This window comes from Rhinopithecus roxellana, chromosome 1 (genome assembly GCF_007565055.1).
Source record: "Rhinopithecus roxellana isolate Shanxi Qingling chromosome 1, ASM756505v1, whole genome shotgun sequence".
Taxonomy (NCBI): domain Eukaryota; kingdom Metazoa; phylum Chordata; class Mammalia; order Primates; family Cercopithecidae; genus Rhinopithecus; species Rhinopithecus roxellana.
The window spans coordinates 91,481,672-91,770,029 of NC_044549.1; the positions used below are offsets into that span (position 1 = coordinate 91,481,672).

Sequence of the window (288,358 nt, forward strand, 5' to 3'; positions counted from 1 at the left end):
CCAGAGTACATTTCTGTCCCCGCTTCAGTCTGGTGTCCTGGCAACCACCTCCAGGGTTCTACTCTCTGACAGGAAATGCAGTAGGGATGGAGGGTGGCAGAAATGTTTCTTAATCACTTCCTCCAATGTTGGGGAACTCAGTTTTCTGACTCATGCACTATTTTAACAGCTTCCAGGAAATCCTTAGCCTGAATATTTGGAGTGATTGCAGGAAGTGATTTCTAGAAACATCGGAGGAAACACTGAGGAAAGAAGAGTGGACATGAGGAAGGGGAACGTGGAAAGAATGGGGAGAAGGAGGAAAGGAGAGAGGAGGGGAGAGAAGGAAGGGATGATGGGGAGGGAAAGAAAACATGGAGAGAGAAAGGAAAACAAGGAGAAACCACAGCAGGGAAAGAGAGTATTGTGGCCAGAAGGTGAGAAGTCACCTATAGGCCCTAATACCTCAGTAGTGACCCAGGACCAATGAGTGGGTAAAATTACTACCCTGACATTTGCCCTGTTCCAGTCAAAGATGGCTCACTCAGTGACCCTGGGAACTTAGGATGGTCCCTGCTTCCTAAATGAGAGGATCGGGCAGGCTGCTGGGCAGAGTGCCCTCTGTCAGGAGGTGAGTTTAGCTGAGGGACTCATGGCTTGGCCTGCACTTGTTTCTGAACTGGACTTTGCTAGCATCACCCTCAGATCCTAGAGAATTATTTTCTGACTCATGCACTATTTTAACAGCATCCAGGAAATTCTTGGCTTGAGTATTTGGGGTGATTGGAGGAAGTGATTTCTAGATTGGTTCTTTACCGACCAAAAGAAGGTCAACTCTCCCGATACTCCTGATAGTGTAAACACATACAGCAGTTTTCCTTGGAAGTTGAGAGACTCCTGAGACTCCTAGCAACCTATATTTTCCATTCTATCTTAGCACAGAAGATAGGCTTAGCAAAAGAATGCCTCAGGTACTCTAAAATATACCCCCACCCTGCTGGCAACCAACAACAACCTTTAAGCATACACTTAACAAGTGAAATGTGGTCACACACTCCTATAATATTTTCCCCCAAAATGTTGAGATGACTTTTCTGGATTTACCCATTGGCCACATTCGTGTGTTGATAAGCTAGAGCAACCTCTCTGGTTCAGGAAACTTAATGGGGAGCTGACGTTCATGGTATCATGCTGAAAGGGGAATGTTATGCCATTACCCCTTGAAAAACATAACTTGCTGAAACAGAAACAGAAAAAAACAGTGAATCTGAGCAGTCCTATATTCCTTTTTAAAAAAAGACAAATAACTCTTCCAATACTTTAAAAAATGCCAATCTTACATTGTCTTTTCCAGAAAACAAAGAGGGAACATTTCCTGCCTTTTTATTTTGAGACAAGCATACACTTGATAACCAAAACTGACAAAGATATTACCAGCAAAGACTGTTATAGGACAATATTTATCTTGAATACAGATGCAAAATCAGAAACAAAATATTAGCAAATTTATATACAGTGATACATATAAAAGGATAACATAGCATAACTGAGTGAGGTTTAATTTAAAAATGCAAGAGCCATTTAACATTCAAATATCAATATATTTAACATATTAACAGAAAAAAACTCAAGAGATTTAGAAAAAAAGCCTTTGAGAAAATTAACACCTATTCATGATAAAAATCTCTCAGCATTAGGAATAGAAAGGAACTTCTTTAAACAGATAATGCATATGTACAAGATATCCACGCCTAGTATGATGAAATGTTGCATTTAATGATGAAATATTGCTCTCTTTCCCCTGTGGTTGGGAATAATGTAAGGATGTTCATAACCTTGCTCCCAACCTCAGGGCCAAAGCAAATAATTAGAATAAATACATGAAATTGTCAAGGTCACTAGATACAAAATCAATACAAAAAATTAATAAATGTAAAGTAATTTAAATCATGTAAATCAGATTCTTAAATCACAATGGAATTAAATTAGAAATCAATAGTGGAAAGAATATGGAAAATTCCAAAATACTAAATACTAAGCAACAAAGTTCTAATTAAGCTATGGGTCAAAGGAGAAATTACAAGGAAAATTAGAAAATATTTTGAATTGAATGAAAATAAAAACACAACATATGTGAGCTGCAGCTAAAACAGTGCTTAAGTAAATACTAACAAATTTATACTAATGTACTAATTTTATAATAAGTATAACATTAAAAAAGAAGACAGGTTCTATGACCTAGCTTCTTAATAATCTAGAATAAGAACATAAATATAAATAAAAAATAAACAGAAAAAAAGATGAAGCTAAAAAAAAATCAATGAAACAGAAAACAGAAAAATAATAAATAATAAAGGCAATCAAATCCCTTTTTAAGATCAACAAAAGTGATGAACCTCAAGCCAGATTAATCAAAAACATTAAAGAAATAAGAGGTAAGTTAATACAGAAATGAAAGAGGGGACATCACTATAGATCCTATTGAAGGTAAAGTTATTAGAGGAATATTATATACAATCATATACCAATAAATTCAACAACTTAGACGAAGTGGAAAATTTCTTGAAAGACACAAACTACCAAAGCTTACAGAAGAATAAATTTATATCCTAAATAGCCCTATGCCCATTAAATAACTTGAATTTGTAGTTAAAATCCTTCCCACAAAGAAAACTCCAGACCCAGATGGCTTTACTGGTATTTTCTATGAGGCATTTAAGAAAGATAATACCAGTTCTACACAAACTCTTCCAGAAAATTGAGTAGAAAGGATCACTTCCCAAAAAATTACATGAGCTCAGCATTAACTCAATAGCAAAACTGAAGACATTACAAGAAGGAAAAGAAGGAAGAGGAAGATGAGAAAAACTACAGATTAATGTATTCATAAACATCATTATAAAAGTATAAAATTTGAATAAATCATAACTATAATATACAAAGAGATTATGATAAAGTAAAGTTTATTCCAAGAATGTAAGGTTGGTTTTACAACTAAAAATAAATTAATTCACCATACTTAAAGACTAAAAGAGAACAAAAAAGAGTGCAAGCATATAATCATCTCAATAAATACAAAAAATAAGAAATAAAAAATTGACATAATTCAACAACCATTTATGGCAGAAACTATAAATTGAAACAAACTTCTTCAACTTGATAAAGATGTTCTATAAAAACCGAGCTAATATCATCATACTTAGTGGTGAAAGACTAATTTCCCCACTAAGATCAGAAGAGGGGCAAGGATGTGCAGTCCCTCTATCTCTATTCCACAATATCTGGAAGTTCTAGCCAGTACAAAAAGGCAATAAAAAGAAACATACAGTTTGAAAAGGAAGAAGTACAACTCTACTTATTTGCATGCCAACATTCTATCTTTGTAGAAAATCCTGAGGATTATACAAAAAAAGTACTGGAACTAACAAGTGAGTTTAAAAAGATTACAGGATACAAAGTTAACATACAAAATTAATTATACTTTTATATACCAGCAAGAAACAATTTGGAATTGAAAACTTTTTAAAAAACTTAATAATAACATCAAAAAATACGAAATACTTTGTGATAGATTTGAAAAAACTGATACACAAGTCTTGCACATCAAAAACTACAAAACACTGCTGAGACAAATTAAAGAACACCTAAGTAGATGGAGAAATACATGATATTCGTGAATTGGAAAACTAAATATTGCTAAGATGCTAATTCTTCCCAAATTGTTCTAAAGACATAATCAATCCCAGTCAAAATCCAATAAGTATTTTTGGAGAAATTTGACAAATTTATTATAAAAGTCATATGGAAATCAAAGGACCTAGAATACCCAAAGTAATTTTGAAAAAGAATAAAGTTGGATGACTTGGCCTATCTGATTTCAAGACTTATTATGACTCACACTGTAATCGAGGCAGTGTAGTATTGCCAAAAGGTACAACTTCAATGGAACAGAAGAAAAAAATCCAAATACAGACCCTCAGATATATGGTCAATTGATTTTCAATGAAGGTGCTAAGGAAATTCAGTGGGGGAAAGGATACCTTTTCAACACATGGTCCTTGAACAATTGAATATTCAAAAGTAAAAATTGAATCCAGGTTCTTACCATATCATTGTATGTACAGGCATTGACTGAAAATGGATAATAGACTTATATGTAAAGACTAAAACTATAAAACACTAGAAGAAACCATGAAAGAAAACCATAGTGACCTTGGATTTGGCAAAGATTTCTTTAAAAGGACATAAAAGGCACACAATATAAAAGGGAAAAAATAGGCTAATTGGACTCTTTCAAAATTTAAAACCATTGCTCCTCAATGGATACTGTTAGAAAAATGAAAAGGCATGCCACAGACTGAGAGAAAACATTTGCAAAATATACATCCAACAAAGGACTTGTATCTACAACCCAATTAGAGATGGCCAAGAGGTTTGAACTGACACTTCACCAAAGATATTCCGGTGGCAAATAAGTGTATGAAAAGGTGCTCGACATCATTAGTCATTGGAGAAATGCAATTTCACATCACCATGAGATAGATATCACTATGCAGCCAATAGAAGAACTAAAATTAAGACTGACCACTCCAAATGTTAGCAAGGATATGAGGCAACTGGAAATTTCACTCTGCTAGTGAGAGAGCAAAATAACATAGTCACTCTGGAAAACAGATTGCAGTTTCTCAAACTGTTAAACATACCTTTATGACCTAGTCATCTCATTCCTAGGTATCTTTCCCCAAGACAAGAGAAATAGAAGTAAATATCCACCGGAAGTCTTGTGCATGAATGTTCACAGCTGCTTTATTTTTAACAGCCCCAGTGTGGAAAGTGTTAAAATATTCATCAGCACATGAATGGATAAGTGAACTGTGTTGTATCTGAACACTCAGCAACAACTATTGATACATGAAGCAACATAAGGGATAGGAGTGTGGATAGCAAAGTGGCACAAGGAAACCTCTGGGGGTGACGCATGTCTGCATTATCTTGATTGTGCGATGTTTCACAGTGTGTATGTTCTTCGAAATTCCCTAGCTGTATACTTCAGTCATGTGCAGTTTTTTTGTACCTCAATTATACCTTAATCAAGCTGTAAAAATTAATTATATTCAACCATATTTTTATATATTAAGCAACAAGCACTGGGAAAATGAAATTTTAAAAATATCATTTATAAGGGCACCAAAAATGTCAAATACGTGAAAATAAATCTAATAAAAGATGTGCAATCCCTCTGCATTGAAAGTTAGATGACATGACTGAGAGAAATTACAGAGAACATACTAAATGGAAAGATATTCCATGTTAATGATAGGAAAACCCAACATTTTCAAGATGTCAATTATCCTCTGAGTGATCCATAGATTCAACACAACTGCAATCAAAACCCCCAATGGGTTGAAGGGGTGGAAATTGAGAAATTATTTTTAAAATGTATATGGAAATGCAAAAGATCTAGGATAGTTAGGATAACGTTAAAGAACAAGACAAAGTTTGGTGGACTTATGTCACTAGATTTCAAGACCTAGTAAAAAAACTACAGTAGTTAAGACAGTGTGGTACTGGCACAAGAATGAATAAATAGACTGATGGAACAGAAGGTCTTGAAGAGATCCACATGTATATGGTTACACAAGTTTCACTGCAATTAAGTCAAGAAAGGATGTTTTTTCAATAAAGGCTGCTAGAGTAATTAGATATCCACATAGAAAAAAAAAATAATCTTGCCTCCTAGCTCATAACATACACAAAAGTAACTTCCAGATGGTTCATAATCTAAATATAAAAGGCAAAACAATGTAACTTTTAGAGGAAAACATAAGAGAAAATATATACACCCCTGAGTATGCAAAGATTTCTTAAACTGAAAAAAAGCACAAAACTTGAAGAAAAAAATGATGAATTGCATTTCATTATAAGTAATTAAAATGTTGGAAAGGAAAGCCACATAGTGGGAGAAATATTTGTGTTACATATATCCAATAAGACTCATATTCACAATTTAATAAGAATTCCTACAGAAAGTAAATTTAAAAGGCAAACAGCCCAATGGAAAAATGGACAGACAACCTGAACAAGCATTGCACAAAGGGTAATATCTAAATGGTCAATAGACATATGAAATGTGCAAAGTGTCATTACCCTCAGATAAATATAAAAAGGTAAATTAAAAACCCAAAACAATACTGTTACACACCCAGGAGAATGGCTAAAATGGAAAAGGCAGACAATACCAAGTGTTGCCAAGAACAAGGAGCAAATGGAACTCTCCAACATTACTGTTAGGTGTTCACTATATAACCAGAGTGAAAACTCTAGCAGAATTGACTAAAACTGAGCACATATATACCCCATGATTTAACATTTCTACTTCTTGGGTATATACCCAACAGGAATGTGTACAAGTGTTCACTGAAAGACACATAGAAATATTCACAGTAGCACTTGCACTATCAGCCAAAACCAGAAACAATTCAAATGACCATCAAACTATAGAATAAATAAATGGCAGTATCTGCACATTGTAGAAACAAACAAAACCATAACTACGTGAAGAAAGCTCTACCATGTGGTTATAATGTTGAAAAAAAGAGCCAGATACCAAAGAGAACATATGGTAGAATTCCATTTACATAAAGCTCATACCCAGGGAAGAGTAATCTACAATGTTGAACTCAAGGTAGTAGCCACTCTCAGGAGCGGTAGTGACTGAGAGGGGATGTGAAGGGGGCTCCGTGTGCTGGCCCGGCTCCATGACTTAATCTGGGTTCTGGTTATGAAGGTGTGTTCACCCTGTGAAAATTCACCCAGCTGTACCATTGTGATCTCTATCCTTTTCTTATATATGTATTTCACTCTTAAAAAAAAAAAAAAAAAAGGGCCGGGCACGGTGGCTCAAGCCTGTAATCCCAGCACTTTGGGAGGCCGAGACGGGCGGATCACAAGGTCAGGAAATCAAGACCATCCTGGCTAACCCGGTGAAACCCCGTCTCTACTAAAAAAGACAAAAAACTAGCCGGGCGAGGTGGAGGGCGCCTGTAGTCCCAGCTACTCGGGAGGCTGAGGCAGGAGAATGGCGTAAAGCCGGGAGGCGGAGATTGCAGTGAGCTGAGATCCGGCCACTGTACTCCAGCCTGGGTGGCAGAGCAAGACTCCATCTCAAAAAAAAAAAAAAAAAAAGATTTGTTTGGCTTACTGTGGAAAGTGCTGTGATGGAAAGTAACAGGGTGCTGGAGAGAGAATCTGGCTGGGATGGTCAGTCAGGGAGGGCTCTTTGGAGGAAAGGATGTTTGGCTGAGAGCTGAAGGGTGAGGTGGAGCCGGCTATGAGAAAAGCAGCAGGGAAGAGCTTCCAAGGCAGGGGGAACTGATGGACAAAGGCAGGAAGATTGGGACATGAGTGAAGCTGTGATGTGCAGGAAGCTGGCTTGTGCCATCAATGAGAGCCAGTTCTGAGCATCTGGCCCCAACTCTGTGTTCAGTGAGGTCACCATGGTGGCTTGGAATATGCAAATGATGTGGGAAATCAGCAAATTGTATCAATCTGGATTTTTTTTTTCCTCAGAAAATCGCCAGCTGTACAGCAATGACCATAGCTTGGCAGACCTGTCGTGATTGGTCATTTAACTGTCTTTAAAATTCACTCTATTACATCCTTGGCTTTCTTCTGTATCCTGCTAGGAAAAAAAAAAGAGTTTCTTTGGATGCAACCAAAGAGAACCTCTGGCTTCAGCTTGTCTGTTACTTATTCTTAGCTGTTAATTATTTTGCTTTTGTGTAAAACAAGAGTCGGCAAACTGCAGCCCTTGTGTCAAATTTGATCCGCGGCCTTCTTTTGTAAAGAGTTTTATTTGTTTTTCATATTGTCTATGGTTGCTTTCACATTACAACAGCGGAGCTGAGTTGCTGCCACAGAAATCTTATGGATGGCAAAGCTTAAAATATTTGCTATTGGCCCTTTAAGGAAATCATTTGCCGACCCCTGTAGCTTGGCAATAGTCATCCAATCCCGTGCACCCTTGTGGCCAGTATTTTCTGCACCCACGTCAAATACCCAGTGCAGTTTGCTGCTAGTGCATTCCCTTCCACGGGTACACCCTACCAATCCCTGCTGGTTAAATGTTTAGCTTTTGGGCTATCTCTGCTCAACAGCCACCAGTGATGGGGACATTCCCCCCAGCCAGAGGTGAGGGATCTATTTCCCAGAGGCCATCTCCTCACTTGCTCTCTCAGACCAGTCCCAGTGCCAACTGTTGAAGGTTGGGTTCCCCAAAAGTAGAGGCTGAGAAAGAGTTTGAGTGCAAGATGCTTATTAGGGGGTCAATACCTGTGGAAGGAAGAGGGAAAAGTCTTGAGGTTGTGATTTTTTTGGGGGAAAGAGGAGCTCTGGTCCAGTCCTGACTACCAGGGTAGCCTGCACCAGCTGAAATGGCTGGAGATCTATATACCCAGCTGGGAAGGGCATGACCTCAGTGAGGGGTTCTCCACAGCTGAAGCTGACCCCGAAGGAGACAGTGCTAGAGGCTGCTTGCAGATAGCACTCTGCCATTGGCAGCAATGTGTCCCTAAAGGAGGGTCTGGGCAGCATGCACCAAGGTCTGCCATAATCCCCACCATGGCGTCCCTGATGTCCCCACTTTCTCCCCACTGTGGCACCCTTTTATCATTTCTACACACCTTCCAAAGCACTACATCTGAAAAACTAACCACACTGATGAAAAGGGAGAGAACTTCTGTCGGCAGGCTACTGTGTGCCAGCTGCCCTACAGAGGTGACCTCGTGAGGGAACCCCGTTGACGCTCCACTCTGCAGACAGGGAGACTGAGACTCCCTAAGGGGAACTGAACTGCCCAGGGTCACACAGCTGGGGAGTGCAGGGCTGGTATTCAGATATAGTTTGCCTGGCATTGTAATTAACCTGCTGGGTTTTTTTGTTTGTTTGTTTTGTTTTGTTTTGTTTTTCCGCTCTAGGTCACCACCTCTTATAAAGCAATTATTGTGTATCATAACACATTATCAATCAAAGACAAATAATAGGCCATCAGATCTTCTGGTCTGTGTGAGCTGGTCAGAGTCACTCTTGCACAGACATAGGGACTGGCTGAATTGCATGCTCACCAGGGGTCAGGTGCCTCACTGAGCAGTGTGGATAATCCCCACGGCAGCGCCTGAGGTAGGTGCTGCTATTATCTCATTTTACAGATGAGAAATTGAGGCTTAGGAGAGGTTGAGTAATCTGTTGAAAGCGAGACATAGGTCTGTTTAATGACTGGACACAACTTCCTTCTTTCCTGGGTGGAAGAAAGTCTACCTCCAACAAAAGCAATTACTGTGTTTTTTCCCTTGTGTCCTCCTAAAGTGGGGATCTGCATAATCTTAAACTCTTTGAAATATGTAAAGTAGCCCAAGCAGTCTCCATTGCCTTCACAGACCTGCAGGACCCTGGGCACACAGGATGAGATCTACTTGCCTATGGTAATGACAGGGCCTGGGAACAGAGTGCTGGAGCGGTGTCCAGGTATAAGGAGAGGTGTAGGGAAGAAAGCCAAGTGATCTTGGGATTCTTTTCTCTCCACTGTTTTTGTTGTTTCATTTCTCCCTTGAAGATCCAGAATTACTCAAGGAAGCATTTACTTACTGCATTTTGTTTTGTAACATGATGTTGTTAAACAGCATGGGCTCTGGAATCAGGCAGACCAGCATTCAAATCTGGATTCTGCTTCTTACTACCTGTGTGGCATCCACCAAATGGCTTCACCTCTCTGAGCCTCACTTTCCTCATCTGTCAGGTCTGACTTAGAACATCCCTATTTCCTGAGCTGTTGTGAGGGAATGTTGATATATCTAAACACATAGCACAGCCTGCAGAAACCTCAACAAATGGCAGTTGAGCTCTGGTCTCTATGGGACCCCAGCTCTTTGGCCACTCAGGTTGATGCCTCTTGTTTTCAGCCCAAGATCATCCTCTCAGCACAGAAGCATCAGTTTATATGTGGCATCTCTTCTTCCCTCTTCAATTGCCAGAGAGTACTATCTCCCTGACCAAGGATGGGTTCTTCCCATCACTTCTGAAGAACCACATAGTGAAGAAGTGAGGAGTTGGCCCTGGGAGCCAGGCTGGTTTGAGTTTCATTTGAGTCATTTCTTAGCTGGGTCGCCCTGGACAAGTTTCTTAACCTCTCTGAGCTTCCAATGTCTCATCTGCACAATAGGTACAATTGTACTCACAACATGGGATCATGGTGAGGGATCAATGGGCACGGCATGCAGAGGCTCCTTACATACTGACTAGTACACAGGAGGTGCTCAATAGATGCCTGTTCTCATCTCCTTCTGCTATTTTCATTTATTCTAAGCCAACACTTTCCCAAGAGACTCCTAAGAGGTTGTATCCTAGCCTAGGCCTTTCTACAATCTTGGTATAGCTATTTAAAGAGACAAAAATCAGTCATAACTTTGTTCTTAATAATGACCACAATAATAAAATGGCTACAATTTTGCATATAAAATCAGTCCTAGTTCATGCCCACATGATGCACGATGGGGAGAGTGGACATTCATCCACAACCACAATCTCTGGGAATGAGAGGTACATGTGACAGTGCACTTACTTCTCAGAAGGACCCTATAAGTTGGAGACTATTATTATACTCACATTTCAAATAAAGAAACTGAGACTTGGAGAAGTTATGCTTTTATTCTCTGGGCCACCCAATTGGTAAGAGGCAGAACTAGGATTTGAACCCATGTTCTTCTTCTCATATTCTAGCTGTGAAACAAATGTGGGAGCAATAGATAGACCTCTCTTGTTAGGCAGAGGCTAGCCATTCAAAATTTTCCAGCAGGAGTCAGCTTCGGCTATTAAAACTGTTATTTGACGTGTATCTGAGAAGGAGAGAGGGAGGACAGACCCCCAAAGAAGCCAGTGCTGTGATGTCTTGATTTATTCACAGTCACAGAGAAATCACTAGCAACAGATCACTCTTTGTGGCTATATAGCAAACCCAGAAGAGACTTTGATTGGTTCTTCTGGATCGCTTGTTCATTCTTGCACCAATCATTGTGGCCAGAGGGCAGCCATAGCAATGAAAAGGAGGGTGGAGAAGACACCCCGAGTGACAGTTCCATCAAAACCAACCATTCCTCCTTGAGATGCCACAGTACTGGATGCTGTTCAGGGCATGGGCATGAATGTTACCTCCTCAGGAGGCTGCCCCCAGCCACTTTACCAAAAGTAGACCCCACCCCTGACCCTGTTTGCCTGTTTAATGTTCTCGATAAAACTCACTGCTCTGCTATTATCTTCTTTATTTCTCTTTCCTTGTTAGGATATAAATTAACTCCTTGAAAAGAGGGGCTTTGTCTGATTTCTTGATTACTCTGTTCCTGGTGTCTAGAACATTTATAAAGTTGCTCAATAAATATTTTTGAATAAAGAAATGAGTAGGTGCCAAGAAGACACCACAGGGAAATGATAGTCTCTTCCACAAATGGTGCTGGGAAAATTGAACATCCACGTGCAGAAGAATGAAATTGGATTCTTACACCATACACAAAAGTTAAAATGAATTAACGACTTAAACATAAGACTTGAAACACTAAATTCTGAAAAGAGAACATAGAGAAAAACCATGTTGACATTGGACTTGGCAATGATTCTTGGATAGGCCACCAAAATCACAGAAAACAAAAGTAAAAATAACAAGTAGGACTACATCAAACTAAAAATCTTCTGCACAGAAAAGGAAACTATCAATAAATAAAAGGGCAGCTTATGGAATGGGAGAGAATATTTACAAGCCATATATCTGATACAGGATTACTATCCAAAATATATAGGGAACTACTATAATGTAACTGTAAAACGCTCTCTAATTTGATTTTACAATGGGCAATGGAACTGAATAGACATTTCTCAAGAGAAGACATACAAGTTGCCTGTATATATATATGAAAAGGTGCTCAATATCACTAATCATCAAGGAAATGCAAATCCAAATCATGAGATATCAACTCACATCTGTTAGGATGGCTATTATTTTAAAAATAGCAGAAGATAACAAGTGTTGTCAAAGATGTGGAGAAAAGAGAACCTTTGTACACTGTTGGTGAGAAAGTAAATTGGTGCGGCCTCTATGGAAAAGTGTGTGGGGGTTCCTCAAAAAATTAAAAATAGTACTACTGTATGATCCAGCAATCCCACTTTTGGGTATATACCCAAAGAAACTGAAATCAGGACCTAGAGAGCTATCTGGATTACATGTTGATTGCAGCATTATTCATGATAGCCAAGAAATGGAAGCAACCATTTTCATGATATTGATTCTTCCTATCCATGAGCATGGTATGTTCTTCCATTTGTTTGTGTCCTCTTTTATTTCACTGAGCAGTGGTTTGTAGTTCTCCTTGAAGAGGTCCTTCACATTCCTTGTAAGTTGGATTGCTAGGTATTTTATTCTCTTTGAAGCAATTGCGAATGGGAGTTCATTCATGATTTGGCTCTCTGTCTGTTATTGGTGTATAAGAATGCTTGTGATTTTTGCACATTGATTTTGTATCCTGAGACTTTGCTGAAGTTGCTTATCAGCTTAAGGAGATTTGGGGCTGAGATAATGGGGATATCATCTGCAAACAGGGACAATTTGACTTCTTCTTTTCCTAATCGAATACCCTTTCTTTCTTTCTCTTGCCGGATTGCCCTCGCCAGAATTTTCAACACTATGTTGAATAGGAGTGGTGAGAGAAGGCATCCCTGTCTTGTGCCAGTTTTCAAAGGGAATGCTTCCAGTTTTTGCCCATTCAGTATGATATTGGCTGTGGGTTTGTCATAAATAGCTCTTATTATTTTGAGATACGTTCCATCAATACCGAATTTATTGAGAGTTTTTAGCATGAAGGGCTGTTGAATTTTGTCAAAGGCCTTTTCTGCATCTATTGAGATAATCATGTGGTTTTTGTCTTTGATTCTGTTTATATGCTGGATTATGTTTATTGATTTGCTTATGTTGAACCAGCCTTGCATCCCAGGGATGAAGCCCACTTGATCATGGTGGATAAGCTTTTTGATGTGCTGCTGGATTGGGTTTGCCAGTATTTTATTGAGGATTTTTGCATCGATGTTCATCAGGGATATTGGTCTAAAAGTCTCTTTTTTTGTCATGTCTCTGCCAGGCTTTGGTATCAGGATGATGTTGGCCCCATAAAATGAGTCAGGGAGGATTCCCTCTTTTTCTATTGATTGGAATAGTTTCAGAAGGAATGGTATCAGCTCCTCCTTGTACCTCTGGTAGAATCTGGCTGTGAATCCGTCTGGTCCTGGACTTTTTTTGGTTGGTAGGCTATTAATTATTGCCTCAATTTCAGAGCCTGCTATTGGTCTATTCAGGGATTCAACTTCTTCCTGGTTTAGTTTTGGGAGGGTGTGTGTGTCCAGGAATTTATCCATTTCTTCTAGGTTTTCTAGTTTGTTTGCATAGAGGTGTTTATAGTATTCTCTGATGGTAGTTTGTATTTCTGTGGCGTCAGTGGTGATATCCCCTTTATCATTTTTTATTGCATCTATTTGATTCTTCTCTCTTTTCTTCTTTATTAGTCTTGCTAGCAGTCTATCAATTTTGTTGACCTTTTCAAAAAAACAGCTCCTGGATTCATTGATTTTTCGTAGGGTTTTTTGTGTCTCTATCTCCTTCAGTTCTGTTCTGAATCAATATCATGAAAATGGCCATACTGCCCAAGGTAATTTATAGATTCAATGCCATCCCCATTAAGCTGCCAATGACTTTCTTCACAGAATTGGAAAAAAACTGCTTTAAAGTTCATATGGAACCAAAAAAGAGCCTGCATTGCCAAGACAATCCTAAGCCAAAAGAACAAAACTGGAGGCATCACGCTACCTGACTTCAAACTATACTATAAGGCTACAGTAACCAAAACAGCATGGTACTGGTACCAAAACAGACATATGGACCAATGGAACAGAACAGAGCCCTCAGACATAATACCACATATCTACAGCCATCTGATCTTTCACAAACCTGACAAAAACAAGAAATGGGGAAAGGGATTCCCTATTTAATAAATGGTGCTGGGAAAATGGGCTAGCCATAAGTAGAAAGCTGAAACTGGATCCTTTCTTTACTCCTGATATGAAAATTAATTCAAGATGGATTAGAGACTTAAATACTAGACCTAAATCCATAAAAACCCTAGAAGAAAACCTAGGTAATACCATTCAGGACATAGGCATGGGCAAGGACTTCATGTCTAAAACACCAAAAGCAATGGCAACAAAAGCCAAAATTGACAAATGGGATCTAATTAAACTAAAGAGCTTCTGCATGGCAAAAGAAAATACCATCAGAGTGAACAGGCAACCTACAGAATGGGAGAAAAATTTTTGCAATCTACTCATCTGACAAAGGGCTAATATTCAGAACCTTCAAAGAACTCAAACAAATTCACAAGAAAAAAACAACCCCATCAAAAAGTGGGCAAAGGATATGAACAGATACTTCTCAAAAGAAAACATTTATACAGCCGACAGCCACATGAAAAAAATGCTCATCATCACTGGCCATCAGAGAAATGCAAATCAAAACCATAATGAGATACCATCTCACACCAGTTAGAATGGCAATCATTAAAAAGTCAAGAAACAACAGGTGCTGGAGAGGATGTAGAGAAATAGGAACACTTTTACACTGTTGGCGGGACTGTAAACTAGTTCAACCATTGTGGAAAACAGTGTGGTGATTCCCCAAGGATCTAGAACTAGAAATACCATTTGACCCAGCCATCCCATTACTGAGTATATACCCAAAGGATTATAAATCATGCTGCTATAAAGACACATGCACACGTATGTTTATTGTGGCACTATTCACAATAACAAAGACTTGGAATCAACCCAAATGTCCATCAGTGACAGACTGGATTAAGAAAATGTGGCACATATACAACACGGAATACTATGCAGCTATAAAAAAGGATGAGTTCGTGTCCTTTGTAGGGACATGGATGCAGCTGGAAACCATCATTCTCAGCCAACTATCACAAGAACAGAAAACCAAACACTGCATGTTCTCCCTCATAGGTGGGAATTGAACAATGAGATCACTTGGACAGAGGAAGGGGAACATCACACATTGGGGCCTATTGTGGGGACTGGGGAGGGGAGAGGGATAGCATTAGGAGATATACCTAATGTAAATGACGAGTTAATGGGTGCAGCACACCAACATGGCACATGTATACATATGTAACAAACCTGCACGTTGTGCTCATGTACCCTAGAACTTAAAGTATATATATAAAAAAAAGAAATGGAAGCAACCTCAAAGTCCATTGACAGATAAATGGATAAAGAAATGTGATATATACATACAACAGAATGTTTTTCAACTTTTATTAGAGAAGAAAAACTTGTCATTCAAGAAAACGGTGATGAACCTGGAGGACATTATGCTAAGTGGAATGAGCCAGACACTAAGCACAAATATTACACAATACCACGTATAGGAGGAATCTAAAATAGTCTCATAGAAACCCAGAGTAGAACGGTGGTTCCCTGAGGCTTGGGGGAAGGGGAAACAGGGAGATATCAGTCAAAGGGTACAATGTTTTGATTATACAATATGAATAAGTTCTAGAGATTTGTAGCGCATAGCACCTATAGTTAACAATACTGTAATCTATGCTTGGAATTTGCTAAAAGAGTAGATCTTATGCTAAGTGTTCTTATAATCATCATCACAATAACAACAACAATCATAAAGAGGGCCCCAGGTAGAAAAAAATCTAGGAAATACCATTTGGGACATAGGCCCTGGCAAAGATTTTGTGATGAAGACTCCAAAAGCAATTGTAACAAAAATAAATTGGCAAGTAGGACCTACTTAAAGAGCTTCTGCACAGTAAAAGAAACTATCAACATAGTGAACAACCTACAGAATGTAAGAAAACATTTGCAAATTATGTACCTGACAAAGGTCTAATCCATAATCTATAAGGAACTTAATTAAGCAAATTAACAAGCAAAAAACAAAGAACCCCCTTAAAAATAGGCAAAGGACATGAACAGACACTTCTCAAAAGAAGACATATACATGGCCAAAAAGCATATGAAAAAATGCTCAACATCACTAATCTTTAGAGAAATGCAAATAAAAACTAATATGAGATACCATCTCACACCAGTCAGAATGGCTGTTATTAAAAAGTCAAAAAACAACAGATGCTGGTGAGGTTGTGGAGAAAAGAGAACACTTATACACTGCAGAAGGGAATGTAAATTAGTTCAGCCCCCGTGGAAAGCAGTGTGAAGATTTTGCAGCTAACTTAAAGCCAAAGTACCATTCAACCCAGCTATCCCATTACTGGGTATACAGCTAAAGTAACATAAATTGTTCTATCAAAAAGATACATGCACTCATTTATCCACCATAGCACTATTCATACTAGCAAAGACATAGAATCAACCTAGATGCCCATTAACAGTGGACTGGATGAGGAAAATGCAGTACAAATATACCGTGGAATACTGCACAGCTATAGAAAAAGAACAAAATAATGTCCTTTGCAGCATGAAGGATGCAGCTAGAGGTCATTATCCTAAGTGAATTAATGCAGGAACAGAAAACCACAAACCACGTGTTCTCACTTATAGGGAGGAGCTAAACACTGAGCAAACATGGACACAAAGAAAGGAACAATAGACACTGCGGCCCACCTGAGGGTGGAGGGTGGGAGGAGGGACAGGATAAAAAAACTAACGAGTGCTATGCTCATTACCTGGGTGATTAAATTATTTGTACACCAAACCCCAGTGACATGCAATTTACCCATGTAACAAAACTGCACATGTACCCCCTGAACCTAAAATAAAAGTTGGAAGAAAAAGAAGGGCAGGAGGAAACTTTAGGAGGTGGTGGGTGGGCTTATGGCACAGATTGTGGTGATGGTTTCACAAGTATATACTTCTCTCCAAACTCATCGAGGTGTATACATTAAATTATGCACAGCTTTTTGTATGTCAGTCATACCTCAACAACATAGTTTAAAAAAAAGAGTGGGGCAAAATTTTCCAGAGGATCTGGAGGAAGAGAAAAGGGAAAAGAAACAAAGCTTCTGAGCGGACATATACCACTGCCCACCGCAGCTTGCTATGGAGTTCTTGGCAATCATTTTTTTAGAAAAAGTGATAAAACAATTATTTTTTTCAATCACAGAAAAAAGGATGTCGGTGGGAGGTCTGGGATCTTTGGCTTCTCACCTATCTCCTGGACTAGATAGGCACCTTCTTGATGGCAGAAACGGGGAACTTATTCTTCTCTGTATGCTTGGCACTTATCAGAGCCTGGCACATAGTAAGTGCTGAAATCAGGGTTATGGATGAATAAGCCCACCTGTAATTGCTTAGTCTGGGTTTCTGAAATGTTACTGTGTATTTGAATCACCTGAACATCTTGTTAAACTGCAGACTCTGACTCAGTAGGTCTGAAGGGAGACCAGAGATCCTGCATTTCTGACAAGCTCCCAGGTGATGCCAATGCTGCTGGTATGGACCACCCTTTGAGCAGCACATCTCAGTCTTCTGACAAGGAATCTGTGGGCATCTCATTATGCAAAGAGAGGGGGCTCTAGGAAAAAAAGTGATAGGAGGGTCAAGAGACCTGGATTCTAGCTCCAGATCTCCCGCCTAGGAGCCGGGGAACTTGGGCAAATTTCCACACTCCTCTGAACAACAATTCCAGCTGCCAGGTCAGATTCCCTGCCCTGCCCTGTCCTGCCCTGCCCTGCCCTGTCCTGCCCTGTCCTGCCCTGCCCTCTCAGTGTCTGAGCTGCTGCAGTGAAGGCTGGGACTGAAAGGGCGGCATTTAAGGCTGAACCAGACTCATCACCGCCCTGGATAAGCTTTGAGATTACATACATTAATATGCTTTGCAAGGATGTGAGGAAAAGTTAAGATCAACCAACATACCCTGCAGAAAAGAATGCCTGAACTCTCGCAGCTGCCACCCAGCATGCTGATCTCAGATTTTATATTTAGCCCTACTTCATAAATTCTCTGCCATCCATATTCTGGTAGTCGTCATTTTTTCTAAGCTGGCTCTTTCTAACCAGGTGGATCCCCTCTTTACTAAGGACCTTCTGATCTCTGACTCCCACCCCAACCTCTTCTTGAAGAAAACAAAATCAAAGCCCCTTTTATACTTTTGTCAATGCTGCACAAACAATAATAAAATAATAGCTCAACATTTATTAAGTACTAACTCTGTGCCAATTCTACTGATAAGATCCTTACCTAGACTGTATTAGGGTTTCTCAAATGGTAAACATTGATTATAGCATGTGATACAGACATGTGTTGTTTTGATCATTATGTTATTTATAAGTCACCTTGTATTTATGGTAACTAGTACTGTCTTTCCACTTAGGGTAGCACTGTAAAGTCTAGTTTAAAATAAATATAGATAAAATGAGTCAACAAAAGAGAAAAGCAAATCAAAACCATAATGAGATACCACTTCATGCCAACTAGAATGGCTGCAAGAAAACATACCAACAAACAAAGAAAAACCCAGATACTAACAAATGTTGGCAAGGATGTGGAGAGGTTGGATTTCTTATCCACAGCTGGTGGGAATATAAAATGGTTCAGCTACTTTGGAAAAGAGACTGACAGTTTCTCAAAAGGTTAAATAGAAAATTACTATGCAATCCAGCAATCCCACTTCTAACTATATACCCACAAAGAAAACGTATGCCCATGTCAACATTTATACAGGGATCTTCCTAGAAGTATTCATAATAGCCCCAAATGTCCATTAACTGATGAATGGATTAATAAAACACTATGGAACATTTTTCATCATTGAAAGGAATGCAGTACTCATGAATGCTGCAACATGAATGAATCTTGAAAATATTTTGCTAAGTAAAAGAAGCCAGCCACAAAAGGTCACATATTTTATAATTCTATTCATATGAAGTGTCCTGAATAGGCAAATCCATGGAGACAGAAAGTAGATTAGTGGTTGTCTATGGCTGACAGGAGGAGTTTTAGGTGGGGAGAATAAGGAGTGACTGCTAAAGGGTACAGGGTTTCTTTTGGGGGGGTTAAGAAAAATTGGGATGCTTGAAAATGTCCTGTGTTGATGGTTTGCACAACTCTGTGAATATACTAAGACCACTGAGTTGCATGCTTTCAGTGGGTAAATTGTATGACATGTGAAGTATGTATCAATAAAACCATTATAAAATATGTAAAGAACGTATTAGATAATACTATAGTTGGAAAGCTGATCACAATCTCAAAAGGCACAATCTCCAGTGCCATAATCCCAAATGTTGAAATCCAGAAAGATCACAACCCAAAAATATAATTCTGGAAAAATAATTTTACAAATTACTTTAAAGGTATTTATTTACATTTTTAAAAGGAGGTTTGGGGCTGGGCACGATGGCTCATGCCTGTAATCTCAGCACTTTGGGAGTCCGAGGCGGGCGGATCATGAGGTCAGGAGATTGAGACCATCCTGGCTAACACGGTAAAACCCCGTCTCTATTAAAAATACAAAAACATTAGCCGGGTGTGGTGGCGGGCACCTATAATCTCAGCTACTCGGGAGGCTAAGGCAGGAGAGTTGCTTGAACCCGGGAGGCGGAATTTGCAGTGAGCCAGGATCGCGCCACTGCACTCCAGCCTGGGAAACAGAGCGAGACTCCGTCCTAAAAAAAAAAAAAAAAAAAAAAAAAAAAAAGAGGAAGTTTATTAAAACACACACACACACACACACACACAAAACCACATAAATCCACAACAGAACTCCTCATAGGGCACTTTATATAATAACAGAGCCAATCATAGATATATATTTTTGAGAAAACAGGGGTATAACTGTTACGAACAGGTGACTCTTATTCATAAACGAATAGTATAAGTGAACATCACTATGGTTGGTAATTGCGTGCACCCAATTCTATAACTGCAGTCACCTGAAATACCATGATGGACAGCCTAAGCCTATTGGCAAGACTGGCCAAAAACATGGACGGGTCCGCATTGCTTTATCATAGCACCAACTGCCCAATAGTCAAGATCTTGACAAATTTTAACTTTCACAAATGTAGATGCACAAAAAGGATATCCTTTCACTTACTGAGGGAGTTTTAATGTTTTTATGGACGTGCACAATGCTTACACATGAAATCAATGTTGTGACAATGAACTTTCAAGGAGTCACATTTGCAAAAAAAATGCATACAGAGAATTACAACTCTCTAAAAGTCTACGTAATTTACACTTTCAGGATTGGAGATGATGTGAAGAAATACATAGCATAGTGATTGTAAAAAACAATGCTGACAATTTAAAACAGTAAAAAAAAAAAACTAAAGAAAAAACAAAAAAGAAAAAGAAAATTTGACACATGAAAATGTATATTACAGGGTTGGGTAGATTATGAGCAATTGTGCAGTTAGTCCATAAGAGCTGGCCAGCTTTCACGATCATTAACTCTATTTTGAAGTCATGTATCACAATGAATCGCTGCTTTTTTTTTCTTTTAGGACATCGCTTTCCTTGGAGAATATATTCATATTCAGTTTCTACCTGGCACTTCTCTTTTTAAAATTCTTCTATGATTCGATATACATGGACGTGAGCATTCCCTATTCATTTTTCCCCTCTTCTGTGCCATGATTCTAATCCTGTTTTGGGTACCCAGAAGTCCATTTCATGAGTACTTACACAGAACACAAATTTGGTGGAAAAAATATTGGTGATCAAACAGCAGCACCATTGCATAAGTGTCTTCTTATCCTACCATTAACATAATTATTTTTGAACCAGTCAGTAACTTCGCTTAGTTTCTTCAGACAAATGTAGCTCATTAAAAGCTCCTGGAATGTCATCAGCTGGAAAGGAATGCCAATGCAGGAAAATAACACATTTTTAACCCAAAGTTTCCCTTGTATGGCATGGTCAGCCAAGCTACTCATCTGAATTTTCTGCCAAATGCATTGGGCTGAATGGAGAAAACAAACTTTATTGGTAACACCTTGAAACTCACTTTTAGAAACCTTAATCACACCTAATTCCAAATCTGTTACTATGGTTTGGAGATTGAAATTGGTTTTCTTCTCCATAAAGGAAATATCAACGTAATAATTCTTCTTGACATAATGCAACTATTCTGTGATTGAGATTTTCAGAATTTTAGATGACAGGGATTTTAGACTTTAGGAAATTTGATATTTAGGGATTTCAACGTACGGGATTATAGCTTCTGAGACTGTGTTTTCAGGATTATGATCCAAATCCCTACAGATGGCACATGAATATTAAAAAAAATTGAAGAGGCTGGGCTCAGTGCTCACACCTGTAATCCCAGCACTTTGGGAGACTGAGGTGGGCGGATCACAAGGTCAGGAGATCGAGACCATCCTGGCTAACATGGTGAAACCACGTCTCTACTAAAAAAACAAACAAACAAACAAACAACAACAACAACAAAAAAACCATAGCTGGACTTGGTGATGAGCACCTATAGTCCCAGCAGTTTGGGAGGCTGAGCCAGGAGAATCGCTTGAACCCAGGAGGCAGAGGTTGCAGTGAGCTGAGATCATGCCACTGCACTCCAGCCTGGGCAAGAGAGTGAGACTCTATCTCAAAAAAAAAAAAAAAAAAAAAAAAATTGAAGAGATAGTTATGGTAAAGTTTAGGAAACACTAGATATAGATCAGTAGTCCTTCCAATAACCCTTTGAGAGAAATGCTACTTTCTTTTCCTGTTATATAGGAAACTGGCTCCCAAGAGTTAAATTACTCATCCAAGGATATAGACTTCAAGTGAATTTTGAACCCAGACAACTGACTCCAGAACCAGTGCTCCTACCTGACATGCTATACTGCTTCCAGGGTCCCTAACCCCCAAGTTCAGCCCTAGTCAAACTTTGTATAATGATGCCCCTTGCCAATCTCTCTGACTTGTATTTTACCTGTACCAGTGAGCATCACCTACTGCTTGACATAGGCTGTAAGATGACACAGAAAATACTAGTGATAATTCCAGGCAGTGGGAAAGAACAAACTCATTGTACAGAGGGGGAAACTGAGGATGAGGTCATATAGATAATCGGACACCACCAGGACTCCTTGGGATTGCTCTATGGCCAAGATGGCCAGTTATTCACCAAATATCACCCCTTCCAAAAGAAGGGCTATTGCTGGGAAATGCCTGCTCAGCCAGGGAGGTCATTTTCCAGATGCCCTTACAACTACATGTGACCTCGGTGGTAGCCAGTCTTCAAGATGGTCCTCAATGACCCCACCCCCTGTGTGGCCTCCTCCCACAGTGAATATGACTGGCCTGTGTAACTAATAGCTATTACTACAGAAATGATGGTGTATAATTTCCAAGGGTAGATCATAAAAGATATTGTAGCTTCTACCTTGCTCTCCTGGATCACTTGCTTTGGGGAAAACCAGCTGCCACGTTCTGAGGATACTCATGCAGCCCTATGGAGTAGTCTATATGACAAAGAATTGAGGCCTTTTGCCAACAGTCATGTGAGTGAACCATCTGGGAAGCAGGTCATCTGGCTCCAGTCAATCCTTCTGAGCACTGCAACCTCATGAGAAGCCTTGAGCCAAAACTACTCAGCTAAGCTTCTCCTTAACTCTTGACCCACAGAAACCATAAGGTAATAATACTTATGGCTTTAACCACTAAGTTTTGGGATAATTTTTCATGTTACAAGCCATAACTAGTATACCCTATGACTAATTCTTGTCAATGGAATGTGACCTGACAGGTTATGTGCCACTGCCAAGCACATATGGTTAAGATCCAGTTTCTTCCCCCTCCCACAGAGATTTTTTTTTGAACAGATATCTATATACTCAGGTCCATAGCAGCATTAGTCGTACTAGCCAAGAGGTGGAAGCAACCCAAGTGTCCATCAATGGATGAATGCAAAAACAAAGTGTGGTCTACACATACAACAGAATATTATTCAGCCTTAAGAAGGAGAGAAGTTCTGACACATGCTATGTACAGCATGGAAGAACATTGAAGACATTATGCCAAGTGAAATAACCCAGTTGCAAAAGGACAAATACTATATGATTTCACTTATGTGAAGTACTTAGAATAGCCAAATTCATAGACATAAAGTAGGATGGTGGTTTCCAGGGGCTCAGTGGGAGGGAATGCAGAGTTAGTGTTTGATTGCTATGAAGTTTCAGCTTGGGATGATGAAAACATTCTGATGATGAATGGTGGTGATGGTTGCATGACAATGTGAATGTACTTAATGCTACTGAACTGTACACTCGAACATAGTTAAAATGCCAAATTCTATGTTATGTATATTTTACCACAATAAAAAAGGCATTGTGTGCCGAAAAGGAGTTATTTCTTCTGCTGTCCCCTACACACTCAACTAAATTTCTGCAAGAGCTGGGGCTTGTGGTTGAGCAACATCTTTTTCTAGCCAGTATTTGCTGGGCAGTGTCCTGCTGTGAACAAAAAGGGCAGGATCCCTGTATTTAGGATCTAGGTTCAGCAGCATGTGACAGGTATCCAAAGCAATAGTGGCTTAAGCCAGACAGAAATTCATTTCTCCTGCATACAGTCTGGAGTGGCAGTGTCAGGCTGGCTGCTGACTCCGTTCCATGAGGTTATTCAGGGAACCAGGCTCCTCTCTTGTACTCTGCCATCCCTAGGATGTTTCTCTCACCTATGTGACTCAAGATAGTTTACTACCACATCCACTTTAAGCAGCAAAGAGAAGAAAGAAGGGAAGAAAAGGCATGTTTTCTGCCTTCAAGAAACAGTCATTTTGGTTCTCTGTACCAGAAGTAGAATGCAACTACCACTTGCCATACTGTCTGTCCCTCACATCCTCCAATGGGAAGCCCCCACAGAGATCTTGGGAGCCCTATGTTGACTATGATAGAGCCCCAGCATGGGTGGAATCTGGATCCCTTCATCACTTCATGGAAGGTTGTCTGCCAAACATCTGCATGGGACTTTGCATAAGTAAGAATAAACCTCAAAGGTGTTAAAGTACTGAGATTTCAGAGTTTATCTGGTATAGCCACCAGCATTATTTTAACTAACACAGTCTTATGATTGAAGCTTGCGAAGCTGGATGACGCTATAAGACTGAGGCCAGGTTGGGCAATGAGATGGTTCTAGAGTCGGGAGACCCACGTGCAAGTCCCTTTGACCCCACTTACAAACTATGTGGGCTATTCAAACTCTTCTGGTCTTGGTTTGCTCAAATGTAAATTGGAGATAATGAGAATACAAACCACACTATTTGTTGTGTGGACTGAATGAGGGAATCTGCAAAAGAGACAGCTGAGAAAGATCTGCTTGGGGCAGTGACAGACACCTGTACCCTTGCCATTCTCCAAAGAGGAGAACAGATGGGCAGTTAGACTTGGGCACAGCACATCATAACTCACAGCTTGATGTGAAGCAAATGGCCCGCTGGGGGTGCCTAATCTCTAAGTTACGGCTGAATACCCAGACTCAGGCAGGAAGCCATCTGACTTGGATTTGGCAGTATCTCCAATTTGAGACCTAAAATAGCCCAGCCAAGAACTTACTTGGTTGGCTTTTGGGTACTTACATTGGGTTTGCCACATGGGCCGATTTTTTTCCCCCAGGTAGCCCAGGAATGACAGTCAACTCCTCCTGTCTTTAAATCTCAACTGGACAGTGCTGGCTGAGAAAAGCAGGCATGCTCACTGCTCGGGCTGCCACTCCGGGGAGTATGACAACCACAGAGGTGTCAGGTTCAAAGCCACAGATACTTCAGAGGCTGCACAGAGAATGTAAGAGTGTGAAGATGCCGGTGCTCACACAGCAGCAGGTGGTGGGTATTGTGAATCTTATGGCACATCAGGCAGGTCCACAGTCTCATTTCATCCCATAGCTGAATGAAAGGCTCAAATCTGAGTTTATTGCCTTCTGGTGCCCCAGCTTTTCCAGATTAATCCCCATTAATTGAAATATAACATGAGTCACATAAGTAGTCTTCTTAGTTTGCTAGTGTTACTATAATGAAAATGCTACAGACTAGATGACTTAAACAACAGAAGTTTATTTTCCCACAGTTATGGAGGCTGGATGTCCAAGATCAAGGTGTCAGCAGGGTTGGCTTCTTCAGATGCCTCTCTCCTTGGCTTGTGGGTGGCCACCTTCCCCTGTGTCTCCATGTGGCCTTTTCCTTGGACACGCACATCACTGTCTCTTCCCCTTCTCACGAGGACACTAGTCCTATTGGATGGAGTCCTCCATGAACCTTAATCACCTCTTTAAAGGTCTTATCTCCAAACACAGTCGTACTCTCAGGTACTAGGAGTTAGGCCTTCAACATAGGAACTTTAGGGGAATGCAATTCAGTCCATAATAGTAATTTAAAGTATTCTAGGAGCCACACTTTTAAAAATATGAAGAAAACAATGAGATTAATTTACTTATTTAACCCAATATATCCAAAATATCATCATTTCAATATGTAATCATTAATAAATATTAATGAGACATTTTACATTCCTTTTAAAAATACTAAGTCTTCAAAATCTAGACTGTGTTTTATACAGCTCCATTAGGACCAGCCCTAATGACGCCCTCAAGCCCACCAGGCACTTTCCCATATCTGGGCCTTTGCCTACACTGTTCCCTCTGCCTGGAATAGCCTTCTCTCCTTTCCCCACTCATACTTCAAGGGCTTAGCATTACATGTTACCTTGTCCCCAAAGTCTTATGCAATCCCCCAGAAGGAGGGTTTCCCTTTTTCCCTGTGTCCTCACAGGACCCCATACCCATCTCTGTTTGAGTGCCTGCCATACCAGCTTATTATCTTTTCAATGTCACTGAAAGGCCAAAACCATTTCTGAGCCACCAGCACATAGCACATTGCTTGGCACATGGTAGACACGCAATAGTCATTGCTGATTTTAGGGGCAATCGGAGGCTTGCTCTGAGATGAAGGTATTAGATTACCAGGAAAATTTGTTTTAAAGTTTCCCCATTATTATGTGTGTGTGTGTGTGTGTGTGTGTGAGAGAGAGAGAGAGAGAGAGAGAGAGAGAGAGAGAGAGATGGGTCACAGTAAAAACTGTGGTAGAAAATATTGCTTAGGGTATTATTGTTTCCAGAGAGACTCTGAACCAAGGAGTTAGGATTTGAGGCTGTATGTAGCTTTAATAGTTGTTCTGTTCTTAGTTTATGATCCTCTCTAAGAAATGTTTGGGCCTTGGTATACAGCTACAAGGCACTGTACATCTGAAGCTGATGGGCTTATAATCATCAAGAAATACGTGATTAACTTCACAAGGGTGGCAGGGCAGTTTACCAGCTGAGTGACCTAAGGGCAGTTTTGACCTATAATATGGGTCTCAGGGTCCCCCTGTTGCACAACTCCAGGGCACCTATAATATGGGTCTCAGGGTCCCCCTGTTGCACAACTCCAGGGCAGAGTGACCATATGAATGGTGTCTCTGGAGCTGAGCATGCACAGCCTGTGTGGCTGGATGCAATCATCCTGAAAGTCTACCTGTAGGTGAACATCTACCACAGACCACTGACTTCAGACATCTGAGCCAGGATCTCAGGAGATTAAACACAGGGAAACTCAGAACATAAGAAACTGTGCGCATTCACACACACACGGATGCTGCCCACATCCAGAAGAACTGTAGCACAAAGGCCAAGTATAAACTCAGTGTTTTGGAAATTGGAAAGCATTCTCTCATAGAAACAGGGCCCACATAGGGGCTTTTCTCCCCAGGTTAGCATCCGGGACACAATGATTATCTTTAAAAACAAAATAAAAATGAGTCTCACAATATTGCCCAGGCTTGTCTCTAACTCCTGGGCTCAAGCAGTCCTCCCACCTTAGCCTCCCAAAGTGCTGGAATTACAGGCATGAGCCACCGCCGTGCCCAGCCCAATGATTAAGTTTTAAGCTAACATTCTTGGGCTTTTCCCTTCAGATGAAAAAAAGGACATGAACTTCCTCCTTTGTCCCATCTATTTTCTACTTAAATCAATTATAGAAGACAAACTTCATGTGGGTGAAACCTCTTCTGGCTAGAAGAGGTCTGAAGTGGGACCCACTAGGATGTAGAGTATAAGTCAGAGAACTGGGTTTGAATTCTGGCTCCACCGTGTGATTTTGGACAAGTTGCTCAATCTGACCTTCAGTTTCTTTATCTGTAAAGATATTCCCATCCCTATCCCATAATGCTGTGTAGCATAATAGAGACAGGGTACATGAGGGCCTAAGCACAGGCTGTGCGAAGTGTATCAGTCAGCTGTACTGTGTAACAATCTCGAAATTTCAGTGGCATATAACAATGAGCATTTATCTCTCATTCCTGTGATTCTAGGGTTGGCTGGGACAGCTCTGCTTCAGGCTATGGATCTGAAGTTTTGGCTAAGGTATCTCTGCTCCATTATCTCCTTTTGGGGCCCAGTCTGGAGAGGCAGCAGCTAAGTGAAGTGTGTTCTTTCCACAGTAATGTAGGCAGATGAGGGGGCAAGCCCAACTATGCAAGCACATTTCAAACCTCTGCTTGGCCAAAGTGAATCATATGGCTGAGCCCAAAGTCAAGGTCTGGAGAAGCAAAGTCTGTCGAGCATGGGCCACAGCAAGAGTGAGGATATAGCATATGATTATGAGGGAGTGAGAAGTTAGGACCAGTAATTCATTACTACAAATAGAAATAGTATACACATAGAACTATCATCTGTTCATATTCACTCATCCAAATATTTCAGTGGAACAAAATGGGTAGTTCTTATAGTATCTTCTTCTTTCAAAGAAATGTCTTAGGCATTGTGGCAGAAGATGAGTATATGGTACAAAAATGTAGGAGATTGCCGATGGGTAAGGGGAAGGACATGTTACCAGAAGAGGTCGCCCCATCCTTCCATCTTGATTCTGGCCCTAACGGTAAAAAGATCATGCCCCGAACCAGCACTGAGGGCATCAAAGGAAGAAATGTTTCTACAGTTACCTGGCCAGGGTAGCTCCTAAATCAGGTATGTAAAGGTTGCAAAATGATGTTTCATCTTGGGCATTAATGTCATCAAGGAGCCCTGAGAGTTGAGAGGGTAGAGAAATCATTTTAGAATTCACCCAGAAGGTAAGCATTAACCCGGGCTTAAGAGGATGGGTTATATCTGATAAGCAGAGGGGAGCTTTCAGAAAGGGGAAGGGCATGAGCAGAAGTCAATACTCGGTGGCTGAAAGCAGCTGACATTTATTATTGTAGCTTGTAAGTCATGAGGCTGAAGGTTGGCTGATGTGGGTTGGGTTTGCTCATACGTCTTTGAGTCTAGTGAGGCCTCTGCACTAGTCTGGGATTTCCTGGGGGCACCTCAGCTGGGGCCATTCTACTCTGTGTGTATCTAGTTTTCCTCTTGGACCCGCAGACTGACCGGGGGACATCCTTCTTGTTGTCATGGCAGAAGTTAAAGAAGGCAAGGTTTGGGATTGACACATATCAGTGTATCAATTCTGCCTCATTCTAGTGGCCAAAGCAAGTCGTATGGCTGAACTTGTGTACTGCAGAGGGTGCTACAAAGTTACATGGCAGATGGCATGCATACAGGGAAGGGTGAAGAATTGGGATCATACGTGCAAACCTACTAGAAAAAGTCTGGTGGTAGTAACGAGGTAAGGGTTTTACAGAACGTTGCAACTGAAGACTCTCATGATTCAGAAATCCCATGTCAGACCCCAGTGACTGGGAAGTCCCCTCATGGTATCCCTACCTTAGGCTATGACAGTCCAGCTTCTATGTCTACTTCTCCTGTGTGAGTTACCATGCCTGGGGCAGATTATTCTGTCACTGAATGACTTGTAGGAGGTTCTTCCTGGCATCTAACTCCTTCCTGCTTCCTCCCCAATTCTAGTTCGCCATGTAGGCTTTTGGCTTGGCAGCCATGCACGCATCTGAAGACAATCCACTGACCCAGTGGTTCTGGTTTATCACACCCTAAGTGAGACAACTGTGGGTGCATTGGCACAAAGTGGAGGGGGACTTTTACCCGCTCGATTGGCTGCTGTAGCTCTACTAACCCAGGAGATGTACTTGACATCTTCCCTTCCCTCACGCTCATATCCAGACCTAGTCAAGTCCTGTGAGTTTAGCCTTCAATGTCACTCTCCTCTCTCCAGTCTAAGCTGCCATCACCTCTTGCTTGGACCAGTGTGGTAGCTTCTTCACTGCCCCCACCACTACCCCACCCTATAATCTACTTTTCACGCTGTGTCAGAAGTCATCTTTTTACAATGTGAATGTGTTCTCATGGCACCCACTGCTAAAAATGCTTCACCTTAAAGCACATCTTGTTCCACACCATGCTCTCCAGCCTTGACCCTGGCGAGCATCCTCCGGAACCCCAGACCCTCCTTGTCCAGTTTGCTGTTTTTCTCCCTTCAGGCTCCCGCTCATCTGTCAACTTGCTCAGGGAGCTCTGCCTTACCTCCTTGCCAAGGCCAGATTGCTGGGTTACAAGCTCTCTAGCAACGCAGCCCTTTCCCTTGCACATCGCTCAGCACCTCTAACTTTCATTTCTGTGATGGCTTCGTTAATATCTGCCTCCGCCACCATCCTGTAATGGGGCATGCACACTGGCTGGTGAGGGTAGGGCTGATCTGTGGCACTTGCAAATTCCCACGGTGTAAATGCAACCACCTTGGAATATTTCAAGATACTAACAATGGTGCCTTGCAAAATCCCTGAAAATGCAATAAACGGCTGTCATGAGCTAGTGTGAGCCAGCTCTAGCATACCATTGAGGTGAGGTTTATATCTGGTGTTGCTCCCTAGTGACCGATATTGCATCCGGAAAATAATTCAAGAGTCAAAGCAAGGCCGGGCATGGTGGATTATGCCTGTAATTCTACCACTTTGGGAAGCTGAGGCGGGCAGATCACTTGAGGTCAGGAGTTTGAGACCAGCCTGGCCAACATGGTGAAATCCCATCTCTACTAAAAATACAAAAAAAAAAAAAAAAAAAAAAAAACCAAAGCATTTGGTGAATGAAGGAATGAATGAGCATTGGTGAAGTTTCAATGAGCCTCAGGACAACAACTGCTGTTTCCAGAAGATGGAAGACATTGAGTGCTTGCCCCAAGAAAGGAATAAAGGAGTCATGACATTTCTGTCCTCTGAAGACTGCTTATAACAAACATGCCTATCAGGTACAAATCCAAGTGCTTTACAAATACTAACCCACTCAATCCTCATGACAACTAAAAGGTAGATACTATTACTACCCTGGTTTTACAGATAAGGAAACGGAAACTCAGAGACATGAAGTCATTTTCCAAGGTCATTTGGAGTTGGCTTTGAAACCAGGCAGTGTCACTGCAGAACCAACATTCTTACCCACTGTGCTGTGTTGCATTAGGGCCAGCCCTGGGGATAAGATGTGTGTTCCATTTGTGTCCCAATCCCTGTATATCGACCCCACAATCAGTGTGTGCTCTTCAGCCCACTGTCCCTCAACAAAGAAATGAAGTGGCAAAGGTCTAGAGATGAGGTCCTGCAATGATGAAGCGGATGTGGACTCTTCTGGAGAAGGACAGAGTAAAAAGATCAAGGCTTTTCAAGGGCCATAAAATAACCAAGGAGATGGACTTTAAATATTTACTTACTAAATTCAAATAGGAAATTGACCTGGCTAACTTTTATAAAGGGAACCATTCAAACCTGAGAGGTGAGTTTGCAACATTAGTATTTGTACAATGGTCTTCCCTGCATGTGATCTCATTTTGCCTTGATGACCACCCTGGGACATGGGAATAATTGTGCTCATTTGAATAAAATGAGGACACCAGAGCTCAGAGAGATTGGGTGATGTACCCAACGCCACAAAACCATCCATCAGCAGAACTGGGCCTGGGTCCCAGACCAGATGATGGCCAGCCCCAGCCCTCTGTTGCTGGTTCAGTGTTACTTCCCAAGCAGGTCTGGTAGAATCACAGCTGCTCAGAGGAAGTCAATTCCTGGAGCTAATTATGCTGAGCGCCAGCACAAAGCGAAAATGTAATTAGTTTCAAAGGAGCTTTGTACAGATTCTGGAGTGACAGCCTAATATTGCAATAGTAAGATTCAGGAATATGTCTAACTTTTGATGTACTTGTTCATTTAATAAATTGGCTCCTAGCTACTATGTGCCTACTCTGCATAAGGATCATTGGGGTTGAAGGTAAATTCCTTCCTTTATTCTATATACAGCATTGAGGATCATCCAAAAGAAAACAAAAATAATGATGTCTTAGTGTGGGAGAAAAATGGTATTCAAAAATGGTAGAAGGAAAGGTTGGGACCGTTTGATTGAGAGGGAATTTTGAATATTGGGGCCAGGAATTTGGTTTTATTCTGTAGGAAAAGGAAGTCCAATGAAGGTTTTTTTGTTTGTTTTTGCAGTCAGGATCTTGTGCTGCACTCCAGATTGGAATGCAGTGACATGATCATGGGGGAGTTCAAGCTTATGCCATCCTCCTGCCTCAGCCTCCTGAGTAATTGGGACTATAGGTGTGCACTACCACATCTGGCTACATATTTTATTTTATTTTTATTTTAAAGATAGGGTCTTGCTACGTTGGCCCCCCCACTAGGGCTTTTAAGCAAGGGAATGAACTAACTATCCTCCCACTCCTCACAATACAAACAATAGCTACTGGTCAAGTGTGGTGGCTCACCCCTGTAATCCTAGCACTTTGGGAGGCTGAGGCGGGCAGATCACCTGAGGTCAGGAGTTCAAGACCAGCCTGGCCAACATGGTGAAATCCTGTCTCTACTAAAAATACAAAAATTAGCTGGGTGTGTTGGTGGACACCTGTAATCCCAGCTACTCAGGAGGCTGAGGCAGGAGAATTGCTTGAACCTGGGAGGTGGAGGTTGCAATGAGCCAAGATTGTGCTATTATACTCCAGCCTGGGTGACAGACTGAGACTCCATCTTTTAAAAAATAGAGATAATAAGTAACAGTAATAGCTACTGTTCACAGAGCTCCTGCTGAAGCTTTTAACCCTCACACCCACCCTATGAGGTCAGAACGCATGTGAAGCCCACTTAACAGGTGAGAAGCGTGAGGCAAAGAGGTAACAGAGCACCTAACGGGCAGAGCTTGGATGCGAAGCCACATCGATCTGAATTCAGTATACTCTCACCCTGAACACAGCAGCATCTTTGCTTTTAAACATAACCTGGGCAGCACATGGGGACAGAGGTTTGGGAGGCACCCACATTTAGTTCAGTGGTTCAAGATATGAGAAAGGCTGAATTTAAGGAGAGAGAAAGGAGAACCAGAGAAGCAGGGAGAGAAACAGTAGCTGTGTCAGGCAATGCCAAGAAAATCACACCAGTGGGAATTTTAAGAAGCAAAGGAGGGAGCAACAGTGCAGAAAGTTACCTAGAGGCCAGGCAGGATGGGGATGGAAAAGGAACCATAGAATTTGCCAAACTGAGAGGGTGTCCAGGACTTCACAACATTTTCAGAGGAGTGGTAGGGGTGGGTGCCAGATTGCCGTGGGTTGAGGAACGCGTGGGAGGTGAAGACAGGGCTGGCAGCCTGTCAACTTACTCTTTCAAGAAATATGATAGTGGGGGTGAGGGGAAAGGGGAAGATGGTGGAAGGAAAGGCTTTCTGGGGAGATGGAGGTTGGGAGAGACTTGAGCAGTTGTGAGCCAGAATGAAAGGAGAAGCTGAAGGCAAGAGTTTGAAGCCTACAAGGCAAGGAGCCTGTCCCTAAGAGAGCTCCAGAGGGAGCTCCAAGGAACAGATGGAGAGCAGAGCTGGTGGGGGCTCATGTGGCTGGACTTCTCCAGGCCTGTGCAATGGAAGAGGTGGAAGTATTCATCTCTGTGGCCCCCAGCAGCTTTAATAGTCTTTCCTTCTTCCCCTTTTCCTGTTCCTTCCTTCCTTCCTTCCTCTCTAGCCACAAATATTTATTGAGCACATACTATGCACCAAGTCTTGTGCTAGGTTCTGTGGCTATTATAATGAACACGACAGTGTATATCATCCTTACAACTAAGTGAGGAGACAAATATTATACAAGAAGATGGACAAATGTGTGTATGTCTACACATTGTATAATACTAACAATGGGCAATGTTCATTGGGCACTTCCAAGGTATCAAGACCTTTATAAGCATTTAATAACATTTTACCTAAAAATCCATCCCCTACATTAAAACCTACAAGACCCTACTGGTATTACCTTTTGCAGATCAGGAAACTGAGGCACAGAGGGATCAGATGACTGACCAAAATCACACAACTTAGATTTACCTGTTTCTACACACAAGCACTTAACTGCCACCCAGTCCTGACTATGTTGAGAGCTGCGGACACCAGTATGAACAAGACCTGCAGGGTGTCTAGGGCCGGGAAGAAGCCACGAGTTCATTTACACCCTTTTCCTCAAGGTGTGGTTCCTGGACCAGACATAACGACATCACTGGGGAGCTCGTCAGACATACAGGCTCTTCAGCCTACTGTGATCTACTGGACCGTGATGTGTAGTTTAAACATGACCCGCAGGTGTCTGGTGTGTAAGTTCAAGTTGGAGAAGTCTGGTCTAGAGCCCATTCCTCTTATTAGAGACGGGAAACTGAGGCCCAAGCATTTGAAGGTTATGGACGGTGGTAGAACTTTGGGGTTTGGTGAGTGGAGCCAGCCTAGGCCTAAATGGGTGCTTCCACTCTTGTCCTAGCAGGTCAGTGGGTAAGGCTGCGGGAAGGATGGGCGCTGCAAGGGTTCGGCGCGCGCAAGGTGCTCGCGGGCTCTCTGACCGGGCTGGGGTGGCGTGGGTGGCGTGGGCGCCCTGCGGGCCGGGCCTCCGCGCCGCGTCCCAGTCCCCATCTCCGCGCTGGCCTGGCCCGGTCCCTCAGCTCCACCCCCTGCCTCCCCCTCCCGCCTGCTCGCGCCTCCTGAAAAGCCAGCCCGCCCGGGGCGGCGGCGCAGAGCCGGGCCGGCGCACGAGGCAGCCAGCGCGGCCATGACGGCGGAGAAGGCGCTGCCCCTGGGCAATGGGAAGGCTGCAGAGGAGGCGCGGGAGTCCGAGGCGCCGGGTGGCAGCGGCAGCAGCGGGGGCGCGGCGCCCGCGCGCGACCCGCGCGACAAGCGCGACAAGGCGGTCCACGAGCGCGGCCACTGGAACAACAAGGTGGAGTTCGTGCTGAGCGTGGCCGGGGAGATCATTGGGCTGGGCAACGTGTGGCGCTTCCCCTACCTGTGCTACAAGAACGGAGGAGGTGAGGTGATAGGGAGGAGAAGGGGAGGTGGCTCCACCCGCCCGGTGGGGGCGGGGAACCAGGGGCGAGCGCGAGACCCCCCTCCCGCGCCTGCGTGGAGCGGAACCCGAGCGGAGAACCTCGACTCCAGGCACCTGGCGCGTGAGCTCGCCCTGGAGCGCGGCCCGCCTGTGCCAGTGCGCACGCGCACGTGCCAGTTCGCACCTGAGGGTTCCACCGGCCAGCGCGGGGACTTGCCCGCGTTCTGTCCCCAGCGTGAGATGCAGACCGAGGCCAGGGAGCCCTCGCTTTGGGTACGCGCACTGGTGTTTCAGGCACTTGGCCCCTTTGAGCCTCAGCTTTCTTAACTGGGAAAAAGGCCTGTGGAGAAGGGACTCCTGATGATCAAAGTGGTCTCAGTTTTTGCGCGCTTACTGAAGTGCGGAGCACCTTTGAACTATATCATCTCATCTCATCCTCTCGGTCACTTTCGTAGGCAGGGGTCTACCCATTTTGCAGATGAGGACACTGGGGTCAGAGAAGTCTCACTCGACCAAAAATAAAGATGGGATTCTGATGTCAAAGGCCTTGTTTTAAACTGGAACTGGACTCATCACAGGGAGAACTTTTAGGCGAGGCATTGCTCTATGGTTTCCTGCCTAGTCTTTCGTCTACTCTTAAGCCCATTTTTAGGGCCACTATTTGGGGCCCCTCTGGTGGAAGAATTGGCAACGAATAGTTTATTTTACGGGTCTGAGAGTCACCCACGACAAACAGCAACACTGGTTTAATGCTGATGCTCTGCCGTAGAGATGTAGAAGGGCAGAGGGAAAGGATGGTGATGAGAGAGTCCTTTCTAGTGACAGCCTCTCAAAGTCAGTTTGACAAAAGATGCAGCAGCGAATCCATAACTCTCCCAGCTCAGGGAAGGGGCTCCAGCCTTCAGGACCCCCTCCTGTCATATCAGCAGGACAGCTGGGTGGGTCCATGGCAAGGGATCTTATAAAACCTCCTTCGGTGGCACAGTTTCTCCAAGGAAGAGCCTGCATCTGTATGTTCCCTCTTCTCTTTCCTGTGCCCTTGCCCCTCCAGCAAATTCCCAAACCCCAGCGAAGGTGGCTCAGAAGTTGGCTGGCAGGGACCGCGTTGTCTGAGCAGAGCAGGACTTCCTGTGCGAGCAGCTGCCGGGAGAGCGAGAAGGGTACTGCTTGGCCCAGGCCCTTTCTTTGGGGACATTCATCCTGAAGGCACAGGCTGCTCCAAGCCTGCTCTGCACTGGTAATGAAGTGGCCGCCGGTGTTGATGGCTTGGCAAGGGAGAGAGAGGGAGTGGACTTGGAGACCCCCAACGTGCCCTGTGCTCTCGGCTGTGAATCCCGCCTCTGCAGATTCAGCGTTTGTAAACTGCGTCCACTTGGAAACCTGTGGAAATCTAGGGTAGTCCCCAGGCACAAATTGTTTTAACATCTTTTTTTCCATACAGGAAATGTTGTGCCCAAACAAAAAGCATCCCTAAAAGCAGAAAACAGGGTAAACTGGGTTAATTACAAATTCTGGCACAGATTTTTTTTTTTCTTAAAAAAAAAAAGGTTGTAGTGAGTAAAGTTTTTAAAATGAGTCATTGTTGTTTTGGTTTTTTTCTTTTTTTTCTTCTGACTTGCCAAGAGTTTCCATGAGATGCATAGATCTCCTGGTTTGATTGAGTTTATTATCCTAAGGATTAGTAGCTTTGTGAATGCACAGGTCAAAAGACTTTCCAAAAGTGTCATACATTATACGTTAGATTCTAGAGGTTTCACAGGTAAATAACAGCATGTTAGGGGACCTGCTGCAGCTGATTTTAATCACTTAGATTTAGATTCAGTAAACAGATCCTCCTATCTCCTTTTCCACACTTTTTGCTTTCTAATGTAGTTGGGATATCTGCTTCTCAACTGTTTACCTTTTAAAAAACATCCATTCTGCCCTCCTTATAGATCCCAACAATAGTTTGAAGTATTTATTTCCCAATATGAAACTTTAAATTAGCTGCTTGCCCAGAAAAGCTAAGACACTTTCAAACGCTGATAGATATGGTCCTGCTATCAGGATTGATCAAAATTGTTGCTATTAATCCTTGCAGTTAAGGAGACTTCATTTAGCAAAAAGCACTTTCAGTTAAAGCCTTCATTTGTGAGATCAGATGGTAGCAAATAGCATGTGTTTCCATGCTTTGTTATTAGACAGGAGGAACAGAATGAGGGATTTGGAAAAATCCCCATTCTGGGTGTAATAGTTCATGCTCACCTCAGTTATTTAATTTGTTTCACAGAAAGACCCAGGCAATGGGTATTGTGTTTCAAGATAGGAACCCTAATGCTTAGGGTGATCTCTTCCTGGACCAATTCAAAGCCAGCCTTTGCTAGATAGATTCTTTTTGCAAACTCCTTGCAAGTTGACACCACACCTGGGCCTCATGTGTAGGGGTACTTAATTCTTTGAGGCCTGATATTGTTCACTGTATAATTCCCTGAGAATGCTCTTTATGACAAAGATTGTTTGCAGGTCACTTCCAAAGTAAGAGGCAGGGGTGCCCCTCACCTGGTCTGTTGAGGTCACTTTAAAATGAAAAAGGGTGCAACATTCAGGGAAGGAATGAATTTGACCCATGCTGGAGGATGAAATGTAATTTTTTTTTTAATGAGCCAATGAAACAATTTCTTTTACATTATCATCTTAGCTACATTACAATTCTATGAGGGAAGCAGTGCAGATGTTAAAAACTGAAATTCCATTTTACAGATGGAGAAGTTGAGGCTTGGAGATGTGAGGTGGACTCACATAAACCTAGCCCTGTTTTCTGACTCTGGTCCTCATAATGGGAACTTGAACTCAAGTTCAAAGAACATCATGTCTGGCCTGTAGTAGGTGTTTATTAAAGAGTTCTTGCACCAAGTATGAAACGGTAGGGACAGTTTTCATCTCATTCCTTTGCATCCTTACAGGGGCATTCCTGATTCCCTACGTGGTGTTTTTTATTTGCTGTGGAATTCCTGTTTTTTTCCTGGAGACAGCTCTGGGGCAGTTCACAAGTGAAGGTGGCATTACGTGTTGGAGGAAAGTTTGCCCTTTATTTGAAGGTATGTGTTGAGTTAATGAGAAAATAAAATTTTGCACAGGGAATGTAAACTGCAAAGGCAGATTGTTTTGAAAAGATAGACTCAAGTTGCTTCCTTTCTTTTGTCCCTTCAGGCATTGGCTATGCAACGCAGGTGATTGAGGCCCATCTGAACGTGTACTACATCATTATCCTGGCATGGGCCATTTTTTACCTGAGCAACTGCTTCACTACTGAGCTACCCTGGGCTACCTGTGGGCATGAGTGGAACACAGGTATGGCCCCACGGAGGTCTCTCTGCTGGTCCTGCTGGGTGACCTGGGATTGGGGTTTGTTCGTGCCCTCCAGGCCAGTCCTGGTCCCTGCCTCTCATCAAGAGTCTAGTTTTCTAGGGTAGTCTTGCTGAAACAGAGGTCAGTTCTGCACCTGTTCTGGTACGTTCTGTGAATTGCAGCCCTAAAGGCTGAGCTGAGCATTGGCCCAGAGCCTGGCATGGTTAGGAGAATGGAGATGTTCTGTCTTCTGTCAAATGCAGAGACTGAACCCTTTGGAGGTAGCATGGGGGTGTGAGGAAGAGCACTAGATTTAGACTTAGGGGACTAGGGCTCCAATACCAGTCTTGCCTCTAGTGTCAAGTTTTCCCTTGTAAAACTGGGGTTAGACCAGATCAAGGGCTGCAGATAGAGGACCTACAGGCCAACCAGGCTTTAGATCAGTGAATGGCAAACTTAAAAAATGGATTTGGTTGCCAAAATTTAAAAAGTTGGAAGACTTCACCTGAAAAATTCAGGTTTCCAGCCTATCTTAAAAACTTAAACAATCTGGTGACACCAGACCCACTTTCCTGCTTGACAGCAGTGGCTGCAGCCAAAAGGTGGCTATTGCCTTCAATGACAAATCTGTCATTGAGTTACCACAAACCCCACCCAGCTCACTTTATTCATTTACTTTATCAATCCAACCCAGCTGACATTTGAATTTAACCCCCAACCCCACTCCTGCTGGAATGGATAATCTTTTAGACTATTTTTGATCCCGATATATTCTTTGTTTTTCCATATATCCTCCTATTAGCATTGAGTTTGATAGTCCAAGGAAGGCATATCCCTGCCCAATCCCTGTCTAAGCTGGCCATACTCACAGAAGACATCGCTAATCAATTGTAGCACTCTTTCCTTCTCAGTCTAGTCTTGGCCTTAGAACCCTTCTCCAGTAGTGCTGCAGACAGCTGCTGCCTTTTGACTGGAATTGGCACACACACTTTGGCCTATTCACCATCCATATAATAACCCGTGTTAGATTGTGTCTGGAAGTGGCCTGCCATCCTGAGGGCTGAGATCCAGTAAGATTGAGTAGGATGTTGGTGACCAGTAGAAGGAACCGCAGGTGGTAGACCTAGAGATGCTGCAGTGTGGCTTCTAGCCCTGTGCGATGCCTGACTCTACCCTACTCCCCCACTCCCCCAACCCCTGGCTATTGCATTTTGTGGAGCTTTTGCTGTTTCTCTCTTTAGGGCCCTAGTTTTTAACCTTCCTTTGGCCAGGGAACTCATAGAAATGTTTATCAAACTAAAATTCAAGGACATTTTCTTGGAGGCCTGTGAGTCCTCTAGGATAATTTAATTGTGTGTACTCATTTTGAGGATACTCTAAAAATATGCACATGTTCTGGATGGTCTGAGCAAACACCTTATAACTGAGGACAGTCAGGAGGTTCCAGTGGCTGACTTTATGCATGTTTATAATTTAAGATGCATTCGTGGCGAATAGAATGATAGTGGCCAAGGGAAAAAGACCAGAAAGATTTAATTCATAAACAGAGCATTATTACTAAGTGAAGTCCAGTTGAGAATGCAACACACCATAGGAATGAAGGTTTGGCAGAAGTGTAACCAGAGGAAAATGGTGTAATCAGATCTCAAATAGTGCACAGAGGAATAAACCACCTGAACTCAACAGATTCTGCTTCTTACGTATCAGTTTCATTTTTCTGTTGGGAAAGCAATATAATTTTACCAAATGGCATTATCCTATGCATCTATTTTCTGTTATCACTTTAAATTGTGTTGGTTCTGTAGTTTGGTTGGTATTTAATTTATACATTTAATTTGGCTTTTATAATTGAATGAATACTACAATCACAAAGACTTTATAACTCATTGTTTATTTGTATGTGGTTAAATATTTTAATAAAAATAACTGGTCAACTTGGGTGTCCAAGAAATTTTTTTTTAATCTAGGAAGAAAAAAAGAATTGAGAAATCCTATTTTAGGGAATCCGATAAAAGTCAAGGTCTCCTCTCTCCAGAAGAAGGCACAGGACACATTCAGAAATCTTGCTTATAATTTCAGGTTTCCAGGCTCCTCTCAAGCCTGACTGAGGACCCAGAGACCACCTCCTTTCAGAACATAGTTAGCGCTTGCCAAGAGGATCAACAAGCAGGCAGACAATCTGGATTTTCTCCAGTGGACTGCAAACCTCTTTCTTCAAATGGTTTGCAATCCCCTTTCTCTAAAGGTGTGTGAACACTTGCAATGTGTGAAACATCACATATAGGAGGTGATTCCTGCCTGCAGAGATTACAGATGTGATTTGGAGCATTCATACGTATGTGAGATGGAAGACATGCAAGAGTGAAGCCAACCGGGCACCTGCTCCGTGCTGGCCATGGTGCGGGGTGCAGGGGCCTCTGAGGTGAATGGATACAGGAGGCCTTGCCCTCGGGGAGCTCATGGTCTGGTGCCCCAGGTGTCTCTAAACAGAGGGACATGGGTCCCATGGTGGTCGACTTTTCTGGGCAATACCCATGGCAAAGTAGATGGAGCCCTGGCTGGAGTTTATTTCAGTTCTATCCACAACTGGTCAGTGACTTTATATAGGAGGAAAAGGGTATAGGCGGGGGTCCCTTGACTATTTCTGAACCTTAGATTCTTCTTCCTCAAAATAAAGGGAGTTGGAGCAGGTGATTCCTTGGAGGGCCTTTGAATTCTTGCTTTCTTAGATTTCGGAGGAGGGAGGTTGGGGAAGCCCTCCTGGAGGGAGGGGTTAAGGCCCAGGGGCACTGGGCCTTGAAGGATGAATACTAGGTTGCTTTTACTTGAGATTAAATCTCCCTGGGACATCAAATTTCATGAAATGAGAAGAGGCATTCAGTAAATCCTTTCTGATTGACTGGATCGAGTGAGAGAATGATGAAGAAACCAGGGATTCTTGACATATGTTGGCTCACACCATTTCCTCCAATCATCACATTTTGATGAGACAGCTGTGGCATTAGCCCCTTTTCACATAAAGTAAAACAGTCTCGGCTGCATTACTGCCCCAAGGTCACCATGGATGATCCATTCCTTTAGTCCTTCTATTCCACTACAGCCCTTCAGCCAGATAGCTAAATGCTACTGATGGGCCTCAGGCAGGGAAGTGGAAAAAAGAAAAGAAGGTTTGGGAACAAGGGTAGAGGAGACAGTTTGATAGGGAGTGTTGGTTGGGAATGGGAGAGAGAAGGTCCCCTTCCCCATAAACTTTTCCTCCTGTTCTAATCAGTCCAAACCTCTTAACTGTTTGTAAAATATTGATTTTCCCCAATGCCCTTTGACGCATGTTTGCTTGGAGCGGCTACATGAAAATGCCTAGTTGCACATCAGCTCTGAATGTTTTTCAGGATTCAGCTTTCATGGAGGTTAATTTTCTTCTATTTCTTGTCTGTTTCCACTGTAGAGAATTGTGTGGAGTTCCAGAAACTGAATGTGAGCAACTACAGCCATGTGTCTCTGCAGAATGCCACCTCCCCCGTCATGGAGTTTTGGGAGTAAGTGGAGAAGAACTTGTCACCCTTGGCGTGTGGGGGCTCTGTCCTGGTTCTACTCACTTGGTCTTGCCCATATTCCTGGAAAAAGCCTGATCCTTCTTCCAGCCTGGCACTTGCTGGCTTCTGTGAGCATTCGACGGCTTCGGCAGCAAGAGTGCACATCTTCAGAGGTTTCCCAAAGGGGCAGCTGAGAGAAATGTTTTCTTGTTCTTTGATAACATGTCAGCGTACATAGTTGCTTATTAGGTCAGGAATTGCTTAGTGAAAGGATAGACAGTTTAAAAATTCATTTTGCGCAAAAGAAGAGATGCAGCCTATTTGCAATAAGCTAAATCAAGAGTGTATTTAGCCTGGAAAGCATAAATCTCTAGGGGGGATGGGTTAGCTTTCTTTCAGTAGCTGAATTGTCATATGGAAAGGAAGGAGATCAACTTTAATGGATAGAGATTATAAAGAAGGAGGTTTTAAATGTGCATAGGGAAGAGCTTGGTCTCACAGCATCGCATTGTCTGGAAGTACTTCAGAAGGTTGTGAGCACCCGTCCCTGGAAGTTGACCAGTATAGGGTTGCCAATCATTGTTGGGGGTGTGTCTGAATCCACTGAAATTGTAAGTAGTACTTGTGTGGATGGGCATTTTCCCAGAAATTGTCCTAGTTTTATCAGAGTTCCAAAGGATCTGTGACCCTCACAGGTCTGCCGAGTGTGGTTGTGTACACTGCACACTGAACAACCCAAAGGGTCATAATTTACATTATGAAATATACATTCCAGAATTGTGTGGTGCCTGACCTATATAACCATACACAGTGGCCCTGACTTGCAAGTTTGTCATAAAGGTAGAAGGATCCCTTGCCCCAGGTATTGGAGAGAAGTTTCCTGTATGGGTCAAAGGCTGGACTAAATGCTTTCTGAAGCTTTGCAATCTAAAAAGGCCTGGCTTCATTGAAGAAGCCTCCATTACTCTGATGATGATTAATAGTAGTGTATGTGTGTGTGGTGGGGCAGTGATTTATGAGTGATTTTTATTCTTTTCCCAGATACCATTCATCTCCTGCCCTCTCTAGAGGTCATTATGCTGAATTTAGATTTACCTCTCTCATATAGATCTTTATACTGGTATATATATATCCCAAATAGCACCTAGGTCTTTCTTGCTTATTTTTCAAATTTTATGTTACTAGTATCCATTACTTACATTTTCTATAACAACTTTATTTCTTTTCTCAATATTGGTTCTTAGATGTATCCATATTGGCACATGTAGCCTTGGTTCTTTCATTTTTCTACCAGAGTATTTCATTGTATGAATGGCCTATATTGTATTTATCCAGGTCCTCTGATGGGCATTTAGACTATTGCCCATTTCTCACTATTATTAACAACTGAGTAAAAATGTCTAGTCTGTTCTTCCTTGAGTGGAATTGCTGGGTTGTGGCATACATGCATTGTCAGTTTTATCATATAATGTAAAATTGCTTTTGAAAGAAATTAATCTAGGCCAGGCATGGAGGCTCATACCTGTAATCCCAGCACTTTGGGAGGCCTAGGTGGGCGGATCACCTGAGGTCAGGAGTTTGAGGCCAGCCTGGCCAACATGGTGAAACCCTGTCTTTACTAAAAATACAAAAATTAGCTGGGTGTGGTGGTTCATGCGTGTAATCCCATCTACTCAGGAGGTTGAGGCAGGAGAATCGCTTGAACATGGAAGGCGAAGGCTGCAGTGAGCTGAGATCACGCCACTGCACTCTAGCCTGGGCGACAGAGTGAGACTCTGTCTCAAAAAAAAAAAAAAAAAAAAAAAAAAATTAATCTAATTTACACTCCAAACAAGAGTTGGTGAGAATTTCTATAGCTTCACATTTTGGACAGCACTTGGTCTGTTCAGTTTTTGTTTTGCCACTGTAATGGGCATTAAATGATATCTTAATTCACATTTCTGTGATTACTTGTGAGGTTAAGTACCCTTTCATGTTTTGTTTTGTTGTCTGTTTTTTGCTATTTGATTTCTGTACCTGTGAACTTCAGGTTTATATTATTTTCTATTTGGATTGTTTGTCTTTTCTTACAGATAGAAATTGTTGATACATTCTAGATATTATCTTTTCCCAGTGTGTGGCTTTTCTTTCTTATTTACGGTATACAGAAGTTTCCATTTTATTGAAGTCGAATTTGTCCATTTTTCTTCTGGGTTTGCACAGTTGGTGTCTTATTTAAGATATATTTCCCTACCCCAAAGTTGAAAAAGTTTTCCGTATTTTCTTCTAAGAGTTTTACAGTTTTTTGGTTTTTTTTTTTTTCCCCACATTTAGGAGTATAATCCATCTGGAATTTTATGTTTTTAATGTTGTTTTAGGTAGAAATCCAGGTTTTAATGTATAAATAACCTATTTTCCCAGCAGAAGTTACTGATCATTCATTCTTTTCTGATTTGTAGTGCCATCTTCTACACATAATTTCCTTTAAGCACAAGTCTGTGTTTGGGCTTTCTGTTCTGTTCCATTGGTCTCTTTGTCTCTGTGCCCATACCACACCTATAGTTTTTTTGTAAGCCTTGAGCCTGTAAGGCAAGTCTCTCACTTGTTCTTTTCCAAAATTGTTTTAGTCTTCTAAATGAATGTCAGAATCAGTTTGTTGAATTAAACAAGAACAGCAATTTAAAAAAATAACTCTGTGAGAGTTTTGATTAAAAGTCTATTGAACTCATGGGTTAATTTGAGAAAATTTGACATCTTTATGATCCAGCCTCTCTGTCTATGGACATGGTATAGCTAGTTCTCCATTTGTTTACATCTTTTAAAGTGCTTTATAGAGTAGTGCTACTTAAATGTGGTCTACAGAGTAGCAGTATTTTAATCACCTGGTTACGTACCCCAGGCCTACTGAATCATAGTCTCAAATCCACTAGATTTGTGCTTGAAGGGAGACTTCTGTGCTGGGTGGGCCTTTGTGGTCTTTCCCAATCTCATTGGGCTGAGGTTTCCTGGAAGAATGTCAGAGACTTGTATTGGACCTGCACATTTGGGGGTCTGCAGAACAGTTTTGTGCTCCTTTAGAGAATTCACCCTGAAACTCCAGACTGGACAAGGTCTCTGTGTTAGTTACTGTTGTTTTTGCACCATTCATTTCCTTTGTAACATAGATGGAAAACCTTAATTAAATCATCATTTGTATAATGTATTTGTTCATTGTCTGTATTCCCCAATAGGCAGTTATGAAGCGGCACCTTGTCTGGTTTTACTCATCATTGCCAGGCTATGGAAGGCCCTCTGTGAATATTTATAGACTAGATGGATGGATGAGGAAGGCAGACAGGCAGGCAATATGTCTTAGAAAATACTATATGAGAAGAGTCAAAGTGGGCTCTGGCAAGAACACATGCTGTCATTAAGCCTCTCACCCAACAGCACTGATTAATTCCAGGACCCCTTTGCAATATCCATATTATCCATTTATTTGGACACCAAGGGCAGGCAAGGGCAGTTTGTCCGCATCCTCATCAGTATGGACCATCCTGCCAGCTACTTGGTTACTCAAGATGAAAGTTCATGGGAAAATGAACCCATGGTTCTAGTTTCCTATTCAGATTGCGTCTCTGTCTGTATCATCCATGCAGTGTTGAATCCTGTATCCTGAAAGTACTCAAATACTAGTGGGACACACACCCCTTCATACAATTATGCTTTTGTCAGACACGTCTAATTCTTCTTTACCCCTGAGCTGAGATTGGAATATAGAGATTGTGTGAGATGTTCATATCATCCTATGAAAAGCTTTTGAGCCACCTAAGTTTGAGAAGGGGTGAAAGCTATGTCCTTCAGTGAGAATATCCATTTGCCTTTGCTGAACCCAAATTCCCAAACTTATTTTCCTATGGACTAAATTAGAATTCCTTCCCTCTCTCTGACCCTGCCCCAGTGTACTCCACCCCCTGAATGCTCGCATTCTGCTAAGTGCAGTCTGGGAAACATTTTGCTAGGAATAAGTTCTTCCTTAAATTCAGCCAAAAGTTGATGTGTGGGGCTTTGATATAGCATACCTAATTCATTTTCTGTGTGACAGCACTCTTCAAGTATTGGATCAAGCTTCCTCAAAAACATTTCTTCATCTCTCTTTGTTGTTTCCTTGTGTGTCTGGTTTCATGGGATCCTGTTGTCCTTTTCATACTGCCTCCAACTCCAGGGACTTCAGTGAGGGCCACGTTGCTCAAAGTAGACTGCCTAGGCTATCTGCTGTTATAGTTCATTCATCTGACAAACATCTGAGCTCCCGGTACACATAAGAAAGACACGGTGTCTTATTTAGGGGAAGCAAAGATGGAAGATGAGGTTCTAGTCTCTGGAAGCAGAGGTGAGACAAGCCCACAGATTACCTTAAAATCATTTACAGGGCACTACTTCTCTGCCTGCATCTGGCCATGGCTTTGCCTTGGCCATGGGCACCTGGCCTGCCCACCCCCCATCTTGAAGTGTCAATTCCCTTTTCAGGTGTAATTAAATTTGCTGGCTTAGTCCACGAGAGAAGCTCAGGCCCTAGATCAGTCCTGGATTCTGACTCTTATGGGGGGTCCTACAGGGCCAGGGCTGCTTGTCTTCCTAATGTCAGGCTTCAAAATTAGGCCACCCTCGTTTCCCTTAGTAACCCATTATGCATCTGGCATCCGTGCATTTATCTAAATGTGTCTGCAGTTCTAAATTTTGAGCCTGTACCCTCTGGTGGGATTGAATGCTATTTAGTGCATAACCAATATTGTGGCATCAGATGGACATTGATTCATCTTCGCTTCCCTTTCTCAAGCCTCCAAGTCCTGTTAGTCCAGGGTTTGGGGAGCAACTCCATTCTTGCTATGTATACAACCAAAATTGTTTTTGCGCGGCGTCCATTCAGCAAGCACATGTTGAGCACATATTGTATGCTGGGCCCAAATTAAGCTCTAAGGGTATTCAGTTCTATTTATTCAGAAGGATGAGGCCTTATTTTTCTGGTTTATCTTCACTGGAGGAGTTTTGTTTTTAGTGTTTATTTTTGAGTCACGTGGATGTTTTAAGTGATTTTCTTTGGACATGAGATTTGGGATCAGAGGAACTAGAGTGAAGGTTGGTTCTTTCTGTGGGACTGGGGTGACTCCCTGCCTCTTTCCCAGGCCTGTCTTCCCCTCTACACATTACTCTCCTCCACACTGGCCTTCTTTCTGTCCTTCTTTCTGTATATTCAGATATATGGGCCTTGTCCCAGGGTCAGTCTCTTGGCTTTTGCTTTTCCTTTTGCTAGAAGATTTCTCACCAGATCCTGTGTGTCTGGCTCCTTCTTACCATTGAGTCTTAATTCAAATGTCAATGTCATATGGGGAGCCCTCCTTGACCATGCCCATGGAATCTGCACCCCAGTCCCTCTCAACCCCGTCACTCTTTCTTAATGCCCTGTCACTCTTTCTTAATAGTTCTTATATTATCTGAAATCTTTGTATATTTATTTGATTATTCTGTCTTTCTCCATCAGAATTTAAGTTCCATGCTGGCAAGGACAATATCTGTTTTGTTCATGATTGTCTTGCCAGCACATTCTAGGTGCTCAATAAATATTTGTTGAAATGAATGAATGGAAGAGTGAATGAATGAATGTTTCTTACCCCCTTGGAGCTCAGTGTCCACATCTGTAAATCAGAAATGATGATAACACCTACCTGAACACCCACCTGCAAGGCTGAGATGAAGATTGAATGAATGAGTCTTCTCCTGTAGGAAGCCCAGCCCATCTTAAGCTCTTTGGAAAGGTTTTACTATGTAAGTAGATTTTTTGCAATTGGTTCTCCCATATGTGAAATGGGGTTAACTCTGTTCCTTGCCTTACCAACCTCTCCGGGCTGCTGTGAGGATTAAATGAGATAACACATTCTGAGAACTTTGATGGGTGGGGTGCCTGTGTTAGTTCTGGCTACTGGAGGCACAGGGTCCCTTCCAGCCCCATCTCTACAGGTACAGAGTCATAGTTGGGCCCAAGCTGCCAAGGCCTGTGCACAGTTGGGTCTGTTTGCCTACAGTAGCCTTCCTGCCTCCTGATTCAGCATCAGAAGTGCCCTTCGGACCCTTTCCTAGGTCAGCACTGCATGCTGTGTAGCAACATCCTGTTCTGCTAGTTTGAATTACCTGGCCCCACCATACTGCCAACACATCACCCCATAGCTAAAGTGTAGATTTTAGCGGCAAGTTCTAGAGCCCAGTTTAAGCAGCTGCCCCTTCCACCTGTCAAGTGTGTGACCCTGATTAACCTGTAGAGCCTCTGTCTGCTCCTCTGAAAACGGGATGACATATGGTAAATGTACCCACCCCGCTGTCAAGAGCATGGAATGAGATGATGCTTACAAAACTCCCAGCATGTGGTAAGTGCTAATAAATAGTAGCTGTTTTTACACAGGAGACTTTATCCAGATCTCTGCAAGTCTATGTGGATTCTTTTTAAGATTCTTTAGAGAAGGCTTATCAAGCAAGGCCTTGTTTTCCCCTCATAGTAGGCATGGTGAGCTTTCTTAGTGCATTTTTTCTTCACTTAATTGTTCTTTTGACATTTTTCTAAGTAAATACTGGGTGCTGGACATCTTATAAGTAGCCAGAAAGATGAGGAGGACACTGGCTCTCCCTGAAGAAGCACATAGCCCGGCAGGGGAAGCTGGGAACTAGGAAAAAAAAAAAAAGAGAGTTTTTGAATTACGAGGTAACAGATATATCTGTAGGAGGCTTGCAGTGCGAGACTGGGGAAACCTGGATACCTGGACTTTGGGGAAGGCTACGTGGAGTTGGTGATACTTTAGCTGGGTTTTGCAGGATGAATAGAAGTTCATGTGGTTGGCTATGGAGTGAGTAAGTGACATACCAGGTGGAGAGAATAAAAAAAGCAAGAGCACAGAGACCTGAAGTTGTGTGTTTCAGCTTATGGATTTTACCCACAATGCTACTGCATTTAGATCCTAGGGGCTAAGGGTAGACTTTACTGAAGAGCAGGCAGGGACCAGAGCATCTGTGCCCTTACAGGTCTTTATTGAGCACCTACTATATGTCAGGTCTCATTGCAGGTTCTGGAATGCAACATGAACAAAACAAAAACTCATCCTTATGGATCTGAGAGCACCAACAACCAAATAAGCAGAAAATATTGGATTAAGCTGAGATCAGTTTCCTGAAGAAAAAGTCAGCAGGGTTAGGGGACAGAAAGTGTCCGAGGGTCAGCGAGGGCTTCTCTGAGGAGGTGGCATGTCAGTCAGGGAACTGAGAGAAGTGAGGGAGCAAGCCGTGTGGAGGTCCCAGGAGCTACAGGACCGAGGGAGCAGCGGGGGTGGTGACCCCATAGTGGGAGACTGTTTGGGGAATGGCAAGACAGTCAAAGAGCCTGGAGAAGAGCATGAAGGGCCTCTGTACACTTCTAAAGGGTTTGCAGTGATTCTGTGGGATGCCTGTAAATGTTCTATTCCTAGAGTTGTGTAATCAGGCCTGAGGATAAGGCAGCCTCCCCAGGCTGCAGGTGGAGGCCATGGATGTGGTCCAGGTGCAGGAACCTAAGGCTCCTTCCTACGGAAGTGGAAGCTGGTTGGTGGTGCCCTGCACTGTTGGGAAAGACAGGGTAGAAGCAGTCTTGCCATGCTTGTCCATAGAATACACTGAAGGGAGTAAGAGAACGGTCTCTCTGATGTATTAATTCCTCCACAGCCTCCCACTTGCTGTGAGGTCTTCTAACCTCATGCGTCCTCAGTGAACTTGTTCTGATGCAGGCAGATGGGCAGCTCTTAATCTGCCTGAACTCTCAAGGCCCCCTTTTTTTTTTCTAAACAACAGCAACAGAAGCCAATTTAGCAATAACCTGCAGCACTGGGGCTGCACATAAGTTTTGTCCCCAAATCCTACTTCTTAAAGTTTATTCATGATATGACCTCACCAGTTACATAGAACCTGAGCATGTCCTCAGCAGCACTGCATATGATAGTTAAAAAGGACATGTAAAATGTTCTTAAATATGATACCAATTAGATAAATTATACAACTGCTAAAAAAGAATTACCCAGAAAATGTGTTGACACAGAGAAGCTAACAGTAAGTGAAAAAGGTGAGTTGTAAAATGTTGTATATGATATCGTATGTAATACATGTGTTGTATATGCCTTTATAACCATAAACCATGTCTGGAAGTATACATAAGAAACTATTAATAGATTACCCAGGAGTGGGACTCGGGGGCAGGTGAGGTTGTAGAGAGAGGCTTACTTTTTGCTTTGTACATTTTTGTATTATTTAAATTAGAAACAAAACTAGGAACATGATTTCATAATTTAAAAAATAGAAGCCACAGGGTTAGTGAATAAGCTGTTATTTATCATAGTGAACCCTCCTGTTTGTGTAACAAATCCCATTTACAGTAATTTGTAGGCAGACGTTGTGAAGAAACTAGTAGTTCGTTCTTTCTCCTATATGTGCCTATAGGACCACAGAGATATCTAGCCCTGGAAAGTAAAATGAAGCTTGCTTTCTGAATGCTTCGTCATTTACTGTTTCCTTCCAGTGAATGGAAGATTTTAACACAAAGGGGAGTTTGTAGGCAGACGTTGAGAAGAAGCTAGTAGAAGCTTCCACCTTGTTAATCTTTACGTATTTCTTTGTTTAGTTACCATTTGTCTTGATAGTAGTTCATTTAATTTTTTAAATGAACTAATGCCTGTAATGCAGGCAGAAGAAAAAAAATTTCAATTTTACCACTAACTAAACATAATTTTGGAAACGCTGAGGGATTTCCCAGAACCCAAAACTAGCTTCTTGGCTCCTAGTGACCCCAAGCAGCCCTGGTGCCCCAAACCTACCAACCAGCTGCCCCACAGAGGATCTCTTCTCTCAAGGAGAGGGCCGTTGTTACTCCTCCCCACCAGGGAGGCGCTAGGGATCCTTGGTTAGGGTTCGGGGGAACAGGAAGAGGTCCCACTGTGGACACATACCAGACTTGTGCTGAATGGGGGCTTGGGCCACATGCAGTACTCTCAGGAGATTCACCAGTTCACCAAAGCAAACCCAGATCAACACTTTGTTGCCCTAACAGGATGTTGTGACCTTCTTATTCTAATTGTTGAATATTTAACTGATGTTAAAAATGGTGATTATTGGCCGAGCGCAGTGGCTCACACCTGTAATCCCAGCACTTTGGGAGGCCGAGGCGGGCAGATCACGAGGTCAGGAGATCGAGACCATCCTGGCTAACATGGTGAAACCCCGTCTCTACTAAAAATACAAAATATTAGCCAGGCGTGGTGGTAGTGGGCGTCTGTAGTCCCAGCTACTCAGGAGGCTGAGGCAGGAGAATGGCATGAACCCGGGAGGCGGAGCTTGCAGTGGGCTGAGATCGCGCCACTGCACTCCAGCCTGGGCAACAGAGCAAGACTCCATCTCAAAAAAAAAAAAGGTGATTATTGTTGTAAGCAGTGAAAACACAATAGACATATAAATGGGATACGTTTGTATGTCAGATTAAATATAACCTATAAATATGTCTTCCCTAGCCCTTTTCCCTAAGAGAGAACTCTGTTCACAATTGAGTCTCCTCCTGCCTGTATTTCACTGTACTCTTGGTACCACTCCTCTTACTCTCCTTTTTGCCCTGTCTGTCGAAGCATACAAGTTCCCGGGTTCAGAAATTTAATTCTCCTCTTCTGTCTGTTCCCTTTCATAGAAGCAGGTTTTCCAGTGGGCACTTGATTTCTTTAGTGCAAAAGTGATCTGTGTCCTTTTTTGTAGAAAATGTAGGAAGTAGGTTTAAGTAAAAGAAGAAAATACAGCATACAACAGGATTTGGGTTTCCAAGCTGCTGAAGTAGGGAGGGGCATGCCAAAATCTGCAATTCCACTCCCTTGTCCCCAGCCAGACCCATCCTGGTGGCCATCCCTGAAGCAAGAGCCAGGACCCCTATCTGCCAGGCACCAAGAAGCACTTCTCCACTGCCAATTAAGTTTTTTTTTTTTGAGACAGAGTTTCGCTCTTGTCGCCCAGCCTGGAGTGCAATGGTGCGATCTCGGCTCACTGCAACCTCCGCCTGGGTTGAACCAATTCTCCCACCTCAACTTCCCGCGTAGCTGGGGTTATAGGCACTTGCCACCACACCTAGCTATGTTTGTATTTTTAGTAGAGATGGGGGTTTCACCATGTTGGCCAGGCTGGTCTCAAACTCCTGACCTCAGATAATCCACCCACCTTGGCCTCCCAAAGTGCTGGGATTACAGGCATGAGGCACCAAGCCTGGCCCACTGCCAATTAAGTGTAAGGGGTGGAGGCCTGAGGGAGAACCCAAGGTCTATTTGCCTTAAACCATCAATGCCAGGGATGGCCTCTTGCCCAGAACACCTCCCCAGAAGGACCAATTAATGCTTCTAGTGATGACACCATCCGAATACTATACTGAAAGCCCTTCAGTCGAGGATCCAGGTTCTGCTTGTATGCACGGTTGTTGAAACGCTATTTAAAAGTACCGTGCTGTGGTGTGGTGTGGGGACCTAGAGACCTGGGCTTTGGCACCAGAAAGCAAGAATTTGAATCCTGCTGCTTCCACTTGTTGCTTAAATCTCTCTGCAATTCACTGTCTTTGTCTGCAAAATGGGAACAATTGTTGTTATAGCACTACTAGTAGTAATCAGGCTTAATAAATACTGAATAGCTGTGGTCGCCTGTTATTATTAGTTCTTGATCATTACAGTAAACATATTTGTGTATAAAATTAGCCAGATGGGTATTTGTATTTTTCACACTAGATGTCTTACAGTATAGAACAGGAAGCAGCAACTTACTGAACTGCAAGAGTTTTGTATGAGGTTCTTTTTACATCCTGATGGGTGCAGTAGAGAAAAGGAAGTCACATTTGGTTACTAAGCACCTACTGTATACCCTGGCCCTGCACAGCGCCCTCTAAGCACATGACCTCATTTAACCCATCCACCCAGGTTATAAATGATGTGATATCAGTATCTGAGTTCTCATCTCACACGGGGGATTCTGAGGACGTGAGATACTAAGTGACCTGACCAAAATGCCTCTCATGGTGGGCCAGAGCCCGAGTTGGTCTAAAACCCAGCCACCTGCATCTCTCCACCATGCCAGGCTTCTTCCTGTGTGTGAAATATGGTCAGCTGCCTGCTTTATCCCAGGTGCAGAGTTGGACTGCTGTATGCCGCCTCTCTGCAGCCCCATGGACTCAGGCTCTGGAAAGAAGTGGTTTTTTTTTGTTTTTTTGTTTTTTGTTTTTCAGCAGATGGGGAATATATTTGATAGGAAAAGGAAGGAAGGGACGAAGGAAGAAACTCATGAGGAATGGCTTCACAGAAGCCTTCAGCATCCAGCAGCAACAATGTAAGCCCTGTGGGTTGGGTACTTCCTGGGTTTCAGAGGGTTTCTTTAGGAAGTGGCTTTAGAGTCAGGACCCGTCCTGACTCTAACCTGCTGTGGTGATGAGTTGTCAACTGATGCTGGCCTCTAGTGTGTGATACGTGGCCCTCCAGCCAGTGGCACAAGGCACTGATGAGTGAATGATTTAATTCAGGGTCAGGAGCAGAATAACTTGACTAGGTTGTTTTTAACAAAACAGGGAGGAAGTATATGAAACTCTCCAGGGTCACACATGCACACCCAAACACACACATCCCTTGCTTGTGCTGTGCACTCTTCTCACTAAGGGGCAGATGGAAGACATGTAGGATCGGGGAGAAGCACCAGAGCTGGGGCAGTGTGACCTTTTCATTTAGGAATTGGGACCCTGAGCAGGTAATGCCGAAGCTCAAGTTTCCTCCTCTGTAGAATGGGTGTAAATAGACAGCACTTAAAAGTGCAGTTGGCATGAAGTGAGCTGTGGACAGTATGACATTGCTGGTCAGCGGTAACTCCTCACAATCCAGTCCCCTTCCACAGACCTCCCATCCTCACTTTCATTTTACAGCTGAGGTGGATGAAGTGACATTCCAAAAACAGGTGACCACCTGTGGCCTCCCAGTGGAATGCACCCAGACTGGGACCAGACATCCACTCCCCGCTCTGACCTCCTTGTGCAGGGCTGCTCCTGATGCTCTCATGCCTATCCTGGCCACCACCCATCCAGGGCACACAGTGGCTTCTTGCAATCCTTAATGCAGACCACTTCGGAGGGGCCAGAGCACACGTGGGCCAGCTTTATCTGAGCTTCTGGCTGCTCCTGAATGCAGATTTGCTTCCCCTTGGGCATGTGTGGGGAACCTGGGGCAGCTGTGACCTCGGCGGCATTTTTGAGCTACTTGAGTCCTGGGAGGAGGAATAAGGGGCAGGAATCTGTGGACCCGGACCCCAGCCTTGGGGTGGGGGAGGCCCTTCCTGCCACGTGGGATCCACGTTCTGCAAGTGAGAATGGCTGCATTATAACCCGTGGTGGATTCCTCACAGCTGCAGCAGCTCCTCCGTCTCTCACCTTTCCCTTATGCACTCTGCCTCCTGACCTTCAGGACTTCTGTTCACTTCTCCCTGTGAGGCCTAAGTTTTGAGGCATTTCCCTGGGTTCCTGCTCCTCTGGAAAGTCCCCACTTCTAGATTCACTCTCTTCCCTGCATTCCCTCCTGCTGCCCTCAGTCTCACCCTCCAGCCACAGAGGGGCAGCACAGGCATTAAACTTGGGATCAAGGGACAGGTTCAAGACCAGGCTCTGCTACCTACCGGTTTTGTGATCTTGGACAAGGTAACTATTTCTGTGGAGCCTGAGTTTCCTCTGAACAATGGGTGTGCAAGATAACACACGAAAGCGCCTGACACGCCTTCCCAAGTGTGTGTTCTCCAGGATGTTAGGAAGTATTGCTTTGGAAAAGCAGAAACAGGGATGGGAGAGGGGAGCCCTTCTTAACGTTTTAGAAAATTTATTGTAGTTTACATGCCATAAAATGCACTCCTCTTAAGTGTACAGTTTTGAGTAAATTTACCAAGTGTGAAGCCCTCACCACAATACAAGTTTAGAATGTCTCTATCCCCCGAATAAGAGCTCTCTGCCTATTCACCATTAATCTCCATTTCCACTTCCAAGCAACCCTCAGCTATTTTTTTTTTTATCTCTGTGAATTTGCCTTCTTCAGACATTGCATATAAATGGAACCATACAACTTAAGGTCTTTCGTGACTGGTTTCTTTCATGTAGCATAACACTTTCAAGGTTTATCTATGTTGTAGCATGAATCAGTACTTCATTCCTTTTTGTAGCTATATAAAATACTGTTGCATGGATAGACCATATTTTGTGTATCCACTCATCAGTTGATGAACATTTGGGTTGTTTCTACCTTGGGCTATCATGAAAAATGCTGCCATGAACATTTGTGTACAAATTTTTGTTTGAACATATGTTTATTCTCTTGGGCTTATATCCAGGAGTGAAATTGCTGGGGTTTGTGTTTAACTTTTTAAGAAAGTGCCAAACTGCTTTCCAAAGTGGCTGAACTATTTTTCATTCCCACCAGTAATATATCAGGGTTCCATTTCTCCACATCTTCATCAACATTTGTTGTTGTCTGACTTTTTGATTATAGCTATCCTAGTAGGTGTGAAGTGGTATTTCTTGTGGTTTTAATTTCCATTTCAATGAGGAACACTTCTCAATAAATTTGAGAAACATTGAGTTAGATAAAGCTATACAAATGTTGTTTCAGGACTTCTCAGAACCTTTAATATTCTACTAAGCAATGAACATCTCTACGGAACTCTAGTGTGCAGTATTTTCTCAAATGAGAGCCCAGCGTGACCTGGGAACTCAGGACATTGGAGGATTAGTGTTCTTTGGGAAGCATTAGCCTAGGACAGGGGTCAGCAAACTACTGGCCAAATCCCAGCTGCTGCCTGTTTTTGTAAATAAAGTTTTATTGGAAGAAAGCCACACCCATTCATTTACAAATGACCTGTGGTTGCTTTCACCCTGCAGGGATAGAGAATAGTTGGGACAGAGACTGTGTGCCTTGCCCTTTACAGAAAAAGCTTGCTGAGCTCTGGCCTAGAAGTCCCTGGTACACAGTGAGGTACTCATTTGCTTAGCGTGAATGGCTGAAGGGGCTGGTCCTGGAGTTGGGGTGGGGACCAAGGAAGCGCTTGTGAGGCTTAGTGTTATTTGAGCTGGTGCTTGAAGGATGGTTAGAATATAGATAGCTGGGGAGAATTGGGAAGGATGTTCCCAGCTGAGGGAATCACGGGAGTGAATGCTGCAATGTGAGGAAGTGCAGGATGTTTGGGGACTGATGGAGTCTGGTGTGTGGACAAAGAGTAGGATTTTGCAGGGACAGAGGGAATTGGAGAGGTAGCTCCAGACCCCTTAGGCGTATGTCAGTCCCTGATTGCACTCCCTGGCTCCTGGCTCCACTGACACCCATAATCACAGAATTCCCCATCTTTCCCAAGACAGGGCAGTGATTCTGAGCTCTGCTTCTGACATTGAACCGATATGGCTTCAAGATCTGTCCCCACTTTCTGGGCATGTCACCTGCCTGAGCCACACTTTCCTTATCTGTAGAGTGGGAATAATAGCTGTCCTCACCTGAGAAGATGCAGAGAAGGTCAGATCAGATTTTACAAATGGCATGGTGAGCAGGTGCGAAATGCAAGCTGTAACTATCCTTGTTGATACCTTTATACCCCTAGACAGTAGGTTCCCTAAGGTGGAACAGCCTGCTTATTCATCACTGTAGTATGGACTGAATGAGTGTGTGATGCAGAGGCCTGAAATTCCTGCAGAGGAGGCATGGCTGAGTCCCTGGCTTGGTTTAGGGGCCCCTGCTGTGGACTCTGTCGGAGTCCCCCGTAAATGTGGAGAGTGCAGGGGACTGTACTTCTTTCTTCCTGGAGAAGTAAGAGCAGACTCCCCAAGGCAGCGGCCAGCTCCCTGGCGGGGGCCAGGAAAGCACATTTGTTTTGGTGATGGGCCTTTTTTGGTTTGTGTGTTTGTTGCTTTGGGAGACCAGCAGGGCTATTTATAGCTCAGCCCCTCAGCGCCAGCTTTTGGGGCGGTCTCCAGGGCCCTGGCAGCACTTTCCTCGGTGGCAGGTTAAAGAAAGGTGATCTGTTTGCCGGCTCCGTGTGCGACATGAAGATGAGGCCACCCCAGGTTGGGCTGGGAGCTGTTCCCACGTGGCCCTCCTGGGCGCCAGGCTGGAGGGAGTTCTGCTCCAGCTCTGCTCTCTGGGCAAACCAGCCCTTGTGCTGGGAGCCAGAAGCTTCAGGTGGGAGGCTGTTTCCTTCTCTCCAGCAGCTGTGTGTATGTGAGCTGCCCAGAGGGAACAGACATGGGATTCCAGCCACTGTCCTTTGACCATCAGGCACAGGAGAAGGCCTGAGTGAGAGACACCCTCTCAACCTTGGGCTCACTTTCTGGTGTAGCAGTGGGGAGTGTTGGCATCAGAAGAACTTGGTTTCAACTCTCAATCTGGGGCAGGGTGTGGTTGGCTCACACTTGTAATCCCAGTACTTTGGGAAGCCAGGATAGGAGGATCACTTGAGCTCAGGAGTTCAAGACAAGCCTGGCCAATATGGTGAAATCCTGTCTTTATTAAAAATACAAAAATTAGCCAGGCATGGTGGCAGGCACCTGTAGTCCTAGCTGTTCAGGAGGCTGAGGCAGGAGAATCACTTGAATCCGGGTGGTGGACGTTGCAGCAAGCCAAGATTGCACCACTGCACTCCAGCCTGGGCTATAGAGTGAGACTCTGTCTCAAAAAAAAAAAAAAAAAAAAAAAAAAAGTCTCAATTTGGGCAAGTTGCTTCACCTCCCTGAGCTTCCTCATCCGTGAAATGGATATAATCATGCCCCGGCAGTGGTGTTGCCCTGAGGACTGAATGAAGCGAGATGGGGGAGGGTGTCAGGTGGTGCTGAGCACAGTACTCACCACTGCCATCTCCTCCCAGTTCCGCTCCTTCCTCCAAGTCTCTTAATAAGGAAGGATGTAGTTTGCTTTTAAGCCACCCTCTTAGTTTCCCCCACTCCTTCCCTCTTGTTGAGTAGAAAGGACATCTCCATGCCTGGCTGGCCTAACACCTCCACCTATGGATTCTCTCCCTTCCACCATCGTAAGGGCCTTCACTTCTTCTCCTCCTCTCTTATCCCCTGTTCCCTCCTGTTTCTGAAATTTCTCCCTCCTTCCATATTTTCTGGTGAACTAGTCCAATTACACCAACCTGAAAGCAAAACAAATGTGGATCAAACAATGCTTGTACCCTGTGGCCCCTTTAGCTGCTGCCACCTCTCCCTAACTCATCGGAGCCAAACTTCCTGAAGCAGCCACATGGCTCAGGGTCTCACCTCTCATCTGCCCCCGACCCAGTCTACTCTAAGATCAAACAGTGGCTCTCCGGGCCTCCCCACTCCTGGTCCCAAGTCCCGCAGGCATTGCCCTCTCACCAGGCTGGCCTGCAGCATTTGCAGGTCGGCTACTTGCCTGCTGGAGATGCCCCTTCCTCTGCCTTGAGGATACCCCCTCCTTGGGTTGCTCCCCTGACTTTCTGCCCACTCCTTCCCTGCTTCTCCAAGGGCTACTCCCTTCCTTTTGCTGCCTTAAGATGTTGGGGTTCTAGGGACTTGGTTGTAGGCCCCATCTTCCCCCTTCTCCAGGTCTCCCGGGATACTCTGAAGGCTGAGGGCTCAGGTATGAATTCCCTGTCTGCATGTCATTTCTGGGTGGCATTCAGAGACCCAGTAGCCTCTGGGCATTGCAGCAACCTGAGTGTCTTGCCAACAGCTCCACATCATCTTATCTAAAAGAATGATTGGCCATCATCTCTTCCTCTGTTCCAAGCACCACTTCACTCCTGCTCAGCCTAAAGACCCACCCTACCCATCCAAGGAGCTGTGGCGTGAACCTGGTGTCAGCCTAGCCCTGGCTCTTTCCTGCCGCTGGCTGCCCCAGGCAGTCACCTTGTTCCTCTGCTGCTCTCCAGCCACCCATTCCTCTCTAGGACTATTCCCTTCCTTACTGCTTGCTCAAATGGAGACAAACTCCTCTGCCCCACCCTGACCGTTCATTCTTCCCATGGCAGCCACAGTGTTCTAAAAGCACATCTGATGGGGTCTCACCACTGTTGAACACTTCCCTAGGCTTCTGTCACCCACAGGAAGAAGCCCCGGCCCCTCAGCAAGGTTCACAGTCTAGCCCCTGCTCCCCATGTGGCCACCGCCTCACCCTACTTCTCACCCGACCCAAGCTGCGCTCACCTAGTCCACCGTGCCCTTCTTTGGCCTTGTGGTGTTCTTCCCAGCCTCCTGGCTTTTGCCCTTGGGGGCCTTTCTCCTGCATATGCCCCCTCTTCTTTGCTAACTTTCCTTTTACCCTTCAGGACCCCCAAACCCCCACTCTGATACTGATCCCCACAAGAGTCTCCTGCTGTGCCTGGGAGCTTCTCCTGCCTTTCTCTGTGCCCACCCTCTCCATGTGCTGCTGTTTCCTTATCTGCTTTCTCCACTAGACCACGGGCTCTTTAAAGACCCCCAGGCTTAGCTCCATGTCTGGCACACCGATGATGCTTTCGTAAGTATTGTTTAAATAATTACTGAATGTGTGAATGCCATGTTCCATACACTCCTCTCTCCTAGTACACAAAGACATATAAGACAGCTTTGGGGTGTGCATTTACTGTAGCTTTAATTTGTTAAGAAAGGAAAGTGGTGGGTGATGTTAGGGTTATGGAGGAATCAAGGCTGAAAGTGTGGGCTCTGGAGCCAGCGTCCTGGGGCTCAAATTCAAGCTCTGTTTCTTGCTGAGGATGTGAGTTTGGGCAAGTTACTTCGCCTCTCTACACCTCAGGTTCGCTGTCTTTGAAATGGTGATGATAATTGTGCTCATCTCAAGGACTGTGGGGAGGGTTAGATGCATTCTTGCTTGAAAAGCCATTGAAGGTAGGTATCATTATTCCCATTTTACAGATGAGGAAGCTGAGACTCAGAGAGGTGATGCCGCTTCCCCGAGGTGGAGCAGCTGGTAAGGAGCAGGGCTGGGATTTGAGCAGCTTCTGGGTGGAAAGCTCCAGATATACTACTCTACTATGGCCTGAAAAGGGTGCTTCGTGAAGAATCTGCTTTAGGGCCTGGCACATAGTAGGTACACACTAAATATTACTCATGTAAACGGATCCCTCTGCAGAGACCCATCTAGGCTTCAGCATTTCCCGCTCTCTTAACAGTGTCGGGGGAGGTCTGTCTCTGGGTCCTTTTTGGCCAGAGTGTTGGCAGCAAACTCTTCCTTATTCAGACCTTTCTTCTGTCCCAGCGTTTCATGGGGGAGGGTCATTAAGAAAGCTTTTTCCCAGGAAGAGCTGTGCCTTCTCCAAGTCTCCGGAGTTGAGTGCACCAGCCCCCATCCTCTCAAAGGCTGCCCTTGTGGGTTTCAAAACAACCCCACTGCCCTACAGGCTGAGAACCTGGCCCCTGAGACCCCTTTCCTTTAGAAACCAAAGGTCCATTCCTAAAACCTGAGGAAAATAGTTTGAGGATGTTTTCAAACAGTGTCTGGTAAAACAAAAGAGCAATTCATCCTCCGTAGCTTTTAGTAATCTGCTTCCCATTCTGGGAATTAGATTGTTCAATTAAGCGAGAGGGTGCTGGAGCAGGCTGCATGACTCAAAAGTTTGCAGCATCCACATTGTGGAAGAGAGGGGATCTGAGCCAGCTTGTGCCTGGCGGACCTGCCCCGCTTTCTCCCTCTGTCCCCACACGGGTTCCAGTTTTCAGGTCCCAGGTTCAGAAAACAACTACTTCAACAAGAAGGCACGTGTGTATGTGTGCGTGTGTGTGTATACGTGTGTGTGTACATGCATGTGTGCATGTGCATACGCATGCATACACCCCGGCTCAGTAGGGACCTCGTGTGTTCCTCCAGTGACAAGCTCAGCATCTGGAGTGGGCTGGTGCAGAGTACACCTGGGCTGTTTCTGTCCGCAGCAGCCCCGATTCCTTCCAGCTCTGGGTTGTCCCTTGTAGTTCACCAGATGATGGGCATTGGGGATGCTTTGGGTGGCCGTGTGTAAGGCAAGGTAAGCCCACACAGCTCTTAATCTGGGCAAAGGAGAGCCAGTAGGTACCCTGAAATTCCTGCAGCATTTTGGGAGCCAGTGTGTTTCTCTGGGGAGAAAGTCCATCCCTTTGGTAACTTCTCAAGGGATCCATGACTTCCTTCCTCAAACCCCTCTCCTCCTCCCTCCGAAAAAATTAAGTTTAAAAATGATTCGGGTGGCATTTGGAGATCACTCCTTCATTAGCAAGAAACTCTACTTCTGTGGTGCTCAAGCCTTACTGTGTATGAGAACTCATAGGGGAAATCACAAAGTGCAGCTCCCTGGGAGCCACTTTGCAAAGGTTGGGACCCAGTGGGTCTGGTGGGGGTGCAGAAAGGTTTGTATTTCTGGCAAACCTTTGGGATCGGGGATCATGCCCAGGGATCATGCTCGGGGACATGCTACTCTGTTATACTCATAGATTCTCTTAAAGGCCTCATTTAATAAGGCCTGTAGTTTTAAAATGAATTAAAGCCAGAGACTGCTAAGACATAAGAAGCAAATAAAATAACAATTGTTATTATAATTAAATGACTGCCTCCTTTCCTTCATAAATAACTGGGACCTTTTTTTGGTCCACCTTATTCTAGTAGAGGGCAAGGGCCGTATGATGCTTATCTTTTTTATCCTAGGGTTTGACATAGTGCGTGGCACCTAGTAGGTGCTCAGTAAATATGTATTGTATTTCAGTGGATGTTCCCACTTCTCCTGGCTAAGGGTATGAAAGCTGATTTCCTTTTGAGTAAATCTATGACTGCACACAGTCTGATTTTGTTTGGGGACCTGCCTGATTTCTCTGGCGGGGCTGGGGCTGGAGGGAGCCTGTAGACCAGTGCTAATTGGTGTCATTGAGTAATTAATGCAGAATCAGGCCCTGAGCGGATTCCCAGGGAGACAGACACTGAGGGTGGCTTTCATGCTTGGTGGGATGGGAGCTCCTTTCTCAAAGGACGTTCCCAGAGTGCCGAGGCGACTGGCATGGTCTGATGGGAGTTGGTTTGGCAGCCAGAATGGGATTCGTAGAGCAAGCTTGGAGAGGGGGTTTGTGTTGGTGCCATAGTTCTGCACAATATGGAGCGTGGCGAGTTTGACTTTAAAGGAACACAAACACCAGGCATGGGCTCTGAGAGCCAGGCCTGCGTCAACTCTGAAGAATTGATGGGTTCTGAGGGAAGTGAGCCTGGTGGCATTAGCTTAGCTCACCCAGAGTCCTCCCTGTCCTGTGGCCTGGGCCCTCTGGGAAGCCTTTACACTTTGGCATGATAGTCAAGGCTCCCCCTGGTACCACCTCTGCTTACCTTTCCTGCTGTTTCCTTCTGATCCCTGCACCCCAGCTTGCTGTTCCCAAAGCACACCATCCTCTACTTCTGGTCATGCCGTTCCTTCCACCTAAAACCATCTCCACTTCCTTCTTCTTCTGACCAAATTCCACTTACCTTTCACAATTTGGCTCACATATCCTTCTTTCAGGAAGCTCTCCCTGACCCGCTTTAGCAGTCAGGATATGTTGGGTTATGCTGCAGTAACAAATGTCCCCAAAGAGCTCAGCAGCTTCAAGCAACAAAGTTATATCCTGTTCAGACTATGTCTCTGACACAGTAGCAGGTGGTCACTCAGGAACTCAGGCTTTTCAAGGCTCTGTCTTGACACATACTTCTGTAATGACAGCAGAGTTAGGGAGAAGAGATGATGGAGAACCATACCCCCAGCCTCTGGAAGCTTCTATCTGAAATGGTACATGTTTTATTGTTGGTCAAACAATGGTCAAAGCAAGTCCTATGGCCCCCCTCAAGTTTGGCAGGGCAGGACGTAGGGGCTCCCTTCAGGGAGGAATATAGGATGTTTATGGCTGGTAATATGATCTCCTGGGAACCCCAAGGTAGGCTGGAAGCATCCTCCATCGGAGCCCTTTCCATGCTGTTCTTGTACTACATTTGCAGACTTGCCTGTCTTTTCTCCCAGAGAGTGAATCCATGATCCAAGGTCCAGAGGGCTGCGTCTTGTTCCTCTTGGAGGCCCCATGTCCTCCCCAGAGGAGGCATTTGGCCCATGGTGGACGTGGGTGAATGAGCACATGGGCCAATCCCTGCTCCTCTGCAGCACTAGCTTTGCTGAAGATGGGCCAGCCCCAGCCCCAGCCCCAGTGACTCTCCACCCTACCTTCTGCAGGCGCCGGGTCTTGGCCATCTCCGATGGGATCGAGCACATCGGGAACCTTCGCTGGGAGCTGGCCTTGTGTCTCCTGGCAGCCTGGACCATCTGTTACTTCTGTATCTGGAAGGGGACCAAGTCTACAGGAAAGGTAAGAGGTCGATCTTCAAGCAGCTAATCGTGGCAGGGGAAGGCATGAGCTCACAGATGACCCAGAGAATAATGGGGAGTTCATGTGGCAGAGGCCAGCACTTAAGTTGGGAGGCGGGAGGAACACTGGACCAGAGTGAGCTCTACCCACCCTCAGCACTTGTTGGCCGCCCACCTTAGGACAGTTCAATTTTACCTTTTGAGCCCCAGTTTGCACGTCTATGAAATAATAAAGCCTTGCCCTGTCTGTCTTATTGAGTTGAGAGTTATACAAGGTAAGGGGGTTAAAGTGCTTTGAAAATTGGGAAATGCTGAACTACTACAAGGATTCTTTGGTAATGAAGACAGGGGTTCTAGGTGTGCACGAGGGCAGGTGATGCTGGCTGCCTCCACTGACAGACCCCAAGATCTCAGGGGTGTATTTCTCCCTCACCTGGAGTATGGAGGAAAGAGCAACTGCTTCATCTTGCAGCCTTGCTGTGTCACCTGCACCATGCAGTCTCCTGGGTTGCTGCCTCACCAGGGAAGAGAAACTGGAGGAGGCTAGCTTTTAACTGCCATGGTCTGGGAGTTACACGTGGCTCTTCCACTCACAGGCTGTTGGCCAGAACCTGAGACACGGTGTCACCTACCTAAGACACGGTGTCACCTACTTCACAGGGGCTTGGAAACAGAGGGGACCATGGGGACATTTGGGGAGTGAGAATGCTGTGCACTGCAAGGATCAGTACAGAGGTTAGAAACTTGCAGCCGAGTCCAACTCACTTCTGTGTTTACTTTAAAAAGGTGGGGAGGGGAAGAATTCGTTGACAACATTTAAAAATCAGGATATTTCATGTGGAAAAAAGAAATCTGATTCTGGCATCCCTTGGAAAGTAAGATTTGGCAACCCTGGACTTGCCTGCCCACACAGCGGCATGTGTTTGAACTGAGCAGCTGCCACCTCCTTCCAGGGAGCTCTGGTTGGCCACAGTCCCCACCATTCCCTATCGCCCCCAATCCTATGGCTGAGTGTTAATGCCAATGGCTTCCTCATTTTGCTATTCATTTTTTTCTTACAAAAAAGGGGGAAATGAAACATCTCTTATGCCTGGGTTGCACTGACCACATCCCTCCTTGCCTGCCTCCTTCCCATAGGCGGTTACTCATAAACTCTAAGTTCTTGGCTGGGACTGCTGCTGGAGATAAAACCTCCAGGGAAACAGGAACTTAACAATTCTGGGCCCTTTTCCAAAAGATGTTCCCCTCAGCTCCCACAGTGGTGGGTAGGATGAAGAAGAAACTTCTAGAACGTTTGAGGTGGGCGGATCTGCAGGAAGGAAGCCAAGGTGCTCCGTGCTACGGGCTATCTGGAAGCTGAGGGTGCACTTAAAACAGTCACACAGATGCAGAGGGACCGCAGAAAGTAGAGCAGAGATTCTCATGTCCCTGTAGCCAAGGTGATTTTGCTTATATTTGCTTTTTGTAGTTTGTATCATGAAGAAAACAGGATTTTTCTTTTTCCAACTATAAAACTGTGTCATTATTGATCTACTTCTTCAGACTCCACACACAGTCTCCCATTGTCTTCCTTGCTGCCTCTTCCAGGAAAAAAAGCTTGGGGGTATAAGAGCAAGGATTCAAACCCCAGGTCTGTCACTCTCTAGTCATGACCTTGGGCATGTCGCTCAACTTCTCTGAGCCTCAGTTTCATCTTCTGTAAGATGTGATTGGTAAGTGAGCTTACCACCACATGGGGTGGTTGTGAGGACGAAATGCAAGGAGAGTTGAGTATGGCCCGTGCTCAACAGAGAGAGTAACTAATAGTGAATGCTGAGTAAGTGGCAATCTTTAAAAATCTCATTATAAAGATAATTCAAGTCGTTGTTTCTGAGTATTTACTATATACTTAGCATTATTCAGTGGGTTTCTAAAGATGAATAAAACACAACCTCTACCCTACCCAGACAATATATGAAAGTGATTCATGAACCGTGAAGAGAAGGGAGGAGGTATCATGGTTGGTATTATTACTAATTCTGCTATGGTTACCACCTCTTGGGAGTTGACACAGAGGCCTGTGGGGCTTGGCAGGGTGGCGGCTGTGCGTGGGTCCAGGAAAGGTTGCCTGCACGAGGCTTGTGTGTGGACATGGTTGGGCTGTTCCAGGACCTCATATGGCCTTGAGCTGCAGGCCCCAGACTGTGAGCTACAGCAGTGCCGTTTCGCTTAGCCAGCAGGAGAAGACTCAGTCCCGTAGTGGGGCCCTTCGCTGCTGACTGGGCAATTAAGTCTGAGCGCTGGAGAATTCTAATGCAAAGAACTGAGTTCGAGGAAGGGCCGACAGCTATGATCTCAGAGATTTCACAAGAGGCTTATGGGGAAGGCAAAGGAATGAACACTTATCCACTGCTTTCCACTCCCTGGCATCTTGCAAGAGCTACAGATCCTCACAGCCTGGCGAGCTGTGGCCTCTACCTTACCAGTGGAGAACCTGGGGCTAAGGGAGGGCAGGCAGCCTGGCCATCGTTGCATAGTGACCCTGCCTCAACACTGACCCCAGGCTACTCCCTCCTTGCCTCCCCCGGACTCTCAATTAAGATGTAGAACATTGTGTTGTTTTGAATGGTGTCTTTTCACACGTCTTCCCTGAACCTCCTTTTTCTCATCTCTGGTAGGAGTGGTAGTGATGGCAGTATGATAATTATCAGTAGTAATGGTTAATATTTATGAGTGCTTCCTTTGTGCTTCTCATGCCTGCTCCATTTAGGCTTTGAACAGCCCCATGAGATGGGGGCTGTCGTTATCCCCATTTTACAGATGAGGAAACTGAGGCATGGAGGGATCAATAATTTGCTCAAGGATCCTCTGGTAGGAAGCAGAAGACTGGGATTAACTTCCAGCATTGGGGATGGGGACCATGCAGTCCATGTCCTGGATGTACTATCATACCTGTCATCTGTGATGTGGGGACTATGGTGATTTTCTTATGGACTGGTTATGAAGAGGTATTTAATGAGATAGCACATAGTAGGTGCTCAATGATTATTGGCTGCAGCTCTTTCTAAATGGTGCTTTTAAGGGAAATGCTGGAACCAGATGAGCCAAGTAAGTATTTTCCTGAAGACTGGGTTTCTCCTCCAGGTGTCCTGTGCCCAAGGCCAGCATTAGTATCCTGGATGAGATGCAGTGTGCTGGAGCTGTAAGAATCCTTAGAAATGGTTTGGTTCACCTCTGCCCTTATTTTATGGATGAAGAAACTGAGTCTCAGAGAGTGGAAGGGCCTTGCCTGAGGTCACATAGTGAATAAGTGTCAGGCCAGGAGTGAGAGCCTGGTCCCCAGTTTCCCAGCTTGTTATGAATGATGAGGTTCTGTGGGGGCACATCTGGCAGTTTAGAGAAACGCCGAGTCCGTGAATTGATAGGTAGGCTTTTCAGGGGAGGATCTGGCACTTTTGTTCCTGTTTACGACTTACTTCACTTTGGAGACGAGCCCAGCACCCAAAGGTTTTTTTGTGTTCTGTACAAAAACAGCTAAAAATAAAACATGGGGTCAATTGAAACTTCCCAAGTGGGCAGAGGTCACCCCTGCCCCTGGCCTGTGGGACCCTAGCCAGATCCTTTTTCACAAGGCTGTTCGAATAGGAAGAAACCCATCTCCCAGCTATTGTCCAGCTACGACTAGCTTTGTGTTCCCTCTTCATCTCTTCCCTGAAGTTTCAGCTTGCTGCCCACACTCAAGCCTCAGCACAAATTTCCGTTTATAATAAATGCTCGTTAATTCAAGAAAAAGTCCCTAGACCCCTCCTATCTCCAAGGGATATTAAAACAATATCCCCAACTTTAAGTCAATTCAGTGAGCATTTCACCTGCTCAGGGAGGCAGACACTGTAGACCTGGCCTTTCAGCAGGTGGCTCTGTAAGTGAGGATTTGGGATCAGGTCATGAATAAGTTGATCCCGAATGGGGCTATAACAACACCAGAGGTGAAGTCCTAGAAGCACTGGTGTTAGCGTCTCCCTGCCGGGACAACATCCACACGTGTTCTTCTCCACGAACCCCCTTGGGCACCTCCCAGTATGCCTCACAATCTTTTGACGTTAGGCATGTGGGATTTCTCCCAACCTCGGGGTCCGATGAGCAATCTGTTCTCTCAGAAGCAGCTTTTTTAGTTCTTGCTCTAGACACTACTGGAAATTTCAGAAATCTCCTATTAAAAAAAAAGCCTTTCTCAATTGTGTATTAAGTCCTGTGAAAACATAGGATTCTAAAGTGCTTGCTTTCTTCAGGAGAAAACTTCCAGACTGTTTGTATCTTCTGGATGATGTAAAGTTTCACTTTGGATAATTGGAGTGGGGATAATTGAAATTAAGTGACCAGAAAGTGGAGACATCTTTGTGATTTTCCTATGTCTTTGTTTTATTCATCAACTGAATCCATCTTGCCCATCCCTGTCACCAGCTCCTTCTCCTGGTATCCTGGGTCTGAAAACACTCAGACATGTTGGATACCTCTCATCCAATTATTGACCAAGTCTATTTTTGTTTAAAAAGAAAAACACCAAAAACATCCTGTCCTCTCCATTTTTGTTTCCCACCCACACATTCAAGAAACATTGACCCTTCAGTAGTTCCCTAGCACCTCCAGAATAAAAATTGCCCTTAGAATTTCTCATTTGCGCAAACATTGCAGACATGCAGAATGATAACAACTGAAATGCTTTATATTCTATGAAACAACAATTTCACATAAATTCAGAATCATAAATTCTATCTTAGGCCAAAGCATGCACAGCAATATTAATGTTTTGTGATATTTTTCTAGCATCTCTGTGCATATTTGTTGAAGCCAAAAAAAAAAAAACCAAAAAAACAAAACAAAACCTTTTCATGACTGTGTGTCCTTCTCTTGTGGTTTTGGTAAGCTTTAATCTAATCCAGGGATTGGCCAACTGTGGTTTTAGGGCCAAATCCAGTCTGCTGCCTGCTTTTGTAAATAAAGTTTTAATGGAACACAGCCACATCCATTCACCCACATATTATCCCTGGATGTTTTTGTGTTTCTACGGAGGCAGCGTGGAGTAATTGCCGTAGTGTGGCCCATAAAACCTAATATATCCGTGACCCGGCCCTTTATGGAAAAAATTTATGGACTGATGGTCTAATTTATTAAAATAATTTATGCAAACAAATTCCCACTTAACAAGAAGCTAATATGTAAATTGCTATCACCCAAAGTGTGAGCTATTTCAAATATTAAAAAGCAACAGGATGGTTTTCAGTGGAGAACTTTTCTAAAGGATCCTTAAAAATTTCATTCCAGCCTTCCAGCCCCAAATGGGATATTTCACATGTCCACATGTTCACGTGCTAGAGAGGTTGCTCATTCACTCACTTATTCGTTCACTCACCCAGCAAGTGTTTACTGTGTACCTGCTACACCAGGCACCAGGCTGGGGATTCTTTTCAATAGCCAATGAACCAGACCATGGGGTTTACCATGGGGTAGAGAGATGGAAGATAAACCAGCAACATAAGTACAGTGAGAGGGAGCATGGGGCTGGGAGAGGGAAGGATGAGGGCAGGTGTCCTCCTCAGAGAGGTCAGGGATGGCCTCTGTCTGTGATGAGAAGGATGGGACGGGGCCAGTGAGTGGCACATGTGAAGTCTCAAGTGGGAAGGATCTGGTGAACTTGTGAGGCAAAGCAAAGTCAGTGATTGAGAAAGATGGTGGCATGAGATCAGAAGGGAAGCGGTGGGGGTCAGGCATTGTTGAATTTTTTCTAAGTGCATTGGAGAACCACTGCAGGTTTTCCAGCAGGGATAGCACAGTCTCTTTTCATCCCTGTAAGCTGGCTCTGGCTGCTTGTTGTGAATGGACTGAATGGGGAGTGGTGAGGCTGTGGCAGGGTGTGTGGCCCTGTTAGCATAGGACCAGGGAGGAGGTGGCAGGAGAATGGAGAGAGGTGGTCAGATCAGAGACACCTCTCGGGGTTTCATCCTTGTTCTTCAGGGCCTAGTTCCATATAAGATTTTGAGACCTTGCTGTCCTTTGCCTTTTGAATAGGCGGGGCTAACCCGACCTTTGGCCCAGACACTGCCCTCTGCAGACAGCCACCTCCACCTAGCAGACAGTCAGAGTGTCCCTCCACTCTGCCCCTACACCCTCCCCAGCTGGCTCCTGTTCCTTTTTCTCCCTACTGCCTGGTTCCTTCTTCTGTCCTCTTGGTGGATGATTTATGGATTTTTCCCCCTCATTTCCTGGTCTCCAAGAGCAGTGACTGGGAGGGGAGGGTGCTGCATAAACAATTCTGGTCCCTTCCCCGCCTCCTCCTATTGCCACTTTAAAGGAAGCTGCAGGATTAACTGGGATTTTAAGAAGAATCATGCCTTTTCACTGCTTTGGGGCTCTGTTTTTATTCTTTTCAAAGCTCTAGGACACCAAGGCAAGGAAAACACACACACACACACACACAGACAGACACACTCACACAGAAACAGCTGCAAAGAGCCTTGAATTGATTTTTTTCTTTCCCTTCCTTCATTCACCCACAAGTAGAGGAATTGGAGGTGGCACAGGACTCTTAAGCAGATCGTGTCGTCTGGAGGATGGTCACTGCAAGGCCAAGGCCTGAGTGGCGCCTTCTTCCCTCCAGGCCCTGCTCCAAAGCCTTAACTCATTCAGTGCTCACAACAACACTATGCAGAAGGTGTGAGGATCGTCCCCATTTCACAGATGAGAAAACAAAGGTGTATGGTGCGTAAGCCTTAAGATCACAATGGGGGGATGCTATCAGAGCCCATCATGGCTTACCATGGGGTAAGCCAGCAGGTCTTGGATCTGCAGATGGAGGCATTTCTCAGAGGGGCTGCAGGAGGCTCCTCCCCTCCCCCACTGCCACCAAGGTGGGCTGGAGCACCAGCGGGGAGAGCCATCAGGAGCCGCACACGGAAAATTTATTCTACAGGAGCACCCTTTTAAGTGTCTAATGGCTCAATGAGGCATAAAGCAGGAGTAGAGGGGGGCTGGGGAAATAAAAGGAAGGGATGTGTGAAAGAGCAGAGGACAGGCCCAGGAAAGGAACTGGGCAGCGCTGTCTCTGGGCCCTCAAGTGGCCTTTGTTGCAGTCTCAAGTGAGAGGAGAGCTGCCTTGGTGGCAGGACTCTCCCAGGGGCCGGGACTGATGTCTGCATTCAGAGAGGAAACTAGAGCGTTCATGAGATGCATGCAGAACGCCTGGGCGGCCAAACAGGAGAGCCCCTGCCCCAGGGCCCTGAACCCGAGGACACCGAAGGTGCCATACCGTTGGGAGCACTTCTCACACCACTGTGGTTTGGGGAGAGCCGTAGATTGTGACATTAAGTCAAAAGAGTTCAGCATCTTGATTCAGCCCTTTCTCTGGCCTTGAATGACAGGGCTTCACCTTTAGCAGGAACCCTGGCAGCAAGGAAGCTTGGAAAGGAGGGAAGTTTTGCGACTTGGTAATACCGTCTTTATTAAAGTACAAAGGCCCCCCAAAGTCCCAGTGATTGCTGGGTGGGAGGGGGTCCTGTGGCTGGCGGCCTGGAGAAGGCCAGGAGTCCCAGTGGCAGGGGCAGGCAGTGGTGCTGCAGTTAACCCTTACCGAGCCCCTCCTGGAACCTGGTGCCTGTGCAATGGTGTCCCTGTGCACATGGGTCTCCCTGGGAAACAGGAAGCCACCCTCCTGTTTGGCAGGCACCAAATATTCAAAGTGGCTTTGCTCTCAGTGCAGGGTGAGGCACAGTGCTTTGGAAAACTAAGCCAGAAACGAGTGGGGAATTTGTTTTGTATTTACTGAATATTAGCTCTGTGTTAGGTGCTATGGAGAATGGTAAAAGAATGATTAGCTCTCAAGAATTGGGAAAATAAGAGAAGATGAGGCACAGATGGTGGGGGGAGTGGAACGAGCAGGAGCTGGGAGTCAGGAACCCTGCCCCACCACTTGCCAACTGTGTGAGTTAGTGTGGGCCAACCAGGGCTGTTTCACCTCTCTAGGCCTCAGTTTCCCCTTCTGTCAGGGTTAAAGCATGACGTATGCAGTGACAGTAGAGTGTTGTTACTTGTGAAAGAATGAGCCCAGGCTGGGATGATTGAGTCAGGTGAGCCTGGCAGCCAGGGTGGGCTGCAGTGAAGAAAGATACCCTGGGGCCAGCATGTCTGGGCAGCTCCAGGCAGGGGGAACTGTGAGCCGCCTTGGACAGATGTGGCAGGAAGAGTGATGAGCTAAAGTTCAAAGGGGCATTTGAGGTAGCAGGGAGAGATAACACGAGCCTGAGACTGGATGGCTAAACCGCAGCTGGCATGTTGCAAGGGCACCCCCACTTGCTGTTGCCTGCGGGCAATGACCCACTCACCCCAGTGCAGTCGGGATCGATGTGGAGCTGGGTCCCCCTCCAGAGCACCTGCCAAGGCCACCCCTCCCCTCCATCCCTCTTGCCACCCATGTCAGTTGGCATCCAACCAGAGAACCAGAACCAGTAGGAGATACAGAGGAAGAGCTCGAGTGGAGGAATTGGTGACTGTGGAGGCAGGTCGTCGGGAGGGGTAGGCTGGGACTCTCCACGCAGCTGAAGCTGCTGTGCACAGGCAGAACTTCTCCCTCATTGGGGATGTCTCCGCTCTGCTCTGTAGGCCTTTCCTCTGAGTGACTGAGGCCCACCCCAGTTATCCCACATAATCTCCTGGATGTGAAGGCACCTGACCGTGGATGTGAGTCACATCTATGAAATACCTTCACGGCAACACCTTGATTCGTGTTGGATGGATGACTGGGAGCCACAGCCTTAGCCGCCTTGCACATGACAGAGCCAGCACAGCACCTTCATGCAGGCATGCCCTGCCTCACACCTGGATGGTAGCACCAGTGGGCCACCCTACTGTGCACCCTGCCGGGGCCCTGGCTTTCTTGTGTACCATGGCCAGACTCAGCTTCCTTCCGTATGGCTTTCATTGTGTAGCTCTCCCCTCAGAACCTGGCAGTAACTCCCCGTCACCTATGGCACTGACACTGATTTTCAAAAATTGTCCAAACAATACTTTTAACAAGCTATTTCTAAGCAAAATAATAGTCTCGCTCATGTCTCTAATCCCAACACTTTGGGAGGCTGAGGCAGGCAGATCACCTGAGGTTAGGAATTCAAGACTAGCCTGGCCAACATGGCAAAACCCCGTCTCTACTAAAAATACAAAAAATTAGCCAGGCGTGATGCTGCATGCCTGTAATCCCAGCTACTCGGGAGGCTGAGGCAGGAGAACCACTTGAACCTAGGAGGCGGAGGTTGTGGTGAGCCGAGATCGCGCCACAGCACTCCAGCCTAGACAACAAGAGCGAAACTCCATCTCAAAATAAAAAAAAAAAAAAAAAGAAGAAGAAGAAAAAAGAAAGAATAGTTCCCTCCAATCCCACCACTATACATTCTCTCGTTTTTCGTGTGTTGCCCTCTAATCCTTAGCATGTGTAATCAGAGCTAACACTGCGGGAGGCTTGGCCACAGGCAGGCATTGTGCTAAGCACCATGCAGCATCCTCTCTGTTAATTTTCCCAGCAGCCTGCCAGGGTCTCATGCCGTTATCCCCCTCCTGCCTTTTATAAGGCAGAGAGAGGCTGAGGAAGCCACTCAAGGTCTCAGAGACAGTAAGTAATAGAGCCAAGATGCGGATGCACATCTGTCTGATTCCAGAGTCCTTGCCTTAATATCATTCCTGAGCCCAGCATTCAAGGTCCTTCTCTGTTTCAGTCCAGTCTCCCTACCTCCTGTAGTGTAGACTTGGTATATTTATAACTTTTCTGTATGTTTATACACACGTTTGACCCATTATAAAATAAGCTCCCAAAGGACAGACTGCCTGGTGCTGAACCAGGTGCCTAAATAAAAAATGGTGAATAGGTGAGTAGATGGATGGGTGGGTGAGTAGATGGATGGGTGGATGGGTGGGTGAGTAGGCGGGTAGGTAGATACGTGGGGAATGGGGAGATGGGTAGGGGGTAGTGAATAGCTATGTGGATGGATAGACACAGGGCTAATCAGCAAATTCAGTCCTCTAACTTTACTAATGAGGCTGTGATATGCTTAAGAACACACAAGTGACAATTAGCTAAGTAAAATATCTCCCATTGATACAAGCATCCTGTGGAGTAGATACTAATCACCCCATTTTGCAGATGTGAAAAACTGAGGCTCTAAAGGTTTAAGTAATAGGCTGAAGTCAATTTTTAGTGGCAGAACTATGATAATGAATCCAGAGCAACTTTCTGCCTCTAGAATACTGCACAGACCTAGATTCTCCATCCCTTACTTCTTCATCCCTTTTGTTTCTGCCACACCCTGCTGTCTTCTGCTCCAGCAGGAAGCCTTCCCTGACTTCTCCCACCCTCATCCTTCTCGGCCGTCTCCTCACTCTTGCCATAGCTCTTAGCAGCAGCAGCATCCAGCTGAGCATCCCTAAGTTTGCCTCTTGTATCTCTGTCAAGCTTGTGGGTCCAGGGAGATTTCCTACTCCATGAAACAAATATTTACTAAGCCTGTCCTGTGTACCATGTCCTGTGCCAGGCACTGCAGATACCAATTCTAAACAAGATTACAGGCTGGAGTGCGAGTCAGACTAGTAAACAGACAGTTACAAAATCTCCCTGTGGTAAAGATAAACATGACCCTGGGGAGCCAGTGGTGTTAAGCTGAGGTGTGAAATGTGGATAGTTGTTAATTTCCCAGAAGCAGGAGAAGTAGGGGATTCTAGGGAAAAGAAACCATGTGTACAATGACCAGAAAGCTTACCTCCTTCCCTTTTCCCTCTTTCCTCTCTTCGGTTTTCCTTCCTCTTTGCCTATGTTGATTGGGAACCCATTGCATGCCAGGGACTCTAAGAGCATGTATTTTTTTATTCCTAGTGTGAGCCACATGGGATGTGCTATGAGTGGTCACTTGTTGATTGATTCCATCAGCCAGCAAGTCTGTGATGCCTGTCATGTGCTAGCACCCATTTGATTGATTGGGGTGAAAATGCTAGCATTTCCTGGCAGTCACTCAACCAATTGCTCTTCTCCCTCACCCCCAGTGGAGGCTAAGGGAAGAGCAGAGGGAAAACTTGTCTTGGGGAAGAGGAGTGACAATCAAGAAAGGATTGATAGAAATTGTGTGTGGTTCTGAGAGTGCAGCTGTAGGTGCGAGACCCTTGTCTGAAAACCAGGAGCAAATGGAGGGAGACTGCAGGTTGAGAAGGAAGCAGGGAAATGATGGGAAGAGAGAGTCCCGAAAGCAGTGGAGTCAGACAGACCCAGGTCCTTCCTGCTGAGCTGAGGCACATCGTTTGCAGAGCACTGCTGGACTTTGTCCTGGGCCCTCCACTTTCATGATTTAACTTAACCTTCACAACAGACTGTCAGGCGAGTGTTGACAAATCCACTTTACAAATGAAGATATTGAGGCCCAGAGAGGTAAGTGATGTGCACAGGGTCCCACAGCTGGTGGAGGAGTCAGGATTTAAACCCAGGTCTACCAAGGTGGACCCCAAAACCAGTGCTTTTCTCCCTGGTACCCACAGAGTCCTCAAAAAGCATTGGCCCTCCCTCCCACCCACCAGGACAAGCGCTTATGATGCGCCGGGTACCTGTGGTGGGCTGGGTAATTTGAAAATGAATGGGTGGAAGACAGCAGAGCCCATGGGCTCCACCACCTCTGGAACCAGGTAGGTCCCGGTCTGAATGGTTGCTCTGCCTCCCCGATGACCTTGGGCACAGGCCTTCTTTTCTTCTGAGCTGTTTTCTCAGCTTTACCAGGGGGCACTGAGAGCCCCCCACCTCACAGGTTGTTATAAGGCTCAAGTGAGGGGATGTGTGGAAATGCTCCCCCAATGCTGGTATGCAGGGAACACCCCAATGTAAGTCTCATCATTATTGCTTGTAGTTTTTACAAATCCATGCTCCAACATCAAACTGCTCTCGATTTAGTGGGGAAAGTAAGATTGGATTCACTCACCTGAAGATAATCAAATGATTCTGGAGTAAGTATTATCAAATCCTGGCACAGTCTGTGTTGGTACCGAGTTTGGATAAGGAGGTTATAGTGGCCCGGGGTGGAAAGACCTCCTGGAAGAGGTGTGATTTCAGCATCACTTTGAGCAAGGGGAGGGGCTAGAACTGGACCTCACATTGGAGGAGGGCTGTGGAAAGGTAGAGCCAAGGATGGCTATAGGGGCTGGGAAGCCATAGGCTGGGCCAGACTTCAGAGTAGAGGAAGCACAATTATCAGAGGAAGGTCCTATGGGCAGCGGGGAGCCATTGATGTTCCTGAGTAGGGGGTGTATTTTGGGAAAGTAGAGGTGGCACCAACAGGCTTCACATTGTGCTCTATGCTGGGTAGCAGCTGTCTTCCTTCCTGTTTGACAACCCCTGATGTGTAATGAACTAGAACCCCCAGTGAGAACGTTGGAGCAGACGATAATTCACTCGGCTGAAGCCAGACAAGAGCCTTATCCTGAATCACAATTAAGTTGTGTCATAATTGTGATCAGCTCAGTATATTGATAATAATAGTACCAACACCCAGGAAACAAATGCTTACTCTATGCCAGCCTTGGTGCCAGGGCTTTTACAAGTCACTCACAGACCCTGCACCCCTTGTTTATGACAAGAATTTTGTAACATGGCTTTTGTCACCCTGAAATGCAACTCATAAATAATCTGCACAGATACGTTCAAGAAAATTGATATGATGCCCTAGCTATATTATAAAGGAAAAGCAAAAAGAGGGCAAATTATAAATAAAACAGCATGTATTTCAATATGTAAATGCTCGAGCACACAAGAAAACATAATGAAGTAGTCAGGTGCTGGCACCAGCTTGTAAGAAATACATATGGATGTGAGACAAGAGAGCCGATGCACCACTGAATATTGTCCATACTTTTTCTCCGTGTTTTACCTCTTTAAATAAGAACTAGTCACATATGGTATTATAGAATCACCATGAATGCAATAGCTGAAATAGTAACTAATACAGTGGTGGTTGTGTCAATCACTCACATTCCATGGACAGTGCAGCCATTAGTGACATGATTTTCTGAAATGATGAACAATGCTTGGTAAAGTACTGAGTTAAAGAGACAGTCTTTCCTCAATTTACATGGTAATTGCATTTCTGGAAAATTCAGTCTATATTAAAATGAGGTTAAAAAAAAACTTCGAGGATATATGTAAAAGAGAGTTAGCTTCTCACTCGAATAATTATAAACAGCTCCTCCCCACCCCACAGGAAGTGGCACATGCGGAAATCTTGAGAAGCAGGAGAGATTTTTGCTGTGTGAGGATGGCCCCACACACTGTAGGATTCCCAGCATCTCTAGTTATTGGCCATCAAATGCATCACCTCCATCTTTATGATTACTCAAAATGCCTCTACATGTCTCCAGGTTGACCCTTAGAGGATGTACTGCTCTTGTTGTGACCACTAACTTACGTTATGTCATTTAATCTTCACAATAATTCTTTGAAGAAGTTATTTTTGTTTCCACTTTGTAGGTGGGCACACTGAGACTTAGCGAGGTACAGTAACCTGCTCAAGGTCACAGAGCTGGGACTGGAACCCACTCTGTTTCTCTGTCTCACTATGGCATTTAATACTGTGTTATTGTTTTACAGAGCTATGTGCCTTCAAATTAATTCAACATACACTTATTAAACACCTACTGGGTTTTAGGTATTCTGGTAAGTTAAGGAGACATAAAGGCAAATATCTAAGACTTGGTCCTGTGCAGCATGTGGGATTGTCCAGAGAGAGAGAGAGAGAACATGGCTCTGGAAAGGAATGGAACAAGTTCTTTATGCCCAGAATGGGCAGCCCTTGAGGGTGTATGAAGAGAAGCAGGCTGGATTGGTAGGTAGAGATCACCTTATGAAGGGCTTGTAGACAAGCCTGGTAAGAAATGGAGAGCAATACAGAGGCACCAGAAGGCTTAAAGCCAGGGGATGCTATGACCAAGCTTTATAAAAAGACTACCATAAAGTGTGGCATGTGGAATGAGTAGGAGGGGCTGAGACCAGAACACAACCAAGCTTTATAAAAAGGCCACCATAAAATGTGCCATGTGGAATGAATAGGAGGGGCTGAGACCAGAACACAACCAAGCTTTATAAAAAGGCCACCATAAAATGTAGCATGTGGAATGAATAGCAGGGGCTGAGACCAGAACACATGCCATTTAGTAGTTTGGGTAGGAGATAGTGACAACTTTGAGGTGGAGAGAAGAGGAAGGATTTGTGAAATATGCAAGAGTATGAGTCAGCCCTCTGTGACCCAGTGTAGAGGGTAAAGGAGACACAGCAGCCCCAGATGAAGCCTGGCTTTCTGGCTTGAGTGCCCAGTGCTCAGTGGTGCTGGTAGGTGAAATGGAGAAATATGGTAGCAGGTAGAGTTTTGGCTGGAGTTGAGGGAGACCATTCTTTGGGGACCCATTAAGTCTGCAATGTCTGTGACTCTGCAGGTAGAGATGTTTGGGTTGCAGACAGGTATGTCTGAGCTCAGGTGGAGTGGAATCGTTAGCATATATGTTAGGATTTCTTTACCTGGAGCCCGTGGATGTTTCAACGTGTCCATGAACCCCTTGGAATTGTATAAAAATTCTGAGATTCTGTGATATGTACATTTTTCTAGGGTGAGGGTCTGTAGATACCATCATATTTTTGAAGGGACCTATGTCTTCCCAAAATGAGAAACCTCTAATATGCCATATTTTGTCTAATCTAAGTTACATCATTATTTTATGTCCCAGAAGGTACATAATGCTTTCAATTAAGAACATTTACCAGAAGTAAAAACACTCCCAATTAATCTACTATCCATTGCTTTAACATTATTCCTGTGTGACACATGGAATAGTCATACCAGACTCTCTTGTTGCTTTGAAGTTTCTTCCAAAGGAATTGGCAGATTCTTCTTCTCAGGTGTGTTTTCTGGGGTATTTTTTGGCAATCAGTTTGTGGGTATTGTAGTAACAGAATGTAACATAGCTTCATTTACTTGGGGATATCTTCTTTTCTTGGATCCACAAAATAATTGGTTGTTTCTTTGCAAGAAAATATGGAAGTGTGATCATTTCACCAATGATTTCTATTTTCTTTACAGTATCAAAATTTATCCCTATTTCTGTGCCTTTCTGCAGAGACATAGTGTAATCTTTTTAAAAGACATTCTAAATCTCACACAGTAATTGACTAAATTAATTTAAAATATTTTATCCAACAAAGCCCTTAGCTCAGCTATAGTGATAACAATAGGAAGAGCTATGTCCTTGGTCCCTTCCATTCTGGCAGTGGAAACTACATTGCAGCTGCCACTTGGGAGCCATCCTGATTTCAGAGATAATAAGGTGAACCATTTTTAAAACATGTATCTTAGAATTGATGGAATTGAAGCTCTGGGAACAAGTGGGATAGCCAGGAAGAGAATGCAAGAGAGAAGAGCACAAGAGTGAAGATGGGACTTGGGGAGCACCAACATGTAAGGGGCTGAGAGGAAGAGGAAGTTGAAGGGTTCCCTGAGAAGAAGGGAAAATCCAGGCTAATGAGGCTTCAAAGCAGGAGAAGGAGGGCGAGGGTTGTAAGACGTGTGTTGGGCTGGGCACTTCCATTGGAACTGGCCATACTGGGTAAGAGCACCTTCCATGGAGTGCTGGAACTTCTGGGAAGTGGAGTCAGACTATGCATTCCTCCCTGTCAAAAGGTTTATCTTTGAAGAGTGGGAAGCAGGGAGGCTGAAATCAAAGAAGACACATGGAGGTTGTAGCTTGGATGACACCATTATCTAAAAGGGGCACACAGAAGGAAGAACAGATTTGGGGGAGACAGTGATAATTTTGGTGTTGAGTATCCACATACTCAACTTTGTAGGTCTTCATAGGAATTGTAGGTCTTCATAGGAAATCCAGGTAGACATATACATAAGAGAGTTGAAAATATGTGTCTTAAATTCAAGAGATACCACTGTATGAGGAGGATTAAAGAGCATCAGTACATTGGTGGCTCCTAAACCCATAGGAATAGGAAAGAAAACCCAGGAGAGTGGAGAATAGGATCTGGGTGAGGCCCCACTTCTGGGAAACAGTTTGGAAATCTGTAGAGAGCAGCTTCCTTTGAGAGCTACCTGTGAGGCAGGACTTGCTCCTGTGCCTAACACAGTAGCTGGCAGATAACAGATGCTAATTGAAGTTGATTGATTGATTGGTTAGTTGATTAATTGATTGAAAGAATGCACGAAGAGGCCGGGCACGGTGGCTTAAGCCTGTAATCTCAACATTTTGGGAGGCCAAGGTGGGAGGCTTGCTTGAGCCCAGGAGTTCAAGACCAGTCTGGGCAACATAGCGAGACCCCATGTCTACAAATAATTTAAAAAATTAGCTGGGCATGGTGGTGAACACCTATAGTCCTAGCTACTTTGGAGGCTGAGGTGGGAGGATCACTTGAGCCCAGGAAGTCAAGGCTGCAGCAAGCAATGACTGCACCACTGCACTCTAGCCTGGGCGATAAAGTGAGACTCTGTCTCAAAAACAAAAACAAAAAATAAAAAAAGCACGAAGTAATGAATCTGTGAAAGAGACTTAAGAAAATCATGGAGAAAGGAAGCAGAAAACTAGAAAAGTCCAATGAAGGAAAGTTTTAAAGCTGCAAAGATAGGAGACGAGCAAGTGAAGAAGTAATTAGGTTGGATGATTGTAATAGTCCCTGGTGTCCTGTGGGATGGCTGCCAAGAAGAGAAGTGAAAGAAAGAGGATAGACTGTCTTCAAGTGAGGTGAGAACAAGAGGTGAGCATTGATTCTTCTTCCAAGAAGTGAAGCAGTTTTGAAAGGAGCATGTTGCAACCAGCATGGATGAGCTGGGAGGGATCCATGTTGCTCAGGATCCCTGAGGAAGGACCCAGGAGAACCCAGAGTCCTTGGTCAATTGGATGGATGGGAGGAGAGTCTGCCTTTCAGAACAGGGGATGCTTGCAGGAACAAGGCAGCACCTTGCTCTTTCTGGCTCCAAATGCAGCCCCTGAATATCGGATCCCTCCTCTCTACAACTCCATCACAAGTGTTTTTAAGGGAGTGAGAGGACACAGGGTGGTGCTTGTCGTCTGGCAGTGTCCCACCACTGGTACATCCTTGCCTGGGGAACGTGTGCTTTAATGGTGACCTTGGTCGCCACGGTGACACCAGCCTTCTAGTCTAAGAGAGATGGACGGGATTTAAATCATTATTAGCCAAGGTTCCTCATATGTTTTCCAGGCAGTAAATAATAGCTCCTAATACCAGTGTCAGCTTGGCTGGGCACTGTGTGGAATGTTTATGTTTCATTTTGGGTTTGTTTTCTTTTCGTGGTCTTTATGGTAAAGCTACGTAAAAATCAATAGCACTGACTCCCTAGCTAACCTTAATTCACCATGAAATAGGCTTAAACACTAGACTGCCTCGTCCAGTGAATTTTAGATATCCTGTGGACAGGGATTTAAATTGGGCTCAGCCTTCTTAATGAGCATGGTTGCTTTTTAAGTATCTTGTCACCGTTGCATACAGGGCTTGTGTCTTTCCTTGGAGGTGATTTTTCCCAGCTTAAAGAACTCTGCCTGCTTTGTGTCCTGGGTTCTTCTTGCTTTAAGGACTTTCTTCATGTAGCACATTCCAGATCAGGACTCTGGAGCAATGGGAACATGCTGTTCCCCCTTCAGAGTTCAGCTCCAGGTGGAGCTCTCTGGCGCACCACTGCCACCTGAGCTGCTCACACCACTGTGCATGTGCCTGAGGCCCTCTGCTGTCATCCTGTGACCTGTCAGTCATATACATCTGTTCTAGGGTTAGCTCACACACCCTTGAGGGCAGGGACCCAGGTCATTCATCAGCATGCTCTCAGAATCCAGCATAGGGCCTGGCACACCGTGGGCTCAGTGGATGGATATGAATGGAATTCAACTGCGAGTGTTTTACTCTCAGATGGAGAGGCTGAAATGCGAACATGGACTGTTCACACCAGAGCTTATTGCAGACATATGGGGTTATGTCTTGTTATGTTCTGTTTGTTCTTACCATGTTATTGAGATCTGAATTTATTCATTCATCAACTATTTACAGTCTATGTAGGTCTTCTCAGGAAGTGTTTCAGAGCCTGTAGAGATGAAAAAAGCCCTTGCCTTTGAGTAGATACCAAGTAAAGAGAGAGCCAGATCTGTGAACAGCTGACTGTGTTACAAGGCAGAATGAAATAAGGGCTAAGTAGAAGGAGGAAGGGGAGCTACTGTCTCCTGAGGGCTGATGTGTCAGGTCACTGTACCTGGTGCTGTGTAGACATGGGCTCATTTAATCCTCACACCTACCAAGAGAGGTGGGAACTATGGTCTATGATTCACAGATTAAGAGCCTGAGGCTTAAAGGGATTGAATTCATCTGCAAGAACCTAATGACTTCTTCGTGCTATCCCCACTTTACAGAAGAGAATATCAAGACCTAGAAAGATAATAGCTTGCCAAAAGTCAGCCACATGCATACAGAGTGCCAGAGGCTGGATGTGAACTTTGATTTTCTGAAGCCAAGATGGCTCCCCATATCTGTATGCCACATTGCTCAGTGTGTTGTAGGCTGTGACAGGGGTGTTTTGTTCTGCCTGGATGGCCTCTTACTGAGTCCTGGAAGACATGGTCATTGAACTGGTCTTGAAGGTCAGCAAGATTTTCATAGGTAGAGAAGAGGAAAGGACCTTCCTTTGCTCACCTCCACTGTCCCACTCAGGTGAAGGGTGACACGAAAGCAAAGGTTTGCAGGCAGGGAAGTGCAGGGTTTGTTCAGGGGACACAGGAGGACATGGTGTGAGATGAACATAGTTGGCTCATAGGGGAACTTGAACTCCCGAGGGGTCCATTCAGGGCTTCGGAGCTGAGTGGCTCTGAGTTTGAATCTTGCCTTTATCTAGCTTTGCAACCACAGGTCAAATGCTCAACTTCTGGGTGCTTCAGTGTCCATCTCTGTGAAATGGGAATGATATTTTCTGTCTTCTAGAATTGGGTAATGTAAGAATAAGGCACATCAAGCAAATGATAAATGTCAGTCCTATTATTATTAGCTGTCTTCTGATCTTCCATTTTTCCCAAGTGAAGCATTTTTTCCTCTTGAGTCCTCTGTGTCCAACTAGGATGTCTCTCATTATCAAATAACAGAGTCTTGGACTCTCAGGGCTGGAATGAGCCATGGGTATAGGTGATCTTTATGTTCCCAACCATCAGTGAGAAGAAAGAGTGACACTATTCCCTAAGCTCCTAGCTGTTTGGTTTCTTACCCCAGCCCCGATGATGCCTGACAGGAAAACGCCCCTCCCTTGTGACCTCTCAGGGTTGGGAGGGGCGTTTTCCTGTCAGTATCTGAGAAGTCTCAGCCACTTTCCCCCCACAACTGTGCATGAGCCCCCAGCAACCATGTGCCCCTCAATGGAGAGCCCCCAAGCTCCTTCCTCACCAGGTTCCTGGTGCATCCGAAAGGTTGGAGATGTTCGTTGACCTTGGCTACTCCCGAAAGCCTGGCATCCCTCTTTACAGGGCAGGCTTCCTCCCTGTTGTGTGTATCTGTGATGGTGCAGTTGGGTCCCCTGCTTCCCTTCATCTCAGCTTTGAGTGCCTTCTATCATTTTAAATTGGAGTATGATCTTATTTGGTTTCATCCAGATATAATTTTTTCCCTTCCTTCTAGGCACTGTCTGCACCCTGGCCCATCAGCTGCCACAGTTAGGACTTCAGAGAGGATTCTCATCCATAGTGGCCACTCTGACTGATTCCCTCTGTCCTTCATTCGAGTCTGGCTGCTGCAGCTCCTCCAAACAGCTGTGTATGCTTCTCATCTGTCCTGAGGTCTTTCTTATCTCTGGGTTCTATTCACTCAGATTTTCCCAGCCAATGGATTATCACCTCTTAATACCAGCCTTCCACTACCACCCCTATCTATCAGGGAGAAGATCCATAAGGATTGTCAAGAGCCATTTCCCAGTGCCCTTCACAGCTGAGACAGAGCTGATCCCTGCCTCTTTGTCTGTAGTCTTGAGCCCCCAGATATGTTGTTCTCTGCCAGCCAAGGCCACTCGCTCACTGGGTTGGACAGACATTGCTTATTGCACAGTGATTGTGAGTGAAGGCAGCCACAAGCTTTCTAATTATTGAGCAGTCTTCATGTCAGATGCTTTGCAGAGTGATCTCTAACCAATCCTCACGACATCATTTGAAATAGGCATTATCCTCATTTCACACAGAAGGAAGAGGGAAGCTTAGGAAGGTCTCATGGACCGCCAAGCCCATGCTTGTGCTTGGTGATGGGGCCCATGCCAAATCTGGCCATCCAGTCAGGCCCGTTTTAAACTGTGGCAGAGAAAGCTAAAACTGTGGTGGCCGGGCACAGTGGCGCTCGCCTTTAATCCTGGCACTTTGGGAGGCTGAGGTGGAAAGATCACAAGGTCAGGAGATCGAGACCATCCTAGCTAACACGGTGAAACCCCGTCTCTACTAAAGCTACAAAAAATTAGCTGGGTGTGGTAGCAAGCACCTGTAGTCTCAGCTACTCGGGAGGCTGAGGCAGGAAATCGCTTGAACCCAGGAGGCGGAGGCTGCAGTGAGCCGAGATCGCACCATTGCTCTCCAGCCTGGTGACAGAGTGAGATTCTGTCTCAAAAACAAAAACAACAACAACAACAACAAAAACCTGTGGCTTCCCAAGACATGGTGATATCTTTGGCAAAGCTGTTCTAACTGCTCTTTACACAGACAAAACTTTCTGAAGACTTCCTGATTCCATTTGTTGCTGTTCCTGGTTGACTCCAGGTGTAGAAGGATAGTCACTCTTAAGGGTCCACCTTCAGCTCCTGGATTGTCCTCAGAATCTTCTCTTCATGTCTGAGTAGAAGGAAACAGTGTGGATCATTTGGGCTGGTGCCTCCATTTGGTGAAAAACAATAAACTCAGGGCAGAAACAGGACCCACCCAAGATCACAGAGGCAATTGGTGGTTAGATATTTAGCTTCCATCCTTATAATGGAGACCTCAGAGAACAGGAGCGTAAATAGGATAGTTTATTTCTCTCTCCCATAACAGCATGGGTGTGAGCTGCCTGGTTTCAGGGACCCAGATTCCTTCTGTTCTGTTGCTTTGCTTTCCTTAGGGTGTTGCCCTCATTTACATGGCTTAAGATGGCCCAAGACTTTGTTTTCATTTCAGCCCATGGGAAGGGCAAGACAGGAAGGATAGGATACAGCCCTTCCCTTTAGGGACATGACCTGGAAGCTGTACATGGCACCTTCATTTCTATCTTGTTGGCCAAAACATAGATGGCCATATCCATCTACAAAGGAAGCTGGGAGATGTCTTTATTCAGGGCAGCCATAGGTCCTTCCGAAAATGAGGGGTTTTGTTACTGCAGAATAGGGAGAATAGAGTCATGGTCTTTGTGCTATGGTGGGATGGGGACCACCTGCTGGGCTGTTCCCAGCTCCAGTCCTGCCCCTCAATACCTTTCTTCTCTTCCTCCTCAACCCAGCCCAGGGATAGTGCCCTGAAATGTGGATCCCACATGGGTCAGTGTTTAGTTAGATTATTTTAGGCCCCACACACAGGCTAATTTTCACAGCTAATGATACACCACTTACACTTGTACAAAAAATTATAACTTTAGCTCTTCATGGAAATACCACTGCATTGTTAAAGTACCGTTACCCCCTTGAAGAAATGCCACTGTTTTCTTGTGAAAACATGACTCTACCTATTTAGAATTTGGTTGCTTAAAACAGAAAGTTTTCCCCTACATTTACTATTTCTGTTAGAATGTTCTAGAACAACACCTCCAACAGTGGTAAAAATTGTGAGGAGGCCAGATGTGTCCAGGGTGGCCTTCCTTCTTTAGATATGCATTCTCTTAGCATTTTATTCTCAAAGATAAATAGTGTCTTTGTGGGAGTTATGCCAGACTGTTAGTTGACTGCTCTAGTGTTTTTTCCTGGGAATGCAGGTAGTGGTCTCTAAAAAACTGAAGGGGAGAAAAATCAGTTGATATTTAAAAGAGTGATTGCCTAGGGATTGGATGTTCAGTGCCATGCTTTCCAGCCATATGGGATGGGCAGATGCACCTGAGAGATAGAGGCGAGACTGACTGGAAGCAGACTTGGGGGAGGGGCGGAACTGCACAGTGTCCCCCTGGCTGGGAGAGTAGGCGATGGATTATGAGTTGCTGCCAAATGTCAGGCAAACTGAACACTTGAGGTTAAAGACAGCCAGAGGAGACAACAAGATGGCAGCACCTGGCCACATGTGTGGCAGAGTGCAGCATGTGTGCTGGAGAGAGCAGACTTCTGAATACTTCCAGCTCTGTGACCTAGAGCTCCCTAGGCTAGGAGAGATTTTTGTCTGCCTAGGCTCAGAGGAATTTTTGTCTGCAAAGTGGGGAAAGAACCTACTGAAGTTGTGTGAAAATTAGTTAGAGATACTGTATGAGATATTTCTGGCACCCAGTAGGTGTTCTGTTAATAGCAGCATTTTCCAAGGCTCTGGGTAGCAGGTTCACAGAAGGTTCAACCCAAATCCGTGTCAGGACCCTGGATAGCTCCAAGGAGTCCTGGCTGTGGACTCAAGTCATTTGTGGCTGACTGAGAGAGCAGGGAAGGACCTCAGAAAGCATCCATCTGGTCCTTTCCCGCAAATCCAGAAAGAGCTCTTTCCGCTGGTAGTTCACGGGATGATTTCAGTGATAATCCATGAACCCAGACTGCAGAGCATCCAATTACGAAGTGAGACAGCTCTTCCCTTTTCATGTCCCTTAAGGTGAAAGGTACGCTGAGGTGCTGGTTTATCTTTAGCACTTCTCTAGAACTTGCTTCTCCTGCTTTTGAACAAAGACAGAACACAGCTCAGACTCAGAGCCTTTGGCTAGAATTTAATCACATTTTATTTTCATCACATTTATTTTTGTAGTTACTTTCCATTTGCAGTAAGAGATCATAGTTTTCTGTTTATGGTGGTAATTCACAGTTTTCTCATTATGCATATTTGTTTAATATTAAAGAATGTACTAATTAATATTAGTACAATTAAAAAATATTAAATAAATAATACAAAGGTGATATGTGTATATGGCAAAAAAAAAAAAATACTGGGAAAATACTATGTCTGATTGAAGTTTGGATTAGTCTATCCTTGCCTCTTTGTAGATGGTAAATGCCAGCCCAGAGAGGGTATGGAACTGGCCCCAGCTGCCCAGAACATTGGATCTTCTGATTTTGTGGTCCTAGGTTCTTGCCCCACACTACTCTGCTTTTTTTGGATGCCTTTTGAACAAGACTTGGCTTTCCAATTGACTCCATTATCCTGGAAAACTTAGGGTGGGGTGGCCCTTCTACAATGTTTGTGACATTCCAAATGATCAGACAATCTCCTTGCTCTGAAATAAATGGCCGTGTCCTGGAAGTAGGGGGAAAACCACCCCACAATCCCAGTATTGGGATGTAAATGAGCAATTAGCATCAATTAAAACAGGATACAGTGTAATTACCACCAATCGTGCTAACCTTTATATTCAGAAAGCCTTGACCTGTGAAAAGGGAATTAAACAATAGTGAAAACTCTTTCTTAACCAAGGGGTGTGTTTTGGGCAGTGACGCCTCCTTTCATGGACTGAGGGTTCTGACAGATTAGACCCTCCCTTCTCCACACCCACCCTTCTGGGCCTGGGCCACTACTGGCAGTGGCCAGGAACAGTCAGGCTTGATGATACCTTGTCAGAGACCTTATTAGACCCATCACCAAATGCTGCATAATTCAACATAATGCCTGAACCCTGCTGTGGCCTCTTGCCTCTTCCAGACAAATTCTGGGGCCTCAGACATCTTGAAAGGGACACTTTGCCAGGAAGCACCTTGCATCTGAGCTGCCCTGCCCTCTGTATCTGACCTGGTCTGTCTTTTAAAGCCAAATCCTTTGTGATGTCCTTGTTTATAAACATGCCTCTGAAAATCCTATTCAATTTTCTGAATCCTGTTTTATGTGGACCCAGCATCACATATGGATGCAGCACAAAGCAGTGTTCCTAATGACCTGCATTGTAACCTCAGAGTTCCAGATCTCAGCCTGCTTCTTTGTTCCTCTGTCCAACAAATATGTATTGAGCACACCTTATGTGCTATACACTGTTCTGGGTGCTGTGGATACAGCAGGGAAAACAAAAGACCAAACCCTTATATTGTAGAAATCTTAAACTTACAAGGCAAGAAAAATGCTGATGGAGAGCAATTTTAGGTGCTGGGAGGATGCAGAATGACAAGGGTGATGAATGTGGGATGGGGCTCAGGGAGGACAGGATAATTCATCCTCTCAGCAACATCTGGGCAGACAGTATGGTTTATGAGGCTAAGAGGGTGGCTTCTATAGCCATTTTAAATGGACCACTCTGAGCCTTGGCTTCCAGACCTTTAAGATAGAGAGGACAATGAATTCTCAACTGGAGGGCAGGGCCCTGACTTGGAGGAATCCTCTGCCTGTGCTGACTCAGACACACACAGGACGAACGTCTTGGGTGGCCAAGGAGCTGGGGATGGGCTCTGTGGACAAAGAGAGACTGAGAAAATGCAAGGAGGCCTAAGAGGCCTGGCACGTTCCCCAACAGCAGGGAACCTGGTAGTCTGGGGAAGGGTGGAGACTGGCCAAGTCACACGGCAAGCCCAGGCAGAGCCAGGACTGAACCAGCATTTTCCGACTCTAAACCCAACCCTTTCATCATATCCCACAACCTTGAATGCGAGGCTGAGGAGGTTAGACTCAGGAACAGGGAAGAGACATACAGGATTATTATTTTTGTAACTGCAGCTGCAGTGTGGACAGTATGGGCTGTCAGTGACCAAGAAGAAAGGTGATGAATGGCACCAGCAGTGGGGGTGAAAAGGGGGTGTAACTTCAAAATATAGTTAGATATCTAGTTGGCAAGACTTGATCACTGATTGAATGTGGGGGAAGCTGAAAAGAGAGCTGAAGCTAACTTTGAGCACACCTGAGTGACAACCTGGAGGCTCCTGGATATAAGAGGGGGCAGACAATGCCTTCTGCCTATTTCTACATCCTTGGCTAGCTCCACATCTTCCCTGCCTGACCCAGCCTCTCCCATTCCTGCTTATCTTTGGAAACCCTGCTCCAGCCCATGTTCACAGACAGGAGAAGGCTGGATCCCTTCCCAGAGACACTGGAAGCACCTTCTCAACCTGTCTGCATAGCCTCCTTTTCTTGTATGACTCTCATTGTATGGTGTCATGATCCCAGGAGTTTCATTCCTAGATGCTCATGTGCATAAATTCCTTCCTCAAGGACAAGACCTGGGTCTTACCATTCTGTTGACCTGCAGGAGAGTCTGAGAAAGCATAAATGAAACATGGACTAGATCAAGGGTGGCAGATAGATGGGTTTCATTCCAGCTGATTACGGCGGGCTGCCTGGAGTGCTGTGTAGAGGGTTCTGAGGCTGCATCCAAGCTTAGCTGCAAAGAATGCTGGGATCTATTAGTGGTGTCTGGCAAGGCACAAGAGGAAAGAGTGGCAGTATGTGTGTCACTTATGCGCAGTCTCTGGATGACAAGAATCTGTGTGGTTTTGACAATACATAGTTGTTCTCAGTAAAAGTGAAAGATGATGTCCAAGTGCCTGGTGTGGCCAAGGGTAGAAACACATTAGAAGTAACTTTTAAAGAGCCACTTTTTAAAGTGGCTTTAAAAGAGCTATAGACACAGGCTATCCTCAGCATTGAATTTCAACCTTCATACCACTCTCCGCTTGTGTGCCTTACATAATGATGCCCCTAAACCACCTTTTGTACCCTGACTCGAGGTTCTCAAACCGCAGCTTACAAATGATTTTTTCTGGGCTAATGCCTGCCAGCCAGTGGTTTCATTTTGGCAGCCTAACTCTTTGTCTGCACTGTGATCTTTGGGCAATTGATTTGAATATTTTATTTCCCTTGGTTTGTGGTTTTATAAAAGAAGTGTAAAAATGAAGGTGTGGATACCAGTGGAGGGAATGTAGTTCTCCTGAATATAATGTAGAAGCAGAGCATTGATTCAGAACTCTAAACGATGGAATTGCTTCAAAATTGTCCTCAGCCACCTAATAAACCATGTCACTGTAGTAATTGAGGAGCAGTCTTCTGTACATGGTGCCTGGGCACAGTGAGGGTACATTTGGCCAGGTTATAAGTGACCCTCTTAATGACACCCCACTGGTTCGGTCCACCCAATATAGACTGGACATAGGATAGCCAGCAAGCGTAGTCACATCAAAGTTCTCCCACAGGTAAAGGACAAATTTTTATGATTTTTGAGTTGTTCTTATGTTTTACATGGTAATGTTGTTTTCCTTAAATTTTGTGAGCATTGGGAATTAAGATAGCTGAGTTCCAAATATTATGTATCTGGAACAGGTCAGCTCTTGGACATTCTGGATAATTAATCTTCTACCACACAATACAGACAAAAGTGGAAACTACTAAATGAAAGCAATGGGTTTTTAGCCTCAACCTGATGTTTTATAGACTTAAGCTGATTGGCTTCGGGAGGGGGTGGTAATTTTGAAGGAAATGAATCAAGAATGTATATGAAATGCCAAAGATCTATCATAGATGCTGCATACAAAGCTAAGTGAAACTGGAGATTTTATAGCACTTTTAGCTCTCTGCAGAAACTATCAAGCCTTATTGATTACTGGCCTCTTATTTTTATTAATATTAATATTGATTTCTGCTCTTTTATAATATATTTGACCTGCACCTTTTCTGGAGTACATTACATATGATAGCAAGAGATTGTGTTGATTATGTGACGTGTCAATTGAGCTGATGGTTGATTTGGAAACAGGGATGCAGAAATTGGTGGTGCAGGGGCCATGAGTGGGCTGGGGAGGTTGCCATCATTGCAGAATACAGACATTTTCTGAATAAAATAATCCAGCCTTTCACGGTGTGTCCACAGGACCCACTGTCACCAATCTTTGCTGGTTCTAATTTCCTATTTTTGAGGACTGTGTTTAAAATCTCTGCTTTGTCACTTACAAACTGAATGACTTGACTTTTCTGAGAGCATCGATTTAGAACTCTAAACAATGGAATTGCTTCAAAATTATCATCAGCCACCTAATAAACCATGTCACTATAGTAATTGAGGAGCAGTCTTCTGTACATGGTGCCTGGGCACAGTGAGGGTACATTTGGCCAGGTTATAAGTGACCCTCTTAATGACTCCCCACTGGTTTAGTCCACCCAATATAGACTGGACATAGCATAACCAGCAAGCGTAGTCACATGAAAATGTGAAAATAACACAGGGTTTGCATGGCTGTCATGAGTGTTGCAGGTTGTGTACATAGGTAGCCTGGTGGTTGAATGTGTGACCTTGGAGTCAGGCAGGACTTGCTGTGACCCCCATGTCTGGTTGCCGTTCATTCACTGGGCAATCCTGGGCAAGTTATGAGTAGCTTCTCTGACCTTTGTTATGTGTAAAAAGAAGATAATCATGCCTCCTCATTCTTGTTGAATGCTTCGTGTGTGGAAGTGCTAAGTCAATGCAGCCATTGTTATTACCATGTATAAAGGGCTGGGCATGGAGTGGGGGTGTCTTGTTCCCTTCTTCCTTCCATCCCCATTTTTCAAGTCCTGAATTCCTCATCATCCTTTATGGGCTGACACCTCCTTGGAGAAGCCCTTCTGGACTGCTATTGCAGTGAGGGACTCACTCTTTCTGTGCTCTTCCATTCTTTTTGCTCCCCTGATGACATAAGGCATGACCTCCTGTCTATAAGTCTTTCTTTCCCACCAACTGGAAGTTGCTTGAAGCAGAAACTTCCCTCCTGTGATTCAGTCTTATTTTTACCTTCCAGGACCTAGCTCAGTGCTTGGTGCATGAGAGTGTTTTGGTGAGCAAGTGAGTAGGTGGATGAGCTGAGTGAGTAAAGGAATATATGGATGAACAAATGGGTGGAGGACTGAAGCACTGGTCAAAGAAACCCTGGGTTGAACGGGAGTGAGAGGCTGCCTTGGAAAGCTGGAAGTCTCAGGGCATAGATTCTAATATCTGGGAAATAGGAGTCTCTGAACCAAACCTGCATGCATATCTGCATCTGAGCACATTTGGAGGGCAGGTCCTTAGATTCTCACAAGTGTCCCTGGACCTCAAATGTCAACAAGTTGCTGATCTGAACAGATGGAGAGGGCAGGCCCCACCGAGAGGACAGAACCAAGTGATTGGAGGAGTGAATGTGACAAAAGAGAGAAGTTAAAACTGGCAGGACACTGAGTCCTGCAGGGAACTCAATTAAGGGGTGTAGCCAGCGCCACAGGCAGCCCCTGGGACGGGAACTCCTACAGTCCCTGCGGGCCTTGATGCCTCCTTCTAGGCAGCTCTTGTGCGAGGAAGCTCAGAGGAGGTTTGTGTCTTTGACTGTCTTGATTCCTATCCAGAATCCACTAGCTAAAAGGGTCTCACAGGTTCATTGGGTTCAATTACCTGCCTCCAAATAGACCAAGCCCAAATGGTTCCAGGCAGGTCCTAGGTTTTTAATGCCCCCAAAGTCTTCTGCCCTTTTCTTCCTTTCCCTCCCTTCTTCTCACCTTCATTATATTATCCTGTCCTATCCTATCCTATCCTATCCTATCCTATCCTATCCTATCCTATCCTATCCTATCCTATCCTATGCCATGCTATGCTATGCCATGCTCTGCTATCCTATAATATGCTCTGCTCTGCTATGCTATGCTATGCTATCCTATCCTATGCTACTCTATGCTGTCCTATGCTATGCTATGCTACACTATCCTATGTTATGCTATGCTGTGCTATCCTATGCTATGCTATCCTATGTTATGCTATGCCATCCTGTGCTATGCTATGCTATGCTATGCTATACCATCCTATCCTATCGTATGTTAGTCTAGCCTATACTATCCTGTGCTATCCTATGCTACTCTATGCTGTCCTATGCTATGCTATGCTACACTATCCTATGTTATGCTATGCTGTGCTATCCTATGCTATGCTATCCTCTGTTATGCTATGCCATCCTATGCTATGCTATGCTACGCTACGCTATGCTATGTTATGCTATGCTATGCTATACCATCCTATCCTATCATACGTTAGTCTAGCCTATACCATCCTGTGCTATCCTAGTCTCTCTTTAGCTATGAATACTTAACTTTCAGTAAGAGCTGTGGCTTTTAAAATGTGGGTATTGACCCAATAGTGAATTCTGAAGTGGATTTAGAACATCATGACCAGCTTATTAAAAAAAGAATATGACACAAAATACTAGCATGTATCACACATGTGTTATTTTGTGAAACTTCCTTTTCAGCTCTGTGTGTGCTGGATTATGATATATATTTCTTTCTGTGTTGTGGTCAAAAAAATTCAACAAGCATCACTCTCAAATCAAACACATCACAGGCACTCAGTAGATAGCACCGAAAGACCTTGCCTTTGGTGAGGTATGAGGCAGGAGGACAGACCATGTTAGGGATTACTTCTTGTTGCTGCACCAGGAAGCCCTTCTTTCCTTTACCCCCTCTGTGGCCCACTCCTATCACCCCTGCTTCCTTTTCCTTTTTAATTTTATTTATTGTGGTAAGAACACTTAACATGAGATCTGCTGTCTTAACGTATTTGTAAGTATCCAATGCATTGTTGTTGACTGTAGGGGCAATGCTGCCCAGCAGGTCTCTAGAGCTGATGCATCTCACTACTGAAACTTTACACCTCTTCATTAGTGATGCCCCATTTCCCCCCTCCCAGTTCCCCACAACTGCCATCCCACTCTTTGTTCTATGAATTTGACTCTTAGGTACCGCACATGAGTGGAGTCATGCAGTATTTCTCCTTCTGTGACTGGCTTGTGCAGATGAATGGATCAAGCAAGTGTGGTCTATACACACGGGGGAATGCTAGTCAGCCTTGGGAGACAGGGTCCTGGTGCAACATGCAACAACACGGATGCACCCAGAGGACGTTGTGCTGAGTGAAGTAAGCCCATTGCTCTCACCCCCTTCTTGATTCTCTCCTCTCCTCTTGTGCCCAGGTTGTATACGTGACCGCGACATTCCCCTACATCATGCTGCTGATCCTCCTGATACGAGGGGTCACGTTGCCCGGGGCCTCAGAGGGCATCAAGTTCTACTTGTACCCTGACCTCTCCCGGCTCTCCGACCCACAGGTAAGAGTCGCTTGCTCAATGTGCAGCATCAACCACCACCACTGGGAAGCCTTCTGCAGAGCCCCTGCCACTGGCCACTGGGATTCAACGGCTGGTTGAACAGTGGAAAGTCTGTGACCTCTTTCCCAGAATAATTTTAAGTGCATAAATTTAATACGTAGGAAATCAAATATTTTAAAATACCGTTACCGAAACATTTTTAAAAGGCCAATTTGTGACATGGTGATAGATGTACATTTTAAAATGAGGACATTACATAGCCAGATCCAGCAGCAAGTCTGACGACTACTGTGATTTTAAAGCAGCAATGAGCATAAGTGACATTTCAAGATAGCTATACCATGATATGAAAATATCTGGAATTTCTATTGCTAACAGGACTGCAGTTTGTTGCCTGCATCTAAAATTGAAACAAATACTACATTTCAGTTAGAAGTTAACTAAAAATTAAAAAAAAAAAAAAACACATTTCTACCCCAAATCACAGATCTCTGCAGTAGTGCCTCTCGGTGAGAGAAACTGGGTCTTTGTTCGTGATTGATTTTCTTTGTGGGAGTAGCTCATAGTAAAAAAAAGAGTTGGAGAAGCTGGCTAAGCTATCAGTTGTCTTTGGTAAGGCATTTGTTGTTCTGAGTGGTGAGTAGTGATTGTGCCTAAGGTTCTCTAAGTGGGTATATGGTGGTGTGCCCTGGACTATATTAAACAGATAAAAACAGAACATCTCACAAGCCCAGTGGTTCTCAACCTCAACTACATGTCAGAAGCTCTTGGGGAGCTTTTGAAAACGCTAATTCCCAGAGCACAACCCAGACCAATTAAAATGAACTCTCTGGGTGTGGGTTGCAGGTGTCCGTATCTTTTAAAGGCCTCTAGGTCATTCTAGTGTGTGAAGTAACTTAATCAAAGACATTTGAGCGGGCGAGCAGGCACTAATTTTTCTATTAAAATACAGAACACATGGAATCAGTACAGTTTCCAAATAGGAAATGAGGCTTGCAGGAAATTTCAAGTCTGCGATCTGTGGCTTCCAGCCACCTCCTGTTAGGGGAGCTTGAGGGGGAAGTGTTTGTTGGGGGGATGGTTAGTGCAGCTCAGAAGCCCCTCATCACTGTGGGCAGAGTGGGAGGTGAGCTCATTTTTGTCTCAGTTTGCCATGCCTTGCAGGGCCTTGAGGCTGAGGATACCACTAGGCACCTGCATGGCATTCTGAATTGCAGGCAGAATCCCTGGGAAGAAGGAAATTAGCTTCAATGTTGGCTTTGCCAGTTCCTGGTCTCTGATGGCAAAGGCTCAGTTGAAGGAGCAGTTTTGGAGAACATATTCTACAAAGCACTGGTCGGTCTGTTTTTATGATGGCCATGCATTCTGCCTTGATCCAAGACAGATTTCCCCTTCTCTCCTCTGCTTATGGGCTTCTTTTTTCCTGGGAGTCATTCAAGAGCCACTGAGTGTCACCCAGAGTTTCCAAATCTGGCTGATCATCCGAATATCTCGGAACTGGTTAAAAATGCTGATTCCAGGCTCTACTCCTGGAGATCCAGTTGCAGTGGGTCTGTGATGGCACCTGGGCATCCATATTATTAAGAACCCTCAGAGGCGATTCTTATAATCAAAAAAGTTTGGGAAAATCCAGGTGGCACCTAAAACTTCAGAGCCCTGCACACACACATATACACACGCACACAGAGAGAGAGAGAGAGAGAGAGAGAGAGAGAACGAACACAGAAGTGAGTCAGGCCAGGCCATTTTCTACCATCTCCTTCCTTTTAGGCCCTGGCCACCAGCCAGTATTAAGTAGTGGAGAGCACATTGGTCTGAGAGTTGGGACTTGGGTTCTCCTGGTTCTGCCATGGATCCTGAGTCACCATGGACAAGTTCCTTCTCCCTTCCTTCTTTCTGGACCTCAGTTTCTCCACTGGTGACATGAAAGAGTTTTCAAAATGGATTTGGAGAGTCCCTGCTTTTCCATGAGCGTAGGCTGGCAAACTATGGCCTCCAGGCCACATCCAGCCCTCTGTCCATTTTTATAAATAATGTTTTATTGGAACACAGCCTGTTATTTGTTTACATATTATAGTCCATGGCTGTTCTAGCACTCAAAGGTAGAGTTGAGTAGTTAAGACAGAAACCCTGTGGACCTCTGTGTCAGGGGGTGGACCCAAGATTACCTACATATTTGGTAATTTAGAAGGATTCACAGGACACAGAAGCAGTTATACTCATGGATGTGGTTTGTTTCCATCATCAGCAAGACAAAGACAGTCACCAGGCAGAATGTGGAGGAATCCATACACAGGTTTCTCACTTCCCCTCCCTCCTGCCTGGAGCAGGTATGCAGACTGTGTTCCTTCCTCCAGCAAGGAAATGCGGCAGCATGCATGCAGGGTTTCTGCCCAGAGAAGCCTTCCTGCAATGCAGAGTCCAGGTTTTTAGTGAGGGTGTTTTATTGACTGCACAGGTACTCCCTGCCTCCATGATCAGCCACAACCCTCTGACTTCCAGACTGTCAGAGGAAACACAGGCATTTACCAGAAATCACATTGCTGTACAAACAGTCTAAGCAGGCAGACTTTATGGGATTCAGTGTTCCAGGCATACAAAACAACCATGTCACTTAGTACCACAGGGAGCATCCTAAAAGCCCAATTCGCAGACACCAGGCAAGAGCCAACACTACAAATGGGCCCAACTTTAGAGCGACATTGGGCCTGCTCTGTTGACTCTTTCCTACAGGCCTGCAAAATCTCAAGTGTTTACAGCTTGACTCTTTCTAGAAAAAGTTTGCTGACAGTGCACTGGAGTACCCTCAGGGACATGTGAGCAGGGGCTGATGGGCCCCACTCCACATGACCCCCGACTCCGTCCTTATTGCTCTCCACCCCTGCTGCCACCAGCCTAGTCCAGGCCACCACCATCTCCCACGTGAAAACTGTAGTAGCCCCCTAACTGGTCATCCAGAAACGGCTCCTTGACCATCTAGGCCACTCCCCACCCAGCAACAGAGGGATCTTTTTGAAATGTAAATCCGATGGGCACCTCTTTTGCTTAAATCCCTCCTGGGATTCCCTGTGGTCTTTGGAATAAGATCCAAATGGTGGGATCCCCACTGTCCTCTGTGAGATGCCTCCTGGCTGCATCCCCTACCACTCTCCCCCTCTTTCAGCTCATTCCAGATATTGGCCTCCTCTCTGGGCCTCCAATAGACATGGCCTTTCTAACTCAGGGCCTTCACACATGCTGTTTCTCCGCTGAAAACACTCGTTCTTTCTTCCCCAGAGCCGCCTTCCCCACCTTGGCTGACCAACAATCCACTCATCCTTTTTTTTTTTTTTTTTTTTTTGAGATGGGCTCTTGTTCTGTCATCCAGGCTAGAGTGCAGTGGTGCGATCTCAGCTCATTGCAACCTCCGTCTCCCAGATTCAAGCAATTCTCCTCCTCAGCCTCCCAAGTAGCTGGGATTACAGGTGTGCACCACCACACCTGGCTAATTTTTGTATTTTTTTTTTTTTTTTAAGTAGAGATGGGGTTTTGCCATGTTGGCCAGGCTGGTCTTGAACTCCTGAGCTCATGATCCACCCCCTCGGCCTTCCAAAGTGCTGGGATTACAGGTGTGATCCACCGTGCCTGGCCCACCCATCCTATAGGACTTAGTTTAAACATCACTTTCTCAGGCAAGTCTTTTCTGACTGCTCAACCATGCACCACCCCCCAGCACCCCATACTTATTTTCCAAAGCACCTACATATCCTATATATTTACAGTAAAATATTTGTGTGTATATATAATTGTGTGTGATCTTTATTTGTTCAATGTCCATTTATTGTTGAACAGATATTTTCTGAGTGCCTACTCTGTGTCAGAGATTATTGTAGGCATTGACAATTTTCCACAGGGTGGCCACTAGCTGAGAAGGCAGCTTGGGAGCAAGGTCTGTATCTGCCTTTCCTACCATTGTATCCTTAGTCCCTGATGAGCTCAATGCCTGGTACACAGTAGGTGTTCCTTAAATGTTTGTTGAATGATAGGGATAAGGGCTATTTTCATTTTTCACGAGAAGGTTCTCTTTGACAAAAAGTCTAATGACCTCCAGATTGCCAAATCCGTGAGCTGTAATGTTTTTTGATTCTCTATCAGTGATGGCTAGGAAGCGTGCATGTGTGTTTGTGTGTGTCCCAACAACAACTATGTCCCCAAAAAGCAACTGCTGATTTTCTGTGGCATAAATAAGGATAGCGACCCCAAAAGGGAAAGGAAAACAAAACCCCATGTATGTTGGTGATTTTTGGAAGCTGGGGTATGCTGCAGGAAGAAGCCCAATGTGGCCTGATTCCAACTGTCCCCATTTGTGAATACCCAGCCCATGAAGAAGCAGGAAGCACTGGTTTCCATTCCTGCTCTCCTGCAGTGGTGATATGACCTTAAGTAAGGCCCCTAGCCTCTAGGGGGCCTTGTCCCCTCCTCCCTCAGTCACAGGTTGCACTTGCCTGCCCCAGCAGATGGCCTTGAAGGTGGAGTCATTTGATGGCCCAGTCATGGAGAAATGTTTTTTCTTTTCAATTATGTATGTATGTTAATAGGCATTAGGAATAAAACTAGGACATAAACCATATCAAAACCATGGCTTTATTGCTATTATTGCTAGAATGAAACTATGTATATGATATGTATGATCTCATACACACACATATATACATACATACATATATATACAGGTTGAGTATCCCTAAACGCTCCAAAGTTTGAAACTTTCTGTGTGTTGACATGGCTCTCAAAGGAAATGCTTCAATGAGCACTGGAGCTCATTGGACATATATATGCCATATATACAATTAAAAGTGAGGCTAATTTAAAGGCAAATGTTAAAAAATTATTAAAATAAACATGGACATGACAAATGTAGTGCAGGTGGAAGGTGGCTGGCCAACATCTGAGGCACCGTGCTGTGGGGGTAGAGAAACATCCTAAGCTAGTCTTAGGACTTCCATAGCCACATGGTCACCCTACAGACAACTGAGGCACAGCTCCCAAATTTAGAGAGAGTAGATTAGTAAGAGGGGTTGACTGGAAGTATTTTATCATGAAGTCAGTGAAAGTTTCAATCTAGTATCTCTTTGTAATGTTGCCCTCTTAGTAAGTCCAGATTATTTGTTTGTTTTCTGAAAATGATCCTTAGTTTTCCTATACTTCTAGAAATGATCCTGCACTTCAAATTGCACCAAGAAGAAAAGTTCCCAGATAGTGGAAGAAAAGTTCCCAGCCATAGGCCTGGCTGTTGGGCTAGTCTGGGAGTATGGGCACCTTTGTCTCTTTGGGATAATCCAGCAGTTGTAGTATTCGGGCCTCTTGCAGCTATGAGAAATTAAAGGGGTGACTCTGTAGCCAGTAAAATCTCTCCTACAAGTGGAGAAATAGGAAATAGGAAGGAGAGATGATTAGGGGAGGAAGAGAAGCCTGCAGGAAGTCAGAGGGCTGGGCCTCAGGCTGAGCTCCAGGACACATTCAGGTCTCCAGCCTCTGAGCCCCATTGGTCCCCAGGGCTGCTCCATCTAGTCCCTTGGAGGATGAGGGTAAGCTCAGGTGGACTGAGGGCCGGGAGGGGGTGAAATGAGCACTTGGCGGGGAGTCCTTCCTAGTCTATGGACTCCAGGAGGGCAGAATTACAACAATCATGTGTCCCACTCATCTATCACCAGAGCCCAGCAACCCTTCCTTAATTTGTTCCATTGGTAGTTATTCCCCCCTGCCTGTGACAGGTACTCAGCATGTAGAATGAGTAAGAGCCTCCTTGTCCCCAGGGAGCACACAGTCTGATAGGAAAGGGTGGAGTCTCACCTCTTCTGGGGTTCCCTCCCTAGAGGAAGAGGGAAGTGGGGTTGGATGAGACCAGAAGTTCTCCTCCATTCTTACAGTTTGTTGAGAAGGAGTAGCAAATTTTTGTTGGTAATCATCTGAGTGCCAGAGCCTGTGAACGACTTATGCCTTTTATATGTTAGAGTGGGCTTAAAGTGACTGCATTTAGGCTGGACACAATGGCTCACCCCTGTAATCCCAGCACTTTGGGAGGCTTAGGCAGGCGGATCACTTGAAGTCAGGAGTTCCAGACCAGCCTGGCCAACATGGTGAAACCCCGTATCTACTAAAAATATAAAAATTAGCCAGGTGTTATGGCACACGCCTGTAATCCTAGATACCCTGGAGGCTGAGGCAGGAGGATTACTTGAACCTGGGAGGTGGAGATTGCAGGGAGCCAAGATAGTGCCACTACACTCCAGCCTGAGGGACAGAACGAGACTCCGTCTCAAAAATAAATAAATAAATAAGTAAATAAAATAGAGTGGCTGCATTTGTACCATCACTTTCCCTCTCTTGCCTTTCTAGGAAATTCCTGGGAAGGTCCACTGGGAAGTCAGGAGGGCTGTTAGCTGGTGCACCTTGCGTTAGAACCCCAAAATTGCCTTGTCTCTTGTGGCTCCATGAAGGGCCAGCCTGCCATCATGCTCCAGTAATAACCATGGGGATGGCATGTTATCAGCAGAGCTTACTTCTCTGCAAACGTGTGTGGGGTTCATGAAGACTGGGCCTGGGCCAGGACAGGCGGGCATGTGCACCCAGTTTGGCCCTGTGGCCCCTCCATGATCCAGGATCTCCATTAATTCCAGACTGACCCCCAGCTCCCTTTCCCTCAGGATTACAAGGGGCTCAGACATGCCTATTGCTATGTCATTTACATTTCTAAAGGGGACAAAGGGCATCCACTGGTGCAAAGCTCTGGACTCCAGCTTCCAGTCTTATACAAGGACGTTCCCTGGGAGGGTGTTCCTGCCTCTCCACATGTGGGCGGCAGGGATTCTGCATGAAGGCTGATGAAGTGTTGAGCTGGGTGGCTGTGGCTGCCTTCACGGTGGCCCCTTCATCCTCCCTCCTGGCCAGTAAAGCCAGAAAGGGTGAGAAGAGTTTAGCTGGGAAACCTGAGGGCTGAGACGGCACAGCAAGTCATTTCTACTCCTTCTTTGGAGACTTGGGAGCCATTTTACTTTCCTACTCTTTATGCAAAAGTGGGGAGAATACCTTCTCCACTGATCAAGAGAGAGAACTGTGAAAATTGTTTGAAAGTCTAACGGGTGTGCACCCAACCAGTGCAGTCACAATGAACGTCCCAACCACCTTATTTAAAATCGCACCACTACCCCCTGTGCTTCTGGCGCATCTCATCTGTCCTCCCAGCTTTTACTTATCACCATCGCAGACACCATTCATTTTGCATCACCGTTCTCCACCCACTAGGATGTACGCCCCATGTGGGTGGAGAATGTATCTGTTACCTGCCCTGTTCAATCTCCAGACCTGAAACAGTCCCCGCAACACAGGAAGTGCTCATTTTTTGAGTGAGTCGAAGGAAGGACCAAACAAACAAACAAAGGAAGGAAGGAAAGACAGAAGGAAGAACAATTTCTAGTACAGCCTGTGTTATTTTGTGTTATGGTTGCAGTTGTGGGTGTGCTCTTCAGAAAGAGGTATTCTTGGTGTAGTGGGATCTGGTGTGGAGGGGAGGAAATGGGAGTCACTCTGCTGCCACTGCGTGACCAACAGCCTGCCCCTTGACCTCTCTGGGCTCCAGGTTCTCACGTGTGCATTGTGGGTGAGAATATCGGCTGCACAGGGAGGAGGCAGTGGGGCAAGTGTGCACATGAGGCCCGGAGACCTCCACTTCTCCCTTCTGGCACCCAGCCCAGGGCCTGGGAGCCAGAAAGGCTCTGGAACACCGGCGGCAGTCCTCATTTTTGCCTCCACCTCACCAGCCCTGGGCAGAATGAGTCAGGGCCCCACAGCCCAGGTGGGGGTCTTTGAACTTGGAACCGAGGACCTTTATTGTGGATCCAGTAAATTAAGTTTCTCGTCAAGAACTTGAAGTGACACAGCAGCTTGCTCCTTTTGTCCCCCAGCAATTTGCATTCTGTGGTCTGTTATAACTTTCTAAACATTTGTTTGTCTTCACTGTCAGCCCCGTGTTCTCTCTGAAGTGTGAAGTACTTCCACTCCATTTTTCTCCCCTCAAATTTTTACTTTCTGTCTTTTCAGTTTTTGGGGAGCTAAGGGGATCTTGCAAGAAATCATATTGTTTCTGCCCCAGATTCCCGCTCCTCTCACTCTTCATTGTGTTTCAAGTGTGTGTTTTCAGTACAAGAACAGAAAGGCCTGTCACAGATCCAAATGGCGGGGTCTGCTTTCCCAGGGCACTGGTGCACCAGTTTCCCAGATCTACCTCCTCTGTGCAGGGAACTGGAGCCTGAGGCTACGGCGTCCAAACTCTGGGGCTGGGATCAAAGATGCTCACACTGTGAGAGTACCTCAGAACACCAAATATTCCCTGCCTCCCCACCCCACAAAAGGATGAATCAGGGAAAACAAGACCCCAGTTCAAGACCCTACCTGTTGAACCTCACAGATGTTACCATGGAATTGCTGCCACCTGGTGGCAGTGTACTCTGATTCTAAGCAAGGACCCAAAGAAAATTGGGCCTTCTGGCTGCTGGACTTTCAAACCAAAATGTCTGTATTGCCATCAACGTAGAGACATTATATACGGTTTTGAAAATATTGCAAGCCTCACTGAGGTGGGAGCCACTCCTTGAGACTGAAAGTCCCCCAAGGTTTCCTTTCAGTGTATTTGTTTCTGGGTTAGCTTCACTGTTCCTAATACCAAGCACTGGAATGTAAAATCAGATCATCACACATGGCTCTTATTTTCAAGGAAATGACAGTCTCTTGACACAGACACATGATTAAACCAGTGACAACAGTGGTGCAGGGCGGTGCTGGGGTTGGAACTGACCTGACAGGTGCACTCCTCCCAGTCAGAGGGTAAATTCCTCCATAATTAGAGTTGCATTACTGATCTAACATCGCACACATTTAGAGGTAGTGGATGTTTATTCTTTTCTTGTTTTATTCCTGGCTGTTTCAGCAGTGTCTTACGATCCACAGTCCTGGAGGTTGAAACACTGCTTGGGTACTCATAAAACTACTGATGCTAGTTATCATTGATTGATTGCTGACTCTATGCCAGGTGTTGTGCTTTAGAAACTGGTCTTTTAGTTTATCCAATCAGCAAATAGTTGAAAATTATTATATTTTAGACTTAGGAGCTAAATGCTATATATAAGTAAAATTCTCATGACCTATAAGATAGGACCTGAGGTCCTTATACGTCATCTTATAAGTCACGAGAATTTTAAAGCCTATGTCTTAAAGCTTTTACCAATGAGGGGACTGAGGCTCTGAGAGGCTGAAGCTTGCACAGCCAGCAGCTGAACCCAGGTGAGTCTGACTTGGCTGTGTAAGGGATGCAGTGCTGAAACTGTGTCGTGTCTGATTTTCCTGACCTCTCTCTGTCCCTGCCCAGTCGTGAGCTGGCAATCTGGCTCTGGAGTCTCTGAGCATCCCAAAGCTATGTGACAACTTTGCAAGAATCCTAGAATCTTAGCCTTGGGCAGCTTTAATCTCCCTTCAGCGCAGGAATCTTCTCTGTGGTAACCTGGTCAGCCTCCACTTAGCCCCTCATGTGAGAGGGAGGCCTGTGACCTCCACTTTGGGACAGGGTTTCATTCGCCTGGTTCCCAAGTTGAGACATTTGTTCATTCTATAATTTGATTATTCTTTCTTCACTTATCTGCTTTAGTTTGTCAGTCCCCCACTTTGGGAGTATCTACCAAGGTTCAGCATGCTAAGTTAAGTGCAGCCTGAACACCTGAGGCACAAGTAGGCCTCCTCCGGGTGAATAGAATAGAATCAAATCACCTCCAAGGTGGGTTCCTGCCTCCTCTTGCTCCCCGCTGCTCCCTTTCTCACATGGCAGACCAAGGGAGCTTTATAAAAGGGATCCTGGATCGTACAACCTTCTGGCATTGTTCTTTGAATGTATTTTCTTTTAATTATTTGAATGTATTTGTATTATATATTTATAGTAGCTACTTTAAAATCTTTTATACTACATAGTTTAATTCCGGGTGACAACCTTAACCTTGTGTAGGCTCAACTTTGTTTTCTTAGTGCAGGTCTGTAGAAATCTGGACTGTTCCCAAGCCCCTCTAACTCAATAGGACTTGATAGGATTCCAAGCTCTGTCTCCCCTGTAAATCACACCAGGCCTTGGCTTTAGACTTAATTAGGATGGGTGTAAAGTAGTTCTGACTCTACAGCATGGGTCTCAACTGAGGAAGCTTTACCTCCCAGGAGACATTTGGTAATGTCTAGAGACATTTTTTGATTGTTACAACTGGGGGATGTTGCCAGGCCCACCTCTACTAAAAATACAAAAATTAGCCGGCTGTGATGGCGTGTGCCTGTAGTCCTAGCTACTGGGGAGGCTGAGACTGGAGAATTGCTTGAACCAGGGAGGTGGAAGTTGCAGTGAGCCAAGATCGCGCCGCTGCACTCCAGCCTGGGCAACAAAAGCAGGACTCCATCTCAAATAAATAAATAAAGAAATCCCTCCCTAGACCCTATGACCTAACAAAGCCCTTGTTTTATTCACAGGGCTGATGGCTGTCTGAAGTAATCTCATGCTTATTTGTTGATGTGTTCATTGTTAGTATCCCCATTTAGAAAGTGACCTCCATGTGAGCAAAGAATTTGTTTGTCTTATCCATTGTGAACTTCTCAGCACCTGGCACAGAGCCTGGTGTATGAGAGGCTCCCAGTCAGCACTGGATGAATGTATGGATGGATGGACAGACGGACGGGTGGATGGATGATAGATGGATACATGAATGGGTAGATGGATGATAGATGGACAGATGGATAGATGAATGATAAATGGATAATGAATGGGCATATGGACAGATAGATGCATGGCTGGATGACGAATGGATGGATGGTTAATGAATGGATGATGGAAGATAGATGGATGTATGATGGAGGCTTGGATGGATGGATAGGTGGATGGATGGATGGTGGATGCCATATAGTGATTTAGATGAAGGAACATAGACAATCAGAGAAGAATAACATTATTTTCAGTCACATGTCCTGGAAAAGACTTTATGAAACAGTCTTTTTTTTTTTCTTTTTTGAGATGGAGTCTCACTCTGTTACCCAGGCTGGAGTACAGTGGCTTGATCTCAGCTCACTGCAACCTCTGTCTCTTATGTTCAAGTGATTCTCCTGCCTCAGCCTCCTGAGCAACTGGGATTACAGCTGTGTGCCACCACATCTGGCTAATTTTTGTATTTTTAGTAGAGACAAGGTTTCACCGTGTTGGCCAGGCTGGTCTCGAACTCCTGACCTCAAGTGATCTGCCCGTCACAGGCTCCCAAAGTGCTGGGATTACAGGTGTGAGCTACCATGCCCTGCTGAAACAGACAGTCTTTGATTTGATCTCTGCAGGATTAGGAAGAAAAGTCTTTTCAGAAATAAGCAAAGATCAGAGGTGGAAAGTCTGCGTATATGCAGGATATATATGGTCCATAGTTCAGTGTAGCTACAAGATAGATTTTATGATAGGGAATCATAAGAAATAAGATGAAGTCAGTAGGCTGAAGCCCCTTCGTTAAGAACCTTGACTGCCAAGCCAAAGAGTTCAGATTTCATTCATTGGTCTGGAGGGAGCTGTTGAATGTTTTTGAGCAAGAGATGATTGGCATGAAGAGAGCTGTAATTTCAGAAGATTACTCAGATAAGAGAGAGGCTCAGCAAAGCTCATCAACAAAGAGTATGCATTTTCAGAGCAGCATGTGAATGCCTGCTCTTCATTCTCCACTGTGTGACATTAGGCAGGAGGCTCACCCTCCCTGAGCCTCAGTTTCCTCTCTTGTAAGCTTGTAGAGGAGAGAGCCTTATCCTTTACTCATCTCCTTCCTCCATGCAGATTTGGTAAGGTTAGGTGAAAAAGCACATATTAGCTGTTTACAAAGGGCAAGCAAATAGAACAAATTTGGATAATACAAAGAGTTTGGAGGAAAAGGAGGCTGCCATCAAATTACCTTGAGTTTTGAGGAGTATGGCAAGGAAAGAATCTGACTGAGGCTAGAGAAGGCTTTGCAATGTCTTGGGGGTCTGAGAAGCAGCCTGGCAGCTGTGATGTTACAGCCTATGGGCAGTTGTGACTGGAGCTAGCGCCATCGTGTGAGTTTGTCTGTCTACCTCCAGATGTTCAAGAGGATTAACACAGGAAGGAGAAGTGGCGTCACTTCAAAGAGATGTTAGCAAACATTCAAGGTGCACCTACTGTATGCAAGGCCCAGCCAAGCAGTGAGAGTACGGGATGAAATGGTGGTGTTTTCACCCTTGATAATTTTGCTGTCTCATAGAGGAGAGATGTTGTCACGGTAGGGGCTGGTGAGAACCCTGGAAAGTCATGAGCTGAGCTGTGCCAGCACAAAAAAGGAATAACTGAGTGCAGGAGTAACCCTGTTTTCAGGTAGTCTCAGGCTGTTTTGTTAGAATTCTCACCTCATGTTTATTCATCCACCAAATATTTGTTGAGTACCTACTCTGTGCCAGGCATGATGCCAGGCTTTGCTTTTTAAATGAGTCGGGAGAAATTTACCAAGTATCCATTCTTGCTAGACATGTCCTGGGCACTGTGGGAGTGGGGTGGAGGTTGGGTGGGGAGGATGAATAAGGCACATTTCCTGTTTTCTCAGACAGGAGTTTTTAAATGGGGGAGGGTCTTTAACCCCCCCCCCCAAAATTGCACATTAAATTTTGCAGATTAAGTATAGTTTTTTTTAGGTCAATAGATTTTTATTAATTTTAGCTGTTTTAAGTTTACAGAAAAATGGAGCAGAAAGTACAGAAAGCTCCCATATACACCCCACACCTCCTCCCAATGCCCATTTCCCATATTAGGAACATCTTGCATTTGGGTGGTACATTTGCTACAATCAAGGGGCCAATAGGTTCTCTCTTGGTGTTGTACCTCCTATGGGTTTGGAGGTACCTCCAAATGTGCAATGTTGTACCTCCAGTGAATGTGTAATGGCATGCACCCACCATTGCAGTATCACACAGAGTAGTTTTCCTGCCCTAGAAATCCCCTGTGCTCTGCCTATTCAGCCCGCCTCCCCCAACTGAACTTTTCCCTACCTCCATAGTGTTGCCTTTGCCAGAATGTCATATAGTTGGAATCATACAGTATGTAGCCTTTTCAGAGGCTAAACTTATTACTACTCAAAGTGCCTCCAGGCCAGTAGCACCAGCCTTATTTGGGAGCTTGTCAGACATGCTGATTCTCTCAGGCCCCATCCCAAGTCTGCTCAGTCAGAACCTGCATTTTAGCAACACCCCTCGTGGTTTTTACACACATGAAAATTTGAGGAGCGCTGGTCTAAGAGAGTACTCAAGGCAGGCTGAGGCCTGTCAGACAAACCCGTGAGGGCTTGTGGTTAGAGGAAGCAGAAGTTCTGGGGCCAAGTAGTCCAGGCAAGAAGGAGTTCCTTCTTGGGGCCACCCACCTGCCCTCGCTCCCACTCCAAGGGAGAGAGAGAGAGAGAAACACCTCAGAGCTTCCCGAAAAGGGAATGGAATGGATCCCTTCAGCGATTTCCACTTTCTAGAACTACATTGTCCCATACAGTAGCCACAAGCCACATCTGTCTATTTAAATTGAAATTAAATAAAATTTACAGCCCAGTTTCTCTGTTTCATTAGTCAAATTTCCCATGCTCAATGCCCACCTGTGGCTAGTGGCCACCATATCAGACAGCACATATATAGAACGTGTCTATCATCATAGAACATTCTATTGGACAGCAGTGCTTTACAGGAAAAAAAGGCCCAAGAAGCAGGAGGGTATGTAGAAACTGGAGCTCCAATTGTGCCAGGTGTTGGAAATGGAGCAGTCACTCCTGGTGCCCTGAAGGCACGCTGACAGCCCTTGTGGGTTTCCTTCCTAAGAATAAAACAGTAGAGTTCTAAGAATGCCCACTGAAGAGTCAGGACGAGAACCATGGCCACAATTGTCTTTGGCAGAAAGGACTGCAATTAAAGTCCATCTGTGAAGTGCTGTGGGAGGCTGATAGCTGTACATGCAGCACCACTGGGCTGGGAGGAAAGGGTCTATCCTAAGTGCAGTGGAGAGATAGGAGGTGTGGTGCTGACTCAGTCAGTGTGGCTGTTAACTATCTTCGTCCTCTTTCTGAATAAGAAAAAATACTCTAGGACACAAATTCCACTCCAAATCCCACACTCTCATCATCCCTGTGATATCTACTTTTTGGTTCTGCCTTATTACTTCTTAAGAGTTGATACTTGTATTTCACAACATGCTTTACTGATTTCTTTGCTCCCCATTGTTTTCATTCCTTTCTACAGGATTACATTTTCTTCTTGTTGGAGTTAATCCTTTAGTAGTTCTTTGAGCAAGGACCTGGAGTAACTAAGCTCTCTTAGTCTGTGTATTTCTGGAAAGACATTTATTTCACTTGAGTGGTAGTTTAGCTGGGTATAGAATTGTAGGATGGTAATTTTTAAGTTATATTTTGATGCCCATATTGCAAGAGCAGTGTGTAATCATACCCACATCTGGCACTTTCATGGTGAGCTGAGGGGTAGAGTTTCTAACTTCTGGCTCACTATGGGACAATCCTTTCTAGCTCCCAGCTCTTTTCAGTAAGCCTAATTAGCTTTTGGTCATACCCACAGCATGCAATCTTAACTCTACCATTGGGAAGGAATGAAACCTCAGCCTCTTGGACTTCTGTTTGCTCAGATGTCCCTATGGGTTGCTAGATCTATTCCTCCTCCTCCTCAACTTTCAGTTTTGACTTCTCATTTCTAGCATCTGGGAGAATTTTCTATCTTCCTTAAAATGGATTTAAAATGTTACAGATTTAAAAGTCTGTGATTTAAAATATTTCATAATTATCTGTTTTCTGTAACTCTCATAAAAATATTAACCCTCAGCATTTACTTTTCTTTATCTGCTAGTCTTGAACACGATATATTGAATGTTCAAGTAGCCAATTAATATTAAGGGAGATACCCTTAGTTACTCATGCTTAATTCAGTAGCTCAATTTTATTCATAAAGTCATGTGTCAGTGGTGGTGATGGCATATTTCATAATTTCCATGGTTTTATATTCTGACACTAAATTTCTTTCTTACACATAGAGGAAAATTATACTCATGAAGGTATTTGGCAAAGAACTCCATGAAGCTCATTTATTTGCTACTTTAATAAGTTTGAGAGCCAGTGTATAGGTCCATCTTCTTCTTTTGTTGATGAATACCTGAGTGCCAGAGAGAGGATATGGCTCACCCAAGGCCACAGCTGGTGGAGAACTGGACCAGGACCGAGAACCTCCAGTTGAAACATTTGCCACTTTTCCACCCCTTTGAGTCTATTTGCTCATCTATGAAATGAAGAAGTTAGACCAGACATGGAATCAGGTCCTGCCTCACTAATTTTGTGTCCTTGGGCAGGTCACATAACCTCTCTGGGCTTCCATATTAATAAACCCTACTCTGTCCACCTCAAATGGCTGCGGAAAGCATCAAATAGGCAGATGTGTGTAAAAGAGCTCTGAGCCTCACGAGAGCTACAGAGAGGTGTATGCAGCTCTTGTTATTAAGTTGCTATGACTGGCTCTTGCAGCTCCTCCATAGTTGGGAAGAAGTGTGCTTTGCAGATGCAGTGTGTTCTGATGATTTCTGATCTAGCAGTGCTTTGTAAGAGAGCAGGAATTTCTTCTGTGAGCAGCAAGATGCTGGGTCTTTGATACCTCTTAGTTGGCTGGGATTGTGACACTTGATGTCCTTCTCTGAAAATTCATTGGTGTGTGAATCTCATGTTCCATTTCTCTCACTTCTCATATGCAAGCCAAGCGCTGGAAAGCCCTACAGGGCGAGTGCTGAGTCCTGCATAATATTCATACAGAGGCCAAACATAGCTCTGGCTCCTTGCTTAGGGTCTCAGTGACGTTCCAAACAGTAGAGGCCAGTGGGTGCTGCTCAGCCTCCTATGCTGTATCCATCTCAGTCCTTCACGGACTCATCCCAGGAGGCATTGTTGCATGGTAGGAAACTCCCAGGCTAAGAATCAGGAAACCTAGCTACACCACCGACCTTGAACTGTCACTGTACTTCCCTGTGCCAGAGTTCCATCAGCCGTAAAATGAGAGTATAGTAAAATCACTGTCTTCCACTTTTTTTTTTTTTTACTATCAATAATCCCTTTTATTTTCCCCCTTATGACCCACCAACACAGGCCATGTTGTGCTGACAGGAAGTTCCTAATAGCAGTTGTATGTGTCTGACTAATAAAAGCTGGCAAAGCCCAGGAATCATTCTTTAAAATGTACTTTGGGGGAGATAAAGCCCAGAGAGAAGGGATGATTTACCTGTGGTCATGAGAAGATTTTTATATCATAAATCACCTGGTAGGGGGAAACTGCACGTCTCCAAGGTTATAGATGATAGTGCATTAGGATTTCCCAAGGCTGTGGGAGTGCGTGGGGGAAACGGGTTGGGTGAATGTCATTCTAAGCAAGAGTATGATTAACTTTCCTAGGGGTTAATCCAAGCTACACTTGACCAACCTTTCCAGAACGTGAACATTTTGTTCAACTCTACCTCTCCTATGATGGTTTGCAAACTGCCTAGCACATAGTAGCTGCTCATTAAGTACATATTGTAGAATGTGTTTGTCATCTCAGAGTTAAGCTCCTGCCTGGGACAGTGGGTACCATGATAATTGTTCTTCTTCTCCAGTCCTGTCACCTGTTTGGAGCTTTAAAGAAAATATTCCCTAAGAAAGACAGATGAGGAAAATAAATAACAGATACAGACCTCTTTAGTGAATACCTCAGAGACAGAATATAAAATTAATCCACAGGTTTGTGCAAGGTGAGCTTGGAGGAATGCAAACTTCTATCTTCTTATACTTGCTCCCCTTTCTCTCTTGACTCGTGAAAGACTTATACCTTGCCCAGAAGGGGAACAGCTGAAAATGAGGTTTAACAACTGCTCAGATGAATCTGTGAATCATAGATGGATAATGTCAGGAGTTCAGAGGTGTTTTTAATCTTTGAGGGGATGTCAAGGAGGAGACAACTGATCCCAGAAAACTCAGTTTTTCTGATCTGAGACTGACGTTGGTTTTGGTTTCTGACATCACCTGGGCAGGGTAGGAATTTCCTCAGTTTCCCCTCACTGATGCAAGCATGAGTTACTGGGCACAAAGCATAGTCTTCTCACAAAAGGATTCCTGAGAAGTCGTGAATGCATCTCTTCCAGTGAGGCCACCAGTTCCCACTGTGGGATGAGAGTATTCCTTCTGCTGTCTTGTGGGTTGGTTCTGCCTGCACAGGGAACACCCACATGCCCACCCCCTGGACTCTACCATGGGTGTTTCACTATGTCAACTTCACCACAAACCTTTCTAGCCCCGTCCATGCATTCTGTTTTATTTTTTGATACACTTCAAAGTAAGTTGTAGACATCGGTACACTTCAGCCTTAAGCATGTTGGCATTGATGTCTGTAACTTACTTTATTTTTACCTAATCATTCTTGGCTTTGCGGCTCAACCCAAAGCCCTGAAAAATCGCTGAGGAAGCCTGAGGAATGAAGACAGCCCCTCCCTCACAGTGGCTTTGCCCCAAAGCCAAGGCCACTGTGTCCCACACATTATCCAGGAGGGCATGTTGTGGTGGCCTGCCATCTCCCGTTAGTCCACCGAGGTTAGCCGCCCCTCCTGGTTTCCTGCCTGACACAGCCCTGCATGTTTACCCATTCCCCTACGCCTCTGGGTCCTGCTGCTCCCACTGGCCTATGTGAACCAGGATGCTCCACTAGTCAGATTCCCAAGGAACTGGAGCCATTTAAAGCTGTCACCTCTTCCATTCAGATGAGCATAGGGGAGGCCATGTGAGCAGGTGGCAGTGTGACCCTGAGGGCTGGCAGGACCTGAGAGGTGGAAGGAGAATGGTATGTAAGCAGGGCAGGCAGGTCAGTGAGTGTCAAGCAGTGAAATTGGTTTGGACATTGGGCCTGCGGAGAGCAGAGAGACAGGATAAGAGCGTTTGCCTCCAGGCTCATTTACACCACCTCTCCTCTTGGTGAAGATGATGGCAGTCTACTGGGAAGACGAAAGTGAGCTGCAGCTGGACACTGCACAGAAAGACAAACACCACGTGATCTCACTTATTCTGTGTGTAGAATCTAGAAAAGTCAAACTCACAGAAGCGGAGAGTAGAATGGTGGTTCCCAGGGGCTGGGTGGGCAGGGTTGGAGAGATTGGGTCAAAGGATGTAAGACGTCAATGCCACAGGTGGAATGAGTTCAGGAGATCTATCGTACAGCGTGGGACACAGACAATAACATGTAATACAATCATGTGTACTTGAAAATCACCAAGGGAATAATATTAAGTGTTCTCGCCATACAGAAAGTAAGCAAGGCAATGCATATGTTATTGAGCCTGATTTAGCCATTCCCTAGTGTTTATGAATTTCAAAACATCATGTCTAAACCACAAATATATAGAATTTTTGTCAATTAAAAATTAAATAAAATAATTTGGAGCATATTTTTTTAAAAAGTGAGGGCTTTGGGATCAGACAGATCTGGGATTGAGTCTTCCAGGCATCGGCTGAGTGATCTCCCAGGGCCTCGTGTTCTTCCTCTGTGAAGTGGAGATGATAATAGTACCAGCCTATGGTGTTATTGTGAGAACTGAGGGAGAAAAACAGCCTGGAAGTGCCCAGTAAAGAGAGGGAGGCTGGTGAGGATTCCAAGGGCTGGTTTTCTGCTGCTGAGATAATGCAAGAGAATCCACTCACCTTTTCTAAAACTTAATTTTTTTAATTTGAGAGAGTGCATTTTATTGATTAAAAAAGAGAGTTGGTAATACTACTTTTTGTAGAAATATGAAGACAACATGAAGTTTGGACTAATGACTCTTGGGAACTTGGTACTTTTTTTTCCTAATTTTATTTTATTTAAGTTCCAGGATATATGTGCAGGACATATGCACCATGGAATATTATGCAGCCATAAAAAGGACTGAGATCATGTCCTTTGCAGGGACATGGATGGAGCTGGAAGCCATTATCCTCAGCAAACTAACACAGGGACAGGAAACCAAACACCGCATGTTCTTGCTTATAAGTGGGAGGTGAACAATGAGAACATACAGACACAGGGAGGGAAACAATACACACCAGGGCATGTTGGGGAATAGAGGGAGGGAGAGCATCAGGATAAATAGCTAATGCGTGTGGGGCTTACTACCTAGGTAATGGGTTGGTAGGTGCAGCAAACCACCATGGCACACATTTACCCATGTAAACTTTTTTAGGAGCAAAGGTCATCTTTGCATGTGCAGGTGATGCTCATATGGGCAGTTCGCGTGGCTTCTCAAAGGCCCATGATGAGAGGATGTCTCCTCCGTTCTCACTCCTAATGCTGCCCAAGGCGAATGCCTGCAGAGGGACTGAGAGGCCCCAAGGCCCGGTTCCTTGAGGTCTGTCCACTAGGCCTGGCAGAGGAGGCATTGACCCTGCAGTAAAGGCTGGGCAGGGCCAGCTGTTGTAGCATTTCTGGGACAGAACAGGTGGGCCTGGCCTCCTGCCCTTTGTAGAACATCCACACCAGGGTGGGGAGGAGACAGTCAGGGCCTCTGAGGCCAGCTCCTCTCAGGGCTAGAAAAGCTGGCTTTTCTTCTGTTACCCCAAGTGGGACCTACCTAGTCAGCCCCCGACACACCTTCAAAGATGCTTTTTCAGGCCCAAATGAATGACCCCTCTCTAGCCACTTAGCATTTAAGCATTTACTGTGAGCCAGGTACTCTGTGCACACTCTACAAACCTAGTCTCATTTTGTCTTCGGAACAACTCTGGCAGCTTGGAATGATGATTTTCCCCATTGTACCCACAAAGAAACTGAGGCTCAAAGAAGTAACCTCCTCCAGGTGGCCCAGCAGAGCTGGAACTCAACCAGATCTGTCTGATTTTATGAGATTTTATACCTGTTCTCCTTTCTCTCTTGACCCGTGGAAAACTTCTACCTCACCCAGAAGGGAAACAGCTAAAAATAAGATTTAAGAACTGCTCAGATGAATCTGTCAATCACAGATGGATGACATCAGGGGCTTGCTTGACTTTCTTTTTCCTCATATGCTTTCTAGATTGCAAGGCCCTGAGCACTGGATGGGGAGCTTCATTCTTTCTATAGTCTCCATGTGCTATACAGGGTGCTTAGAAAATGATGAGGGGCATAGACTCCCTAACATTAAGCTTCTTAGCAGCAGAAAGCCCCAAACACCTTTTGCCCTAACTTCCAATGCAATACATGTATTAGGCCATATTCACGTTGCTGATAAACACATACCTGAGACTGGACAATTTACAAAAGAAAGAGGTTTATTGGTCTTAACAGTTCCACATGGCTGGGGAAGCCTCACAGTCATGGCAGAAGAAGAAAGGCACATATCACGTGGTGGTGGCAAGACAGAGGTTGAGAGCCAAGTGAAAGGGGGTTCCCCTTATCAAACCATCAGATCTCGTGATACTTATTCACTACCATGAGAACAAGTATGGGGGAAACTGCCCCCATGATTCAATTATCTCCCACCAGGTCCCTCCTATAAAACGTAGGAATTGTGGGAATACAATTCGAGATGAGATTTGAGTGGGGACACAGAGCCAAACCATAACATTCTGCCCCTGGCTCCTCCCAGACCTCATGTCTTCACATTTCAAAATCAATCATGCCTTCCCAACAGTCCCCCAAAGTCTTAACTCATTTCAGCATCAACTAAAAAGTCCACAGTCCAAAGTCTCATCTGAAACAAGGCAAGTCCCTTCTGCCTATGAGTCTGTAAAATCAAAAGCAAGTTAGTTACTTCCTAGATACGATGGAGGTACAGGCATTAGGTAAATACAACTGTTCCAAGTGAAAGGAGTTGGCCAAAACAATGGGGCTACAGGGCCCATACAGGTCTGAAATCCAGCAGGGTGGTCAAATCTTAAAGCTCCAAAATGATCTCCTTTGAATCCATGTCTCATATCCAGGTCACGGTCACGCTGATCCAAGGGGTAAATTCCCATGGTCTTGGGCAGCTCCACCCCTGTGGTTTTGCAGGGTACAGCCTCCCTCCCAGCTGCTTTCACCGGCTGGTGTTGAGTGTCAGCGACTTTTCCAGGCACAGGGTGCAAACTGTCAGTGTATCTACCATTCTGGGGTCTGCAGGACAGTGGCCCTTTTCTCACAGCTCCACTAGGTGGTGTCCCAGTAGGGACTCTGTGTAGAGGTTCTGACCCCACATTTCCCTTCTGCACTGCCTTAGCAGAGGTTCTCCATGAGCACCCTGCCCCTGTAGCAAAACTTCTATCTGGACATGCAGGCGTTTCCATATATCTTCTGAAATCTAGGCAGAGATTCCCAAACCCCAATTCTTGACTTCTGTGCACTCCCAGGCTCAAAACCATGTGGAAGCTGCCAAGGCTTGGGGCTTGCACCCTCTGAAGCCATGACCGGAGCTCTACATTGGCCCCTTTCAGCCATGACTGGAGTGGCTGGGATGCAGGGCACCATGTCCCCAGGCTGCAGACAGCATGAGACAGGAACTCTGGGACCAGCCCAGGACACCATTTTCTCCTCGGCCTCTGGGCCTGTGATGGGAGGGGCTGCTGTGAAGACTTCTGACATGCCCTGGAGACATTTTCCCCATTGTCTTGGGGATTAACATTTGGCTCCTCATTACTTAGGCAAATTTCTGCAGTCTGCTTGAATTTCTCCTCAGAAAATGGGTTTTTCTTTCCTTTTTTTTTTTTTTATTATTATACTTTAAGTTCTAGGGTACATGTGCACAACGTGCAGGTTTGTTACATATGTATACTTGTGCCATGTTGGTGTGCTGCACCCATTAACTCGTCAGCACCCATCAACTCGTCATTTATATCAGGTATAACTCCCAGTGCAATCCCTCCCCTCTCCCCCTTCCCCATCATAGGCCCTGGTGTGTGATGTTCCCCTTCCCGAGTACAAGTGATCTCATTGTTCAGTTCCCACCTATGAGTGAGAACATGCGGTAGGTTTTTCTTTTCTATCACATTGCTACAAATTTTCCAAACTTTTATGCTCTGCTTCCCTTATAAAACTGAGTGCCTTCAACAGAACCCAAGTCACCTCTTAAATGCTTTGCTGCTTAGAAATTTCTTCCACCAGATACCCTAAATCATCTCTCTTAAGTTCAAAGTTCCGCAAATATCTAGGATAGTGGCAAAATGCTACCAGCCTCTTTGCTAAAACACAACAAGAGTCACGTTTGCTCCAGTTTCCAACAAGTTTCTCATCTCCATCTGAGACCACCTCAGCCTGGATTTCATTGTCCATGTCATTATCAGCATTTTTGTCAAAGCCATTCAACAAATCTCAAGGGAGTTCCACACTTTCCCACTTTTTTCTGAGCCCTCTAAATTGTTCCAGCCTTTGCCTGTTACCCATTTCCAAAGTCGCTTCCACATTTTTGGGTATCTTTTAAGCAGCAACCCACTCCCAATACCAATTTACTGTGTTAGTCTATTTTCACGTTGCTGATAAAGACATACCTGAGACTGGGCAATTTACAAAAGAAAGAGGTTTATTGGACTCACAGTTCCATGTAGCTGGGGAAGTCTCACAATCACGGCAGAAAATGAAAGGCACGTCTCACATGGTGGCAGCAAGAGAGAGAATGAGAGCCAAGCAAAACAGGTTTCCCCTTATCAAACCATCAGATCTCATGAGATGTATTCACTACCATGAGAACAGTATGGGGGAACCGCTCCCATGATTCAGTTATCTCCCACTGGGCCCTCCCACAACATGTGGAAATTATGCAAGTACAACTCAAGATGAGATTTGGATGGGGACACAGTGACAAACCATATCAATGCAGAAATTTCCTCTCTGCATCTCTGACTGTGCTTGGTTCCTTCTAGCCACAGGAGCTCATCCCAAGACTGGAGCTCTCAGCCAGGGAGGAGGCTCTTCCACTGTTGGCTGTGCCTGTTCCCACTCCTCAGCCACCACAGATATCCCCTGGGAGGCTCCTTGGGGCATAAATTTGAGTGTGTTCCCATTCACTGTCAGAATTCTGTTTCACACAGAATTGAGCAGTGTCTTTCTGCATCCTTGGTATGGCTGCCACAAGCATTTTCCTACTTGGGAACTTTGAGTGGCTTCTGCCCAAAGGTACAGAGATGAATGAAACACCAGCTCTGTGAATTCCATGAGGCTCTAGAAGGTCTATTCCATCTCCCCTCTCAGCCTCTTGCTTAGAAGCATTTCTGCTGGGCAGCTTCTGACAGATTTCTCCTTTCCTGCCCTCTAGGCCTTTGCTTGTAGCATTTGTTCCACTGAAATAGCCTGCCACTTTCTGCCAGCCTTCCAGGCCAGCGTAAGTGCCAGAAATCCACTAAAAACACATATCTCCACGAGTATGGTGTCATTTTCCTCCTTCCTTTCTGTGTCCCTTGTGTTTCATATGAAGTTTGTCCCTAGTATGGAGTAGGAGCTTAAACACAGGTGTTCCAGTGTCTTCCTGGGCTTTTAAAACTGCAAGTTTGAAACGCCCCATGGAAAATGGGCTCAGCTGACCCAAAACCATAACCCTGTTATAAAGCCTGGGATGGCTGGGCTGGACGATTCTGTCTTGCAGGTTTCTGCTCACTCACGATCTCTGACAGGTGGTGGATGTCTTTCCCCAGAGCTACACTGAAGGCAGAAGAGTGCTGTGATTGATCAGTAATGTCTCCCCTGGGCAGAAATGGGGGTTGGATGTGCATGTCACATATTTGCCATCTCCTTGGCAATGTAGTTCCCTTATTTTACAAGTTGGAAAACTGGGGCTAGGAGAAAGCAATGAACTTTAGGGAGAACACACAGGAACTTTAAGGGCAAGCTGCAATTGGAGCCAGGTGTCCTGTCCCCCTCAGTCCAGTATGTTCTCCACTTGTCCTGGTAGTTAGGACTTGGTGTGAGCTTTGAGCACTCCTTTCCTGTGTGCTGGAGACCCTAAGCAGCTGTGGGGACCCTACAGACATTTCTTGAGTGCTTATCATGTGCCAGCAATGCACCAAGGGGTGGGGATTCAGCAGTGAGAAAGCAGAGCACCCTGCTCTCGGGAAGCTTCCATTCTAGTTGGGGGAGACCGACAATAAACAATGAATGCCACAATATGATCTCAGATATTCATCTATCTGCAGCCAGACACAGAAGTGACTACCTTCACCATTGCAGCTGTTTTCTTTTCTGTTCTCCTCCCAAGGACATCTTTTCTATTGCTTGAAGTTTAGCTCCCATTCAGGTCCTCCAGGGCATGGAGCACCCTGGCTTGGCATTTCATTTCCTGGCTTTGAACAAGTTCCATGGTTATTAGCAAAGAAATGTGGTTCTAGGGGGAGATGATGAGGCTTCATCCTAACGGCTTGCTCGGCTGACACAAAAGAACCTGCCTGATCAGGCTGCCTGATTGGGAGCTGAAGTCTGGTTTGGGCTGGGAGACCCTGGCCCAGTGCTGCCCATGGGATGTGGGTTCTGCAGCCCCACAATCATTGCCCGCTCCGACTTCCCCTGCTTCAGTGGCTTCTAGCCAGGACTAGGTAGGACTGCTGGCCTGGGGTCATTTAGAAACAAGTGGGGGTGTAGTTTTGGCTGCTAGAATGACTGTGAGACTTCTAGCATTTAGAGAGTGGGGGCTGGTGGGTAGACATCCTACAGGGAGCAGGACAGTCCTGCCCAGTGAATTGTCTTGTCCAAGATGCCAAGAGCCTCCTCCTCAAGCAACACTCCTTGGGGAAGAGCTTGGCCTAAACTTTCTTTCCCTGAGTCTGTGTGGACATCCTGGGAAGAGCTTGGGGCTGGGAATTGCCGTCTTCAGGCCTTGCTCAGGCTTATCCTTCTCTGAGCCTCGCATTTAGCACTTTGATAAAATGGGGCTCAAGCAACTGATGTGATAGATTAAGGGGAGGCCAACTGCCCATCTGCATTCTCCATGCCTGGACATGGCTGTCCAGCCTCCCGGGCAAAAGCCCTGCCACAGTGACCCTTGTTCCCTGCTCCACACAAAGGGGCCACTGGGGTCAGCCTACACACCCAGACTCCCCCTGCACAGAACTGAACGGCTCCTCACCACCTGCAGCGCAACCCTTTAGCCCAGTGACACTTTACTGGCAGGGCCCTGGTTGGCCCCAGGGCCGGCTGCCCAGGGAAGGGCTTGGCATCAGAGCGAGAGGCTGCAGAACATATTTCCAGTTGGGTTTACAGGCCAAGAGCCTCAGTCCCTTCCCACCACTGTTCCCACTGGCCCTGCCCGCCTGCCCAGCACATTAGCATTTAAATATCTCCAAAGTCGTCTCCACCAAAGCCCTCTCCCCCCATGGAATCCACCAGGGAGGGAGCATTTGAATCCCTCTCCCAGACTCCCCTTTCCTCATAATGGCCATACTGTATTCATCAGCTTCTGTATGTGGCATTAGCCGAAAGAAGGAGCAAGGGCGCCTAGCAACCCAGAGGAGGCTGAGAAAGAGGTGGGAAGGAAGTGATTTTCATGTAATCATTCACTTCTACAAAAGCCGTTGTCAGGTACACACTGGAAACACAGCTGTTTTATTATTCTCCTAACCTACTTTTAATCTTTTGAGAATCCTTACCAATATAAAGGCAAAAAGAAAGAGCTTAATTCAGCCATTTTCTGCCGGGCCATATAAGTTATATTTTTGCCTCAAACTAAGGCTCTGCTTACAAAAGTTGTGTGTGCCTGTGTCTGTGTGTGTGGGGGTCTGTGGGTGTGTGTCTGTATGTGTGTGTGTATGTGTAGCTGTCTGTTTGAAGGAAAATGTCGAAGAAAGAAAAGGCTGTGGGTTGGAAGCCCCAGGAGGGCCACCAAGCTCTGTTCTGGCTTCTTGGATCCAAAAGCCCATACCCCATGTGCTGTTGGGTCTGGCGGTTTTCACGCATCTTCTTGGCCAGGCACTGGAAGAGCAAGGAGCCTAGGAGGGATGAAGTGTTGGTTCTCATCCATCCCTGTTGGACCCAAGCTAGTAGCCCTAAGAGGCATGTGTATCTGCTTTAGTGATGGGCTGTTCAGCATTTGCGCTTCTCAGAAATCTGATTAGTTCACCTGATGGGAACGGAAGCTGGGATGTTGGAAAGGACGTGGGAGCTTGTTTGCATAGTATAATTGAGTATCGTCAGCCACCAAAAGAAACCAGATTAAGGGGATGGTACCAGGTACTCCACTATACACTTTACATTCATTATGTCTTTCTTTCACAGGCAAGGAAGTTGAGGTTCAAAGAGGTGAAGTAATTTGCCCAGGGTTGCATAGCAGTAAGCAGAAGAGTAGAGCTCCAAGCTGGGTCTGCTGACCCCAAAGTTTTTGCCCTTTTCATTAAGCCCCTGCAAGGCTTAAGGCATGCAGCCTGGCTAGAGCTCTCTTGTTTAACTTAGGCCCCTTTGGCTTGGTTGTTTCAGTGCCTTCTCCCAACTTGGGCCAGGTTCCCGGGGCAATTAGAAAATTCGTTTTTTTGTAAGTCCAAAGTGACTCCTCACACTGGCCAGTGTGTACATTTCTCTAAAGTAAATGGACAAGTGACTTCCTCTCCCTGGGTGTTAGTTTTTTCATCTATAAAAGGGAGATAATAAATAACAATGGCACCCACCTTAACAGTGTAGATGAGGTGAGTTTAATACCTGTACAGCACTTTCCATCTGGTATGTCATAGGTGCTAAGAAAAGTTAATTGGTGTCATTGTGATCAACAGCATGACTATCATCATACACCCTCTTACTGGTGCTTTCGTGGCAGGATGGGTTAATGCTGCATTTGTCAAAGACCTAAGGTATTACCACAGCAAACACCAGCCAATTCCAGGACATAGAGATGGATTTAGTTGGTCAGCCTGCTGATGCTGGCTTTAGTGACAAGCAGAGGCATGCCCTTCTGCTCTGACCGGCGGCTCTCTTTGCATATTTGAAAGCACATTTCTAGGGTGGCTTTTTCTGAAAGCTGTGCTACCATAGATGCTGTAGAAAATCCCAGAGCAGCATTTCTACCTTCATGGGTAGGTAGGACCCTGGCACCTACTGCCACTGAACTCACTACTACACTGAACTCATCTCCCATACCCCTCCCCACAAGTTGCTCCTCTCTGCCAGATGTTGTTTGAGAGCTTATCTGCCTTTGCTTGCTCTCTGTCTCTCCTGCTAAAGTGTAAGCTCCTTAAGGGTAGGAGCTCTGTAACATTTAGTGACAGCTTCAGCCTCCGTTCCTAGGACCTGTGCCTGGCACATGGTAGACACTAAATGCATGCTTATAGTGGGGGGAAGAGGGAATTGGCTTTTTCATTTCCTCCAGGTTTTTGAGTACTGAAATATCCTGGGAGGGAATGAATGTTGACTAAGCACCTGCTGCTCATGAGGGCTCCTGGCTGGGTTTCTGAATATTCTCCAGAGTATTTCTCAATGCTCTCCAAGAACCAGGACAGTGCTGGAGGTTTGTTTCACAAATGTTATTTCATGTTCTGTGTGTGAGAGAGACATGCTTCCCACATATGCACGATGACCGTCTCCCCAGTCTCCCCAATTGGATAAGTCACTCGAAGAGGTAGGAAAAAGAAGTGAAGCTTTCTCCCCCAAACATCTAAGAAATTAGACATTCTACTTGCATGATCAAGGTAGGAATGTGGAGAAAAGGTGAGCATGTTTCCAGCAACTCACCTGTGTCTAACCTGGGGATGACAATGCTCACCTCAGGGCAGTGTGTGGGATACACAGGTCATAGGACATACAGTCTTGTAAACTGTAAAGTGCTGTCCATGTGGACTGGGACAGCATATGCTGAGTATCCGTCATGATGACTGTAGCTAAAGTGTGGGTGGGGAAAATTTGTCCTTGTCCATCCATCCTTTCTTGCTTCTCCCAGCAAATGTCATCAAGGAGCTACTCTGTGCAGCCCTGTGGCCCTAGCTGGGAAGGTGGGCTACACCCTTATTCATTGTTCTCTGTACCTACCATGCACCAGGGCTCATTGGAACCAGTTGCCTTGAAAGAGGTGAGGTTGCCCCAGAGCTGGAGGCGGGACCACCTCTCTTCTAAAGGGGCCCCACTCCCCTGTTCCCATGCAAATCTGTCCTCCAAACATCTGAATGTGGACCGCCCACAGCTGTGCTGCCAGAACGCCCCCCATTCATTGCTGCAGAACATGGGGAGTGATCCCTTTCTCAGCTACTGACCCAGCTTCCTTAGGGTTTGTTTTGTTGAGACTGTTTTCCCTTCAAATTGTGTTGAGAAATAGGAAGCCCTTTCTCCGCTGAGCTGCTCCCTTTGTAGCGTCCTGGGAGATGCTGGTCAGTAGGCTCAGTTGCCTGGTCTTCCTTTCATTGAGGTGGGGTTGCCTTTGTTCTGTTTGACTTGACAGCGGCAGAGCGTTTAAATCCCAGCTGAGACTCCAGGCCTACTCAGCAGACCAGGAGGTCCTAGTTTTTCTCTGTAAAGTGTAGAGCCAGAACGCACTGGGTTCAAACCCAACTCTCTCCCTTATAAGCTGTTTGACTTTGCAGGAGCCTATTTCCACTTCTGAAAAAAATGGAGACAATAATACTTACCTAGTAAGATCATTAGGCAGATTATGAGATTGTGTACATGAGAGTCTGTAGTATGCAGTAGGTTTCAACAAACATTAACTCAAGTTTTTCACTTCTTAAGGCATTACTAAAGCGATGGAAGGGCTGGTTCATGAATGTTCTGTTAGCTTATTTTACTAACTTTCTTTACCCCTTTTGCCAAGTCATTCTAATGGCCACTATGATTTTGTTTGTTTGTGCTTGTGGGATTTTTAGTTGAAGGAAGTAGCTGTAGGTGAAATAGACTTGAAATAATGCTTTGGCGGAGATAATGCTGTGTTCACCAGTCATTTGTTTTTCTCTTCCTGTGTAAACGGGAAGACTACATTCCCCAGACTTCCTTGTCTTTAGGTTGCAACCAAGTCACTTGGATGTGGCCAATAATGTGTATTTGGGAGGGACGGAAACCCTCAGGCCTAACCCTTAAAACTTTCCCAAGCAAACCTCCAGTTTCTCTGCCTCAGAGGCTGTGCTGGAAGCTTGTATTAAGAGATGGTGGTATCATAAAGGAAAAACACTTAATATCACAAATCACTGGCTGGAAGAGAGCCCCTTCACAGGGGTTGTGCTTTAATCTTTGTGTGGGTGAGAAATAAACTTTTATTGTGCTAAACTACTGAAATCTGGGGATTTATTGTTTAATACAGCATAACCTAGCAGTAATTATCTTAACAAATACACCACCTCACTGATGAGTTAATTAGTTCCTTTCTAGACTGAGAGGCAAGGATGACAATTTGAGCCATGTTGCATTTTCACAACCACAGGCATCTGTGTAAGAACACAAACATATATCAGTTATGCTTTCTGTAAAGGAGCCTAATGATGCAGACTCCATGTGAAGGCATCCCATGGTTCTTCATGGGATGTTTTCAAGAAATCCAATCCCATATATTCTCAGGCTCTGCTATGCCCAAATGATCATGTATCTCAGCAGAAAAGCTGATCTCAAAATTGGTTTTTCAAATGTGAAAAATAGAAGAGGCCAGGGAAGAAAATGTTAGATCTGGAGTCAGGGAGATGTTAAGTTGCTGCTAAAATCCTGATGATGTTCAAATCTATGTCTGTAGCCCAGACATCTATATGTAGCCCTAGACTTTCCATGTGTCTCTTGAACATCTCACTTGATGTCTCAAACTTCCCTTCTCCAAATTAATACCCATTTCCCCACTTTATACCTTCAACCACCCTTTAAAAAACCTAGATCACCCTCTAGTGTTGCACCCCCACCCATCATATTGCTCAGATCTGGGTATTCGTCCAGCCAAGATCAATCTTGTATAACCTGCCCTCTAAAGATTTCTTGAGAATCAAGAAGATAAGGTGGCAACAGAAAAAGAATTGTTTTAACTTCCTAGGATCTTCCCACCCAAACAGAGAAACAAGAGTAGTAAAACAAAAACCCTACAGACAGCACCTTCAGCACAACTAGGTGACTCCATGAACCACAAAATGTGAATAGATGGGGCCAGATGCCAACAGCAATGACATCTGCATAATATCAGTTCTGCAGGATAAGATGAAGATGAACATAAAGGTAAAGGGAATTCTGACGATCCAGCACCAGGAAACCCAGAAAGCTCTAACATGTACTGGGAGAGGACATGTTAGAGTCCTTTGGGGGTAGAAGCTTGGTGGACTTATCTGAGAACATCACCTCAAACGAGGAGGGGGCCTATGCAGTCTCTAAGCCCTAGGTAAGTGGGGGAGGACTGCAGCAAATTTGGGCAGAGGTCTGGGCCCTGTGAACACTACACACTAACCAGCTGAGGCCCCATTGTCATTAAGAAGAAATTACGGGAAGCAGAATCCAAATTGAGCAGGACAGAGACATTAGAGGAAGTGAAAGGAGAAATTTTGGATAGGAGTGGGAGAAAATAATAGAGAACAATAATTTCAGAAAGAACTATCTGTATGGCCATAGTTTTAAAGAGTTTTTGGCAATAAAAGAAGAAGGAAAGTTCAGACTGTGAGTCTGGAAAAATCTATCCTGGACCACTCTCATTCCTCTACACAAGAAAATCCTCTCCTAAGAGTACAGGAAAATCTATCTCACCTACACGTGAGCAACAGAAGAGCACTGTGATCAAAACTTATGCAAAGCTATGATAAAGAAAATAATTATGGGGAGGATATTGTCCCAGGGCATTGCACAAAGACAGACTTACAAAACAGCGGAACACTGAAACTTAATATTTCAAAACAAGCTAAAGGAAATTAATAAACCAATAGATATTATGAGGCAGATAGCATAAATGAAACTGTTAGACAAAAAGACTATTTAAAAAGAGAGCTGATGGGAAGGACAACTTATAAAAGAAAAACTTTCAAAAAAAAAAAACTAAAATGAAGGAATAATAGTGAATACAGACCATGGATAATTATGATAAAGTAAACAGAAGATGGAAAGGAGGAAAAATGTAAAAATAAAGTCAGAAATGAACAAAGACTTTTTAAAGAATGAAAGAAAAAGTGATAGGTATAGAAGGTGAGCAAAGAAGGTCCAACATACATACGAGTCCCCAAAGAAGAGACCCAAAGCAATGGAAGAGAATAAATACGACAATAATTTCGGGATCTTTTTTCTCCTGAAAGAGAAGACTTGAACTTGCATCTTGAAAAAATATATCATGAGCCTGAGAAAATCAACACAGATTAGTCACTGTTGGAGTTTATTAAATTATAGAACAAAACCTGTTGGACATCCAGACCAAAAGAATAAGTGCTTTATAAGGGGAAGCAAGTTATATTGGCACCAGACTTTTCTACAGCAGCACTTTGTGCCAGAAAACAACTAAGCAATATACTCCAGATACTCAGGAAAAGAAAAAGAGCCAAGGATTTTATATACAGCCAAATTGCCTTTCAAGTATGAAAGTAACAGATCAACTATTCTAAACATGCAAGAACTCAGCAAATATTATTTCCTATGAGCCTTTCCAGAGGAATTTGCTAGAGAACAAGCTACAGATAACAAAATTGACTGGAAAGGCATTAACATAAGGGCTGGGGGTGATCATTAAATTCATAGTTAACTATCAAATTCACATTAAATAATGACTATAAGGAGCCTGGCATGGTGGTGCATGCCTGTAGTCACAGCTACTCAGGAGGCTGAGGCAGAAGGATCATTTGAACCCAAGAGTTCAAGGCTGCCGTGAGCCATGATCACACCACTGCACTCCAGCCTTGGCAACATAGCAAGATCCCATCTCAATCAGTCAATCAATCATTCAATCAGTCAGTAAAGGCTATTATGTGATGGTTGTATGTTCTGATAATCTAGACAGTATATGCAAAATTTGAAGATAATAGCATATATATGAAAAGTAGGGCTGGGCGCGGTGGCTCAAGCCTGTAATCCCAGCACTTGGGGAGGCCGAGACGGGCGGATCACGAGGTCAGGAGATCGAGACCATCCTGACTAACATGGTGAAACCCCATCTCTACTAAAAAAATACAAAAAACTAGCCGGGTGAGGTGGCGGGTGCCTGTAGTCCCAGTTACTTGGGAGGCTGAGGCAGGAGAATGGCGTAAACCCGGGAGGCGGAGCTTGCAGTGAGCTGAGATCCGGCCACTGCACTCCAGCCTGGGCGACAGAGCGAGACTCTGTCTCAAAAAAAAAGAAAAGAAAAACAAAGAAAAGTAGAAAAAGTTTACAGATTGACTTTTAAGTATTAACTGGAAGCAAATGGATATTTCTTCAAATTGGATGCTAGCAGGTAGGGGGGGAAGACAATTGGAGGCTGTGGCTAATTTCAGTATTCCTCACAGCAGAAAACCAACAGACTGTGTCAAAAAAGGGGAGGACTAAGGGTATTGTGTAAAGGTGCTGGTTTAATGGTGAAAATCAGACTAAAAATGACAGACTTTTCCCCATAGAGGTAGGGGAGCAAGATGGAAAAATCATTTGAGAACATACCCACCTTTCACATGAAGCCCAACATGCCCTCTTTAAGCCCAACATGCCCTCTTTCATCTCTTCTCCAATCTTGAAAGGTGTGCCTCCTCCAGGCAGCCTTCTCTGATTGCCTTAGCACAAGTTTCTCTTTCCCCCCATCTGTCTTCTCCTAGCTACTGGGCACCTTGTTTTGTGAATGTTTTATCTCACCTGAGGACAGAGATGGAGTGCTATGTAAAACTGAGTGGTATATCTTTCAGAGTCTGACACAGGGCTCTGCACAGTATACAGGTGAATGAACTCAGTGAATGCTGGTCCATCAGTAATTCGGGTTTGATTAGAGGATTTGGGCTAATACCCTCTGGGTTTTTCTAAGAGCTAAATGTTGCTATTAGCTTCAGTTTGAAGTGAGAACAATTCAATTCAACCTGACTTAAATAAAAGAGGAATTTATAGGCCTCTGAAATGAAATGTTCTAGGATAGGTCTGATTTCAGGTCTGATCCAGGGACTCAAGTCATGTGCTAATATTGGTCTGCCTTTGCTCTAGATTCTACTTTCCTGTGTGTTGGCTTTAATTCTCAGGTAGACTCTTCCTTCACGGCCAGTGATGCCCCCAGCAGTTACAAGCTTAACATCCCCAGAAAAAAAAAAAAAAAAAAAGTGTCCCATTGACTTGCCTTGCATCATATGGTTGTCTATGAACCAGTCACTGTAGCCAAGAGAAATCCTTGGATTGGCCAAGCCTGGGTCATGTGGCCAGCCCTGAATCTACCTCTGAGTGGAGAAGATATAGCTTTCCAAAGTAAAATTGAGGTACTGTTACCCAAAAACGAAAGATGGATGCTAAGTAGGCAAAAACAGCAGATGTCCATTTCAGTGATGGGCCCAAAGAGCAAATTGAACAAACAAACAAACAAACAAAAAAACCTGCAAGTGAAAATCATTGGTTTGGGGGACATATCTTTGGGGCTTGTGGGTCAAAAGCTTTCTTTGGTGTTGCCTAACTCACAGAGCATTTATTTACCATGTTAGGCAGAGGGCCCACTCCAATGAGTGGTGGGATTCAGTCAGGATTGGGAAGCGGCTCTCCCACAAGTCTGAGGGCTTTGCTCACTCTGACCTGCACACTCTGACCCAGGACAGTGAAGAAAGGACACCCAGTTTGTGGCAGCATTAACAAGTGTGGTGGATTGAAGGCCCAGTGTCTGGTCAGGCACTGAGTAGCTCTGTGAGTTGCCACTGGGATTTGGCCTCCCATTTCATGGGTCAGCAGCTGCACTGCTTTTTGCTTCCCCATGTGGTTCACTGACCTTTCTAAGCAGAACAGGCAATCCACTGAGGTAGCAAATAGGGAAACTAAGACAAAGCAGGAGGAATTAAAAATACAACCATTTCTTCTCAAGTCTTTAACACTTTTTCTCCACTGGACCCTTCCTACCAACATTTAAGCATCCTTAGGCTTCTACCATTTCCAAAAACCTTCCCCAAATTGTATTTACCCTTTTACTACCAGCCTATCTCACACCCCCGCTCACAGCAAAATGTCTGGAGTTTGTTCTTGTATTTCCTCTTTCCAGTTTCTCCTACCCCATCTCGGCACACTCTGGTCTGCTGGCACTACCTGCCTCTCCCTGCCCTTGCACTTCATGAAAGAGCTCTCCCTCAGTTCCTCACAGAGCTCCAAGACCCTAAACCCAGTGAGCCTTTTGTTAGAGGAGAAAAAAATACACTTATTTCTCAGGTTCAGAGGCAGCATTATGATCTTCCATTTTAATAGGCAATTTGTTGAATGACTTAACACAGTTGAGCAGACCCACAATAGAATGACTTGTACCGTGTAATCCAGTTCTGAAGAGGGAGAAGATACCGATACTTTGCCTGGAAAGGAAAGAGTTCTGGGGTCCATTGGGGATGAGTATTTTCTTTGAATCTTTAAAGTGCTACCACATGGAGGAGAGGGATGTGGTCTGGGTGCCCCCAGAACGAGGAACACAGGAAGAGAGTTCATCTTATCTTAAAAAATGTTCTAGTAGTCAGAGGTCTCTGAAGAAGAAAGGGTCTGTGTCAGGAGATAGTGAGCTCCCTGTCACTGGTGGTAAGCAAGCAGAGACTATTCTGTCAGAAGCACTCAGAAGAGAGCTCTGTGTTGAATGAGAGGTTACACCAGAGGTCTTCTGAGGCTGATTCCATGTTGGAAATTCGGGGACTGAATGAGCATACATCTCTAGAGGCAGACCTTCATGGACTTGCACCTGCCATTTCCCAGCTGTGTGGTTTGGGCACCTTACTTAACCTCTCTGTTCCTCAGTCTCCTTAGCTTTAAAAGGGGACCAATAATAGCACCTACCACATGAGGTTGCTGTGATTTTTTTTTATTTTTTATTTTTTATTTTTTGAGACAGAGTCTTGCTCTGTCCCACAGGCTGGAGTGCAGTGGTGTGATCTAGGCTCACTGTAACCTTCGCCTCCCAGTTCAAGCAATTCTCATGCCTCAGCCTCCCATGTAGCTGGGATTATAGGTGCCTGTCACAATGCCCGGCTAATTTTTGTGTTTTTAGTAGAGACAGGGTTTCACCATGTTGGCCAGGCTGCTGTCAAACTCCTGACCCCAGGTGATCCACTCGCCTCAGCCTCCCTAAGAGCTGAGATTATAGACATGAGCCACCCACTGTGCCCTGCCGGGTTGCTGTGAATATTTAGTAACACATGAAGGGCAGTAATGCATGGTGCCTGTACATTGAGAGGTCAGTGTTTCTTGTTTTGTATTTTTAGTGCCAGCCCTGTTCTCTAGATGGCATTTGATACCTAAGCATGAGTCTCATCAGCTGCATTTGGATTTGAGCTCTGGATTTTCCTTGGCAACTTCTAGGGGCTGGGCTCAAAGAGAGCCTGGGGAACGTGTTTGAGAAGCCACTGTCATTTCCGTTGTGCATGTCATGCTGTCCACAGCAGTTTTTATCAAAAGGGAGCTTGGGGACTAAGAAAGTAGTTATCTTGTGTACCATGTAGGAAGCCGAGATGGGGGAATCTGTTCTGAAAGGGAGAAGGACATGGTGGGCCTCCTTCAGTCCTCCTCTCCCTGCCACCTTTTATGCTGAGGTCAGCTATGCAAATGTATCATCCTGGACAGAATCTAATGACACTTTTCTCATGGTGGCCTTAATCACAAGGAAAAGGAAGCATTCGTTTTACCTTAAACATGACTTACCTTGCAAGCAGGCACTAGATCCCAGGGGCTCGTGGTCCTTATTTCATGAAGCCTTGCAACAGTCCAGATAGGGAAGTTTCTTCCCTGCTTTGCTGATAAGGAAACTAAGCCTCAGAGAGGTTAAGTAACTTGTCCAGGGTCACACAGCTGAGGCTGGGGTCCTAAGCATTCAAGTTCTTGCTATTCACTGAGCTATTATTCATAATGTCTGGCAAATTCCCGAATTAACTGAGGACATTTACACTTGATCATGTGGTCCCCAAGAATAGAACTCTTTGAAAGGGGGTCCTGGGTAGGTTAGGAAGTTTAATTATCCATTGTGGAGTTTTTCTGAAGGGTAGAGTGTGGGTGGGGGATTTCAGAGACCAGGGCCACCCTCTCACCACACATCTGACTTCTGTTTATGCCATCATCTTTGTGCCTTCCTACAGGTCTGGGTAGATGCTGGAACGCAGATCTTTTTCTCCTATGCCATTTGCCTGGGCTGTCTGACCGCTCTGGGAAGTTATAACAATTATAACAACAACTGCTACAGGTGAGCATTTCCCTGGGCCCTGCCAGCTCTCCACCAAACCCTCAGAGCCCTCTAACCTGCCAGGCTAGTTTCTGTTTGTCTGCCCACCTTGCAGGGCCCCAGGAGGAGACAGATAGGCTGTTTGTTGACCTCCCGCTACCCGAGGGTCAAAGAGTGGGCCACCAAGGAGCTAGGAGAATAACAAATGTAACCAGAGTCTCTCTCAGGCTGCAAAACCAATCCCCCACCACCACCAGCATCTCACTCAGGTCTCAGTGCCACCTCGTATGGGTAAAGACATATCCCAGGGTGGATAAGTGACTTGCCTGAGTCACAGAGCTAGTACATACACCAAGGGCCTTGTTCTCCCACCTACTATTTAGAAACCTGCTTCCTGCCCCTTCATACTTGACTGTAGGGTCCTCTTCTGCCCCACCTGGGGCCAGTGCCCCACCTTGCCCCTCAGCCTAACACGTCTCTTTGGCCTCCTGTAGATGGCTGCACCAGGGCTGGGAGGGAGTTCAGGTGAGGAGGTGAGCCCCAGGTTGTCTGACCCTTGGCCGCCTGGCCTCTTATGCCTGCAGCTTGAGTTCTACAGCAAGGCTGACACCCGTGGAGGGCAGAAGACCCGCCCAAGGTCACCCAGCAGTGTGTGGTGGAAGTGCTGGTCTAGGATGATGGTCAGTCTGTTGACGTTTCAGTCTATTGGGGTCTCGGCACCCCTGAACTCAGTGCCTGGAACACAATAGGCTAATATTTCATGGTAGATGGACAGCACATCTCTTCCTTAGAGTCTAAGAGCTCCATAAGCAGGGATAAGACCATGGAATGACAGTGCAAAAATCCCTTATCACAGAGTAGTGGAGAAAGGAAGGAAGGTTTTTGTTGTTGTTGTTGTTGTTTTTTAACAAATGGTTCTGAGATAGGATAAGTATTTTGGGGAAGTCATCAAATTAGATTCTCATATATCATCTCATCTTTCCACCATAATAAATGTCAGATTGATTAAAGAGTTAAACATTTTTTGAAAGAAAACCATCCTGTAAGTAGGAATGAAATACTGATTTCAGAATGGGAAAAGATGTAGAAAACATCAAAAATAATTAAAGAAATCACAAAAGAACAAACTAAGTGATAGATTGGTCCACATAAATATGGAGAACTTCTAAATTTCTGGAAAGAAACACAGAAACTATTCAAAGTAGCCACCTCCATAATGTGAGACTGGGAAGTCAGAGGTGGGGAGGTAGGCTTTTCCCACTTCTACCTTCTATACAGCTTAAATGAGTTTGTTTTGTTTAGTTTCTTTTGTTTAACTCTGAGTACATATTGCTTTTATAATTGTTTTAAAAATTGTTAATACAAATATCATCTACGTTATTTTATTTCCAAATATGAGAATTTTCTGTAAGATTAACAAGCATTCCCACAATGTATGATACTCAAGGGGTTTATATCCACAACATATGAATAATACAAACAGATCTACAGGAAAAATACTAAAATACCAGTAGAAAAACAAGCAACACACTCTTTTTTTCTTTTGGAGATGGAGTCTCGCTCTGTCGCCGAGGCTGGACTGCAGTGGTGTGATTTCGGCTCACTGCAAGCTCCGCCTCCCAGGTTCATGCCATTCTCCTGCCTCAGCCTCCCCAAGCATCTGGGACTACAGGCGCCCGCCACCATGCCCAGCTAATTTTTTGTATTTTTCGTAGAGATGGGGTTTCACTGTGTTAGCCAGGATGGTCTCGACCTCCTGACCTCCTGATCCGCCCACCTTGGCCTCCCAAAATGCTGGGATTACAGGCATGAGCCATGGTACCCGGCCAACACACTCTTAAAATATTGAGAGTGTTTTTCCCAAGTCCTGTTCAGCATAGGTGAGGGTAGGTGAGCAGGTTGTGCCATACGCCTGCTGGTGGGACAGAAACTTGGAATTAACCACCACATCACTGGGTCATCGTGTGGCTCGAGTGGCACCATGCATTTGAAAGAACTTTTATCAGTAACAGTGTCCCTCCCACATTACCCCATCTTTGAGACAGGGAAAGTGAAGCTGGTGGAGGTGGTACCTTGCTAGACATGGCAGGGCCTGGACTCTGACTGGGGTCTCTCAGTGTCCATCTTGGCCTCCCCACTACATCCTTTCTGAGAGCTAGCTTAGCGGTCACATTATGAACTCACTTGTTAAATCGGCAGTGTTTGCTGTGTGTCTACTAAGTGCGAGGCCCTGGAGTCGGTGCCATGGGAGATGCAGACAGCAGTGGTGCAGCCTATAGAGTTTGTAATTTGGGGAAATCAAGACAATGGGGAAGTTAATATGGGCAGGTCCAACATGCTGAAAAGAGAAGCTATTGTAGAATCCAGTGTGCCATCAGGCCGCCGTGAGTTCTGCTTCTCGGGTTTTTTGGATGAGAGGTATTTGGGTGACCGGATGATGACGAGATGCTAGAGACAGTCAGAACAGGTTGTCCAGAAGAAGGCATCTACGTTTTGTGGAGGATGTGAGCATGGGGGATGAGAAGTGAAGCACTTTGTCAGCCATGATGAAAATGTTAATTATAGACAGGAAGAAAGAGGCACCCAGATAGGAAGAACAGCACATGCAGGCTTCCAGGCTGGGCCAAGTCTGATCCCCTTGGGATACCAGAGAGGGCTACTGTCTGGTATCCCTCCATGGGGATACAGTATCACCCCATCAGTAGCTTACGGTCAGCATGGGGACCTCTGTGCTGGGACCTTCAGAGATCACTTGGTCACTGTCCTCTCCAGCTAGGCCATCAGCACCATGAGGATGTGGGCTACATGTTCTTGTTCTCTGCTGCATCCCTTGTACTTAGTTTAGTGCTGGCTTCTATGCAGGGAAGTCAGAACAAAATCACCCCATTACACAAGCAAGGAGACAGCGGCCCATGGAGCTCAAGTCCCTTGCTCCTGTTTACATCGCCAGAGCTGGAGCGTGGCTTTTCACCTGAGTCTTCCTGGCTCCTGCACCCCCATTCCTCACTACCAGGGGTGGTCAGCTGTTTCCCAACTGCTGGAGTTGAAAAGGGTTTGGTCAAAAGTGCCTTGTCTCCAGCCTGTGTCTTGGGGCAGTGGCAGTTTCATTCCCCAAGGAGTGTGTGGATGATGTGTGCTGTCAGCTGTGAGTCCCTTCTACTTCCCCCTCCAGCAGGCAGGGTTTTATTCCATCTCTCCCATCAGCAGAAGAAAGCAAATCCCCTGGGTGGCAATGCAAAATCAGAAGGTTCATTTATTTCCTTTTCCAAATTGTTCTGCAAGTGGGTCTTCTCAACTCCGATGGAGTAAATTAGTACCCTTTCTCCTGACAGCACAATAGCTTCTGGAGGTCTTAAAAGCCCAGTTCAGCGCCTGCTGACTTCAAAGCACTGTTACATAAGCCTTTTACCTTGACATGGGAGCTGGGGAAGGAATTAGAGGGCTGGAAATGGAGCAAGCCAGGCAGGGAAAATCCTCACTTCCGAAGACACCACTAAGCTCTGTCTGCTTGAAGGGGTGGGTGTTCTAGGGACTCGAGGGGAGGAGGGACAGGTCATGCATGGGGCTGGAAGGGACCTCAGGTCCCTAAACAGCTTCTCTGTCTCTCCTTCTGTCTCTCCCTAATGTGAGAAAGTCACTCAACAGACCTGTGCAGGAAGATGGGAATTTTTTTAACAAGGGACATTTGTTTTTCAACACCTGTGTGGATGCCCAGAGACAATTTTTTAAAGTCAGGATTTGTTCGTCATAATTTTTAGGGTGCATCGTTTTTGTTTAGCTCCTAGCAAAAGCATGGGCTTTGATCTGTTTGACTCATCTCCCCCAGCCTCAGGATTCAGTGAAACGTAACCCAGGGCTGGCACACTGCAGGTCCTGAGAGCATCACGTGGGAGAATTTCAGAATGGAGAGACTGTAGGCAAAAGCTTTCCTCCCTGGTATCATCCAATGTCCACTGCTTGATAAGTCAGGGCCATTTTGCCTCAGACTTCAGGAAACAGGCACAAGGAGCAGATGTATCCCAACCTTAAGAATAACTCTGCCCTTACCTGGGCATAGCTGAATTTCTTTTTGAGCAGAGGTAAATCAGACTTGCAGATAAAGTCCCCAGTTATACCAGCCCAGCCAGCATTCACAGTGCCAGAAGAGTTATTTAAAGGGACATGTATCAGTCATCCATGGCCACAATACTGCTATGTAACAAACAACCCCAGCACACAAGGGCTGACCACAGCGAGTGCTTGCTTGTATTGCTCACAAGTCTGCTGGTCAGCTGGGGAGACTCTCTTGCAGGCTATGGATTGAAAGACCCTGGGTTTGGCTCCAAAGTCCAAGCCAGGCTCAAGTCAACTCCACGTGGGTACATTCTGGGGTCCAGGCTAAAGGGATAGCAGCTCCCCTGGGGAAGTTCTCATGGAAAATCACAGAAATGATATAGGACAAATCCAATCATGCAAGCACATCTCAAGCCTCTGTTTATGTCACATCTGCTAACATCCTGTTGTCCAAAGCAAGTCATGTGGCTAAGCCCAAAGTCAGTGAAGTCAGGGAAATATACTTCACTCCAAGGAAGAAGGTTGTGAGACTGAGTCCTTGCGGAAAAATGATTTGATCTAGTGCAAGGCCAAGAAATTCTGTTATCCAAGCACCTTGTATAGTCAGTGAGATCAGGTTCGAAGAAAAAATATTGCAGGTAGAATTGGAACCCAAGGCTCTTGACCACCAGTTCAATGCTCTCTCTACTCTGCCCTTGATTCCTCGGGTCATTGCAAGGCAACAGGGTGTTACAACCACCAACAATGTTAATGTAGGCTTTGGTTGCATTATAAAAAGTATGATGTCAGGAGAAGAGGAGGTGAGAGTCCTGCTGTGTTGTCGAGACTAGTTCTGGATGTGACAATTGAGGAGGGACTGGATAAGCTGGAGTGTATTACAGATTTCAAGCAAAATAAGGAATTGATAAGGGAACCAGAATGTTTAACGGAGAACAAAAAACTCAAGGGGCTATAGGGCCATTATCTTCAGATCTGCCAAGCCTGAAGGAACTCCAGAGTGTTTTGGAGGGTAAAGCTAACTTTATCAGAGATTTCAAGCATGGGTGAATACAATATGAGAAAGTTCTTAGCACTCTAAGCAGTAACAAGGAGAAAGTACCACTGGAAAAAATGGCCAGCTCCTCATTCCTGGGTGTGCAAGCAGAGGTCAGCCGGCCACCCGCAGGGATGCTATGGAGGCTAGTCATACCTCTGGCAGGAGGTTGAACAAGGTCACCTGGTAGCTCCTCCCCTATAAAATGGGGTATTAACATGGATTGTATACGTAAGTCTCAGTCCAGGCACTGCAGTGGTTGAGATTCTAAGGGCTAACTTCCTGACTTGGTAATTTTAGGATGCCAGGCCTGAGGCAGGACCAGCCGGGACTCAAGGGTACCGTCTTCATCTTGACAAAGTTCCATTGTTTCTAGTCTGATTTCTCCTGGGTCATGGCTTTATGCTGGTGCTTCTTAGCTGGTGAGTCCCCCCTCCCAAGAGCAGGGGACAGTCACTGCCCTGATAAACCTCTCCATGCAAGGGTTCAACCTGGAAGGGGCTGCTCCCTCGCAGCAGCAGAGCAGAGACAGACTGAGGTCTGGCAGATGCTGCTCCAGTGAACAGCTTGGCCAGGATGAATGTCACCATAAAGCCTCTGCCCCGGAGGCTGCCAGAGCTTCAGGTGCAAGGCCCATGGTTGCTCTCCTGGCTGAGAAGCCCCCATTTCTCCCATGGAGGCTTCTCCTGCCCTCTTTGCTTTGAGCTCCCAGGAATACTTTCCCAGGCTTTCTCTCCTACCAGGGACTTGGAGGAGTGTCGGTGTGTTTCAGAGTATTTTCTCATTAGTTCTGCATTTTCCCATGTGCCAGCCTCCCTTCCCACGCTGACTCCATATTTCTGATTCCTGACCTACCTTATCTTCTAGAAATTCAGGAGAAGCTGTGTGACCATGGGCCAGCCACCTAACCTCTCTGAACCATGAGTGCTCCATCAGAAAAATGGAGCTGCCTGTGCCCGCACTTCTCTGCCTGCCCCACAGGACAACCATGGTGCTCGGGTGGAGAATGTTCAAGCCGTGCACCGGTTCTGCCCACTCTGACCTTAGTGCCTCTCGCTGCTTCCCCACAGGGACTGCATCATGCTCTGTTGCCTGAACAGTGGCACCAGCTTTGTGGCTGGATTTGCCATCTTCTCAGTCCTGGGTTTTATGGCGTACGAGCAGGGGGTACCCATTGCTGAGGTGGCAGAGTCAGGTAAGTTCGCCAAAGGAGGGGATGGAAAAGGCGGCGAGGGAGGCCAGGAGTGATGGTCATCATGGAAATGCCATCTTCCTCTTTGGCTCACACATCTGGATTCAAGCCTCAGAAAGGGGCCCCACCATTCATCCACAATCCAGGATCCTGGGAATTACCGAGGAGGAAAGCCTCGACACCTCCTCCCTCCCAAATCCAAGGCATCCCCAAGTTTTGTAGATGCTGTCACCCACTTCATTCATTTCTCCCAAGCTCCACTGTCTCCCCACTAGCCCGGGCCACCATCACTGCTCACCTGGATGGCTCAGAAACCTTTCACTGGACTCTGCCTCTGCTATGGTCACTTCCACTTCATGCTCTATCCTGCAGGGGGATTTCTTTTTTTTTTCAAAATGCGAATCTGAACATGTCTTCTCTGATGAAAAGCCTTGCTTGGCTTCTCACAGTGCTGGACTCAGCATGGCCACAAGGCCCTGTGTTGCCTGGCCCCTGTGGCCTCACCAGCCTCACCACCCACCATTCTCCCATGCTCACTCTGCCCCACCACAGTGGTCTGCTTCACTTCTGCAAGTTAACTCTCTCCTCCTCCCTCAGGGCCTTTGCACATGCTTCCCCTTGCTTGGAGAGCACCTCTCCCTCCCTCTCTTTCCCTCTTCTAGACACAGAAGCACCATGAGTGTGACAGCCTTGAGTAGAGATTGACATGTGTGTGGAGCAAACCCACCACAAGCAGGGTTATCATTGTTTGGGTGATTGTGCAAAATGGTGAGAAACTGTTTCCTTGATTTACATGGTATTTGAATTTCCAGAGAATTAAGTGCATATGAAAAAGTACATAGTTTGTGTTTACATGACAAACGGAGTCTAACCTCAGATAAGTATGAATAGGTTTTTCACCTACAAGCATGTCCAGTGGGACATTTTTTTTAAGAGCAGCACAGGGCATCTGGCCTCCCTGGCCTCCATCTACTCAAGGCCAGTCCTGCCCCCACTCATTGTGACACCTGACCCACCTCCCTCTCGAGCCCCGGTCCAGGGTGTGGCTGTTTAGGTTTGGCCTGTGCAGTCAGGGAAGCACTCCTCTGACCCACCAAGACCGGCAGGCCACGGGGTGTGGATGTCAAAGGAGGCAGCTGATCAGCAAGCTCTGCTCCACGGCTGCTCAGAGTCCACCTTGCTCTTGGTCATGTTTATCAGAGATGCAGGGGCCCTGCTGAAATCAGGGGTACAAGCTAGACCACAGGATATGAGTACGATCAAAGCTCTCAATCACTGGGCACCTACTCATTGGACAGGAACTGTTCCACACATCATCTCATAGGATGCTCAGCTCAGCCCTCTGAAGTGGCATTTTTGCTGCCCCCATTTTACAGATGAGAAAACTGAGGCTCAGGGACGTGAGGCCACTTAACTAAGGGCACGCAGGCTGGAAGCAAGAGAGCTGGAACTTAATCCAGGCCATCTGGCTATCAAACTCATGTACTTCCCACTCCATCCCACTATGGCCGGGTTACCTAGCCCTTCACAAAACACCTCTGCCTCTTCCTCATGTTCAACCACAGGCAGCCCTGTGAGGAGGGATCATTGCCTTCTCAACAATAGCGTTGCTTACTGTGAGAATCCGTGTCCTCCTCTGAAACTCCCTTGTAGTGCTGCGTAAGACAGAGTAGCCACAGCACTGTTGTTGTTCATTTTATCATTGCTTCCATTTTGGAGGGGAGTCCAAGAGAGGAGTAATAAGAAGAAAAAAAGCCAACTAAAATTAAATTTTGGACTTCTTCTTATTCAAATTGAAAGAATACTCATTGTGGAAAAATAGAGAAACATTAACAGAAGAAAAAAATTCAAATCCAATGCAACACCTTGGGGTTATCCCGCTAGGATTTTTCATACATATCATACATATGTAGCTATAAGCGTGATGATCAAAACTGGATGATATTATCCTTGGCATTATGTAGGCTGAGTTCTTCCATTTATAATAAAGCATGAGGAGCTTGGCCCTCAGTAAAAACAGATTGTTATCATGAGTTGTGTGGTATTCCATTGAATTGATGCACTAGAATTGACTTTCTCTGTCCCACTTGTCAGGCTGTTGTTTTTCATATACTACCTCATGAAATGCTCCTGGCACCTCTGCAACATAGGTTTTACCAGAGCCTTCACTCGTGGCTGTGCAGACTATGCCCTGCACAACTCCATCAGGCACTATTCACACAGCAGTCCTAGCTTTTACAGTGCCTGTTACAGACGAGGACTTTGTAGCTCAGAAAGATAAAGTGGTTCATCCAAGAGCATACAGTCTATAAGCAGTGCAGCCTGGATCTGGTCTTTTCTGCCTCGCTTTCTTGTGTTGCTGTTGGCATCAAGCAGGAAAGCCTGCTCTGTGCCCCTGGTTGGGGGTGTGGATCACACCAAGACCCTCTTTAGGAGTCTGCCAATTGGAGCAAATGCAAGTTACAGCTGAATATGTAGTCACCTCACCTTTCTCAGAAGGACCTGGGCTCACTTTCTGAGGCATGATTTTTGGAAAATACTTAATTAGATGCCAGAACACTCAGTGGGATGTCCCAGAACACCTTGGAGACTGAGCCAGGGAGACAGAATGTACTTCTTGCAGGGCTCAGATTTTGTTCTGTTCTAAGCCTAGTGCCTGAGATTTGCTGACCTTCCCTGCATGTCCTGCAGTCTGTCTCTCTGATGCTGTTGCACTCAGGATGCTGTCTCCTAGGGGAGAGTTTTACACAGCTTACAGTTGGGTCTTGCTTCTTTATCTAGCCTAATAATCTCTTAACTGGAGTATGTGGTCCATTTGTATTTTGCAATGATTGATATGGTTAGATCCTGAGGTCTGTTTTAGGACAGAAAATGTCAGAATAATAATCAGAAGTGGAAAGTGTCACATGTGTGGTAGAAGTGCAAAGTGATATGTTATTAACTTGAATAAGTTATGATGTATAGTCTTGGTCCAATTGCTTAGAGAAAAATAATAAGAGGTAGAACTAAAAAGCTAATAGATGAAACAAAATTGAAAATTAAAAATATTTATTAACCCAAAAGAATGCAGGAAAGTGCCACATAGTAAAACTAAACAAAATAAGCAAACAAAAACAGAAAACCAAAAAGAAAACAAATACAAAATAGTAGACTTAAATCTAACCATATTAATACTTATATTAAATTTAAATGGACCAGATACACCAATTAAAAGGTAGAGATTATCAGACCAGATTTTTTTTAAAAGAAGACCCAACTATAAAATGTCTAAAAGAGACACACTTTAAAGACACAGATAAAGTATAAAAGAATGGGTAAAGATATACCATTCAAGCAATAAACATAAGAAAACTGGCTTGACTGTATTAGTGTTGGACAGAGTAAACTTCAAGTCAAAAAGTATTAGCAGAGATAAAGAAGAACACCTCATCTTGATAAAAGGGGCAATTCATTGAGAAGACATAGGAATCCTAGTGAGTTTGTACCTGAAAGCAGAGATTTGTTATATAGGGAGCTAAAACTGATAGAACTGGAGGGGAAAATAGACAAATCCACAAACATAGTTGGAGATTTTAACACCCCTTTCTAATGATAGAACAATTATATGAAATGTCAATAAAGACACGGAGATCTGAACAATACTATCAACCACAATGACTTCACTAATATTTATCAAACAGTGCACTCAGTACTTACAGAGCACAATTCTTTTCCAGTGGACATGGAACATTCACCAAGATAGACCATATACTATGCCACAAAACAAGCATCAGTGTATCTCAAGAAATTGAAATCTATGAATATAATGCACCATGTTAATAGATCTAACAAAAAAACATAAGATTAGCTTCATCAATGCATAAAAAACCTTTAACAAAATTTAACACCCATTTACAATATAAAATAATCAAGAAAATAGAAATTGAGGAGTACTTTTTGAAATGTGTGTGTGTAAAAGTTTTTAAAAAGCAGATATCTATAGTATCCTACCCATTACGTGAAAAAAGAAGGGGAGATGAGACAATATGTCTACTCATTTGGGCAAAAGAAATACAGAAAGGATTAACTAGAAACAAACAAGAATGGTTACCTTCAGGGATGGTCGGAAAAGGGGTGGAAAGAAGAGAGGAATGGGAATGAGGGAGGAAGAATGAGAAGGAAGCAGTGCTTCTTTGAATAGATCTTTTTTTTTTAATTAGCTCTGAGTCTTGGTAATGTTTCACATACCACTCAAAATAAACCATCATTTTTTTGTAGTGGAACCCCAAATTGAATACAAATAGTAACAAATGAACTTAACTATACTACAAATGAAAAATGTCACCATGCTGAAGGGAATGCGGAAGGAAAAACTAACCTATGTAACTTTGAGAAACAGCATCTTGACTGGATATTGTAAGGCTAAAGACAAAAATAACTGTATTGTGCTCCAATTAGTATAGGGGTAGCAATTCTGCAACTGTTATAAGTGTGTATATTAGGATTGAACAAATAGGTAAACATTTTATAGATAGATTTTTCACTGAGAAAGAAGTTATAAATAAGGAAAGGACAGATGCTAGAATGTCTTTTATTGGAATTGGAAGTATCAGTATATTAAAACTCATGGTTTTCATCTGTGTACAGATAGATATAGAAATATTCATGTGTATATGCATGGATAAATATACATATATTTCCTATCTTTGTGTGCTGAGAGAGCTTACAAGCAATAATACTCCATAGTTATGAGCACACCTGGGGCTCAGATCTTGGTTTCTAAACACTATTCTTCAATTTAAAACAAAAACAAAATCAAAAACAGGGCTCCTTGACAAAGCAGTTGATTTCAGGGCTAGGGCAAGACAAGGTGAAGCTAGAACATTTTTGTGATGCCAAAAAAAAAGGAAGTGCTCAGAAAAAAATGGATGGAGCCATGTCAAAAAGCCATGGAAATCAACCTGAAGGAACTCCCAATGGTCAAAACTGAAATAACTTGAAGAGTAAAATAAATAATGATAGTATTGGATTGTAACCCATAGAATAAACTACCCAGGAGTCCATACTGACATATATAAATAATTGAATAAATAAATGGTGTGAAAGGATACTATTCCTTGGAGAAGAATTATAATTAATAAATATAGAAGGAATAAGGGAAATACCAAATCACCATTAGGCAAACACCATTGTAATCATGGTTGCAGGCAAGACCCACCAATGGATGCTATAATCAGTAGGTAAAAGTTGGAGTAGAAACAGGATATTTTCATAATCTCAAAATATTTCCCTCCAAGAGAGTTAACAATTACAAAGAGAAAAAGAGTAACGTTACAGTGGAGAAACCTAGCAGACAACAGTTTAACCTTAACCTTAAGTGATCAAAGTAAACATCACCAGTAATAATATTGATTGACATGTACCCCCTGATATAATACACCAGAAAGGACATAACATCACTGCTGTGGTTTTCTAGCCAAAAGATGTACAACCTCAGCATAAGTCATGAGCAAATATCAGACCAACCCACATCAAGAGACATTCTGCAAAACAACAACCAGAACTCATCAAAAATGTTGAGTTTAGAAAAGACCAAAAAAAGACTAAGGGACTGCCAAAGACTGGAGAAGACTAAAGAGGTACAACCACTAAACGCAATCTGGAGTTCTGAATTAAATGTTGGAACAGAAAAAAGGGGGCAAAAGGAGGAAAACTGGCAGAATATGAATAAGATCTGTGGCTTAATGGTATTATACCAATATTAATTTACCAATTATTAAATATTGAATGCGTTCCCCTAAAATCAGAAACAAAGCAAGGATGTATGCTATCTCTGCCTCTATACCGTATAGCAATGAAGTTCCTAGAGAGTGCAATAAGGCAAGAACAATAAAAATAATTAAAGGGAAGAATAAAAATTTTCTTGATAAACATACTGACCCAGCCAAAAATCCTAAGGAACCTACTAAAAAAGTAATACGTGAACTCAGTGAGGTCAAAGGACAAAATATATAAAATCTATTGTACTTCTTTACATGCTAGCAGGAAACAACTGGACAGTTTTTACTTCTGCTCTTCACAAGACACCATTAAGAAAATGAAAAGGCAAGCCACAGACTGGGAGAAAATATTTGTAATAACTCCTCTGATCAAGGATTTACATCCTAAACATATAAAGAACTCTCACAATCAAATAAAAAGGAAACAACCTAATGAAAAAAAGTGGACAAAAAAATCAAGCCATCACTTCACAAAGGAAGACATATGAACAGACAATAAACGTGAAGATACTCAACGTCATTAGCTCGTCATTAGCTATCAGAGAAATGCAAATGAAAACTATGATATAACATCTCTCTCCCACTGTAATGACACATCTTAAAAGACTGACAATATCAAGTGTTGACAAGGATGTGGAGCCACTGGAAATTGAAAACATTGCTGGTAGTACTGTAAAATGGCACAGCTACTTTGAAAATCAGTTTGGAATTTCTTAGAACATTAAACACGTGATTGCCATATGACCCAGCAATTCCACTTCTAGGTAGAATAGGCAAAACTAATCTGAGGATGAAAAAAAAAAAATTGAATTGATGGTTGCCCAAAGTGAAGATGAGGAACGGAGGCAAAGAGACAGCAGAGGGGCCCAAGGGGCCAATGGCAGTGTTCTATAGCTTGATTGCCATGGCTTGATTGTCATGGTGGTTATCTGGGTATATACACTTTTTAAAACTATTAAACTAGTGTGTGTAAATTATACCTTAATGAAGCTTCTCTTTAAAGTAAAAAATCATCAGAGTTCATGTCTATTAAGCATTTACCTGCTTCAGTGCTTTCCATTTATTGTGTCATCTCACTGCATTAGCAAAACTAGGTAGGACTTTTTTATCCCCATTTTTCAACTAAGAAAACAGATTTGAGCCCAGGACACCCAGCTACAGAGCCTGTGCTCCTGACCACTGTGCCACAGGGCTCGACTCTCAGGTATCTGTCTGCTGACAGATACCTGGATGCCACCACCAGCTCTGCCCCACCACCACCTGCCTGCCTCTGTGCTTGGCCCTCCCTAGAGGCCCCTTGCTGACCTCCCTCTGCTTGGCAGCCTCCTTCCCTGGCGAAGGGGGTAGACCTGGAGCTAGTAACTCACCCATGCACTCGGTTTCCCTTTGTTGTTGATAAAGTTCATCCCGAGGACACATTAACCCAGCCCTCTTATGTGGAGCAACTAAAACAAGGGAGTGTGGACCTGGAAATGAGAGTGGAAGCCAAAGGAAGAGGCTACCAGGGTGGAAGAGCATTTCTCCAGCCTGGACCCGACCTACCACAACCACTGGGTGCCTGGTCCTTGCCTCCCCCTGGGCAGACGGAGTCAGAATCACTGGGTGGGCTTGAGAATCTGCATTTTAACAAGAAACTGCACCTTGCCCCTTGAGAACGGTAGAGACATGTCCAGAGGAAGATCCATGGATCAGCCCAACCTAGGCTTGAATCCTTACCCTTCCAAGGCCCTTGTTTACCTCTTTCTGCCTCAACTTGCTCATTTGCAAAACGGGCATCAGAATAGCACCAACCGCCTGGGGTGGCTGGGAAACAAGTGGTTTGAGTGAGAGGCAGGCACAGTGCCTGTCGCAGAGGAGGCTCTCAGTAAATGCTGGATTAAACTAGCAATGGTATGAGGGATGGGGCTCCACCCAGTGGCTTTTTCTCTCTCCCTCACTCCAGGCCCTGGCCTGGCCTTTATTGCATACCCCAAGGCGGTCACCATGATGCCTCTCTCCCCGCTGTGGGCCACCTTGTTCTTCATGATGCTCATCTTCCTAGGCCTGGACAGCCAGGTAAGGGGCCATGGGGAGGGGGAGCCCAGGAGGGAGGGGAACCTGGGCCAGGAGGCCAGACGCCACCCTTAAGAGTGACTCCCCAGGCCCAACCACTCCTACCTGGTCCTGGCATCAGGGCCCTGCCCACCGTCCCCCATTCCACCCTCCTCTTCCCTCCCAGCAACCCTTGCACCCCCCCCATCCACCAGGTGGGCTCCACACTTACCCACAAATGTCTGTTCCAGCCCCTCTAAGCCTTCCCAAATACTGTTTTCCTTACTGGAATTCCCAACTCTCAATTCATGTTTAGAAAAATTTGCTAAATACTTCCCTTTTGCTCAACCACTCCTGCCAACAGCACTGCCTGGCACAGCAGAAGAGAGTCTCAGAGAGTGAGTCCCACAGCATGCATGTCCCTGTCCCAACCCAGTCACTGAGGACACGGACACATACAAAAGCACCTCCTCTTCCTTCCTCCATCTCTGTCCTGGATGCCACCACCAGCTCTGCCCCGCCACCACCTGCCTGCCTCTGTGCTTGGCCCTCCCTAGAGGCCCCTTGCTGACCTCCCTCTGCTTGGCAGCCTCCTTCCCTGGTGAAGGGGGTGGACCTGGAGCTAGTAACTCACCCATGCACTCGGTTTCCCTTTGTTGTCACACAGCGGCAGGCGCTCGCTTCCCACACTGAGCACACTCCAGCCTCCCATCCCAGGTCCCCGGCCTCTTTCCCACACTATTCCCCCATCAGTCCCTGAAACCCACCCTTTGCCTGCTACTCCGCATAGCAGTTTTCCCTAGGAGCCCTGGAGAACTTCCCCCAGCCACAGCCTCCCTGCCTAGGAGACTGGGTCTTGGCCAGCCAGCGCTATGCTGTGCAGGAGGCTCTGCAGGCAAAGCAGTCAGACACCCTGGGCCCCCAGGTGAAGTGGGGAGACACACCCAGCCCAGCCTATGGGAGTGCTGCCCTCACACATGACCTTGTGCCAGTTGAGTCACTTGGCACCCAAACCCCACAGCCAGTGTGTCTGTCAAGCCAGTCGAGTCCAATTTCTTCCCCTGAACAGTTTCCCAGAAGCTGCTGAGCCAAATCACCAGGTGTTTCTGCTGATAATCTTCCCTTACTGTTGCTGTTGCAGGCAGAGGCCTTGGAGGGATTGACAGCTTATTCGTGACAGGCCAGGCCTGCCTAGCAGAGGGCGGGGGGTGGGGCTGGGGCCTCGGCTCGGGGAGTGCCTGGGCTGAGCTAAGCCAGCACTTGGGCCTGGGGGCCCGAGGTCTGGCACAAAAAGTGGTGGCCACTCTGCCTACCCCCATGCGTGCTGCCCTTGCTGTGTGCCTTGGATACATTCTCAGTTCATTGTCACCATAACCACACGGGCTGGGGGGGTCCTTTCGTTGCCTCCATTTTATAGAAGAAGAAACTGAGGTTCAGAGATACTGAGTGACTTGCTCAAACATGCACCCGGGCCTGTCTGCCTCTTGGCCTACACAGTGCAGGTGTCTCGTCAGTTTCAATCCTGGATAAACAACCTCCCTAGCATCCCATCCTCTTCCCTAGGACCTGGAGAAAGGATAGACAGAGCCAGCCCTTGCTGGTGAGGCGGAGCAGCTGCGAGGCCACAGCCTGGGCTTGAGTCCCAGCCCCATGACTTGCGAGCTGTGTGCCTTGGGCTAGTCACCTTGCCAGTCTGTGCCTCATTCCCTTTGTCTGCACAAGGAGTGTTGAAACACCTTTTCTGAGGAGGCAGAGGTAAATCAGAAAGGATTTGGAGCCAACAAATGGCTCCTTGGAAGGGGTGCTTCCCAACAAGGTGGCTGGCAAAAGAACCCTTGACTCCTCCTCCCTCCCTCCCTCAAGGCAAGGCAGTGGGGTGGGTAAAGCCCAGCTCTGGAGCAAGATCGCCTCGTTCGAATCCAGGCGTTGCCACTTACCGCCTGCGTGACCTTGGGTAAATTGCGTGCTCCCTCCTCTGTGCTTCTGTGTCTTCATTTACAAAAGGGGGATAATAATAGTACAGACCATGGAGAGACTACATAAATTAATGTGTGCTAACTGCCTAGAATAGAGCCTGGCACGTCGCAGGTATGATGTGTTTGCTATTATCATTACTGTTATTATTATTAATGTGGCAAACATTTCCTGAGCCTTTCCCTCCTCTGTGCCAGGGGCCCTGAGCTAGACACAGGAAATAGATAGATGACAATGATGGGGCCCCTGCCCTCCAGGATCCCACCTGCTTGTAAGGAGACAGATATAAGCAGGCAACGGCCCCCAGGGTGAGGGGTGTACTCAGGACACAGAGGAGAGGGTTGGGCTGTCCTGAGTGGGGGACAAGAGTGATCAGGAAAAGGTTCATGCAGATCTGCCCCCAGTGCCGTGAGAACCAGTTAAGGGGGCGGTTGGTATCTTTGGATATTCAGGCTGGCTGTTAATGGGGAGGTAGGAACTGGGCAGATACCGTGTACCTGGCCCTGTGCTCAGCACACAGGATACAGATGCTTAGTGGCTCAAACTCAGCCACTGATGCCTGCACCATTTGGCTAGGGCCCAAAGACACCCAGCAGAGACAAAGAGCTGGAAGCTGGCTCACCTCTGATTGCCCTCCACCCAACAGAAGGCCCTCATCTGCCAGAAACAAAGAGCAGGGAAGCATCCCAACCCCGGAGACCACAGAGACAGACCAGAGCCTGCCATCAGCAGAGCACGTAACTCCCACTACAGGCATAGAAACCCCAGCCTTGCCTCAAGGGCAGGGGCTGGTCTCATTTAAGTTGTCGACCCCAGCACAGAGCCCAGCACATAGGCATGTGACAGGCAGCATGCGGGAGAAGGAGGAGTACTAGATTTGGAGTCTGGAGACCCCAGCTCAAGTCCTGACTGCCACATCCTTGCTGAATAATCTTGGGCAGGTCACTCCCCACCTCTGAGCCTCAGCATCCTCATCTGTTAAATGGGCATGACTGGAGCCCCGCTAGTTCTGGGATTACTGTTATCCTCAGGCCCCTCATCTGCATCAGTGGGTGTGGGAATGAAGGAAGCCCAGGGTTCAGGCCTGCTGCGCTTGCTCAGACCCTGGGCCCCCAGGAGCGGCCTTTTCCTTGAGTTTCACACCATCATATCTCCCCGTCCAGTTTGTGTGTGTGGAAAGCCTGGTGACAGCCGTGGTGGACATGTACCCCAAGGTCTTCCGGAGGGGTTACCGGCGGGAGCTGCTCATCCTAGCCTTGTCTGTTATCTCCTATTTTCTGGGCCTCGTGATGTTAACGGAGGTGAGTGGCATGGTTTGTGCTGCACGGGGTGAAGTGGGTGTGTGACGTCAACTCCCAGCTCTGAAAGTGACTAGCTGTGTGACCCGGGTCAGGTCTAGTGCCCTCTGCCACTCGGTTTATGCTTCCTCCTAGCGGGTCATGGTGAGGATCTAATGGAAGTTCTCATCAAGCCCTCAGCACAGTGTCTTCATGTGCAAGTGCTCAGCTAAAGGCCGCTGCTGTTATTCACAGAGGGGAGTCACACTCACCAGGGGAACGCTGGGTTGATCTGTCATGGTGAGCACATGGACGCCTGGGCCATCCCTCAGAATAACTTCCGGGTGAAGCGACAGTGTCAGCTATTAGCCCTGTAACAGTTACCTATGAGTGGTCTCGCGTTCAAAGCAGGCTTTTCTGGGCATCTCTGATGATACTGGCACCTTTGAGCACCGTGTGCTCCAGCCTGGGACTTCTGTGTGTAGCCCTCTTCTCATTGTCCCTGCTGGGCCTGCAGGTTAGGAGAGGTTCTCCATGACCTTCAAATTAAGACCATCTGATAAAACTGTATTTCTCTCCCCCACCTCCCATAGCCATTCTGTCAAATAAATACCTTCTTATGTATCTTGGGAAGGTAACATTAGGTATTTTTCTCCCCATATGCACAAAATTAATTAATTTAAAAAGAAAGAAAAGAACTGTTGCCTAGAAACAAGAAGAGTCTTTGTAAGAAACATGGAAAGAAATGAGGGAACTCAGAATTAGTAAAAGCAGCTGATGTAATATTGAGGTCAGGCTAGAAAGCATTTGGGTTCATGCCACCTTGTTGCATCTACTCATCCCCCCCACTTCCAAACTCATATGCTGCCTCTTCCTGGAAGCCTCCTTAGCGTCCCTTCCTTCATTCATGCCCCCAGCCCCTAGCACTTTGTGTGCAGCTCAGTTCAGTCTCCTCCTCCCCATTACTGTGATCTGTGGTCCACCTGTTCACCTATCTCCCCCACCAGACCTCAGGGGCCGTGAGAACAGGAGCCAGCCCTCATTTGGCTTCATGCCCTCAGAGCCAATTCGGCGCCTGGCACGGGGTGGGTACTCAGTGCACAGTGGCTGGCATCATTACCTCGCCCAGTCATTGTCACATTAATGAGAGTGATAATCAGTGTTGGAGCAAATAAATGTATGGCGCTTCCCAGTTTCCACCTCACCTCTCCCCACTCAGAGAAACCGGGCAGTGCAGTAAGCAGGGCCTCATTAAGCACTGATTAATTAGAGTCTCTCGTCACAGTCTTGTCACATACAAATTGGGGGGTTAGCCTGATGCGTTAAAGAGGCTAACGGACAGAATTCCAAGAGGAGCAGATGTTGGCACAGGCATCAGCTGCTTGGAGAAGGCAGGTGGTAGAAGGTGCTTCTTGAACCGCCTGCCCCAGGTGGCCCCAGCTCACTGAGTCTCTGATACCCAACCTCTGACTGAGGCCTTGCATCTGCCCAAGGGGTACTTCAGGGCCCCTGGAGGCCATCAGGGAGCCAGCGCCGCGTCACCCAAGACTGTTAGTCAGCAGGCGCTTGGGCCTCCCATGCCAACCGTCCACCTCCTCAGGGGACTATTTGTGATCAATTGCACTGGAGAAGTTCAGTTGCCAAATAGGCCGTGCCGCCTTGGCCTTCATGGTAATTGCTGGAAGGAACTTTCCCTCACTTATACACATTTAAAGCTCAGCTCTAAGAAAAATAGGCCACAAAGGTCTTTTCTTCCACCAAGGCAGTGTGATGAGTAATTGAGAGTATGGGTTTTGCAGCCAGATGACCTGGGTTCAATCCTCAGCCCTTGACTAGCTGGCTGGATGACCTGCAGCAGGTGGTGTCGCTGCTCCGTGCCTCGGTTTCCCCATGTGAACAGTGGAGATAACACTAGTGCCTGATAACACTAGTGCCTGCCTTGTCATTGCACTGTGAAGGACCAACTGGATTAAGACAGAGGAAGTGGTTAAACACAGCCTGCTGCTTGCTGAGTGTTGCACTGAGGTTTCTTTGTTCCTTTGTAAAGTATGATGTTCATGCGAGGGGAGCAACTGGAGGTGGGGGCAGGTCTTAGGTATTAACTCAGAAAGCCAAGCCCCGCACTCCACAGAGAGGTGCCTCAGACCTGCTCCTGACCCCGCAGACCAAAATATTCACTGTAGTTGTCACAGATGGGAGAACCCAGGCCAGACATGGCCCACTCAGAGATCCATTTTGTTTCGCCCTCACTGTGTTTTTTAAAAACACGAAGTTGCCAACAATTATAACAGAAAAATTTCCCATAAAAATCTGTATTTCTGGTGTCTTCCAGAAAATCTGCAGATCTGGCCTCACAGCTGCATTCCCCAGCAACTGCCCTCCAGAGGTGTGTAGCTAGATGGGGCCCATACTCTCCAGTTAGCCACGGTCCCCACCACTCCCTGGTGCCACACCCAGCCCCCTTTTCTCAGTCGTATCATCTGTCTGGCCTTGTGGGCATTGAGATGTTTCTCCCTGTCTAGTTGAAGACATGAACGAGTCCCATGGTGTGTGGTCTGTGAGTGACAGGAGGAAGCAGGCCCAGGGCACCCTGGGAGCACAGAGGGGAAGCAGAACTCCAAGGAAGTCCCCATGGAAGACACACGGGAGGCTCTCCAGGTTTCATTCCAGCCCCCTAATGCACTGTCCTGGTATTCAGACTATCCCACCCCACCTGATCCTTCCTAGCTCTTTGACACTTTTATTTCCCCTGAGTTTGATTACATCCCCTATGGACCCTCGTTGTATTGTAAAGATTTTATTTAGAGACCCCCGCTCTCCCTACATCTACAGCTGGTGTCCTCTCCCCTCTCCTCCCTCCTAGGAAACCTTCCCAGATTACCTTGGTCAGCTGAGCTCACACATTCTAGGTCATCACTAAACTCAATCGTCACGGATTTGTATGCTACAGAGCTGGCCTGTGGTCATTTCTTCATCCCATGAAGATGGACCACATACCGCCTGTGTGCCAAGCCCTGGGCCAGAACCTGGGACCCAACCCTGGACAAAGCCAGCTGGACCCCCCACCCATGGAGATCACACTCCACAGGATTTAACTTACATGTATCACCCCCTACTGTGCACCAGCCCCGCTCCCCTCCTTTTTTAGTTGAGTCCACAAAACATGCTATGAAGGCCCAAAGAAAGAACGAGGCCATCAGGAAGGGCTTCCTGAAAGAGGTGGCATTTGATCTGAGCTTTGAAGGAACTTAGCAGGTGAAAGGGAATAGCATGTGTAGAGGCACGAAGGTGAGGCTGTCCCTTGGTCTGTCCAGGAGGGGCTGTGGGAAGGGAGATGAGGCCAATGAGGAGGGCAGCAGCCCTGACTGGCAGGCTGAAACGAGCCAAAGGGTCACTTTAAACTGCCACGTGTTTGGTTGGATTTGCACGTTTCAGAGAAAGGTTCCTCTGAAAGCTGGCATGCAGACGGATTGGAGAGGGTGAGGCCAGAGGCAGGGAGGCCAGTCAGGAGGCTGTTATAGCCATCCAGGTAGGGGTGCTGGGCCTCCCCCATCTCGATTTTCTATGTAGTCTCTGGCCCTTGGGGAGCTGGGAAGTGAGGGGCTGAGATAAGACAAACCATCTGCAGTCCCAGCAGCCCCCAAAGGACAGGAAATTAGGGGGCACCCAGATGGGAGGGTACAATTTTCAAACTGGAGAGACTAGGGAGAAACTGATTCCTGGCAGTAGTAGCCACAGAGCAGAGAGAGGGACCGACCTGAGGCCAGCTGGCTGACCCTGCTCTCCCATGTGTCCATTCACCTCCCATCCGTCTGTGTGTCTGTCCCCCGACCTACAGGGTGGCATGTACATCTTCCAGCTCTTTGACTCCTATGCTGCCAGTGGGATGTGCCTTCTCTTCGTGGCCATCTTTGAGTGCATCTGCATTGGCTGGGTGTATGGTGAGTAGCAGCCAAGCTCGTCCACACCTCAGCTGCCCACCGGGTGCCCAGGATCCTGGCATTTGGACTCTGGTGGCCTCTGGTTCTCTGTGGCTTATCTTGGTCTATACTGGCCTCTTCTTTCTCTTCAGGGATTCCTTGGCCTTTTCCCACTGTTGGGAGACCTCCTGCTTTCACACCCTGCAGCACAGGAAGGGGTTCAGGGCTCAGGCACTATGATCTTGGGCCAGTTCTTCTGCCCTTGAGACTCAGTTTTCCCCTTTGTAAAATACCAGTAGTCATTAACATGTCTCCAAGTAGGAGAAAGTGTAGTCGAGCAGCAGCCTGCATGGTGCCTGGCCTTCCACAGACAACCACCTCAGGTCCTCCTGCTCCCCAAGCCCAACAAGTGGGTGAGGGTTGCTGGGCTCAGTCATGGTCACTCCTGCCATGAGTGTGGCTTGGGAATGGATGCCTCTGCAGGTCCCTGCTCTGTAGCAGCCCTGCCAGGCCCCTGCCTTCGAAATCCTTATCCCCTTTTCAGGCTGCCTTGCAAAGCTGCACCCATGGGCACAGGCTCTGGGCTTGGCCAGGGAGCAGCCTCATTGCGATCCCAGTGCTGCTGTGTGACCAGGAGCACACCACTTCCCTTCTCACCCCATCCCCGGCCGGGCACGGTGGCTCACGCCTGTAGTCCCAGCACTTTGGGAGGCCGAGGTGGGGGGATCATGGGGTCAGGAGATCGAGACCATCCTGGCTAACACGATGAAACCCCGTCTCTACTAAAAATACAAAAAATTAGCTGGGCGTGGTGGCGGGCGCCTGTAGTCCCAGCTACTCGGGAGGCTGAGGCAGGAGAATGGCGGGAACCCAGGAGGTGGAGCTTGCAGTGGGCTGAGATCATTCCACTGCACTCCAGCCTGGGCAACAGAGCGAGACTCCATCTCAAAAAAAAAAAAAAGAAAGAAATCCTCATCCCCACCCCTGATTGCCTTGCCTCCAAAGGGATCACCTTCCACCTTTCTCCCAGAAACTCATCATTTCCTGGGCCTGAGGCCAGGAGAGCTGTCTCCAGTAGTGGGCCAGCATCCCTCCTGCTGCTTTTTATTCTGAAACCTCACACATGTAACATCCTGATCGTTATTTAAGCAATACAAAGGTTCCTGCAGCAGTTTTTCTGTCTCAGGCTGGAGAACACAAACACTCCTAGCCATTCCTCTGACTCATGTACAAAACTTCTCTGGGGTGGGTATGTGCCCATCTGATTTATTCCGGACAGGAAGCAACCGGTTCTATGATAACATTGAAGACATGATTGGCTACCGGCCACCGTCGCTCATTAAGTGGTGCTGGAAGATCGTGACCCCTGGGATCTGTGCGGTAAGGGCCCCGCCAGGAGCCACCTCCAGCCATCTACCCACCCACCTACCCCCCAACCCACGTTTCCACTCCGCAGCCCCCAGCCTGGCCGAAGCTGGACCTGAGGAGGTTGATGTCCCCTGGTTCAGGCTGCCTTGCAAAGCCGCACCCATGGGTACAGGCTCTGGGCTTGGCCAGGGAGCAGCCTCATTGGGATCCCAGTGCTGCCGTGTAACCAGGAGCACACCGCTTCCCTTCTCAGGACCTCAGCTTCTGCATAGGCAAATCAGGCACTGGATCCGCCTCGGAGGGCTGAGGACTGTGTGGGCAACAAAGACCTGTCCCCGTCTTGTTGTTAACCATGAAGGCAGCAGAGCTGAGGGTGACAGTGGGGCTCATGCTCTGCCCAAGACCGGACCACAGCAGGGCCTTTCTGAGCAGACATTTAATTAAAAAACACCCAATTACTCATCCATTTATTGGCACTGGAAGTAACTCAGCATCTTCACAGACCGTGGTAGTTCTGAGAAGCAACTTTGAAACCAGTCTCAAGGAGTAACTAGAAAAAATAAAAATTCCTAACTGGGCAGAGGCTGGGGAAGAGGCTCCTGGGGGTGGGGAGAGGTCCTCACAGCCCAGCAAGGTCCCAGAACCCAGGGCCGAGTTCCCTGAGCATCTGTTGCCTGTGGGATGGGGCTCCAGCCTGCTGTGCCTCAAGCTCACTGTGGTCCTGGCAGGGCCTCACCTTTCACGGCTGTGAAATGGGGCCAACCTCCTCCCCTGCCAGCCTCCTGCTGGTCTGCCTGGGCCCGAGACCCCTCATGGCCTAGCAGGGCTGAGGGTCCATCCCCCAGACACCTGCCCCCATCTCTCTGCAGGGAATCTTCATCTTCTTCTTGGTCAAGTACAAGCCACTCAAGTACAACAACGTCTATACCTACCCAGCCTGGGGCTATGGCATTGGCTGGCTCATGGCCCTGTCCTCCATGCTCTGCATCCCACTCTGGATCTGCATCAAGGTGTGGAAGACAGAGGGGACACTGCCCGAGGTGAGACTGCCCCAGGAGGGCTGGTGCATGTGGGCAGGTTCGCACCTTGGGTCCCAGTTTCCTCATCTGCACGGTGCGTGATGACAGCATGCGCCCATCTGCCTCAGGCGGCGCTGTGGCAAACTCCTCTCTGGCCAATGCTTATCAGCATGGTTGTGCCCAAGGTGTCTCTGTGAGGCCTTTTGGCTGAGCCCATTTCTAGGAGCCAAGCCTCTGTCTTCCTGTCTGTAAAATGGGATAACCGCAGTACCTAACTTATAGAGGCTGTGAGAACTCAGTGAGTTCATATAGGAAAAGCCCTGGGACCCGGACCTGGACCAGAGGGTAACAAGTGTTAGCACTGACTGTTCTGTGAATCCCAATCATTCTGACGTGTCACCCTGCCAGGCTGTCTACCTGCTGTATCTCCTGCCATCCTCAGAGCAAACTGGGGCGATAGGCATCATTTTCTGCAGTTAGCAGGTAGAGGAAACAGGTTCAGAGAAATCAGGTCACTTGCCTGAGGTCACACAGCCAACAGTTAGCAGATCACATTGTTAAAGACAATTTCATCAAAGTAGATTTTAGATATCCTAAAATTAACCCATTTCAGCTATACGATTAAACAATGTTTAGTAATGTTCCACAATGTGCAGTCATTGTCATGAATCCATTTTAGAATACTTTCATCATCCTAATAAGAGTCCTCATGCCCATTCACCGTTAACCCTTGTTCCACCCCCAGACAACCACAGATCGACTCTGTCTCTGTGGATTTGCCTACCCTGGATGTTTCCTGTCACTGGAGTCCTACAGTGTGTAGTCCTTTGTCAGCAACTGAATCGTTACCGAGCCCATCTTACTCCAGAACGGCACTCCCTATTCACTCTCCTTCCCTACCGCTGGCAGCGGTTTGACTGGGTTTCTGCTTATTTAGTAAACAGCACAGGGTGTTTGTTGTGTGCCAGACGCTGTTCTAAGCAGTTTACAAATACTAAGTCATTTAATCCGCATAGCAATCCTGGGGGGCGGAGATTCTTTTTGTCTCCATGGATGAGGAAACTGAAGTACTGAGAAGTGAAGCAACTTGCCCAAGGGCACACAGCTTCTGAAGGATATAGCAGAGACTCTGGCATGTGTGATCCTGTCCCCTGAGTTTTGCTGCCTCACCTTCTTCTGCTGGACCGGTTGCACTCTACTGTGCGGCCCTGTCTTTGCCCCAAGGCCACACCCCAGGGACTGCAGGAGTTGAACTTGGCCACCCGGGAGGCGATGGGGAGTGGGGGTATGCAGAGCCAGAATGCAAGCTCCAGCTCAGAGTCAGCTACACCCAGCCCACCTGCCTGCCCACCAAGGGGCCTGGGCTCCAGAAATAGCCATGCCTCCAGCCAGAAGAAGCCAGCCACTAAGGAAGGTCTCTTTCTCAAGCTTGCTCATGCCCCAGAGCAGGTCAGGCTCCTTGGTGCCTGTAGGTCAAGGGCAGTTGGTTAATTCTGATCTCAGGCCAAACATGTCCAGAGGGGAGCTGACCTGAGGCCTTAAAACCTTGACCACTGGAAGGCCCCTGCCCAAACTTCCAGGTGGTCTTTTGGTATTCAGAAATGCCTGGTGTTGCCTGCTAAATCCCCCAGAGATCATCTCAGGCCTGGTGTGCGGGGGAAAACAGGAGAGGGAGTATTCTTTCCTAAGCCCCCTCCATCTCCCTGAGCTCACACACCTGCCAACGTGGACAGCAGGGTTTATTAAAGGGAATTCTTTGGAGGTGTCAGACCCAGTTTCCAGGTCTTCCTCACCAAGAGTCCTTGTGCCAGGTAGTCCACCACCCTGAGCCTCAGTTCCTGCAAAGCTGCTGCTGGGGGACGGGAAGGATCTAGAGGGGAAAATGAGGATAGAGGTGCCTCAGAGACATGCTCTGAGGATGCATCCTACTGAATGGAAGGTAACATGGTGGCCACTCAACTAATCTGATCCTTATACTAACCCTGGAAGGCAGGTACCGTTATTATCCCCCTTTACAGATGGGGAAACTGAGGGACGGGGTTAAGCTTCTTGCCCTTGTTAAATGGTACAGCCAGGACATAAACCCAAGCGCCTGGCTTTGGAACCCATGCTGTAGCCCCAGATCCGTACCAGAGTCGGGGGCACAGTGTGCCCCAGCAGGCACAGCAGGATCTGAAAGAGAAGACAGAGCCTTGATCCTGAGAAACCAGCCACCCAAAAGGCTTTGCAGCCTTCCTTGGGAAAGGGTTTATGCCCAGAAAGCACCCCCCAAATCCTAGCCTGGAGTCTTCTCCCAGGAAACCTGGGGAGTGCAGATGAAGCTGAGGGATAGGGGCCTGAGGCAGGGCCACATCTGGTCTGAGGGGCAGGGCCGTGGGACAGGAGTCTGCATCCATCAGAGCTAGCCAGCTGGTGCCGGCTGCTTTGCAAGGTAGCCTGAGGCTGTGAGCCTTGGGCTTTGTGTTAATGCTTCTACCTTTGAGCACAGCTGGAGGAACACCCAACACACACTGCACCTTCCCCACATGATGGCACCCCTTCCATGGGAAACGCACACAGGTATCCAGCAATGGTCCTGTAAACAGTCCTGGAGATGCATTCCCACCCAGTGATTCACACCCCAGCTTCTCACTGTCCCCCAAGGGCAGGCATGAGGCAGGGACTCTGATGACAGCTCTGAGTCCCAGCCACCTTTCCTAGCCAGGTGTAAGGCTAAGTACTTTCCGTAGCCTCTCCTTACTCTTGACCTAATGCCGGGAGCAGGGACCTCTCCGGCCCCCATTCTCCAGAGGAGGAAAGTGAGACCCCGGGATGTTGTTCATCATCGAGGACAGAGCTGTAAGAGGCCAAGCTGGGGCCCAGACCTTGGGCTGAGAATTCTCCAGCACCCAGGTGTCCCCTGTGTACTTGGGAGAGGCCAAGGCAGACCCTGGACCCTGGCAGCTAATCACTCAGATCTTTCCCTCCTCTCCAACCATCCAGAAACTTCAGAAGTTAACGACCCCCAGCACAGATCTGAAAATGCGGGGCAAGCTTGGGGTGAGCCCACGGATGGTGACAGTTAATGACTGTGATGCCAAACTCAAGAGCGACGGGACCATCGTAGCCATCACAGAGAAGGAGACACACTTCTGAGCGGCCGCCAGCCACCTGGGGCTCTTCTTTCTTCCCCCCATGTGTGTAAATGAATTCCTGAACCCCATGCTTCACCTAATGGTAGGGGCTTGCTTGTTTTGCACAGGATTTATTAACAAGTTAATTTTAAGGTGGCCACTGTACACTGCTCTAAAGTCATATCCCCTCCCCACCCCCAGTCATCATGGAAGTAACCACTACAAAGAGATAACACTGTACAGTGACTGCCAGATCTTCTGTCCTAGGGCAGTTTTAATCAATGTTTTCTAGGGATTAGGAAGAAGTGTATAATATTGTAAAACTTTTTTTACTGGGGTTGTGGGCCAGGTGGGGTGGGGAGTGATGGCTGTCCTCCTCTGTCAGCCTTTTAATGACTGTTCTGTGTCCCATGTTTGTCTCTGACCATCCACAGCCGCCCTCCTCCATACCCCAGGGAGTAATTTTCCTTAAAAACTTTTCCTTTCCAAGGGACACTGGGTTTGCAGACAGCAAGGCTATGTGGCAGAGAAGAAAAGGTTCAGCAGACTCAGGACTCCTGGGCTGGAGACCCCCCTCTGCCCTGATCCCATGAAGTGACCTTGGGCACTCCCTTTCCCTTCCTGGGCCTCAGTTTCCCCATCTCCCAAATGGGAGGAGAAGCCGGATTGGGTTATCTCTTAGGGATTCTCTTTGTGTGCCTTGCTGGCTTGCAGACCTGCCATGGACCTTGGCTTCCTCTGAAGACTTGCAGGCAATAATCTCTGCCCTCCCAGTTGTACCTCCTCCCCACCTGCTTATTTAAAATCAAGTTTATCGTAGAAATGGTGTGGTGGTGATGTATGTTTTCCCTAAAACTCTAATTTCATCTCATCTGTGGGTAGCCCTGCTCTCTGGACATCAGTGGGTCTTCAGCCCCCAATGCGGGGGCTCCTCTGTCTGGCCTGCCATTTTTTCCTGGTCAGCTGCTCTTAGCCCCAGCTCTGCCTCTCCACCCTTGGCAGGGCTGGCTGGAGTTGCCTTGGGGACTGATTTTCTGGGTGGGGAAGCAGCCATCTATTCTTGCAGCCACCGCAGCCAGGATCTATGTCTTAGGACCTTCCATGAGAAGGAGCCACAGTGGGGCCTGGTTTGCTCCTAAGGCCCTTCTCTATCCCAGGCCACCTCTTCTCTCTCCTCTTGTCCCCTAACGTCTGCCTACCACCATTCTCCCTCTCAGTTCTCTCCCATCCTTGCCCCTGGTTCAGGAGCCATTCTACCTGCCTCTGTGGCCAGGTGCAAGGCTACAGGTGCAGTCACCTGTTTCCTGCCACCTTCCCTCCCTTCTTTGGCAGAGAGAAGTCTCAGCTTTCACTGGAGGGAAGACCTGGGCATCCTGCTGGCTCCTCCCTCCATGGGACCTGGAGTCTGGCACTGTTCCCTAGCCAGCCTGGCTGCAGAACTCTCTGGCTGATACCTCTCTTCTTTTTTAATTGGACTTCATATCAAGCCTCTGCCTTGGTTTGTGAGCTATATGAGGGTGGGGAAGGCACACTCTTTCTTTTTTCTGTAGGTTACCAATACTATTTGGTGGACATGTGGGCTTTCTCTAAACCAAGGCCTTAGTTTCTTGTAAGGGTCCTCTGTGTTTGATTCACCCAAAAGTCTGCAAACCCCCAGTGTCTCTGCTCTGGCCAGCCCCTATCTGAAGCCTGTGTCTGCTAGGAGAGATGCCCAGTGCCCCACTGGGCAGGACAGGAAGCCTAGCCTGGGCCCCCTCTGCACACAGCTCAGGCCTGCCCAACTTCTTATGGGCAAGCTACCATCCCACTCTCGTCTCCCTGAGCTGTCTGGTTCTGCAGACCCAGGAAGGGCCAGACTGGGGCTCTGCTTGTGTTTATCCTCAGCTGCTGTCTTCCCAGTAGGCCCCCAGGCAAGGAGGCTTCCCACTGCTGCTGCTACAGGTTCTCTACACCAACTCTCATGGATGCACAAATCCCTGTGGTCCGCCTTCGCCGACACACACACATCGTACATGTGGCTGTTAACACTTGACTCACTTAACACCACTCATGGGGCAGGGTGGAGAGTGGATTGTTGTTTTTTGTTTTTTGTAATTTCCTACTAGTATTTGGGTAACTTTGGGGGTGGGGAGAGCAATGTTGAGGCAGGGGAACATGTCATTGTGATGACTTTTTTGATATTCATTAGAAACAATACATCCTTTCTGAGATATTTACAATATTATTAAAAAATGAAAAAGGTTGTACTGTTTTGCATAATGAACATTTTTATTGGGCATTCAAAGGGTACAAGATTGTCTGCTTACTCATTTTTAAAATTAAAGAAATGAACAACCAATGTGGCTATTCCTAGCAAGGTGGTATTCGTTGGGTTTTTTTGTCCTGTTTTTATTCCCTCCATGATATGCCTGCAAAACTCTCCTGGATCCCTGTGTGGAAGTTGCAGTCTCCACTCAGCACTACAAATTAGAAACAAAAGCAGCGGTGTTTTAGGAGCCCAAACTTCTTTATGTTCATGTATTTACCATTTGCCAAGTATATGCTAGATGCTTTACAGAAGTTGTCTTTTTAATCCTTACAACAACTCTGTAAAATAGGTACTTCTCCACTTTATTTATGTCTTGCTTTATTTATTACTTCCCTTATTTTACAGATAGCCATCTATTCTTGTAGCCACCCCAGCCAGGATCTATGTTTTAAGACCTTCCTCCAGCCTCCCATGAGAAGGAGCCATAGTGGGGCCTGGTTTTCTCCTAAGGCCCTTCTCTCCCCAGCCACCTCTTCTCCCTCCTCCTTACAGATAAGGGATTTTGAGGCACGGAAAAGTCAAGCAGTTTGCTCGCAGTCACACAGCTAGTAAACATCAGGACCAGAAAGAGAACTCAGGTGCGTCTAACCCAAAAGCCCTTTCTCCTGATCACAATGCCTTACTGTTTCTCATGCTGTGAGGCCTGAAGAAAGCAACAGCCCCTCACAGTGGTGAAAATAGCTGCCACAAAACTTATGCTTGTGTCCTAGTAGGCAGAGACACTCATGTTTGAGGCATGCAAGGCAGAACACAGAGAGATGAGAATCTGGAGTATGCAGCCCTGGGTTAGGCTCCAGGATCTGCCCTTGCCAGCCTCAGTTTTCTCATCTCTAAAATGGGGATAATAGCTCCTGTTTCAGAATCAGGGTGATTATGAAGATCCCATGAGCTCTGTATGTGAATGATAAGGTTCTGAATTCACACTAGTTGTTATTCTGAATAAATAATGCCTAAGCTCAGAAAGTGTTTGTAGTATTGCCTAGAACTTAGACTAAAGTCTCTAAATTTGTGTCTGAGATTTCTAAATGGCCACTCGAGACCACAGGCTTGTTTTGTCCTGCCAGCTTATGACAGTAAGATCATCTTATGCAGTGTCTACTCATTCCTGTCTGGTCAACCTTTTTGCTTGAAATCCCTGATCTCAAGTCTACCTGACCCTGTCTTGGCCTTTCATCCTCCCTGAGGTGGTAATATCTGCTCATAGGAAAGCATCCCACAGAGTTCTGGAATTCAGAAAGTCTCTGTGATCCACAGCCGGGGTCCCTAAGTAATTCCTGCCCTCACAGAGCCACAGGGATTGCTGCAGTCACCTGTTCCCTGCCATCTTCCCTCCTCATGTCTGAAAGTGTCTTGCATTAAGCAGCTGTCATATGCAAGAGAAAGATGAGTCTCACTCATTCCCAGGAAACTTCATTTGCAGACTCTTGAGCCTATAGAATTAATAGCATGAAGAATTAATTGACGCACTAGACCCCTACAGGCTGCAGTGTGTGCTAGTGACCCCTGCTGGCCAAGTGGGACTCTGTAGGCTGGCTCTACTAGACACTGCAAATAACCAGAGAAGGGGAAGGGAGCTTTGGAAGTGAAGTCCAGGCTACCTCAGGCCTAACAGCATTTCCCATGGAGTGGGGGGCAGATCAGGCACCAAAGAGCAGACATATTCTGCTGAAAGTGGCCAACTTTGGAAAATTGAGTTCTTTCATGCATTCAGCAGCCCTTTACTGAGCAGCCACCATATTCTTTGTGTGGACCTAGGACTAGTGTTATTATGACAAGTGAAACAGCCCCTTCCCTTGAGTGTTCCTACTGTTAGGAGGAGAGGCGTCCATACCCTTCTGGATAGGGGTAAGTTCACAGGGAGATGCTGTTCTGATTCTGACCTCCTATTCCTAGCTGTCTTCCAGCCAGTTAAGAGTTCTTCAGTGTGGCACTGAGCAAGTCTGCCCACTCCTTGGACCTCAGTTAGCCACTGGTAGAATGGCAAAGAAATGAGACCCAGAGCGGGAATGTGATTTGCCCAAGATTCCCCTAGAACTCTGTATTCCCATCTCATAATCAGTCCCCTGCACCATCTCAAGCTGTTAAAAAGCAAATGAGGTTGGGGCCCTCATTACCCATTAGGGATAAAAGTCAGTCTTTGTTGCCAACTCTGGCCACTTCTCTCTCATTTTTAAATAATGCCCACTTTGTGAGGAATACTGGAAAGAGTAACACATGCAGCATTCTCTGAGCGTCCAGGGTGGCTCAAGTGTCAGAGCCACTTCACAGGAAACCACATGGCAGGATGTGCCATGGACCGAGTGCTGGAGGAGTACTGCAGGCAGGAATAAGAACTGTTTATGGAGCACCTGCTATGTTCCAGGGTCATGTCTGCGTTACCTCATCACAGCCTCACAACAAATCTAAGAATTAAGTGTCGTTAATCCCATTTTTCATATGAGGAAACTAGAGTTCAAAACTGTAAATAATTTGCCCTAAGAGATACAAATTATACCTCCTGGCAAGTGGAGGAGCTGGGCTTGGATCCAGGTTTGCTGGATCTAAATAAAGCCCATGTACCCAGCCACTTAACCAAGGATGTGGGACTTGAGTTGCACCTTGGGGGATGGTAAGATTTAGGCAGAGAAGGACATTTGAGATGAGGGAACATCCCAAGTGATGACAGAGGCTTTGGGAGAGCAGGGAACCAGTGTACTCCCCGTTCACTGCAGCCTCCACTTTCTGGGCTCAGGTAATACTCCCACTTCAGCCTCCTGAGTAGTTGGGACATGCCCAGTTAATTTTTTTTTTTTTTTTTTTTTTTTTTCGCAGAGACAGGGTTTCACCCCAGTCTACTTTCTATAACCCTTCATGTATCTTCATCAATCTCTCTGGCAGAGTAAGATCAGGTAACACCATGCTTATCATGGAATGGCACCTGATGCAGGTCCCTCCACAGGACAGAAGCTTGGATTAACAAGTGCCCAGCTTGCCCCAGAGTGGGGAGCCATAGGAAAAGGAATACATAGGCATTGAAGACCTACTCAGTGCTGGAGACCATACCAGACCCTTTCCTATGCATTACCTTGCCCTCAACCGCCTTGTAAGTTGGCATCATGTTCACATTCTACCAGGAATGAGGAAACAGGCTCAGAGAGGTAGATTCAGCTACCCAAGGTCACAGAAATGGAAAGTGGTAGAACTGGGGTAACAGCCCAGGTGTGTCTGGCGCCAAGGCCCGTGCACTTTCCACCGACCACCTGTAGTAGTCAGGCTTCTCTAGAGAAACTTCTCTAAAAATTAGATATAAATATATAGAAAGAGACTCATGATAAAGGATTGGCTCATGCGATTATGGAGGCTGAGAAGTCCCATGATCTGCCATCAGCAACATGGAGACGCAGGAAAGTCAACAGTGTAGTTCCAGTCCAAACCCAAAGGTTTGAGAGCCAAGAGCACTGACGTACAATGGCAGAAGAAGATGGATGTCCCAGTTCAAGCCGAGAAAAATTTTCCCTTCACCTTTTTGTTGTACTTGGGTCCTCACAGGATTGGATGATGACTGTCTGCCTTGGTGAGGGCAGGTCTTGTTTACTAGGTCTACTGATTCAACTGCTAATTTCTTCTGGAAACACCCTCACAGACATGCCAGGAACAATGTGTACCAGCTATCTGGACATTCCTTAACTCAGTCAAGGTGACACATGAAATTGACCATCACAGCACCATTGGGAACCACTAAGTGTCACTACAGTCATCAGCACTGAGAGGTTAATCAAGGCCATGGAGAGGCTACAGATGGTGGTGGAGGCCATGTGGGGAAGGTCTGAGGGTCTTCAGGGGCCTTGGAATGCCTTTGGTGACACTAGGGACCTCTGGAAACCTTCACAGATTCCCAGAAACGATAGAAGGCCATGGGAGTTCACTGATAAAGACAAGGGGATGTTAAAGCCAGTGAGAGGCATTGGAAGTGCCTGGGACCCCCTGGAGGCCTGAAAGAGATGTTGCAAGGGGAGGGGGCCTGGAGACCCTGTAGAATTATGTGAAGCCATTTGGGAGTTACGAGAGACTGAGAGTGACAGGAGTATATGGGAGTCGTAATGGCTACTGAAAAAAAAAAAAAAAAAAGAGGCTCACTGGGGAGCATGAAGAGGTGCTGAGAGCCATCAAGAGTTACAAAAAATAACACAGCCCTTGGTCATTACTGGGGGGTATTTCAGTCATCCAGAGTCCTAGGGAGTACTTGGGATCACCTTGGGGGGCCCTGCCTGGAGGAGCAATATGCAGGACGTAGCCTTGAGGAAAGGGGAGGAGGGTAGCTCGGAAATGCTCTTACAGGGGGACACAGAGACTGGGAGCTGGAGCCAACATGAATAAAGGGGTCAGATGCCTGACTGGCAGAGATGGAAAAGCCAGGCCAGAACTCTGCAGACCACGAGAGGCAGCCGGCGGGTACATGATGGGACAAGGATTATTTTACCTTGACCTTCCTAGGGTTGTACAGGTCTGAGTTTTCTGGAGATTCCCAATCTGGGTGTGTCAGATCCCCCATCTGGGTCTAGCCGACACTTGGCTTTTCTTATTCTCCTGGGAATTTTCTCTGCCTTTCTTTTCAAAGCCAACCATTCCTGGGGTGACAAGGCTCTTATAGCCCAAGCTGAGCAGGGGCTCAGCCCCCACCAGAGGTGAAGGATTTAGGGGAAACCTAACAGAGGAATCTGGGCCTGAGCTCTGGGAGCTCCTGGTCAGATGATGGAGAGAGGGGACAGAGAACAGTGTAGAGTGAAGGCAAGTGTCATTTATTGAGCACCTCCCATGCACCTAGGATGAGGTGGGTGTTTTCCATAATCCTCAAAACGACCACTGGAACTGTGATTTATTCTCATTTTACAGATGTGCACACAGGCTCGAGAGGTAAATGGAGGAACTTGCCCAACATCACACAGGCTGTGCCGGAATTCAAACCAGGTGGATCAAACCCAGAATTCTTGGCTTTTCTCCTCTATACCAGGCAACTATTGGCTTGGCCCAGGTCTCTAGCAGGGAAGAATGAGCCCTGAACCTTCCTGCCCTTACCCACTGTCCCCAACCCCTACCCCTCCATCTCAGTCCTGGGGCTCAGAGGGGCTGGTGGCTGGCAGATCCAGGTTCTGTTAGCAGCAAGTCAACCACCAGATGGCGCTGCTGCTAAACCCAAGCCCCCTCCCTGTGGTCCAGGCTCAGGCCAGTGAGGTCAGAACTGGAGCTGGGACCCCACAGTTGAGACTAGAGGGTCCAGAGGTCTCACTCTGGGTGCCCAGATGAGGGACAGAAAGGTTGCCCTTGTCAAACGCACACAATTCATCCCTCTCACCCTGCCCCATCCCTAGCTCATGTTTGCAGCACTACCCCAACAGCCAGAAGTGAGAGTTCTTAACTCTCTCACTCCTTTGCTGTGTGACCTTGGGCAAATGACTTTGCTTCTCTGACTTCAACGTCCTCTTCTGTCTAAGTGGACAGAATAAGCCACTCAGGGTTGCTGAGAGCATGAGATGAGATGATGGTATGTGCCAAGCGTCCGGCACACAGGGAGAACATGACTCTCCCAGTGAGCCTCCTTCCTCTGGGCCACAGTCAGAAGGGCCCCAGCCGGTGTCAGGAGACCTGCACCCTAGCTCTGAATTCGCTATGTGCCTTCACAAAGACACACTGCCTCTCCAAGTCTCGGTTTCCTCATCTGTAAAGTGGCACTAATCACAGGAACTTTCTCTTTGGTTATTCGGAGGATGAAATGAGAACACGGCTAGATGGCATTTCTTTTATAAAGCCTCACATGATCAGGAAAGGTGATTATTGAAAATATTTCTACAGCAGCTTTCAGGGTGTGGGGTTGGGTGAATGTGTAAATGGTGGTGAGGTGGGAGAGGTGACCGGGTACATGGGACAGGCTGCTGGTTTTGCTCTGTGTACCTAGCAATGACAGGCCCCTTGTACCACACCCTACTTGGTATCTTCCCGGCCATGCCGCAAGCCCCTATCTTGCGCCATCTATCCTGGAAGCTTGCCCCAACCCCAACCCATTTAAACACAAAAATGTATGAGTGCCTGCACGGAACAAAGATGAGAGGCAGAACACGGAAATGCCGATTGTGATGATCTCCGAATGATAAGGTTTGGGCTGATTTTTATTTTCTCCTTTTTCTTTTATTTTTTCTGTACCATCCAATTTTTTTTTAACGAAGAACATCTATTGCTTTTATATTCCAAAAACCAGAATCAATAAAGCTATTTTTAAAAATTCTTTCCTTGCCATCAAGAGGTTGGTTACAAATGAAGGTTCCAGAGAAAGAAACGATGATTCTCCTGTGGCTGGAAGACGTGGCCAGAGGGAGACGCGAGGGGAGAGGAGGTGTCACCATGTAAGCTGCCTTCAGTCCTGTCTCCAGCCTCCCCTGGGAAGCCAAGGAAGAGGCAGATGCAGCAGGACCCCTCCTCCGGGCCACAGAGCTCCCCGTAACATTTATGGGCCGGCATTCCAGGGGCCTTGATCTTGCCGCTTGTCTCTGGGAGCTCGTCATGGTTGTTGAAGGAGGAAGGGAGAAAACAAGCAGGGAAGCCATGCTTGGTTGAGGGCTGACTATGTTCTAAGTGCTGCCGCCTCTATTAACTCGTCAGACCTTCCTCCCCACACTCACCTGTTGAGGGAGCTGGGATTATCAGCCCAGTTTACAGATGAGAAAACTGAGATATGAACTTCCATATCTGACTGCCTTCTGGATCTCTCCTCTTGACCATCCATTCAGCATCTTAAACTCAGTTTTCCCAACTGAATTCACCTCCTCCAGCCTCTACCCCTGCCCAGCCTATTCCTTCCTATCTCAGTAAGTGACACCGCTGTCCAACCACTTCCTTTATTCAGCAAATACTGATGGAACACCCACTATGGCCCTGCCCTTGAGGAACTTGCACTCTCCCCAGAGGAGACAAGACCATGGACATTTTGGAAAGTAAAATTATGCAGTGTTGCAGAAGATAAATTATCTGGCTAAAAATAAAGCAGGGAAGAGGTATAGGAAGGGTCAGAGTAGGGAGATTGGAATTTTAAACAGGCTGGTCAGGGAAGGCCTCATGGGGAAGGTGAAGGAGGGAGGCAGTAGCTGTCCCAGAAGGAGCATTCAGGCAGAGGGAGCAGCGTGTGCAAAGGCCCTGGGGTGGGCGCTCATCTGCAGCTAAGAGGCCAGGGTTGCTGAGGCAAAGTGAGCAAAGGAGGACTGGTGGAAGGGGAGGCCAGAGAGGTGGTGGGCAGATCACGGAGGGCCCCAAGGCCAGTGCGGATGTGCGATGAGGAGGAGTGAGGGCTCTCAGCAGGAAAGGGACCTGTTTTAACAAGGCCCCTCGGGCTCCTGGCAGGGGCTTGGGTGGAAGCATGGAGACCAGAGAGGAGGCTGTTGTCCTCCAGGAAAGAGATGATGGTGGCTGTACCAGACAGAAGGGGAGACAGGATCTGGTTCTGGGTATATTTAGAAGGTAAACCAACAGGGTTTCCTGGTGGATTGAGAGAGAGAGGAGTTGAGGATGACTGAGGTTTGGGGCCAGCTTGTCAAGTGAGAAAATCTCCTCATTCCCCTCATTCAATCCACCTGTGAGTCTCATTGGCTCTTCCTCTTTAAACCTCTCAAGTCCACTCACTGCCTCCGCCCTAGCCACTGCTTTGACCTCCCACCATCCCCTGGGCTGCTGCTACCTCCTCCTGGCCCACTTGCCCTGCCTTCTCCTCCAAGGTGCCTTCCCCTCAACCCCTGTGATAGGGCAGTTCATGCCCATTAGCACTCATGGCAGACCTGAGCCAGAGCCTACCACTGTCAGGGAACTTCCCTTCTGCCTGAGAGTTACCACCCCAAAAGGAAATCTGGGCGGGGGGGAGGCAACAGATGGAGGATGGTGCTGGTTCACCAAAAACTCACCATGTCCACCCCAAGGGCCAGCTGCATGACAACCAGGCATCATTAGCAAGGAGAGGAAGGAGGCCCCAGGACTGGCAAAGATTGGGCCTTTGAAGAAGTTCATAGCTCAGCGTGGGCTCTGGCATCTCAAAGGTGTGGGTCTGAATCATGGCTCTATCTCTTACACCATCTGGGTGACCCTGAGCAAGTCTCTTCACCTCTCTGAGCCTGCCTTTGCTCATCTGCAAATTGGAACCAATAATCTCCAAGCCTCAAGATTCTTGCAAGACCTAGGAGTTCCATTAGGGTGTTGGCTTACGTTAACCTAAAACAATGCCTCCCAGGGCCTGATGGGCCCCCATGAAAGGAATGGACACAGCTTTGGAGCCAGACAGACTGGATTCCCATCCCAGGTCAGCTGAGTGACCTTGGGCAAACCTCTTCCTCTCTGAGCCTCCATCTCCTCCCCTGCAAAACAGAGACCCCCTCTCACCAAAGAAGCAGGTGTACATGCACCCAGCACACAGTAGGTACTCAGCCACTATGCTGGAGAGTTTGGACTTCACCCTGGAGGCAGCTGGACCCATTGCTCCCATGCCCCCCTTCCTGGGCCAGGGCAGCTGCAGGCCTGATGGGGTGTTTTTATCTCCAAGCCGCAGTGGGCTCCGCAGAGCTCGGCAGAGTCCCTGGGCGCATGGACAAAGAGCTGTTGTTCCCTCGGATCTAAAATTGCCTCCCTCTGATTGCCGCTATACAAACCCAGGCGGCTGCTCGCTTCCCCCATCCAGTTGGGTCTATTTCAAGAACACGCTGATTAGCGCTGATTGCGCCTTGATTGTGGCGGGTGCCTTGCCCAGCCCCCTCCCCATGTGCGGAATACATGCTCCTGCTCCCCCACCACGGCTCCTGCTGTCACCCAGGGGCCACCAGACCAGGAGACCAGGCAAGTGGTGCAACACACATGAGCTAGGGTCCTCATTCTTCCTTTGGGCAGATGACCTTCCCTCTCTCAGGTCTCTACTTCCTCCTCTGCAAAATCCTTCTGGGCTCAGAAGGGTATGGACTAAAATAGTACGTGGAGGAATGCAGCTTTCATGGTGGGCATTTAGACACTGTGACGGGTCCGTAGCCAGGGGAAGTGGCTCTTCAAAACACCCCATCACACACACATTTGGACACACATATGCACACACACAGACACACAGACACATACACAAACACAGACGCCATTCATGCCGCTAGCTGCCCTTGAGGCCGCCCTTGATGGGGCAGGATGGAGCTTTAGTAATTAGACTTCGCTGCACTGGGCATCTGACGCTTGCCTTGGGCACATCCTCCATGCAAACTCCACAATCATCTTTTCAGCACATATTTTGTGCCCATTTTGCAGATGAGGACCCTGAGGTTAATGGAGGTGATGTGACTTGCCTCGCATCTCGCAAGGAGGGAATGGTGGCGTCAGGACTTGATCCAAGCTCCTTGTGAGGCAGAAGCCAGTGTTCTCACCACCCCATAGCCCGCTCGGGGTTTGCGCCCGTTTGAATGGAAACTATGAGTGGGAACAGCTTATAAGACAATTTATGCTGGTTATTTTTACTGTATTCGTCCTGTGTGATCCTGGAAAAGTCTCTTCTCCTGATGGGGCCTGTTTCTTCCTCTGTAAAATAGGGTGCCCCTGGTCATGAACTGATCCTTGGACTTTCCTGGAAGCACATTTTAAAAATGCAGATTCTCAACTCTGTCCTTAGAGATCTGGAATCAGTCGGCCTGGTATGGGCCCAGGTAATCAGTATTTTAAGATACTCTCCAGGTAACAGCGGGCACCAGAGGAACAGTGGTTTGGGGATAGTCTACTCCCTGGCAAGTTAAGCCTCCTCCCTGGCAAGATAGCGAGTTAAGCCATCTTGTCGCCCAAGCCAGAAACTCAAACATCAATCAATCCTGTCCCAGACTCCCTCGCTCAACTGCAATCATTGCAAGATCTACCTGTTCACTCTCAAAGGGGCCTCTCTGTACCCCTGCTGTCCCCTCACCCACTCAGCCCAAGCCCCATCACCCCCACACCTAGACCATTTCAGGGGCCTCCTTCCAGGACTCCCTGTGGCCACAGTGCCCACCCCCACTCTCCACTTCAGTCCCTTTTCTACACAGCAGATAGAATGATCTTGAAATGCAAATCTGAACACCAGCCCTGACCGTTCCCAGCTTAAACCATCAGTGGCTCCCTATTGCTGCAAATATTAAGATTAAACCCTACATAGTGGCCTACAAGGCTCTGCAGAGACTGGCCCCTGTCCCTCTCCAGCCTCATTTTACACCACTAACTTCCTGGTCTTCTCTCAGACTTCAGATTTTAATCCTCTCTGCGCCTGTCCACCAGAGGGCCTCTAGCCTTGCCGTGTTTTCTTCCTGGATAGAGCATCTTGTCTCCCTTCTTCTAGTTAACTCTGGCCCATTCATTAGACTGAGCTCAGCCCTCACTTTCTGGAACTATCCTGAGAGGAACTGTGCTGTCCCAGGGGTACTGAGCTCCCCGCGTAGGGAAGAGCCTGTAGTTCTCTAGGACTAGGGAGCCTCGCCCTCCTGGGATAGGGGGAGCCAGGGGGCAGTGCAGACCTGGTCTGGGTACTTGGAATCCCAGGCAGCCTAAGCCAAGGCCTGTTGGCAAACAGTGGGAGCTCCAGAGCTCTGGCTCAGGGACTGGAATTCTCATTGGATTTTCCACTTAGCCCCCAGGTCCTGGGCAGTGCTAGGAAGTGGCATAATCTGAAGGCCTCTGACTCCCGGTTGGGAGGTCCTTGCAGCCTCAGGGGCTTCTGAGGGGCACGCATCACTTCCCTCCCCTCTGCCGTCTACTCCAGGGAGAGCCCTTCTCTCTCAGGCATCTCCCACCCCTTTCCCATTCTCTTCTTCTGTCTCACTGCCTCTTTTCCTCTTCAACACCTCTGCTCCTCTCTCACCTCTCCCTCTCCCCTCCTCTCCCTCCTCCCCATCCCTACTCCCCCAGGCTCCTTCCTTTTCTTTCCACACTCCTGCCACCTCAACTTCCTCCTCTCCCCTTTAGGCACCCCTCCCTGTCTGCTACTTCCATGCTGCTTATCTCCCCACCTCAAACTCTCTCTTTCTCTCTCACACCCCACTCTGTGCACCCTACTGAGGAGGCCTGCAAGTGCCCTGCAGCCCTTGGGGATGTGGCTCCAATGTTCCATCCTGAGGAAGAAGAAGAAGAGGGAGACATGGCTTTCAGAAGACCCTCCCTGCTGTCCTGCAGCAGAGCAGAGCACCTGGGGAGTGGGGAGGAGGCCTGGGCTGTGGTGAGAGGAGGCTCAGAACAAAACAGGGACCTAGGGGAGGCCTCATCAGGTGCAGGTTCAAGAGCACAGTCTCTGGAGTCACACAGGCCTGGGTTCAAATCCTGGCTCTGCCAATTCCTGGCTGTGTGACTCAGGGCAAGTCACTTGACCTCTCTGGGCCTCAATTTCCCCATCTGTAAAATGAGGATGAAGCTAGTTCCTGCCTCCTAGGGTTGTTATGAAAATCCAGGGAGCTCATGCAAAGTGCTTGACACCAGGCCGGACATACAGGGGGCAATCAGTATCTTGAAAAGGGAGTCAGGGACTGGCCTTGGCCCCACACTTCACATCTGGGGAATGGGCTGGGCATCTGAGCCATGCATTTTTAAGCGAACCCTTAGAGAAAGGAGGGGGCTCCAGGGTTAAGACTCCCAAGGCACCTCCACAGCTGCAATCCAAGTGAGGACTGGGATGACTTGCTGCCATATTCTTCCAATGCCCAGAAAGGTGAGGCCACAGGCCCCAAATCTCAAAGCATGCTCAGCAAGGTCAACACTTGAACTCAGTGGCATGGCTCCTCCAAACCTGTCTCCCTCCATCACCTGGAATTGGGTCCCAACTCTGGGGATCCTCCTGAGGTTGGCACAGATAGGCTCTTCAGGGCCCATGTGTGGGATGTGGGAGACAGGCAGGATGTTTGCCCAGACTCCGGGATTCTGCAGACCCCCGCCCCTACCCCCTGTTGCTAGGCAACAGCTGCTCATTGCTAAGGGTACCTGCAGAGGTGGAGCAGAGGGAGGTGGAAGCAGCTGGCTCTGTCCTTCACAGAGTCCTTCACAAAGAGTCCCAAGTCAGGCGCAGGGAGGATCAGAACCTCTAAGATGAGCAGGGACTTGCCCAAGGTCACTAGAGATGTGGGCTAACACATCCTACTGCCAAATGCCAGAGCTGGCAGGACCTGCAGAAAGCTGGATAACACGGGGCACATGTATTACCCTTGAGTCCTGAGCCCGGGACAGACGTCACTAAGCACCGACCATTCTCCTTCCCACCCAGCCCAGCCCTAGCCTCAGAATTCTCAGCACAGCAGTCAAGCAGCTGCTGCAGCAATGGATCAGTGCTGGCATGCAAGACAGACCTATTTATCATTTCTTATCTACCTCAACACTGTTATTTCACAGATGGATAAACTGAGGCCCAGAGATAAGATGCAGTAGAATGAAGTGCGTGTGGGGCCTGAGAGTCAGATGACCTCCAGGTCTTAGCTCTGTGCTGTCTTGCTGTGTGACTGCAGGCAAGCCCCTCTACCTCTCTGAACCTCAGACTACGTGTATAGCATGGGTCTGAGGAATGCAAGCCCTCCCTGTTAAAATCAAATGGGGGAGTGGGTGCAAGCACTCCCTGGGTGCCAGGCACAGAGTGGCACTCGGGCGTCTTTCCACCCTTCACTCCTTTCTTGTCTCTCATCCAGGGCCTGGCAGCAGGCAGGCTAACACGCAGGCCTTCTCCGCCCCCAACACACCTCCCTCAGTTCCAGCTTCTCCAGCTGCTCCATTTCTGGGCAGATGTTTGCCCTACAAATGGTTTTAACTGTGGGGGAGGTGAGGGAAGGGGTCAGATTTGGAGCTCACTGGCTCTGAGCTTAGTGGGAGGAGGATGGAAAAGGTGGTCACCCATGGGGCTGAGACAGGTATCTGCTGGAGGGGGGATGGTTGCCTGGAAACCACCACAGTGTGCACAAGTGTCTCGCTGGCTGTGGGGAGGTTTGGAGTCAGCAGTCTTCTCTCTCCCTCTCTTCTCTTTCTCTCCCATTCCCCTGGTTCAGCCCCCACAGCCAGCTCTGCTTCCATCATGGCTGCCAGGGGAGAACTCAGCAAGGCTCCCCCAACACACACTCTTAAGTGAGCTCAATCATCCCCACGACATGGGGAGAGTCACTGACCCTCAAGTCAGGCACTTACCATGGGATGTCACGGGATCTCCTGGTCTCGGCTTCTCTAATCCTGTGCAGGACACGCCAGGCGCTGGCCCATGATGAACCCCTCACCCCAGGCCCTGCGAGCTCCCCTTCCCTAGCTGCTCTCAGCACAGCATGGAAGGTCTGAATCCCTCCCTCAGGGCTCACCCAGTCTCCAAATCCAGACAGGGTCTCCGCTTAAGTGTCTCTGTTCACCCTGATACACAGTAGATGCTTTTAGCAAGTGTGTGTGGCTGGCAGTCAGGGAGCATTGCTGTGTGAATGCATCAGTGAATGAATGAAAATGAATGAATGAATGAACACTGCTCTGGGCCATGAATTGTAAACTGTGTTGTTCCCCTGCAGGGAAGTGTAGTAGCTCAAGCTTTAAATTGAGAGTCAGGAGACAGGATTCTGCCCCTAGGTCAGCCCCTAACTGACTGTCCAAGCTTGAGCCGTCCCTCCCCTCCCCAGCCTCGGTTTCCTCATCTGTCAAATAAGAAGGTTAGCATAAATGCTCAGGTTCTGCCATTAGGAGTGTCTATGGATTTGGTTTTTATTCTCCACGGTCTTCCCACCCCACCATGGATGCAGCTGGTTTAGGAGCAGCTTACGTGGGTGAGAGGAGAGAGGAAGTCTCCCCTCCCCAGTGAGTCTACACTTGGGACATCCTTTGCTAGAGACAGGCCCTCTGCCTGGATCAGGAAGGCCATTGTGGTGTTTACTATCCAATGGACTGGGAGGTGAGTGTTGAGGGGGCTGTGCAGAGAAAGGTGTTGGGGGAGCTTCCTGTAAAGATCCTCTAAACGAGGAGGTGAGATTTGAAATGAGAAGCTCCAGGGGAAATGTGCACACATGTGTTGACACACAATGCACACACTTCATGCATGCACACATGTAAACGTACATGCACACACCACACACAAACATGTGCATGCATACTCGGGCACATGCTACATATACGCACACATAAACACACATGCACACACTACACACATGCATTGTGTGCATACACACATGCTGCATGCATGCACACATATACACAGACCACACACATGCACACGTACATGCACATGCACCCACACACACGCACCACACTGTATACACACACACATGCTGATTTTCCCTGTAGAGCTATTCAGTTTTTTCTCCCCCGGAGATGTTTCCATTGTCTTCTTGATCTTTTCATCTCAAATATGATCATTCCAGACCCAGCCGAGGAGCACAGACAGTTTCAACGTTGAGCAGTAACCACCAGGGCTCCAGGAGGGACGGGTGACAGTGGAGGGGCCTTGGCAGCTGAGGGTAGGGGAGCAGGCACCAACTGCCCACCAGTGGGCAGCGCCACATGGCCCAGGTGTTGGCACGCTTATCCAAACTGCAAGGAGGGGCCAAAGGCCTTACTAAGAGAGCAAATGTCCCTTGACTCCAGGCCTTAGGCAGCCTTCTCTGCCCAGCCACTCTGGCTGCTCTGGTTTTCATTGTTCCTCTTTGGACGAAGGACTTCATCACAGCCTCTGTGTGTCTGTTTTGATGAGTTTGAGGACTCTCGCCAGAACCATTGTTTGCCAGATCTCTCTATATTTTGTCAAAGTCATCTTTTCACTCTGATGTGTCTGTTCCTTTTTCTCTTCCATTTTCAAAGGTTCCAGAAGCGGCAGTGGGCCAGGGGCAGGAGCAAAGATCCCTAATTAGCAGCACAGGTTTGAGATCATTCACTAATCATTCATTGATTCACTAAACAAAATCTTATTGAACAGTGTTCTGAGCCAGCCACTATACTGGACACTTGTTTCTTGCCTCATGGAGCAGCAGAGGAAATACACCCAACAGTAAATAAATGATGACAATGATGTGTGCTCAGAAGGGTCCCTGGGCCTGGGAAGCCTAAGGCTGGGCACAGCTGCTCCTGATGGGATGATGGGCAGAGGCCACCCTGAGAGAGATGCTGTGGGGAGAAGGAGCCAGCTGGGCGGCGTGCAGAGAGCAGCATTTGGGAGAGAGGAAACTGTGAGTGGAAATTCCTCGGCAGGACACAGCAACAGGGCTGAAGTGCAGAAAGGAGGCCAGGGTGACAGGAGGGTCTCGAGTCAGGGAGAGGCACGACAGAGCTCAGACAGTTGGGCAGGGCTAGTGATGGGTCAAGGCGCGGAGGCATGGAGGAGGACAGAACCACAGTTTCTGCCTTGGGCACTGCAGGCCATTCCTGCACTTTGCTGAGGGCCTACTACGTGCCAGAGCCAGACACTTGGCCATGCATCTCCTCTTCCCAGGGAGGCCATTCCAGGGAACCCATAACCATAGCCCAGCCCAGGACTGAGTGAGTCCTCTGGCCAGATGGGGCCTCAGCCATTGTTCAAAACAGCAGCTGCAAAAACATCTCCTTGCTGCCTTCGCCTGACCCACAGCCTCTCCCAGCAGAGAGCCCACGGCAGACTCTCAACGGAGGTTCAAACCTGCTGGGATTGACCATGGAGAGCGTAAATGAGGTCTGGCGCCCACAGAACAAATTCCCTCACGTTCCAGGCATTTCTGCCTTTGTGTTCCCTGATGCTGGGAATTTAACCCAGGCAAGGACAGAAGGACACCTGGTCCCAGTTACTAGGACTCCACAGCCTGAATTTACCTTCTACATTCACATTCGTTCCTCCTTAAAATGGGGCTGCTGCCAGGACTCCTGCCCAGGCCTGGCCACCCCCAAGCCTGGCTTTGTGGCCTGTGTTACACTAGAATAGGCATCACAGCTTATCCCACCAGAAACTTCCAAAAAATCCAGACTCCCACGCCCATCCCTTACTTGCCAGTTCCAAATCTCCCAGAGAGTTCTGTATTTTTAACAGGCTTCCTTGTGACCAGGAACCACAAGCAAGCCTCAGCAGAGAACAGAAGAAAAACCTGGGGCTCTGGAAGTAGAACGCCCCAGGCTTAAATCCTAGTAGACTCACTGTGTGATCCTAGGCAACTTGCTTAACCTCTCTGGGCCTCCCTCTCCTCATCTTTCAGGGGAGGGTGAATATAACACTGATCCCTTCATCCATTGCAAGGAATCTTTTTACAAGGTATGCCAAGTTCTCAGCACATAGTGAGTGCTTAATCAATGGCAGATCAATGGCAGGCATTTTCACAGTTGTCTTTGAGGCACACCCATCTTGTGGATGTGTAGACAGAAAACACGGGCTCATAATGGCTCCCCAGATAATTTCCAGGGCCAGAGAGCCGCTCCTTGTCCTTGCTCAGATGAGCAGGCTGGAATCTCTCAGGCAGGTCTCTCTGACCGCGACTGAGGGTGTCAGGCACATGCTCTGCCCAGCAGATGCAGAAGCAAGAGGGAAAGATCCTCCCAGCGTCCCTGGCTCCCGTGTGGGTGGGGGACAAGCTGACTCCCCAAGTCTGACAGGAAGGGGAGGAGGGACCTGAAAAAGGCTTACAGAGAGGAAACAAGCCCCAAAGTGGGTCAGCACTGCCCTGGACACTAACCCATTTCCAGTCCCTCCTGCCCACAGGCCCGCTGGCCATGGGACTGTCATCTTGCATTCTCTCTCATCCTGCTCCGGCCTTTGACCCTGTTTTCTACCTCCTGTCAGTCTAGGGAGGAGGCCTGAACACCCAAGTACAGACCATGGGGGCTACAGGGAGGGCCTTCTGGTTTGTGCTGGATGTTCTAGGAGAATTTCCCACCCACCATCCTGACTTTATTTGCAGTGGGGCTCATGTGGGGATGGGGGAGCAACGTGGTGTTCAAAACAGTACAGGCTTTAGGACTACCAGATGAGTTTCAAACCCAGCTTCCCCAGTTCCAGCCTTCACGGTCTTGTGCAATTGGCTCTGTTTCTTCCAAGCCTGTTTCCTGACCCATAAAAGGGTTCAATGAGATGGTGCCTACACAAATCCTAACTTGGGGCTTGAGGAGAGGAACACCCCGTAAACAGTAGCAACGATGCCTATTATTCTAGTGTAACAGAGGCCACAAGCTAGGCTTGGGACAGGGCCAGACCTGGGCAGGAATCCTGGCTCTGCCCTCCTGGCTGTGTGATTTGGGACAGGACTCTGCCTTATCTCCAGCACTTTCTTCATCTGTGAGATGGAGACGCTCACCTCCTAGGCTTATGTGAGGATACGTGCATTGATGTTTGAAACAGAGCCTCGGCAGAACAAGCTGTCACCAGTGCAAGCCGTTCACAGTGATAATCGGGAGCGATGTGTGAACTTACTCACCACATGTTTATTGAGCATCTCTCTACGTGTGTGGCCCTCAATCCAGCAGGGAGGCAGACGCATGAGCTCCAGACTCACCAACAAGGAGACTGACGATCCCAGCACAGGTTCTCACCCCACTCCATGATCCGGGACCATGTGTGGAGGACACCTGGCTTAGTCTAAGCTCTTTGCTCACCAGAGGGGTCTCCGGGAGGGTGCTGGACCCCAAGTCAACCAGCCGGGGAGGGAAGCCAGGGGACCCAGCACACCACGCAGCCTCACCCACAGCATCTACCCACTTGATAAGCCTTGGCCACTGCCCAAGTGGGCTGAGGGGAGCTGGCCTTGAGCTCTAGGGAGTGGGGCATTCAGAAGCAATCAGTGGCACTTGTGGCTTGGCGAGCTTCCCAGTTATTTGTGACCTAGCAGTTCTCCTTCCACAGCTGCTGGAAATTGAGCCATGGAGGCCACTTGATCGGGGCAGCTATTGCTCAAGAGTTCCTGTGCCCACATCTCCAGGACATGAGCACCTTTTCCCATCAGCCACGGATGGGTGGCCAGAAGCAGAGGGAGAGAGACAGGAGGGGCCTGCAGAGAGTGGCCCCAGGGCAGGCCTGAGGGGTTAGAAGGAACACCTACAGGTCCTGAGGGCCAGGGAGCCTATTCTCCCATAAGTGCCAGGGACATACTCTTCCCAATAACCCTCCCCAGGAAGTGACCTGAGCCAGCGGCTGGCCATGTGCTACTGAGGTAGAAATGTCCCAGGACTCCTCCTGGGGGTGGGCAACTTAGAATTTGGGATCTTGTAAGAGAGGAAGCAGAGCCTCGGGCTCTAGAGCCAGGTTTGTATCCAACCATTGCCACTTACTCGCTGGGTCTCAGTTTTCTCATCTGTAAAATTGAAACAATAATAAGAGTACGGACCTCACCGGGCTGTAGGAAGGTTTAAATGAGTTCATACAAATAAAGTGACTAGAGCAGGGCTTGGCACATACTGGGAACTTACTGAGTATTAGCTGCTATTGTAGTTCCCCCCTTATCTACACTTTCACGTTTTGCAGTTTCCATTACCTTCAGTCAACTGCAGCGTGAAAATATTATATACGATAAGACATTTTGAGAGAGAGAGAGAGACACTCTCATAACTCTGACTACAGCATATTGCTACAATTGTCCTATTTTATGGTTATTGTTGTTCATCTCTTACTGTACCTAACTGATAAATTAAGCTTCATCGTAGGTCTGTATGGATAGGAAAAATCGTAACATGTATAGAGTTTGGTACTATCCTTGGCTTCAGGCATCCACGGGGGATCTTGGAAAGTATCCCCCACAAATAAAGGGAGACTGCTGTTACTATTCAAAGTGAACAATCCTGCCAGGGGCAGGGAGCTCAGGTGAGCTGAATTATCAAGCAGTTACCTAACGAAAGCAGATGGAAATGCAGGTGTGTTTTGCTGCTGGAATGCACTTGACACCTCTGCTCCTGACCCCTCTGATCTCACCACAGCTGTCTGTGCAGGCTCTTCCTTTGCACTCACAGGTTATGCTCAAGGACATGGCAGAGTCTTTGCCTATATGTGGTTGGCGGGGGTGGGAGGCACCCACAGAGCTCACTGGGGCCCCATGCACGTGCAGCTCAGAAGTCCAGAGAAGTTAGCACCCAGTTCTTGCACCCCTTGACAAATGGAGAACAGGAGCTGATGGGCAATTGTGGGAGGCTTTCTGTATGCCCCTCAAACATCTTGGCAGATTCACATCCCTGTTGCCACCATGGCAGCCTGGACTGCATGGCCTTGTATTGGCTTCTCTCTCCCTGCCTCACTCTTCCGGCTCCCTCTCTCCTAATCTCGGGTGTCACCTCTCACACGAACTACCTCAAGCCAGTCCTTGCCTGAGATTCTGATGTCAGGGGAACCGGTGTCTTGTGTAGGAGCCTGGGTCCTAGTGCTGGCTCTGCCATGTACACACAGTGTGGCCCTGCACAGGCCAACGCCATCCTTTGGGTCTTGGTTCTTTTGTCGGTCCCATGAGTGGGTTGGATCTTTGTGACCATGACCTGTGGCATGGATGACACAGGTATTAGGGGACGTCTGGATGCTCCCTAGGTGGCCTCACCCTCCCTGCCAGCCTCAGGGCCTCTTCTTCCCCCAACTTCAGTCCAAATCCCTTCCTTATCCTCCAGGTTCCTCCCACCACTTGCCTTCTGTCTGCTCCAGAGCAGTGTGTGATGATGCAGGGGCCAGGGGCCAGGGTCTGTCCACACACAGTTTCACACATGCATGCTCATGCCCCATGCACACGCAAGAGCATGTGTCTGAATGTGTGGGCCCACGTGTACATGTGCATGAGTTTTGCTCAACCTCCAGACCATGGCCCAGCAAGGCTTATGGGTGCTCAGACAATCCAGCCACAACTACGATTAGGTAGGGGATCCAAGGTGCCCTCTGCCTGAGTGAGAGGCCTGTAGATCACCTTTCTGCACTGTAGGCCTGGCCAGTCAGTCCCAGGGAAAGCAGGTGGGGGCATGAGGAGACAGAGATGTTCTCAAGGGGATGGACTAAGTAGGAGAGAGGAAAGAAAGGACCTCAGTTACTGGTACCAAGTGCTCACAGATGTCATCTCCTCTTGTCCCCACAACCAAGAGGTAGGGATTAAGACCCCACTCTATAGATGGGATAGTGGAGTGTGGTAGGGGAGGGGGGTTTATGTAGACTCTGAAGTTCAAATCCTGGATCCATTACTCACAGGCTTTGGGAAGGGGCCTTGAGATCTCTAAGTTTCAGTATCCTAGTCTGTAAAACGGGCCAATGATTTCTCCTTCTCATGATTCTACTGGGTGTCAGGGGAAAAATAAGCACAAAACGCTTTTATAAAGCCTAGCATCTGGCACAGAGAAAGTCGCTCTAAAGGAGGACTATGATTATAGCTAAGATGACATGAAATGGGAGCCAGAGACTATGGACCCTGACTCCCACCTTCCCCTGTTACTGTCCCTTTGGTGGTGCTGGTCAGTTCCTTGTCCTTGATGCAAGGTGGAAGGTGAGTTCCTGCGGGCCTCCCCTTTGCTCTGCCACAGGTGCACCCACTGCTCATAAGCAGAACATTAGGGAAGGCAGCTCTGGGTGGGTGCCTGAGCCCCTCCCACCCTCAGAGACAAAAATAAAGTGTGTAACTGTCAGAAGCATTATGGAACTGTCAAAGGTAAATGAAGTCATTCCCGTGAATTATTAATAAGTCACGAGCCTACCTATTCAATGACAGTACAAAAAAGAAAAAACAATGTTTATCAAAAAATTTTTTAAAACTTAGGGTGGACAAAGTAGCTCATACCTATAATTCCAACACTTTGAGAGGCTGAGGTGGGAGAATTGCCTGGAACTTGAGACTAGCTGGGCAACATAATCAGGCCCTGTCTCTACAAAAAATAACTTTCAAAAAATGAGCCAGGCATGGTGGTGTGCACCTGTAGTCCCAGCTACTCAGGAGGCTGGGGTGGGAGGATCACTCGAGCCCAGGAATTTGAGGTTGCAGTGCAGTGGCTGTGATCACGCCACTACCCTCCAGCCTGGGTGACAGAGTAAGACCTTCTCTCTTAAATAAAAAAGAGAGATTTTAAAAATATTTTAAACCAAAAGGAAAAAAGACATGCTGCGGGCTGTGGGAATAGTTTGCCATGAGTTTGCAGAACCCAGGAGCCAAGAGTTAGGAGAAGCCATGGGCCCTGGGCACAGAATGTTTCAGAGCCGTGGAAAGCGATGCCCATGTGGGAAGAGGGGCCCATCAGCATCACCGAGGCACTTGGTCCACATGGCGCCCTAGATGAACAGGGAGAATTGCCCCTGACGTTGCTTCCTGTCCGCATGGCTCATTGACTCTCAGAGCAGCAGCCTCAGCTGTCTGGATCTTCACCCATCCTGCTCCAACCTAATTGCCTTTGCCTAGACCACAGTCAGAGCTGGTGACTTTGCCGGCTGTGGCCTCACCTCCCTAGACTCCAGCTCACTGTGGAAACTACAGAGCCCAGTGACCCATCACTTCCACTGCAAGAAAGGCTGGGGATGCAGTCTGACAATCATTGTCTTTCTCCGAGCAATGCAAGGTAACTAATCAGCACCATGATGCTGGCAGCTGTGACTGCTAATGGAGCGAGAAACTGTCAAACTGAAGGTAATAACTGTCTCCTTAAAAAAAAAAAAAAAGAAAAAAACTAGTTAATTAGCATAATCAGGGAATATATGGGCCAATATTCCTCACCTAATGTGGGAGATGAATATGAACTATGGGGCCTTCAGGGTTTCCAGTGGAGAGAGCAACTCCAGCCAGGAAGTTGGGGGCCACCAGCACAGAAGGAAGAGGAGAAGAGGGTAGGAAATGCCTGTGTATTTGGAGGTATTATTGTATGAGTTCTTCTGGAGACGTTATTTTATGTAAAATGCACGCCTGTCTTCAAGGCAGTGATGTTCATCTTGGCATTTCTCCAATCTATCCCTTTGATGTGTACTTACTGAGCACCTGCTGGGAAGGCAGCCAGGATTTGTTCTTGGCAAAAAAAAAAAAAAAAAAAAGTGAAGTTCACAAAGCATACTCCCATCTTCTAAGCTGCTTATCCACCTTCCCACCCCCAAAAGGGTCTGTTCTCTAGGTTGTCAAGGCAAGACAAGAGCTCATCCGAAGCCACACATGACTGGTAAGGATACCTAGTGGGCCCTGAGAATTGAAAAACAATCTCTCAAAGTCATCTCTCAAATCATGGCAGGCACTGACTGCCTAATATTTGTACCCTTCTGATGGGTGTGTTCAGAGAGACTGGGGAGAGGCATGAACTAATCAGAGTAAAGCAACCCTTCTCTAGACTCACTGTGTGCTGGGAGTTTACCACAACTATACAGACATTTGTTTAGTTCTCCTCATGAGACCGTTAGGTGGATACCATTATCCCCATTTTATAGAGGAAGAAACAGAGGCAGAAAAATGGTTAAATAACTTATTCAACATCAGCCTGATAGTGAGTCCCAGAGCCAGGATTTGAATGCAGGAAGCCTAAATCCACAGATCATGTTCTTAAGTCTCAGTCTAATACAGGAGAGTTAAGCTTGACAAAGCCAGGCCTCCATAAGAGAGGGCAGGAAGTAGAAGAGAAGCATCACGTACTGAGCACCTAGCACATGGAAGGCATTGAGCTGAGGATCCTCAAGAGCTAGTCCCTATCGCCAAGGCACTAGCAGCAGAAGCCAGGAGTGGCTGACACATCTACAGTGCAGGGCCCCTGGGCGGTCACCCCATGTGCTCTGGGTCTGAATTCTGGTTCTCCACTTACTAGGTAAGCGCCCCTAGGCAAGGGACTAAATTTGGGTTCCCCTGGAAGCTGCCCTTGAAACAAGGATTCAAGCCTAAAACGTTCATTTGGGAAGTAAACCCAGGACATATTGATAATGAAGCGAGAAAATTTATTAATATTATCTATTGTATAACAAATTATCCCCAAAATTTAGCAGCTTAAAACAACCAAGACTTATTACCTAATGGTTTCTGAGGGTCAGGAATCTGCGAGTGGCTTAGTTGGGTGGTTCTGACTCAGGGACCCTCACGGGGTTGCAGTCAAGGAGTCAGCCAGGGCTCCAGTCATCTGAAGGCTTAACCGAGGCTAGATGATCCACTGCCAAACTCTCTCAGGTCATTACTCAGGGCCGCAGGCTTCAGTTCCTCACTACATGGGCCTCTCCATCTGGCTTCCCATGACAGGAAAGTAGGATTTTCTCCAGAGTGAGTGATCTGAGAGATAGAGAAATCAGACAGAGACACAGAGAGAGAAATCAAGACTGAAGCTATAATGTCTTTTATAGCCTAATCTCAGAAGTGACATACCATCACTTTTGTCATATTCTACTGGCTACACAGACCAACACTAATACAGTGTGGGAGGGGCTGCAAGGATATGGATACCAGGTGGAGTTCACAGAAAGTAAGATGGGGGAAGCCATAGAGGTCAATAGTGGATGTGATATCAAGCCAGGTCCCACTGTAGGCACTGAGAGGCTAATCCCACAGGGGAATGCCGGGAGAAAGTGTAGAACATGTCTCAGAGTTATCTCTAACAAACAGGTGAGGATGCTGGGGGCATTTTCCCATCCAATCCTCATTCATCATTGGTTGAAGGTTGCCTCTATGGGCCCTAACACTAGCATCTTCAGCTGTGACTTCCTCTCTCTCAACCCAAGTTTCCTTGTCTGTAAGTGGGGATGGCATCAACAGTTTTATGATAGAGTAATTGTGCAGTGGTTATGCCTGGCACACAGTAAGTGTTCAATAAAGCTGCTGGTGGTGTGGTGATGTGGCTATGATGGTCATTCTGATGGCTGGTTGGGATGAAATGAGATGATGTCAACACCACTCTTGGTAAATCCCTACTTGCTGATTCTCATTCCTGTGTTCTTTCCAGCTCAGCACATCACTTCTCAAGCTCCAGATAGTAACACTGCAGGACTCATTGCTCTGATGTTCATATGAGCCCAGAAACAGACTGGGAATGGGAGCAGATTATGTCAAAAGTTCCCGCCAACTTCTGCATCCATGAGATGTGTAGGGCCCTGGGAGCAATGTGGTATCAGAACCTTGGACAGTTTCCAAAGGCATGGGCCTGGCCCTGGTTGCTCCCCTCCTTCTTAGCAAGGACTCCACAGTACTTCGATGTCTTGAGGCCCTCCTGCATATTAGTAAAGTGATTTGTCTGAGGCTCCACAGCTAGAAAGGGGCAGAACCAGGACTCATAACTGTCTTTGAGAAGTGCCTTACCTCTCTATTCCTCAGTTTCCTCATCTGTAACATGGAAACAAGGCAGGCTCCGTGAGTATGTGACTTAGTTTATGCACACTATGCTCTTCAATCGCAGTCTTGAAATTCTTAGCAATTTTTAAACGAGGGGGCCAGTATTTTCATTTCGCACTGAGTCCCTCAAATCACATAACCAGTCCCGCAAGAGAAGAAGAATACACCTCCGTCTCCCAAAGATGCTGTTTCTCCTTTTCGGCCTGCTCTCCACTCTTTTCCACCCACCGTATGGTGCATGAAGCAGGCTTATAAGGGCTACACCGACAGGCTCCTTTGTCTTCTGATGTGTATAGCTGGGTTCAGCTGATGGGAGGCCCTGGCAGGGGACAGGAGAGCAGGAGGAGTGGGTGCTTGGATCTGAAGGCATGCTGCTCACTCCCCAGGGGAATGTCTTCCCCCTGCTCCTTCCCTGCTGGGTCACAGAAACTGGGCTACATCTCTGCCCCTGCATGGAAGCAACAGCTCCATCCTTGCATGGAAACCTGTGTAGAAGCCACAGCTGTGTCAGACAGCCCTCTCCTAGAGCTATGACCACTCTTGCAATGCTCCAAACATCTCCTTCCCTTGGTCCATTTAAATCCATGGTTGCTGACCTCAGATACCTCATCATCCTCTAGTTAAATGCTTCTCAATTTCCCCCTGTGTGTGCATCTTCTATTTCCCACCAGGACCCTGCCTAATGCACTCTCTTGTGGAGTTGATGGGAAGATTAAATAAAATCCCACATGTAGCACACTCAGCACAGTCCCTGGTACATGGTCAGTACTGGGCAGAGGTTCACTGTTACTACTGGTTACCTAGCTCCAAAGGCCCAAAGTTCTGAACCATTATCCTACACTGCCACACCCCTCCCAACACACACATGGGCATGCACACATGCACACACATGCACCCCACTCTATGACAAACAGGTGGTTTGGTGGAGTGCAAACAACCAAAGACCTGTATCTAGGGAGTGAAGCTTGGAACCTAAATTGTCCCTAAAGACCTCTTGTTTCCATCCCATGGGCTCTGGGCCACTCTCTGACTTTCATTGGAAATTTCTCTCTCAGGCTTGGTTCTCTGCACCCTTGATTCTCTTCTGGAAACACAGGCTCTACATAACAAGACAGAAGCCAGGACTTGGTTTCTCTCCCTACTTGGATGAGCAAATGACATCACAGTTCTATTGCCCTTTCAAGTAGGTAATTACGGAACCTTGCAAGACCAGGAGGTATAAAAGGACCTCCATGATGTGGCCAAGATGGTACCAACACCACCAACCAGGGGTGCAAACAGTGATTGATGATGCCACGGCCCAGAGGAGTGCTAAGGACCCTAGGAGGATGGGCTCAGTTCCTTTCCCCGGGGCCCCAGTCCAATAGACTCCTAGACTCCTGAGGCCTGGAGCTACCACAGCCCTTGGGGTGGCCGTGTTGTCCTAGGGCCATGTCTGTCCTGCTCCCCGATGCAACCTTGGACCAGGCAGATGGGGTGGAGGCTCATAAAAGTATGATGAATAAATGAACAAATGAATACTTGAGTCCATAAGCCAGTTCAGGAGCCAGTGGAGCTCTTCCTGTATCTCAGGCCCAATGTATTTCAAAGTCCCTCCCCGCACAATATATGGCCTGAGGAATCTATAGAAGAATCCCCCTGCTATCCCCACACACAAGACACTTTCCTCTTAGTAGTCTTTTGATTCAGCCAAATAAACACTCGCCAGGCCTATGACAGTTCTAGTTGGAAGGAAGAAAATGCTCCATTATTCTCATTAATTCCTCCTCTCCCATGTGGTCCAGGTAGAATTTTGTAGGACAACCGCAAGGACATTTTTAAGAAAACCACAGAGAGAGCTGTTGACTGGAGAAGCTTGGCTGAGCTGGTGGGAAGGGATGGTGCGTGTTCCCCATGAAGTGCTCCCTCAAGAGTCCACCTGTCTTCGGGGTTGGATTCCCCCAGAAACAGACCTTGAGACAAGCGAGCAGTTAATTTAGGAGGAAGCACTAGTGGGGCAGGGAGGAGGAGAAGGAAAGGAAGTAAATAGTCTATTTCAGAACAGGTCACAACCAGCAGCAATGGGGTCTTAATCCCTCCTGCGCAGACCACACCTTGGGGCCATCCCACAGAAGGGCAGCAAGCCGGGTACTCATCCTCCCACTTCCGTACCTCTCCCTCACTGGTCAAGGGCTGCCACCAGGGCTGAGAAGCTCCTGCATGTCCAGCCTCCCCTGCACAGTCAAGAGAAACCCCTTGGGTGGAAGGGTGAAGGGCATTGCAGGAGGAGCTACCCACACCACCATCATCTGATACGCACCGTTAATCAATTAATCACCCATCAGCAGGTTGGAGCCTCCCATGATGCGTGTGTGCTTAGGCTGTGTCTGCGGGTCTGCCCTTCATAGCCCCGGCAACAGAGCTGTGAGATTGTGAGAACTGCTGCCTGCATTTTACAGATGAGGAAACGGAGGCATAGAGGTGACTTAACTTTCCCAAGGTCTCATCACTAACAGGCAAATAAAAGAAATAAAAATTCCTGCCCTAATATAGCTTAAATTCTAGGGGAAGAAGACAAACAATAAACAAAATTGATAAATAAAATGTGTGGGGTCTTAAAACGCAATAAATGCTGTGGAGAAGGGGCAGGGGACAGGGAATACTGGGGTGGGGAGAGATAGAGAATTCAATAGAATAGAGAATTCAAAAAAGGGTTCCCAGAGATGACAGTATTGAAGCCAAGACTCGAAGGAGGTGAGAGGAGAAGGGATCCATGTGGCTATCTGAGGTCACCGAGTCCCAGGTAGAGGGAACAGCAAGTACGAAATGCTGAAGCAAGAGTCTGCCCAGGGCTGGGCATGGTGGCCCACACCTGTAATCCTAGCACTTTGGGAGGCCAAGGCTGGCAGATGGCTTGAGACCAGCCTGCCCAACATGGTGAAATTGCATCTCTACTAAAAACAGCAAAATTAGCCGGGTGTGATAGTGCACACCTGTGATCCTAAGGAGCTACTCGGGAGGCTGAGACACAAGAATTGCTTGAACCCAAGAGATGGAGGTTGCAGTGAGCTGAGATCGCGCCACCGCACTCCACCCTGGGCAACAGAGCAAGAATCTGTCTCAAAAAAAAAAAAAAAAAAAAAAAAACAGAGTCTGCCCCCAGGGTGTCCAGAACAGGACCACTGTGTGGCTGAGACTAGGAGCTGGTCATCTCAGGGGATGGGAGCTGGGTCATACAGGTCACTGCAGGGACTCTGATTTCTACTCTGAGTGAGGTGGCTTCAGAGCAGAGGAGCAACGTGGTCTGACTTGCATTGAACTGAGTCACTCTGACTACCAAATTGAGAGGAAAATAAAGTAATATGTGAATGAATGAATGAGCGAGTGAATGAAAGAATCAATGAGTGTCCTTGTACCTTCTCACAGATGAGTCTGAGCCACTTACTTTAATAGGGAGACAAGGGGCAAGAGTTTAAAGGGAAGCTGGTGAAGCCCACACTGCAAAGGGTGGAATTCAAGCCCAGCAGACAGCAGCTGGGCCTGGCGGGAGATGCTGGTCTTGGCTGTGTCTGCAACTGCCCCTCCACCCCTGTGTTCCCGCCCTGCCAGCACAGCCCCAGGGAGCAGCTGTGATCACAGACATGAAAGCAAGCCCTGTGCAGAAGATGATCAGAAGCCTTGTGACAACAGTTGTCCCTCAGAGTGCTGCTTTCAAGAGACCTCAGGCCATCCCGGGGAGTCCTTCTCATCCTCCTCCAACCCCTGGGCTGCAGAGCCCAGGCCATGACACTCTTACTCAAAAACAGCACACAGTTTCTGAAACAATAACACAGAGATGAAGGCTCCCCTGCTCTGGAGTGGGGGAGACTCACAGCTGCCTATGAAGACACCTTAGGGGTACTGGTCAAAAATGTGGCTGACAGATGCTAAAACCTACCCCCCATCCGAGCATTTTGAATCAAGCATTTTTTTCTCTCTGCTCCTCCTCCTCCTCCTCCTCCTCCTCCTCCTCCTCCTCCTCCTCCTTCTTCTTCTTCTTCTTCTTCTCTCTCTCTCTCTCTCTCTCTCTCTCTCTCTCTCTCTCTCTCTCTCTCTCTCTGCCTTTGTGTTGTAAATTGGGAAGTTAGAGAGGAAGGAAGATAGGAGGTGAAGGGAGAGAAAAATGAGGGAAGGGAAGGGAAAAGAAGAAAAGAAATGGGAGGCCCTCATATGAACATCAACTGTGGGCAGGACACATTACTGAATACTTTCTATTCTATTCATTAGTTCATTTAATTCATACAACAGCCCTATGAAGTAATTCCTATCAATAGGCCTATTTTGCAGATGTGGAAAATGAGGCTCAAAAAGGTTAAGTCACCTGCCCAAAGACACAGAGTGGAGTGTGATGGAGCTGGGGCTGTGTGTTCTAATGCTGATTCCGCCTACATGCAACCGTCTGATGAGGGGCATGTTCTGTGCTCCATTTCTTGGCAGAGTCAAGACTGGACACCCTGAGATAGCTGCATCCCAGGCTCTGCGCCTGGGGGAGTGATGGAGCCTGGTGAGGGAAAGACACTAGGTGAAGGAGCCAGGGCTTTTCCTGTCTTTAGACCCCTGAGCTCCCCTCTGGTTCAGCCATCTGGCATCATACAGTTCCACGTGCCCTGGTTTCTGCATTCACCCACCACCCATGAGCTGCGCCATGCTATGGAACCCAAGAGGACTCAGACTTCAGCCCTGCCCACATGGGGCTTCTAGGCCAGGAGGCACACACAACTGAAATCCAGGGTGAAAGTTTTCAACTATTCCCAGAAGACATCCCTTCAATCTTCCACAGGGATTCGACTAATTCCATTTATTTTCCACCATTCCCTGCACACCCCTCCATGACATGCTATGTGCCTGACTCTGTAGCCACAGTGGTGCATAAGACAAGGTACCTGCCCTCAGGAGCTCTCAGCCAGGCTACCAGGGGAGGCAGATGTGTATACCAACAGATCCAGAACAAGATTATAAGTGCCTCAGAGGCAATCTTTTCAGAGCTGAGTGGAAACTCAGAAAGAGTTCACTGTAGAAGGTAGAGTTGACATTGGAGCTGGGTTTTTGAAGCATAATTAGGAGTTTTCTCAAACCAAGAAGACAGGCCTGGGCATTCCAGGTGGAGGGAAGAGCTTGGGCAAAGGCCCAGGGGTCTGAAAGGACATGGTGCATCCCTGGAACTTCCAGGAGGCCACGGCGGAAGGAGGCAGAGTGCCCACGTCTCTTCTTTTTTCTTCCTATGCAGTCTCTAAAAATCCCCTCTACTGCTGGAGCAATTCCACTCCACCCTCGATGTGCATCCCTCAAGTGGTAATTAGTCCAGCATTCCCACTAGAGATCTTACCCCTAGTCTCCACAAAAAAGTATGCAAGCATTCATCCAAATAAAACAGGTCTCTCCCTTGGGGGATATCTGCTGCTGATAGCATACGATTTTCCTCACATTGTTACTCAAAAGATCGGAGAGATTATTTCCTTCCATTGGAGGGCAGGAGTAAGGAGAGAGGCTGCCATTCCAGCGAGGAGGCCGAGTGACTTGACAGTGCTATGGGAGTGGATTGGGGAGCAAGGAAGAGTGATGGGTGGGATGGAGAGAGAGGCTGTTTCCAGACGGAGGAGGCCAAGGGATCAGGTTGGGCTGCTAGACATCCTGATGCAGCAGGGGGTGCCGTTGGCAGTTTGGCCAGCCTAGGCCCCGGATGGCACACCCAATGGCACCCCAGCCTGGCTTGGGGTGAGCACAGAGTTGGCGTTCGGAGCTGTCAGAAGTGATTAATTCATCAAAAACACAGCACACTGGAAAACTGGCTGTGACTCAATGGCTCATTAATACTCAGACTCTGATCAGCCCGCAGATGCTAATTAAAGCCACTCCGAATAAAGGGCGGCCTCCTGAGAGCTCCAGCATGAACCTTTCCCTCACTCCCCTTGGCAGGGCACCCTCAGAGCCTGGGGGAGGTGAGCATAGTGGGTGGGCTCTAGGCCTCCAGTGAGGACAGACTCATTCTTGGTAGCTCTTGAGTGACAGAGCCCAGCGGCATTTGGAGAGGATCTGTTCCAATCTCTGCCATTTTGCAGATGGAGAAACTGAGGCTCAGGGAGGAGCAGGGGCTTTCTCAAGGCCACTTAACAAGAATGTAACCAAGCCTGGGCTCAAATGAGGCCTGAGCCCTTCCTATTCTGTTCCTCTTGACACTGTGCAGGCTGAAGGAAGGACAGGAAGGTGAACACAGTGTAGCCACAGCCCTCAGGTTGATTACATGTCAACGGGAGGTCATTTCTGGGAGGGTTTCAATCTCACCTTGTTCAACTCCACACCCCAGCCCCCAGCCTAGAACCCAGTACAGAGAAGGTACTTAACAAAATGCTGAACAAATTTATGCATGAGTGGACTATAACTTATGCCAGAATGTGATAATCAGATACAAAGGTACTTTAATCAGATACAAAGTGCTCTGTGAGTTTGGAAAGAGAAGAAATCAACGAATGCTTCCTGGAAGAAGAAGCATCAAGTAAAGAGGCACAGACTGACCCTGCCTGAGCCTGCTCTGAGTATCTTCTCATTTCATCCTCTCAACAGCCCAACCATGATTATAGCAATGATTATATCCATTTTACAGATGAGGAAACTGAGGTCCAGTCAAGTGAAGTCCTTTCCCCCAAGGTCCCACAGCCAGAAAGTAAAGGAGTTGGGACTTGGATCCAGGTCTTCCTGGCATCAAAGCCCATCCCTCACCAGTGTTTGGAAGCTCAGCTATAGAAGCCCTGCCAGAGATGAGTCTTCCCAAACTCCCCCAGAATGTGGCGGGATGCCTACATCCCTCCATCCCAAGATCATGCCGGCCCGCTCCTGTCATAGGGTCTAGCCAGGTGTGTCTATGGAGGGGATCAGGATGGTATCACCACATCCACATCCAGCACGAGTTTTGCAGCCTGGGAGCCACCCACCAATATCTGTTGAGGGTACTTTAACCCAAACACCTTCGCAGAGGGCTGCTGGGGGATTCCATGAACCAGACTCACAAACTGAGCACTGGGCACGCAGTGAGTGCCCTCCAGGAGGAGCAAAGGTTGCATTTGGGCTGTTCATTGTTATTCGCATATTGACCAGCCTCCCTTCCTGGATTCAAAGTCATTCTTGTCTCCAGAGAGGGGCAGACCAAGGACAGTCACGGGTCACACAGCCACGGGAGGCGCAAAGCCAAGTTTTCCAACTCCTGACTCCCCAGGAAAGCCTCCTTGTTCTCAGAAAACTGCCCACTCAGCCAAGGTTGAGGTCTGCATCCTTTGACAACACAAAAGCCCCTTCTGATGAAATGATTCAACTGCATTTCCACCAGGGAGTCAACATCTGCTTCCCACCTCATGCTGTTCCCACCCCTCCCTGGTCCTGATCAGAGGTTGGAGGCACTGCACACGTCACACTCACCTGGAGTGTGCTAGGGAAAGTGTGTGAGCCCAGGGGAGTGTGTGTGTGTGCCCAGTGTGTGTGTGAGAGTGTGAGGGTGTGTGTGAGCCCAGGGGAATGTGGTTGTGTGTACTTAGTGTGAGCCTCTGTGAGTCCAGCAGGAGTGTGTGTGTGAGCCCAGGGGAAGCATGTGTGTGAGTGCACATGCCCAGTGTGAGTGTACATGAGTGTGTGGATGTGTGTAAAGGATGTGAGACCAATGTGAGTCTGTAGGTGGTGCGTGTGAACCCAGCAGGAGTTGGGGGGTGTTGTTTCAGTCGGCTACGACTGGTGATGTTGCAGTTACAAACGGCCCCCAGTCTCAACGGCTCACAGCGGCACAGATTTACTTCTCAGCATCTACCAGTTAATTTGCAGGTCACCTATGGCTCTGCTGTCTGTCAGCTGCATCCCAGGACCTTGAGTAAATGGGCAGCACCTAGCTGGAATATTGCGGGTCACTGTGGCAGAGGGAAAAGAGCATGAAGGAGCCATGAGCTGGTTTTCAAGGCTCCTGTCCAGAAGCGACACCTCGTTTTTCCACCCTATTCTATGGCCAGAGTGGACACACAGCCGAGCCAGACTACAACAGGATGGGAAGTGGAATCCTCTCTTGGGGAAGGCCAGGAAATACCTGTGAACAAGGACACAGCCTACACCCCTGTGATTCCATAAGGAAAAGCACATGGCTTCCTTGACTTCTCCCTTGCACATGGGTCTGAGTGAAAAAGAACCAGCATGCAAATCTGCCTTTTGGGGTGTCTTGCTTCTGGATGCGAACACATAGAGGCTTTGTGTTTCACACAAAAATGCGTGATCACTGTGTGCAAAAGCCTATGGACCAATGGGCAGGTGCCAGAGCACGTGTGATGGGAAGAATGTGGGAAGGGAGTGCATGTGTGTATCCTCACCCTCATCGCAGCACTGTCTGAACCCGTCTGTATACACACCGAACGCCCCCCACATTCACACCCGAGCATACGCTCCCTTCCACAGGGAAGAGGCTCTCGCAGATGGGAGGTGAGATGCTCAATTTCCCAGCTGATGATTTAGCAGGTTCATTCACCCCTCATTTGTGTCCATCTGTCACCTTCCACAAGGTGGCTGTCTCCACCTGGCCTGCACACTGTGGCTGCAAAGGAATGGTGGCAGGACAAAAATGCACAGCTTCTTTTCTTAGCTACCAACTCTGAAGATGGGGTCCCCCTCCCAGTTTCAGGACTGTCCTTCTAAGTGCTGCCCTGAGGGTTAAGAGCCCCATAGGAGACAGGTCAGCCCTAAGCCTCCCCAGAAGATATATCTCTTAATGCTTCAGAGTCCCCCGAATCTCCAGCAACTTTTCTCTCCTCCTAGTCTGTCCCCACCTTCCTTAAACGGGCCTCCAGTGGGAAAAAGTCAGCCCCTAATAATCACTGAGAGAATCGCCACTCCTTGGGTGCTGGTCCTTATGCCAGCACTTGACACGTCTCATTGACCTGTCAGGAAACCCAGCAGACAGGGACTTCTGTTGTTCCCATTTGACAGATGAAGAAACTGAGACTCAGAGAGGTGCCCAACCTCACACAGCCCACTTACGGCTTAACAGCGGCTTGTATCAAGGCCTCCCTGTTCAGCCCTTTTCAATGGGTCCAGGCTGCTCAGGTCACCTCCTCCAGGAAGCTAGCCAGACCAACGGCCTGGAGGGACTGTGGCAGGACAGGAGCCCTAGATGTGGATGCTGAGGGAGGGAGAGCAGGCAGTCCAGGTCATTGTGTCTTCTCTGGCAACACTCACCCTCACCCAGGGAGAGAGCCTCCCTCAGATAGACCTCCATTTGGCCCTGACTCCGCCCTCTAACACATCCTTGAAACCAGCCTTCTGAGCTGTGAGTGATTTTGTCAAGTCCCATCTCAACCACCGCCTACCCTGGTGCCCCATTCCCCTTGGGATGAGACTCAGCCTCACACATGCTCTATGAGGCCTGCACACCTCTCCAGCTCTGGCACCCCATGCTCCCTCCTCTCTTCCCTGCTCACACCTCACACCCGCTGCACTCCTTACTCCCTGGTAACCTACCAGGAGCCCTTTCCTTCTCCTTCCCGCTTTCCCTGTTGAACTCCTGACCAACTCAGCAAAGTCTTCCTACAACAGAGACCCCATAGTTCCCTACCCCACCCAGTGGTGGAATAGCACCCCTCACTCCATAAGGCAACTGTATCTCCACTGCTGAATTCCAAGTTCCCTGTTAACTACTGCATCCCCAGCTCATCACTTAACAAAGATCCTTGATCTCCCCAGGCCCAGACCAGGAACTTACTATTCTAGAGGCCAGCGATACAAGTAAACGAAAATGGAAGGCAGGATGGAGAGTGACTCAGGCTGGGCAGCAGCTGTCAGAAAGGTTGTCAGGGAAGGCTGGCAGTGACAAGCGTGCAGAGACCCGAACGATGAAGGGAGCCATCCCATCCGTGCAAAGCTCTGAGAGGAGGGCACGGCTGGCAGATGGAGGAATGGGCTTGGCATATTCAGGACACACTCATGTGGCTGGATTTTAGGCAGCTGGGGGAGGACAGGGTTTCAGCAAGGGAGCAAAGGGTTTCAAGAACGTTTTTATTCCATCTTTGAATACTCCAGGCTACCTCCTCCACGGAGCCTTCTCTGATTGCCCATCCTTCATGTCTCTGGCCTCTCCCAGCCCTGACCCCTAAGGTAGGTTCCCAAACACCTCTTGGCCCCCTTAAGATGAAGGGGTCTCAGAGGATGGAAAAAGCATTTTACAACAGGAGCCTGGTCCCAGGCTCCACGGCCAGGAGAGCATCTGTGGGGTTTGGATAGGGTCCCAAATGGGACAGTTGTCCTCTGTGTCAGCTCCACCTCCAGTTAGCAGGTCCCTCAGGGAGGCAGGCTGGACTGGCTGGAATGTGCGGCTTGGTTATTTATGGATTTTAATTTCCCCACTCCTGCATCTCCTGGGTGTATCACAGGGAGGCTGCAGAAAAGAATTCTGCCTCAGACTAGCAGAGGGATCCAATTGCCACGTGAATCAAACACCCCTCGGAGACCCATGGACATTTAGGGGTAGTGTCTGAGAGATAAAAAGAGACTGCACAAAGGGCTCTAGGCTGGGAGCCAGAAAACCAGGTTTCTAGTCCTGGCTCTGCCCCAACTTTAGGGAAACCTTTCTCTGGGCCCCAATTTTCACCTTAATAAAGAAAGACATTAATCTAGGTCACAGATCAATGAGTTTTTTCGGTAAGATGCCATACAGTAAATATTTAAGCTTTGGGGGCCTTATGGTCTCTGACACAACTACTTAATTCTGCTCTACAGCCGTAGACAGTATGTGAGCAAATGGGCATGGCCGTGTTCCAGTAAAACCTTACTACAAACAGGTGGTAGGCAGAATTTGGCCTATGGGCTATAGATTGGTTTCCTGTGAACTAGGTGACCCTTCTGACAGGTTGCAAGCAACAAAATCCCAATGCCAACTGCTGTAAGCTAAACATTACCTAGGTCAGAAGGACTTACCAGGTCACATAAAAGTCCCAGAGAGACATCAGGCATGGCTGGATCCAGGGACTCAAATGATATCATTAGGACTCATTAAACACTCTTTTACGGGGGAAACATGGCTGTCAGCATCAAGAGTTCCAGGATTAATTCTGACTGGACCAACTTGGGTCATGTGCTTCTCCCTGAACCAATCACTGTGGTGGAAGAGATGACGTGCTCCTGATTGGCCAGGCTTGGGTCATGTGCCCATCACTAGACCTGGAGGTGAGTCCAGCCCCACCTAAACTACATGACCTGGACTGGGTGAAGGTGTGGCACTCCTGAGGAAATTTGGGGTGCTGTTGCTGAAAGAAAGGGCAGTGTACAGGGCTGCACTTGCATATAGTGAACCTTCATGTAAATTAGAACAGCACCCCTCTGGGTGGACGTAGTCCCACACTTTGGCTTGGCCAGTGGAGCACAGACTGGATTTCAGCCCATATTCCCCCCACCCCGGGGTCAGACACCTGTGTGGGGAATGACATGTGCTCATGGTGTATGGAATGGCCCTGGAAGTAGATGCCACCAGATGTCCATGTGGCCCTTCCAGGTGGACAGTCAGGGATTCGTTGTATGGAGTTTGTCTTCAAAGTTTTTTATCACAATGTCATTGTTTCTCTCTGGATAATGGTAGCCACCTCCTGGATGCCTCTGAGTCCCCAGTCACTCTTCCCATCCAACCCACACCACACACCATCACCAGATTAATTTTCCCAAAGCTTCCAAGTCAATCCCCTGCTCAAAAAACCCACTTAGCTTCCCATTGGCACCAGAACAAAGTCCTCATACCTCAGTCTCATGCTCAAGGTATCCAGTGGTCCTTCCTTAGTTTCTTTTCTCAGGCTCATCTCTTCCACTTTTTTACGCTGGACTGAGTCCAAGACTTGAGTTGGCCCCATCATTCATTAACCATGTGACCTTGAACAAATCCCTGTCCCTCTGGAGGCCCTCAACCTCCTCATCTGTGAATTTGGGGATAACCACTGATGTATCTTGAGACACATGAGTCATTTTTACACTATAAAATATTATACAAACACCAAGTGTTACTATTATATCTCCTCCCCTTGTAACAGAAGCCCTCATAACAGTCATAATTCACATTTCACTAGAGTGTGGGCCCTAGATTGACCTGAAAATTTCACCCAAATATGTCTGGGAAGCCCCAAGAGACATCTCCTAGGTGCTCACCAACCAGCCTGGCGACACCAGTTTCCTGTGCAGCCACCACGCTCTCTCTCTCCAGCATCCACATTTGCAGTCCCTGCTCATGCCTGGGGTCAAGGTGTTGTCCCCAGCTGTCTCTCAAGATGTTGGATTGATGCTGTAGCCAAGCATACCTGGAGACAAGAAAAGGCTCCACTCTTTCACACCTGTGGGGCTGGGTAGAGTCCCCCGGGCCCAGAGCCTCATGCAGACCCCTGTGGAAGAGACCTCTTCAGCTTGCACCATAGTCCCTTCCTCTAACAGCCCAGCCCAGGAGTTCCTGGCCTGCCATGGTGCAAAGAGAACTCAGGAGGTCTGTGAACTTGCATGGGGAAAACATTACAGCTTTATTCTCATCCATTTCCTTACAGTAGGAATAAAGATAGCAAGCCACAATGGTGTTAGCCATACGTATGACTCTGCAGCCAGTAGCAATCACTTATGTTTTCCTATCACCTTGCAGTTGTTACAGCAATCTTTTCAATATTGTTTACATTCATCATGACTTTGAAATCACAGTAGTGACTAGATCCAATGTTAGATCTTGTTTAACGCATTGATGGAATCGTATATATTTGAATGTGTCACAATTTTGATTTTTAAAGTATTTTGATAACCATGTTCCTTTGTCATCCAGTATATTGTATTTTATGCATTTAAATGAATTATTTTCAGAAAGGGCTATATACCAGCATGCTAAAATGGCCCATGGCACAAAAAAAGGTCGTTAGATGTCAGGATTCTTACCATCCCAGGCTCTCCTTTGCCTTCTCCTCTTTTCTTCTTCTTCTTCCTCCTCTTCCAAATACATGCAAATAAGGGATGCACACTTCATCAGACAGCCCTAAACCTGTCAGCGCCGCAGCTGCAAGCAGAAGCCAAGTTCATGACTGGCTCTCTCCTGTCTCCTGTGCCAGCCCCCACCCCACGCCCTCCCGATCCTAGTGCTTTTGAAAGTGAAAAGCAGGTAGCTACTGTGCCAGTGATAAACAGCCCCTCCCCCACCTCCCCTCAGCCTGCGCCCTCTTCCTCTCTCTGCTCACCAGGGCTTTGGCATCACATTCCCATGTGCCTGGAGACAGAGTGTGGTTCTGTAAACAGGGCTGTGGGCTATACCACACTCCCTCCCTCAAAGCACTGACCTTCTCCCGACTGCTGAAGAAAAGGGACTTGTGCATGTGGCCCCCCCGGGGAACTGAGTCTGACCTAGAAATCATGATGACTGGCAGGCTCACCCCAAAAGAATGAGAGGCATTTATTTCTCTTCTGTTCTCTGAAGAGGAAGAGCTCAGTTATGTGTTCTGAAGATTGTGGGCTTCTCCATTGTGTCTGAGATGGGAGGAGTCTACCGCAAGGAAAGCAGACCCCAAACCTGCCAGAGAAATGGGGCAGCCGTGTCCAGGCAGACCTGGTTGCAAGCATGACTGCCTCTCTGTGGGACGCAGTATGCAATCTCATGGAGGGACGTCACCCATCTCAGTCCCCATTAGCAGCTGAGATTGTATTAAAAGAGGTGTATCGGCCAGGCACGGTGTCGCATGCCTATAATCCCAGCAGTCTGGGAGGCCGAGGTAGATGGATTACCTAAAGTCAGGAGTTCAAGACCAGCCTGGCCAACATGGTGAAACCCTGTCTCTACTAAAAAAAAAAATACAAAAGATTAGCTGGGCGTGGTGGTGCACGCCTTTAATCCCAGCTACTCGGGAGGCTGAGGCAGAAGTTGCAGTGAATCTGGGAGGCAGAATCTGGGAGATTCTTGAATCTGGGAGGCAGAGGTTGCAGTGAGCTGAGATCGCGCCATTGCACTCCAGCCTGGGCAACAAGAGCAAAACTCCATCTCAAAAAAAAAAAAAAAAAAAAAGTGTATCTCCAAGGGATCTTGTTTTGTAAAAAGAACACAGTGAAAACTGGTGGGGCCTGGGGAAGAAAGGATAAAGGGAAAGGGAAGGAGAGAAGTTCTGTAAACAAGAGTCCCCTGCAACCCAGTCTGCAATGGCAAAGAATTGAAAATGCCTGAATAACCATCAATGGGGAAGTGCATACAGCTCCTCTAGGCCGCACTTCGGAATACTCACAGCAGTTCAAAGAGAAAAAATGCAGATCTGTTTATTGTATGGCAAAGTGCAAAGATCACCGAAACTATTGAGTAAGAAAAACAAGTGGCCCAATGATAGCATAGTATAATGCCATTTTTATAATGTCAACACACAACACAAAAAAACCCACCAGCCTATGTTTTCTAGGTACATATAGATGAAATCGAATGGAATGAACCAAGCCTGGAAGGATGTGTTGTAAACAGTTCACGGTGGTTCTATCTGGGGAGGGAGGAGGAGTGAGTGATGATTACGTGTGATGATCAAAAAGAACTGTCTTAAATGTTGTAATAGTTTACAAGGAGTAAACTCCGGAAATGCTTGCATAATTTTTATTATTATTATTATTTTTTGGGACAGAGTCTCACTCTGTCGCCCAGGCTAGAGTGCAGTGGTGTGATCTCAGCTCACTGCAACTTCCACCTCCTGGGTTCAAGTGATTCTCATGCCTCAGCCACCTGAGTAGCTGAAATTACAGGCATGCACCACCACACCTGGCTAATTAGTAGAGACAGGGTTTTGCCATGTTGACCAGGCTGGTCTCAAATTCCTGGCCTCAAGCGGTCCACCTGCCTCAGTCTCCCAAAGTACAAGGATTACAGGTGTGAGCCACCACAACCAGTCTAACTTTTTCTTTCTTTTTCTTTTTCTTTTTTTTTTATTTATTTTTTATTTTTTATTTTATTTTTTTTTTTTGAGACGGAGTCTCGCTCTGTCACCCAGGCTGGAGCGCAGTGGCGCTATCTCAGCTCACTGCAAGCTCCGCCCCCCGGGTTTACGCCGTTCTCCTGCCTCAGCCTCCCGAGTAGCTGGGACCACAGGCACCCGCCACCTCGCCCCGCTAGTTTTTTGTATTTTCTAGTAGAGACGGGGTTTCACCGTGTTAGCCAGGATGGTCTCGATCTCCTGACCTCGTGATCCGCCCGTCTCAGCCTCCCAAAGTGCTGGGATTACAGGCTTGAGCCACCGCGCCCGGCCCTTTTTCTTTTTTTTTAAAGACAGGGCCTTGCTCTGTTGCCCAGGCTGGAGTGCAGTGGCATAATCCCAGCTCACCGCAGCCTCAAACTCCTGGACTCAAACAATCAAACGATCCTCTCCCCCCAGCCTCCTGAGTAGCTAGGACTACATGTGTGCGCCACGACACCCAGCTAATTCTTTTAAAACATTTTGTAGAGATGGGGTGGGGTCTTGCTACTTTGTCCAGGCTGGCCTCAAAGTCCTAAACTCAACCAATGCCCCCACCTTGCTTGGATTACAGGCATGAGCCACCATGTCTGGACTGTAATTAATATTTTTAAAGAGGGAAAATGAAAGAGAACAAAATAAGAAAAGAAAGGAGAGAGAGTGGGGGGAAGAGCGAATGAAAGTTAAAATTGGAAGTAGACAGAGGAGGGCAGGGGGAAGGGACAAAGGGGGTGGGAAGGAAACAGGTGCAGAAACACCTTGTGGTCCTCTCTTCTCCCGCCTGCCAATCTCTCCCCAGTTCCCATCAGCCTGGGGCAGATAAGCAGAAATCCAAGGGCTCTGCAGGTTTCTCTCCCGTTACGATTTCAATTCCTGTCCTTGTGTCCGCCTGCCCCCAGCCGTGGCCTCCTGTGGAGCGCTTCATTCCCCTTATCAGAGAGGACCAGAAAGGACCTCAGTGCTGGCCCTGTGCCTGGCCCACTGATTGCCATTTGTTTCTGAAGGAGCATTTGACGGTGGGCTTTCCCTCTCCCAGAACTATTCTAGAAATGTCAATAGCTTCCGTTTGGGATAAAAAAGCTGAATCCATTTTTTTCTCCTAAATAATGATATTGTGATTAGCTGCCATTCTCATGGCAAGTAATGAGAGCAGAGCGAGCATTTGCTGCTTCTGGATTTCCTAAGATAGAGATGTGTGGATGCCATGAGCCTTAATGGGACAGCCACTCCATGCTAGGTCTTGAGTGCACAAACTCCTTCCGCCTCTCAACGCCTCTCTTGAGTATTCACGGCTGTGCCCATGTAAGAAAGGAAGAGACTGAGGCCCGGCTAGGAAGTCCTACAGGAACTGGGGCCTTCTGACTCCAAGGCCAGGATTCTTACCTCTGGATTCCACTACCCACTACTCTTGGAAGGTGAAAATCCCAGAAAATGAATAAGGTCTCAGGGTAATGCTCACTGGCACAGCCCTTATGAGGCATAAGCTACCTTTGCAGTGCCCACCCCTTTCCCACTGAAGGAGATGCAGTGTGCCACTCTTATCTCTAGACTTTACCTTTCCCAGCTGGTCTGGCCGATCTCCCACCACCATTGCCTGCACCTCTGTGCCTGGGGGCTTTTGTACAACCCCAGAAGGCAGTTGTACCCAAGTGGTCGCTAGTCCAGAAGACTGGGAAACTAACACTCTGAGAAGCAGCCCTCAACTGACAGCTGGCAGGAGTTGGTGTACAAATACTCCAGCTCCCTCTCTCCTTGAGTAGGATAATTCTGAGGTGCACGTGCTACACTGTTTCCTAGGGTTTCTTCCAGGCAAAACTCCGGTTGCCCACCCTGGTAACTGGCTCAATCATGCACCCTGTATTGGCTGCCTTCCCTTCCCAATCTCACTTCCCTACCCAGGTTCCCCGCATCTCCCAAATAAACTGCCTGCACTCAAGTCCTCATCTCAGGGTATGCTTCTGGGAAAGACCAAACAATAACCTCCTTCAGAAGCTGAGATCCAGACACACTCTAACAGAAGCTTTGGTCACCAACAGTATGTCTTCTAGAAGGAACTTTCTAAGACTCAGATCCAATCACATCCTTCTTCAGGACTCCTACACTAAGTTCAAACTCTTTCAAGTGGTATTTGGACATATAGGTTTTGCCTGTTCAGCAACCATTTTCCCTGACCTAGCTACAACCCTCAACTTGGCATGGGGGTAGGAAATTACTTCTGCAAATTCAGTCCTAACAGGACACAGGATAGTATCATGGTCAAGACTATAGTTAAGAGTGTGTGGATCTGAATCCTGGCTGGGCGACCTAGGGTAAGTACTTCACTTCACTGAGCCTCTAGTCTTTATATGATGGGCAACAAGGATGGGACCTCCCACACGGGGTCTTGTGTGGATTAAATGAGTTCATACACACAAAAGGTTGAGTATAATAGCTGGCAGCACCTGGCATGTGATTCAGGTGGGTTAATTCCACCCCAGATTCCGTGGAAATGGGATGGATATGACTCAAGCTTAGCCAGAAAAACACAAATACCTCTGACCACAGCGACTGGCTCGGGAATGAGTCTGTGGGCCAAGTTAGCCCCATGAGAACCAGCCTTAGGAATTTGCCGGAAAGGCTGGGAATGAAAGAATCTTTCCTCTTGAAAGGATAAGGGTGTTTGTCTAGAACTGCTGACAGCCATGCTGTCAACACGTGGGGAGAATGAAGCCAACTCTCAGGGAAGCAGAGCTGAGAAATGGAGGCGGGGGGCGGGGATGGATCCAGCCATGCTGACAAGATATACTCCTGGCATTTTAGTTGTGCAAGTCGATAAATTTCATTTGGTGTTTCAGGTGGTTTGAGCTCAGATTCCATCTCCTGCAAGCAAAGGAATTTAGGATGGAGTCACGCTCTAGATCTGAACTGAATGAGTCAGATTGCCCTTTGACATCCTAAGGCCAATGACTTCTAGGTTTCATCTTTAGCCAAATAAACATTGTATCAAAATAATCAGTAGCCCTTTGACATCCTAAGGCCAGAGACCTCTAGGTTTTATCTTTAGCCACACAAAAATTGTATCAAAATAATCAGTAGAAGTCTAGCTTATAAAAGTGCAACTGTACTGGTTGAATTCAAGATAGAGACCCTTGAGCCTCTCAGATCATGCCCCTCAATGTAGGGTGCGTGGTTGAGCCAGCTACCAGGGTGAGCAATAGGAGTTTAATTGCATGGGGGAAACTCTATCCACACAACGAAATATCACTCACACGTAACTGCCTCCCAGAGACACCTCCACAGGAAGATCCAGGGATCACTGGGGTCCCAGGACTCGGACCATTGTCCTGTACCACGCCTGTAACAATCCAGCTGAACAAACAGAAAGTCCAAGAGGCAAAGTGACTTACCCCAAATCACATGCTAGAGTGACAGCTGGAATCCAGGTGAGCCCCTGACTCCACTCTCTGCACCTTCCCTGACCATATTTTTTAAGTTTCCATGACTCACATGCCATGTCAAAAAGGTTTTGTTTTTTTGAAACATTCATGCCACTCTTTAGGAATTTTGCCAGGACTGCACGTACTCAGATTGTCATTGATTTAATATCTTTCTTTAAATAAATCCCTACTTTTAAACTACAATAAACTTATTTAAAAGGAAACATTCCACCACTGCCACTACAAATAGAAAGCCAGTATTCCTTGCCAAAATAGGAACTGTTAAAATAAACACAACAAAAGTAACAAACAAAGAGCAATGTTATTAAATTCTAGCCAGACTCAGTTTCAGGAAGGAAGCTGAGGCCAGCTCTGTCTTTATTGAAAAAGGAGATTAGCAAGGATTGGAGAGGTGTTAAATTCATGGCAGCACCACAGTGAGACTTTCTTTTTCATGTGAACAGAAGGATTAGGTGTGAATTGAAGAGGAGGTCACTTTCCAGGATTGTGAGTCTGTGTCATCTAATGCCAAGTCCAGGTCTCACCCGGAATCCTCTCCTGGCCCTCTAGTGGTAGAATCTGACACTAGGGAAAATTCTGCCATAGGCTATGGCTTCTGCAACTTAAATGTGCAAGTGAGTTTCCTGGGGTTTTGTTAAATGCAGATTCTAATTAAACAGATTGGAGAGGAAGGGCTGAGGTTCTGCATAATAATAAGTTCCCAGGTGAGGCCAATGCAGCTGATGGTCCATGGATTACACTTTGAGGACAGCCTAGACCAGGGGTCAGCAAACTATGAATTATCAGCCAAGTCTGCAGTCCCACAACCTGTTTTTGTGACTAAAGTCTCTAAAGTCTTCTTAGAGCACTGCCATGCTCACTTGCTTATGTATTATCTTATGGACTACACAGCAGAGTTGAACAGTTGCAACAGAGACCTTATGGCCTGCAAACCCTAAAATATTTACTACCTGGTCTTCTTCCAAGGAAGTTTGCTGACCCCCTGGTCTAGACAGCAGACCCTGAGGCCTTTATAGGTCCCAGACTGCCAAAGCCATAGGGAAAGGGGCCTGGCGACATGTCCAATTGTCATCTTGGCCACCCACTCCTCAGCAAAGGCAGACACTAAAAACTCTTTTTTTTTTTTTTTTTTTTTTTTTAATGTAAGTAAAGGTGCCTGTACAGAATGCAGTATCAACAAGAGTAGGAATGGGTAAACATTTTAATGGGTTAAGGATCAGGGCTGTTAGATGAGGAATTAAATTGCCTTTGAACCCTCTGAGTCAAAGGATTGTAGGCCCTCCCTTAGCACCATGGACGTGGAGCCAGAGCCCTGCTCATGTCACCTTCAGCCTCAGAGCCCCTTCTTGTTGAAAGAGGCAGGTCTGGCTTCTTAGTAATGGAGACTCAGAGCTCTTAAATGGGCTGCTGGCATATCTACCAAAGTTCAACACACACCTCCCCAGGACCTGCAATCCCACTCCTAGGTATTAGAAAGACAATTCTGCAAGTGAGTCTTGGCCTAAAAATGCATGACTTTTTATCATGAAATCAGTAAGTGTGAAAGAAGAACCACTGAACAGAAGTGCATTCACATGTGCACCTGAGGGCATGCATAAAAATGTTCTCAGCAGCACTATTTAGAGTACCCTGGAGCAGGAAACAATCCAATGTCCATCAGCTGGAGAATGGATAAATACACTGCAGCATATCCATAGAAGGGAATACTATACAACCCTGAAAATAACAAACGATAGCTACATCCAATAGCATGGATGAATCTCACAGACATAATGCAGAATGAAAGAAGCCAGGCACATGAGAGTATGACTCTATTTGTGTGAAGTTCAAGAACAGGCAAAACTAACTTATGGTAATGGAAATCATAATAGTGGCTACCTCTTGGGGTGATACATTGACTGGGAATCTCTGGGAAGGTAAAAGTGTTCTACAGCTTGCTCCAGCAGTAGGTACATAGATGTGTGTACATGTAAAATGTCACTGAACTATACACTCAGAATTAGAGCTGTTTCTGCACTTTACTGTATGTTATACCCCAATTTGAAAAAAATTTTCACAGGCTGCTGGCCAGCCCAGAAGATAAGATGCGTTGGCTGCTGTGGGTCCCTCCAGCCCCATGGAGAGGCAAGAAGAAAGTTGATGAGATCCAGTGGCTTATGGCTTTTGTCACCACCAATTGTGGGCACAGTGGGGTCAGGGAGGTACCCAAGGGCCTGGCAGCAGGGAAGTTATTCTCCCACCTTCTTCTTAGAAGCACATTCCTCACAGCTTATCTCAAGAGCTGCTTCCAAGGTGATACCATTTTTAAAAGCCACCAAAAGCCCTCTCCTAGGACTGCCTTTGTATAAACTGCCACATTTGGCTGGGCACAGGGCACTTGGTATGCATCACTCTGTTGAACCGAGGCAACCAGCCCTAGAAGCAGAGACACAAGCAGGGATGTTGAGGAACTTGCCACAGGCCACACAGCTGTGAGGGCATGCTGTGATTTTTAACTGTTTCCCTCCCTCCCTCCCTGCCTTCCTTCTTCTTTTATCTTTTCTTTTCTTTCCTTTTCTTTTCTTTTCCTATTCTTTCTTTCTTCCTTTATCTTGGTAGATATGGGCCTTCACTATGTTGGCCAGGCTAGTCTTGAACTCCTTGCCTCAAGTGATCCTCCTACCTCAGCCTCCCGAAGTGGTGAGATTACAGGCGTGAACCACTGTGCCCAACTACCCTGTCTTAATTACTCTAACAGTCATACTTGCATCTGCACCACACGTCAGTGCTCTATAGATAAGACCAAGAAAAAATCCTTACAGAAGTGTGACACTTTATACATATGAAGGCACTTTCTACATAGTAAGAAAATGGTTAGAAGCCCAAGCTAAACTGCTTGGTTTCAAATCTCAGCTCTAGCACTTCCAGGTGCGCTTTTGGGCAAGTGATTTAACCTCTCTGTGCCTGTTTCCTCACTTGTAAAATGGGGCTCTTGATAGTACCTATCCCATAGGCTTGTCGGAGGATTGCTGTACAGCCACTTGAATATTCTCTGGCACAGTAGGCTCTCAGTAATGTTAGCTATTTGCATGTTAGTCAATACAAGCCAACATTTACTGAGCCCTCTCCACTACTGCAGCTGACCTCATTCAGATTTCAGGGCCGTGCTGGGAGTCTCCATCTCACTCCCATGTCACAGACTGTGTAAAAGCAGTTTGAAGAAATGAGTCCCTTTCCCAAACAGAGGCCCCAAGAGAGTAAGCAGCTCACCAGGGTTTAAACCGGGTCTACTGGCTGTGTGACCTTGGACAAGTGGTTTCACCCTCTGAGTCTTTTTTTTTTTTAAATATATTATATACTTTAAGTTCTAGGGTACATGTGCACAACATGCACATTTGTTACATATGTATACATGTGCTGTGTTGGTTTGCTGCACCCATTAGCCTGTCGTGGAGTCTTAAGCTGTAAAATGGGAATAACATCACCCATTTTATGGGGTCTTTTGGAGGAGGATTGCAATGGTTCATGTGAATGGCTCCAGCACTGAGAGAACCTCCATAAATACTTACATAGTTACTTGTTGTTTTAAAGACATGACTTGCCCATGGTCGCATACCTCCTGGATAACTCTCTGGGATGTGAATCCAGTCTTCCCTCCCCATGCCCACATTCTTTCCACAGCATGGACTGCCTCTTTGTGCCTTCCTTCCAGGCCTGTCTTTCCTCCAGCCCAACCACCTCGCTACCCTCCAGATAAGCCTTGGGTTTCCAGATAGACATGCATCAGCGTCCTCAGTGTGCAGCACACAAGATCCAGTCTGGGTTAGCTGTTGGACACCCACAGGTGACCGGTGACATTACAATCCTTGCCAACTGGGCAGGGTTCTTATTCCCAGGAGGCTGGCACTGCCCAGGGAAGAAAAAATAAGGGTTTTTGAACTCTGAGCCTTGCTTCTCACATCCTGTCCATTGAGAGGCAGACGCCCAGGCCCTCAAAAATTTATACTTGAGTGAAACACAAACGCATGGTTTTCCTTAGTGCCTTCATCTATTCAGTAGATATCTATTGCATGTTTCCAGCCGGGGGTGATGGCTCATGCCTGTAATCCTAGCACTTTGGGAGGCCGAGGCATCTCCTGAGGTCAGGAGTTCAAGACCAACCTGGCCAACATGGCAAAATCCCATCTCTACTAAAAATACAAAAATTAGCTGGGCATGGTGGTATGAGCCTGAAATCCCAGCTACTCAGGAGGCTGAGACAGGAGAATTCCTTGAACCCGGGAGGCGGAGGTTGCCATGAGCCGAGATCATGCCACTGCACTCCAGCCTCGGTGACAGATTGAGACTCTGTCTCAAAAAAGAAAAAAAAAAAGACATTTATTGCATGGGCCAGAGATGTCCCGGTGGCACCCAAGCTGAAACCCACAGAGTAAGAAAGAGTTTACCAGGAGAAGAGAGAGGATGAGGGAATAGCATATATGAAGGCCCAGAGGTGGAAGCCTTCTGAGGGGCACTGAAAGTAGCCTCATTTGGCTGGATACAGGCAATGAGCGTGGAAGGGAATTCAAGAGTCCCAGGGACTCTGCAAGAGGATGTAAGGGCCACAGTCAACAAGTATTGAGCCCTGTTGTGTGCAGCAGTCCAAGGGGCAACAGTCCCTGCCCCCACCAAAGGGAGAGTGGTAAGAAGCTGAAGGAAGGCAGTAGTAAGGTCTGTGTGGGAGTTTCAGTGGAGAAGAAATCATAGGTAGTTGGGAAAAAATCAGTCAAGATTCTTGGAGGTGGTAGCATTTGAGATTGACCTTGAACCTCAACTAGAATCTTGTCAACTGGGGAGATAGGGCATGGAGACTCCTTGCAATTCACAGCAGAATAATTAATATATGCTGAGCGTTTACCACATACCAGGGTGTTAGCTGGCTTTCTCCAAGCAACCTTCTGAGGTAGAGACTACTATCATTCGCACTTTACAGAGAGAAAACTGAGGCCCAGAAAGGGAAGGTCACATGTCCAAGGTCTGTCTAGCTCAAAGCCAGCATAATACCTGTAGTACAATGTGCTGTGCAGAAATGTTTATGAAGCCATCTCCTGGGGGGGAGGCTCATCTCCATGGCTGCTCCTGGCCTGTCTTTTCACAGGTTGCCCATTTGGAGGCATCGCCTGTTGAGTGTTTAAGTATTGATCTCAGCATGGTATGACAGGCACAAATATTTAGCAGTGAGGCCTCGCTGCCCAAGATCCGCCCCAGTGTGACTTGGGGACAGAATAACAAAATGAACCTACGTCCTACTATCTCCTGTGAGGCGTATTGTGGTTTCTCAAGTGATTACGCACATTAATGCAGGGACTCCTTTTGCTAATGGGGGAATTTCTGGCATGGAGAGGGGTGTGGTTAAGGTAATAACATTTCTTCTGAAAACAAAAAAAAAATGAAGGCCCGCTTCCCTATGGGGGGTATTTTCTTAGGTTGAAGAGGGGCTTCTCAGTGTTACTATAATTTTGGAAAGACTGGAAGATGGGATTCTTTGTTGTCATGGAGACAGAGTCTGCTATGAGCAGCGGATGGGGTCCTGGACAGCGGTCCTGGACAACGGGCAGGAGAGTAAAGCAGGTTGATGGCAAGTCTGGGGGTCCTGATCCCAGATTAGGTCTCTTCCCGGAGCATCATCTGTGACCTGATGAGAGGCTCTCTGGGGCGGCAGAAAAGGCCCCTGGCAGGATTCATAAGCTTACAGGCCCAGAGCCCTGGCTTTGGAGGAGGCCGGACCTGAACTTGGATCCAGCCTCTGCTCCTCTCCTACTGTGTGTCTCTGGGCCAGTGATTTGTCCTCTCTGCACCTCTTTCCCCATATGTCAATCATTACCATGCAGCGAGTGCTCAAAAATGTAGCTAGTAGGCATGGTTTACATGGCTTTGTCAGCAGATAGCCAAGTACCCTCAGGCAAGTCAGTGCCTCTCTCTGGGCCTCAGTTTACCTGCAAAAGCATTCAACTAGCTAATACCTAAGGACCATTTCTAGCCTAATGGCCTGTGAGTCTATGACTCAATGAACTCTCCCAAGTCAAGAAAGAGACAGGACTATGATAATGGCATTCACAGTCATCTTTCCACCATCTATTGGGTGCCTACTGTGCGCTGGGAACCCTGCTGGGCACCAGGTCCTCCTTGCCTCACACCTACAGTGCAGCCTCCTGACAATCTTCTCACTTCTGGTCTTCTCCCTTTTAATCCATCCTGCATACCTGGCCAGTTTCAGCTTTCTTAAACCCTGCCTGCTCCTTTGCTCCAGAACACTCAGTGGCTCCCCAGTGCCCTCAAGGTCAAGACCCAACTCCTTAATGTGGCAAGCGAGCCTTCCATGCTCAAGCCCTTCCCTTTCTCATGGACTCTCCGACAGACTGTGTTGTCTCCTTGTCTAGTCCTCCCCATTCCTCGTACTCAGTAGGTGCTCAATAAATATTTGTCAAGTGAATGAACACATGGATAAAATGTTTCTCTAAATTAGGCTACTCAAACTTGAGTCCTTTGCAAAGCAGCCACAAGAGTTTTGCAAAAATTGCATGCCATGTCTATTTTTATTTACTTAAATATTTTCCTTTTTTAGATTAAATAAATGTATCTCAAAAGGAAACTTTACATCATGCTATAACTAGAAGGCCAATATTACTTGCCAGAAATAGGTCTCCATTAAAATAAATACAAGGACAAATGAGCAAAGCATTCAATTCTAACTAGATACTGTTGTCTACCAAAGCTGGCGGCCTCTCAGTTAAAATGGGATTAGTCAGTGCTTTGGAGAGGTGTTAAAGACTAAACTAGCACCAACCTGAGACTTACCCATTGACAGAAATCACAAGGATGTAACAAGGGGATGAATAGGGAAGAGCAGTTTCACTCTAAGTTATTCCATTCCACTGAAAATTATCCCACCTACCAGCATGGTAGGATACCACCTAAGAAGGTAGGCTGAACTGGGATCCAGGCTCTGCTCCTCTCCTTCTGTGTGTCTCTGGGCCAGTGATTCGTCCTCTCTGCACCTGTTTCCCCATATGTCAATCATTACCATGCAGCAAGTGCTTAAAAATGTAGCTAGTAGGCATGGTTTTCGTGGCTTCGTCAGCAGATAGCCAAGTACCCTCAGGCAAGTCAGTGCCTCTCTCTGGGCCTCAGTTTACCTGCAAAAGCATTCAACTAGCTAATATCTAAGGACCATTTCTAGCCCAATGGCCTGTGAGTCTATGACTCAACGAACTCTCCCAAGTCCAGGCCCCCTGTCCCGGACCCCATCTGCTGCTCATAGCAGACTCTGTCTCCATGACAACAAAGAATCCCATCTTCCAGGTTTTCCAAAATTATAGTAACACTGAGAAGCCCCCCTTCAACCTAAGAAGGTAGTGGCAGCTTACACTTTGGAAACCCTGTTCTGCAGAGCCCACAGCTCCAGCTCAGGAGGTATGCATATGAGTTCTCTGAAAGACTTTAACTCAGGTTTTTTGAAAGAGCATTGGAGGTCCTGCATGTAACTACCTCGCCTTCACAATATAGTGTCCCTATCTGAAGCCTCACTGCACCAGAGACAGCTCTCAGAGCTCGACTGTGATAAGAGTTCGTTGGACACCATCTTCCTGGTGGAATAATGAGCTTCTCATCCCTGCAGAGATGCAGATATATGCTGGACAGTCATGGGTGTAGGGCAGGGGCAGAGAATGTCAGCGGGGGCAGGGAATGTCGTGGAGATAATTCAAGCGTCAAATGGTCAAACTATGAAATTGATCTGATAGCTAGAGTTTGCTTTCATAGGTAAGTAAAACAAATCTAGAGGGACAAAAAGAGAGGGGAATTCATTCTGGTCAGCAACGTAGAAAAAACAGAGAGACAATTGTAAATGGGGTTACCCAGAAAACATGAAGGACAAAAGGGAGATGGGAACGGCTATTATTATTCTTTTTTATAATGCTTCATAATTCTCAATCCAACACTGGATTCATGAAGGCTATTTTGGTTTTAAGCAACATAAACTGAATTCAAACTTGTGTAGTATAGGAAAAACGACTTAATGATATAAATAGCTGACGCTGCCTTCAGGTATGGCTGGATCCAGGGACTTGATATACATCAGGACTCACTCTACTCTCTGTCTGTCAGTTCTGCTTTCCTCTATGTTGGCTTCATTTTAGGTAGGGTCTGCTCACGTTCTACAAAGATGGCTGCCAACAGCTCTATGCTTAGGAGCTTTGGTGGAAATTGAGTTTCTGTTTGACAATAGTTTTAGCAAAGTCCCAGGCAGAGTTCTCATTGGCCCAGCATATGTCACAAGTCCCCTCATTGAGGTCAAAGTGATGTGCTCTGATTGTCTGTGCCCTGGGTCACATGTCTGTCTCCAGGAGGAGGGAACCCCACCCAACCATATGAATATGAGTGAAGGAGGGGAAGTTTCCCAAATGAAAATTGAGGTTCTGTCACCCAAAGAAGTTGAAATGAATGTCAGGCAAGCAAAAGTAGCCTTCATTTTTGCTACCCTTGTATCTCCACTCAAGGCTATGCTCCACATCTCCATCCAGACAGCTCCTATTCATCCTTCAGACCTCAGTTCAAATGGCACTTCCTTGAAGAAACTTTCCCAAACCATCCCACACTGGACTGGAATCCCCTGCATGTGTGCTCTTGGCAGAGCTTGTCATTCTGGGCTTGTGTGGTTATCTGATGAAAGCCTGTCTCCCATACTGGACTGGCATCACCTTGAAAGCTGTGGCCTGTCTTGCCCATCGCTCTGTCCCTGGAGCCTAGGACAGTGCCTGGCACACAGGAGGAGCTCAGTAAATATTTATTTGAAGTACCAATGGAGGTCCACAGCAAATATGACCTGGTGATCAGTGGTGGGAGGTGAATGGGTCAAGAAAGACATCAAGATTCCCTGCTCATGAGTGAGAGTGTGGGGAGACAGAAGTCAGGGTGACCTTGGTGAGCACTGCCTTGGGGGACTCAAGGATGGATGAAAGCGGGGAGGAGGCGAGGTTACGTGGGGTAGAGGACTGGAGGTCCATCAGCAAAAGTCATCCCTGGGGACACAGAGAGGAGGGGAAGAGTAGGTCAGGGCTGAAGAGAAGGAATCTTTTCTCTGAGTTCCTGGGGAGCCCAGAGGGAAGGGTTGATGTGGCCCCATTCCCAGAAGCCTTTATAAAAGAGAGTGGGGAGGTCAGGGCTTTGCAAGGACAAGGGAAGGAGTCCCTACGTGCTGGATTGGGATTGGTTGGAAAAGGGACTTCTCTGGGAGAATCCCTCAAACCTCAAGAACTGGGAGGAGAAGGGTGTCTGGGGCTTCTGCCACCATCCCTGTTTCCCTTTTGAGTAATCTGTTTCCGCATCTGTCCATCCACACACAGAGTCACTTATGTCTCCATGACCAACAGCTGGCAGTGGACAGGGTGTCCTTCCCACCCCCACTCTTACACATACTCGCACCTGGTACCCAGAGCCTGGTCCCCCCAGGCCAGGCCTGTGTTTCCAGATGTAACAGGCAGGAGACGCTGCCCTAGGACGAGAGCAGGGAGGGGGCAGGCGCCCACTCCCACCCACAGCGACCCACAGAGGGCGAAAAGAGGACGACGGCAGAGAGAAACAGAAAGGACAGGCCAACAGAAGCAGTCCTGCAAGGCTGGAAAGAGAAAAGCCAGGAGGGGAGTGCTTGCTGTGAAGGACAGGGAGACAGAGACCAAGGCGGACAAGCAGACAGGCTGATGACCCAGGACGAGGCCGGGAAGAGCCATCCAAGGAAGGAGAAGGAAGGAGAGAGACTGGAGCGGGACGGCGGGGCAAGCGAGGGAAGGAGGGGGTGGGGAGAGGGAGGGAGGAAGAGAGAGGGGAGAAGGAGGGAGAAGAGAGCGGGAGAATGCGAGAGGAAAGAAGGGAGAGGGGAGGCGTAGAAGGGGAGAGGAGGTGAAGTGAAAAGGAGAGAGGCTGCTGGCGGTGAAGCTGCAAGAGGCAGCTGCGGAGGGAGCGCGCGGCGCGGGCCGCCTGAGCGCTGGGCGGGGGCGGGCGGTGCGGACAGGGCCCTCCCCGAGCTGGGCGGGTTCCGGGAGCCGCGGGCCCCGCCCTCCCCCTCCATCCCTCCGGTCTCGCTCCCCCCTCCTCTCCCTTCCCTGCTTCCCTCCGCCGGCCCTCGGAAGACCGAGACAGCGGAGAGGTTGCGGGTGAGCTGCGCTGTGCCCAGGAGCGGAAGAGTCGGGAGCGCAGCGCAGCCCAAGCCCGAGCGGCCCCGCGTCCCGAGCGCACCGGAGCGGCCGAGCCGCCCCGCGCAGCGCCAGTCCCGGGCAGTGCAGCCCCGGCCGCAGGTAGGAACGGGCGGTTGGCGTCGGGGCGCGGGGCGCTGAGCCTGGGATAACGGCGCAGGACCGGCTAGAGCCCCGAGCCGCCGCCGCGAGCCAGGCCGGGTGGGGGGCGGACACCTCGAGATTCAAGCCCCCGCGTCGCACCTTCCCTGGAGCCACATGAAGGAGCAGGGGCGCCGCTCGGACCCCGACGTGCGCCCGGGCCATCCATCCCCTGAGACACGCGGGAGGCAGGAGAGCTCCAACAGAGGCGAGAATTGCATGCCCCTTCCCTCCTGCGGTGCCCCTCTGGCCCCGCAAGTTGGCGCTGGATTCTGCTGGAGCCGTCGAAGCTCCCCATTCATTCCCCAGGGGATGGAGGGGACGCGGAGTGAATGACACGAACAGCGTTAGGGGACCGTGCGCCACTTTCCCAATCCTGGGGTCAGCTGAGCCGAGTTAGAGCTATGTCCCTCATTTGTTATCTGCGGCTACGGCGGGATCCGGTGCGACTTGAGGATGGGACATCTCTGGGACAGCCCAAGCTCTCAGAAACGTTGGCTTAAAAGCACACCTGGGCTTGGGCTGAGTGCCCTGGAGCTAAGCCTAGTGCACCGGAGCTCGCATCGCGCTACCCCAGCCCCGACTTTCTCCAAGAGATATGGGGTGCGGGAGGTCCCTTAGAGGGCTGGAGGACTGTGCCTCCTTGCTGCTTCGGGAACCGCGCTCCCCTTCTTGCTTTTGCTCTCTGCGTTTACTCCCCGGGGCGACACGGCTCACCACGGTAGCCTCGGGCAGTGTCCGTTGGGTTCTGAGCACACGTCCCCACGGGTGGCACCCACAGATGTGCTGTTCTAGGCTTGGCTCGGTCTTCAGACAAGAAACTCAGACCGGGCAGTCCCCTATTGAGGCTCTGAACTAATATCCTCCCAAAATAGACATGAACCTCAAGGAGAAAATTGGAATTTTTAAAAGCCAAATGATAACACCACGTTCCTCCCCAATGTGGAGCTGGAGGCTCATTCCCTTTCCCAGGAAGCTCAGCCTTATCCCCATGAAGAGCTGGCAGGGGATGGGGGAGAGGGAATAAAATGGCTCCTGAGCTTTTGTGACACCCCAAAAATCAGAGACCGTGTCAGACTGAGTGGCATTGGGGGTCTACCTTTGTTTTTCTGTGACACACAAGGTGGGTGTTTGGCAAGGGAGTAGGGGATGTTGGGTGCTGGATAGTGCCTAGATTCTGTGTCTTTGGGAACTTTGGGGGAAGTGTCCTCCTAAGGGAGCCTAAAAAGGCTACTACCCCTGTCCCCCAAATTCCAAAACAGAAGAGGTCAGTGAAAGCTACTCGCATCTTGCATGTTCTCTCTTTACCTTTGGAGCGCATTAGGAAGGACTGACCCAGCTCCAGATCAGGGTCTGGTTGGAGCAGGCACAGACCCTCTCCAAGGCAGAGAAGGGGAAAAAGAACTTGCCCTTGGAAGTGGGAGTCCCTGCGGGAGTGGGATGGACCTTTTCCCAGAGCAGCCCTGGCAAAATGGCTGAGCCTCCCTCGGGCCTCAGAAATAAATCGTCAGGCAGGCAGCAAACAAAGAAAGAGCTCTGTCTCCAGCCAAGCGCTGGCTCAGTGGCCAGTCCTTGGAGGACAAACAGTGAGTCCCAGGCAGAGAGACACAGCCCGGCCTGTCTGGCAGAGCATCTGGAAAGTGGGGTTCCCCTAGGAACACACAGGAAAGAGGCAGCCACTCTGGAAGTAAAATCAGGGACCCTCTGTACTGATGTGGGACACTTCATTTCAGGTCTGGAGGCTTGAAGAGAAGTGAGTCTCCAGGAACTTAGATGGGGCTGGGAAGGATGTCTAGAGACGAAGGAGTAGTAGCTTAGAGGGTAAAAATGAGGCAAAATCAAGTCCATCAAAGCCAAAAGATGCACAGTGGCCACGTCTCTCCTGCCTGCCATGGATTTTACATGCCTGGTGACCCCAGAGCAGCAAAGACTATAAATTTTTTTACACGTGGCCCAGCACATAGCAGGACCTCAATAAATCTCTTAAAATAAAGCCTGCATGTATGGAAGGTGATGCTATCACTGGCGTGGACCTACCTGCAATCTCTACCTGTCTTGCTGAGCCAGGAAGGCTATAAACTGTGGCCCCTTGGCCCATAGCCAGGAATGAATGAGCCCCAGATGAGGGTTTGCTTTGAGCTGAGGCATTGCTATTTCTGGCCGGGTGACCTTGGGTACGTTCTTGTTCCTGTTGGAAGGAAGGAATGGAGTACCCAAAGCTTCCAATGTGCCAGGGGTTATTCCTACAAGAACCGTGTGAAGCAGGCGCTATTCTAATCCCCACTTCAGAGGTGATGAAACTGGATGCAGAGAGGGGAAGTGACTTGCCCAAGGTCACATAGCCAGGAGGAGGAAGGGCAGGATCTTAACCCTACTGTTCTAATTTGCAGGCCAACTTTGCCCTTTCGTGGGTCTCTGGGCCTCGGTTTTTCCATCTGTAAAGTGAAGTGATGGGGTGGTAGTTCCTGTGGGCCTGCCATTGGAGCAGTGGCTGGTCCTCTACCTTGGTGGCATATGACACGCTGAGAGCACCATGAAATAAAGCACCAATATCAGGCCACTTCTTGCCATCACACAAAGATGCCGTTCCTTGGCTTGGCTGTGAGCTCAGCAGCTGAGATTGAGTTCTACGCCACTTGGAATTTGGAGATGTTTTTTCCTCCCTCTTGCTTGTCAGTGGTTCACAGGCATGGTGTTGTTAATGACAGTTGATTCAGCCTTGCCACCACCTTTAGCTGCCTGCATCCTGAAGTCCATCTCCTTTGTCCTTAGGAGCCCATCCCTGTTGCCTAGTCCAAAATGCGCCCACCTTCCCCTTGACCACTACCCCCACCCACCCCAGCAGCCCCTCTCCTCAGCCACAGCCCCAGTGCCAAACCCACTTACAGCCACTTCATCGCCTCTGCCCAAATGGAAACTAAAATGCGAGCGTCAGCAGGCCTGTCTCTGCCTGTGTCGGAACTACCCCTTCAATTCAACCACGCAGTGTCGCCTGAGCTTCTCTGTGTCTGGAGAATGCTGGGCAGGGTATGGCCCCGCTGGATGACAGCAACCTCAAATTGACCTCAGTTGCCAAGAGCATTGGGCACTGCCCCCACAAGGTGAAAAGATCATCATGTGTCCACCGCTCTGTGTCTTGGCGGGCCTCGATGCTGGCTTCTCAAACAGGCCCTGCTCAGGTGGCTCTTGTTGCCAACTTTACCCCGTTTTCTGAAGGGCGCTGGGAAATGGAGGGGAAGAGGTTGGTGCTTGAAAAAGAAAAAGTTGGGAGGCCAGATGTGCACCCCAAAATAGGACTTCCCAGGAAACAGGTCTCAGTGAGCGTATGAACATCCAGCATCTTCATCTACTCCATGCTCACCTAAGACCTCTGGGGTCAGGGGAAGGGGCTATGGAGTCAGTGGGAAGTGGGCCAGTAGCAGAGAGGAGAGTTGCCTGGCATAGGCAGTAGGTGCGAATGCAAGCTGTGATATTTCAGCGGAGACCTGGAATTCAGTCATAAACAGAAAAGGAAGAAAACACTAAATATTGTTCCATGCAATTGTATCAAAAACAGTAATAACTGTCAGTTACTGCATGTTGGCAATATGCCAGGGACTGTGCTGTGTGCCTTCCTTATATCATTGCAGTTAATTTTCACAAAGCCCTGTGAGATACATAGCATAATGATCCCTGTAAGGGTGAGGAAACTGAGGAGGAGAGGGGCTAAGGCACTTGCGCAGGATCACTGGGCTAGTAAATAGCCTTAAAGCCCAAACCCAGTCACAGCATGCTTAAATCCCTGCCACTGAAAAGCCCCTGACACTGCTTACTTGGCAATGACCATGAGCACCCCCCCACCGCCTCCACCCCAGTTAAGGAGCCGCACAGTTTACAAAGCACTTCTTCATCCATTCCATCTGTGGAGCTTTGCCACAGCTCTGGGAGGCTGGGTGGCATAACTTCTGTGTGATAACTGGGGAAGCTGACTTGCAGAGAGATGAATTTATGCCCAAGGTCCCTCAGCTGCTAGGTTGCAGAACTGGGGTTCAAATTGAGATGTCCAGCCTGTTACAACATATTTGGGACCTAGATTTTAAATTCATTTGCAGCTAGTACTGATGCCGTGCACTCAACCACCTTTCCCTAACTCTCGGGTGTCTCCCAATTTTGTCCCCACCATCTTACTGCTCAGGAAGCTATTGAGAGTGCCCTGACAAAGCCATCAGCTGCGTTTACCGTGATCTGACGTGACACAAAAGTGGCATCCGATTCCATGCAAGCCGCCTGCAGCGAATGGCCTTCTATTTTTACATTTCTCACAAATTGGAAATTACAAGGAGGCCAGGTCTTGCAGAGAGATTGGCTGTGGCCAATCCTCTGAAAGCAGGGGATGTACAACTAGGTGGAACGGGCCACTTTAGGATGCCAGGGGCCCTGTTGGCTGTGAAAGGGGTCCCCTGGCTACTGGGGCTGGATGGGATCCTGGCACACAGGCCAGGCTTGGGGATGCAGGAGTTAGTGACCGCCTTGGACAGTGACCTGCAGCTCTGCCCACCTGTCGGTGGCCTGGTGTCTGCAAGATCTGTGTCTCACGCCAGCTCCTAAGATAACTGAGCCCTGGCCAGAGGGACATTCAAGGTCAAAGATGCCCTGAAACATTGACAGCAGGTTGCTTTCATGAATGTGTTGTTTGATAAGGAGGTTCTGTGCAGGGAGAGGGCAGCAGCCACAGGGAGATGAGCAAAGACATTTGGTATCAGTGTTGCGGTTTGCTGCAACTTAGCACTGATCACGATACTCCCAGTCATCAGAACCACACGTTATACTTTGCTAAAAATGCTCTTGCAGCTGCTCTTTCTTTTGATCATATATGAAGTATTCTAGGGGAAGAAAATATGGTCCTTGAGATCCTGGAGAAGAATCCTCTCTCTAATAAAGAGTGACTTTTATTTTAAGCTAGTTTTCTCATAAAGCCCAAATCAGAATGACCTTGACCCAAATGAGGCTCCTTTGCACACATGTGCTTACACGCACATGTTAACACTTACGTAGAATTTCAGTTTTCAAAGTGTTTTCTCAGTTGAAGCTTGTGACAGCCCTGGGAGTTTCAACTGAAGGTAATTTTATTGTTGTTATTAGTACCATTATTATCCCCATCCAAAAGATGAAACTGAGGCTCAGTGAGCCCTGACTCCTCATCTCTGTCCCCTAGTTTCCCAGCTGATGGAAATCACCTTTACTAGACTGAAATCCAGGTTCACCAGGTAGCCCCTTGAGAAGTAGTCCAGATGAGGTCAGTTCTGGTAGGAGGTAGAGCACAGAGTACTCAAAGATCGAGACTTACAGGAGAGTGTGGGAAGGTACGGCTGTGAGGTTTGGGAGAAAAGGGCCATGGCATCTTGTTCTAACCTTACCTGAGCTCTGGCCAGAGATTAACATCTCCTTGGTTATGCCCAGAGTTTGGGTCCAAAGAGTGATCATTTGGCTGGGGGCTCCCAGCAGTAACCAGACCTGGAGTGAGAGGAAGGGATGGTTGCTCTCAAACACCTACCTGCACACAAGAATGCTTTTCTCAGTGAATTGGGGGAGAAATGAACACCAGGGGCCCCCATGAGATTTCATAGAAGGATCTAAAGGTCTTCATAGCCAGGAAGGTTGTGGGGAGTGTTTGTATGTGAGCTTCAGCTCAGACCCACTGGAGGAGCAGGCTCTGTGCTTCTGAGCCATGCCCAGACAAGAGGGCAGGGATGGGGTGGGGATATGGGACGGAAACCACTTTACCCTGGCCATGACCCACTCCCCTCTGCCTTTGGACTGTTGCCATGCTGTAGACTGTGAAATATCACGAGTTCTAGGAGCTTCCCTATGAGGTGCCGGGGGAGGCAAGAGACCTGAGGGTTTGACAGTTCCCTGGCTGGATGGTGGGGAGAGAACTTGTCCAGTTTGACCCTGACAATGAATTCAGAGGGCCTACTGGGCACTGGTCCCTGAGCTCAGGCTGATGCTGGACGATAGGTACTACTCTCCCCTTCTGCCAGAGGGGACCCTGAGCCCAAGGGTGGTGGAGTCACTCGCCACGGGGTGCACAGACCAAGTTTGGACCCAGGTCTTGGTGATGCCAACCTCACGCTGCTTCTGAAAAGCACCTGAGACAAGATAACTGTGGGGGAGCCAGGGGCTTTTTCTCTGTATTCGCCATTTCTGGCTGTGCCATGCAAGGGCTGAGAAAAAGTGAAAGCAATGCAAAATAGAAGTGGCCAAAAGCAAAAACCACCAGCTTCCTGGGCACTGTCTGAGCTGCCAGCCTGCAATCCGGGCTTCACTGCCGCCTGAGCTGACTAAGCCCCTTCCTGCCCAAGTCAGATGTTTCCAGAGCTTAAGATCAAGGACCCACCTATGATTTTAAAAAAAATTAAAAGTAGGCCTGGGGAAAGGGAAGAAGTCATCTTACTGAAGAGTATTTTTTTAAAGGTGGAATTTAAATGCACTCATGTATTACATATGCATTTTTAGCAGGTTGGTTCAGCATAATGACACAGAATGATCTGATATGTACATCTGTCAGTCTTGGGCTCTGCCTGTGACCTAGGCACTAAGCCAGTACTTCACAAGCATTGTCCCAGGATCCTCAATAAGGAAACTGAGGCTCAGGGAGCTCAAGAAGTTGCCCAAGGTCATACCACTGACAAGGGGGCAGAGTTGGGAATCAGATCCAAGGCTGCAGGGCTCCGAGGCCTGGGCTTGCAGACCTGAGAAGGAAGTGGGAGAGCTGCCTCCTGCTGGGCCTCAAGCCTGTGGGGGACCGTGGGCAGGTTTCTTCTCCTCTCTTGGCTTTGCATGCTCAGTTCATACAGCCAAGGGGTTTGGACCATTGGATAGGACGATCGGCTGCTCCCTGCGCCAGGCGCCAGTTCTCCAGGCAAGGGGAGGGAAGTTGCACGCCCCACTTCCTCCTCTCCTCCTCCATTTCCCCCATAATAGCCTCCCCGAGACTAATGACTGAGGAAGATAAGAGCCCTTTCTCCAAATGGCAGTGAATGCCACTAATGACAGAGCAGATGCAGCACTGTTAATTATTCCACGGGTATTAAATGAAAACGCCAGCCCTGGAGGAGTTAAATAGCGCCACTGATCTGGCAACGACTGTACTTAAAAGTGGTGCCATCAGCCTGGGCCAGAGCAGAACAGCCTCCTCCCCAAACTTGGAGCTAGACAGGAATCACAAAGGAAGGGTCCCCTCATTGGTCATAGACCCCTCTTCAGCTCAGGGTCCGAAGCAGCTCCTTGGAGACATGGATCAGTGGCTGCTTTGGGAGATTTTCTTAAAGGCCCCTGGGGGGCCTAGACTAGTTACCCTCAGGGGCAGATGTGGACAAACAATTGGACCGAATAAAACTCTGAGCACCTGCTGTGTGCCAGGTCCTATTTTGGATTGTAGAAAGAAACCGGGTGCTGTTGCTGCCCTTTGAAGATCTGCTTGCAGTGATAACTGTAGATTCCTTAAGAGCAGGAATGCTCTGTCTTTTGGAGTCTCTGGTCCCGTAGTCAAGAACACAGAGTGGGTACCTCTTTATTACTTTGATTATCTGCTGGTTCTTTGAATGAGAACCAGGGACCACACAGATTGTGGCCAGAGCAACATTGGTGGGCAGGGGACTGGGCCAGGTCAGGCTGTCTTCTCCAGGTACAAGCAACATGACCTTCCTGCATGGCTTAGCCCCAGGTTCTGAAACGAGGCATGTCGTGGATGAAGAGCTGGGTTTTCCGCTTGCTAAGGCACCACAGGCAACTCCTTTGCAGTCTCTGAGCCTCAGTTTGCACATCTGCAAAATGGGGAAGATAAGGGCTATGATGGCTGCAGGCATAACAACCATCTCCTAACCAACCCTGGCCCTGAATCTGGAGGATCACAGACACCTCATAAACATTTGAAGAGTGACATTCTGGAGGCAATTCAGCAGAGAGTGTAGTCACCAAAGGCAGCATCTGGTTCTTCCTGTGGGTCTCACTCAAATCTCACTCCAACCCCCAACTCATTTCCAGCAGCTCAGGTCACTTGTTCCCAGCTTCCTGGACCTGGAAAGCCATTTATCAGGTCTTTGTAGGCTAGAGAACATTACAAAATGCACCCATTTCAGACACACCTGTGTTATAGATGGGTAAACTGAGGCCTAGAGAGGAAGAGTCCTAGGTCTTGCAGATGCTAGGACCTAGAGCTTCTAACCCCTAACGCAGTGCTCTTTCCCTTCCACCAAGCCAGCCCAGCTCCTCCGTTAAGAAATTATTAAATAGAGTTGGTGGAAGGACTCTGGTTGCCGTGACAACGGAGCCTGTGTCCTCGGGAGATAATGGCGTTGCACAAGGCAGAGTGATGTGTGTTGAATGCTGATTCGGGAGCTGCTAGAGTGAGAGTGAGCACAAGAGGAGAGTGGAGGGGACCGTGTCTAGAACTCAGGCTTCCCCAAGAAGGAGGTGTGGGACTGGTAGGGGTGGGGCAACTTGCCTCCTCTACTTCCATCCTTCCTACAGCCTTGTCAGAATGGGATACTTCCCTGCACTTCATGGAGGTGCAGAGTCAGGTGAGGAGAGGTGAAGTGACTCACCCCAGGTCACAACCAGGAAAGAGCCAGAGCTGGGATTACACCTCCAACCAACACGAGGGCCTAGGCTATAGGGAGGGCCTGGAAGGAGGCTGCCTTGCAGGGGCAGGGGATGGTTGACAGAGACCTTTCTAAAGTCTTAAGTGCTTGTGGAGGTCCTGATGGGCCAGGAATGACAATTCCAGCCCAAGAGGAGGAGAAAACAGAACGTCAGGGTAGCTAAAAGCATCAGCTTTGGAGCCAAAGTCACATCTCTCCCTGCCACTTCCTAAACTGTGTAATCCTGGGCGAGTCACTTTCTCTCTGGACCTCAGTGCCCTCATCTGCAAAATGGGGATAATACCAGCACCTACCTCATAGGATTGTGGTGAGACTGCATATCATGAGGCAGATAAAGCATCAAGCCCCAATTCTGGCCATAGTTCAATCACCAGCAGCTGTTGTTATGAACCAACGGGGAGAGGTTAGGAAAAGGGTCCACTCCCAACCATGTATCGGCTTGTAATTTGTGGTGTTGGAAGAGTGAAACTGGCTAACACAGTACAAGCATGATACATAACAGGGTTCTTCATTCCAGGCTAGTAAGTATCACCAGAACAAATGAACAGCTCCATCACCAAAAATATACACAAATATTTTGCATTTGAAGAGTGTGAATGGTGTACCTCACTGCAAACGTACTGTCCTTAAAAACCTCTATGCACACCTCACTGGGGGAATTTGTATTTTCTCTATGCCAGCTATCTAAATGACCCCATGCTGCAAACGCTTTTGGAAAATAAACACTCTCACCCACACACCTAGTTTCTCTTCTAGAAGCACAGCTGGTGCAGTATACTTACCTTCCTAATCAGGGATTGGAGAACATGGGGTTAATACCCTGTGAAACCCCAAAGTGCATCATTTGCATGCTGGCAAAGATACAGGCTGGCAGACAACCCCATTCCATTTTGGAAGCGGAAAGAGGGTGCTGGACTCAGGCATTTGGCTGTTTCAAAAGCGCTGGTGAGAGCTGGGATCCTGATGATTTAGATGCAAGCAACCATTTTGTTTGTTTCCGCAAACCTGTTTGAGCAAATCCACCCCCAGAGATAGCAACCTGTTTCTGGGTCCCCTGAGAGAGAGGGTCATTTGTTCGCTGCTGTTTCTGGGACTGGATGCCAAGCTATGAGGCAATGAGCTGAAGACCTTGGATCTTGACACCCCTATTCCAGGCAGGCAGGAGAGGGGTCAGGGAGACTGATTCAGTGGACAAATAAAGACAGTTGACATTTAACCAGGATTTTAACGGGTGTGCCAAATTGCAGGATACATACACATACCACTTTGGGAATCGTGTTTAATAAACAATTTGCTCTAAGAATTTGATTTGATCAGCATCTCCCAGTGACTCCCACCATTCCTTTATATTGATTGCGTATAGGTTAAGATAACACTGGACCGGGCGCAGTGGCTCACGCTTGTAATCCTAGCACTTTGAGAGGCGGAGGCGGGTGGATCATGAGGTCAGGAGATCGAGACCATCCTGGCTAACACGGTGAAACCCCGTCTCTACTAAAAATACAAAAAAACTTAGCCAGGTGTGGTGGTGGGCACCTGTAGTCTCAGCTATTCAGGATGCTGAGGCAGGAGAATGGCGTGAACCCGGGAGGTGGAGCTTGCAGTGAGCCGAGATTGCGCCACTGCACTCCAGTCTGGGCGACAGAGCGAGACTCTGTCTCAAAAAAAAAAAGATAATACTGGCCTTCCTTCCACCCAGAACTTTTTCCCATCACTAACTAAAAATATAAATGAAAGCCCTGATCAGGTGGTTTATTATAATATCTGCCAGATATCAAGCATTTACTATGTCCTAGATGCTGTACTAACTACATATTTTCCCATTTAATCCTCATAGCAGCCCTAGAAGTAGGTGTTATCACTTCTGTTTTAGACAGAGAGGGTAGGTGACTAACCTACAGTCACACAGCATTGAACTGGAGCTGAAACTCAAAACGAGGTGTCCTTGCCCCTGGGGAAGGACAAATTTTCTTTAAGTCCCGTGAACAATGAGCATGCTTATGAAGAGCTCCTGCTTGGGATATCATAGACTGATCAGAAGTTTGTCAGGAGCCTTGAGAGGGGCAGGCAGAAGAGGGCATTGCTTATCGTTCATGGGACTTAAAGAAAATTTGTTCAATAAAAATCTGATTTTCAGCCAGACACGGTGGCACATGCCTGTAGTCCCAGCTAGCTGGGGGCCTGAGGTGGGATGATTGCTTGAGCCTGAGAGGCAGAGGTTACAGTGAGCCGAGATCATGCCACTGCACTCCAGCCTAGGTGACAGAGTAAGACCCTGTCTCAGAAAAAAATTAAATAAATAAATAAATAATCTGATTTTACCAAATGGGTAGACTGTTCTTGCTACATAGGAGTTTCCACTTTACAAAAACAAGGGGCTCTATACCATAAAATTCCTTTCCTTTCCATAAATTTCCTTTCCATAGCTAAGTGAGTGAGTCAAGAACAGATGTACTGGTGAACGTGAGCATTCAAGTCTTTTAAAAATAAAATTAGCCTTTATATTGTGGGAAAATATCTTAGACCCTGGAATCTGACCCTTAACTGACTCTGAAAATACACGCCTCCCTCATTCTTGCAGAATATTCTAAAGCAGAGTCTCTCTGCAGTTTTTAAAATCCAACTGAGCTTTTATTAAGAGAACAATAGGATTTGTTGTTTCCTAGATATAAAATTATAACACCAAACATGCTTTTGCAAACTTCACCACCCCCAAGAGTTTGACATATCCCCTAGTGAAGGGGATATTAACCCTCATCCATCTTCCACTGCTTAGAGAAAGAGCTCTACTGAGTGACTCAGATTGCACTGTGTATACAAGGATTGCAAATTCAGGGGCCATTGAGGGCCAGAGAGGTCACAGAAATGCGTAAAGAGGTCAGGGATAGGATGGTAGTAATGGTGGAACTTGTAGTAAACTAGAAAACACATCACCCCTGCCCTTCTCCAAAGCATGCAAGTTCAAGTTCTAAAATTCAAATCCGATACCACTCAGCCAAACATATTTGTGGGATCCATTCGGCCCAAAACCACCACCATGTTGAGATCCCTGGTGGTTCTTATTGTGACCTTGTGTGATCTTGATCCAGACAATTTCTCTCTGGGGCTCAGTCTGATTGTCTCTAGAAGGGGCTGATAGAGCCTGCAGAGCTGTTGAGAGAGAGAGGAATGCAGTCCCAGGTGTGGACGCTTGATAAAGAGCCGTGGCGCTGTCTGCAGCCACTGTCTTGGATGTGCCTTCTGCGACGCTAAGCCAGCTCTCCGTTTGGGCTGTGCTCCTGCACGTGACTTATTTAGTTCATCGTTTAGTTCAGGCAGCCCTTGCAGTGTTATGTTTTCTTTTCCCCAAATCTGAGTTCTTAAAGGGCCTTTATCTTAATGCCCGTCGGAGCCTTCCAAGCACATCTTGAACAGAAATGAACAGCTATTTTAACCCCACGGGCTTCTTACAAGTGTGTTTTAAAAGGCAAAGAGTGATGTAAAAGAATGGCAAAAGGTCATCATGCCGCTCTTATTTCCTGGTCTGAGTTAATCCTTTCTGGCCGTTTGAGCACAGGGCTTTTACAGAGGCATCCCCTGGAACTGAAGTCCTCCAGAAAGTCCCACACCCATCAGAGGCAGGAGGAAGAAAGGAGCCTGGAACAGGTGGTGAGGGTGCAGAGGGAGGGCACCCGGACCTGTTCCACAGGGGCTTGCCCTCATACCCACCACAGGGTTGGGTGCTCCAGCCGGTGTGGGGAGGCAGCTGCCCTGCATGGAAGGTTGAGACTAATGGGCCCCCAGCAAATACAGTCAGAACCAACTGAAGGAAGTCAGTGGAAGAGGCCCTGCAGCCTGGGTTCAAAAATCCCAGTTCCTCCGCCACTTTTGACCTTGGCCTCCGCCAACCTCAGGCTTCTCTTGGCTGAAAGGTAGGCTACCTCCCTCCCTCCTTGGGTTCAGTGAGCTGACACAGTGGAGCCTTGGACAGCTTACAAGCAGTGGATGGCACATCTGTTTTCTCTTCCATCCTTCTTTCCTTCTGCCCTTGTTTTTCCTCTTTCCCCTTTCTGATCCCTTCCTGTGTGCCTCCTTTCTTCCTCCTGTTTTCCTCCTCACCACTCTGCTCCTTTACCCCAGCCTCCTCGTCTGTTTCTTTCCTCCTCTCCTTTCACTCCGTTTTCTCTCCTTTCCCCTCCTTCCCACCCTCCTCTCTCTCCATCCCTCTCCGCTTTTTCAAATCCACCCAAGGGATGCCTCCAAGTTCCCATATCTGATCCCAGGGTGCGATGTTCCTTGCCCTGCAGCAGGCATCTCTGCGGGCACCCACCGGCCCCAGCATGCGCTCCAGGGCCAGCCCAGGGGGTGGCATCCGGGGCTTTCCTTACAGGAAGCAATCAAGAGGGTTTCCAGCATTAAACCACTCAGGAAGCAAGGCCAGCTTCTGCCCGAGAGCATGCCTCACTGGCCCCACAAGAAGAACTAGGCTGAAGGCATAGTGGTGTGCTGGAGCCTGCTCGCAGATGGCGCACACCCAATCCTATGACCTTGTATTAGTACTTTGCACGGGTCATGGTGGGAGTGTTTACACCACAGAAATCAGCAGGTGCTGCAAATTGAGTCTTCTGTTTTTTTTTCCTAAGAGCCCGTTGTTAAAACTTATCAGCACACCACTGCTCTGTAGACCTGCCGCCTTCTCCGAAGCAAACGTTTCTGTGCTGAGGCCTTGTAAGAACAATGTCTGCTGCCATAGAGGGCAGAACCCAGAAGAGCGCACGCATATCTAGCACTGTTTAAGCTGCCTGCTGTCGGGGAAGCAGAGCAGGTGGAAGATCTGAGCCCTGTTCTTGCAGAGGTGACAGTGCAGCTGGGAAGCTAAGACAGAAGAATCTGTAATTAGTCAGGAGAGAAGCCACGTTGTCTAGGGTGACCAGGCCTTCCTCCTCGCCCCCACCGTGGTCCTGGCTCAGGCACTGTCTCTCATCCTTTCACCAGCCCTGTTACAGCAACCTCCACCCATGCTCCCTCTCCTCTCTTCTTCTCTACACAGCTGCTGGGGGATCTTGCCAAGTCACCAGCACATCAAATCTCCCCACCTTCCATGGCTCAGGTGGCAGCCCTGGTGACCACTCCATGCCCACAGCGGAGAGGGATAGTTAAGAACGTGGGCTTTGGAATCAAACTGCAGTGTCTGGGAGCTGAGAATTTGTTTGACTGTCTGAACTTCGGCTTCCTCATCTGTACAGTGTGCAGTACAGAAATGCAGTAAATACACTAAGCACTTCCTCAGCCTTCAGTGTGATCATCATTCTCATTACAGAGTAAAATGTGCCCTCTTTTCCTGCATCAGAGTTCTTTACTACTACTGGCGGCTTCCTGGCCACATTTCCCTAAATCACCCCAGATTCTAGCCCCCAAGCCAGACTCCTCACTGTCTCCAAATATGTTCTGTATTTTGGCTTGGTTCTGTCTGCCTGGAATGGACCAGGAGCAGTTAGGGTTGCAGTTAAGAGCAAGGAGTCCGGTCCTGCTCCTCTAGCTGTGATTATTTTTAAAATATCCCCACTTCTGCTCCATTTTCCACCAAACCCAATGCTACCCCTCCCAGTTGCCTGCCTGAACCCAGACTCCAGGGCAGGGCGCCACCTCTCCTTCTCTGTGTGCTGTGGAAGAACTTACACCGTGGATGTGGATTGTCCATGGCCCATCTCCCAGCTGTCCCAAGAGCTTAGTGGCAGCAGGACTCAGACTCCAACTTGCATCTTTGTCCCTCAGCGCCCAGCGTGAGGCCCATCTCCCTGGAGGTGCACAGTAGATGCGGATCGGATTGAAAATTGCCTTGACAAAATGAGGTGCTCAGTTGGGCACTACAGATAATTAGGGGCTGGAACAGATGTTAGTAAACCACTGATGGTGTGAGCGAGACAAGCAGGATTGGATCAGAGTGAGGTGAAGCTGGAAATCGGAGTTTGACTCTCCTGCTTGCGCACAGAAGAAAGCTGAGGCACAGAGAGGGGAAGGGACTGGCATAAGGTCACACAGCTAGTAAGTTTAGGGTGAGATTTCAAACCTGTGTCTACTGGACTTCAGGGTGTCAAGCCCTTCCTCCTCAGGTCAGCTCCTCACGGCAGCTGCAAGGCACAGGCCATGTCTGCAGTTAGAAGACAGCTGGGGTCTCCAAGAGGGCAGTGCTGCCCTTAGAGGCTGGCTGCCTCCTGGGGACTCTGATTAGAACCTCCAGCCCCACAGCTCAGCCAGAATCCCACGTGACCTCCCAGAGACTCCCTGGATACCTGTAGGGTTTGTCCAGCACAACCATAGGAGCCATTTTGGAGCCAGAACTCAGAGGCTTTTATGCTGGCAGCCTCTCTTGAGTTTCTTAAAAAGAACAGCAGGCCTTGTCCTTGTGGAGGTTTGTCCTGGAGGGAGGTGGCTGCTGGGGATAGGCCATACTTGCACACCCCAAATGGAAGGCTTGGGGGGGTTCCACAGGTACCCCATTAGAGACAGCAGAGTGGCTAAGAGCTTGGACACAGGAGCCCAGCTGCCTGGGTCAAGGCTTGGAGCCCCTAGCTCCTAACTGGGAGACCTTTGGCAAGTCACTTTAACTTCCCTGTATCTCAGTTTACCCATCAATAAAATGGGGGCTAAAAGCAATTTAATAGACAAAAAGCATTTAGAGTGGCCCCTGGCACATTAGTAAGTGTGTCCAGCTCACTTCCTTCCTGTACTGAGCTCTCCTTTTTCTTTCACCTCTTGTTAATGAAAAGTTGGGGAATTTTTCTTTTCTGCAGGCGGCTGCAGAAGCAGGAGAACCATACTCCTGGGATCTGTTTCACCATTGAATGGGTCTGTCATATTCCAGGAGTTGCAAAGTTGAATTTGTTCTTGCCTGGGTTGTCGGGGTGGGGATGCCCTCTGGCCTTCTTCCACATTGTGGTTTCAGAGGTATCCTAGAAAACCTGACTTCTAGGCTCTCAGAGGTTGAGAGCAGAAGGGAAGGGCTAGAGCCTCCATTTAATCATCTGTCCTAGGACAGTGAGGCTAGGCAAGCTCATCTCCATGCAGTCACATTTCTTTCCCTCTGGCATCCAGCAGGCATGCTTGGGCAGGTCAGGTCATGAGGCCCAATAGGTCTAATGGCTTCAGGGAATTTCACACAGGCCAGTGCCTGGGAGGCACTTCCTAGACAAGCAAATAGCACCAGACTGTAAGTCAGAGGGCCTGGGTCAAGTCCTGTGTGACTTTGGGCAGGTCATTTGACCTCTCTGGGCCTTAGTGCCATCATCTGCAAAATGGGACAAATGATCATTTTAGCTTCAATGTATTTAGCACTTCCTGAACTGAGCACGGTGCTAGAAAATTCAAATCCAGTCATCACAGAGTGGGAAGTGGTCACTATTGACCTCCTTTATTGACGAAGAAACAAAAACATTTTTTTTTTTTTGAGACGAAGTCTCACTCTGTTGCCCAGGCTGGAGTGCAGTGGCGCAATCTCAGCTCACTGCAAGCTCCGCCTCCCAGGTTCACGCCATTCTCCTGCCTCAGCCTCCTGAGTAGCTGGGACTACAGGCACCCGCCACCATGCCTGGCTAATTTTTTGTATTTTTTAGTAGAGACGGGGTTTCACCGTGTTAGCCAGGATGGTCTCAATCTCCTGACCTCATGATCTACCCGCCTTGGCCTCCCAAAGTGCTAGGACTACAGGTGTGAGCCACTGCACCTGGCCAAAACAAAAACTTTGAGAAAATAAGTAGTTTACTTGAAAGTCACAGTGGGATGTTGTAAAGAGTAGGCATGCAATAAATACTACTGACAAAGACACCAGCTTCTGCAAATTCCCTCTCAGGTACGTTGAGGCAACTGAGGGATTTATACCAAGGCATGAAACTGCTTTCCTTCATCTCTTGAGTAAGAGTATGCGGCTGGCTGGGAGCTGGGAGTCTGTAAGGTTCAGGCCACTCTCATCCTGTGTGACCTTGGGCCAACCACCTCGGTGGGTTTTTTTCTTCATCTATAGAATGCCATGGTAGACCAGGTGCACCGGTTTGGCATGGAGCAAGTCTGGACCAGGAAGGAGGCCAGTTGTGTCTTGGCCCTAAGCGCCACTATGCATGGGGCTGAGGACCCAAGAATGGAGGCCTCCCATTTAGGCCCCAAGCTGTCCCAACCAGCTCATTTCTCCTGTAGCCTGCATCCCACCACAGGCCTGGCTGGCCTCTGAGGTCTTGTTAAAATGCTGGGCCTTGGAGACCCTCTCTGGCGGCTCCCTTTCCATCAGGGCACATTCTCCAGGGAGCTTTCCCTGATCTCCAGACAGTGCGTGGCAAGCGCTGCCCACAGCACTGGCTGTCCTGCACAATTCCAACCTCCCTCTAACCTTCTGTACCTGATCATCCACTATTAATTGGTCTTCACCTTTGTATAACATTTTTCAATTACAAAGCACTTTTGCGGCCATTCATCTCTTTGAGTGGCAGCCTAAGCTGCTATTTATTGACACTTCCTGTGTGCCAGGCCCTTGGCTGGCCTCTTTCCATGCATTATCATGCAATTCTCAGAGCAATTCTGTGAAATCCACATTTACAGATGAGAAAATCAGGACTCAAGCAAGCCAGATATCTAGCCCTATTGCACAGAGATTTGAACGAAGTCCCATGAAATAATCTGGGTCATCCCTAACTTAACAACTTCTGAAGCTGTCGTATGTGCCTAAATCATGGGACCTAGTTAAAAATCAGCTTCTCATTCCATAGGTCTTGAGTGGGGCCCAAGATTCTGCATTTCTCACAGGCTCTCAGGTGATGCTGATGCTGTCTCTTGAAGAACCGCACTTTGAGAAGCAAGGCCCTGAAATCACTGGGCAATTTGAGACCCCAGGCTGGCAAGGCTGTTTCCTTATCTGTCAAATGGGTGAAGTAGCCCTGGCTTACATAGATGGAATGACTCCTGGATGACATAGTTCCTGCAAAATGCCTGGCACACAATAGGCGCTCAATAAATGCTAGCTCTTCTTCGATAGGAGCTGGCATGAGTCTGGGTACACAACAGATGCTCAATAAAGCCTTGTCCAATGGATTGAGCCTAGCACTTTTCCCAAAGGCAGAGAATAAACTGTATTATGTTTCCCCTTGGAATGAAGCCAAAATCAAAATTAATTTCTTTCTTGAACCACGGAGTTTCAAAAAGAAAGAAAGGCAAACTAGAGTGATTGCAGTCGAAGCGAGCCTCTGTAATTTCTGTAATTACAGAACGAGAGCAAAGCAAAGCAGGCACAGCCTCATGGAGGGAGTGGAGTGGGGTGGGGGGAGGGGAAGAGCAGGCCCTACTTCTAGACCCACTGCTCCCCCTCCTCGCTTCCCTGGCTTTTCAGGGCTCCCCACTCACTCCATGGTGGGGCCATGGCCTGGGACAATGGCAGCCCTGAGACTCCAGCCCTGGCCTCTTGGTCTCTGCCTAGGTCCCCACTCCATGCAGCCGCCTGTGCCTCTGATGCAGTGGGACAGAGGGAGATTGTCCAAGGCGGCTTCCACACACTCCCCTCCCCCTTGCCTGCCATCTGGTCCAGGGCTGGGCTGCTCATAGCCAATCATCCAGCAAGGCCCACGGCCCAAGGGCCCCACCTCCAGAATAGATTGTGGGTGCCAGTGCCACTTCCCCAACTTCTGCCGATCCAGCGACCCCTATGCAAGCCGCTATCATCTCTCTGGACAGGCAGCCTCTGATCATGTCTCCCTGCTTTCTCCTTGCCCCTATGCAGCCTCTTCTGGGCAGCCAGAGGGAGACTCTTCCGCCACCACTGCAACCCCCCACTTCCTCCCATCCCACTTAGAATGAAACCTGAATTCTTGCTGTGGCCTCTGACACCTGTGTGACCTGGCCCCTGCCCAACACCTCCTCCTGAATCCGTTTCCTCTCACACTGGACTCCAGCCACTTTGGCCACCTTGGTGTCTTTCAAAGGTGCCAGGCTCATTCCTGCCTCAGGGCTTCTGCACTTGCTGCTCCCTCTTTGAAATACTGTATCCCAGAAAGTCCCATTTCTGGCTCCTAATTCAGACAGAATTTTTTTTTCTCAGGCCAAATAAAACAAGCCCAAGGGCCAGTTTTGACCCATTTTGCCACTTCTGATGTAGGGCTTCCAAACTGTACATGTTTTCTTTCCCTAACAAAGCATCTTGTCATTCAGAGATTGGCAGAGGAATTCTTTGTGCTTGGTTTGGCCCCATTTTTATCAATGGCTTTAACACTTGGTCATAGAGCATACACTGAGGAAGGATGGGATATCCTGGGAACCTTTCTCCATCTTCCTGCCTGGAGTGTCTTTCACCGACTCCATCCTTCCCAGAGGCCCCATAAGCGAGTCATCTTCTGGTTTACTAATCTGATCCCATTATCAGCCCTGCCCCATCCCTGCAGCTAGTCCCTAAGTTCCTTAGCCCAGTGTCCAAGACCCTTCACATACTGACCTTCCTAGCTTCACACTTTGTACTTTCGTACACGTGTTTCCCTCCACTTGGAACACCTTTTCTCTCTTTTTAAACCTGATGAACACTTATTCAACCTTCAAAGCCCTGCTCAAGTGACCCCTTGTCTAGGATCCGTTCTCTGGCTGTATTAACGCGTTTCTTCTAGGCCTACCGTGTCTTGTTCTTACACCTCTTGCAGCACTATCACAGGGTATTATGATCAGCTATAGGCAGAAATATTTCTCCTTCTAGGCCATGACCTTGACAAGGGCAAGTGTCTTGTCTCACTAAATTCTCACACCCTGAGTGTTCACCCCAGCTCCACGCACATAGGAGGCCTCACTAAGTATTTACAGAAATGAATCTTTCTGCTGGAACCTGTTAGTTCACTGATTCAGATTCTGGCGACCAGGGTGTAGTTCAGAATATAAAATGCTTGAAGAGACGGCTCCATTGTCATTTCAGCACATAGCATGTGCTCAGTACATACTTGAAGAATGAATGTGTTAGTGAGTGAGTACAGAGGACCTGACCTGTCGTCACTAGTGGTCTCACATTAGTAGTGCCCTGTGAACGTGGCTTTGGTGGAATTAAGTTAATCATGGTATAGTATGCACCTGAAGGAATGTGGAGCCGCATTCTGGGTCTCCAGAATGTTGTTACCTGATGAAGAAGAACGGGAAGATGCTGGAAGAAGGCTTTGGAAAAATGCCCAGATCATGAGAAGGTGAGAGGTGTTTCTTCTGCCTGCTCCACCAGCCAGTAAAGGAGGCTGATCACAGACTGGCACTCAGGACAAGGTGGAAGAAACGCGTGGTCTTGCCACTACAGACCCACAGAGCTGTCCTCCAACATGATCCCAGAGAGCCACAAAATACAGGGGTGTGTCTCAGGAAAGGAAAAGTAACAACTTGCAAAAAGGTTGGTTCTGCTTCAGAGAAATGTTCTAGAAAGACAGCCAAGTTACCCTGCCGTGAACTCTCACACACCTGTGCTTTCTGCATGTTATTTTTCATAGGAGAGGGAAGTGCCAGGAATTAAAATTGCCGAAGCACTGTTCCCCAGGTGTGTGAGTGAGGCACGCTTCTTGGGACCACTCCATTTAAGCGTTGGGTCCCAGGCACGTTCACTAGCAGGAGGCTCTTTATCAATTTCCGCCCATGGACTAGATGTTTGGGATTTTTTTTACTACCAGACTTTATTACAGAATAATTATTTTTGTATTAACAAACACATGTACCACTCCCAGCTTCTGACTGGCCCAAGGTGCTGAGCTAGACCTCTTTGCTTTGGTACAAAGAGAGCCCAATGCCAAGAGACTTGACATCTGCTAGCTGGTATTCCCCCGGGGGACTAAAAGGATGATTTCCATTGGAGTTTTTAAAATGCTGAAGACATGGAAAGACCTGAATAGTAAACCCTTAATAAACGTTAGTCGGTATTGTTGTTGTTGTTGTAGCCTTCTGGGAAGTTGTGAATGCCAGATTAAGAACAATGGATCCATACTCAGATGGTGGCGATTGCAGTGATAACAATGACTGAGATTTCCTAAGCCCTGACTATGTGCCAGGCATAGTTGTACACGCTTAACACACATGATCTCATTTAATCATCACCATAACCCTCTGAAGGAGGTATTATTATCCTCCCATGTTATAGATGAGGGTCAGAGAGGTGAAGTAACTCACCCAGCATTAGTAGGTGTTGGAGGGAGCCGAGGTCTGTCTGACTTAGCACTAGGGTGGCTTTGCTGCTGTATAAGTCAAAGAGCCTTCTCAGTCGTAAATCTTCAAAGAAGTTTGAGTTGTATCAATTCATGGCTTTACTTTTTTTATCTTCATATGTGCCACATCTTCTAAAAGGAAAACTCCAAATATAGTCATGTGGCTCTTCCTAGGGAAGTTATAGGCATTTAGCTGAATCTGAATACATATCCCCATATTCCAGAAATTGGAAATCACATGTATGTCTTCTTTATGGTGAGGTCTTCAGAGCAGCCCCCATCTCTGATTGCTCAGGGCTTGGCATGAGGAGGTGCTCAATATAGTCATGGAGAAGAACTCATGGACTGAACTTCCTGGTGAACCAGAGGGATGGTGCAGAGATTTAAGATTGCAACAGGAACCCCCAAGCCAATGTAAGCAAAACATCTATTTCATGACTATGGGAATGTTTTGTAAAATCCAAGTATCAGCCTGAAGAAAGCCTGGAATTGCAAACTAGGAGCTTCAAGACACTCCATCTTTTAATCTCTAGTTTTCTCCTTCCTCAGCAGACCAACTCTCACTCTGAGTACAAGATGGGCAGAGGATGGCTGCCCCAGAGTCCCCAAGTCACTGGCAAAACTGCCCCTCTTCCTGGGTCCCATGCCGAATTTCCAGGGAAGAAATTTGATTGGCTAGCCTGGGTCAGGTGGTCAGTCTTGATCCAAGGTGATTGGATCATTTTGAACAAATATGGCAGCTGGAGCCCATAAGGGTAGATCATGGGACAGTCAAGGCCATCATTGTTAGGACAGTTAATGGCTGAGGCTGCTCTCTCCTGCATATCCCAAGACTCCCTGGTAGACCACAGAATCAGCTGCTTCCTACTTCCTGCCATTCTCGAGGAGGGGAGGCAGGCACACTACTGAGTCCAGAGCTCTCTCTGACATTGCCATGCCCAGGCCAGGATCTAGATGGGCATCCAAGACCAGCCTGTGTGCCGTGAAGGAGCTCAAAGTGAGCAGGCCATCCCTGAGAACGAGGACCAGGGGTGGCAGGAAAGTTTGGATGATCTGACGATGGCCTGGTTCTCCATGAACTCTGGGAGGAGATGATGGTGTTTGGTAATGGGGACTGCATGTGAAGGGCTGGAGGGCGAGTGCACAGCAGACTGGGCCCCCACCGGGCAAAGCTGCCGGGAGGAGGTCATCGGGGGAGGGCCAGGGCCACGCCGCACCTTGCTTTGGCGCAGCTCCCACCTCTGAGGGTCCGTAGACTGGTGCTTCACATGTTCTGGCTGTTCTGAGGGTTCCATAAGTTTATTTTGTGTTATATTATTAATTTAAATCACTTTTGTAGAACGTTATAGAAATAAAAAAAGCACAAAGAAGAAAACAAAAGTCACTCATAAACTAAGCATTGTAATCATCTTTGGATATATCCTTTTTCAAAATAAATTTGGGGGGGCAAATATTGGATAATTCGAAATAAACTCTCTGGAAACCTGCCTTTCTCACCCCAAAACAAGGTGCTCTTTCTCGTGTTCTTACGTGGCCTTTTGGTAACATTTCCACGAGTTTGGATGGAGGATGGAGAAAAGTCTCAGCAGCCCCTCTGTTGGTTTCTCTTTTCCTCTGACAAAATTATGGAATGTCTTCTCCACACTGCCCTCATCCCACCCCCACAGCTGTCCCGAGGGCAGCAGGCCCCACTCCTGCATGTTCCCAGCACCCCGAGGGCCAGTGCCATGCTGCATGGACTCGCTGCGGCCACCCTGGCTGGGGATGCTCTGCGGGACACATGCACAGCCCGGACGACCTGGCAGGCTTCCTGCACTCCTGCTGCCCTCTGTAGGAGCTGCCTGCCCGCCCCACCGCTGCTTCGCCATCCCTCCTCTCCTTCCCTTCTCTGCTTTGCAGGCTCTCACCCAGAGTGGCAGAAGAAGCCCTTCTGGAGCTGACCCACCCCCGACGACCATCAGGTAACATCAACAGCCGCAGTAACAACATCCATGAGTGGAGTTCTCCCTCTTAACCAGGCTGACGAAAAGCACTCTTGCAGCGATTACAGCTGAGTTTTGATGCAACTCTACAAGCCAGAGGGGACTGCTCCCATTTTATACATGAGGAAACTGAGCACAAACAAGAGCAGTACTTAATAGTATTGAGTAGTAGTACTGAGCAGTAGTACTCAGCTGGTAGAAGGCAGACTGGAGATTTGAACTCAGGACTGGTCTCAGCCCAGTTTCCTCCACTGTACTGTACCCCATGCTGCCCCTGGAAATAAAAAGGTAAGAAGGCTTCAGGATGTCAGTAGAATATCTTGCGGTGACTGAAGGCTGAAAGAGGTCATCTAAACCAGTGGTCCTTAGCTGAGGGCCAGGGCTGGGCTGCCAGTGTAAGAATCCCCTTTAGCAGAGTTTGTTAAAAGTATAGACTCAGGGCTTCCTGCAACCCAGTGAGAGATGTACCAGTATTATCCTCATTTTAAAAGACAGGGGCGCACAGAGGTTGCGTGTACTTAAAGTCACACAGCTCAAAAGTGGTAAAGTGGACTGGAATCAGAGGTTGTAACTCCTAGGCTCTGTCGTCTTCACTGGGACCCTCCATAGTGGGGACACCTTTCTCCCCATTCAACCACAGGTTGAACTTCTTTTTTGCTCGCCCTGGCCATGGCTAGTATGGCTGCAGAGTGGGACAAGGCTCCCAATTGCATCCTTGAAGGCAAAGTTAAAGATTTTATGATTAAATACTTAATATTTCCTGTTGGAAGTTTGGTGGCCTCAGATTTCTCCTCTGAGCAGGACATACAACAGAGGGTTGGACACAGATGGCCGGAGTTGAAGCTAGGCCAGGAAGCATCGCTGTGTCTTGGGAAACAAAAGTCACCTTCCTTCCTCCAGGAGCAAGGGCGGGTGAGAGGAAGAGGGCTTACAGAGAGCCTTTTCAAGCCCCTAGTTTGTTTATGGGTTATTTTGTTTTTGTCATTTTAGGGTGAGGCAACTCCAAGGTCATACTCTCTTTCTGTGCCTGTCACCCTACCCCTGTCCTCCTAGGGTGCCCTTGAGCCGCAAAACTGCTGTCCACGTGGACCGGGGCTGACATCGCACGTCCATCTGCCAGGACCCCTGCGTCCAAATTCCGAGACATGGCGACAAACGGCAGCAAGGTGGCTGATGGGCAGATCTCCACCGAGGTCAGCGAGGCCCCTGTGGCCAATGACAAGCCCAAAACCTTGGTGGTCAAGGTGCAGAAGAAGGCAGCGGACCTCCCCGACCGGGACACATGGAAGGGCCGCTTCGACTTCCTCATGTCCTGTGTGGGCTATGCCATCGGCCTGGGCAACGTCTGGAGGTTCCCCTATCTCTGCGGGAAAAATGGTGGGGGTAGGTGCTGGCCTGGAGACCTCCTGGCTGGGTCTGGACCCTGCAAAAAGGATCCTGCTTAGGCACTTTTCTGGGGCAACTGTAGGAGAAAAGCCCCCCTAAAGACTCCAGAGGGAGCACCAGGCCCCATTTCTTGTTTCTTATCCCTTTATCAAAAGATTCCTGAAGGACGATTGTCCTCTGTTAATGATACCAAGAAGTTCATCTATTCACCTGCAAAAAATGGGATGTATTTCACGTAAGGCTGTCCTTGGGCCTGCAGTTGGCTGTGGGTCCTACTTTTGAGGCAGGTATACAGAAATCCTGGATGGGGACCCAGAACCATGGCACTCCCTCTACCAGGGCAGGTCTTGAAAGTCTTGGGGCCGCGAGCTCTGTCTTCTTTCCCCTGCAGGAGCCTTCCTGATCCCCTACTTCCTGACGCTCATCTTTGCGGGGGTCCCACTCTTCCTGCTAGAGTGTTCCCTGGGCCAGTACACCTCCATCGGGGGGCTGGGGGTATGGAAGCTGGCTCCTATGTTCAAGGGTAAGTCTGCAGAGCGGAGTCCTGGGTGGTGGTGCCCCTGCCCACACACACCCCTACCCCTCTGGAGAGAGGGAGCTGTCTACCCAGACCAGGGCTGACATCACATATCCGTCCATCAGGTGCATGCCTGAGCAGAGTGAGGGCTGTTGCAAGGGGCCAGGTGGCAGATGACAGTGCTGGTCAGAAACTAGGGAGTTGGAGGTGGAGAGGCCCAATTCAGAATCTCCCGCACATCAGCCTGCTCTGTCCTGTTAGCCCATTTATTTCCCCTGAGAGAGCTGGGTGTGACTTGCTTTGCCTCGTGCTCAGCGCCTGACAGGCACCCAGGTAGATACATGGTGAGTCATGCTCACTGACCGAGGGCCTGGGCCCCACCTCGTCCAGCAAGCTGAGACCCCAGCCCTGCCTGCCACCAGTCTGCACTGGGCCCCAGACATGAGTCCTGGCACCCTGGCTTGCCAGATGTACATGACCTTCAGCAAGTCACTGTCTCTCTCTTAGCCTCAGTGTCCTCAGTAATGCCTGTCTCTGAGATCAATAAGATTGTAGAGGTCGTGGAACATGCCAGGACAGTTCATTTTAAGTCTGTATTAAATGGATGTGTGTCTGCGTTCTGCTTCCAGGCGTGGGCCTTGCGGCTGCTGTGCTCTCATTCTGGCTGAATATCTACTACATCGTCATCATCTCCTGGGCCATCTACTACCTGTACAATTCCTTCACCACGGTGAGTGGTCCCTTTGGCCACCCCCTCCAGCAGGAGCCACACCCAGAGCCCACCCTCCGCCTGCCGTGGCCACCACTCTGCTGACAAGGTCATTCCTCCAGGAGTGGGGAACTTGGTTTGTCTTTTGTGGGCCTTGGTCTCCCCACAACAGCCATAGCCTCACAAATTTAGCATCTCCTGTGAGCCAGACCCTCCTTGTAGGCTCACATCCAATCCTCATGACACCCCTCTAAAGTGTGTATTGTTAGTCCATTTTATATGGACACAGACAGCCTGGGTTCAAATCCTGACTCTACTATATACCAGCTGTGCAACTTCAGAAAAGAGACTTAACCTCTCTGAGTGTCAGTGCCTCATTTACAAAATGGAAATAAAATTAGAATCTGCCCTAGTTCCTCAAAAACTTAAACATAGAATTACCATATGATCCAGCAATTCTGCTTCTGAGTAGCTACCTGAAGAATGAAAAGCAGGCTCTCAAAGAGATATTTGTACACCCCTGTTCACAGCAGCACTATTTACAGTAGCCAAAAGGTGGAAGCAAGCCAAGTGTTCATTGATAAATGAATTGGTAAGCAAAATGTGGTCTATACATACAATGGAATATAATTCAGCCTTTAAAAGGAAGGAAATTCTGGCACGTGTTTCAACGTGGATGAACCTTGAGGATATTATGTCAAGTGAAATAAGCCAGTCACAAATATACAATACTGTATGATCTTGCTTATATGAGTTCCCTAGAGTAGTCAAATTTATAGAGACAGAAAGTAAAATGATGGTTGCCAGGGGTTGTGAGTAGCGGGATGAGGAGTTGTTGTTTAGTGGGTGGAGTTGCAGTTTTGCAAAATGAAAAAAGTTCTGAAGCTGGATGCTGACAATGTTAAGCAACACATTTCTCACAATGTATTCCCATTGTTAAGTGACACATGACTGTATTTGCAGAGGTGTGGCAGGGCTAAGGGAGCTACATTATGGGTATACTTAATGCTTCTAAACTATACACTCACCAACAGTTAAGATGGTAAATGTTATGTATAATTTTATCAAAATTAAAAAATGAAAGAAAACAAAAAGTGAAACCCACCTTATAGGGTTCTTGTGAGGATTAAGGAGCAGATATGTGTAAGGAACTTAGAACTGCGCCTGGCAGAGAACAAGCGCTGTAAGTGTTTGCTGGTGTCGTCGCAGTGAGAGTTAGATGGGCAAGATCTCTTGCCCAAGGTCACATGGTGGGGAAGTAGCCCCGGCTGCAGCTTGGAAGGCTGTTTTCATAGTGAACAGGTTGAGGTTCAAATCTCAGCCCTGGCACTTAGTAGCTGTGTATTCTCAAGCAAGTCACTATCCCTCTCTGATCTGTCACATGGGGATCATAATGCTACTTACCTCCCAGAGCTGCTGGGAAGGGGAGGTGTGAGGAGGCTTGGGGACCATGAGGGTGGGCAGGGTGCACTGGGACCACTCATGCCAGACCCTGGGAGCCCAGCGGGATGTGTCCTCATGACTGTGTCCTTGCAGACACTGCCATGGAAACAGTGCGACAACCCCTGGAACACGGACCGCTGCTTCTCCAACTACAGCATGGTCAACACCACCAACATGACCAGCGCTGTGGTAGAGTTCTGGGAGTGAGTATGGGGCCATCAGGGGATGGCAGGGACGGGGAATGTCAGCCAGGGGCTACGGTCATGTGTCACATGACATTTTGGTCATCAGCGGACCACATATACAATGGTGGTCCCATGAGATTATAATACCATATTTTTACTTTACCTTTTCTACATCTAGACATGTCTAGTACAGAAATGCATTACATTTGCCTACAATATTCAGTACAGTCATGTGCTGTATAGGTTTGTGGCCTAGGAGCAATAGGCCACACCATATGGTGTAGGAGTATAGCGGGCTACACCATCTAGGTTTGTGTGAGTACACGCTATGATATGCACACAACAACAAAATTGCCTAACAACACATTTCTCAGAACATATCCCCGTTGTTAAGTGATACATGACTATACTTGCAGAGTTGTGGCAGGGCAAGGGCTAAGGCAGCCACAAGGGATGCTGAAAGCCTTTTCTCCCCAGAAAGAGTTGGACCATAGATGGAGCCATAAGACACACAAACTCTGACCTTTGATAGCGAAACCCAGCTACCCACAAAGCCACGGTCTAGCAGGGACAATATATTCCCCAACATCTCTGCCTCTAATCTCCTGCCAGCGCTTCCCGGTGATCGAACTCAGCTAGAAGCCAGAGGGCAGAGGACCAGATAATGTAGCCATAGTTGTCAGCATCCTGGGGCCTGGCACAGAGTGGTCAAGGGGGAGAGTGGATCAGAGAGGCGAGTGGAGGGGAATAACCAGCATAGCCAATTAGAATCACATGGAGGTCGAGCATATCCTGATTCATCCTGAAAACCGGCCCAATCTACTTACGAACCTAGAGTCACTTGGAATAAACATGCACACACACCCGGCCATAGTGAAGGCCATGCTGATTGTATCTTCAGGGGAGTACCCTGTAGAGATGTGTGTTGGGGGGCACTGATGTGACACAGTGAGGTGCTGGGGCCCAAATTTCTCTGGCATGAAGGAAGCATCCATGCTGGACAGCTCTGAGGGATCCAGGAGCAGTCTAGAAGGTCCCAGAGTACCTTGGATAAGCTCCCAGGAGGAACTGTTCTCAGGCAGTGTCAGAATCAGTGTTGCCTGATCTCTTCATGGTGCAATGTCCGTGGTTACACTGTTTCCTTACAAATAAAAATCAAATTCTGCTCCGGTGAGTTCTGCTTTCCGGCAGCTCCCATATGCCGCTCTCAGGCACGTTCGAACTTTTCATTCAACCATTTATTCAGTAAACGCTTCTTGAGCTCCTACTATGTGCCAACTGATGACAGGCACAGACGTGCAGACAGGCAATGGCACCACCAGGTGGCCAGTGCAGAGAGGAGGGAAGCACAGGCAGCTGGGCTACGGGGACCTCAGGGAGGCCCCTGGACTAGCCCAGGTGGGGAGTGGCATCTAGAGGAGAAAACTGCAGGGCAGACAGGTGCTGGAGAGGAACAGTGTGAAGGCTGGGAGGCAGATGAGGTCAGGCCAGGCACCGGCAAGCAGGCTGCAGTGAGTGCTGAGAGGAGAGAGAGATGCAAGGGCCTTGAAAGGCTGGCCAGGGAGTTTGGGCTTCATTCTGAGAACAAGCGGGTGCTATTCATTGCAGTAAGCAGAGGAGTGACATGATCAGACTTGCAATTTAGAAGGCTCTCTGGGGCTGGAGAGGGGACAGAGGAACACTGAAGGCAGCGTCCCACTAGGAGGCCACCGGGCCATCCAGATGAGCAGTAGTGGTGGCTGACTAAGGCCCTGGCAGGTCCTGTCCTCTTTGATCTCTTGACCAAACAGCACTTTCTACCGATTAGTATAATGGGCCTTGCGGTCCCCAGCTACCTCTTGAATCACGGTGATGATGGTGTCAGCACAGTTCCAGGGTGGGGATACGTCTGTGGCCATGCCCTGGGCACCCCTCGATCACTCCAGCTCCCACCAGCTCTGTGTGACTTTCTCCTCCCTCCACTGTTTGACTAGGCGCAACATGCATCAGATGACGGATGGGCTGGATAAGCCAGGTCAGATCCGCTGGCCATTGGCCATCACGCTGGCCATCGCCTGGATCCTTGTATATTTCTGTATCTGGAAGGGTGTCGGCTGGACTGGAAAGGTAAGGGATATATGTGCACAGTGGGGACAGAAGGGCACTGGATAGACAAACAGGTCTACAAAGGAAGCTCTGCCCACAACTCCCAGGAGTCCCATCTAACCCTGAGTTAAGCAGGTCCCTTCATCACTCGGTGTGTCAGTTTCTTTTACTGTAAAATGGGAATAATAACATTATCTTACCTTTTAGGGTGGTTATGAGGATGAAAGGAAATAGTGCGAGTCAGGCACACAGCACAGTGGGAAGCTCACAGCGAGTCCCATGGGATTCCACTGGGCCCAACAGAGGCAACTGAAAACAGAGGGCAAATGTTGCTCCTGGACTGTTGAACAAACTTTCCCAGAGCATCTGCTCTGCACCAAGCCTTGTGCTAGGTGCAGAAGCTCCAGAGATGACAGCTTCACATCCTGACCCCTGAGGAACAACAGAGATGAATAGGTTAATGGTTAAAGGCTCAGGCTCTGTGTTAAGCAGTCCATGATTTCAGATCCCAACCTCACCATTTACTAGCTGTGAGCTCAGGCAAGTCATTTTGCCTCACAGATAAGTATAATTATGAGCCCCGTTTTACAGAGAAGAAACTCAGTTTCCTTCTCTGTAAAACGGGGCTCATAATTATACTTATCTGTTGGTTTATTAGGATAATCAGATGAGGTGGTGATTTTGTCAAGCACTCAGCATCTAGCAAGGGGGGTTGTTATTGCTCTTGTTTTTATTATCAGCAAGTGCAGAGCAAACGCCAAGCTGGGATGTCCAGCCCAGGGACACCTGGAAGGTGGAAAACTGGCCTTACTCCACCTCTTTTCCCTTTCAAGCCCTACCCCAGGAGCTTGGGGACAGAATATAGCAGAGTCTATCACTGGCCTTGACCTGAAGGGAACCCAGAGGGCAAGTGTGTTGTCTCAGATCTTATGGCAAGTCAAGGGCAGAGAAGAGATTTGTACTGAATAAGCCGGGAGGCGGGAAGGTCAGAACTACCCAAGAAGTGGATGCAAGGTTCTAGAAGCAGTAGTAGAAATGAACCAAGCAGAACCTTAACAAATTCCACACTTGGCAAAGTTGATGAAAAGCGGCCCTAGTTCCATCTAGTGGGAACTTCTGGACCCAGTGGGTTCTCAAATCCAAGGCTGGTGTAAAAATCTCTCTGATCCATTCCTAGGACTAAGGATGCCGGAGGAGGACACAAGTGTCTCCCAGTGTAACTTTCGGGGCAGAAAAGTATAGGGCTTATGGGCTATGGAAGGGTTTGAATCTCAGTCCCTGAGCTTCTAGCTGTGTGCACTTGAGCAAGCCATTCACCTCTCTGAGCCTCAGTCTCCTCATCTGTTCAATGGTCACAACAACAGTACCTTACAGGGTTGTCACGAAGACCGAGGGAGATGAGTAGAATGCTTAGCATATGCCTTACACATAGTATTAATTATAATCATTTTGGAGTGGTAATTAGAGTTCCTGCTACATTAAGAGACTGGCCACTTCTTGGGGACAGAGAGTAGGGCCCCCTCACTGCATATATTGAGGATGTCAACCAATCCATCCACAAGCATTTGTTGAATACCTACTATGTGCCTGGCTTCACACTGAACACAGAAGGCAGGGGAAGTATGAGACCGAGGCGACATATAATAAGCCTGCAGTATGTCCCCATGTGACTGACCTTTCTGAGCAGTGGCTGTGACTGTGCCTGTTTCCAGACAAGCGAAAGTGAAGCTAAGAGAAAATACGACATTGACCCTAAGTTACACAACTTGTGGGTGACACAGATGCCTTTGAATTCCCTTTTCCTAGCTCCAAGTACAGTGGGTTTTCTCTTGGATTGTGGCTGCCTTCCTTAATCCTGCAGAATCTCAGGGTCAAGTCATGGAGGTGAAGCTAAGCTGGTGAATTGTCCATGCTGACCGGGAAACAGGCTCACATTAGACTCTGAGATACAAAGGTCATCGAACTTGAACATTGCTCTTCCACACTAGTGAGCAAAGAAATACGATTTTAGACAATGATGATCAATTTGACAAAAAATAATTGTTTAAATGAGGATACCCAGTGCTGGTCTTGTGACAGGAAGACACTCTCTGTAATACCAGGTGAAGTTCCATTTCTTGAAGGCAACAAGGTAATAGGGATCAAAAGCCTGTGATGAATTTGTTCCTTTTAACTCAGTAATTCCACCTCTAGAAATTTTTCCCAGGAGTGGTATAATAATTTTGTAGCTGAAGATACAGGGGTATTTAATGTGGTATTATTTAGAGTCACATAAAATTGGAGGTAACCTAAACGCATAACAGTGGGGAAACTTAAAAAGAGAATGGTAGGACCTTCTGAGGGACTGTTTTGTGTAATTAAAATGTCAAATTGTTCATGAGGCAATAAAACAATGTTTAGTAAACAAAATGAGAAACAAACCTGTATGTATTGTGTTTTGTTTTTTAATTCTAAACATGTTACATGGAAAAGCAAGTACCTAATTTGAACCTCATTTTGTAAGAAAATGTGATTACATCTGCAAAGGAGAATTTCAGAAGAGCATTAAAGTAGGGACATCCATGCATTTATATGTTCGCTAGACAATTATTGAGTATCTACTATATACGGTGGACTGTTCTAGGTATGGGGATGTGAACAACACAAGCCTTGCCCCCCCACATAACTTACATTCTAGGTGCTGGTGAAGGGAACTTTCATTTTATGTGTGTGTGTGCATATGTAATTTAAAAGTTTTCCTGTCACCACATGCATTACTTGGATAATTTAGAAGTCAAAAAATAGGACGAAACAGGGGAAGGGAAACACCAAATGTGAGCTGGTTGGCTCAGACTCCAAGGAGGAGCTTCAGAAAAGTGGCCAAGGAGAGCAAGGATCTGGGAAGGCTTCCTGGAGTTGGAAGAACTGGAATCAAGCCAGAGCCACAACAGATATGGATGTAGGGGAAATGGGGGAGGAGGAAGCAAGGGTGTACAGGAGGAGGCATCACCTGTCACCCACTTTCCTCCCAGGTGGTCTACTTCTCAGCCACATACCCCTACATCATGCTGATCATCCTGTTCTTCCGCGGAGTGACGCTGCCCGGAGCCAAGGAGGGCATCCTCTTCTACATCACACCCAACTTCCGCAAGCTGTCCGACTCTGAGGTGAGCGCTCCTCCCGGCCTGGATTCTGAGCCACCGCTTAGCAGCTTTGAGACAAGCTTTTACATCTTTCTGACCCTCACTGTAGACCGGGTTTGTTGCCAGGGAGAGCGGGTGGGCATATAGAGAAGGCCCTGGTGAGCCATGGCTATGGTGATTACTGTTGATGGCCTTTGATAATTCTGCCTACAGGTGTGGCTAGATGCGGCGACCCAGATCTTCTTCTCATACGGGCTGGGCCTGGGGTCCCTGATCGCTCTTGGGAGCTACAACTCTTTCCACAACAACGTCTACAGGTTGGAGAGGACAGCTGTGGGAGCCCCTTCATCCCTGGCCGAGCCCCTCGAGTCCGCACCCCACACTCATGTGTTAGGGCCCTCTTTGGCCACTTTGCACTCTTAGCTTAACCTCTCCCTGAGCCAGTCCTTTGTGTCACTCCTTCTGGAGACACAGACTTTCCTGTTGTCCCCTTTTCCTGACCCCGATCCTCTGGTTCTGCCCTCCCCTAGCTTGCTCTTAGGGCCTGTGCTTCTGGGGCCCAATGTGTAGCCCTGTTCCCAGCTCTCTCCTCCAGACCACCTCTTCATAACCACAGCCAGCAGCTACACTGTCTGCCAGTCCCACCCTCCTGACCCCACCCCTCCCTCTCTCCAGGGACTCCATCATCGTCTGCTGCATCAATTCGTGCACCAGCATGTTCGCAGGATTCGTCATCTTCTCCATCGTGGGCTTCATGGCCCATGTCACCAAGAGGTCCATTGCTGACGTGGCGGCCTCAGGTCAGTGCAACACTGTGTGGGGCCAGGCTCCTGGTGTGGGGGCACTAACCATGCTGGCCTTTGCCATCATCACCATTAACACCACCACTGTGGCTCACTAGCCTTGAGCACTCCCTATGTGCCAGGCAATGCACTGAGCATTTTACATGGACTGTACCCGTGATTCTTCTCAACACTTTGCGATACATGCTATTGTTAGCCCACTTCATAGATGAGAAACTGAGACTCACCTCCTGAGGGCATGGAGCTAGAAAGTGGCAGATCTGGAGTTGGAGCCCAGGTCTGGCTGACTCCCAAGCCTGGGTTCTTAGTCTCTTGGCTATACTGGCACATCCAGCACAAACCTGGACATTTTGGGGAGAAGATCCACTCTTGCCTTGGGAGTATAAACTTTGGCTCAATTCAGATATGTTCATCACCATACTACAAAGACCCCCAAATCCATGCTTTTGTCTCAGCTCCAAAAATGTTCTCACCAAGTGGGCCATGCCAAGTCTGCTCACCACACAGTCATCAATGCCATAGAACCCAAGGAAAACCCCAGACAGCCCTTCTCTGCACAGCCAGGCAAGGAGCCAATGGGAGGAACTCACTGTGTTCAGGGCAGAGGCCCCTGAGGCTCATGGAGGCCACACAACTGGTCCCTTGAAGAAGTGCGCTGGTCCCGTGAAAGGAGCGTTCTCTGCTCCGGTTCTAATCTCCCCTTCAAGGGCAATCTCCCCTTCAAGACCATTCCACCGCCCCCATCCAGAGCCAGACCCAGGGAGGTTACAATCTTTCCTTCTCATTCCAAGATTTCTTGATCTCTTAGACACCTGCACCAAATACTCAAACGCAACACATGCCAAACAAGTCTCCAAAGCCTTTTCCTCTGCTATGCTCCCCATCACAGAAGGGTCTCACCATCCAGTGCCCAGGGTGGAGACCTCAGCATCATTCTGGACTCTTCCCTCACCCTCACCCTGCAAGCCAGCTGATACCAGGACCTGCCCCTCCGCCCCCCACATCTCTATCTGGTTGCCTCTCTGCACCTGCACTATCCCCACCACTGGCCAGGCCATGCTGTCCCCCCTCCAGATGATGGCCACAGCTCCTCACTGGTCCTCTTGTCTCTGGGCACAATTACTATGGCCCCTCATCCCCCACCCTCTTTCTGCATCTGGAAAAAGGGGCTGAAAACACTCACTTGAAAGATTACTCTGAAGATGAAATGAAATAAGGCTTAGAAAATGGGCAATGTGCTGGAAAGGCTGTAGGTGCTGAGTACCTTTTATTTTTCTTGCTTTTTGCCCTTCTCTGTTCAGGCCCTGGGCTGGCGTTCCTGGCATACCCAGAGGCGGTGACCCAGCTGCCTATCTCCCCACTCTGGGCCATCCTCTTCTTCTCCATGCTGCTGATGCTGGGCATTGACAGCCAGGTGAGGGCGCCCCCTGCACCCCAGGAGCTTCTCCACCCCCAGACTCCTCAGTCCCCGAGTAAGCAGGGAGAGGAGGCCATTCTTAGGCTGCCAAGAAGATGACCAGAAATTCCAGGTCCCTAGAATGTTCCACTGCATGAAACTTCAGGGAACAGCTCAGCCACCTTCTCCATTTTCCAGAAGGGGAAACTGATGCCCAGAGGGAAGGGATTCTCCTGAGGTCACAAAGTGAGTCACAGGCAGAATCAGGCTGAACCCTGGGCTCTCCTGGCTCAGTGCTGCTGGGCCTCCCATCCTTCCTTAGAAGGTCAGACTTTGGGTGGATTGGGGCTGGGGCTGCTGTAGGTGGCTGACCTCTGTTCCCACCTGAAGTTCTGCACTGTGGAGGGCTTCATCACAGCCCTGGTGGATGAGTACCCCAGGCTCCTCCGCAACCGCAGAGAGCTCTTCATTGCTGCTGTCTGCATCATCTCCTACCTGATCGGCCTCTCTAACATCACTCAGGTAAGCTCAGTAAGCACCTGGCACTCCCCCAGCACTGCCCAGGGCCACGCCCAGGGCCTCCTTTCCCCTCCTCTGTTGTATCCCGCCTTTCCTGCCTTCATTGAGCATCATTTCTGTGCCAAGCTCTGGGCACATAACAGTGAGTCAGATGGGGTCCCTGCCCTCCAGGGGCTTCCAGGCTGGTGGGAAACACAAACATTGAACTAGGACATACAGGACAGAGCTAGAGAATGAAGCACCTAACTGGACTGGAGGCACCAGGGACTGCTTCCTGGAGAAGAAGATGTAGGAATTGAACTTTGAAAGGCCCACAGAAGGCCGGACGCAGTGGCTCATGCCTGTAATCCCAGCACTTTGGGAGGCCGAGGCGGGGGGATCACCTGAGGTCAGGAGTTTGAGACCAGCTTGGCCAATGTGGTGAAACCCCATCTCTACTAAAAATAAATAAATAAATAAATAATACAAAAATTAGTATGGCTTTGGGGCAGGTGCTTGTAACCCCAGCTACTCAGGAGGCTGAGGTAGGAGAATCACTTGAACCCAGAAGGCAAAGGGTGCAGTGAGCTGAGATCACACCATTGCACTCCAGCCTGGGCAACAAGAGTGAAAAACTCTGTCTCAAAATAAAAGAAAGAAAGAAGAAAGAAAAGAAAGAAAGAAAGAAAAGAGAGAGAGAGAAAGAAAGCAAGCAAGAAAAAGAAAGAAAAAGAAAGGAAAGAAAGAAAGAAAGAAAGAAAGAAAGAAAGAAAGAAAGAAAGAAAGAAAGAAAGAAAGAAAAGAAAAGAAAGAAGAAAAGAAAGAAAAGAAGAGAGACAGAGAAAGAAAGAGAAAGAAAGAAAGAGAAAAAAGAAAAAGAAAGAGAGAAAGAAAGAAAAGGAAGAAAAAAGAAAGGCCCACAGAAATTAGCCAGAAAGTCAAATTGGAGATGGGCCTTTGAAGTTGACACTGGCCAAAGCTTTCTTTCATTCCCATTTTTCTTTTCTATTGACATGAATGAGAAATGCTCACATAGCAGGTGAATTGTACAATAAATATAAATGACTCTAGCAACATGAGTTCAGCGCTGCGGGTCTGATTTTTATAATCCACAAATCACCCCCCAGATCCAAATGTAGTTCTGCTCCAGAGTTAGTATTCATTCATCCCTTCATTCATAGTTGTTGAACACCTACTATGGGCCTGGCATGACCCTGGAAATTCGGCAATTAATGTGACAGATACTACCGTGTCTGCCATCTTGGAGCTTACGTTTTGGTGGATAAGACTGACAGACAAATTAGATGATTTCGGAGAGTGTCAAGTGCCCTGGAGAAAAGAGGATAGCAGAATAGAGAATGGCCAGTGGGACAGGAGGGGCGCTCCCTCAGACAAGGTAGTCAAGGGAGGTCTCTCTCTCCAAGAAAGCGACAGTTGGGCTGAGACTTAAATGATAAGAAAGAGCCAGCCAGACGAAGATCTGGGGAAACAGATCAGAGTAGGTGCAAAAGCCCTGAGGCATTTGAGGGACTGGGCGGGTGGCGGGGGAAGCCAGTGTGGCGGAGACAGAGGGAGTGAGGCAATGGGTGGGAGACAAAGAACCAGCCCATGCGGACCTTGCAGGCCAAGACATTTGGATGGGATGGGATGGGATGGGATGGGATGGAATGGGATGGGATGGATGGCATAGGTTTGGATTAGATCTCTCTCTCTCTGCTTATTTATGTGTTATATTATTGTCTCCTTTAAGTCATGAAAGGTTTTAAGCAGGGGAGAGACATGACTGATTTACACTGTAAAAAGATGGCACTGGTGACCAACTCCTCTTTCTGCCCTCCAACGTTACCAGAAATTGGCATTTTCCTCTACCACCTGGACATTTCCTTCCCAATCCCCAGACTGTCAATGTCCACAACCTCTCATGGTCACAAAGCCCTCAGTGCTTCATCTACTCTACCCTGAAGACTTCTTGCTGCAGTGCAGCCTAATCCCAGCCCCATCAGCCTCCAGAGTCCATGTCATCTGTGAACTGGATGCAATGGCCACCGGGGGCAATGCACCTGTTCTCACCTCTTCCTCTTGCAGGGGGGCATTTACGTCTTCAAACTCTTTGATTACTACTCTGCCAGTGGCATGAGCCTGCTGTTCCTCGTGTTCTTTGAATGTGTCTCTATTTCCTGGTTTTATGGTGAGTATCAGCCCCTCCTCCCTTATTCAGTCACTCATTCATCTATTCATTCCTTTCTTCAGTCATCATTCAACAAGTGCAATTTGAACCCCAGGTCTTCTCCCTACATTTATGTATTTATTTATTCGTCACATTACAATTAAATGAGGTTAGTCCAGGGGTCCCCCATGTTTGGAAGATATAAGAGCAGTTAAATGAATTCATTTAAAATAGGTGCCAACTTTCTTCATAAATTTCGGAATAAAAAGGGTTTTTGGAGATTTTATCCAGAAAAGGGAAACCAAAACTATTTTTTAAAGTTTTAAAGTTATATATTTAACAAAAGCTAGGCTGTAATTAAAAGTGTGCACTATCTTAAAACAAATAACAAAAGAAACATTGATTTTATTTATTTTGTGGCCTAAGTTTCTTGAGCCAACTGCATGACAATAAAAAATGAAGACATCCTTTCCTGCACCTTTGATCGTCCCATCAGAGCAAATGTTTAAAGAAACATGATATTTTGTGTCCCCTTTGCAATATCTACCACCTCATCCCTCTTGTCATTGTCCCTTCTTTTTTGTTTATGTTTGTTCTATATGTATAAATTTAAGGGATATGGGTGCAATTTTGTTACCTGGATATCTTGTGTAGTAGTGAAGTCTGGGCTTTTAGTGTACCCATCACCACATAATGTACATTTTTTAATTTTTATTTTTATTTATTTTATTTTATTTATTTTTTTGACAGAGTCTTGCTCTGTCACCAGACTGCAGTGCAGTGACACAAACTCAGCTCACTGCAACCTCCACCTGCCTGGTTCAAGCAATTCCCCTGCCTCAGCCTCCCCAAGTATCTGGGACTACAGGCGCCCACCACCATGCCCAGCTAATTTTTTGTATTTTTAGTAGAGACAGGGTTTCACTCTGTTAGCCAGGATGGTCTCGATCTCCTGACCTCATGATCTGCCCACCTCAGCCTACCAAAGTGCTGGGATTGCAGGCATGAGCCACCACACCCAGCTGTACATTCTACCCACTAAGTAATTTCTCATCATCTACCCCAGCTCCCATTCTCCCACCCTTCTGAGTCTCCAGTGTCTATTATTCCACCTGTACCCAGTGTTTAGCTCCCACCTTTAAATGAGAACATGCAGTATTTGACATTCTGTTTCTGAGTTGTTTTGCTTAAGAGGTTGGGCCTCCAGTTCCACCCACATTGCTGCAAAAGGCATGACTTCATTCTATCTTATGGCTGAATAGTATTCCATTGTGTATGTATACCGTATTTCCTTTATCCAGGCGTCCACTGATGGACACTTAGGTTGATTCCATATCTTTGCTATTGTGAATAAACACGAGTACAGTTATCTTTTTGATATAATAATTTCTTTTCCTTTGGGTAGATAGACAGTAGTGGGATTGCTAGATCAAATGGTCGTTCTATTTCTGGTTCTTTGAGAAATCTCTGTACTGGTTTACATAGAGGTTGCACTAATTTACACTCCCAAGAACACCTTCTCTGTCTAACTGTTCTAATATGGTCAGATCCTCACTGGTCAGTGACTCTGCTTGTAATTTGAGCAGTGCCCAAAGCCACTCTGGTGAACTTCGAGACACCAGTTTGGGGTTTGGGGTTTTTCTTTTTCATGAGATTTGCAGTTCTTCTTTGCAATTGATTGTCAATTTCTTTTTCTTTTATTTATTTTGTTTTATTTTATTTTTGAGATGAAGTCTCACTCTTGTCCCCCAGGCTGGAGTGTAATGGCACAATCTTGGCTCACTGCAACCTCCGCCTCCCAGGTTCAAGCGATTCTCCTGCCTCAGCCTCCCGAGTAGCTGGGATTACAGGCGCCTGCCACCACACCTGGCTAATTTTTGTATTTTTTAGTAGAGACAGACTTTCACCATGTTGGCCAGGCTGGTCTCGAACTCCTGACCTCAGGTGATCCTCCCGCCTCGGCCTCCCAAAGTGCTGGGATTACAGGCATGAACCACCGCATCCGGCAGACTGCCAGTTTCTTATAGCATCTGACCATCAGGGAAAAACAGCCCCTGCCCAGGAAAGCCTTTGAAGGAATGGCTGGGATAGATGTTGAGTGGGAGGGACACTGAGAGTGGCAAGGGTTGGGGGGGATCATCTTGTCAGTCTGCTTTTGTTGGTAGATATCTTCACATTAAAGTGACTTGCTCACCTACACAACCCACTTGCTGTGAGAATTGGGCTATTGAAAAATACCTGGTAACGAGGACCCCCAGAGCATTACCCCCCACGGTACAAGCAAACTGAGACTCAGTGAGGTTAGGTGACTTGCCCATGGTCACACTGTGAGAAAGTGGTAGAACCAGGCTTTGACTCTGAAGCACCCACAGCTCATCCATCCCTTCTGCTCCCAATGTCACAGGTGTCAACCGATTCTATGATAATATCCAAGAGATGGTTGGATCCAGGCCCTGCATCTGGTGGAAACTCTGCTGGTCTTTCTTCACACCAATCATCGTGGCGGTAAGAACAAGGCCTGACTAGCCCTATTAGGATGAGGCTAGACCAAGCCCTGGGAGGACTCAGGTCCAGGGAGAAACCTCTAGAGGCAGAAGCAGGTAGAAGAGGCCCCCACAAACCCTGTTCCTTAATAATACTTCTCTCTACCATTTGTTGGGCATCTATTTTGCACCCTGTACGGTACAAGACACATCATATCATCCTCCACAAACCTCAGAAAAGAGGTATTATTGTCCCACTTTACCGCTGCAGGATCTGGGGCTCACCTAACCAGTATCACCCAGCTAGTCAGCGCTGGGATTCGAACCAAGGCCAAGCTCTTGGCACTTGGAGACTCTCCTTCTCAGGGTCCCTTATCCCCACAAGCAGGAGCTGAAGCAGGGGCAGGCCTGGAAGAGGCCACCCGAGGTTCTTGAGGTGGGGGCAGAGCCACTGCCTATGTTGTGTGCCACGTAAGGGGACCCCTCCAGCGGCACACTGGGAGCTGATACCTCACCCTTGCTCCGCTTTTGAAGCTGGGGAACTTGGAGGAAGGGGTTCCCTTTTCTAATTAGTCTCCCTAGAGGGGTTGCCTTTTCCTACTGATCTTCCCTGAGAGGGTGTCTTTTTCTATTATGCACAAAGGCACCTTAAGTGCTAGCAGTGGCGCTGAGTGCAGGACTCCTAAGACCTTGGGCCTCTGTAAGGGTCAGCCTCGCGGTAAGGGTGGAGGGCAGTCAGCCTGCTGGCTTCAGGGTGGTCCATCCTGGGTGACTGACTCCTCCCCTTCCCTCCCCCCTTTCCAGGGCGTGTTCATTTTCAGTGCTGTGCAGATGACGCCTCTCACCATGGGAAACTATGTTTTCCCCAAGTGGGGCCAGGGTGTGGGCTGGCTGATGGCTCTGTCTTCCATGGTCCTCATCCCCGGGTACATGGCCTACATGTTCCTCACCTTAAAGGGCTCCCTGAAGCAGGTAAGCCCTTCCCCACCCTTCAAATTGCCAGAGCCCTTCTCCCACTGTGCCAGGCACAGCCACACCCCTTGTGGAGCCCACAGTCCAGCTTGGGAGACAGACAAGTCAATAGCCAATGACAGTAGAGTATTAGAGACACTGAGATTAGGGAAAGCCAAGGGGGTCGGAGCAAACAGTCCTCCCGTAGCCCTACCTGGGTTAAGGAGGATTAAAGAAGGCTTCCCAGAAGAGGGGATAACAAAGGCGAGGCCTGGGGATAAACCAAACTTAAAAGTAGAAGCAGAAAGAATGTTCCTAGAAGAGGGAGGGGAGGAGAGGTTGGAAAGCATGTGCTAAGGTCCAGGGGTATAAACTGCATTGGGTGAACTGAAGGGAGATCAGTGTGGCTGGAGGGTAAAGTGGAAAGGGGTGTGAGGAGAGGGTGTGACAAGAGATGAGGCTGGGATGTAAGCAGGTCCAGCCAGATCATGTAGGGCTTTGAAAACCAGGACAAGAACTTTGGACTTTATCCTGGCGGCAATGGGGTGTCATGAAGGGCTTGGAACAGATGGAGGGTGGGATCACATTTGCTCAGGGCTCACTCTAGATCTCATTTGTAGGATTGATATAGAGAACATGTGGTCTTACCCGCAAGGAAAGACAAAGCACAAAAGACCTGCTGCCCGCAGCAGGGGCCTCACCATCACATAGGGTTCTCTGTCCATGCCCGCACTTTGTTAAATTGCACTGAATTCGTGAGGGAAGCAAAGAAGTGCTGGAGGTGCCACACAAAGAGACATTGATGAGGTGTGTGCAGGCTGAAAAGATGCCACTGGGAGAAGTGGAGAGTCAGAGTGTGAGGGCCGCCCCAGAAGGCCCTGGATGAGTGGCTATCCACTGTGGTTCCCTGGGAAATGCACCTGCCAGACCCAGGGGAAGCGCTCTCAGGTCCAAGGCACAGGGAAGCTGGGCTGCAGGTTATGTGCTGCCGTGGAGTTACCGGGCCATCCTCCTCCAACCTCAGATGAAGAAACTGAGGAACCACAGGGGTTGAGTAAGCAGGTTCCCAGTTCGGGGAGCTGTGAGCAGAGCCAGGGCTTTCAGCCCTTTCTTCCCAATGCAGTTCCAAAGCTTTGCTTTTCCATGATATGCTGAAGAGCCTCAAATAGCAGCTGGGTCTTAGCGTGGCAAGAGGTTAAGGGGATGCCCTTGCGGAAAAGGGCACAGCTTGTGCAAAGGCCCAGCGGTAGAAAGGGCCAAGACATACCTGAGGCCAGGGTGTGAGCTGACGGGGCAGGATGACGAAGGCAGTGGGGGATCCGTCCACTCAGCATACATGGATGGAACCCTGATGATGTGCCAGACACTACTGTCAGTGCCGGGGACACAGCCATGAACAAGATAAGCAGTAATTGCACCCACCTGGAGCTCCCATTCTGGTAGAGGCAGATAAGCAACTAACAAAATAAAAGCATGTGAGGTGGGGAGGAGCACTATAGAGAAAAATCAAGTAGGTAGGGGGTTTAGGGAGTGCTGGGTGAGGCCTCACTGAGAAGGCGAAGCATTTGAGCCGAGACCTAGGGAGGCGGAGAGCAAGCTGCCGCTGTCTGAGAGGAAGGCTGTGCCAGACAGAGGGCAAGGCCTGTGCAAACGCCCTGGGGCGGGAGCATGCCTGCTGTGTTTGCGGGGCGTCCGGGAGTCCCATGCAGATGGGGTGGATGCGTGAGGAAGAGGAGAGGACCCTGAGGACCGGGAGGTGGCAGGAGCCAGGTCATGTAGGGCCTTGGAGGACTTTGGCGCTGCCTCTTGGTGAAATGGGAGCCTTCCGTGGGTCCTGAGGCGTACAGGGGCGTGATCTGAGTCTGGTTTTCACAGAACTCTCCTGCTGCTGAGAGGACGGAATGAAGGCGAGAGTGGAAGCTGAGGGCTGACTGGGAGTTTTTGCAGTAACCCAAGTGAGGGGCTGTGGCAGGGGTGCAGGATGTGCGGATGTGGCTGGAGTTTGGGTGTAGTTTGGAGGCAGAGCAGACAGGATGCACTTGAAGAGAGGGCAGGAGAGGGAAGCGGTGGGTTCCCCTTCATCCCAGCCTGGGATTTTCCCCAGAGAGCCTCATGCCTTCCTCCCCGGTACCCACAGCGCATCCAAGTCATGGTCCAACCCAGCGAAGACATCGTTCGCCCAGAAAATGGTCCCGAGCAGCCCCAGGCCGGCAGCTCCACCAGCAAGGAGGCCTACATCTAGGGTGAGGGCCGCTCGCCGACCCGACACTCTCACCCCCCGACCTGGCTGAGTGCGACCCCCACTTGATGTCTGAGGATACCTTCCATCTCAACCTACCTCGAGTGGCGAGTCCAGACACCATCACCACGCAGAAAGGGGAGGTGGGAGGACAGTTAGACCCCTAGGTGGGCCCTGCCATGGGCAAGGATACCCGGTGGCTTCCGGCACCCGGCGGGCTGGTGACCTTTTTAATCCAGGCTCCATCAGCGTCCCACGATCGGCCTTGGTAACCGCCACGGTAGATCATTTTTATCCCGCCAGGGAGCGTGATGCAGCGAGGCCACATGTGCCCCTGGCTTTTAAACCTGTTCCTGACTGTTCTCTTACTGCCGAAACCCATGACTGTTATCTCGGACTCTGCAGGAGTTACTTTCCCTCTGAACGCTGCTCCATGCACAGGAAAAGGGCATTTTGTACAATGGGGACTTCCCGGGAACGGCTTGCTCTTAAGTACCAGAAGTCAGCGGAGCTCTGGCTTTCGTGTTTTGGTTTTCTCCTTCCCAAGGCAGCTGGACAAAAAAACAAACAAACAAAACAAAACAAAACAAACAAAAAAAACCCCAGGGGCGTCCGTCGATATTCCCAGGGCCGCTTCTCCTGCAGTCTGTGGAGTGTCCTTGTCCCTGCTGCCCGAATGAATGAGCGTTCTGCAGCCCGATGTCCCTGTCCCTTCCCCGCCGGGCCATTCTGATTGGACCTGGCCCAGTGCAATCCATCCAGACAAGCCCTGCTTGCTGGAAAACTGCCACAAGCACAATTGATCTCTTTTTATCGCCATTCCAGGGGCCTCAGGTCCTACTGGGGAAACTTCCTATACCGGAGCTCTGGTTTCTCTTAAGCTGCCCAGTTTCACAGAGTACAAAACAGTTGTAGGGGAAATCAAGGTGAAGGATCTGTCCGACAGTCAAGACGGATCCACAGTTATCTTTCGGTCTCCTTCTTAAACTACCACCCTCACTGCCACCCACCCCAAGCTGCTGCCACCTCACCTTCCTTGAAATTCCTCAGCGGGAGTCTCCTTACTGCCACTAAAACCCACCCAGCCCACTAACTGAGGAGCTAGTGTTAATCCAGAGGATCCCCCGCAATGTGCTTCCGAGATTCAAAATGCTTCATTGGGAAGTATGATTTGTTCCTTTCTGGAACTGGGCTCCGTGGTGGCGGCGGCACTTCAAGCGAAGACAGTTTCTTGCAAGCTCCAGTAGCTCCGCGTGTCTCATTTGCCAGGAAGATGGGTTCCCACGTAGCAAATCATACATCGTGCCCCGTAGCTCCTTAGCTAGTTAGCTCACAAGCCGTGTTTTATGACTAATCCTTAATAACTATGGTAAATAACTGTGACTGTGGGGTTTTTAATCTCTTGTCATTCTCATCCGAAAGTGACCAGCATACCAGTTCTTGCAATAAGATATTACCCTCAGAATATTAAGCACATTATTGTAGAGAAAAAAAAATATGTGTACACATATGAACACACAACATGCACATTCATCCTCACGTGTGGCACGTAGGTCTCATTTGATATTGTGTAGGAAATCTGAAGCCTTTTCCTGAGGTCATCTGTAAATTAGTCTCATTGCCAAGGCATCCCCAGTGCCAGCTGGTGAATCCATGATCAGAATGCATACGTATTATTAAATGATAGGGTTTAGAATGACAGGAACCCGTCACTGTGTCTCATGGTTCTACTTCCCCATCTGTGTGTGAATTCCTTTAGACTAAGGGCAGGAAGACTTCCAACTTTCTCTTTGTTCTTCAATGTGAAACTGAGACCAAGTCTCTCTGAGACAAATGCAGTGTATTTAATGTTTGTAAGCAATTCTAAGTGAGATGTTTGGCAAGAAATCCCCTAACTGATTTCCATCCAAACCTATCTTATAGAGCACAATATTAAGTGTCGTACAATTACTGTGAGAACTGTGAATATGTGTAACTTTTTTTAGTATTTGCCCGGGGGGGGGAAATATTGTATTATCATATATGCTTTTTTTGCAATAAGGATTTATTCTCAGAACACCAAGTAAATCTATCTCTATATAAAAAATATATGTAATATATACATATTCAAAGTATATACAGAGCCTGTTTTAAAAAATACAGTATTATTTAGTAAAATTATCTGTTCTATGGACCAAATGTAAAATATTTATAAATGAAGATGCATTTTAAATGTCTATAAATGGTGTCATAACTAGAGCACGGGCGTTATGTAAGTTTCTAAGAATTTAGAGGATAAATAATAAAGGTTCTATGATATACAACATCAAACCTTCAATTCTTTGGGGTGGGGGGCACAATATCCTCTTTCATCAGAACAACAACACATACACACAGAACTATTTTTCCCTAGCAGAGAGAGACTGGGGCTCAAAACCCAACAAAACAGAACTGGACCTCCCCAGAGTCTTAGAGTCATAGAAAATGATTGTGTGCTCCACGAGGGAGGTGCTTTTGCTGTGCATGGGGTCAACTAAATAAAGATCTAAACCTGCAGGAGAACAGGAGCATATGTAGTGAACAACGGCACTCATTCATTCACTCACTGATTCCTTCCTCAACATTTTTATCTTTTTAAAGTGTATTTAGAAAAATGTGAATTCTACAGATGACTTGTAAGAATAGTTCCACGGACACATCTGCGCTTCACCCAGATTTGCCAGTTGTTAACATGTCGCCACATTTATCTTCACTAACTCTCTGTCAGTCAAGGCTCAGCCTGGGAAGTGGAACCACTGGATATGATGGAATCAGGACTTTATTACGGGAACGGACCTTAGACCACTCACTGTAGGGCAGTTGGAAAATAAGAGTCTGAGGTTTCTCTACCTGGTCTGTTCTTCCCCGGCTGTCCTCACCACTGGTTCCTTCCTTTCATTCAGGTCTCTGCTCAATTGTCACCTCCTCACAGAGGCCTTCCCTGACCACCCTAGCCAAAATAACATGCTCCTTCATCTTTCTCTGCTCCCTCACCCTGCTTTGTTTTTATTATTCTCAGCATTCGCATGCTTACTAATTTAATCTCTATCTCCCCCCACTATAAAGGAAGCTCTTGGGGCGGGCACAATAGCTCACGCCTGTAATCCCAGCACACTTTGGGAGGCCGAGGTGGGTAGATCACTTGAGGCCAGGAGTTCGAGACCAGCCTGGCCGACAGGGCGAAACCCCATCTGTACTAAATATACAAAAATTAGCTGGGCATGGTGGTGGGTGCCTGTAATCCCAGCTACTCGGGGGCTGAAGCAGGAGAATCAAGTAAACCCAAGAGGCAAAGGTTGCAGTGAGCCGAGATCATGCCACTGCACTCCAGCCTGGGCGACAGAGAAGACTCTGTCTCAAAAAAATAAGTAAATAAAATAAAAATAAAGGAAGCTCTGGGAAGATGAGGACTTTTGTTAATTCACTACTGTGTCCTAGAGGCCCAGAACAGTGCCTGACACACAGCAGAAGCTCAACAAATACATGAATGAATGAATGAATGAATGAATGAATGAATGAATGGCAGAATGGATGGATGGGCAAGGAATGGCTATGGAACAGCCATCGCGGGCACTGGCTTTGGGGTCAGACAGCTCTCCATGTGAGTTCCGGCTCTGCTGTTCACTCTCTCAGCAACTCTGAACACGTTGCTTAAATCTCTTTGTGCCCCAGTTTCCTCACAAAATTGCTGTTAAAGTGAAATGAGTTAAAACAAGGAAAGAACATAGCATGGTGCCTAGCCCAAACTGAGCACTTAAAAAAAAATAGTGGTGTTATTACAGCAATGGTTCCTAAAATGTTCCCTTAGAAGAACCTTTTTAATCAGGGTCCATCCCCCACCCAGAGCCCCATGTTTTGAAGGATTTTGTCTACCAAACTGTCGCTTAATCATTAAGCTGTTTCCCCCCTTTTTATTAATCAGATGTGGCTGCTAATTAGAGCTCCTGATTAGCATGAGGTAACCAGGGTGACAGCACTAAGCTGATATCATTCCAGGCAAAAGCAAAGAAATGTGGCATTTGGGGTCCTCAGCTTACCCGGATGGTTTGTAATTATGTGATTTCCTCTGGGCTCTATAATATGGAAAAAAAAAAAAAAAAGGGTTCTGGATGTCCCATTGACTTTTCCAGGGACCCTCACAGGTTCAGGACCTCAGGTAGGGTCTATGTCTTACAAAATGTTTGACTGCAGACTTTGTATTTCTCTTTCTTTAAAACAAAAGGTTGCTTTGAGGAGTAAACATTTTCCGGGCTAGGTGACCACGACCTTTGATCCAACTAATACAGATCATGAAAATGGCTCACAGTTTTGAAGCTCAAGTTTTGTACACATCTCTATTTCTTTCTAATAAACTCCCAGCAGCGAAATCGCTGAGTTAAGCAGTCTGTGCATTTTTAAGGCTGTTCATACCTGGTACCAAACTGTCCTCAGGGAAAGTGGTGACCATTTTTATTCCCCTCAGAAGTATATGGTAGTGACAATTTCCCCAGACCTTTTCCAAAATTAGGTCTTTTTTTTTTTTAATCTTTTTCAGTTTCACAGCTAAAGATATCTTAATAGTTGAGCCTATATTTCTTCGGATTTTACTTACTGATGCTGGACTTTTTTTTCATGTCCTTTCTGGCCTTTTGTATTTATTTTGTGAATTTATAGCTCATAAGCATCTTGTTGTTCTTTAGAGACGGGCTGTCACTCTGTCGCCCAGGTCGGAGTGCAGTGGCACAATCACAGCTCACTGCAGCCTCGAGCTCGTGGGCTAAAGCCGTCGTCCTGCCTTGGCCTCCCCAGTAGTTGGGACTACAGGCATGAGACACCACATCCAGCTAATTTTTTAATTATATCTCTGCATATAGATATACATACACATGTACATATGCATATACATGCACATATACATACACATATATCTACCCATATACATCCTGTGATTTATTTTCAACATACATAAGATAGTGTTAATATCCTCAATATATTAAAAATAAGTCTTCCAAACAAATAAGACACATACAAAAACAGGATGCTGGCTGGGCACAGTTGCCCATGCCTATAATCCCAGCACTTTGGGAGGTGAAGGAGGGAGGATGGCTTGAGGCCAGGAGTTTGAAATCAGCCTGGTCAACACAGTGAGACTCTGTCTCTACAAAAGAAAAATTAAAAAATTAGCTGGACATGTGAACACTGCAGGTAATTATTGGCCTTTTGATATGGTGTGCATGTTCATCTCCTCCAAATCTCATGTTGAAATGTGATCCCAAATGTTGGAGGTGGGGCCTAGTGGGAGGTGTTTGGGTCGTGGGGGCAGATGTTTCATGAAAACAACTTTTTCTCACAAAGCCACACAGCTCAAAGTCATGGGACTGAACACCTGAGCCCAGATCCTTCCGCTATAGCATAGTGGCCTCCATGGTCACAAACATGGCACAAGGTATAAGGCAAAGATCTAAGACCAGGCAGAGTTAAGGCAAGAGAGGGATCAGGAAAAGCCCATGGCATCAATATGGGGGGCTTCTGCCCCTTTCCTGCTGGAGTCTTGCCACAGCCCAAAGGTGTTCTTCTTGCCCACTGCAAGAAAAAGCCAGAACATTGAGACAGCAGTGTTGCAGTAGAGAAAGGGTTTAATTATCACAAAGTAACTAAACAGAAGGATGGGAGATGTTTTTCAAATCTGCCTCCCCAAGAATTCAGAAGCTAGGGATTTTAAGGGCACTTGGGCAGGCAGAGGGCTGGGAAACTGAAACAATTGATTTGCTGGGGACAGAAATCACAGGTGTCTCTAAACTGTCTTTGAGCAGCTGAGTCAGTTCCTGGGAGGGGATTTCAGATCATGTGGCATCTCTTGATCTCCTGGAATGCCAAATCTGAAAAATATCTCAAATACTAGTCCTTTAGGTTTCACAATAGTGAAGTTATCTATAGGAGCAGTTGGGGAAGTTACAAATATTGCGACCTCCGGTTATGTGACTCTGGGGCAGTGAGCAACTTATAGAAAAGCAAACTAAACAAGCAATGGATGGTTATAGTTCAACCTATTCTTTAGCAAAGTTGTAGGCCTCTAGCATAATTCTTTTTTTTTTGTTTTGTTTTTTGTTTTTTTCTTTTTTTTTTTTCTTTTTGTATTTTTTTTTTTTTTATTATACTTTAAGTTCTAGGGTACATTGCATAACGTGCAGGTTTGTTACATATGTATACTTGTGCCATGTTGGTGTGCTGCACCCATCAACTCGTCAGCACCCATCAATTCATCATTTATATCAGGTATAACTCCCAATGCAATCCCTCCCCCCTCCCCCCTCCCCATGATAGGCCCCGGTGTGTGATGTTCCCCTTCCCGAGTCCAAGTGATCTCATTGTTCAGTTCCCACCTATGAGTGAGAACATGCAGTGTTTGGTTTTCTGTTCTTGTGATAGTTTGCTAAGAATGATGGTTTCCAGCTGCATCCATGTCCCTACAAAGGACGCAAACTCATCCTTTTTTATGGCTGCATAATATTCCATGGTGTATATGTGCCACATTTTCTTAATCCAGTCTGTCACAGATGGACATTTGGGTTGATTCCAAGTCTTTGCTATTGTGAATAGTGCTGCAATAAACATACGTGTGCATGTGTCTTTATAGCAGCATGATTTATAATCCTTTGGGTATATACCCAGTAGTGGGATGGCTGGGTCATATGGTACATCTAGTTCTAGATCCTTGAGGAATCGCCATACTGTTTTCCATAATGGTTGAACTAGTTTACAATCCCACCAACAGTGTAAAAGTGTTCCTATTTCTCCACATCCTCTCCAGCACCTGTTGTTGCCTGACTTTTTAATGATTGCCATTCTAACTGGTGTGAGATGGTATCTCATTGTGGTTTTGATTTGCATTTCTCTGATGGTGAGTGATGATGAGCATTTTTTCATGTGTCTGTTGGCTGTATGAATGTCTTCTTTTGAGAGATGTCTGTTCATATCCTTTGCCCACTTTTTGATGGGGTTGTTTGTTTTTTTCTTGTAAATTTGTTTGAGTTCTTTGTAGATTCTGGATATTAGCCCTTTGTCAGATGAGTAGATCACAAAAATTTTCTCCCATTCTGTAGGTTGCCTGTTCACTCTGATGGTAGTTTCTTTTGCTGTGCAGAAGCTCTTTAGTTTAGCTGATAAGCAACTTCAGCAAAGTCTCAGGATATAAAATCAATGTGCAAAAATCACAAGCATTCTTATACACCAGTAACAGACAGAGAGCCAAATCATGAATGAACTTCCATTCACAATTGCTTCAAAGAGAATAAAATACCTAGGAATCCAACTTACAAGGGATGTAAAGGACCTCTTCAAGGAGAACTACAAACCACTGCTCAGTGAAATAAAAGAGGACACTAACAAATGGAAGAACATACCATGCTCATGGATAGGAAGAATCAATATCGTGAAAATGGCCATACTGCCCAAGGTTATTCATAGATTCAATGCCATCCCCATCAAGCTACCAATGAGTTTCTTCACAGAACTGGAAAAAACGGCTTTAAAGTTCATATGGAACCAAAAAAGAGCCCGCATTGCCAAGACAATTCTAAGTCAAAAGAAAAAAGCTGGAGGCGTCACGCTACCTGACTTCAAACTATACTACAAGGCCACAGTAGCCTCTAGCATAATTCTAACCTTGTTACCTTTTGTTAGTCTTCACAAATAAGATTGCAATTTTCAAACAAAGAAGGGAACAGCTCCAGGAAGGGGCTACTATGGCCTCCGCACAAGAATGAGCAAAAGCAAACTAGCCTGGTAGAAGCAAGATGAAGTCAGGTATGTTCGATTTCCCTTACTACTACAATTTTTGCAAAGGTGATTTTAGCTTCAGAAATTAGCCCCACATCTTCTGCCAACCCCTCTGGAGACAAGGGCCTGCACTGACCTCCTGGGCCTGTGGGGGCTTCAGGGTAAAATGCACAGACTGAATTCACAAGGACCATGCCAGGAAGCTCCAGCCCAGAAGCCCAGTGCACAAACCCTTAGCTGCATTTCAGAAGAAGAAAGCTTTAACCCAGCAGTGCACATAAGAATCAGAGAGAGTGCTGGGCAGAAAGTTGATCCCCAGACCCCATCCCAGACACTCTGATGCAGGAAGTCTAGGCTGATGCCCAGAAATTACATTCTAATAAGCATCTCAAGCCTTTCTAGTGGAGAAGGTCAGCCACACATCACATCAAGAAATACTGTTGAAAGCAATCCTGGAACAAAAATTGAGGAACAGTATACAAAGCAACAGGCCTATGCTCTTGAAAAATGTCAAGGTCGTAAGAGACAAAAACCGAAGAATTGTTCAGATTAAAGATACGACAACGAATGCAATTTTATCCGGAAATGGATCCTGGACCAGAGACAATATCTTTTCTCTTGCTGTAAAGGACATTAGTGAAACAATAGACGAAACTTGAATAAGATATGTAAATGAGATAATAATATTGTATGGATGATAATTACATGATTTTGATCAATACACTGTGGTTATGTAAGAGAATGTCCTTTATTTAGGAAATGCATGCTGAAGTATTCAGGCTAAAGAGGAAACTTGTCTACGACTTATTCTTAAATGACTCAGAAAAAAAATAATATGGTATAGGCTGGGAGCGGTGGCTCATGCCTGTAATCCCAGTACTTTAGGAGGCCGAGGTGGGCGGATCACCTGAGGTCAGGAGTTCAAGACCAGCCTGGCCAACATGGTGAAATTCCATCTCTACTAAAAATACAAAAATTAGCTGGGTATGGTGGCGGGTGCCTGTAATCCCAGCTTCTCGGGAGGCTGAGGCAGGAGAATTGCTTAAACCTGGGAGGTAGAGGTTGCAGTGAGCTGAGATTGTGCCACTGCACTCCAGCCTGGGCAACAGAGTGAGACTCTCTCTGAAAAAAAAAAAAAATACACTATATACATATGTAATATGTGTGTGGAGAGAGAGCATAAGAGAGAATGATAAAGCCAGCAAACGTGGAAAATAACATTTGGGGAATCTGGGTGAAGAGTACACAGAAACTCTTTATATGAGTTTTGTAACTTCTACTTATTTATTCAGAGATGGAGTCTTGCTCTTTTGCCCAGGCTGGAGTGCAGTAGTGCAATCTCAGCTCACTGCAACCTTCATCTCCTGGGTTCAAGCAATTCTCCTGCCTCAGCCACCCGAGTAGTTGGAACTACAGACGTGCACCATCACACTTGGCTAATTTTTGTATTTTTAGCAGAGATGGAGTTTCACCATGTTGTCCATGCTGGTCTTAAACTCCTGACCTCAAGTAATCCACCGGCCTCAGCCTCCCAAAGTGCTGTGATTACAGGCATGAGCCACTGTGCCCGACTGAATTTTACAACTTCTAAGTCTGGAATTATTTTAGACACAAACACTCTAGGAAGAAGCTGAGTCACCTTCACTTGATGAGAAAGGTACAGGGTTTGGAACAGGTTCCTACGGTGGGGAAGGGGATGGTGGAAGGATGAGCAGGCTCTAGTTTGCACCAGGACCCATCCCCACTCACACACCCCCATCCCTGTCATTGCCTCTCTTCTCCTAGTAAACTTCTCCTCAGGTCCCAGCTGAGAAGTCACCTCCCAAGAGCCTGTCCAGGATGTGCTGAGCACCCTCCTGTGCTCCAAGGCTCCTTGGCACTGTGCTCCTCCCACCCCAGCCTATGAGCCTCTCAGGGGCTGAAGGTTGTTGGGGGAGACTGTGTCTTAATTTGTCTTTGTGTCCCTAGGCCTGGCACAAAATTTACCACATGCCAATGATTAAAAGAGATCCACTTTTATTAATAGTTTCCTATTCCTGAGAGCCAACATTTTGCAATACACACCAGCTAAGTGCTGCCTAACCTCTGTGTCAATAATACCTATGAAAACCCATAAGGCAGGTCTAATTACTCCCACTTAATGACGCTTACAGAAATGAAGTGACTTGCTTTAAAAAAAAAACATTGAATAAATCCACACATGCGTGCATGAAAGAAAAAGGGGCAGAGTACTCTGTGACCCGAGAGAAGCCAAAGGTGTGTGTATTAGGGGGTAAGAGGGGAACCTCAGGAGACAAGCTCCAGTACCTAAGGAAGTGGACATTCTCATGGTCAGGACTGTCCAACATTGAACCAGCTGCCTTGGTAGTGAGTGAGCACCCTGTCTTGGAGGTGTGCAAGCAGAGGGCCCCACCTTAACAGGAGTAAGAGGATGGTGGCTGGACGCCTGGGAGGGGCTGACTTTATGATTCTGATGGCAGCAGGTGGTTTCTGAGTTGGTCCAATGGGAGAAGGGACCTGGGACACAGGGTAAGACCCACATTGGCTCTCTTTTCACCCCTACCTCATGTAGCCAAGTCCTGGTCCATTGAAACATTCACTTTAAATTGGCCCTTGCACGTAAATAATTTTTAAGCTGTTTTGCAACAAAACCATGGCCTCATTAGACTTTAAAGAAGGAGGAGACCCCCAAACAAACTAATAGTGGTCATGCGGGCTAGCCCCACATGGGGCTTGACAGCCAACTGGGACATTCAGAATCTCACCTCCTCAGCCACAGCCAGACCCTGGCTCCCCAGCCCCAGACCCCCACAGCCTGTGATGTGGGGCCCTGACCTGGGCTTCTTCCCTGTCCCGCCCCGTATATCTCAAAGCAGGCCTCTTCTTTCCAGCTCCTCCTGCCAGACCACTGCTAGGGTTCACCTGGCAGCCCCGCAAGGCCAGCTTCCACTCAATGCTGCAACCCATGGCCAGAGAGCTCTTTCTAAAGCATAGCCAGGCGGGGTGACTCGCCTGCTGAAAACCCTCCAACTGTCTCCTACCATGCTGAAAATCAAGTTCAACTTTCTCTCCATACCCTGCAAGGCCCTGTCTGATCTGGCCTTCCACCCTTAGCCCCATCTAGCTGCCCATACACACTCATCTGACTGCTCTCCTCTCTGAAAATTCCATAGGAATTTTAAGAACAGCTTACCAATTTGTGCAACAACAACAACAACAAAAAAAAAAAAAAAAAACAAAAGAAAACAGCTGGAATTTTGATAAGGTTGCGTGAATCTTTCAATTGATTTGGGGTGTATTGCCATCTTATCAATATTTTCTCTTCCAATCCATGAACATAGGATGTAGAGGACTTTGCCCTCTGCCAGATGTGCCCTTTTTGACTCTCTGGTCTCCTTGATGAACTCCTGCTTCTACTCCTGGATCCCTGGAGGAGTGAAGGATGCACCATCACAAAATGTGCCAGATTGGTATATTGATTACTTTGAGTTGAAAACATTGGAGTAATTGTAATTTCCAAAAGGGCTAGCTGACCTGTCTCTTCCTGCATATAGCAAGTGATAAAGACTCCTTCGGAGGGAGGGGGGACCCTTTGTCATACCAGGGTAAGAAAATAGCCCTTGTAACCACAGACTGAGACTTGGGGGCTGCGATGGATAAATATGACTGAATATACTTTACATAGTAACCCTCAACATCCACTAGTTCCACGTACCAGTACCCCATATATCTCCTAGTGGCTCCCCTAGAAAATTTGTTGTTCCTATCAAAATTTTCTTTGTCCTGTCATTTCTTCTCAAGTTTATAGTTGTCCAAAAAGTATAAAAGCATCTTGCTTTGGCCACTTCTGACTTCACTTTCTTGTGAAGATCCCTGGGTACACGTAAAACTAATACAAAGTGTATGCTTTCCTCTTGTTAATCTGCCTGATGTCAATTTGGTTTCTATCTTGCATAAGAGCTAAAGGAGTCTGGAGGTGATCTCTGCCCACTGCAACCTTCTGGAGCATCCTCTCTCTCAGAACCCTTCCCTGCACCAGGCCCTCCTCACTGTGTTCTTAGGGCCTCTGGACTTGCCCATCTGGGCATAAGTGTACCCCACTAATCTCTTCCCATTTTCATTCCCCAGCTAGACTTGTCAATCCCATGAGGACAGGGACTGTTTTTCCTGACATTGCTTCCCCAGCACTGAGCACATGCCTGTTGCATTGTAAAGGTTCAACAACTATGTGGATTGCAATGGCTGGCTGGAAGAACCAGTGAGAATACCTAAAGGCACATTAAACATGCTTCCCCAAAGAAACAAAGAAACAAGTATACACGCAAAAGAATGAATGAACTGACGCTTACACAAATGTAGGTAGATAGTTAAGCGACAGAGCATCCCCCCAAGCTTTGAAAGCAATGGTTCTCCACCCTGGCTCCAGGTTGGAACCACCTAGGCCTCCATCTCAGATCAATCAACTCGGAATCTTTAGGGGTGAGGCTGAGTTTCACCTTTTTTAAAGTTCCTATTGATTCTAGCATATAGTCAGGGTTGAGGGGTTCCCAAAGTACAGTTCCGGAACAGCAGTGTGAGTGTCACCTGGGGACCTCAGAGTTTCTCAAGCTGCATAGAAATCAGTGGAATCGGGAGGCCTGGGATTGGGGGGTGCCCGACTATGTGTGTGTCTAACAAGTTCTCAGATGCTGCTGAGGCTGCTGGTTGTGGGGGGTCGCACTTTGAGACCCACAGGTCCAGAGGTCTTCTTTCTCTCTAGTCCTTTAGTGAAGGAAGGATTGGAGGAGGTGACGGATACTGCTTCCTGGTCCAGAGACAAGAAACCCTAAAAAGGTGGGACAGAGATTGCTCTATCAATTGTTCTGTTTCTTTACTTTCCCATTTTTGTAGATTAGGAACCTGAGACCTTGGGAGGAGCAGAAATTTACCCAAAGCCCAGGATCAATCTTGGAAACACTGACTTAGCAGAATATGTCCTGAGCACTTGGGACGTGCCAGGGGCACATATGGTATATGCTAAGCGCTCAAGGACCGGCCTCTTAGCTCCACCCTGCCTCTTCCAACTTGACACCAGCACCCCAAGGTCAGAACCCTAGGGACAGGTCGGGGCTCAGCTCCAACTCACCTGGCCTGCCGAGGAAAGCAGGGCTGGGTGCCAGGCATCCTGCTTCCCTCATGCCCTGATGGGAAAAGCTGATCTACCCCCTGCTCCCTGAGCTCCCTGAAACTGCTAAAGCCCAAGAGGAACATCAGGAGCAAATGAGGCAAGGAAGCCAACTGTCGGCTCCCACTCACAGCGGTGCGGGAGACGCTTCCTCTCCCTGGGGGACGCTCAGGTCCCACACAGCCCATTTTCTTGCCTGTCGAGGTGGTCTCTGGAGATGGTGTGAAAAACTCAGTTGAATGGTGAAGCAACAGCCATTTCCCTCCTCCTCCTCAATACCAGACTCTGATCTTGTTCAGGTATCAGGTGGCCTTGTGCTACAGAGGGGCGGGGGCCTCATTCCAGGGCATGACTGATCCACGTCAATCATACCACTCCATTTCCCTGGAAGTGATCGGTGGAGTCATGGGCATGGGAGCAATTATGGCCAATGAGGTGTGAGGATGAGAGAAGGGGAAATGAAACTGGAAAGGTTTTTGCTCTTATAAGTAGATACTGGACCAAAAAAGAAAGAGAGAGAGATGGATGAATAGATGGATAGACGGATGGACAAACTATGAAGATAAGATAAATTATAGTAAAATGCAGAGTGCTAATGGTATAATCTAGATGGTCAAGTACGCAGGTGCTCACTCTATTATTCACTCAACTTTTCTGTATGTTTAAAACTTTTCATAATGATGTGTTTTAAAAGCATGATGCCTGAGTGTCTACTAAAGTTGAATATATGCAATTCCACTCCTAGGTATACGCCTAACATAAGAACAGAAGCACGTTCTTTTTTTCTTTTTTCTTTCTTTCTTTTTCTTTCTTTTTTTTTTTTTTTTTTGAGACAGTGTTTTGCTCTATCACCCAGGCTGAAGCACACTGAAGCTTCCATTTCCTGGGCCCAGGTGATCCCCCTACTTTAGCCTCCCAAAGTGCTATCGGCATGCCACCATGCTCAACTAATTATTTTGTTTTTTGTAGAGATGGGGTCTTGCTATGTTGCTCAGGCTGGTCTCGAACTCCTGGGCTCAAGCAGTCCTTCTGCCTCAGCCTCCCAAAGTGCTAGGATTACAGGCGTGAGCCACCGTGTCCAGCCAGAAATGTATTCTTAATGTTCACCAAAAGATATGTGCAAGAATGTTTATAGCAGCACTATCTTTAATAGCAAAAACCTGAAAACAGTCGAATGTTTGTCAACAGAAGAATGAATAGACAAACTGTGATGTATTCGTGCAATAGAATACTACACAGCACTGAGAATTAACAAACGGCAACTACACACAACAGGGTAAATCACACTAATATAATGCAGGGCAAAGACACTAAAAGTACAGAATGCATGATCACATTTCTATAGAGCTCATAGCAGGCTGACGTGAATGGTGCTGTTAGATTTCAGGAGATCAGTGGCGCTTATTGGAAGGTAGCAACTGGAAGGTAGGGCAATAGGAGCTCTTGCAGGGCTGGTGACATTCTGCTGGCTGAGCTGGTGCTAGTTACAGGGAAGCAACTGAGCTGCATGCTTTTTTTTTTTTACACCTTTCTTTATATATGTTATGCTTCGATTAAGAGTTCAAGATGCATATGCTTGAAGTGAAGCCTCCCCCTTCTCTGATTCTCCACACAGCTAGGTGAAGTGAAGATGTTGGAGTTTCTGCTGGCATCTATGATGCCAAGGAAATGAGCCAGCCTCCCTAGATGGCAAAACAGAAAGATGGAGGCTGAGCCTAGGTGACATTGTTGTCAACCTTGACACTAGCACAACTGTAAGAGGTGGGGACTATCATTGATCCCATCTAATCCCCCAGGACACCAAGGCTTAGAGAAAAAGCTTAGAAAATCCCCACCCCACCTCGGAGTGGACATTCTAGTTGTTCCTGAGTTAGACGTGAGCATTCAGAATAACAATACAAGGGAAGACCCACCAAAAGAGGAACTGGACAGTTCAGTGGACGTGGAGACCACTGTGGGCTGGGGTGTCTGGGGAGCTTTCCAGCTAAGATCTTGTTTTCTGGTTCCTGCTGCTTCTTTCACTATTCACCATGCCTTTCTCCCAGCTACCCACAACCCAGTCTCCGCTCAGCCGCACGAAGTTCCCCCAAACTCTACTGCTCTTCCCCTGTTGGCCTTTGCACAGCCTGTTTGCTCTGCCTGGAGGGCTCGCCTCCTTCCCTCCAGCAGCCTAACTCCAACTTCTCTCTCAGTCTTGGCTTTGGTGCTCTTCCTCCAGGAAGACATCTTGGACTCTCTCTTAGGAGCCTGAGGCTCGTGAAGCCAGAAGGAAGAGAGACGGTAAACCCCCACACTCGCCCACCTCTGGAGAGGCAAGTCCTTGTTCAGTCCTTCCAACAACCTTCCAAAGCAGGTAACACTGGTATTCTCAGCCCCAACTGGCAGGTTAAGAAGCTGAGGACCAGACAGGACAAGAGACTTCCATGAAATCACACAGCACTCTTTCCATCAGGAGACAGGCCCTGAATTACACCTGTGGAATTTGGCAACCACAGCAACAATGATAATGATACCCACTAAGGTTTATTTGGCATTTGCCGGGAAGGGCTCTAAAAATTTCATCTATATTAACTCATTTAATCCTCACAACATCTCCATGAAATAAATATTATTGTCCCAAAATTACAAGGAAGAAACCAGAGGTGTAAACAGATGAGAAACTTTCTCTTTCAACTACCAAATACTCATCATCAAATACCAAAATACTCACTAGTCACCAAATACTGAAAGCAACCAGAAAGATCTTCCTCATCCATCAAGTCTACAGATCTTTCAAAAATCATAACTGGCAGCATCAGAATGCAGAGAAATAAATACATCAGAGACATAGTACAGATGCATAGATTGATTTTTTTAAGCTTTCTGATCACAATTTGATAACAATATTTAGTAAGAATTCCTCTTTTTTTTTTTTTTTTTTTGAGACAGAGTCTTGCTCTGTCACCCAGGCTGGAGTGCAGTGGCTCAATCTCAGCTCACTGCAACCTCCGCCTCCCAGGGTCTAAGTGATTCTCCTGCTTCTGCCTTCGGAGTAGCTGGGATTATAGTGCCCACCACCATGCCTGACTAATTTTGTATTTTTAGTGGAGATGGGGTTTCACCATGTTGGCCAGGCAGGTCTCGAACTCCTGACTTCAGGTGATCCACCTGCCTCGGTCTCCCAAAGTGCTGGGATTACAGGCGTGAGCCACCGTGCTTGGCCTGTGTATTCTTTTTGACTCACCAATTCCACATCTAGGAATCTCTTTCTTAGGGAAATACTCAGAGACCCTGACTCAAATTTGTACTCGAAAATACGCATTGCAATATTACATTTAACAATGGCAACAAAAGAAAGGAATCCACCCAGAAGTTCAGCAATAGGGTTGGTCGGATAAACGATGACACTCCCAGTCCATGAAACATGACTCAGTCACTAAAAGTAATACTGTAAGAAAAAAAGTATCATTTTTCTAAAGTGTCTAAAATTCAAGGATGAGTAAAAGCAGAATACAAAACTATATGCACACGGTATTAGTTGTGCTGTATTGCATGATACTATTATACACCCAAAGGAACCCTCCCCAGGGTTAAGGATGTGTGCAGCAATATTGGTTGAATCTATTGAGCAAGGCTGGGAGGACATGCGATGATGCCTTCCTGCTCATAACAACCCCATGAGACAGTCGCAACAGTGTCACTCCCATTCTGCAGTTGGGACCACTGAGGCATAGGAAAGTAAGGTCCTCACCAAGGCCAGGACTGTCTGACTCCAGAGCACATGTTCAGGCCCTCACCAGCCTCTGGGTATGATATTATGGGTGGATGGTTAAAAGTTTTTATATACTTTTAAGAAGCTATTTTCCAAGCTGTTTCCAGTGAACATCTATCACTTTTATAATCAAGGACAGGAGGCAATAAAAATCATTTGTTTGTGCAAAGGGTACAAAAAGTTCCGGAAGGCTGTACATGCCCAGGTGTTACCGACAATTATCTCCAGCTGGCAGGAGGCCTGGAGCACTGTGGGCTCTTCATTTTGCTCTATTTTGTCATTTTTCTGCAGAAAGTGAGCACACAAGTTATTTAGAATTCGGGTGTTTGGTGCCTGGGACTTCTGTCAGGGTCTGCGGTGTCTGGAGTGGGGCCTGCTCTGATCCAGTGGCGGTACCTCTAGAACCCTGCCCACCTTCTCCCCACAAGCCTAGGCCATGGCCACCCTCATCCCCACTAGAAAAGCATGGCACCAACACCAGCTTCTGCCTCTCCTTGTCCCTTCCCAAGAGGGCCATGTCCTTGTTCATCTCTAACTTTCAATTAACCAGGCACCAGGCTCCGGCTCAGAGGCTGAGCAAATGTTCCAAGGAAGGAAAGAAAATCCAGCCCAACAACTCCAGGAGGACGCTTCCTTTTAATTAAAGTGAGGATCACGGTGGCTCTAAAACCCCTTTCTGATGAAACGTGAAGGTGGCCAGGGAGGTGTCCTTGAGAGCAGCGCTGGGTAGGGCAGGGCGGCAAAGGTGTGGTGAGGGAGCCAGCCTCCCACCTCTGCATCCCTCATTAGACTCCTTCAGGGCTGGGGCCTTCTAGCTGCGCTGAGGAAGGGTAGCTGATGTCACAGGGCCCTGATAATTAGAATCCAGGACCTCCGAGAGGGCTGCCACAGGATGGCACCAGGATGGTCGCTAACATTAGCCATTAGGGGTGTTACTGAGGGGAAAGCCTGTGCAGGTCAAGTCTGGAAACGAGGCTCTGGGCTTGGCCCGAGCAGAGCTCCAGGCTTCCTTGCTCCTCCTGCTCCCAGGGTCTGCCTGGCTTCTCTGGTTTTCTGTTTGAACAGAATGGAGGGAAGGAAGGACCGTGCTCACTTCTCTTGAGCCCATTTCTCAGAGGCCCGCAAAGGAAGGGTGTACCCAGCCCCAGCCCAGGGGAAAGAAGGCCCTTGCCTTTGTGTCTCACTCACATCACGCCCTGCAGCAGGGCCGGAGGTTCCCACAAGATGATGAATGGTGGAGATGGTGGTGGTTGCAGTCATACAGCCAAGGCCTGTGGAACATAACTACTGCTTGGGGGGGGCATCAATAAGAGGGCAGATTTGGCCACTCGGCCTTTGTGGGTTTGAATCCCAACTCTGTTACTCCCTAGCTGTATCACTGAGTGCAACTTAATTCCCCTCTCTGGGCCTCATCTTCCTCATCTGTAAAACAGAGCTGACACTGATGCCTGCCTCACAGAGCTGTGTTGTGAGGATGAAATTAGTGAACATGTGTAAAGTGTAAGAACAGTGTCTGCTTCACCTGCCCTCAATTAATGTCAGCTGTTACTAAGACATTTTACACTTATTCAGATTAACTCAATAATTCATCCCAATACCCAACGTGGTAGTCACTTTCATTATCCCTCTTAGCACATGCAAAAATAGGCACAGAGAGGCTAAGAAATTTGCCCAAGAGCCAGGATTCCAACCCAGGCCCTGTGGCGCCACAGCCCACGTGCTTGGCTATCATTTTATTAAATATTCTGCTCCTCATTGTGGATGTATAGATGTGGACTTGCAGGCATGGATGGTATTCTGTAGCAAATTTTTACAAGATGGCGAATATTAAGGGAGTGATTGGCAGAGTTGAATGGGCAGGGGCTCTGGGATCAAGCCAGCTTGAGCTCAAGCCTCAGTTCTGTTGATTTCTGGGTGTGTTCCTTGGAGCAAGACACTCCTTCCTCATCTGTGAAATAAGACTCACAGTCAGGTCCCTTCTGAGGGAGGCAATGGAGTAAGGAGGTGAGGAATGGTCTGCAGGAGGGGTTGTGGGAGGTAAGAAGGAGGAGGGGCACAGGGGAAGGGCCTGTCCTCTGTGGGTTCCAGACCCCTGCCCCTGAACAGGCTGCCTTTCCTCCTCCGCTCCCTGCCCCTGCAGCAGCCAGAGGCAGAACCCCAAAGCCCCAACCAGCATATCACTCAAAGTGATGAACCCTGGCTTCAGATCCCAGCAAGGGCACTGCTGGCAGTTGGAAGGGGTGCTGCTAAGGACTGCTGGAATGGGAAGGGTTCAGTGAGGACACCTGTCACTGGACCATCTGGGTCCTGTCTGAGGATACTCCCAGGAACACACCTGTACCCAACGCCTCTTCTTCTTCACCAGGCTCCTCCCTGTCTTCCACCTCCTGGCCTGCCCCCTCCAGTCCAGCCTCTATACTGCAGTGAAGGGATTAGTCTAAAATGCAGACCTTATCAGGTTGTTTTCTGGCCTAAACCCTCCCATGGCTCCCCACCATCCAAGCTCTTTGCCTTGACCCATGAAGCCCCATCCACCTGTTCTGAGGTTGTCTGTGAGTCCCTCTTCCATCCTTTGGCCACTGTACTCTCCCCTCTCAAATGCTAAACTCTTACCACACTGGACATTTGTTTGTGCCATGTTCTTGCACCGCACAGGGGCATTTGATCTTATAGATCCCTCTGCAAGAAGCACCTTTCTCCCCTTCTGGCCACCACCACCCCCAACCAAAACACATCTTCTGGGTTTCCTCCTGTTTATTCTTCAAGGCTGTACTTAACACGTTGCTTCCCTGAGGAAGCCCCTTCCATATTACCCTGACCCAGCTGGGTCAGCTGCCCTGCTTCGTGTTCCCACAATCTCCCAAGCTTCCCTCAGGGAGCATTTACCATAGTCTATTGTAATTATTTAAGAGTGTGTCTCTTCCACTGGACATAGGGAACCCCTTGAAGATAAGGACTGATTTTGAGTTGCTTATTATTTAAATTATGATGCTTGAGACAGAGAAGGGGCTAAAGGGTCTGCTGGGTGGGTGGATGGATGGATGGATGGATGAGACCATGACAGGTAGGTGGGTGGGTTGGTGGATGGATGGATGGATGGATGGATGGATGGAGGCATGGTAGGTAGGTGGGTGGGTGAGTTGGTGAATGGATGGGTGGGTGGATGGATGGATGGAAAGATGAAAGCATGGCAGTTAGGTGGGTGGGTGGGTTGGTGAATTGATGGGTGGGTGGATGAATGGATGGGTGGATAGGTGGATGGATTGATGGGTAGATGGATAAATGGATGGATGAATGGGAGCACGGTACGTGAGTGGGTGGGTGGGTGGATGGATGGATGGGTAGTTGGACGAATGGGAATATAGGCAGGTAGGTGGGTGGGTGCATGGATGGATGGGTAAGTAAGTGAGTAGACAGAGGGAATGATACATTGGTGGATGAATAATAAGAAAACAGATAATAAAATAAATGTTGGAAGAATGGAAGGGTGAGTAGGTGAATGGATGGATAGATGAATTATGGATGAATGCACAGACAGACAGATGGATGGATACAGTCCTTCCTCAATCGTTAGAGAAAAGCTCCAGTCTTTGGATTTCAAGGTTTGGAAGGTCATTATACCTCTCCCAGCCCTTAACTTTAATGGTCACAATGGCAGTAACATAGTTTTAAATCACGTTTTTAAATATTAAGGTCAAATTTACATAACGTGGTCGGGCACAGTGGCTCACGCCTGTAATCCCAGCACTTTGGGAGGCCAAGGCGGGCAGATCACTTGAAGTCAGGAGTTCAAGACCAGCCTGGCCAACATGGTGAAACCCCATCTCTACTAAAGATACAAAAATTAGCCAGACGTGACGGTAATCCTAGGGGAGGCTGAGGCAGGAGAATCACGTGAACCCAGAAGATGGAGGATGCAGTGAGCTGAGATCGCGCCACTGCACTCCAGCCTGGGCGACAGAGTGAGAATCCATCAAAAGAAATACAAAAAAAATGACATAATGTAAAGTTAACATTTTAAAGTGAACAATCCGGTACATTCACAATGTTGTAAAATCACCACCTCTATCTAGTTCCAAAACATTTTCATCATCCACAGAAGATAAACCCATTAAGCAGTTTCTTCCCATCATCCCCTCCCTCAGCCCCTGGAAACCACTAATCTAACTTCTGTCTCTGAATTTGCCTTTTCTGGACATTTCAAAGAACGCAGTCATGCAATTTGTGACCTTTTGTGTCTGGTTTCTTAAATAAGACTTTTGTAGGCGATAAAAACTAGTTTCTGAGGGCGGAGAGGAATCTGTAAAGTGGGCATATGGCATCTCCTGCCTGGTCACTCCTGCTTAGGAGACCAAAGTGCTCCTGGAAGCAGTAGGGGTTGACAAGCAGGTGGGGGAGGACCCCAGGGACGCAGGCTCTCCTGTGCCACCCACTAGCAGGCTTGACAGGGACTGAAGACATGCTGACGTCCCTGGTTGCCTAGCACCTGGCTTAGGGTCTGGCGCGCAGTGGAAACTTAGTAAGTAGGAGCTGGAGTGGCCTTCACTGAGTGGCGTGAAGACGGATTGGCGTGAGGATGGATAAAGATTCCCCCATCTCCTGGCTGTGTCATGGTCCCAGAGGGAGCCTGTCTTTCCCGTGCATCAGTCCCCACAGAGCCTTGCCGTGTGCCAGCAGCCTCAGCAAGCCCCTTCACTTAGTCTCCCCAACAACCCTGCAGAGCGGCCATCAGAAGACCCATTAGCAGAAAGGTGGCCAAGCTAGGTTAAGTGTGTTCCCCAAGTATCCAGCAACAGCTCCTGTGCTCTTTTCGCTGCAACATCTTGTCCCTTCTCTTCTCTTCCTCCTCTCTGTAGGGTCCCTGCTATCTACACATGATTCAAACCCTGGGGGATTTAGGCCCCTGTGTCTCACCCACAGCACTCTTTTCTTAACCATTTCCTGCTGCCTCCGAGTCCCAGACAGGCTCCCTCTTTCCTGGCATCTCTCTCTGCTCCCCTCTGCAGGCAGCAGTCAAAGGCATCTCCATGGTACAAGTCGGCCATCTGGTGTCTACATAGATTATAGCAGCCACGGAGGGAAATGAAGAGTGAGAACTTCCGGCCAGGGCAAGAGCTGGACCTCACCTCACAGCTCAGGGAGGAAGGTACAGGGGATGGGGCCCTAATTTAATCTGGGCTCTCCATCTGTGACTTGCCCTGTGCTAGGTGCTTTACCTGCATTGATCTCAGTTAATTCTCACATTAGTACTACAAGACCTACTCCTTACTGTATGTAGTAGGGGCTCCAAAATACTTGTGATGAAAGGACAAACATGCTATGATTCTACTTACATGAGATCCCTAGAGCAGTCTAATTCATAGAGACAGAAAGTAGAATGCTGGTTTCCAGGGGCTGGGTGCGGGGAACAAGGAGTGAGGATTTCATGAGTGCAGAGTTTTAGCTGGGAAAGACGAAAAGAGTTCTGGAGATGGATGGTGGTGACACTGCACAGCAGTGTGAGTGGACTCAGTGCCACTGAGCTGTGCACCTAAAAATGGTTAAATGGTAAATCTTATGCTATATATATTTTACCTCAATTTTTAAAATAACCATGTGAGTGAATCAACTAAGAAGAAATGAATAAATGCATACATGAATTGATGAATGCATAATGAAGATAATAATACCATTTATGGAATACTTAGTATGTACCAGTCATTGTGCAAAGTGTGTTTCAACTGAGAAGTGTTTTTATGAAGCCCCAACCCTGGAGGCCCTGCTTGTGGCTTTTGGGATACAGCAGTGAGCTAAGTTGCTACCCCACTAGAGCTGACATTTTGTGGGCAAGACAGTAAACAAGGGATATTAAGATGTCAGATGGTGGTACGTGCTATAAAGGAAAAAAAAAAAAAAAGGCAAAGCGAAAAGATGGAGAATGGCTTGGAGGGAGGTGGGAGAGTTCGTTCTGATGGGTGTCATTTCAGTTTCACAGATGAGGCATGGGAGGCTGGGGGGCTCGCCTAGGGTCACACAGCTAGGAAGTGGTCCAGGCAGGAACTGAACCCAGATCTGTCAGAGCCCAGCCCTGGAGCGCCTAACCACGCTGTGACCACGCGAGGGAACGGTGTTGTCTCTTGGCTCACATCCTGAGGCACGCACTTCAACCCTCTGAGGGCCTCAAAGCTGAGTCCCAGGGTTTGAGCAGGGTCTCCCTCTCTCATAGCCCGCCGGCTTCTGGAGGCGCAGATGGATCGTGCGTCCAGCAGGTGGCGCCGCGGCCCGACTCGGGCGCCCCAGCAGAACCAGCCTGCCAGTTGAATCTGTGCCAGGCTGGAGAGCGGGGTGCGGGCAGTAGGTACCACCTGAAGCGAGGCTGGGTCCGAGGCTTCGGGCAGAGATGTGCTGCTGTCAGTCGGGGAGACCAGCTTTAGAGGCTCAGCCCTGCGGGTCACTTCCGGTTATGGGACTTCGGCCCGCTGTGAGCTTCCCGCTCTGAATGGAGCCGGGCTGTCCATCCTTCCTCCAGGCTGCAGGAAGACACCATGAGCCCACGCCTTCATCTCTTCAGTGGTGTTTCCTTGAGAACTTCCTGGATGCCAGGCCCCGCGGACTCAAAGCCCACAAACCCGCTGCCCTCCCCTCGGGGAGGCTCCATTCCGGTGGGGAGACAGACAGTAACCTAGAAGAACCAAGTGCGCATTTTGCTAGGGAAGGGGACATGGAGCAAATAATGAGACGGAGAAGGCAGATGAGAAGTGTGTGGTCACAGGTTAGACGTGTAGGTGGTCAGGCGCCAAGGAAGACCTGCTGAAAAGCGACCCTGGAGCAAGGGAGGTGAAGGGGGAGCCGCACGGATGCACAGGGAAAGGCACCCAGCAGAAGGAAGCCAAGGGGGTCAGTGGGCCTGGAGCGCGCTGAGCCAGAAGAGTGCGGAGGGAGCGAGGGAGGTCACAGCAGGGGCGGGTGGTGCAGGGCTGCAGAGGTCATGGTGGGAGGAATTGGACTTGAACTCTGAAGGGGACAGGAAGCCAGTGGCATGATAACCCCGCATCTCAATGGCTTAAGCAACACAAGTTTATTTCTTGCTAACATTATCTATTAAGAGGGATTGGCCCGTATGGGCGGGGCCCTTCACTTAAGAGATCCAGATGATTTTATGAGGCCGATATTTTCTTACAAGGCATCAGCGTCCCAGCTAGGGGATGAGAGTGGTGAAAAGTGGAGCAGCAGCAACTAAATGCTTCGGAATGGAAGTGACATTTGTCACCGCCTCTCATATTTCATGCGCCAGAATTTCAGACAGGCCATGCCTCATGTCAAGGGAGAGGGGACGCATAAGCCTCCAGGCGCTCAGTATAGAGGAAATCAGATTAGTGACGGACAGCACCCTGCTAGTGCTATAATTTCCACCATGAGTCTACATTCCCGGCTCAATTTCACTTTTTTTTTTTTTTTTTTTTTGAGATGGAGTCTCGCTCTGTCAGCCAGGCTGGAGTGCAGTGGCATGACCTCCGCTCACTGCAAACTCTGCCTCCCGGGTTCACGCCATTCTCCTGCCTCAGCCTCCCGAGTAGCTGGGACTACAGGCACCCGCCACCATGCCTGGCTAATTTTTTGTATATTTTTTAATAGAGATGGTGTTTCACTGTGTTAGCCAGGATAGTCTCAATCTCCTAACCTCGTGATCCACCCGCTTTGGCCTCCCAAAGTGCTGGGATTACAGGTGTGAGCCACTGCACCCAGCTAATTTATTTTTTCTTAGAGAGGTGGTCTCACTTTATCACCCAGGCTGGAGTGCAGTGGTGTAATCATAGCTCATATTGTGTACGGAGTTGGTTGAAGCTGCAGACCTTCACAGTGAGTGTTACAGCCGTTAAAGATGGCAGAGACCCAAAAGTGAGGGGTAGCAAAGTTTATTATGAAGAGCAAAAGAATAAAGCTTCCACAGCGTGGAAAACGACCCCAGCAGGTCGCCACTGCTGGCTGGGATGGCCAGTTTTTATTCCCTTATTTGTCCCCTCCCATGTTCCATTTTTGTCCTATCAGAATGCCCTTTTTTCAATCCTCCCTACAACTGGCTACTTTTAGGATCCTGCTAATTGGTGCCTTTTACAGAATGCTTATCAGTGCATTTTACAGAGCACCAATTGGTGTGTTTTACAGAGTGCTGATGGCACATTTTACAATCCTCTTGCTAGCTACAGAGTGCTGATTGGTGCATTTTTACAGAGCACTGATTGGTGCATTTTACAATCCTCTTGTAAGACAGAAAAGTTTTTCCAAGTCCCCACTGGACCCAAAAAGTCCAGTTGGCTTTACCTCTCAATATCCACCTCAAATTGCTGGGCTCAGGGGATCCTCCCACCTCAGCCTCCCCAGTGGCTGGGACTACAGGTGTGTGCCATCATGCCCAGCTAGTTTAAAAATATATATATGTATGTATGTATGCATGTGTGTGTGTGTGTGTGTGTGTGTGTGTGTGTGTGTGTATATATATAGTCATAAAACCTCCCCCTCTGTATTTGGAGGGCTGGGGAACTACCTCTGCTTCCCAAGGAGAGAGGCTGAGCTGAAATTAGGTGAGGACCCTGAGGAAGGGCTGAATCTGAAACTGGCCCAAGAGTCCCATAGACTTTTTTGATAAACATAGAAATTGACCCTTCTAGACTTAAAGCTTGAAACTTGTATTTGTTTTATCTGAATTCCTCCTTCAGGAAAGGACCTTCAAGCCTCTCCAAAAAGCATCCAAGAACTGAAACTCACCAGATCACTGCACCAGATAGCACACCCCTCATTTGTCATGATGGCTTATTTGGCCTTCCCTAGTTCCTATTTTCTCACACATTGTTACATTTCCTCCCTGCTATAAAAAGCCCCAGTTTTAGTCAGGCAGACGGATTTGAGGCTGAGCTCCCATCTCCTGGGCTGCAGCACCCAATTAAAGCCTTCTTCTTTGGCAGTATTCACCATCTCAGTGATTGGCTTTCTGTGTGGTGAGCTCATGGCGTGGCTGCAGCAGACTGGGAGTCTCACAACCCCTCCTAAGCAGTTGCCCACCCAATTTTGGCTGGAGGTGAGTTTCAGTCTCTCTCCAGCTTTGCCACAGCCAGTCCCAATCATGTTCCTGATTGCCTTGGAAGAACTGTTTCTGAAATTTGACATCTGCATCCACATAGGTGAGTGTCCTTTGTGGGCCCAGAGAGTGGGATCTGCTCCTCTCAGTTTGGGAATTTTTTTTAAAATTTTTTTTGAGACAGCATCTCACTCTGTCACCCTTACTAGAATGCAGTGGCACTATCTCGGCTCACTGCAACTTCTGCCTCCCTGGTTCAAGCGGTTCTCCTGCCTCAGCCTCCTGAGTAGCTGGGAATACAGGCGTGTGCCACCATACCCAGCTAATTTTTGTATTTTTAGTAGAGACAGGGTTTCACCATATTGGCCAGGCTGGTCTCGATCTCCTGACCTCGTGATCTGCCCCCCTCGGCCTCCCAAAGTGCTGGGATTACAGGCATGAGCCACTGTGCCTGGCCGGGAAATTTTTAAAAGAATTTCCATTTGCAGTTTGAAGGAGCCCAACGGGGAAAGGCAAGCATCCTGACTGTTTTGGTGTGGACACTTTGGGGGCTTGTTTGTTGCTGTAGCAATTGGATTGTGTTCTGGTGATTGTGTGTGTGTGTGTGTGTGTCATGGGAAATTAGACTTCGGTAAACTTTATATCCTTTTGTAATACTTTTGGCCCCAATGTTGTTTGGAATTTGGAGTTTGCTGTTGAATGGGAGAGTGAGATGGAGTTCCACGTATTCAGGCTTTTGTGCTGCTGTTCTAAGTAGGGCTGGACTTGGTTAGTATGTGATGCTCTCCCTTGGTGCTGTTTGACCCCAGTGTTCTTTGGAGTCTGGGGAGGTTTGGCTTTTGAAAAGCAAACTGCCATGGAAACTGCTTTACCCAAAACTTGGTTCACAGGCTTCACTGGACTACCTACTGGGGCAAAAAAAGTATAACCATGTAAAACCAGTGAGTTTGTATTGCTACTTCATGGCTAGAGTTCCAAGGTGTTATAAAAACTGTTGAATCTGTGTGCGTGTGTATTCAGGTCTAGATGTATTTATGTGTATGTAAGTTACATGTTGTATCTACCAAATTGGCTTATAAATAAAACAGCGCTCAAAAATTAAGAAAATAAATCCACGTAAGTTCATATGACTTAAGTAAATGTTTGCTAAACAAGCTGGTTTTAAAATTGTTGGTAAAATGAGGCCTGGCTTGGTGGCCCATGCCTGTAATCCCAGCACTTTGGGAAGCCAAGGTGGGCGGATCACCTAAGGTCAGGAGTTTGAGACCAGCCTGGCCAATATGGTGAAAACCCGTCTCTACTAAAAATACAAAAATTAGCTAGGCTTGGTGGCACATGCCTGTAGTCCCACCTACTTGGGAGGTTGAGGCAGGAGAATTGCTTGAACCTGGGAGGTGGAGGTTGCAGTGAGCCAAGATGGTGCCATTGCACTCCAGCCTGGGCAACAGAGCAAGCCTCTGTCTAAAAAATAAAAAAAATTTAAAAAAAAAATTAAAAAAAAAGATTATTGGTAAAATTGAATTGTTAGCATACATTTTTGTCTGGATTTTATATTTGTCTCTGACAGATATTTTGAGGCGTCAGGGTTTGGCATAGAAGCTTATAAAACTATAAACCCAGCCAAAACAAAATGATCTTGGTGCAAATTTTTGATAACTAAAACTAATTATGTTATTTATTTAATGAAAACAGCTGAATCTTCTGAATTATTGTTGAAAATGCCCATGTAGTTAACTTTAAGATTCTTATTTTGATGAACACCTGATATTCCCAGATTATAAGATGGTTAATAAGGAAATAACTAACTTTAAATGATGGTGCCTAATATCTCAGTTTTCAGAAGTAATCTAGATAAACTGTTAAAAATGAAAGAATTGAGTATATGTAAATGGGATAAAGGTTTTAGATAAATTTTTTGTGTAATGAAAAATCTTAAAAATATTTTTAATACGCATTGGATATCTGGGTCATCTTCAATTAAGAAACGGTTATGATATGGGGAAATATGTTTCTAAAATTGTGTAATTGTTATCTATAAAAGGCTAATATCTGATTGTTCAGGATTTCTTCCTTCCTAGGGTTTCACTACAATTTTAGGGTAAGAATTCTAGTTGACATATAATTCTATATAACATGTACCCAAAAAGATATTATTAGTGAGAAAAAGCATAATTTTGTCTAATTCAGAAGTTATCTAAAATTACTTCAAGTTATGAACTTGAAAATGGTTATTTATGAAACAAGGTAGTAAGAAACCAGTGAGAGAGAGAGATGTAAAGAAAGTTGAATATGAAGATGTACTTTTGGTAAAAAGGATTATAAAGAAAAGATAATAATTTTGTATGAGAGAGGATCTTACATAGTTAATTTTTCTCCTGGAGTAAAATGACGGTTTTTTAAGAAAAGAAGAAAAAGAAGAAAGTCTAGGACTGAACAGAAAGCCCAGTCGTGTCATGGATGGTCTGTATAAGTCAGATGTAGTTTTTCCCGTTTCTCTGTGTGTTTATCTTCATACATATACAGAGAAAACAGAAAGTTGAAAAAGTTTAGATAATAAAATATTCTTTAAAACCTGATAGAGAACTGGAGAAATTTGGCTAATTAACATTTTCATAGTGAAAGCTCTTAGTCTTGATGATAGGGACAGAAGGCAGGGAAATATTAGGTAAAAAAAAGGGCAGGGTCCCTGGTGAGGGCTTCACCCTCAAGCCTGGACCCAAGGCACAAAGTGAGAACATCCATTCTTGTTTTCCTGCCCAAATGTTGCCTTTTCCAAAACCACTGTGGCCCTTCTCCCCACATCCTATACCCATAAAAACCCCAGTCTCCTCTGGCAGAGTGGTGCAGCAGAGAAGGAGAGAAGAAGCAACGTGACATTAGTGAGAAGCAGCTTGATTTCAGAGAGGTGGCTTGACAGTGGTGCCTCGGAGTCCCTGGCCAAACTCCAGGGGAAAACCATCTTTCCATTCTATCCCCTTTCCAGCTTCCCATCCCACTGAGAGCCACTTTCATCAGCAATAACATCCTCAGCATTTACCCTTTTCAATTCATTCCTGCAACCTGATTCTTCCTGGACGCTGGACAAGGACCCTGGTGCATGTGCAAGACGTTGTCACACTGACCCTCCGCTGAGGTGTCTTAATACTTAAGCTGTCCATGAATGGCAAAACTAAAAGAATGCACTGTAACACATGGGGCTCTGGGTGTCGTGGGCAATCCCTAGATGCTGCTGCAGGCCTGCACAGAGTTCTGCTCCTGCCAGTTGCCCAGAAGCACTCCTCCTGACCTCTGCACCCGTTCACCTGGTGCTCCCTCTCCCATGAGGGGTTGAGAGCTGTGGGCTGAGTAAGCAAGTCACCCCTTCAGGAATCCCAAAAAGGGGTCAAGGGAACTATCTCATTTCATTGATGAAGGTAAAATAAGAAATACTGTAAAGAAATGCATGGGCAGTTTGACAATTCTTTTGTGCTAGAATACTTAATAGTAATTACTAGTCATGTGTCTAGAGTGAATTTCTTGATTGCACAGGATGTACAGTAATATTGGTGGACTTAAGAATACTGAATTTTGTATCAGGAATAAAATACGGGCCGGGCGCGGTGTCTCAAGCCTGTAATCCCAGCACTTTGGGAGGCCGAGACGGGTGGATCACGAGGTCAGATCGAGATCATCCTGGCTAACACGGTGAAACCCCATCTCTACTAAAAAATACAAAGAACTAGCCGGGCGAGGTGGCGGGCGCCTGTAGTCCCAGCTACTGGGGAGGCTGAGGCAGGAGAATGGCCTGAACCTGGGAGGCGGAGCTTGCAGTGAGCTGAGATCCGGCCACTGCACTCCAGCGTGGGTGACAGAGGGAGACTCCGTCTCAAAAAAAAAAAAAAAAAAAAAAAATTCATCATGTGGGGTTTTGGGGCTCTAGGTAACACTGTAACCTCTGGGGTAGACCAAGTGGGGGAAAGGTTGGAAGTAGGATTCTTAATTTGTTTTTGCTTTTTTTTTTTTTTTTTTTTTTTTTTTGAGAAGCAGTCTTACTCTGTCCCCCAGGCTGGAAGTGCAGTGGTGCAATCTCAGCTGACTGTAACCTCCGCCACCCAGGTTCAAGCGATTCTCCTGCCTCAGCCTTCCGAGTAGCTGGACTTACAGCATCTGCCACCACACTTGGCTAATTTTTGTATATTTAGTAGAGATGGGGTTTCACTATGTTGTTTGTTCTTCTTTGGATTTTGTTTGTGTATGTGTATATACCATAGATATTTTTTAGCATCTAGTGGAAGGCTTTTGTTTGGTTCTGTGAATAGTTGTTTTGTTTCATACAAATTTCTAAAAAGTTATCATTTATCCTATTTATCTGGAATGCCTAGGCTACCTTTGTTGGGCCCGCAGGAATTGATGGAGCACACCAGTCATTTGGAATTTGGTTCGTTTTGCTTAACTCTGATGATGTTGAACTCTATGAGAGCTTTAAGGATCCTGGCAAAAATAAAAGACTTTTTTTACAAGTTCTGAGCACAGATAGTACATTACATATTTGTTATTTGGAAAAGTAGGTATGTTTAAATGTAATAAAGGAGGTATGTTTAAAAGTAGTAGAAATGTTTAAGTGATGTTTATTTCCAAGGTAATTCAGTTAAATCAATGATTTGAGTTGGTTTCAGATCTTTTCCTTTAATGAGGAAAAACTGTGATATGGGTACAGTTTTAACATTCAAGAAAGACTGGCTTTGTCCTTAGGGAAATTATATTGGTTGGGATTTCTCTCAAACTAATTGAGTTGTGTTGATCATTATTAAAATTAAGGAACATTCATTTGGATTAAGTAGTAATAAAAAATTCTGAGACTTTCTAGTGATCTCTGATCCCAGGCCATTTATCACTGATGGGCCTTCATGAGTGTAATTGAAAGCAAAATACGTGCAGGCATTGCACTGGTTTGAAGATTTTGGTGGTGAAAGTTACCTAATCAGTTGTCACTACTGTATCTAGAAACCAGTCTTGGAAATGTGGGATGATGCTCTTTTAAATAGCTGAAAAGAAATTATTGTGTATTTGTCCTTACTATGTCCTTGTTTTGTTGTGTGATATTTAAGTGAAAGGAGATTATTTATCCTCTTAAGGAATTGACAAAACTGACATTTGCATTTATCATTTTTTTAATGATGGAGAGAAAAGGTAGCTGTCTTATTTTGCCATAGGACCTATCGCTTTTGATGCTTTTGGTCACAGTTTTGTCTAGAATACTAGCAATTAGATATATGCAGTGAGTAACCTAACTACTTAATACAGTGGTTTGAAGTGCTGCAGGCAGTAACTCCTAAATGCCAAATTTCAGTGTTTTAATTTTTAACATGTTAGAATGATAGAACTTTCTGTAATATAAACATTGTATTGGCCAGGCGCGGTGGCTCACGACTGTGATCCCAGCACTTTGGGAGGCCGAGGCGGGAGAATCCCGAGGTCAGTAGATCGAGACCATCCTGGATAACACAGTGAAACCCCGTCTCTACTAAAAATACAAAAAATTAGCTGGGCGTAGTGGTGGGTGCCTGTAGTCCCAGCTACTCGGGAGGCTGAGGCAGGAGAATGGCGTGAACCCGGGAGGCAGAGCTTGCAGTGAGTTGAGATCGCGCCACTGCACTCCAGCCTGGGCGACAGAGCGAGACTCCATCTAAAAAAAAAAAAAAAAAAAAAAAAAAAACATTGTATTAATGAATGCTTGTGCTGTTAAGTTACAGGGCTTTGACTCTTGGGTCTGAAGAAGGCACCAGCCCCTGCTAAATTCTGGGCATTGACACTAGTTGAAGCCTCATCCTCAGATTTGGAAGAAGGTAACAGTAAGAACGAACTGTTTTTAACTGTTTTTGTGAGACACAGGCCAGAAATTAAAACTATTCAATCCCTCTAGGCCCAGGGACTATGGCAGAAGAGGTAGGCGTGTGAACTTATAAGGGCTGATTTTGAGGGATAAGATTAATTCAGAGTTTATCTATAAATTAAACATTAATATCAAAAGCTCACTGATGCAAGGCCAGCATCTGGGCCCATGTGTTGGAATAACAGGATTTTCTTGGAACATTTATCTGTTCTTTAACAGAAAATTGGAAACAGTTATTGAAAGTTGATGGAAACCTTATCTTATGGTCAAACTGATTACAATTAGATTTTTACAAGGTTTTATTAAAATTAGCTTTAACATTAGTAATATACCATACAAAGTAAAATATGGTTTTCTCTTTTGAATAAAATGTTTGTGTAATACTGAGAGATAAAAGATTATATTGACCTTCTGAGTATGCTGCAGGGAGAAAATGGAGTGGGGAGAGAGATTTAGTTGGCCTCATGCTGTCTTTATTAGGTCTTACTGTTTGGGAAACTAAATTTATCAAAAGGTAAACGTTTTTATTTTATCACTCCTCTAAATGAATGACTATTTTTACAGTGACTTGTGATACTATTTTGTGCTTAAAACTTTGATATTTGGAAGACTTTCTAAGAGCAAACTTTCAAGTTCTAAATTCAGTCTCTTGACCTTAAACTAACTTTCTTGGATATTAGGTTCCCTGAAGTCTGAGACAGACATATTGGGCTTATTTGTTATGTTAGGATTATGCAAGAAGCACTGCCAAATCTGAGATGATATTTAGCTTCCTTTGGGTTACATTTATATAGATGTATTGTTAGTGTGTGTTCCAGGATTGTATGGGAGTCCTAAAATTCTGATATGTCTTAATATATGTTGTCAGCAGTAATTTTTTTTATGTTACAGAAATAATTAAGTTTCCTTGTCAACCATGTCTTTAACTATGGCTGTCTGCAGACTTTTGTCATCCACAATTGATGTTTTGCTGTGATCCTTCCCAAAAGAAAAAAAGTGACTTACAATCAGCTATAGTACAAAGCTTCCTTCTTTGGAGAAGTTCATGAAAAGGACTCTTGAATGCAGGTTTCTGATAACTTTGGAGATTGTGCCACTAGATTACAGAGAAAATTTCCAGGGCACTAACTGAAAGCCTGATGTGCTCATAAAGATTCCCAATCCAATATGAGACAGAGCAGGAGGTGACTGCATGGACTGAACTAATGCAGGTCAGAAACAATTTCTTACGGCTTTTGTTGTTTGAAATATTGCTGATTTTTTTTTGTTTTGTTTTTCAGAGTCTGGATAATCTTTTTCTTTTGAGCTATTTATTTATAGCCTTTAAGTGTATTTATAGCCTTAAAGTGTATATACCTCAAGGGTATTGAATGGAGTATGCTTTTATAAACAGAATTTGAGAGCTATTTCTCTCTCTGCTTAATTTATCCAGAATATGGAAACTCTTCGTGAATATTCTTTATTCATGGTAATTAATTGCATACAATTAATAACATGTTTTCTTTTGTAATGGGACACGGTTGGAGTAACTGGTTATTTTCTCAAGACTTTGACTAAAATGGCCTTGTAAGAGATTCCAGCAAAGCCAGTTTGGGTGAGTCTATATGGACAATGATTCTTGTTGCACTTTGTGGGTTATCAGGCCAAGTATATGGAACTGAAGCTTATTTTGCAGGTAGATTGGTCCTGCTGTGATTTGTTTTTGGTGGAAGTGGGGAACTGGAGAGAGAAAGATTGGGTGTCAGAAGAAAACTCTATATTAGATTAACCTTTGATTCCTGGGTGGCCACATGGTCACCCGTGGTATGGAGCTGCCTAGGACACCCACCCTCAGAATGAAACAGCCAGAAATACTAAGACCAGATTCCTCATGATTGAGGAATTGATAAGTAGAAAGGGGAGACTGAAACCAGCCCAACTGCCCCATAGACTGTTCTTTTGGATAACTATAGAAATTGATCCTTCTGGGCTTAAAGCTTGAAACTTACATTTGTTTTATGTGAGTTCCTTCCTCAGGAAAGGAACTTCTGGCCTCTCAAAAAGTATCAAAGAACTGAAACTCACCAGATCACTGCACCAGATAGTACCCCTCATTCTCATGACTGCTTCCTTGTCCCTCCCTACTTCCTGTTTTCTTACACATAATTATTTCTTCCCCGCTATATAAAGCCCCAGTTTTAGTAGGTCAGGGAGATGGATTTGAGGCTGAGCTCCCATCTCCTGGACTGCAGCACCTGATTTTAAAGCCTTCTTCCTTGGCAGTACTCATCATCTCAGTCACTGGCTTTCTGTGTGGCAAACAACAGGACCTACACCAAACCCTTGGTGTTTTGGTCACCAATTGAGACACCTGATACCAGTGAGCAGCTTCCCCTCCAAGCCAGCTTCCCACCTTAAGGACCCAGGCACCAGGGTGGACGCTTCCACATTCTCTCTCCCCTTATACAGTCATTAGCTCCTGTTTATTTTACCCCCTAAAACACTTCCCAAGTGTATCCATATCTCACAACCCCAACCAGAAACCACCACCCAACTCCCATGACTGCCATCCCGTGCTGCAAAGCAGGTGAGGCTTCCACTGGCCTCTCCACCCACACTGCTGCTGTGGTCTTGTGTCCAGAATTGGTTCCTTCCGGTGGGTTCTTGGTCTTGCTGACTTCAAGAATGAAGCCACAGACCCTTGCAATGAGTGTTACAGTTTGTTCCTTCAGATGTTCAGATGTGTCCAGAGTTTCTTCCTTCCAGTAGGTTCATGGTCTCGCTTGACTTAAGGAGTGAAGCCACAGACCTTCGCAGTGAGTGTTACAGCTTTTAAAGGTGGTGCATCCGGAGTTGTTTGTTCCTCCCGGTGGGTTCATGGACTCGCTGACTTCAGGAGCGAAGCGGGAGACCTTCGCAGTGAGTGTTACAGCTCATAAAGGTAGTGCGGACCCAAAAAGTGAGCAGCAACAAGATTTATTGTGAAAACCGAAACAACAGAACTTCCACAGCGTGGAACCAGACCCCAGTAGCGG

General features: G+C 47.0%; 2 protein-coding genes across 2 annotated transcripts; both read left to right on the top strand.

Annotated features, from left to right (window-relative positions):
- The first annotated feature begins 33,967 nt into the window (after positions 1 to 33,967).
- On the top strand, positions 33,968 to 158,049 carry SLC6A11 (solute carrier family 6 member 11). The gene is made up of 14 exons (XM_010377274.2): positions 33,968 to 34,283; positions 37,246 to 37,380; positions 37,493 to 37,633; positions 41,076 to 41,166; positions 62,386 to 62,518; positions 92,607 to 92,741; positions 128,894 to 128,997; positions 135,133 to 135,257; positions 142,956 to 143,068; positions 146,182 to 146,319; positions 150,134 to 150,236; positions 151,495 to 151,595; positions 152,453 to 152,623; positions 155,585 to 158,049. Exons 1-14 carry the CDS (start codon positions 34,028 to 34,030, stop codon positions 155,735 to 155,737), a joined length of 1,899 nt encoding a protein of 632 aa, XP_010375576.1. The 5' UTR covers positions 33,968 to 34,027; the 3' UTR covers positions 155,738 to 158,049.
- A 76,821-nt stretch (positions 158,050 to 234,870) lies between these two features.
- SLC6A1 (solute carrier family 6 member 1) lies at positions 234,871 to 254,464 on the top strand. Its single transcript, XM_030927898.1, has 14 exons — positions 234,871 to 235,125; positions 235,520 to 235,651; positions 236,275 to 236,375; positions 237,891 to 238,000; positions 239,956 to 240,088; positions 243,079 to 243,213; positions 243,403 to 243,506; positions 243,865 to 243,989; positions 245,294 to 245,406; positions 245,779 to 245,910; positions 247,972 to 248,074; positions 250,458 to 250,558; positions 251,341 to 251,508; positions 253,625 to 254,464. Exons 1-14 carry the CDS (start codon positions 234,888 to 234,890, stop codon positions 253,727 to 253,729), a joined length of 1,800 nt encoding a protein of 599 aa, XP_030783758.1. The 5' UTR covers positions 234,871 to 234,887; the 3' UTR covers positions 253,730 to 254,464.
- The last annotated feature ends 33,894 nt before the right edge of the window (positions 254,465 to 288,358 follow it).

Coding starts and splice junctions, on each gene's coding strand:
- SLC6A1 (XM_030927898.1), top strand. CDS start 234,888: ATGGCGACAAACGGCAGCAAGGTGGCTGATGGGCAGATCTCCACCGAG. Junction 238,001..239,955: donor GCTGTGGTAGAGTTCTGGGA/GTGAGTATGGGG, acceptor CTGTTTGACTAG/GCGCAACATGCATCAGATGA. Junction 251,509..253,624: donor TAAAGGGCTCCCTGAAGCAG/GTAAGCCCTTCC, acceptor CGGTACCCACAG/CGCATCCAAGTCATGGTCCA.
- SLC6A11 (XM_010377274.2), top strand. CDS start 34,028: ATGACGGCGGAGAAGGCGCTGCCCCTGGGCAATGGGAAGGCTGCAGAG. Junction 92,742..128,893: donor CCCGGCTCTCCGACCCACAG/GTAAGAGTCGCT, acceptor GCCTTCCTACAG/GTCTGGGTAGATGCTGGAAC. Junction 146,320..150,133: donor GCCTCGTGATGTTAACGGAG/GTGAGTGGCATG, acceptor CCCGACCTACAG/GGTGGCATGTACATCTTCCA.